Genomic DNA, 285145 nt, shown 5'->3' on the forward strand with positions numbered 1-285145 from the left:
TCTCTCCAATTTGTCCACGTCCTTTCTGTAGTGGGGGGCCCAAAACTGGTCATAATACTCCAGATGTGGCCTCACCAGTGCTGAATAGAGGGGAATAATCACTTCCCTCGATCTGCTAGCAATGCTCCTACTAATACAGCCCAATATGCCATTAGCCTTCTTGGCAACAAGGGCACACTGCTGACTCATATCCAGCTTCTCATCCACTGTAATCCCCAGCTCCTTTTCTGCAGAACCGCCGCTTAGCCAGTCAGTCCCCAGCCTGTAGCAATACATGGGATTCTTCGGTCCTAAGTGCAGGACTCTGCACTTGTCCTTGTTGAACCTCATCAGATTTCTTTTGGCCCAATCCTCCAATTTGTCTAGGTCACTCTGGACCCTACCCCTACCCTCCAGTGTATCCAGCTCTCCCCACAGCTTAGTGTCCTCTGTGAACTTGCTGAGGATGCATCTATCCCATCATCCAGATCATTAATAAAGATGTTGAACAAAACCGGCCCCAGGACAGATCCCTGGAGCACGCCACTTGATACCAGCTGCCAACTAGACATCGAGCCATTGATCACTACCCGTTGAGCCCAACAATCTAGCCAGCTTTCTGTCCACCTTATAGTCTATTCAGCCAATCCATACTTTTTTAACTTGCTGGCAAGAATACTGTGGGGGACGGTGTCAAAAGCTTTGCTGAAGTCAAGATAGATCATGTCCACTGCTTTCCCCATATCCACAGAGCCAGTTATCTCATCATAGGAGGTAAACAGGTTGGTCAGGCATGACTTGCCCTTGGTGAATCCATGCTGACTGTCCCTTCATCCTGTCCTGAAATGGGGCATGGAGCTCAGAGTTTAGAAAGCCTGAGAAGCCATGCAGACGTGGGGAGCTGCTCCTGCAACAGGGCTTAACTAAGGAAAGCTCATAGCCCAGTTTGTGCAGACTATTCCCCCATTCCCACTCTGACCTATCTGCCTTTCCTCCTGCTGAGTAACTCCATGCTGAGGCCACATCCTCAATGCCGGTATTTAGATGACTAACTCCCCAAACTCCCTTTGAGGCTCTGGGTGCATGTGTATGGATCAGCGCCACATGCTGGGGTCTCCCCACACAGGGCAGGTCCATGCCCACACCCCCAATGCCAGGCACCTTGAAGTGGTGAGTGAACCACTTCCCTAGCGCTGTGAGTGGCCTTCTGGCCAAAGGTCCCAGCAGAGACACAACTCCCCATCCTTGAGAAGAGATGGCTCCACCTGACCGAGAAGGGGAAGAGCAACTTCGTGCATCAGCTTGCTACTCTAGGGAGGAGGGTTTTAAATGAGGTTGTAAAGGGCCAGGTGATAAAAACTCACAGGTCAGTACCCACCTTAACAGAGGGTTAGATTTTGGGGGAACATGGAAAATTACAACAAGGTCATAAAAACAACAAGAGGGAAAAGAGTGGGGAAATCTGCTTGACATCTTAGATGTTTGTACACAAATGAAAGGCGTATGGGGAATAAACAGGAAGAATTGGAAGTATTAATTTATAAGCTAAATTATTCCTTAATAGGCACCACAGAGACTTGGGGGGATAATCTCATGACAGGAATATTGGTATAGAGGGGTACAACTTGTTCAGGGAGGACAGGCAGGGTAAAAAGAGAGAAGGGGTTGCACTGTACATCAAAAATATATACACTTGTTCTGAGTTCAAGAAGGAGGTGAGAGACAGACCAGTTAAGAGGCTTGGGGTAAAGATAAATAGGGTGAAAAACAGGAACTACATCATGGTAGGGTCTGCTACAGACCACCAAATCAGGAAGAGGAGGTGAATGAGACATTTCTAGAACAAATAACAGAATATCCAGCACACAAGCCCTGGTAGTAATGCGGGATTTTAACAATGCAGACATCTGTAGGAAAAGAAATATGGCAAAACAATAAATTTCCAATAAGTTCTTGGGGTGTGGAGATGATGTCTTGTTTCAGAAAGTGGAGACAGCTGTTTTAGACTTGATTCTGCCCAACAGGGAGGAATTGGTAGCGAATCTTAAGGTGGAAGGCAATTTGGGTAAAAGTGATCATGAAATGATAGATTTCATGATTCTAAGGAAAGGAAGCATGAGTAGGGTTGCCAACCCTTCAGCGTTGTCCTGGAGTTGCCAGAAATTAATCTTTAATTAGAGATTATGTCATGTGGTGAAACCTCCAGGAATACGTCCAACCAAAATTGGCAATCCTGAGCATGAGTGCAGCAGAATAAGGACACTGGACTTCAAAAAGCAGACTTTAACAAACTCAGAGAACTGGCAGGTAAGGTCCTGCGGGAAGAAAATCTAAGGGAAAACAGAATTCAGCAGAGCTGCCAGTTTCTCAAGGAGACAGTATTAAAGGCACAATTGCAAACTATCCCAATGTGAAGGAAAGATGGGAAGAATATGAAGAGGTCAATATGGTTCCATCAGCTCTTTCATGACCTGAAAATCAAAAAGGAATCCTACATGGTGGGAACATGGACAAATTGCTAAGGAGAAACAAAACATGCAGGAACAAAATCAGAAAGGCTAAGGCACAAAATGAGTTACACCTAGCGAGGGACATATAGGGCAATAAGGAGAGGCTCTTTAAATACATTAGGGCAGGGGTGGGTAAACTTTTTGGCATGAGGGCCGCATATGGGTATGGAAATTGTATGGAGGGCCATGAATGCTCACAAAATTAACAATTCAGTGATGCAGAGTTTATTTCTATTTAATAAAGATACATTAGGATGTTTTGTTGAAAAATGGCAACTCAAATTGTACTCCTTGAATACCATGATGCTCCCCTGACTGCTGCTCTTATTTCAAACTGCTGTTTTACAAGACTGCACGCACTGTGAAAAAACTGGGCCCTCTCTGTAGTCTAGATTTGTTGGGCGTCAGTGCCCCTGACAATTTTGAGCCATGGCACTCTAGCCCGAGCCCATATGGACAAGAAGAGGCAGAGACAGGTGTAAACTCACCTATAATTTTATGCCCCCCTTTCCATCAAAAATGACATATTTGAAGCAGTGTGGTGAAGTTGCACCTGCAGCGTGGTTCTGTGGGTGCAGAAAGATAGTAGAATTGTGAGTCGGGGGCTGGGGAGTGCCAGGCAGAGCAGAGCAAGCCCCCAACCCTGGCTACCCGGCTGGCACACTGGGTGAGTGGAGCAAGCCCTCCACCCTCTCCCCGGCCGGAGCTCCGGAATGAGCGGAGCAAGCAAGCCCCTGACCCGTTCCCTGGCTGGCATGCCAGGTGGAGTGGAGCAAGCCCCCAATCCCGCTCCCAGGCAGAAGCTTGTGGGCCAGGTAAAAAGGTCTGCTGGGCAGGAGAGCCGTAGTTTGCCCACCCCTGCATTAGGGGCAGGCGAAAGATGAAGGAAAATGTAGATCCTTTACTTGGCAGGGAAGGAGATTTAATAACTGATGACATCAAGGAAGCCGAGCTGTTTAATGCCTATTTTGCTTCAATCTTCACTAAAAAGTGTAATGGTGAACAGATGCTCAACATAATATTAACAAGGGGGAAGGAATGCAAGTCAAATAGGGGAAGGATGGGTTAAAGAATATTTGAATAAGTTAAATGTATTAATGTCGACAAGGACTGATGAAATTCATCCTGGGGTACTTAAGGAACTAGCTGAAGCAATCTTGGAACCACAAGCAATTATCTTTGAGGTCCCAAAAGACTAGAAAAGGGCAAATATACCTGTATCTGTCTTTAAAAAGGGGAACAATGTGGAACTGGGAAATTGTAGACCAGTCAGTATAATATCAGTACCTGAAAGTTATTGGAACAAATTATTAAACAATCAGTTTGTAAGCACCAGGAGGATAATAGGGTTATAAGGATAGCCACCATGGATTTGTCTAGAACAAATTACGCCAAAATAACCTAATTTCCTTCTTTGACAGGATTACTGGTGTAATGGATGGGGGAACCAGTAGATGTGATATATCTTGACATTAGTAAGGCTTTTGATAAGTCCCACATGATATTCTCATAAGCAAACTAGGGAGATTTGGTCTAGATGAAATTACTGTAAGGTAATTGATTGAAAGACTACTCAGAGACTAGTTATCAATGGATAGCAGTTGCACTGGGAGGGTGTATCTACTGAGGTCCCACATGAGTCAGTCCTGGGTCCAGTGCTATTCAATATGTTCAGTAATGGGGTGGATAGTATGCTTATAAAATATGTAGCTGACACCAAGCTGGGGTGAGGGGTTGCAAGTATTTGGAGAACAGGATTAGAATTCAAAATGATCTTGACAAATTGGAGAATTGGTCTGAATTCAACAGGATGAAATCCAATAAAGACAAGTGCAAAGTACTACACGTAGGAAAAATCAAATGCACAACTACAACATGGGGAATAGAAGTACCGCTGAAAAGGATCTGGCCCTTATAATGGATCACAAATTGAATATGAGATAATGAAGTGATGCAGCTGTGAAAAAGGCCACTATTCTGGCGTGTATTAACAGAAGTGTCATATGTAAGATATGGGAGGTAATTGTCCTATTCCACTTGGCACTAGTGAGGCCTTAGCTGTACTGTGTCCAGTACAAATTGTCCAGGAGAAATTGGAGAGAGTCCAGAGAAGAGCAACCAAAATGATAAAAGCTTCAGAACACCTGACCTATGTGGAAAGGTTAAAAACCCGGGCACGTATAATCTTGAGAAAAGAAGACTGAGGGGGAACCTGATCACAGTCTTCATATATGTTCAGGGCTGTTCTAAAGAGGACAGGGATCAATTGTTTTCCATGTTCACTAAAGGTAGGATAAGCAGTAATGGGCTTAATCTGCAGCAAGGGAGATTTAGGTTAGATATTAGGAAAAACTTTCTAACTCTCAGGGTAGTTAAGCTCTGGAATTGGCTTCCAAGGGAGGTTGTGGGATCCCCATGCCACAGAGTGCACCCTCAGCTTGTGCTCACTGCCTAGCCCATTGGAGTGGCCTCTTACTCACAGCAAATGCAGTGGCCATTGCTTTGGGTATCTTTAATCTTTAGATTCCAAGCATTACAACAGTATAGGCATGTCGGAAGCAGCCTCCCACCCAGCTTCTCTCCACACCCAGCTCCCTCTCTGCACTCTCCTTTACTTTACTTGCTGTTTTCCACATTATAGATCGTCTCCTTATTGAGCTAATTACATCATTAGTCTCACCATTGCCCCCAGGTGTCAACAATCCACACCATAACAGGCTAATTGACCCAATTAAGTCTGCAATCTCTGTTAGGCAGTTGCCTAAGTGACTAGGGTGCTACAGCGAGCACTCCTCACTAGAGGTGTTTAAGAGCAGGCTGGACAAACACTGCCAGGGATGGTCTAGGTTCACTTGGTCCTGCCCCAGTGCTGGGGGATGGACTAGATGACCTCTTGGGGTCCCTTCTAGACCTACTTTGCTATGATTCTATGATTCTCACCCTTTGCTCGGTGTAGGGACCATAGCCAGAAATCCCAGACAAGTGGACAATGCTGGAGCCCACTCCTGCCTATGCTGGGACCATCTTGCTCCCTCCCTCTCTGACTGTGAGGCCACAGGGGGATCTGGCCCATCCCACCAGCATCAGTGGGACTCACACAGCTGGGGCTGCTGGATGGTGACCCCAGGCACAGGGACAGAGCTGCATTGCAGGGTTGTGGCCAGCCTGGTCCCTCCCACCTGCTTCTTACTGCCACCCGGGATCTCTTCCTCTACTAGGGTGACCAGATATCCCGAGTTTATAGGGACAGTCCCGATATTTGGGGCTTTTTCTTATATAGGTGCCAATTACCCGCCACCCCCTATCCTGGTTTTTCACACTTGCTATCTGGTCACCCTATCCTCTACCATGCTGCTGGAGCCCAGCCCCGCCAGCCTGTATGTCCTAGTCCTGTGGCTGGGACGACACTGATCTGTGGGCTTAACAGGCACACGATACATACTCCTCTGCAGCTCCAGGAGGCGCTCTCACCCAGTCAAGAGGCACTGCCGTCTAGTAGAGCAGAGAAGGAGAGGACACCTGGGTTCTATTCATGGCCCTGACACTGCTTCTGTGTGTGTCCCTACATGAGTGGCTTTGATCCCTCTGTGCCTCAGTTACACAGGGCGATGGGCATGGGGGTGGGGCTTTGGGCATCAATATGTGAGGCTCTCTGAGATGCCAGAGCCAAGTGCTTCCCCCGGAGAGCCCTGTACTGCCCCACCATCATCATGGACTGCCCATCATAACTAGCCTCCAGGTGGCTGGGGCTGACCATGGGTCTTTCAGATGGAGAACTCCCTGCATGCTCCATCTGCTGGCTCTCTCTACACCACAGCCAGGGCCTGATCCAGCTGTCTTGATGCTAGATCCCCACCACAGCCATTGGAGCCTGTTCACCAGGCTGGGTGTTAGAGGAAAGGTGATGACTGAGGAGGAGGAGGTCCCTGCACTGAGCTGGGGGGGCATGGGGCTGTGCCATCCTGAGCTTCTCCCAGACCCAGCCCAGAGCTCCCCTTGCCCCATCCCAACCTGGGCCTTGGAATGCCAGGTGGCCACCTCTCATGTTGGTGCTTCTCCCATTCCAGTTCTCCTTGTCCCAAGGCCTCTGGATCACAGAGCCCTTGCTGTGACTGGCCTGCCCCATTGTGGAGTGTAGTGCTGACCTGATGCCAGCCCAGAGGAGTTGGGGGCCAGAAGTGCTGTGCACTGGGATGGAGGTGAGCCCTAGCAACTCCCTCTATGGGGCTGACTGGGCCAGGTCCATGCTTCTCCTTCCAGCCCTCTCCTGTCACTCTAGGGAACAGCAGGCCCTGCTGGGAGCAGGATGTTGCTCAGCACCACAGCCAGCCAGGTCTCCTACCCACCTGCCATTCTCAAGTCAGGCCCTGATGGGGGACCCGCACACCACCGGGCAGTCAGGATGACGCCCTTCTGGAGGATGGTGGGCAGCAAACCACTGGGAGCCTATTGCCGGCACGGCCTGGAGTGCAGCACCAAGATGTGCAGGTGAGTCTGGAGTGCCGGGAGGAGAGCTACTATTCCAGCCCTGGGCTTTCCACTCCTCTCTGCTGGTGCCCCTCATCCCAACCTGCAGCTCCCTGCTAACCCAGCCCTGGGCTCCCCAGATGCACAGTTCTGCCGGTGCCCCTCAATCCCGACCCACAGCCCCCTTCTATTCCAGCCCTGAGTTCCCCCCCGCAGCTGTGCCAGTGCCCCTCAGTCCCGACCCACAGACCCCTGCTATTTCAGCCTTGGGCTCCCCACACACAGCTCTGCTGGTGCCCCTTAGTCCTGAAGCCGTCCGTCCCCCCCTCAGCCCTGACTTGCGGGTGGTTGGAGCTGGGGACTGGGTTTGGGCCTGTTTCTACAGTTCACTCTGTTGAGGCGGGGGCACTGATGGTGGGTGTGCAGGGGATGGAGATGAATTAGGGAGCAGGATCGGGGCATGCAATCAGGAGAGCCTGCTGCCCAGGGTATAGGGGTAACGTACACTCCCCCTAGGCTCACGGCTGCTTTTCCTCCCCAGGAATGGGCACTGTGCTCCCCCACAGTATGAGTGCTGAAAGCTGGAAGCTGATGCAATCCCGGCTGGAGACAATGCTCCCCATCTACCCCCAGGCTCAGAGCATCTGCAGACTGGAGGCCATCAATACTTGCCCCTGGGGTGGGACTGTGAGACACATGACGCAGAGGGCTCCAGCCTCCCCACATAGGTGGGAGTGTGTCCCAGTCCCCTCATGTGCACTCTCGGTGAAGGGGAAAGTATTCATAGTCCCAGCGGGGGCGAATTCCAAGCCTGACCCAGCACCCCCCCCAGCAGCAGCCATCTGGGGGGCTCCCACAGCGAAGCCTGCACAGACCCAAGCTGCTGGCAGGGACTGCTGTTGCACCTGATACTGAATGGGGGCTGAGAACACAGGGATGACCCCAACAACAGCTGGGAGACCAGTCCCTTCCTGGCCCCGCCATTGCTCTGTGCAAGGAAAACTGGGGCTCTTAAAGGAGCCACATGTGCAAGCTGTTGCCACTCTATGTGGGGAGGAAGGATAGCTCAGTTGTTTGAGCATTAGGCTGCTAAACCCAGGGTTGTGAGTTCAGCCCTGGAGGGGGCCATTTAGGGATCCAGGGCAAAAATTGGGGATTGGTCCTGCTTTGAGCAGGGGGTTGGACTAGATGACCTCCTGAGGTCCTTTCCAACTCTGATATTCTACAGGGGCTGAATCCCTCCTCAGAGTCAGTCCAAAGGAAATGCTCCCACAGCCCTACCCAGCAGGGGAATCCTTTTTGTGCCTTCCTGCCAAGCCAAGAAAGCATCCCACCTTGGGGTCCCTCTCCCTCCCCAGGGGCTGGGCAGATTTCCAGCCTGCCCCTGGGGACAGGCGGCTCTAGGTGCCAGCTGGAAATCTATTGGGGGGATATCCTCCTGAGCTGGGGGTTTCCACACTCCCGCATTGCAAGGTGATGGGCAGCACCCAAAGCTGCCCCTGCAGGAACCCCAGGGTGGCACCTGGGGTAAACATGGACTTCTTACTGGAAAGCCCTGGATCCCCCAAGGCTCCTGGCTGGCTGTGTCACATGCAGCATGCTGGGTGCCCCAGTACTGCACCTCACAGACTGTTTGAACCCACGTTGCTTGACCAAACAATAAATGCATCTGGCCTGAAAGTCTGTGGCTTCCTGACTCTTTCTGAAGGGAGCAGAAAGCAGTTGCTCCCTGGTTTCCCCAGGAATCCAACCCTCCAGCTGATCAGCTCTGGGCACCCGAGACAGCTGTGCCTAGGAGCTGGGATGTGTTAGTCACCATCAGGGCTGGGCAAATACCCACATCCCCCAATAGCCCCTTGGCTGCGAGCTGAGCCCCTCTGGCCTGTGTTCCCAGGGAACATGTGTTAGTGGGACCATTCTAACGTGCAGATTTGCTGGCAGGGCGCATGGGAACGGCAATGTGGAGAATATCAGCAGTCAGCAGAGGGTCAATGCACGACCGCTTGGTTTCCACAAGCTCCCCCACAGCCAGTTAGGGACCCAGGCTCTGTGCAGTCTGAACTGCAAACACTGTGGGTTAGCAGGCTCAGGCCATACCACTTTGAAGAGATAACTGAGCCAATAGCACCAGGCCCACTGATGTGGCTTAGCTGGAAAACCAAAGAAACTCATCCCAGGCCGACAGAGAAACACCTGTGGTTTCTCTTTGCCAGCACATGAGCCTAGCTCCTTCCTGCACATGCAGGCCGGCTCTGTGCCAAGTGAGGCAGGGGGATAGTTTCCTGCATGCAAGGCCTGATCCCGAGCAGTGCTGAACTCATCCCACATGGCCTAAGTGTGCTCAGCAATAGCTCTTTGCCCAGCTTTAAAGGCACCGTGTCAGTTTGGCCAGCTGCACTGCTCCAAGGGCCAGGGCCAGCCTGTAGGAGGTGGAGTTGTGGCACGTAGGGCAGCAGTAGTGTGCAAAGCATTTTGCACTGTAAGGTACAGCCACACGCTGGGGATGTGTCTGCCCAGCCCTGGGGAAAGGCTGACCTCAGGGGGTGCTGTTACTGTAAGTGATCCTGCTGTACAGCTGCCCCCATCCCTGATCCTCTAACATGCTTTGCATGGCTTTGCATTACAAAGATTCTGCCCTACATGGGACTGGGACTCCTGCTTTGGGTCTCAATACATGTCCCAGGTTCCAACACCCGCCCCAAGCCCACTGCAAAATTCAGATACAGGAGCCTGGTAGGGGGTGATCCCCACATTCAGTACAGATGGCCCCCAGCCCAGAACAGATGCTGCCATAAGTCTGCTCCCATCACTTGGCAGTAGGGTGTCAAGGCACCCGGTTTGCCGACCAGGCCATTAAAAGTCCAGTTGGTGGCGCAGCAGGGGCCTGGGGCTAAGGTAGGCTCCCTGCCAGCCCTAGCTTCACGCAGTTCCTGGAAGCAGCTGCCAGGTCCCTGTAGCCCCTAGATGCATGGGAGACCAGGGAGGCTCAGCGCGCTGCCCATGCCCCAAAGGCTGGCTCCCATTGGCCGGGAACCGCAACCAATGGGAGTTACAGGGGTGGCGCCTGCGGGCATGAGGGCAGCGCGCTGAGCCTCTCTGGCCACCCATGCATCTAGGGGCTGCAGGGACCTGGCAGCCGCTTCCCAGGAGCTGTGGTAAGTGCTGCTGGGACCCCATACCCTCTCCCATGCGCCAACCCCCTTCCCTAGACCCGGGTCCCCTCGCACAACCAAACTCCCTCCCAGAGCCTACACTCCCCCAACACCCTGTCCCAGCCCCCTCCTGCACACCAAATCCCTCATCTCCGCCCCCATCCCAGAGCCTGCATTCCCAGCCAGAGTCCTCACCCCCCTCCCACAGCCCAAGCCCCTGCCCCAGCCTGGAGCCCTCTCCCGCACCCTGAACCCCTTATTTCTGGCCCCAACCAGAGCCCTCACCTCCAGCCCAAAGCCCATACCCCCCGTACCCCAACCCCCTGCCCCAGCCCAGAGCTCTCTCCCATACCCAAACCCCCTCATCCTTGGCCCCATCCCAGAGCCCGCACCTACAGCCAGAGCCCTCCCCCTCCTGCACCCCAACCCCCTGCCCCAGCCCAGTGAAAGTGAGTGAGGGTGGGGAATGAGCAAGCGGGGGCGGGACCTCTGAGAAGGGGCAGGGCAGGGGTGTTTGATTTTGTGTGATTAGAAAGTTGGCAACCCTACTTGAGAAGGTTGGCACAAAACAGGGCCCCGGACTCCAACCTGTAACTTCCCATTTGCCTGGCTCCAGTGCAAGGGCTGAGTTTGCTGTACTCGCACTGCCACCTAGTGGCTGATCTCAGCAGGTTCAGCTCTAATCTATAAACTTCCTAGGGATGGTTTGTGCAGTCACTGGGTTGTGAGTTTCTTGGTGCTGAGCAAGGCTGCTCCATCCACAACATAGAGATTCATCGAATCTAAGGTCAGGAGGAGCCATTGTGATAATCTAGTCTGACCTCCTTGTGACAGGTTTGGTCACAGAGACCCCCTTGGGACTGTCACCTGACATGCTGAGATTACCTCTGAGCCCATTTTCCCTGCCATCTTGGGACTTCCAGAACCCTGTCTTGTTGAGCCAGACTTGCTAGCCTACAGCAATACAGATCCAGGTCTGGTCCATGCCCCCAAAGCTGCAGACTTTAACCAAAAACTGCTCAGCAGGTCACCTATCTCCAGCACTCAGACACCAGGCTCCCAATGGGATCCAAACCCCAAATAAATCCGTTTTACTGTATAAAGCTTATACAGGTAAACTGATAAAACTGTCCACCCTCTAACACTGATAGAGAGATATGCACAGTTGTTTGCTCCCCCAGGTATTAATCACTTACTCTGGGTTTACTAATAAACAAAAGTGATTTTATTAAGTATAAAAAGTAGGATTTAAGTGGTTTCAAGTAATAATAGACAGAACAAAGTAAGTCGCCAAGGATAATAAAGCAAAAACTTGCAAGTCTAAGCCTAATACATTAAGAAACTGTTTACAGGTAAAATCTCACCCTCACAGATGTTCAAATAAGCTTCAGAGTAGCAGCTGTGTTAGTCTGTATCCACAAAAAGAAAAGAAGTACTTGTGAAGTGAGCTGTAGCTCACGAAAGCTTATGCTCAAATAAATTTGTTAGTCTCTAAGGTGCCACAAGTACTCCTTTTCTTTTCCCAATAAGCTTCTTTCACAGACTAGACTCCTTCCTGTTAGGATATAGATATTCAGGCCTGCCTGTAAAGGCCTATACTTTAAGAATTTAGGTATATGTTTATCATTTAGCTAGTTATAGAAGTATAAAAGAAAGAATCTGTGTAAGGGCTTTCTCTCACTGTGACAGTCTGAAGCCCTGTTCTTAGGCTAAGGCCTTTGGCTAAGCAGCAGAGGCAGCCATAAACTGGGAAGCGAATGGTCACACCCTCACATTCCAAACTAGTCACACTGAAATAAGGCAATCTGGGGCTGTGAAGAAGGTGGTCCGATCTATCACCTCCAAAGAAAGGGAAGAGCCTAGATTCAAGATGTAAAAGAAAATTTAGTTTGATAGTTTTCTGTTTGATAAGAACTCACTTATCAATAGACACAGCTGGAAAACCCTTATGTCTTTATAGATGTAGTTGTAAAATCCTTACTTCTATATTGTTTTATCATCATAGTTCCCTCTTTACTATAGTTTATTTGCATGGTCTCTGTCTGGTTCTGTGATTGTTTTTGTCTGCTGTATAATTAATTTTGCTGGGAGTAAACTAATTCAGGTGGTGGAATATAATTGGTTAGCTAATAATGTTACAATATGTTAGGATTGGTAAGGTAAATTTCAGTAGAATGATTGGTTAAGGTATAGCTCAGAATATTACTATCTAAATTAGGGGCAAACAGGAAGTAAATTGCGATTTGAAAATAGGGAAAAAGGAACTTGGATTTAAGCTTGCTGAAAGTTCACCCCAATAAACATTGAATTGTTTGCACCTTCGGATTCAGGTATTGTTGCTTTCTGTTCATGTGAGAAGGACCAGGGAAGTGAGAGAGTGAAGGAATAAGCTCTCTAACACTTCCTAGTCTAGGCCCAATCCTTTCCCCGGTATAGTCCTCGTTAGTTCCAGCAGACATCTTAGGTGAAAAACAGGGGTTTTCTCATGACTGGCAGCCCCCTTTGTTCTGTTCCACCCCCTTTTATAGCTTTGGCACAAGGCGGGAATCTTTTGTCTCTCTGGGTCCCCACCCCACCTTCTAAATGGAAAAGCACCAGGTTTAAGATGGATTCCAGTATCAGGTGACATGGTCACATGTCCTGTGAGACCTCAGCCACCATTCTTTCAGGGCTGGCCCACAGGCACCCAGGAAGGTTTGCAAGTAAACAGACCATTTACAACCAATTGTCCTAATCAATGAGAACCATCAAGCTTCCAAACCACCATTAATGGCCCACACTTTGCATAATTACGATAGGACCTCAGAGTTACACTTTATATTCCTAGTTTCAGATACAAGAATGATACATACATAAAGGTTATAACCTTTATTATGATACCTAACAAGAGACCTTTTGCATGAAGCATATTTTAGTTACATCATATTCACACTCATAAGCATATTTCCATAAAACATTATGGAGTGCAACGTCACACTCTTGTCTAACTCAGGCCAGGGAACTACACCGATTTCTCATCAAGCCCATAGCTTCTGGTTGAGCTAGAATCATAGAATCATAGAATATCAGGGTTGGAAGGGACCTCAGGAGGTCATCTAGCCCAACCCCCTGCTCAAAGCAGGACCAATCCCCAACTAAATCATCCCAGCCAGGGCTTTCTCAAGCCTGACCTTAAAAACTTCTAAGGAAGGAGATTCCACCACCTCCCTAGGTAACGCATTCCAGTGTTTTACCACTCTCCTAGTGAAAAAGATTTCCTAATATCCAACCTAAACCTCCCCCACTGCAACTTGAGACCATTACTCCTCCTTCTGTCATCTGCTACCACTGAGAACAGTCTATCCATCCTCTTTGGAACCCCCTTTCAGGTAGTTGAAAGCAGCTATCAAATTCCCCCCTCATTCTTCTCCTCCACAGACTAAATAATCCCAGTTCCCTCAGCCTCTCCTCATAATGTGTTCCAGTCCCCTAATAATTTTTGTTGCCCTCTTTTGATGTTTTCCAATTTTTCCACATCCTTCTTGTAGTGTGGGGCCCAAAACTGGACACAGTACTCCAGATGAGGCCTCACCAATGCCGAATAGAGGGGAACAACCATGTCTCTCGATCTGCTGGCAATGCCCCTACTTATACATCCCAAAATGCCATTGGCCTTCTTGGGAACAAGGGCACACTGTTGACTCATATCCAGCTTCTCATCCACTGTAACCCCTAGGTCCTTTTCTACAGAACTGCTGCCTAGCCATTCAGTCCCTAGTCTGTAGTGGTGCATGGGATTCTTCCGTCCTAAGTGCAGGACTCTGTACTTGTCCTTGTTGAACCTCATCAGATTTCTTTTGGCCCAATCCTCTAATTTGTCTAGGGCCCTCTGTATCCTATCCCTACCCTACAGCGTCTCTACCACTCCTCCCAGTTTAATGTCATCTGCAAACTTGCTGAGGGTGCAATCCACGCCATCCTCCAGATCATTAATGAAGATATTGAACAAAACCAGCCCAAGGACTGACCCTTGGGGCACTACTGCCAACTAAACATGGAGCCATTGATCACTACTCGTTGAGCCCAACAATCTAACCAGCTTTCTATCCACCTTATAGTCCATTCATCCAGCCCATTCTTCTTTAACTTGCTGGCAAGAATACTGTGGGAGACTGTATCAAAAGCTTTGCTAAAGTCAAGGAACAACATGTCTACTGCTTTCCCCTCATCCACAGAGCCAGTTATCTCCTCATAGAAGGCAATTAGATTAGTCAAGCATGACTTGCCCTTGGTGAATCCATGCTGACTGTTCCTGATCACTTTCCTCTCCTCTAAGTGCTTCAGAATTGATTCCTTGAGGACTTGCTCCATGATTTTTCCAGGGACTGAGGTGAGGCTGACTGGCCTGTAGTTCCCTGGATCCTCCTTCTTCCCTTTTTTAAAGATGGGCACTGCATTAGCCTTTTTCCAGTTGTCCGGGACCTCCCCCGATCGTCATGAGTTTTCAAAGATAATGGCCAATGGCTCTCCAATCACAGCCGCCAACTCCTTTAGCACTCTCGGATGCAGCGCATCCAGCCCCATGGAACTTGTGCTCATCCAGCTTTTCTAAATAGTCCCAAACCACTTCTTTCTCCACAGAGGGCTGGTCACCTCCTCCCCATGCTGCGCTGCCCAGTGCAGTAGTCTGGGAGCTGACCTTGTTATATAAAAAGCTTATATAAAAAGACTTCAAGGATAGAGAAGCCACTATCACCCTGGGTAAATTGTTCCAGTGGTTAATTACCACCTGCCACGGATCCACAGGATCAGTGCTATGCCCCCAGCTTTGGAAGTGAGTCCCCCTTCGATGGTGCCTGATCCCCCCAGGGGTCCCACTCTTCCTTCAGGGTAGGCCACATGGCCTCATCTCCTCCTGAGACTGAATCTCTGGGCTCCAACCCTTCTGCTTCACACTGTGAACTTGGCCCAGCAAGTCTAACTGAAATAGACTCACTCCTGGTAGAGACATGTACATTCTGCAGGGATTAATGCACTGCACCCAGTATTAGCTGTGACACTGGAGAAGCACTGTCAAAACAGTCAGGTTTATTAGCAACTGGCACATGGCACAGGAAGTCCTTAGGTTAGCACAGAGGAACAAAGGTTAAAGCATAGTCCATTCTAGTCAGCCAAGCTGTAGTGAACCTAAGGGCTTGTCTACACCATGCAGCTTTTAGGGACAAGGCTGTGTTGACTTTATTGCTAGCCTGAATTTGTATAGCTATAGCCTCCAGCCATTGCAATCTGCCTTTGTCTGTTATATTAAAGAACCCTCTATTACAAAATATTCCCCTCCTCTCCCAGATGCCTAGGCACTTAGAAACCATCATCAAGACACCTCTTAACCCCCTCAGAGATGGGGAACAAACAGGGGATCACCCGTGCTCCCCTCAGGCACAGGCAGACAGGCAGAAGATCGCCCGCACTGCCCTCTGGCAGGGGCAGACAGGCAGGGGATCGCCCGCACTGCCCTCTGGCAGGGGCAGACAGGCAGGGGATCGCCCGCACTGCCCTCTGGCAGGGGCAGACAGGCAGGGGATCGCCCGCACTCCCCTCAGGCGAGGATGTACAGTGTCAGACAGGGGGAGACAGTCAGGGGACCACCTGTGCTTCCCTCAGGCAAGGGGGAGACAATCAAGGGAACATCCATGCTTCCCTCAGGCAGGGGGAGACAGTCATGGAATCGACCACGCTCCTCTCAGACAGGGAGAGACAGTCAGGGGATTGTCTGTGCTCCCTCAGGCAGGGAGAGACAACAAATACGGTTGGCAAGTTGGCAACATTGTAAATATGAGGTCATAAGATTTTCCTGTATGATGTTCAAAACTCATGTAGCGCCAACTGGTCAAACAGGCCTGTCTTGAATAAAAGAGTGTATGTCTGCCTTAAATTGTATAGAAGCAGTAAACAGAATCATCAAGCAGGAAGGGTAAACACAGGAAGCTCAAACAGGTGAAAAAGAAACAGTAGAAAACATCCTTCCACACAGACTTTGTCTCCAAATTCCCAGCTGGAAATGTTTTTCAAGAGGAGTATTGAAACTATAAAATGAAGGGGCAAGCACCCCAAGACACCACTCTCTCTTCCTGCCCCCTCACATTCTCTGCACCTGAGAAGGCTAAAGGAAACAGTCATGGATTTTGTGGGAGGGGTCCTGACCTGAAGAGTTTGATCAGTAATGTTGCTGGAAGCACGTGATGAGAAATTTTGCTTGAATCTAATGTAGTTTAAGTTACGTGCTAGCAAACATTTCCTTTATTTTTCTTGTAAACATTTCTGACTTATATGCCTCATTACTTGTATTAATTTAACATATCTTTGTAGTTAATAAATTTATTTTACTGTTTTATCTAATCCAGTGTGTTTAAATTGAAAGTCTCTGGGTAACTCTATTAGCTAATATATTATTCCCTCAAAGGAATAATGGACTTAAAATATTTCTACTGTCCAGGAGAGGGCTGGGCAATACAAGACATACATTTCTGGGGGGAAATCTGGGACTGGGGGTGTGATGGGGTCACTCTGCTGTGTAATCAAGGGTAGTGAGAGCCAGGGTGTAACTGGCTGGCTGCAGTTACACACTGACACTCAGAGTGTGACTTGCATGTTGGAAGGCTGTTTGTGAGCGGCAAAGGTGGGAGCTGCTTCAGCAAGGCATTGTAAGGCACCCAGGGTTGCAGGGCAGGGGTGACACATCCCCCCGCCCTGGACCCACCTACCCCACCCAGGTGATCCCAGGACCCACCTACCCAACTAGAAAGGGATCGTCACAGCCGTGTTCAGGTCCGTGGAGCTGAGACTGTTAGAGTTGGAAAATGGAACTGAAACTGAAAGAGCTGGAGGACCATGAGAGGGAGCGACAGGACCGTGAGAGACAGAGGCAGCATGAACTGAGGATGGTGCAGCTGAGAAGCAGAGAGACCCCTGCTGGGGTGAGTGCGGATGGGCCTAGGGTGGCTAAGCCTGCAGGGAACTCCGATATAAAAGTGCTGGCTCCGTTTAAGGAAGGGGATGATATAGATGCCTTCCTCACTGCCTTTGAGAAGGATTGCAATGTGCACCAAGTTGACCTTGCAGTAGGGTGACCAGACAGTGAATGTGAAAAATCAGGACTGGGAATGGGGGGGGGGGGTAATAGGAGCCTATATAAAACCAAGTCCCAAATATCGGGACTGTCCCTATAAAATCGGGATAACTGGTCACCCTACCTTGCAGATAGACTTCGGCATCTCACCCCCTTACTGGGTCCCAAGGCCATAGGGATGTTCAGCCCTATGGAAGCAGGGGACTATGAACTGTTCAAAGAAGCCCTGCTGTGCAAGTTTGAGCTGGAGTACAGAGATCTCCCTGCCCCCTCTGTGTCACTTTTCAGGGTTAATTGAGGTGTTCTGGATGAATCACTGCTACCTGATTACAGCGTGAGAGAGCCTTGTCTGTGCCCACCAGTGGAACTCTCCCACAGCTGAGCTGCTGACTACTGGTAACACAAAAAGAAAAGGAGTACTTGTGGCACCTTGGAGACTAACCAATTTATTTGAGCATAAGCTTTTGTGAGCTACAGCTCACTTCATCGGATGCATACTCTGGAAAGTATAGAAGATCTTTTTATACACACAAAGCATGAAAAAATGGGTGTTTACCATTACAAAAGGTTTTCTCTCCCCCCACCCCACTCTCCTGCTGGTAATAGCTTATCTAAAGTGATCACTCTCCTTACAATGTGTATGATAATCAAGTTGGGCCATTTCCAGCACAAATCCAGGGTTTAACAAGAACGTCTGGGGGGGGGGGCGGGGAACAAGGGGAAATAGGTTACCTTGCATAATGACTTAGCCACTCCCAGTCTCTATTCAAGCCTAAGTTAATTGTATCCAATTTGCAAATGAATTCCAATTCAACAGTCTCTCGCTGGAGTCTGGTTTTGAAGTTTTTTTGTTGTAATATCACAACTTTCATGTCTGTGATTGCGTGACCAGAGAGATTGAAGTGTTCTCCGACTGGTTTATGAATGTTATAATTCTTGACGTCTGATTTGTGTCCATTTATTCTTTTACGTAGAGACTGTCCAGTTTGACCAATGTACATGGCAGAGGGGCATTGCTGGCACATGATGGCATAGATCACATTGGTGGATGTGCAGGTGAACGAGCCTCTGATAGTGTGGCTGATGTTATTAGGCCCTGTGATGGTGTCTCCTGAATAGATATGTGGGCACAGTTGGCAATGGGCTTTGTTGCAAGGATAGGTTCCTGGGTTAGCGGTTCTGTTGTGTGGTATGTGGTTGCTGGTGAGTATTTGCTTCAGGTTGGGGGGCTGTCTGTAGGCAAGGACTGGCCTGTCTCCCAAGATTTGTGAGAGTGTTGGGTCATCTTTCAGGATAGGTTGTAGATCCTTAATAATGCGTTGGAGGGGTTTTAGTTGGGGGCTGAAGGTGACAGCTAGTGGCGTTCTGTTATTTTCTTTGTTAGGCCTGTCCTGTAGTAGGTGACTTCTGGGAACTCTTCTGGCTCTATCAATCTGTTTCTTCACTTCCACAGGTGGGTACTGTAGTTGTAAGAATGCTTGATAGAGATCTTGTAGGTGTTTGTCTCTGTCTGAGGGGTTGGAGCAAATGCGGTTGTATCCTAGAGCTTGGCTGTAGACAATGGATCGTGTGGTGTGGTCAGGGTGAAAGCTGGAGGCCTGTAGGTAGGAATAGCGGTCAGTAGGTTTCCGGTATGGGGTGGTGTTTATGTGGCCATCGTTTATTAGCACTGTAGTGTCCAGGAAGTGGATCTCTTGTGTGGACTGGATCAGGCTGAGGTCGATGGTGGGATGGAAATTGTTGAAATCATGGTGGAATTCCTCAAGGGCTTCTTTTCCATGGGTCCAGATGATGAAGATGTCATCAATACAGGGCAAGTAGAGTAGGGGCGTGTTAGTAACACGGCTGTTACTCTGAATACTGGTAACACAAGCACTCTGCTCTGAACTCCATGAGCCCCACTCTTTTTCTATGCACGTTACCAATTTACATTTTGTTACACTAGAGAGCTCAGTCCCCTATCTACTGGGCATCTGCCATGTACCCCAATTTGCTGCCTCTGGGGAAGCAGTGTACCCAGTTCACTGGTTTCACCTCTGTTCAACAGTCTCCTCAGCACCAGGCACTGAGGGCTGGTCTACACCATCAGCATAGCTATGTTGGTCACCAGTGTGAAAAATCCATGCCCCTGAGACACATAGCTAAGCCAACCTATCTAACTCCCCGCTGTAGACAATGCTAGGTGGATGGAAAAATTCTTCCATGAACCTAAATGGATTAACTATAGTTAGAGCCCTACCAAATTCAAGGCCATGAAAAACGTTTCACAGACCTTGAAATCTGGTGTCTTCCCATGAAATCTGGTCTTTTCTGTGCTTTTAACCTATATTATACAGATTTCAGAGGGGAGAGCAGCGTTTCTCAAATTGGGGGTCCTGACCCAAAAGGGAGTTGCAGGGGGTCACAAGATTGGTGGGGGGGCGGTTGCAGTATCGCCACCCTTACTTCTACGCTGCCTTCAGATCTGGGCATCTGGAGAGCAGTGGCTGTTAGCTCTGAAGGCACTGCCCTGCCAAGAGCAGCGCAGAAGTAAGGGTGGCAATACTATAGCATGCCACCCTTACTTCTGCTGCTGCCTTCAGAGCTGGGCGGCCAGAGAGTGGCGGCTGCTGACTGAGGACCCAGCTCTGCAGGCAGCAGCGCAGAAGTAAGGGTGGCAATACCATGTCATGCCATCCTTACTTCTGCGCTGCTCCTGGTGGTGGCTCTGCCCTCAGAGCTGGGCTTCCAGCCAGAAGCCACCATTCTCCAGCTGCCCAACTCTGAAGGCAGCGTCTCCGTCATCAGCAGCACAGAAGTAAGGGTAGAAATACTGCAACACCCCCCTACAATAACCTTGCGATCCCCCCCACAACTCCTTTTTGGGACCCCCTGCAATTACAACACCATGAAATTTCAGATTTAAATTTTTGAAATCATGAAATGTATGATTTTTAAAATCCTATGACCATGAAATTGACCAAAAAGGACTGTGAATTTGGTAGGGCCCTAACTATAGTGATGGGAGACTGCCTCGCCTCCTGTAAGCTGCAGCTGTAGCACGTTACTGTTAAGTGTAGGTTTATAGTAATACCAAGGTGAAGTTTACTTAACAAAGCTTGAGCTAAAGATTCAAATAAAATCAAATATAAGGATTTAGAAACATAAGGTTACAGGTAAAAGAAAAACATAAGAGGCAATCTAAAGCCTATACTTATTGACAGGTTACTTTCCTTTCTAATAATCTACTTCTCACTCAAAGGTCATTCCCTGCAGTACTTGACCAGTCCAAGAGTTGGGAACCACTTTTCATGAGACACCCCCACTGGCAGAAAGTCTCCTCATGTACTACATAATTTGGGCCATTTCTTCTGCTCTCATACAGTAGCGCAGGAGACACCCTCTTCAAGAACCCTCCTGGGATGTGTTTGTCTTTGTCAATGCTGAAGTCTCGATCTGGATCGGACATTAAACATGGGCTGGGTCCAGGGATGTCCATTGTTCTTTCTGTTGATTGAGTTAGTCCTGAGACCTGCCTTACCTTAGGTGGCAAGTCTCACTTCAACAGTTTTGCAACCTAACGTTCTACATTTTACACATCTCATCAGCTATCGGCCTATAAACATCTGGCAGTAACCATGGCACTCTGCTAGTTCTTAGTTCTCCGCAGAGACCACACACAACCCCCTCACTGTAATAGTAGGAAAATGGTCAGACACCGATGTGTCACATGTCTGTGTCACACCTGCTGAGCTGGGTGCACACGCACGCACCCCAGGTAGGCTGGTGGCTCTGTGAACTACTCTGTGGACTCCCTTACACACCATCAGGGCCCAGGCGTGTATACCCCAACCCAGTGCCATTCCCCCTCTGTTCTGCTGGGGTGGGGTGCGTGCGACTCAGACCTTCCCTGCCCTCTGAGTCCGGCACTTTCCCTACAGCCCCTAAAAGTAACAACCAAATACAAAAAAAGAAAAGGAGGACTTGTGGCACCTTAGAGACTAACCAATTTATTTGAGCATGAGCTTTCGCGAGCTACAGCTCACTTCATGGGATGCATGCCGTGGACAATACGGTGGGGAGATTTATACACACAGAGAACATGAAACAATGTGATGTGGGCTGTAGCTCACGAAAGCTTATGCCCTAATATATTTGTTAGTCTCTAAGGTGCCGCAAGTCCTCCTGTTCTTTTTGCGGCTACAGACTAACACGGCTCCTACTCTGAAACCAAATACAAGTAAACTTCCGAAAGAGTCGTTGCCTCTGCTGGGTCCTGGCAGCTCAGTAGCTCATGGGGTCCTGACGGCGGCGTTCCAGTCGCTCTGGGAAATAGAGGCGTCGCGCCCGGTCCTTGTTGGCTTGGCTCAGTCCGGCTGCATACACTCTGCCTTGCTCTGACTTCCCATCCTTTAATAGACTCTCTGGGCAGCTACGGTGCTGCCAGGAGCTGGGGGGTCTGAGGTCCCGCCCCCTCTTTTGTCGGCCAATCAGAGTGTACCGGTGTGGCTCGCCGGGGGTAGCTGCTGGGTCGGGCGCGAGCTGTAGGGAGGGGGTTGGGTATTGGCCGGGTTTAGTCCGCTCGGGCGGGGCCGAGCCTGGCGCGGGGCAGAGCGAGCGCTCCCCCGCCATGATCCCCTCCCGCCGCCTGTGAAGGGCCCTGGCGAGCTGAGTCTGCGGGCGGCAGCAGGACCCCGCCCGGCGCGCTGCGCCCTGCCTCCCTCCCTCCCCCGCGCCGGCTTTGAGTAGAGGCTGGCTCCGCTTGGCGGGGGAGCGACCCGTTGGAGCTGCCCGGCTACCGCTCTCCGGCGCCTCTTTCCCGCCGGCTGGCGGGTTTGACGCTGCTGGCCGGTGAGGTCTGGGCCCCTTTGTCCAGCCATGAGGAGCAGGAGTAACTCCGGGGTGAGGCTGGATGGCTATGCCAGGCTGCTGCAGCAGACCATCCTCTGTCACCAGGTGAGGTGGGCTGAGCTATCAGGGCGGCTGCTGGCGGCCGAGGGGAGGTGGGCGCCCCGCTGACTTGGAGGCTGGGAGCTCGGCTCAGTGCTTTGCAGTGGGGTGGCAGGCAGGTGGAATGATGGCACTTGGTGTCGACAGTGTGCTGCTCCATTCTCCTGATCCTTAGCAGACTCTGCCAGCTCACTGCAACCCACCGATGCATAGGGTCATCCAAGGTTGGAAAGGGGGAAACTGAGGTAGAGAGCTGCTTCAAGTCCACATGTCACGTCTGTGTTGGAGCTTGGATTCTCTAGCTATCTTTGGTACGTGTCTAATTCTCTCTGGTAGTATCCGAAAGCACCCTGCAATCTCTAACGTATAGCCTCACAACACCCTGTGAGGTAGGGCAGTGCTGCTAGCCTCACAGTACCGATGGGGCACCAAGGCACAATGATGCTACAGCCCAGATCCTCAACGGTATTTGGTTCTTAATTCCCACTGAAATCAATGGAAGTTAGGTGCCTAAATACTTGTGAGGGTCTGGGCCTAAGTGACTTTCACAAGGTCACACAAGAAGGAATTAAGATTAGGGCTCTTGAGTAGGGCTAGCACTGGACCAGCCTTCCTCTCTGGGAGGAAAGAAATTAGAAATTGGCATCCCATGGTTTACAGTACTGTGTTCAAACCACTGTGTTGCCTTGCCTTTCTGTGAATGTTGTGTTCGCTGTTCAGTTTCCCTGTCAACCCAAGTGACAACTTTGCACTTTCACTATCACTAGCTGGGTGTCTTGAGTTGTATTTTGGGAAATGTTTCATATCATGGATTTTCTTTAAGGGGCTTGGATCATTTGATTCAAATCCAGAGAGCAGAGCATGCACATACAGTCTGTAAATGCATAGGCCAACCGGGGAGAGCATGCCATCAAACCATATGGATGAGAGCAGAAACACTGCTAATCTTCAGTAAAATGAATCTCTGTTTAGAGAACATGTATGAACTAAACCCTATGTCACGTAAAATGAGGGTGCACTCTTCACTATGCTAGAACAAGAAGAAACCAGGAGCTGATCCACATGTTTGGTCTATTTAATGCAGTTATACTTGTTGAATAGACCCTTGAAAAACTAAAGAAGCTGTCAAGGTTGTTCAAGCCCAAACTTCTACGTACACTTCTTATTCTTCTTAAATCCATGTGATTCATTCTCTGCAGATTGCATCATGGTTAAAGATTGGAGCTGGAGACCAGGGCAAAGAACTGAGTTCTAATCAGGCTGTGCCATTGACTTTGTGGCTTTAAACAAAGTTTGTCTTCTCCTTTCCTGCTCTGTAATATGGGATAATACCTGCCTGAGGGTTATTACTTTGAAAATGTAAAGCATTATGTGTGTGCAGTGTAGTTGTAGTAGTGTCAGTCCCAGAATATTAGAGAGACAAGGTGGGTACAGTAATATCTCTCATTGGACCAACTTCTGTTGGTGAGAGAGACGAGCTTGCAAAGACCGGAAGAAGAGCTCTGTGTGGCTTGAAAAGCTTGTCTTTCTCACCAACAGAAGTTGGTCCAATAAAAGTTCTCCTCCACCTTGTGTCTCTAAAACATATGTCAGGTTTTTAAAAAAATATACTCATCATTAGTGAATAGGAAATATTTCCTGAGAGCTGTGAACTTGAAGGCCATCATCTCCTGCAGGATGTAAATCTTCATTTAAAATTGTACCAAAACTCAGGGTTTTTTTAATAAAGAAAACTTTCCAGCTGTCACCATACAGCACTGTCTTTCTGAATCTGCAGACAGACTTCTCCAGTGCTGCTGCTCTTATTTTTCCCCAGGCTGTTGCAGAGTGAAATTAACTTCCCTGGTCAGTTCCCCTTGCTGGTATTCAGAGTCTGGTGGGCAGCAATGAAAAGACTGAGCATTTTGTTGATTTCACCTTATATCTGATTTGGAGAGGTATGAGCAGTAGCTGAGGTAGGGCCTGGAGCTTTCCCCAGGGGAGGATTTAAAAAGTAGAGGTTAGGGGAGGGGTAGAATAGTGGGGGGGGGAACCCCTTCCCCTTCAGATCAGATGCTAAGGGTATGTCTAAGCTGGAACTGGAAGGTGTGATTGCTAGTATTGAAAGACATACCTTCTCTAGCTCTGCTTGAACTAACATGTTAGGACTACAATGTAGATGTAGAAGTGCAAGTGGTGGGACAGCTAGCCACGCAAATATGTGTCTAGGGTCTCAGAAGGGATTGTATTCGGTCTGGCTTAGAGTTTGCATGGGTAGGTCTACCCCAGCTGGAAATTACATCTACAGTGCCAACATAGACATACGCTAAGAGGCATGGTGGAGGGGGTGGGTTATGGAGATCCTCACTACAAGTCAAAAAGCCTTGGCCTAGGGAGACTGTGGGATAGGAGGCTTCAATTTTCTAACATCTACTGTGCAGAGGTTGCTATGAAGGATGGAGCTCCCAGTGAGGGTCCAAAGGCAGTGCCATGTTTGGAATCCCAGGAACAGGGGGCTGTGCTTCTCACCAGGGCAGATCTGTGTGACTGGGGGGAGGGGAGTGTTTGGGCATGGTGCCCTTCTCTTTTGGATCGTCGTTTACCTGGTAGGTGTCCTCACAAACGCTTCAGGCTCTAGTCTAAGTGCTTATTGCAAACCTGCCAGCATCCAGGGTTAACACCACAATAATGTATGTGTACAAGGGTGGGGGTGGAGGCAATTTTAGTATGGAAACAGATCTTGCTTCCTTGTTTTTCAGCTCCCTAGTGCATTACAGGCTGGAGCTCCCAGAGCTCTCAAATTCATGACCTTCTGAGCCACAGGCCATTCATCTGCATTTGGAAACCAATTGCCAGGCCTGGCAGTCCTTCTAGAGCATTCAATTTCAGACTTCTGAGCGGCTAACTCCCCAAATTCAAAGTGTCCTAGATCCCCGAAGAATCTGGATATAACAGGATGAGGTCATTGGCGTGGTGGGGGGGTATAGTGGGGGTGAGGGAAATGCACACTTCTGAGAGAAGGCAGCTGAGTGGCAGGGAATCGAGTCATGTGGGGTCTTCGGAGAAGCAGATTTACAGGGGAGTAACTATCTCTTCTCTGGTTTCAGAGTAGCAGCCGTGTTAGTCTGTATTCACAAAAAGAAAAGGAGTACTTGTGGCAGCTTAGAGACTAACAAATTTATTTGAGCATAAGCTAAAGTGAGCTACATCGGATGAAGTGAAGCTTATGCTCAAATAAATTTGTTGGTTTCTAAGGTGCCACAAGTACTCCATCACTTCTCTGAAGATGTCCTACTGGTTCCTGTCCTCCTCCCAGGGTACAGCATGTTGCAAACAATGTGGTGTGTGTGGGGCCTGTGTACGGAGGGATAGAGGTACCTAAATCAAATAAAGAGCATCCCATTGTTTAAAGTATTCCTCTGCCTTTCTGACCAGTTGTGATTCAGCCATGGAAAGCTCTGAAGCTAACTGAGATTAGCTGTAGCTGTGGGAAAGCCTTTTCCACTGTGTACAGCCTGCCCTCTTCAGTTGAGAGAGCACCCTCCCCGCCAGGCCCTTGAAAGGGGTCCCAAACAATGAGTGTTTGTGTTACACTGGAGCGACTGATCTAGTGAATGGGGTTTTAAAACTAGGCCGGGTGAACTGAGATCATAGGACTGGTGGAGGGAGTTTGGCAGGAACCTGGTACAAATGCAGTGGTGTCTGTTTACATGTCAGTCATGATCTTTGCAAATGCCAGGCTGCGTGGTGCTGCAATGCCCACATGACACGTTAGCTATCCTCTTGGAGGAGTAGCCTTGCTCCTGCTCAGACTCCAAACAACGCTCTGGCAATTAGTGGTGTATCCTAGATTCTCTTTGTAATGCAGTAATATTTGGGTTTGCTGCCCATGGCAGATTCCTGAGCAGAGCGGGTGATAAGGACCCAGGGAGTTCAAAAATGTGTGAGAGGAAAGGGTGGTGCTCCTGTGCTGGGCAAACCCTTGGTGTGTGGCTGGTGGATGGCTGGCTGGATTGGACTCAGCAGAGAGGATCAGTGCACTGAGCTAGTGTAATGGCTCTGTCATAAATATAAAGGGAAGTGTAAACACCTTTAAAATCCCTCCTGGCCAGAGGAAAAAACCCTTTCACCTGTAAAGGGTTAAAAAGCTAGGATAACCTCACTGGCACCTGACCAAAATGACCAATGAGGAAACAAGATACTTTCAAAGATGGAGGGGGGAGAAACAAAGGTTCTTTCTCTTTTTTGTTCCTGGCCAAAAAAAAAAAAAAAAAAGGAATGGAGTCTTAGAACTTAGTAAGTAATCTAGCTAGATGTGCGTTAGATTCTGTTTTGTTTAAATGGCTGATAAAATAAGCTGTGCTGAATGGAATGTATATTCCTGTGTTTGTCTTTTTGTAACTTAAGGTTTTGCCTAGAGGGATTTTCTGTTTTGAATCTGATTACCCTGTAAGGTATTCACCATCCTGATTTTACAGAGGTGATTCTTTTACTTCAATTAAAATTTTTCTTTAAGAACCTGATTGCTTTTTCATTGTTCTTAAGATCCAAGGGTTTGGGTCTGTGTTCACCTATGCAAATTGGTGAAGATTTTTATCAAGCCTTCCCCAGGAAAGGGGGTGTAGGGTTCGGGAGGATTTTTGGGGGAAAGACGTTTCCAAGCGGGCTTTTTCCCTGTTATATATTTGTTAGACGCTTGCTGGTGGCAGCAATAAAGTCCAAGGGCAAAGGGTAAAATAGTTTGTACCTTGGGGAAGTTTTAACCTAAGCTGGTAAAAATAAGCTTAGGGAGTTTTTCATGCAGGTCCCCACATCTGTACCCTAAAATTCAGAGTGGGGAAAAGAACCTTGGCAGGCTCATTCTGGAATTTGACTGTCTGGCTCAACTCCATTGGTTGGCTGTGCTGTAGGAATGACTGAGACGATTCAGGCTGTGATTAACATCTACTGAGTTTTGTAGAACCCCGGGGTCATGTCCTGCTGCTGTTGGGATGTACATGCATAATGGAACAACCTTGGCAGATTGCTGGGCCCCTTGGGAGCATCTGGCTGCACAGAGGAATGCAGTGGCCTGATGGACTTTGCAGCAAAGCGTCTTAAGCTTCGACGTTCTTCTTCCAAGCTTCAAGCCTGAGTCCTGCAGTGCATGGAACCCAGTCCCTTGTGCTCACATCACAATACTCACCTGCCCACAAGTCACTTTGGGGGGAGACCCTGGGGAAGTTGGCAGTTGCCTGTCACCTCCTGCAGAACGTGGTGCTTCCAGAGAAAGGGTTAGATCTCCTAGGCAGAAGTTTTCAAAGTAGGTCCTAAGAGCTCTGCATTCTTAAGGTGTCTGCTACATTTCTGGCTGTCCCTTGTGAAACATCTGCCTTTGCAGCGTTGTGATCTGTGGTGGTGACTGCGGGTTTGTAGCTTTTCAAAAATGAGATGTCTTGAGCCTCAGAGAATTTGAGATTCTAGGGAAGAAGGAATGTCCAGTGGCTAGGACACCAGCACAGGACTTGGGAAATCAAGGTCCAGTTCCCCTCACTTTTCCATAGCTCCTTGTGTGACTTTGGCCAAGTTACTGAGACTCTGTGCTTCAGCTTCCCCATCTGTAAAATGGGGACAGAAGCACTTCCCTACTTCATAGGGGGGTAAGATGAAGACCTCGTGGTAATGGTGGGCCAGATGGGTAATGAGATAAGTAAGCTGACGATGCCTTAGCATATAACACTGAGCCCTTGTTGTCCCTTTTATTATGTTTACCTCGTGGATAAACAAGACTCTCTAGTTTTCTCCCATTCACAACCTGTTTATCTACCTAATGGCCAGCCTTCCCACAAGTTTTCAGGACTGGAAAGCTGATTTCATGTCTCTTTTCCTCCCTTGCCTGACCTCCCCTCATGCTGCAGGACCCGGTGACAGGACTGCTCCCAGCCAGCTGTGATCATAAAGATGCCTGGGTCCGGGATAATGTCTACAGTGTGCTGTCCATGTGGGGCCTGGGCTTGGCGTACCGCAAAAATGCAGACCGTGATGAGGACAAGGCAAAGGCATACGAACTGGAGCAGGTATGAGAAACCTATGGAAGAGATGGCTTGGAAAGCTCACAGCTGATGTCCTGAGACTCGCATGCAACTCAGACCCTCTAAACACTTGAGACTGAACTAAAGATTAAACTCTTCTTGTAAGCAGGGCCCCTTGTATTTCATCACAAAGTAGTAGAGGAATTTGCTGTGGAATTCCATTTTACTCACAAAACAGTACACCAGAATAACTGTTGATTTTTCTTTCAAGATTAAGGCTTCTAGCCCTTCTAGTTGGCCCTGACACTTAAGGTTAACAGGTGCACCCAAAGTCTGTCTGTCTGCCTGCCGACAGCCTGAAACAATCGCTCTGAGAGGAGTGAACTTCTCCAGTTCCACTCACCAGGGTGTTTGTCACCATTAGGCTTCGGAGTTAACAAGACTGCTCTCCATTTGAGTGAAGCTTCTATCTACAGTATCTATCCCACAGTCCCCAAATGCTTCCTTGGAGCCAGAAGTCTCAGCTGCTGAAACCTCCAATCTCCCCACCTCTCCTCCCCCAGTCCACAGAACCTTCTACATGGCTTTTTTCACCAGAGAATTTTGCAGCACGGTGGAAATGTAGGGGCACTAGTGAACTTAGTATTGAATTACACAATTGGGGATCTGATAGCACAATAACGGCTACTGGTGTAAGAATCATAACTAGGCAGATGGAAAAGGAATTCTATTCTGAATGTCTTAATCACTTTCATATTTAATTCAATAAAATTCCCTCCCCCTCTGTCTTTGTTCCTTTGAAGCTGCTGAAGATTCTTTACTCTGCAATGGGGAAGTAGAATCTAGTTCACTTGCCATGGGTCTTGTTTGTCAGGCTAACATAAAATGAACAAACCCCAAAAGATCTGACATTGGAGATACAGCAAGAGCATAGTAACAGACCCATGGAGTTTAAGGCCAGATCATCTAGGCTGTCCTCTTGTATATCACAGGCCCCCAGCACCACACACAATCTCTCCCCTTGCACCTAGCCGCCTGGGATTAAAAAAACCTACAGATAGTTTAAATTCGGGCAAATCAAGTGTCACTTGCCCTTTAACCTATGCTGTAACAAATCCCTCTCTGGGGAGATCTGTATGTGATGGATGGGCTGTGTATCTGTTAAAGTTCCATGCCATATTTCCAATGTTATTGTTGCTCTCTTTCATGGAGGTCAGCTGTAAGAAGAGAGGCAGGATGGTCCAGTGATTAGGGTGCTAGCCTATGACTCGGTAGCCCCAAGTTTCAGTTCTCTGCTCTAACACAGACACTGTGTGACCTTGAATAAATCACTCAGCCTCTCTGGGCCTCCGTTCCACACCTGTACAATGGGGATGATAGCAATGCTCTGCCTCATGGGGTGTTATGAGGATGAATTTATTAAGGATTGTGAGGTTCTCAATACTTTGGTATTGGGGGTGGGACCATAGAAGTACCTTAGATAGAAGATTGAGGGAAGAAGTCTTTGTTAATCCTTATTCAGAATTAACCCCAGAAATAGCCAAAGGAAATGTGGAGCCATTCTGGACTGCTGCTCTTCAAGCTGCTGATAGCATCTTAAGGCCCCAGATAGGGAAAGCCAGGGATCTAAAAGCTGTTCTCGGCCAAAGGGCGTGGTTACGCTGGAAACTTCAAAGTGCTGTCATGGGAGCGCTCCCGTGGCAGCGCTTTGAAGTGCGAGTGTGGTTGTGGGCGAGCACTGGGAGAGAGCTCTCCCAGCACTCCTGGTAATCCACCTCCACAAGGAGATTAGCTCTGAGCGCTGGGAACACAGCTCCCAGCGCTTGGAGCCTGTTAAAACAAGGGCGCTTTAAAGCGCTCGTTATACCAATAAAATAAAGATCAGCAGGATCTTATTAAAGGGGATAAGAAAAAAAAGTCACATTGTGAATACAAAAACAATCATATTAGGCAGTCAGTTATAGCTATAACATTCCATTCAGTTTCACATTTATTCACGCATTCGTTCATACACACACACAGGTTCTGCAGCTGCTGTATAGTTACCAGTCCTGAATGTAGCTTGAGTTTGTGGCTTGGGTTTGCAGCTTGTGGCTGCTAACTGGCCAGGAAAGCCGGGCACGAGGAAGAACTGGGTCTCTGTTGGGCATGCACCGATGCCCTTCCATCTTGGCAGAAGAATGTTACCCTCCAAAGTCTTCCATCTCACCCATCCTTTTTGTAGGCTTTAGTTTGAATCCAGAGTCTATAGGTCTTGCTGTGTCACACTGCCTCTGGGTTTCGTGTCATTGATCACCCATCAATTGCAGACATGACTTTCAACCTAGGACCTGGCTTTGATGTTTCTTCAATTGTACTTTTGTTCTTTTCTTTTGAGGGTGGACTCCTCTTACTTTGTCAGGGCTGTTGTCTGCATCTTCAGCTGTTGAGTGTTTACACTTTATTTCATCCTGACAGGCTGGTGCTGGAGGTTGATTCCATCATCCATTCATACCTCCTTCACACATCTAAACTAATAAGATTACAGCAGGGTTTTGCAAAAATGAAAGGTTGCAGCAAGCTGTTACAAAATGAAGTGAGCATTTTAAAATGGAGTTCGGGACAAGTTTTAAAATGGAGTTTGAGTTATATGATGGACAAGTGTAAGGAATGGCAAACAGTGAACAGAAGTTACACTGTTTCAACATCATAAGTTTCAGCGATTTAAGCAGCAATTGGATTGAAAGTGAAACTCAATTAGTCAGTTATTGGGGTAACCGGTTTTGTGAATGAATGTTTCATTCATAAAACGTTGCTTATGAAGTTATAATAAGTGAACAATTAAAAACAATTTCATTGATTAGTTCTATACTCTGACTTGCTGCGCTCAAGGGGGTGATTTTTCACACCCCGAGCCAGCAAGTTTGAGCGCTATAAAATGTAAGTGTAGTCAAGCCCAAAGGGTTTGTTCTCTGACCTGGATCTTGCTGAAAAATTCCAGGTGAGCCCTGGGAGTTCCCTGAGTAAATCTCACTAGGATCAGAGGAGAACTCTGGAGTGCGAACAGCTCGTGTGTGTGTGTGTGTGTGTGTGTGTGTGTATCTAAAGCACAGCTGCTTAGAACTCTGGGGAATCTGTATTTGTATCATCTAAATCATCAAACACTTGATGACTCAAACATTTTAGAGCCAGGCTTATTTCTCATAGCATGCTAACCACTGGCTTCACTAAATCCCTAAATCTACTCCATGTGGAGCCTTGCAACCAGAAAAACACATGAAACATATAGGCTAATGGGGAAGCTGATTGCCTTGGCAGGATGGCATTTCAGACCCTCTCCTCCCATGATGTGCATTACCTACTCGTCCCTGGTGGGTGGTTTCAGTTTCCCTTGTATGTCTTGTCTTGTAGATAGTTGACTCTTTTGGGCAGGAATGTAGGACTCGATGCTCCCTTCAATGGGGTGGGGAGAGAATCAGGCAACTCCCTGATCCTGTGCCAGCCCAGCTCTGGAATCAGTTATTTCAGCCTAGTGAGGAATGGAGGGTAGGTCCAGGAATATTGTCTTTTGTGGCATTGTAAAGATTGCATTACAGGGATAGGTGCATTAAAACTGCATGGCTGAAATGTTTACAGCTCAATGCTAGCACCTCTAGAGAGAGAGAGAGAGAGACACTTAAGGTATTTCTGCACACTCTATTGTGTGGGATATCTTGGGCAACATGAAAAACCAGAGTACTGACTAGGGGAGAGAGAATAACTAACTACCCAGTTTCGGTGGCACAGGACAGTGGGATGTTATAGCTGAAGTACTGCATGCAGTGGGCCAGGATCTGAATTACGGTTGGATTATCCACCTCTTGTGTATGACACAGAAGAATTGAGCATTAAGAGGGCCTTGAATATGGCGAGGGTTTGAGGCAGTATGGTGGGGATCTGCTACTGGCAAGATGGGAGTATAATTGCAGACCCCATGCAGGGGGCAGTTTGGAAAAGGCACGGGGTGGGAGTGGGCGGAGATGACAGGTGGGATGCAAAGCTGGAATTGTTAACAGAATGGACCTGGCTGGAGATACAGACCTGAGTGGGATTGTGTCAGGTAGGGAATCATTCAGGTGATATCAGGAGCTAACGCCAGTGTTACTTGAGCTGGTGAGTCGCTTGGATGCTGAATGTCTGTCGCTGCTGTACTGAGGAGGAGGGCTGGACCAAACCCCCACCACATGTGTTGAGGGCACCTGACTCTAGACACTGACTTCACAGCTGGCCAATCTTAACCACTGGATCCAGATATCCTGCTGGGAATCCTGAGGCGTGTGCCTTTCTCAGAGTACAAATGATAGGCCCCCTGAACCCAGGTTTATTCCAGAGATCTGCAGTAGTAGGACAACAGAGTCCACTACAATAAGGCACTTTCTTCCATCAATGTTATGTTATAAATTAAATTGATGAGCGCCAAAGAGCTGGGTTTCTTTTCCCGACAAAGGGGTTAGTGTCTATCTGGCTGAGGAATATGACTAGCTAGCACAGCTAAATTACTTGTATTTTTAAATCAGAATGTGGTGTTTGTGCTGAGTGTGATGTGGTGGGACCTGTTGATGATGCTGCAAGCCTAGTGCCCATGGATAAGGTCTGCTTTCAGTGAAGCATCCCTTCTCATGCTCTGCCTTCTGGATCCTCAGCAGTCCTGCTCCAGGCTATGCATGGGCACCTAGACTGGCTGATCAGCTGGGGGCTCCCTGGCTATAGTGCCCAACGTGCAGTGTGCAGCCTTGTTTGTCTTCTGTTAGGGGAGGGGTGGGCATTGCCCAGTCTGGGCCACCATCTAAGCAAAAATGCCCTGATTCCCCAGGGAGATCCGGGGGTTACTTCCTGGGGCTCTGGCAGCACCATATGGCACTGGACATGAGCAGTACATGTCTCAGCAACATCTGAATTTGCCCCTGTTGTTGTTGGGCTACTGAGGAAGGAGGAGGAGTACAGGGGTCCTGCTCCCTGGGGAACTGTCAGATTGGTGTCTCCAACTCCCTTCTGGGGTCCTGCAGGTAAAGGCAGAGGTGTGCTGTGCAGTGCAGGACAGACTGGCTCCACACATAACGACTGACCTCTATCTCTCTCCTCAGTCCAGAGTCTCTTTCTGTAGGTATAAATGTCCTAACTTTGTCCTTTGCCTTAACTGACTCAAGGCTGATGCAGTCCTAGGGATTTTCTCCTCCCGCAGCAGCAGATCAGGTTGTCCCTCATGATCGGCTCTGCCCCAGCAGCTCCTCTCTCAGCCACTTACCCAGAAAGTAAATGCCATGGAGAACGAGAGCTGTGGGTATAATTACAGGCCGCAGGGTCTTGAAAGGTCATGAGCCAGATGCCATTGCTGAGTCAGTGCTCTTCCCATCCAGGGATGTGTTTAACAGGCCTGTTTTTCGTTCCTTTCTGCAGAGTGTAGTGAAACTGATGCGGGGATTGCTGCAGTGCATGATGAGACAGGTATGATACAGGTGGTGCCTCCCCATCCCCTGTAGAGCTGAAATTCTCCTGTTGTAACACACTGACTCAGCAGAGCTCTGCCATCAAACTGATGACAAAAAAGCAGTCCTGGCACAGACACAAGGGTCTTTTGGGGAAGGCTTAAAACAAGCCTAGATCCCAGTATCCATCCAGTCACTGAACGTTCTGTCCATGCCATGGAACTAGTGTTCTTACCTCTGCTAGCCTGGAGTCCTAAAGGAATCCCTTCCCCAACAGGTTGCCAATCCCATTGCCCCGCTGGCATTGCCTCTGTCAATCGCTTTGTGTTCATACCATCAAAGTGACCCCTTTTTCTAGGTGTGCTGTATGATGCAAACACACCTGGGAAGGGTCCCCCTGTGGCCAGAACTCTCTTGTGGTAGTGGAGTTTTGTGTGGCCCTGTAGCCTGTTGAGGCATGAAAGTAAAGTACCATGGGCTTGGAATTTCCTGTCTCAAATGGGATTAAAATCTCAGCCTTTAGGTCCTGATAATGATACCAAGTGTGAATGAATCCCAACTCTGTTCCCATAAGGTCCCCTGGTCTCTGTTGCTGCCAATCTGTGCTCTTGTCCTTTTCTGAATCACGGTTTCCCTTTTACTGCCCCGCACCCCATCTCTGAACCACCTGTGGCTGTTTCCCAGCTCCTGTGTACCCTTTGGGCCCCAGTGTGTTCCAGCAAGCTGCCTCCTAACGGAGAAGTCCCCACAGCATCAGCTGGGGAGATGGAAAGGCTGCTACCCACAGTCTAATCCCTCCAGGTGGATCTTCTCCATTCAGTACTAATGCCAACTGTGCCAAGCCCCAGCTAGACACCAGGCGAATAATAATACCTAGCTCTAATATGACTGCTCCTTTCCCCTGGGCTTGTACCTGCTGTGCCAGAGCTCAGAACCCCTTCGTTCTCAGAACATGCATGGCCCAGAGTGATATTTTTTGTTGCTTTCTGGCGTTCAAGTACAAAATGCTGCAGTGACTCCCAGTGCTATCCGTGTTATCCGCTGGAACAGTTAACATGATGTTGGGGTGGCATAAGAAGTGGAATAGAATGTTTGGGTCCTGGCATGACACAGTCACGCCGCAAACGGTTACAGCCTGTGTGAACCACCAAATGTCTGCCTGCTTCCCTTGCTGCCATCCAACCAGTGGCTGGAGTGGGCATACGTGACCTGGAGTGTCTGTACTATTTGGGTTGCGGACATGCAAACCTAGAATGCCGTACCAAAAACGGGTATTGCGGGCTTGCTGTGACCTCGGCAGGGGGTGAAAGAATCCTCCTCCAGGCTGTGGGGACTGGGTGGATACTCAAGGTCTTGGGTTCCTGAGGAGCCTCTCCCTCCCCTGCTAACAGGGTGAAGTCTCTCTCTCCTCCCCCTCCCCGGCAGTTCTTAGCAGGCGGCAGTTCCAAGAAACCTGTAACTTGAAGCTGTTTACTCTGCAGTTTCTCATAACCTGCCTACAGGGCTCCATAGAGGGCTGGGCTAGGACACCCTGCTAGAGCCCTCCTGTGCCCCTGGCCCGCCCCACAGCCCCAGCTGTGAGCATGGCACTGGGGAAGCTAACTGTCTGTTCTTTTTCTAACTGAATGCTGCAGGTGGATAAGGTGGAGGCATTCAAGTACAGCCAGAGCCCCAAGGATTGTTTCCATGCCAAGTACAACACCCACACCTGTGCCACTGTGGTTGGAGATGACCAGTGGGGTCACTTGCAGTTAGACGCCACATCAATTTACCTGCTCATGTTGGCACAAATGACAGCCTCTGGTAATATTTACATCTAGGCATCTCTGATGCTAATTGCTGTGGTATTGCAGCACGTTGGTGTGCTAATGAATTAAGCCTCTCTGCTCCCTGAGAACCAGGGGAAGTATTATTATCCCTGGGGTACAGGTGGGGAACTGAAGTGTGGGGGGAGAATTGATTTGCCCAAGGCCATAAGGGGGTTGGTGTCAGAGCTGGGAAGTGGACAAAGATCTACTGCATTCCAGTCCTGTGCCCTGTCCATAACTGTGAACTATACTCCTGAGCCTGACAAAATTCCTCTGCTCCTGGGTTTATCGACGTGTTACCCTCCATGTGATCTAGTGCTTAAAGTAAAGCCTAGAATACAGGAGGTCTGGTATCTGTCCCTGGCTTTGCTAAGGTTTATTGTGCACCCCTGGGCAACTCATGTCTCACATCTGTGCCTCAGTTTCCCCATCTATAAAGTGGAGGTGATAATGCTAACCTACCTCAGAGGGTTTGGGAGGCTTCATGAATGACTGAGTGTAAAGAGCTTTGAGGTGCTCCGCTGGAAGGCACTGAAGCAGGTCTGAGTATTATCCAGCACCACCAGCTGTCTTATCGCCTGTACAGAGAAACCCAGAATCATGGCTGAGACTCTGAGCTGTGCCTCTTGGGGGAACAGCACAGAGGGCACAGCCAGGGGGGAGGGGACAGCTTCCAGCAGTCATATGCTGTTCCTGCACTTAGGTAATTCACCCTCTGCCCCTTGAAGCGTGTTTCTGGTGTGCACAGTGCTGGGTCCCCAGAGGATGTCTTGGAGCCCTAAGTTCTCAACCCCAGCCTTACTAGCCTTGCCCTTTAGAGAAAGTATGTCTCTTGAGCAACAGTGAAACTTGCCTGACGGCTCGGCAAACCAGCTCGTGCTGGCCTAGAGGTGGCTTTGTAAGGAAGGTGGAGCAGCACTTACTTTAGGGCATGCTCCCAACACATAGTGTCCTCCTTCATAGGCTTCACAGCAGAGTGAGCTCAGCATGCAGAGCCGCTGTTCAGAGGTGGCTGGGATACACTGGTTGGTGCAGGACCTCCAAAGGCAATGCATGCAGACGAAGGGAAATCAGGAGGAACTGACAGTGTTAACAGAGAACACAGGCTCTTGAACCAACAAGTGCCCAGTCTGCAACTACTGCGTATACGCCGGTGCTCTCTGAACGCTGACCGATCAGATAACAGCACTTAGCTGTGCACTGGTTCCCTGTATCTGTATGAAGTCCCTACCGCCTCTAATCTGCTGTCCTACAAGTATGGCATGTGACTGGCAGCTGCAGGCAACACAGGTTCAAATTCAGCCCTAGAGTAAGTGGATGCAACGGGACTGAAGCCTCCATAGCTGTGCCTGCTTATCCCAGGGCTAGACTTGGCTGGCAGGTCCCATAATACGGCAGTTCAGATTGGGTGGGTGCTGGGAACAGAGGAGTGTGGTTCAGATTGAGCTCAGTTGCTGCTCTGGTGGCTTTTTGGTGGTGGCTGATTTGGCCTCAGATCAGTTCCTAGGAGACAGGTGCCCAAAAGACACCAGTAGAATTGGCAGCCTCAGAAGATGGACCTAGGACTGAGTGTGCCACAGAGCCCAGGTTGCCTGGGTCTGGGCTGAAGCTTGTTGGCAGGGGCAAGTGTGTCGAGGCAGCTTCTTTTGCTTCAGCCTGATATGTACCTGTTCCGGGGATGGGTGGATGGATGGAGGTATCTGGTCTCCGGAGGTCTCAAGTTGGTGCCTTCACTAGGGTGAAACTTGCTTTGTTTTTAAATGGCTCAGACTCTCCATTCTCGTCTAAGGTGGGTCTAAACACAGAAGCTGCATGGGTTAAACTAAAAGGGTGATGCTAAATAATACACTAGGTTTAGCTGCCAAGAGAGCATCCACACGGGCAGTCACACTATTTAAACCGGTGGAACTCCTTGACTTAGACTAGGCTCAGTGTGTACAAGTAACCCTCATTTGGGACTGAAGTGGCATCTCAGCTGTCACCTTCTCTGTGAGGTACAGGATGCTGGGGAATGTTAGAGGAAAACAACCCCCTGCTTCACTCTCCAGTGGATGTTATTTGTAGCGCCCACAGGCTCCAGGCAGGCTCAGTGCCTGGCTTGTAGCTTCCGTGTATCTTCGTGGTGCACTCTGAATGCTGACAGATCAGATAACGGCACTTTGCTGCACACTAGTTTCCTGTATCTGTGTGAAGTTCCTGCAGGCTCTAATCTGTTGTCCTACAAGTGCAATGCATTACTGGCATCTGTGAAACATACAAACACAGGGAAAGGAGCCACTGCACCAAAATTGCTTACGGTCCATGGCCTTGAGCCTGCAAGCTACTCCACAGGGGAGGACCCACATGGAAGTCTGTGGGATTCCTCATGCTTTTCTTGTGTGGAGTTAATTGCAGGATTGAGGTCTCTAAAGGGATGACACACAGCAAGGGGGGTGGAGGGCTGTGAAGAACACAACAAAGGCTGGGGTGGGGAAGAGATGAGTGACATGCTGATTGAATTCTTATCTAAGTGTGTGATCCGGAGGCTTTAATGTGTATGTATTTTAATAAGATAAATGGGTAAGAGTGTTGGACCTCTAACAACTGATTGGCTAGGCAGTCAGCCAACGTGTTCATAGATTTTTCTGTTTCAGGGCTTCACATTATCTACAGTCTGGATGAAGTCAATTTCATACAGAACGTTGTGTTTTACATCGAAGCAGCGTATAAAACTGCAGTGAGTAGCCCTTCCACAAATAGGCCTTGGCTTAGTAACCAGATTGTTCCTGGCTTTCCTGCATCTGTTGCTGGCTGACAAGGTGGTTTGGCCTCTGAGGGGTGTGTGTTGGGGGAGTTGGTTTGCGCTTGTGTAGGGCCATAGGTGTAGCATGAAAAACGTACTGGTCTCTTCCTAGCCCTGGTGTGACATGCCTGTGGTGCTACAATGAAGATCTGCTTTCCGGCCAATGCATGGAACTTACTGCTGGGGCTGGTCAAACAGCAAAAGGAAATGTATTGAGTAGCTCTTTGCTGTCACAGCAGCACTGGGGAGCTGAGCCTCTCCATGCCAGGGCATTGGGGGTGGAAGAGCTGTTGTCTGTGGGTGTCAGGGACATTAGCGCCAGAGGAACCTTTCATCTGCCAGTGGCTCTGTGCAGGGATGTTGTCCTCCACTCCCTCCTTCTGATCCTGCTTAAAGCATGACCCATGTGAGCCAAAGGAGAATCACTGTTGGTGTGATAGCTCCTGTGACACGGCAGGGGAGTTCTCGTCACACCCATTAAAGGGAAGTGATTTATTCTGAAATGTTTTCTACTTAAACTTTTGTGCTAGCAGCAATGAAACCCCTGATATTACTTCAAAGAACAATGGCTGTTAGGATACAGTCAGATTTTCCTTTCAAGCATCCTGCATGGAAAGTAAGCCCAACCCTGAGTGTCTGCCCCCTTGAGCCTTCACTAATGTAACCCAAATGCACATTCCTATCCGCCAGCTATTTTTGAACATGCATTTTGCCTGTTACCCTGGGACGCTTACTAGCACTCAAGTGATCACATAATTTTTCTTTAAAGTTCATACATTTTGTCAGCATCAGTTGAGAATTTTGAAGTGTTTTTCACGCATTTTTGGCTGGAGGGTGAAATGATTGAAATGGAAGCCTTCCATGGCCCAATGGCTATGGGCACTGGAGTGTGAGTCAGGAGTCCAGAGTCCTATGTCTGGTTCTACTGCCGGTATTACTGAATGACTTTGGGCATGTCGCTGTTTTTCTGTGGCTTGGTTTCCCCCCCTGTAAAATAGGATTGTTATGTGGATCCATCAATCTGAGATCTATAGGAAAAGTCCCAGGTAAGTGCTTGTTTCAGATTTAGGATGCGGTCACTTTAAAAAAAATAAAATCTGGCAGTCTTCTAATTCCCATAGAACTGAGCTTTAATTGTCGGCCCTCCCGAGGGTGGCTGCTCCAGCCAGCACAGCAACCTCAAGCCATGTGGTTTTTTCTTTTTTTCCGGAGGGCGCGGGTGGGTTTTTTTTTTTTTTTAAATGGACAAAATTCATATTTGAACAAGACCAAATACTGAAAGCAAGACTTGAGACCAGCTGCCTGTCCCTGTTAGAGGAAGGATGGCCTAGTGATTAGGCATTAGCCTAGGACTTGGGAGGCCCAGGTTCAATTCCCTGCTCTGTCACAGACTCCCTGTTTGGCCTTAGTTACTGTCCTGGCCTCAGCTCCATCTGTACAATGAGGTAACAGCTATGCCCTGACTCCCAGGGGGTGTGAGGATAAAATCTTTAAAGACGAAGCGCTTTGAGATCTAGTGATGAAAATTAGTATGTAAGAGCTAGGGACTATTATAAAGGTGTTTTTAGGTGTCTGGGACCCTGCAGAGTTCTCTCTGCCTTGTGTGACTGTGTTATACAGAGATTTATTACTTCCATCCTATTTAGTGTGGACCAAGTGGATTTCTTTCTCCTCTCAAGCTGGTCCGTGACTCCGCCCTGTGAATTGCCAGGGCATTCCCCTGTTCAGTGACTCCCTGGTGTGATCTAGATGCTGACTGTGCCGTGTCACTGCTGTTTCACCTGTTGCACTGATGTGGTGATGTTGATTCATGGCAGGACTTCGGGATCTGGGAACGTGGAGACAAGACGAACCAAGGAATCACGGAGCTGAACGTGAGCTCAATCGGCATGGCTAAGGTAAGCCTGGAGAAGGTGCTGGGGGGACATCTGGTGACCTTCAGCAGTGCGTCACCCAAGATGGATTTTGGAGGAGGATGAAATAAAACTCCTTCCAGGGTACATTGACAAGCTATGCTCTCTAGCCTGTCTGATGCAACTACTCATTGCTTGTGAGAGAGGAGCATAAAACACCCACCAGTAGCAGCACCCAAGTTGTTAGCCAGGCTTGGCAGCTGCTAAATAGCAGCTATTCATGAGAACCCGAGTCTCAAGAAAGAGTTACGCCCATCTCCATTTGGTGAGTGTAAGGTGAGATATGGATCTTTCCCTAGGTTATCGTAGCCTATTTTTCTTTGCAAATTTGTCAGGCCAAGATCACTAGATTGGCAAGGGGAGGTCCTTTGTACAGTAGGTTAGTTTCATAGACAGAAAGCACCTATATGCCTGCTTGTATAGACAGAGGAGTCTCTGTTGTAGCCCATCAGTCTCACGGAAGGGTCTGCACTAGAACCTCTTCATGCTTGGCCAGAGTTTCTTCTCCTTGTATTATTTTGGTTAATTCATCTTAAATTTTTCCCCAGATGTTTTAAAGGGGAAAGGGTTTCCAAGATTTGATCTCTCTTTGGCGTGGGGCTGGTGGGCTCCTTTGTTTGCAATAGTGGCGATAGCATATGTGCTCTGTAGCCTTAGACTGCCAAGCCTGGGGGCAGGACAGCCCAGCAGGTTCTACTCCTGCAGTGGAATTTTTCTGTGTGGCCTAGAGCAAGCTGTTGTCTTTCTGTGCCTCAGTTTCCCCATCTGCAAAATGGGGTTCGAATGTTTTGTAAAGCTGCCTATTCAAGGGCACCCTGACTGCAGTTGGGTGATACACTAGCCTACAAAGTGTTCAACTGCTGTAAAATTGTTCTTTAAAGTCGAGTGGTGGAGCCCCTAGCTTTCTGGCCATTGTTATTTCAAAATGCCCTCTGCTATTGGAGTCTGTCTCCTGGGTGAGACCCTAAGAGAGAGGGCCTGAGGTAATGGGGGCGGGAGGGTGCAGGGACGGAGTTCCACAGTCCAAACCCAGATCCAGCCCCTGGCTCTCCTGTGGTCACCTCTCAAATCTTGTCTTTATGTTCCTTACGCTGGTAGAGGCTGGGAGGAATGCTCGGGTTTCAGGATCTGTAGCTGTCATACTAGAGCTACTGTGTGGTGCTGCTGCATCAGCAGCTGTCTTCACGTGTTCTGTTCTCTGCCTGCCTTCCTCCCCCTATCCCTGGTCACAGGCAGCCCTCGAAGCCCTGGATGAACTCGATCTCTTTGGTGCCAAAGGAGGCCCTCAGTCAGTGATCCATGTCCTGACGGATGAGGTGCAGCATTGCCAGGTACGAATGCTGCTCTGACGGTCCAGCAAGCAGTGCTTCCTCCCGCCAGTCCAGCAGTCTGGAGTCTTGCTGCTGCTCTGCAGAGAGGAAGAGCTGTCTGACTTCTTTACTCCTCCGAGTTTAGAGAGGCTTGATTCCAGACCGTGCTGCTCTTGTCTCGGGTCTGGTCTACACTGTGGGTGGGGATCAATCTAAGTTACGCAACTTCAGCTACGTGAATAACATAGCTGAAGTCAACGTACTTAGATGTACGCACTGCAGTGTGTGTTTACTGCGGTGAGTTGACTGCTGCCACTCCTCCATCAACTCGGCAGTTGATTTATTACGTCTAGACTAGATGCGATAAATTGACACCCCCTCCCATGTGTGCCGTGTCCCCTCCCCCTCTCCCCCTAATCGATTGCTGCCTGTCGATCCAGTGGGTAATGTAGACAAGCCCTCTGCTGCCTGCAGTTGATTGATTTGAGAGGGAGATGTCTTAGGGCACAGCCCTGCACTGGCAGGGGTGGAGTGGATGATCCAATAGGTCTCTCATTCCAGTGATTCATCTCCATCCTGTAGGATCCCTCCAACTTGGTGCTCTGCTGAGGCAGAATATTGATGCTGTAGGAAGCAGTAGCTCATGGCATGTGGCTCCCCCAGGAGTGCTGGGGGGGGGAAGGACCATACCCCCACTTTTATAAATCAAGTTGGCAGGGGTGCAACAAGGGGGGACCCAGTCCTCCCCTTGGCTCTTGACTGGAGATGAGTGGCATAATGGTAGATCCCCTTCTCTGCAAGCATGACAGATGGGCTGCCAGGCCAAAGATGAGTGGTTGGTGTAGCAGCCTGGCTCACGTGGTCACCACACCAATCAAATCTTGGCCCATTTTGGTTGCTTCTCCCCACCCCTACACACTGTTGCAGTCCTTCCAGCACCATTGGGCTCCCCCAGGTCACAGCCCTTTATAAATTAGAGATGGTTCCAGTCCAAGCACCCTGAACTCTCTTAAAGTTTGGATCTGAGCCTCCTGGCCCAGGCCTGTCTCTAGAATAACCCTAGCTCTTCCCTCTGCCCAGAACTGCCCTGCAATTCCCATGGCACACTCCACTGCCATAACTGTGCTTTCCCTTGGTAATGCTGTGGCCCGTGGAAGCACTGACCCCATTGCCTCGACGCTATTAAATGTGTAGACCAGTGTTTGGCATTGGAGTTTCTCCTTCTTCCTAGTCTATTCTCCATTCCATGCTGCCAAGGGCTTCGACTTCCAAGGAGATTGATGCCAGCCTCCTCTCAGTCATCTCGTACCCCGCCTTTGCCGTGGAGGACAGTGAGCTGGTGGAGATAACGAAGCAAGAAATCGTTACAAAGCTGCAGGTAAGTATCTCTCTAGGCTGTTCTTGGCCCTTTCAAGGAGAGCTGTCCAGGACTGCAGGCCCTACTAATCTTCAGTGGCGCAGGGAATAGCCGCTAGGGCTCTACCCCCAACAGAGAGATCACAGAGGAACAAACACCTTTGTCAAGGCTGAGTCCCTACTCTGGCACTTCGAGTGCAGAAGGTGGGGGCCCGCAAGGATTTTAAAAATTAATACTTGCCGCTCCAGACTTGTATTAAACTCCCAAGGTTACAGCTTTTCTCTGACCTTGGCTTGGTAAACGCTGCCACCACCCAATAGCATACTCCTTGGAACCCAGGAAGGCACACTTGGGAGCTCATTTCTGTGGGATAACTTCAAGCCCTTTCACCTCCCCTCCGGGGAAGAGCTGAGAAGGAAAACAAAGGAAATTAGCTGTTTTCCCCCCCCCCCCCAGCTAATTAAACAACATGCACAAACCTCTTAGGGACACACAAATCTAATCTTGTTCTTAAAAAAGCTAAATTTTATTAAACCCGAAATGAAAGGAAATACATTTGGAACTTAGGCTTTTTGCTAGATCTTAAAAGAAACAATTACAAAAGTTAAGCATCAAGATAGCTCTCCCGAGGTTCAGCTTAAAGGTTACAAGCAAAACAATAGCATCTGGGGTTAGCACAGAGGAGTTCACAAGCCAATAAGAAATAACCCTAATCGCATCTTTCTAGACATTCCCTAATTTACTTACTTATTTGAGGCTTCAGATAAGTAGGTTTGAGGTATGAATTGATGATCTATGATCATACCTGGCTTAAAGCTGCTTACAGCATTGCTGCTTTGTGTGTTGTGGTTCTCTGGGAGAGAGCCAAGTTTTTTCCCAATTTTAAAAAGTTCTAGCCCTCCCATTGGTTCTTTTGGTCAGGTGCCCACTCCTTTTCCTTTACCTGGGGGATTTTTGTTAACCCTGTACAAGTAAAGCAAGCAGAAAACAGCCACCAAGAGGGACTTTATAGCTGGCTGGCTGGCTGCCCATAAAAGGGAGCTACCCTGCTCTTCATTTATCACAACCTCCCTGAGACCTATCCCTTCTCCTAGGACCTACAGGTCGTTGAGCTCTGCTACTGTAGCCTGGCCAGCTAGCCAATGGAAGTGGGGTAAGGGAAGTAATCCCAGTCCCATACTGACACACAAACCGAGGTGAGCCACCTTGGCTGGTGCACAGCTAAGGAAAGAGGACAATGAAAGTGGGGGTGGGATAGGTGAGAAGGAGGGCCTGGAAGCCATCGTGGGCTGTATGTTGGGCATAACGCTCTGCTATACAGGAACTCCTCACTGAAAGTCTTCCCGGTTAACGTTGTTTTGTTATGTTGCTGATCAATTATGGAACATGCTCGTTTAAAGTTGTGCAATGCTCCCTTATAACGTGGTTTGGCAGCCGCCTGCTTTGTCCACTGCTTGCAGGAAGAGCAGCCTGTTGCAGTGAGCTGGTGGGGGCTTGGAACCAGGGAGGACCAGCAGCCCCCGTATCAGCACCCCGCTCCCCTAAGTTCCCTGTGCGGCAGCTGCCCAGCAGGCTATCAATTGACTGCAATTCAGCTGTCCCTCCCCTCACTGCCATGTGCTGCTCCTGCCCTCTGCCTTGGAGCTGCTCCCGGGAGCCTCCTGCTGGCTGTGGAGGAGGTGCAGGGGAAAGAAGGGTGCTAATGTCAGGGTGTCCTCCTCCCCCCCACTCCTGCCCACCCGCTTACCCCATCTCCATACAGTGGGGAGGGAGGGACTGATGGACATGACAGGGCTCAGGACAAAGGGAGCTTGCTGGCAGCAGCTGCTGTCTCAACTTGCTGATCTACTTAAAAGGGCAGTGTACTTTAGAGTGGCGTCAGCATACTTAAAGGGGCAATGCACGCTCTCTCTCACACATAGGGTGTGTGTCTCTGTCTCTCTCTGCCATGCTGTCTCCCCTCCCTCCATTCCTGCTGCCTTGCAGAGTGTGAGGCTACATTGTTGTTCATGTGTTAATCCTTGAGGGCTCAGCCAAGTGCTGGTTCATCAGTTAGCAGTAAGGCATTTCTTGGGAAATATTCCACCCTCTGACTATACCACCTCAACCAAGCTTCACAATCATCATTGCTGTGTACAGTATTAAATTGTTTAAAACTTCTACTCTGTGTGTGTGTGTGTGTGTGTGTGTAATTTTTTAATTATTTTTATATAAAATAAATATAATACAATATAATTTTTTTTATATATAAGTCTTTTCTCTGGCAAAAAAAAAAATTAGGTCTGGAACCTAACACCCCCCTCCCCCATTTACATTAATTCATATGCGGGAAATTGGATTCGTTTAACATCGTTTCGCTTAAAGTAGCATTTTTCAGGAACATAACTCCTCGCTTAAAGTTGTGGTTACTGTAACTGCATTGTATCCAGCAGCAAGGAACAGATCCCTGTCCCAAAGTGAATTCCCCTTTCTCTTCCAGGGGCGTTACGGCTGCTGCCGGTTTCTCAGAGATGGGTACAGGACCCCTAGAGAGGTGTGTATTGTGGGGTTTGCTGGCTGGATTTTCCTTTGCTTTGCACCAGGCAGCTGCCTGATGTGGGGGTGGGGGTGTCTTGAGTTCCTTTTACTACATTTAAAGCATCAGCCCTGAGATGGTTTAGGTTAATGGAAGTCCATCTAAGGCTGTCTGGCACAGGAGGGGAAGATGGAGGGGCCATTTAATTCAGGAATCACTAAAGCTTCCACATAGTAGCACAGTCAAGAGAGCCAGTGTGCAGTGGCCAATGGAGTAGCAGTGTTGGGTCACAGAGGGAACCCTGGCGGCTGAGGGCTATGAAAGGAGAGGAGGAGTGTTGGCTTTTCAGTGCTGTTAGGGGATGATATCTATCCACCCTGGTGCTGGGGCCTGCTACGGGGATGGGGCATATTTTCTGGGTTAATGCCTCCAGGGGAGGCAGAGGGGACCTGCCATCTCTTGCAGGAGTCCTGCATAGTCAGGGCCTTCGGCCCCCTCCTACTGCTCCGCTCTGCTTGGACAAGATTAGCAGCACTTAGACAGCAGATGGGCCTCCTGGGAGAAGTCAGCGACCAACACTGAGCTCCATACTGATCTGCGTCTGGGAAGACCCATATTGCCCCTGGAAATATGACCTTGCAGGAGGGGGAGAGTTGCTTGGGAGGAGCCCATTTCCTTCTCTCCCTCCCTAACACCCCCATTCTGCCATCACACAACTGAATGCTTGTGAAAGATGGAACCCTGCTCCTCACCATCCTCCTCACCCTGATGGTGCCATTTGTGTAACACATGCTGGGGGTAAATTATGTACAACTCTGCTATACTCCCCGTTCCTGCACCTCAGCTTAACTTTGCTGAAGCCAGGCCAGAGATGTCTTTTTCTGGGCCTTGTGGGAACACATTCTACAGAGTGAGGCTCACAGCTATTGCATGCAAAACCTTGAGCTTTGGTGTTTATGACAGCTACCAGTCAGCTGCGAGGAGAGGGAATCCTATGGTTTCTAAGTAAACATTTAATACACACCTTGTAAATAGTATTTGAATACTTACACATTTTAAACAGAAGCTATTGGTTAGTAAATCTACTGGTGTTCCTTGCACTGACTTTCACCACTCTGCTGCTGTTACGTATATTTCAGGGTGAGCTCTACACTTTTTAGCAGGCACGTTTCCTACTGATCTTCTTTCAGAGCTGAGTTCTCATTCTTTATAGCATAGCCATAAAATGTAGCCTGTGTCACGTGGATTCTTCCCAGCTTGAAAAGAAAGTGCTTCAGAGCTCTGTCAGCAAATAGCAGTCTGGGGATCCTTCCAGCTAGCAGCATTCCAGTCCTTGGGTTAATAATGATGTAAGCTGTAGTAATTGCTATATAATAGCAGTTTATATGGCTATGTATGACCTAGGTGTTGACTGGTCTCAGTTTCTGGTGAGATAGGAAAGCTGTAGCCTGTATCCAAAATTATATAGGTGTTGAGATCAGCACGTAAAATAAGCACCCCCTGAACTTCCCTGGGGCTCTCACTCTGGGGGGCACTTTTTCCACAGAAGCCCAGCTAAATCAGGTGGAAAATTTACAAACCCTCCTCTCACTGTGCCTGGATCACTTATATTTCTAACATACCCTGAAGTCTGTTGGGCATCAATCTCAGATGGTGAATGTGTGGGGCTGTAAGACTCCTTGCCCTTAATGGAAACTTTCCATTTAGCATCACAAACTGCTACTGAGCATGTCCAGTAATTGCCACATCTGACTCTCTGGCTTTCCTAGCTGCCCTACCTTTCTCTGGTCATGTGCAGATGCAGGATTCAACCATAGATCCATGTCTTCTCCCCCCCTCTCTCTCTTTCTCTCTCAAATCATATGCTGCTCTAGAAACCTGGGTTATACAGTCATGCATGATGGGCAGCTACCCCCTGCCTTTGGATGGAGTTCCCAGGGCTGGAGCAGTTCATGGCCAGATGGTCACCATGTGAGCACCCAGCTGCTGAAGGAGTCAGGAGAGGATGACTCAGAAGGGAGAGAGGGACTGGGTCACTGGGCCGGAACAAGCCTCCAGCTGTAGCTTTGCATGACTTGACCTAACTATCTCTGCACAGGACCCAAATCGCCTCTATTACGAGCCTGCTGAGCTGAAGCTCTTTGAGAACATTGAGTGCGAGTGGCCTTTGTTCTGGACCTACTTCATTATCGACGGGATCTTCAGCGGCAATGTAGAGCAGGTAAGGTGTGGGTTGGAGGGGGCACCTGGGTTGGGGAGGGGAGTCTGGCTTTAAGGGGAAAAATAAGCTGATTGCTTGCTTGTTAAACACAGTCCCCTGGGGTGCCCTTGTCAGTCTCTGTCTCCTCCACTCCAGGCACACCCTGCTTTGCTATCTCAGAACTGCTGAGCTGTCTTTGTGTTGGTTATTACTGTAGTGCCGAGGAGCCCAGTCATGGGCCAGGCCCCCCATTATGCTAGGCCCTGTACAAACCGAACAGAAAGACAGCCCCTGCTCACAGTGGTTTACAAGGGAATAAACACTCTGAACTGCTGGCATGGCAGGTGGGGGAGTGGGGCCAGGCTCTGTGCTCTCCTGTGTGCATAGAGTGAGCACATGGGTGCTGCCTGTTGCTATTTAACGCTTATATGCACATTTCTAATCCCAGCTGATCTGGTGTGGGGTAGGGGAGGGGTCTGGGGCTAAGTTCCCTGTAAGCCAGGTGGCCGTGCAGCAGGCTATTAAGCGCTGCATAGGTGATCAGGGAACCCACCTGGCTGGGACCTGCTGCAGCCAGGGGAGGGGCACCCAAGCCCCGGGGGAGAGGAGGAGGGGCACGTGCTGTGAGGAGTTCGTTCTCTCTCTTCTCTTCCCCCCCCACCCTCCTTGTAGCCCTGGGGCAGCCTGCATCTCATCCCAGAGCCCACATCCCCAGTCCTGAGCCCCTCATTCCAGGCCCCACCCCAGAGCCCGCACCCTCAACCGTAGCCCTCGCACCCCTGTACCCCCAACCCTCCGCCTCAGCTGTGTGCCCCTTCCGACACTCTGAACCCCTCGGCCCCACCCTGCCACATTAATTTTATGTGCACCAATATGGAGGTGATGTGTCATACATCACCTCTGTATTGGTGCATATAACAAAATTCATTCTGCACATACATGGGGAAAAATTATAGGGAGCACTGGTCTGGGGGCTCTGCCCTTGGGGATGCTGTGTTGGGAGCTGATTCCCTGTGGTGCTTCCCCCTCAGGTCCAGGAATACAGGGAGGCCCTTGAAGGCGTGCTCATCAAGGGGAAGAATGGAGTTTGCATGGTACCGGAGCTGTACAGTGTCCCTCCCAATAAGGTGAGTGTAGCAGAGCAGCCTCCATCTTGAGCACTTCCCTAACGGCAGGCTGTGGCATGACACACCTGCCTCCATTTCCCCTTTGCAGTCATGTGAAGAGCCACAGTCTGCAGATCCCTCATTGTAAAAGGCAGCTTCTCCCCAAACACGGTCACAGCACAGCAGCTCTTCAATCCCATGCTGAGATCGTCCACCCGAGTCATTAACTGCTCGGTCCCAAGACTATTCCCCTGTCCTGGGGACCCACTCTCCAGGCCTCCACCTGAGAGTTCCCAGACCTGCTGCTCTCCCATGAGCCATGAAGCCTTGCTCTCCCTTGAAGCCTTGGGGCTCAGCCTTTTCCTGTAGCCCCAAGTCAGGTTTCCTGTGAGAGGGGGTTCCACTGCCCCAGGGCTTCTCACCGGGGTGCCCCACTCTGCTCAGGGGAACCTCCCTCAAGGGCCAACCCCTTGCTGCTGGGCTCCTCCCATTCAGGTCTTCTGCCAAAAGGCGCCCTGCAGTGTAAGTCTCCTAGGCTTCCCCATCTGTGAGGCCATCTCTGCTCCTGGGATCCACCCTCCTGAATTAACCCCTTGCTTCTGGGCCCAGCTTGCACTGACCAAGCTGGCTCTGCCACAAGCTCTCTGGCCCCCTGGTACAGTCCCCCAGCTCTAGCCAGTGCTCCTGACAGTTTTCTTCCGGCGGGTATCCTGCAGCTCTTTCCCTCAGGCAACTCCCTATTCCTTCTGCCAGTTGCCTGGCTTCAGGTATCTCCGACTTGCCCAGTCTTGTTTTTATTTTGCTCTGTGTATGTGGCCAAGGTGCCTTCTGTTAAGCCCCGTTGGGCATCAGCTGCCCTGTCACAGTCACTGGGCCCTGCTCCCTCTTAAATGAGCCAGTGGCTAACGGGGGGGGGGGGGCTGCACCTTATGCCCAGGGCCCAGGCTCTTGCTTAAAACATTAGAGGTAGCAGGAATCAAAAGGGATCCAATCTCCCTTCCCCGCCTCATGCTCTTGCTGCCACCCCATAGATGCTCCCTCTACCAGTGCCCAAAGTGGGGAGGGCGGTTGATGACAGCTGTTACCCAAGACACCTGTGCATCGCTGTCCCCCTGCCTGGCCAGGGGCAATGTGGGGTGAAGCTGGGCACCTCTGCTGTAGGCTCAGAACAGCTGTGGTTGATTCCTGCAGGAATCCACCTGCTGTCTTTCCCCTCCCCCTTCTGCATGGGCTGGGTGGGGTGAGCGTGGCTCGCTGAGTCTCGTCTCCAGCGTGCTCTGTTCCTGGTCAGGGCTAAGACTGGGCAGAGGCTGGAGGTTGCTGTGACCCCTGCCCTGTGGGTTGAGGGCATGCTAGTTCTCTGGGTTAATGCTGTCCCCTTTCCAACCAGTGTGTGAGGCACTTGAGGGGGAGGGGCTGTGTGCTCCCTTCCATCTGAGGTCAAAACAGCTGGCTCCAACACCCCTCAATCCCAGGTCTGCTCTCCTCAGGATGGAGTGGGTACATCTGCGCTGCAGCTGAGCATGAATCTGTCTACCTGGCCTGGCAGGCTCGCCCCCAGCTGCAGTGTGGATGCAGCTAGCATGTCCAGCTGGGAAGCACAACTCCTTCCACCTCCATGCCCTTCAGCTCATTGCAGCGCTCATGGTATGCACGCCACTAGTTCCAAGGGACGTCGCTTGCTGCTGAGACACCTGCCCTACCAGGCAGTGCTTTAGCAGGGTGCTAAGCTCTGCTGGCTGCCCTTTGCCCCCCTCTGACAGTCTCTAGGTCTGGCTGCCTGACCCTGTTGAACCAAATGTCTGAAAGCAGCCAGGGAGGAAGGGGCATGCAGGGGACAGCTATGATCTCCTGGGGGTGGGTACTTTAAAATATGTCAATTGCCTTTAAAGTCAGCATCCAGCTGCCAAGAGTGAGAAGATGCCACAGCCACACTGGGGATCCTCTGGTAGCCTAAGAACTCTGCTGTGCTAAACCAGGAAGATCCATAGGAATGTTGCTACAATGTTGTGTGGAAACTCTAGCTGCTTCCAAGAGATTTGCATTGGGAGGCCCTGAATGTGTGGTATTGGCCTCCCCTAGTTAACTGGGAGGGGGTGAGGGGTCTCCCATCAGAGCATGGGAGGGGAAGCTTGCCTGGGTAATACCCTACCCCGATAGGAGGGGGCCCCCCGGGCATGTGATGGCAGTACTGAAAATGTTCCCTGCTGGGTGGTGGGTTGGTGCCCTGCAGCATCTCCTAGGCTGTAGGCACTGTCGGTTGCCTGATCTCTCACTTTTTTTTTTTTTTTTTTCCTTCCAGGTGGATGAGGAGTATATGAATCCCCACACTGTCGACCGGGTCCCTATGGGCAAGCTGCCCCACATGTGGGGCCAGTCTCTCTACATCCTGGGGTGCCTGATGGCAGAGGTGAGATCACACCTGTCACTCTGGGCTGCCGGTTAGTCCAAGCTTAGCAGCTCTGATCTCTGAGGTATTTGTCTGCTCAGGAGTCAGTCTTCGTTCCTGTTGCATTAAACATTGAGGTGCTGGGCACTCTTGCCTCCATCATGGTCAGTGGGAGCTGGTAGAGCTTAGCACCAGGCCCGGCAGATCTTTAAATTTGCGAGAACTGCCCATAACTTCATGGAATCTGTGGCTTTTCCTTGTAGCGCCCTACTCCTAGGCTCTCTCTGCATCTGCGTCTGAGTAGCACTTGCCCACAAACACATGGGGCTGTTCTGTTGCCCACTTGCTTGCATTCTACCCAAGGCCTTTTTTTCATCTTTTCTTTTTCTGGTCACTGCACTCTGCCTGCGCCGCTTGCTGTCTGGTGCATTGGGTGAGCAGCCTTTTCTGAAATATGCTCATATGAGTGTCTGGAGGCTTGTCTAAGTAACATCATCTACCACATCATCCCCTCTGCAGTAAAACATCCCTCCACCAGGATAGCAAAATCTCCTGTCAGCATCCAGAGGCTGCTATTCAGCACAGCAGTGCTCTGTACTATGACCACTGCAGTTCATGGCTACTTCACTCATCTTCCAGGCCTGCTTTTATTACACTGTCTGGGTGAGCTCTCCTCCTGCTTCTTATGCTGCTAGCTTCCTCTGCACTGTTGTCTTCTACTTTTGGAAGAGCTGAGACCTGGAGACGGTGGGATTAAAGCATTAAATATTCTTTCTGGCCAGAGTGTGTTCATTACTGAGTCCCTCCGAGGAAGCAAAATAACTCTGGGTGAAGAAGAATCTGCCACTCCTGTCTCCGAATGGGCTCATCCATGAGTACCAGAAAGGGGAAGAGGTTTTTCCCAACTATCTTTTTCCAGTAGGCTTTAGAAGCCCATTGTAATGCTGATCGACTGAACCTGACAGATGGGGGTTCCCCACCTAATCCAGTCCTCAATGTGTGATTTGTGTTACTGATGTGTTCTGCTGCTAGGGTAATGTTAGCAGGGGTCTCTGTAAGCAGCTTGTCTTCTCTGTGAGGGCAATTCCTCTCTCTCTGGTTATTTCTTCACACAGGGATTTCTGGCTCCAGGTGAAATTGATCCCCTGAATCGCAGGTTTGCTACTGTCCCGAAGCCAGATGTGGTAGTCCAAGGTGAGCATGGCAGTCTGATGTTACAGGTTGCTGTAGGTATGCTACAGAAGAGGGGATGGATCTCCAGCTGCAAATGCAGTATGGCTTTCTGCCCACCAGCAGGGCTGGCAGCTTCACCGCACTGGATCTGGTAACTGACTTGATTTGGCAGATGTTTATTTGTGTCTGGTAATGGGTGGTGCAGCTGGTCGTCCTTTCAGGAGGTTGAAAGCCTTCATACAGGTGGTGAGCGGTGCCATGAGGTGACGGCAAAAGTAACGTTTCCCCCTTACAGTTTCTCTGATCCTGTGAGATCACTCAAGCTAAGCAGGGTCCATTCAGATCAATACTTTATTGGAAGACCTCTCAGGTGTCGGTGTATCTGTTGTGGGGACTCTCCCCTCTGAGTCAGTGCTGAGCCAATGCCCCAGCCTGGTTTGCTGCTTGAGATGCTGTTCTTTTGGATGGCACTCTGAGAGTGAAGGGGCCGGGACTCTGATTTAAAGATTCCTTGTCTCCCTTCAGTTAAACAGCTGCTATGTTGTTCCACAGAGGTGGCTACATTTCAGCAGTGGCTGAAGTGACATGGGAGCTATATAAAGGAATCTGTTTAAGTATGTAAAGCTCTTAAGGGTCCTTCAGGATAGAAGGTGCTGTAGAAATTAAGTGCTCCCTTTAAGCCATGACCTCATGCCAGTGCCGTTGCTGACTCATATACTGATGAGTCTTGCTCTCACCTCTGTCACCTGCTAACCTGGACCTCTTGCCCAGACCACTGGGCAATGAAAGCTTCCACATGGCAATTGTTGCTGCCAGAGGGATGGCTCTCAGACCCCCACCCCCCGTGGTGGAGGGCCCAGCTTGTCCTCTAGGGTGGCAGGTTAGCTGGATGGGTGCTGATGCTAACGATGGGGGAACCCAAGCAGTCATTGCCAAGCAACTTGCATCCAGTCTCTGAGCAACCTCCACTGCCCAATGGCCATTCCCCTTTTTTTGAAGTTCCTGGCCCGAGATCTCCAGCTGCTGATACTACCCTCTCCACCCTCGCCCAGTGTGCATCCTAGCCGAGACAGACGGCATCAAGGCCATTCTGAAGAAGCAGGGCATCGAGGTGGAGACGGTGGCTGACGTGTACCCCATCAGAGTGCAGCCGGCCCGGATCCTCAGCCACATCTATGCCAGACTGGGTGAGTGGCCGGAGCTTTGCCAAGGCACCTGGGTCGGGGTGATAGAATATCTGGATGGGACAGGGAGAGGCAGCTTGGGAAACAACTCGATCCTCCCTGTGTCTGACTTTCCAATGTACTCTAATGGACAGTGGAGCAGTGGGTCTTGTGACACTGCCACGGCTGAAACACTGTCAGCTCCCACCCTTATTTCTTGTTGGAGAATGTCCTGAGGCTGCCAGTAACCCTTTCCTGACTGAACACAGGTGTGTGTTTTCTCAAACCGTGCCTGCACACCTTTTAACCCCACTTCTTTAGCAGGCAAAGGACTCTTGGGAGAACTCCCCACCCCGTTTCACCACCCATTCCTCAGAATCCCTCTTTCAACGTCAGTCTCCAACCTGCTGACTGTAAGCCCAGGCTGCAATCAATATGGCCATGTTGGTCAAGCTCACTTCCAAATCTAGATCTTGTTATAACAAGCTTCAGCAGAGCCGGAGATCGATGTGAGGTTTTTAACGAGAGGAAAACCATTTCCATCTCAGTGCAGAGCCTGCAGCCCAGGTGATGGGCTCCTGCACGCAGACCTCCAACTGGCTCCATACCCTCCGACTGTCCTGGCAGCTTTCATGGGGTGAAAATCTGACAAGGGGCATGGAGGGTGAAAGGTCAATTGGAGTCTGAATGCCCTTGCCATCTAGATAAGGCAGTGGTTCCCAACCAGAGGTACGTGTACCCTTGGGGATACGCAGAGCTCTGCCAGGAGGTACATAAATTCCTCTAGTTATTTGTCTAGTTTTACAACAGGCTACAGAAAAAAGCACTAGTGAAATCAGTACAAACTAACATTTAATAAGACAATGACTTGTTTATGCTGTTTTATATAGTTTACACTAAAATGTAAGTACAATATTTATATTCTGATTGATTTATTTTATTATTACATGGTAAAAATGGGAGTCAACAGTTTGTCAGTAACACCATGCTGAGACAGTTTTGTGTATTAGGTCTGATTTTTGTAAGCAAGTAGTTTTTAAGTGACATGAAACTTGGGGTACATAAGACAGACTCCTGGAAAGGGTACAGTCATCTGGAAAGGTTGAGACCCACTGAGGTAAGGGAACACTTCAAGAAGACAGGAGCCCTGTTGTCATTCCAAGCCCTTGACCTGTCCTCTCTCCTTAAGGCCAGTTGAATTCAGGCGAGGGAAGTCTGAATTAATGCTGACAGTCCTTCCCTCCCTCCCTCCCGCAACAAGCAAGCACGGAAACCTCTGTCACTCTTCAGCAGTCCCCTCTTGTGTTGCTTGCTTGATCTCTGGAAGGGAGCTGTTTTGCACCAGATGCTGAGTGTTGTCAAGGGATGGCCTGGGGACGGGAGACCTCTAAGTCCTATCCCAACCCCTGCTTTGTGTAGCTCCAGTGTGTTGCTAGCACAGCCTTCAGCTTCCTGGAAATCTGCCTGTGATGGGTTCGGTCATAGAGACCCCCTTGGGATTGTCACCTGATGTGCTGAAATTACCTCTGAGCCCATTTTCCCTGCCATCTTGGGACTTCCAGAACCCTGTCTTGTTGAGCCATGCCCCCAAAGCTACAGACTAAACCTGAGAACAGCTCAGCAGGTTACTTATCTCCAGCACCCAGACACTTAGTTCCCAATGGGATCCAAACCCCAAATAAATCCATTTTACTCTGTATAGAGCTTATACAGGGTAAACTCATAAATTGTCTGCCCTCTATAACACTGATAGAGAGAGGTGCATAGCTGGTTGCTCCCCCAGATATTAATCACTTACTCTGGGTTTATTAATAAAAAAGTCATTTTATTAAATATAAAAAGTAGGATTTAAGTGGTTTCAAGTAATAGAACAAAGTAAGTCACCAAGGAAAAACATGCAAGTCTAAGCCTAATACTTTAAGAATCTGTTTACAGGTAATATCTCACCCTCAGAGATGTTCCAATAAGCTTCTTTCACAGACTAGACTCCTTCCTAGTCTGGGCCCAATCCTTTCCCCTGGTACAGTCCTTGTTACTTCCAGCAGACATCTCCTGTGGTAAGCAGGGGTTTTCTCATGACAGGCAGCGTCTTTTGTCCTGTCCTGTTCTGCTCTGCTCTTCTCTTCTCTTCTCTCCTCTTCCCCCCCCCCCCCCCCGGCCCCCCAACTTTTGGCACAAGGCAGGAATCTTTTGTCTCTGCTTTATCCCCACCCCTGCATCATCAATGAAAAAGTACAAGGATTAAGATGGATTCCAGTATCATGTGACATGATAGTCTCCATTCTTCCTGGGTTGGCCCACATGTATACAGGAAGGCGTGCAGGTAAATAAACCATTTACAACCAATTGTCCTAGTCAGTGGGAGCCATCAAGATTCTAAACCACCATTAATGGCCCACACTTTGCATGATTACAAAAGGACCTCCAGAGTTATACTCATATTTCTAGCTTCAGATACAAGAATGATACATGCAGACAAATAGGAGGAATATATTCAGTAGGTTATAACATTTGTCATGATACCTTACAAGAGACCTTTTGCATAAAGCATATTCCAGTTATATCATATTCACGCTCATAAGCATATTTCCATAAAATATAGGGAGTGCAACATCACACTGCCTCCTTCTTCCATTTTGAGAGCACATCTTCATTTAAACAGTGAATAACTTCCCCACTGCATGTGTCTGCTCAGGGAGGTGGGAGCATGTCTCTGTACCCCACTGCCTGGGATTCACTGCATGCTGGTGAGGAAACCCTTATCCAGTGGTGCCAATATATTAACAAGGGGCTAGACAAACATTCTGGTACAAGCAGTGTGGGACCTAAGAGTTCAAAAGATCCCAGCACCGCTTGCGACGGGAGGCTGGACTCAGTGTAAGTAGGGAGCATATGGCAGTCCTAGCAGCTGGATTTCAATTAAGCTACAAATCCTCAGTTTCCCCTGCAAGGATAACAATGGAGCCTGATCCAGTGGAAGGGCTGTAAACGTTAACTCCTCTCCAGAGCAAGAAGCGTGTTGGAGCAGGGCATAATAATGAGTCCCTAGCTCTTATCTAGCACTCTTCATAGCAGTATTGTCCCAATTTTACAGATGGAGAAACAGGCATAGAGCAGCCAAGTGACTTGCCCAAGACCTTCCAACAGACCAGATGCAGGATTAGAACCCAAATCTCCAGAGTCCCAGTCTAGTGCTCAGATGGGCTATAATGCCTAAGGTGCAGCATAGAATCATAGAATATCAGGGTTGGAAGGGACCTCAGGAGGTCATCTAGTCCAAACCCCTGCTCAAAGCAGGACCAATCCCCAATTTTTGCCCCAGATCCCTAAATGGCCCCCTCAAGGATTGAACTCACAACCCTGGGTTTAGCAGGCCGATGCTCAAACCACTGAGCTATCCCTCCCCCCATAGCGCATAGCATAGCGCATCCAGAGTGGGGAGCTGACCTCTGACCGAAAATCTTGTCACTTTCGGACAAAGCATCACTATTGGAAACACTCTTGCTCCAGATGTGTCGTGGATCAAATGGGTTTCTTTGCGTGGGGACAGCCTTTGAGCCTGAGCCTGTTTGCCCAAATGTCCTGTCTTAGGTCTCCTCTTGGAGCATTTTAGTAACAGAGGCATTGACCTCTCCTCTTCTCACTTCTCACAGGTCGCAACAAGCAAATGAACCTGAGTGGACGACCCTTCCGTTACATGGGAGTCCTGGGCACATCCAAGCTCTATGACATCAGAAAGAACATCTTCACCTTTACACCCCAGGTAGGTGGCCATGCTGGGCAGTGTGGCAGCTGAGTGTGTGTCATGGTGGTAGATGTGTATTAACCATGCTGTGTCAGCGGTGCAGCTCCAACCAGGTAGGTGCATGGCCTTTAGGGCTTGAAGCACAAGCTTCTTTTTAAAGGATGCTGCAGACTGCTAAGTGTAGTTGTAGCCATGTGGAGCCCAGGATATTAGAAAGACAAGGTGTGGGAGGGAATGTCTTTTACTGGACCAGCTTCTGTTGGTGAGAGAGACACCGTTTCAGGCGACACAGAGCTCCTCTTCTTAGCCTCTCACCAACAGAGGCTGGTCCAGTAAAAGGCTGGTCCACCTACCTTGCCTCTCGAAGAGGCATGAAGTCAGAGTTGGGGCCTTCCCAGTCCACGGAAACCTGTCAGTTTCTCCATAGCAGGTGCTTCAATGCTGTTTTTTAAAGGAAGTGATCCATGGCAGCAGTCCAGCCCCTGTGTGGACCCTACCATAAAAGCAGTGTGTGCACAGCAATGGAAGGAAATGTCTCTTTGCTCAGCCAGTCCTGGGAACAGTCCTGGCTGCCCATGGTACCATATGATGCCATGGTGCTCAAGACTCTGCAGCTGGGCGTAGCAACAAAGCAGTTTGTGGAGAAAGCCTCACAAGAAGGGAAAGGGGAACAGCCAGCGCCTCCTGGTTGGGGAGGCACCAAGAGTGTGGGCAGGAAGTGCTCCTGTAAGCAATTCTTCCTTTTCTTTACAAACAGGGAAGCCCACTAGAGGCTGCTGTGAATAAGGAGAAATTAGGAAAAGCCGTAAAACCTGATTTTCTTTTTAAAAAAAACAAACAGACAAAAAACCCCAAAAAACCACTAAAATCTCTTGGTTTCCTCCTTTTTAAGAACACCAAGAGGGACTGGTAATACAGCAGGGAGATTTCCACCTTCTAGGTCCCTGGTTCCAGCCCAGGCTAGGGGTGCAACAATCAAAAGCCAGGGTGCATCACGCTGCCGCATGGCTTTGAGCAGGGGGTTGGACTAGATGACCTCCTGAGGTCCCTTCCAACCTTGATATTCTATGATTCTATGGCTCCTATGTGCAGAGAGTAGTTGAGCAATTAAAATCTCCTGCCAACTGGTCCCCAGGCTGGCAGGCATGGCAGAGAGCCTGAAGGCTGCGTGGGCACAGAGGCAGGTCATCCTCTTGCTGCAGCAGGTGACTTCCCTGCATCAGGCCTATGCACACTGGAGAGGCTGTGAAGCCTACACCATCTGCAGCTCTGTAGGCAAACAGAGGCTGTCAGCCCAGCCTAAAGTCCACAGGCTGTCAGGAGAACACAGAGCAGTCGGAGCTCCCGTCACCAAGATGATACAGCAGCCATGCTTGTGTCTCTTGGGCTAATGACTTGTGTATGGGTGGTAGGAGGGTAAATGAGGAGAGAAACAGACTATGTGGGAAATAAGTAACACCACCCCCTCCCCCCCGCTGCCCCCACGAGGGCATTTATCTAACAGTGATTGCTACAGAGCTGTTGAAATCTGGTCTGTCTCTGTATTGATGCGCTTTGTCACTATGGTAGCTGCTAGAAATGCACTGGAAGGGCACTTCCCCTCACAGCAGGATGCTGCTGAGCAGCGCCCATTGCTCTTCTCTCCAGAAGTGTCACTGCCATGGATTCTGATTAATTACTCTGTGGCAACCAGCAGGTTCCCATCGCTGTATGACAGCATTAGCATCTTCCCACACCTGCCTATCAGCTGGAGAGCTGGCAGCCGTGCCTAAAGCAGGAGTCTTGAATCTGGGGTTGTCAGTCTCCAGGCAGGTTATGTAGAAAGGATTTCCTAGCAGCCAGGAACTAGCTTCTCCCATACAGCCTCTGTGATTCTCCAGTATTGCCTGTCTTGCACTCATGCAGCCTACAGAACATGCCACCTGTAAGACCCCTAAATCCTGCAGATGCCCAGAACCAATCCATGGCAATGGACTGACCTGCTTGCTGTGACATTGCAGAAGCCCTTTCTAGTTTTGCTCTTTCGTCTTATGAATGGAACACTGCCCACCTCTCCCTGTGCTGCAGCAGCAGTCCGAGTCCTCGTGGCTTTCAGCCTCTCATGCTCACCTCTGCTCCTGCGTCCCCTGCAGTTCATCGATCAGCAGCAGTTCTACTTGGCCCTGGACAACAAGATGATCGTGGAGATGCTGCGGACAGACCTCTCCTACCTGTGCAGCTGCTGGAGGATGACTGGACGGCCGACAATCACCTTCCCCATCTCGCAAACCATGCTCGGTAAAGGGCCCTCTGGCCTGTCTCTTGACGGATATCCAGAAAGGCAAAGTCAATGCAGCCCTTAAACGTAGTGTAGCCTCTTAGCCCCAACCCCTAGAAGATGTGCACTAGGAAGTTCTGTGGAGCTGGTCCGAAGGTCCCAGCTGATCAATGGGAAGGCAGCAGACCTGTGCTGTCATGCTCTGACCTGTTGTAACAAAGCGGCCTTTGGCGGGACACTACTGAGAGTATCAATTCAGGACAAATTGCTTAGAGCATGGCAGTCACAGCCCAAGACTAGGGGTCCTTTACTACTAAGGCGCACTAAACCAGCCAAACAGAGAGAACTTCGGTTTTACCCCACTGGCTAACCAGAAGTCATACAAGCAATTCCCTCAGACACTCCAGTTTCTCAGGATCACCACCAGTGCCACTCCTTATAGAGATGAATGGTTATGAAAACCAATACCCCAGTAAACGAAGAAAAGTTCTCCCAATTCCAAAGGACCAAGCCCCAGACCCAGGTCAATATACCAGTCAGATCTTACCCACAAATCACGCTGTTGCCAACCCTTTAGAACAGGGGTGGGCACCCTGAGCGTGAGAAGGAGCCAGAATTTACCAATGAACATTGCCAAAGAGCCCCAGTAATACCTTGGCAGCCCCCCATCAACCCACCTCCCGCCCACCAGCTGCCCCGCCGCTTGGCGCCTTCCCCTCCCTCCCCACACATCCCAAACAGTGTGCAAGAGGCTCTGGAAGGGGGTGGGGGGAGGAGGGAGGGCACAGCAGGCTCAGGGGAGGGGGCGGGAAGGGGTGGAGTGGGGGCAGGGCCTGTGGCAGAGCCAGGGGTTGAGCAGTGAGCACCCCCCGGCACATTGGAAAGTTGGCGCCTGTAGCTCTAGCCCTGGAGTCGATGCCGATACAAGGAGCTGCATATAAGCTTCTAAAGAGCTGCATGTGGCTCCGGAGCCACAGGTTGGCCACCCCTGCTTTAGAATCTAAAGGTTTATTCATAAAAAGAGAGAAATATAGATGAGAATTAAAATTGGTTAAATGGAATCAAATACATACAACAATTGCGAAGTTTTTAGTTCAGGCTTGTTTCAGGGTTGATGGGATTACTGCTAATTTTAAACCAATCGAGTCTCTGGAGTACAAACGTCCCAGCTTGGGTGGGTCATTCAGAGCTTCAGTTTCAAGCACAGTTCCTCCAGAGGTCAGAAGCAGGATTGAGGACAAAATTGGGAAGATGCAGCTGCCTTTTCTAGTCTCTTGCCATGGGCCCTGCGCTTCCTTTGTTCCAGACACAAGCTGCTCAGCACATGGCTTGGAAGCCTGAGAGTTCTCTCCTTAGGCATGTCCCTGCATGCCTTGCTGAGTCATAAGGTGTATCTGCCTTCTCTCAATGGGTCAGTTGTAGAGCTGATGGTTCTTAATGGGCCATCAAGCAGGCCAGGCAGTGCTGATGCCAAACTGTCTGGGGTATCACCCAGAAGCATAGCACAAGTTTGAAATACAGACAGACATATATATTACTCCTAATACAAAGGTGATACAAACATATAAACAAGATAATCATATTTGGCAAATTATAAAATTTTTGCAGATATCTTACATGGCATATCTGTCTGATTACAGACCTGGGGATTGCAGTGGATGAGAAGCTGGATTTGAGTCAGCAGTGTGCCCTTGTTGCCAAAAAGGTTAACGGTATATTGGGCTGTATTATTGGGAGCGTTGGCAGCAGATCAAGGGAAGTGATTATTCCCTTCTATTTGGCACTGGTGAGGCCACACCTGGAGTATTGGGTCCAGTTTTGGTCCCTCCACCTCAGAAGGGATGTGGACAAATTGGAGAGAGTCCAGGGGAGAGCAACGAAAATGGTTAGGGGGCTGGGGCACATGACTTAAGAGGAGAGGCTGAGGGCACTGGGATTGTTTAGTCTGCAGAAGAGAAGAATGAGGGGGATTTGATAGCAGCCTTCAACTACCTGAAGGGGGTTCCAAAGAGGATAGAGCTAAGCTGTTCTCAGTGGTGGCAGATGGCAGAACAAGGAGCAATAGTCTCAAGTTGCCGTGTGGGAGGTCTAGGTTGGCTATTAGGAAACACTATTTCACTAGGAGGGTGGTGAAGCACTGGAATGGGTTACCTAGGGAGGAGGTGGAATGTCCATTCTTAACAGTTTTTAAGGCCCAGCTTGACAAAGCCCTGGCTGGGATGATTTAGGTGGTGTTGGTCCTGCTTTGAGCAGGGGATCTCGGACTAGATGACCTCCTGAGGTCTCTTCCAACCCTAATATTCTATGATTACTTCATGGGCGTTGCCCCAGGAGCCAACATTTGAAACAGGTATACGGCCAATACTTACAACTTTAAATACAAAAATAATACATGCATACAGATAGCATAATCATAACCAGCAAATCATAACCTTTTCATAGACCCCTTGACCTCCTTCGTACAATATTTGGTGCAACTATAGGACCTTGGTCGCAACAATGATCTATACGGTCACGGTTCATGTCAATAATGTCACACATGTGAAGAACTTGCCTTGCTTTGGAAGGCACTGCATCAAGAGGGAAGGGTCAGACTGAACACCATTGCGGTTGGGGTCTCAGAATACAGATCTTTGTTAAAGAGGCTGCATTGTGCAATATTGGCAAAACATTAGTGTTAAATGCCTCCCTCCCCGCCTATAGGATGTGCCTCCGCCCTCGGGCATTGTGGGTATCTCCAGAATCCATGCCAGCCTAGAGTTCTGCTGTTTAGCTTGAGCTGGTTGTATTTTTATGAATGAAAAGCTTCTTTGTAGAAAAAACTGCCTCATCTAGGACATATTTTTGCAACAATTTCTGTCTGAATTTTCATTTTTCCCCTTCCCTCCCCTCCTCCTTCCTCCATCACTTAAAAAAGAAAAAAATTGTTAAATGGTTGTGAAGGAAAAAGAAGCAATAAAATATTGGCAAAGTGAGCGGTGGCTCCATTTGAGCCCAGTAAAATGGGAACAGAACCGTTCTTCCCTGGTCGGCCAGCCCTGCTGTTGGCCCTACATGGAGAGGGGGACTTTCCTCACACTGCCCCTCTCATTTTCACTGGTGTCCCAGTCTATTTTAAGCCCATTCTGGGTATTTCTAATATAATCCTTGCTGTGGCATCCCATTGCTCTCCCTGCAGTCCCCCTACACTCTAGTACCTGGGGCTGATATTTCATTCCCCCGCCTGTGGAAGCCCTGTCCCTGGAAGCCCTCGAGTTGGGCTGGCTGGGCTTGCAGCCAGGCCCTGTCAGTATAAATCCTAGGTGCTTGGGACGTGTTTGCTTTGCCTGCCCATGGCAGTCTGGCTGGGATCCCCCTATGAGACTGGCATCTGGGAAAGACTTTATATCCTGCCCACTCAGCATCTGTTTCCCTTTTGGAGACTGGCTGCCCTTGCTTCTTTCCACATGGACATTTCTCCCTGATTTCCTCCAGCCTGTCAGGTGCAAAAGTGGCCTGTGACATTACAAAGAGGTTGTTTGATCACAAGGTAATTCTGGAACAAAGGCACTCCCTCGAGACAACTGAGATTTGGCTAGAGGACATCTCACCTGTGCTGAAGAGAAGAAAAAACCCTTCCTGTTCCAGGGCTTGATCCCTTCCATTGCCATATTTGGCAGAGGAACTTGCCCCTCCGGGCCTGTTGCTAGCTTGGGTTTGTAGTGAGACCTTTTGGCTTGTGGGGGAAGTGGAGGGAGCCCCTTTGCTTGGCACATCTTAAGTAATCAGCCTGGACAGAACCCAAGTCCATACACTCTTAGGAAACAATCCTGCATTGGTGAGATAAGTTCTACTGGGTTATGGGTCCCTTTGATCTAAGGGCAGGATGAACCATCTCCTGAGGTTGGGTGGAGTCACCTGTGCTCTCACCCACACTCTGTTAATTTCCCTCTCTCTCTGCTATTGATGATCAAGCTCATTCCCATCAATCAGTCCCTTAGTGAGAGGCTTTCTGGCTGCCCTCTTGGAGGTCCCTGTAGAAGAGCAGCTGGGAGGTGACTTGGTGCCCCCCTGCCCCCCAAAAAAAAGCCCTTTGGAAGCCTGTAGTTCTGTCGGAGAACTAGGAATGGATCGGCCAGTGACCTGGCTCCAATGCCATCTGCTTCAGAGGATGTGCAAGAAAACTTGACAGACAATTATAGAATAACCTGCCATAACTGAAGTGCCTTCCTAGCCTTAGTGATTGGTTAATGCTGAGAGGCATGAGGGCTTATATCCCCTCTTCATCTTTATTCTAACTCATGTAATGGTATCATCTCCTTGTCATTGATCTATGGAAATATCTAACCCTTTTGTTTGAATCCCGCTAAACTTTTGTCCTCTGTATCTAGTGGCAATGAGTTCCACATGTTATCTGGTGTGTAAAAAGGTATTTCCTTTTATTTCCCTTAAATTTGCTGCGTTTGAATTAAATTGACTGTTCCTTTGTCCCTTTGGGAAAAGGTGACTAAGAGCATTTCCATCTCTGTCCCACTCTGTATAACTTCCTCATGTCTCCTCACTGCAGTAGTCAATCCTGCTGACACGTGCTGGTGTCTAGCCTTTGAGTGACTGTATACCCTGTCTGTTACAGTTCAAATGATCATTGTTCTCACATGATTAGGAAACCTCTGGCCTCTTTTAGAGGTACCTAATCAACCTAGTTACACCTCATAATCACGTACCTCAATTATGGAGACTACCTGTTGGGCAGAAGGACTGATCTCCTTGCCCTCACTATCTGTCTCTCACTGTCTCTTTCACTATGTATCTTGCCACTGCATGGGTGGTAAGCTGCAGTGCGTTGACTATCACTCTGAGCCCCACACGAGGGTATAGGCCAGCCCTAGCACACAACTGCTTATGCCTGGGACTTCCAAGAAGTCCTGGTTGGGTGTGTCTTGGATGTTAAATGACCTTGTTATTGTTTGGTGCTTTTGTGGAAGGCAGCCTGCTAAAGAGTGAAGGGGAGCCTTGTTAGGCCTGGTCTATGCTACAAAATAAGACTGACCTGGCCTAAACTAGAGTTAGGTTGACGTAAAGCAGCTTGCGTTGATCTAACTACGTCAGTGTTCACACTACAGCCTTGCTCTCGCTGATGTACGTGCTCTACTACACTGACATCATCACTCCACCTCCACAAGCAGTGTAGGGCTCATGTTGTTGTCATTAAGATGACAGTGTCCCTGTAGACACTGTATTACTTCCTTTGGCTGTTGGCCGTCATTCTTGTCAATTTCAGGGTTCTGTGCTGGAGCTGTGAAATTGACAAAGTCCACCTCACAGCTTGGGCCATCATTCTGGGATGGTTGGGGGGCTGCTCAGGGAGGAGCTGTGCATGGAGCGGAGAGTCCAGGCTCTCAGCCTCCCACTCCGCCCCTCTTAAGAAGGTGGAAGCCCTCCTGGTGAGGACGTGTGACAATGATCGACAGAGGGTAGTGTGGACATGAGCTGGGCTGTAATCTGGCCTAGCATAGGTTGGTTGATTTAAGTTTATAGTGTAGACATGCCCTGTGTCCCAACACACCAGCTAGGTCTTTGGGTGGCCAGGGAAGCCTTTTTTTAGAATAATAGGGGGGCAGGGGAAGGTCTGTGTGTGTTGGCATGCACGAGGGATTCTCATGGAGTTGTCTTTCCAGTGGTTGGAGAGAATCATAAACACTATTTAAATAAATAAATAAATATGTGTATGTGTGTGTATATATATATGTGTGTGTGTATATATATGTATGTATATGTGTGTATGTATATATGTGATTATATATATATAAAAAATATTTTAAAAATGCCCTGTCTGGATTGCCAGGAGATTCTGCATGAATGTGTCTCCCTTGAGTCATTCTCATGGCTGGTATCTCTCTGTCTGTGACAGATGACACTGGAACCAGCATCCACCCGACGGTGCTGGCAATGCTGAGGAAGCTGAAGGATGGGTATTTTGGTGGGGCGAGGTAAGCAAGAGCCGCTGTTCCCATAGCGTGTACCCGCCGGCTGATTGTGCTCCAAGGACCATGTGAAGCAGGGTTTGCAGGGATGCTCCTGTGGCAAAGCATTGCCAGCCAGCTCTGATCTGAGGAGATGCAGTCTCAGCTTAATGAAGGCCCAGCAATGCCTCCTCATTGTGACGTGTTTGACATTCCATCGCTGACTTGGACGTTGGTAGTAACCTTGTCCCTCAGTCCCCCCTCTCTGGGGTAATCCAAGGCGTTTAAAGCCCTAGGGGCAAAGTACTTGGGTTTGGCATACCTTTCAGTTCAAAGAGGGGCCCTATTTTACCCTGTTCAGCTAGGGGCGGGGGTGGTGGTGGGGAAGGAACGCTACTTCTACCCATGGGCAGAAGGGGTCCCAGAGAAGGGGATTTGAAGTGCTTTGCAACAGGAGGTGTTTTTACTAAACCTTCAGTTACAAAGTCTGCACAGGGACATAGACCAACGCATCAGCTGGGAACCTGCAAATCACTGCACAGTCTTGCCCCAAGTTCACAATGCCATGGCCTAACCCTACAAACCCTTATTCCCATTCTTAGTGTCCAATACTTCGATATTGCAGTCGTGGGCATTCTATAAATACCCGAGGTAGATATAAATGTGACTGCATAGGGGAGTAAGCAGTATGCATGGGGGTGAATAGCTTTGGGGGTTGGGTTCATATACTTCACAAAAGAAAAATTCTCTAAATTTTCCCTTTTGTCCCTGAGTGACCTATGGGACTTGCCCTCTGTTCCCACCCCACATCTGGTCCCATCGTCCAGTTTGGCCATGTCTGGGTTCTTTGTCCCCCTCTAGTGGCTGGATCAAAGAGGTTTACAAGTCTGCTACAGTTGTTGAGCTACCAGAGCTGGCTCTTAGCTCAGGCAGGAGAGGCCTGTATGTCTAGGTCCAGAGGTCCCAACTTCGACCCCTACTGTCAACAACCCACCAAGAGGCATTTCGTTAGCTGGTTCATGTTTGTTTGCAAGGTGATTTCAGATAGACCGTCAGGCATTCCTTCCTCTTTCTGAAGTTCCAGTTCCTAGTTGGAGGGAGTGACTGCGGCCCAAGTGCTGCCTCAGCAGTGTGCCATGTAATAGAGGTTTGAAGAGCCTCTTTCTCTTTTCAGCTAACTCTGCATCTGTTCTTGTGTAATGTTCTGACCTCCCAATAACCAAATTGTCCATCTATTTCTGTCCCATTCTGCTTTGGTGGCTGTGGATATCTTGCCCCAGTAGTCTTTCTTCTGACTCTCCCTCTCCTTCCTCCTAATGTCTCAGCAGAAGTCAGTATGGCTCCCTATGCTTGTTTATATTCCCCTCACTTAGCTGGGTTATGGAGAAACATGCAGCACTGGATCGGTTTTTGTTTATTGCTTCTCCAGGCCTGCAGAGGGCGCTCTGAAGTAAAGGTTAAAGCCATTAAAGGTTTGGCCCTTAACACATCTGAGGTCAAATCACACTTAATGATGGTCACAATATTGCACAATATCCCCAGTGAGGGCTGTAGCGGACTAGGGCTCACTGAGCAGTCTGACATTCCAGCCAGTAGCGGGCAGTGCGTGTGGACACATGTTAGCCAGTACACTACAGTTCCATTGGCCCTAGGTTAGGGAAGGGAAGAGGCTGATTCATGCTCTCTGATGCAAAACTAGCAGAACAAGCCCATGGCACTTCTCATCTGATCTCTCCTCTCTGTCTCGCCCAGGACCCAAACGGGTAAGTTGTCTGAGTTCCTGACAACTTCGTGTTGCACGCACCTCAGCTTCATGGATCCTGGTCCAGAGGGTAAGCTCTATGCCGATGATTACGGGCTCAGCATTGACAGCTACAGTGAGCTTGATCCTGAGGAGTGGCTGCATGGCTTTCAATTAGCGAGTGACGGTAAGGAGGAAGGGGTTGGCGACCTTGATGCGCTGGAATAGGCTGTGCTCAGGAGTGCCACGCTTATCTATTAAACCAGTTAACTCTGAGGCTCTCAGCAGAAAGCCTTACTAACTTATTTAGTGTACTTGGATTTCCACCTTGGTTTTGTTCTCCCTTGACCCCCCAACAATTAACCATATCTCTCTAACCTGACTGTGGTGTTAGGAGGATTGAGGGCTGGGTGGATTGCTGACCTGGACATTGAGTCTTTGCTTTTGTGGGTGTGACAGGCAAAAGCCAAGTACAAGGGGAGGAAGCGCTGATTGGAAGCTAAGGAACTTGACCCTCTGCTGTAGGACCAGTGTGGGGAAAATACAGAGGGTGACGTTGCACATTAGCATCTGAATTGGAAAGAACCTGGACAGGACCTGTTTAAAATCTTGGGATATCTTTAGGAAGAGATTATACATGTCTGCGTCCAGTTAGCTATATTAAATAGTCTGGAAGGAAGGTTTTAAGAACTGATGAAAGTGAATGTTTTCTAGCTCCACGTAGAGTCCAAGGTGCCAGTTTTATGGGAAAATGTGTAAGACTTTAGGTCTTAAGTGCTTTGCTGAGTCAGGGCTCTGGTCTCGTGGGCTGTATGTCCTGATATGGAGCCAGGTCAGAGCAATCTGTTGCCCTGTTACAGAAAACACCTCCCTGGCCCTAAAGGCAAAGAGTGTCCTGTTCTTCCTCCCGGGTTGGGCCAGTGTAGCTGGCTGAGATGGTTTGTTTCTTGTCCCATGATGTTGTCCTTGATTTCTCGTTTCCAAAGATCTCTCATAACCAAGTGTCTGTCCCAATCCCTTTCCTTAACTCTCCTCTATTCTCTCGATTCATCCACTAACCCATTTAGCCCATTAACTGCCTGTAATCAGCTTGCTATTGCATCTCCACCCTCACTCCCAGATAGCTGGTATCCCTGCTCTGGACTTGGCATGGGGTTTTCTTGTAAGTTCTCTTTTTGCATCTTTTTGGCGTGCATACTGCTAATCTAGATTTCCCTTTACTGTGATGTCTGCATCTTAGGGTGCCTGTGACTGTGCCTGTGTGCAGCAGCTGTAGGGCTAAGTTGTAGCCTCTACTCTGGCCAAATGTGCTCCTTTAACTGGAACCTCTTGAGGCAGCAAAACAGTTGAGTGCTCCTGAAGCTTCCCAGATATCAAGGCTACCGTCCAGATGCCTTCTGCAGCATCTCATAGTCCCACATAAGATGATTAAAAATCCCCTGCACAGTATCTTTGAGTGGCGTCTCTGCTTATGGCTATTGCAAAGAGCCCCTGTCTGAAAGCCCTTCCAGATGCTTGCTAGCCAGGGTGCTAGGGAAGTGCCCCATTCAGACCTGAATACCGGGCAGATGCTGAAACATCTCTGCCTGTATGGACGCCCAGACCTGAACACTGGCTAGACACTTTGTACAGGAAATCGAATGAAAGTGTGTGTGGTCTAGAGTAAGTGTTCACATGAAAGCTGTGTGGCCACGCACAGTTAAAGCAAGGGTGTCCCAGCATGACTTTTGCATGCGACTGTCATGGCCTTCATCCTGATGGCATTGCATTTACATAGAATCCATCTACGTTATGTGATATTATAAATGTTCTCCTGCAGGAGGCAGGGTGCTGCAATTCATGCAGGTGCACTGTACTGTAAATCTGTATGGTGTTCTCCATGTTGCATGGCTAGCTAATAACCGACTTTGGTACTGCATGGGCTAGCAATCTGTCACTCGTCATCTGCAACGACCCAGACCCTGCTATCCAAGGATGTTCAATTGCTGCCGCAGAGAGCGAGCGAGAGAGAGAGCGAGCACGGCTGCATGCATGTGTCTGTGTAGGCAAGTGATGTAAATCACACTACAGGCTCGCTTCACTGTTGCTTGAGTGTGTCGAAAACATCTGAGGTGCACTCTTGAGAGAGCCCTGTCAGCAATGTGCTTCCATGTGAGGCAGTGCACAGGTTGTCTTTGTGTTGTAGCCTCTGGGCCCTCTGTGCAATGCAATAAGGCTTTGATGCGATACTGGCTCTGTTAACAGTGTGGTAATGCCGGGGTGGGGGAGGTGTTCAGCTAGCCATCATAGAAGGCGTAGGACTGGCCAGGAGTCCAAGTGCATATAAGCCCTTTTCGCTCCACACCAGACTTGTTTGATGTCTTGGTTACTGCTAATCCTGGGCTGTGGGCAGGAAACGAGGAGATCATGGGGCCAGCAGGTGCCAGGGCTAATTGGGTTTTGACCCCAGGCGGGAGATGGTAGAGTGCAGAGCTAGTAGGATAGAAAAGAGGAAGGGAAGGGGTTTCCATTCTCGCCTGTGATGGCTTGGAGGCAAACTTTTGTCTAATAGTTCTTGATTATCTATTAGAAATAATTTATTCATAATAAGAAATAGCATTTTGAGTCCCATCAGGGCCCTGCTGTGCTGAGTCTCTCACAACTAGGAAGAGACAGTCCCTGCTCAGAAGAGCTCAGTCTGGTTGCAGAGAAGTAGTGCCAAGGGGATGTATTGTGCCAAGGGGAAATGTGAAGGCCGGGGGCCACGGGGCCAAGCAGACTTGTTTTGTGCGAGGCTTGCAGGGTTTGGGCTCATTTCTTTTATATAAGGAAAGGAGATATGAATGATGATGGTGACCCCTGGCAGGAGCCTCATGAATGCAGCTCTCTGCCCACCAGGAGCCAGGCTGGAGAAGAGTTTGGAGTGAAACCAAGAAGCATGGTCATGACTGCACTTAAGCCTGCTGTGATCTCAGTAACTCTACATGTGCTGTTTCCTGGAGCAGCTAGGGTTGAATTGTGCTGGGTGCTTGAGATGCACTGAATTGACTTAATGTGGTGTTGCCTTTTAAATGGATACTGCTCTTGCTTTTAGAAATAGCATAAAAATATGCACCTCAAATACTTGGGCTAACCCAGTGAAAGGCTCCACCTCATTTCCCAGATGATGGATAAACTAGGCTTCCTTTGGGTTCCCACTAGGATCACATGCAGCCAGGGGAGGGGGCTGGTGAAGTCCAGACTGATTTTAGTTGAGGGATTTCAGTCTGGTATGTGTGTGCTGCAGCTGACTGCCCCGCATCAGAAAGGAGAACAGCAACAGGACCAAAGGGACAGAGAGCACTGCTGGAGTTGGAGGCTGGGTTTCTGAGGACTGGATTGATAGCAGGCATTGCAAGGTGTGGAGAGAAGGGACTAGGAACCATGTCCAATACAGGAACTGCTCTCCGAGGCTGCTGCTGGTGCTCTACCTGTGTCTGCCTAATGAATGAGCCAGGCATGCTGTTGCTGCATCATGTAGGGAGACTGCGCCTTTTCCATGTTACCAGTGCACTGGAGGCAACAGAAGTTCTCCCTACAGCAAGGAAAACCCAGGGGAGCCTAGGCATAAAGTGATTAAACCCCTCTCTTCTGCCTGCTCTTCCAGCTGACGTTTGTGACGAAGTGGCTCAGTATTTAGATCACCTTTTGGAGCACACAGCTCCCAAGGCCGCCCAGAAGGGAGGGCTGCATCGCTTCCGAGCCGCAGTGCACACCACTTGTGACCTCATGTCCCTGGTGTCCCAAGCCAAAGAGCTGCACGTACAGAGTGAGTAACACACCAGGCGCTGCCCCCGGGGAGCAGCCATGTGACTGGGGTCATACATGGACTCTTCCTCTCTGCAGAGCCAAGCTCTAGGCCCCAGGTGACTCACTGGGAGGTGGGGGGCCTCCACAACCAATGGAGGTATTCCCACCCCTTGCTCTGGGGCAGGTCGGCATGACTGGTAGCCTCTGGAGTAACAGGGGTGGCATTTCAGGCACAAGGTATGTTGGGGAGCCATGTGGCATGGCAGGCCATGGGAGAGCCAGCCCTTAGAGTCAGTGCCACAGTGAATCTTTCATCCCTGGTGTCCCTGGAAGTGAAGATTCTAGCCCGGCCCGTATTACAGCACAGCAGTGAAGATGTGAAACTCTCCCTGTGGCTCCCTTCCCAGCCACCCAGAGCTTTCTCTGGGCCAATGGCTGCAGGCTTCACAGCCGTGTTGATTATGGAGGGAAGAACGATACCCACAGGGGCGGGGCGAAGTAGTCCTGGTGGTAGGGCTGGCCCTGGGTCCTCTGCTGAGGAGCCAATGGGGCCTCTCCCGCAAGGAGGGGCAGCTCAGATATGTGTGCTAGCGTTGTCCAGTGGACACCTGCCTTCCAGTCCTGACTCTGACACTGACTTCCTCTGTGGCCTTGGTCAGAATACTTACCCTTCCTCGTTATTTTCCCCAGATTAGAGGGGGAAGCTACTGCTCCCCTGTCTCACAGCAGATCTGACTGTTGGCATTTCCGTAGCTTGTTACATATATTCACCAAGCGTTAGTGTCTGACAGAAGCACGCGGGAGGTGGCAGAGGAGCTCTGGGACTCAGGGTGAGCAAAGGGCACTGAGCAGTGGGGAAGAGATGATGTAATGGTGGGGAGGAGAGATGAATAAGAAGTGAGCAGGCAGGATGGATTCAGAGTTAGAAATGGGACGGCTGCATTTTCCAATCTTTCCCCCGTGTTCCATTGGCCCCCTCCATCGCCATGCAGTGCAGCCCGGTGTCTGTCATGCAGCCTCACTGATGTAGCATAGTTTAATTTAGCTGGGAAGCTATTGGCTTTCCTGGCTTCCTGAGAAGCCCAGGGCATTGGGCCAACCTCTACCATATCTGCGTAAGTCATAGGGCTACAGCTGTGAGCTAGTTAAAGATGTGTACCCTGGAGGAGCCTGAACAGCCAGAGCAACGCTGTCCAGATGAGTGTGGAGCACGGTACCTGTGCTTTGAGTTCTCCTGTAGCAGTGACCTTCTCTGTCCGTTGGTCTGTTAGCGTTACGGGGCTGGTTGTTATGTACTGCTGAGACAGGAAGGATGTTCGCAGCTCAGTGCCTCCCATGGCAGGGTGAACAGTGCCTGCATCAGACACTGGTGAACAGGCCACAAGGAGCAAACCCAAATTTCAAGTGGGGAGCCAAAGGTCTTTGCCACTTTCTGGCTTGTTCAGAAAGTTCTCGCCCTGAAATGGCAGTGCTCTTATGGCACATTCTGGAGTTTTCACACTGCAGAAGTGCAGGGGTGCTGCATGGATGACACCAGCATACAAACAGCATGGCAGAGCTGTGCAAGACGCTGGAATTGTGCATAGAAATGCCCTTAATGGGGCATGTTCCTCACACTGTTTCCTGGTGTTGATCCTTGCCCTCTTGTTTGTATTGGGAGGTGGCATCTTAGCCCCACTCCTGCCTCTGCACTGGCCTAACCTCCTTTGTGAGCAGCTAAAGCCTCCTTAGGCCCAGAGCTCTGCAGCATCCCCTGCTGGCTGCCCCGATGAGCATGCAGCATCTGAACCTTGGGTTCTGTAGGGGTTTGCTACGATTGCAGCCAGCGGTGGTGCAGACCGTTGTACCCCAGTGCAGCTTAATCTAACTTGAGGCAGGAGTACACTGAATTGGTGCAAACAATAGCTTTGCCTGTCTGCACTGGTGGCTGGTCCCTAATAGCTGGAATTGGGGCTCTGTGTAGATAGAGCCTTATTTAAATCTGGGTGGGGCCAGGAGCAGAGCTAGCCTCCCAGTGCCTTTTCCCTTCTCTCTGTCCTGGTCTCGAGTTCCTCCATGGCTGGCACAGGGTAGGTCGGATGCAGGGGTTCTCCTGTCTGTCTCTGATATGGTCACCGATCAGGTTCATAAGGAGTTTCTTAGGCTACTGCCTTAGAGGTGGTTGGGGCTTTTCCCGTTCTCTGAGTGGGTCTGTTGTCGTCCCTCCCCCGCCCACTCACAAAACTTAATATTTCTGCTGCTAACAGAGGAAGCTGCTTCACTGGACACCTTGTCCCCTTTACATCCCATCCTCCAGACACTTCCTTCGCATCTGTCTGTCGTCCCACCATTTGTCTGTCACTGCCAGAGGTGTGCTGTGCGGCTCTGCCCAGGCTGGGGTGCGGAGTGCTTAGTGACAGCTGTGTCACAATGGAGTAAGGCTCACGGCTGCCAGCGCTGTAGTTCCTACCATGGTTGTAGCGCTGTTTGCCAGTCTGGACTGACCAAATCAGAAGCCCTGCCTATGCTACAGATGTTATCACGTTGCAAGCATCCCCATCTCTCCACCAACTGCCTCTTGCCTGTGTACACTGAACCTGTTCACCTGTTGATACCCTGTGTGGCTTTGCCTAGAACAGAGTTCACTCGAAGAGTTTGTCTGCACTAAGGAAATGTTGTACCCATTCTTCAGCATCCATGCAGTTGCACTGCCAGTAGCACTGATGTACATGCTAATGCATGTGAGCCTCAGCTGATGCTCGTATTTACATCTCTGCAGAGGCACCATTGCTAAAAAGTGGGTACAGAAACATCTAGTGTAGATGCCAGCTCGTCTGCTCTAAGAAAGGAGAGGTTGGCAGCAGCCTTCTGAAGTCTGTCAGAACCCTTACAAACTGCTGCTTCCAGCACGCCTCTCATTTGCAAAGAGACTGGGACCAAATTATGTGTAACTCTGTTGCCGAGTTTTGTGCCAGCCCTGCAAAGTTCAGGGCTGTTGCATGTTTTGATAGCATGGTTATAATGTAGGTTGGGTCCAGCCTAGACAGAGGAGACAGGTTGTGTTCACAATGGGATTGAAATCTGGAGTGGAGATGGGTCCACTGACCACATACCTAGTTAGGCAGGTGGAGAGTTTGAAGTGGGTTCTCAGTCTGTGGGTCGCAACCAGGTGCCACAAATAGAGCTGGGCAAAATTCCTTGGCTGCATCATTTATTTGCTACAAGATGCAGTTTTGGCTCAACCAAAACTATTCACAAATTGGGGTGGAATTTGACGAATACTTTCGAACAAAAGAAAATGAAGACTGACTTATTTTTGTTAAACTTTGTTTAGAAATTTAGCTATGTTTTTTAAAAAAAAAAAAAAAAAAGGAAAATTCCTGAAAACAAAACAAAAAAAAAAAATGAAAAACAAGGACATTTTTTGTTGCAGGTGAAATGAAACATTTTGTTTGACCTAAAACATACATACCTGTATAGAGAAGTTTTTCAGACGTTTTAGGCGTGGCAACCAAAACATCTATTGGTTGTACCCACGCCCCAGCTGTAGTCGTGGCCACTGGGCCCTTCCCACATAGCTAAATGGCAGGAGGGTCCTGGCATAGAACAGGTTGAGGACTGGTCCATGAGCACCATCTAGAGCAGTGGTTCTCAAACTGTGGGTTGGGACCCCAAAGTGGGTCGTGACCCCATTTTAATAGGGTCACCAGGGCTGGCTTAAACTTGATAGGGACCAGGGCTGAAGCCCAAGGGCTTTAGCCTGAGGTGGCGGGGCTCTGGTTATAGGCCCCCTGCCTGGGGCTGAAGCCCTTGGGCTTCTGCTTTGTTCCCCCTCCCGCACCAGGGTGGTGGGGCTCGGGTGGGCTCAGGCTTCAGTCCCACCTCCTGGGTTGTGTAGTAATTTTTGTTGTCAGAAGGGGGTCGTGGTGCAATGAAGTTTGAGAACCCTTGATCTAGAGCAGAGATTCTCAAACTTTTGTATTGGTGACCTCTTTCACACAGCAAGCCTCTGAGTGTGACACCCCCCCCCCTTATAAATTAAAAATGCTTTTTTATATATTTAACACTATTATAAATGCTGGAAGCAAAGCGGAGTTTGGGGTGGAGGCTGACAACTTGCGACCCCCTCCCCATAATACCCTCGCAACCCCCGAAGGGTCCTTACCCCCCAGTTTGAGAACTCCTGATCTAGAGCATGCTGCCAGGATGCTGCTGTAGCAGTTTAACTATTCCAATCCTGTTGGTCTGTAACCACTGGGAGAAGTTAAATGTAACAGTTACAAGTCATGACTCTCTGCTCTTGAGTTAACCCAAGTGTTACAACTGACCAAAGACTAACTGCTGTGTGCGTGAGACATGGGGCATTGTCCAAGCTCAGTGCTCACTGTTGGATACAACAGGTTAAAAATCTACAGAGAAACCTGATTGTCCTGATCAGCTTGTTTGCACTTCCTTTCTCAAGGCTGGTGGCACTACAGTGAGCAGGTAAAGCTAATCTGCCTCTAGAGCGTTATTAGTGCTCTACAGAAATTAACCCATGAAGGTAAGGTGGGTAAGTATTAACTGCTTGGCTTCCCCATCTGTAAAATGAGGGTAAGTGACTTCCCCAAGGCTGCAGAAGGGTCGGTGTCAGAGTCAGGCTTTGAGAGTTCCTGATTCCAGTGCTGCACAGCTGTTGTTAAAACCTGCAGAGTAACACCTCCCTGTGTCATGGCCAGCATGCCCCAGCTGCCATTCTTCTCCTCCTGCTCTCTTCTGCTGATCTAGCCCCTTGTTAAAGCTGGCCTGGGAAGACCCTCTCTCATCAAGCTGCCAAAGAGCCACTTGTTGTAACTCATAGGGAAGGCTGCAGAGCGCTGCCCTCTCTGCTTGCTCCCTGCTAGGCCTCCAGTGTGTGTGAAATCTCTGGAGCATTAAGTAGGTCTCATTTGCTGGATTAATCAAGCAATTAACTAGTTGATAAAATCCTACAGTGTTTGAAGGCCCATGTAATTAATCTTGGCTGCAGCATATCCTCCCAAGTGTAAGCCCTAGTCAGAGTTCTAATGCCTTGCAGCCTCTACACAAATTTCTAAGAGATTAGAGGATATTAAGCAGCCATCAATTCCCCTCCCAGTCCTATTCACCTGGGGTGGGGCCAGAGGACTGTGCCTCCCTTCTAAGCACAGTAGGCAGCAGCACTCACTGGAGGCTGTGAGTTAACAAGGATTTAAAACTCTCCTGAGCAGGGCAGGGCCCCAGACACTGTGCTGGGTAAATTGCAATGTGCTGCAGTTTAAAGCCTTCCAGAATAAACGTTGGTTTCTTGCAGATGTCAACATGTACATCCCATCCAAGCTGTTCCAGGCCTCCCAGCCTTCAGTGCACTTGCTGGGCTCCACCCATACACCCGAACAGGACAGCCAGGTGACCCTGAGCTGGGAGCAGGGTGGGTGCTGGGGGCGCTGAACGCATTCCGGCTCGAGAGTCAACTGTCTGGCTCCTAACAGTATCCAGTGTGCCAGCTAGAACGTACACAGACTGCTGCCCTGGGGTGGAGCAGCAGAATCCAAGTGGGGAAGTGGCCTGGGTGTCACCTGGGAACAGCTAGAGACATGGATAGTTCTGTTAGCCAGCTGCTCTCTGCAACCCTGAGACCCACTAGCTGCAGGAAACTCGAGAGGGGGAAGGGGGCAAACTGTAGCAAACAGACGAGAGGGTAGAAGCCCTGGCCTCGACAGAGCAGGGCCCACTGGGGAAGAAGGGAAGTGTTGCTGCTCTGGTATGTAACATGAGGGGGCAGTGGAGGTAGATCTGCAAGGCATGGGTGTGGAGCAGGAATCTGCTCACACTAGAGAGGAGGATAGGTTGGGTGGGGGGTTATCAGCAGAGCATCCTGGCTCAGAAGCCAGCCCTGGGCTGGGGTCCTCGCAAGCAGAGTGCTGTCCCAGCCCCTAGCAGTAGGGTGGGTCCTGCTTAGTGGAGACGGCAAAGACGTTGGCTGGTGCCGTGGCTTTAGCCAGCTTTAGAAGAAGGCATTAACCAGGGAAGAGCAGAGCCAAGGACCAAGTGGGGTGCTCTGGGATTCTAGGGGAGGGGTTGGGACACCAGCTAGAGCTCTAACATGGAACCCAATGACCACCTCCTCCTCCAGATTCCCTCGCTCCACACCATGGTGAACCTTCCTCGAGACAAGGCTGGAAACGTGGACTGCAAGGCCCTGGTGGATCAGCTGCGAGAGTGCCCCACCCTACAGGAGCAGGCTGACCTTCTCTACATGCTCCACACCCTCAAGTAGGAGTGTGGCCGGCCCCCAGCCTGCATGGCATTGCCACCCGCAATGAGAAGCCTAGGTGTTGCCCCCTCAGGAGAGGCGAGATGGGTAGCTCCCTGTGTTTCAGCCTTTATAACTAGTCTGGGAAATGTTTGCCAGATGGGAGGCTGGCGTGAGTTTCTGAAAACATGCCCTTGGTATGGATTCACCTCTTAGCCAGTTCGAAAATGATCACAGCAAGGTAGGGCTGGCAGGGACCTTGAGAGGCCATCTAGTCCAGCCCCTTGCTCTGAGGCAGGACCATGTAAACCGAGACCGGAGGTGGGCAAATTATGGCCCGCGGGACCATCCTGCCCAGTCCTTGAGCTCCCAGCCGGGGAGACTAGCCCCTGGCCCCTCCCCTGCAGCCTCAGCTCGCTGTGCTGCCAGCACTCTGGGCTACAGGGCAGTGAGCTCCTGCTGGGCCCTGCAGCTGCGAGAGCCGCCACCACACATTCCTATGGGAAGCAATTTAATACACTACGCCGCCCACCATACAGTTTTGGAACCCCGATGTGGTCCTCAGGCCAAAAAGTTTGCCCACCCCTGACCTAGACCATCCCTGAGGGGGTTTGTCAAACCTGTTCTTAGAAACCTCCAATGATAGGGATCCCACAGTCTCCCTAGGTCACCTGGTCCGGTGCTTGTGTTAGCACCTCTAATGAGATCTGGGTCTTGTTGTGCTGGGCACTGCACATATAATAAGAGATTCAGAATTTGCTGTCTCTAAAAGGATTAGTTAGGTACAGTTCTCAAGAGCTGGTGCATCTAAACAGGTAGCTCCGTTGCGTTCCCTCAGCCCGGTGCATTGCTGAGCATGCTTTTACTAGCCAGGAGAGCATCCCCCTCCGTTGGAGTGTTGTTGTAGTGTTCATGCTGAGCAGTCATGTGTTGCTATGTAATGGTGCTGCCATAGGGTTTGTGGGGGCTGGGTAAATAATCCTGCTCACGTAGTCTTTGCTGTGACCTGGCATCTCCTTGAACTCAGGGGGCTTGACTGGGACATGGAGATCGATGGCCAACCTGGTGCTACGGTCAAGGACCTCCTTACTGAGCTGTATGTCAACGTGGGAGCTACCCGACAGTGGGCCCTGATCCGCTACATCTCCGGGATCTTGAAAAAGAAGGTGGAAGCTCTTGATGAGGTGAGGACTGGGCACAGGGGCCGTGCTCTGATCCCTGGCCTGGCCTGTGGGAAGAGGCAGCGAATGGGCAAATCAATGCCTGACTTCACAAATACCTCTGAGAAACGACTTACCCGTAAGAGTCCGCCGCATCTAGAAAGGACCCTTTCATCTGGAGAGGTGACCACTGAAATGCCAGACTGTCATTCTTATTGTTTGCCCACGTCATGGCAAGTACAAAGGTCGCTTTGATTTCTGAGATGCCACAGGGACGTACTGATTTATGCGCTCACTTAGAAGTACGTGGCCTGAATGTCCGTGGCTCCGACAGCTGGAACGGGGAGCGCTGGGCCCTGCTAAAAGCTTGGCCCATCATGGTTTGGATTTGCAGACTGTACAGAAAATCCCGCTCTAGGGGCTGGGGAGAGGATAGGATCTCACACCAAGCTGAGCCCAGTACAATCCCTGCAGTGAAGATGGAACTCTAGAAAATAGTCCATAAGCCACACTGTGTATCTGAGAGGTGTGCGTGAAGCTCTTGCTGGGAGGGAGGAAAGGAGCGCGCCTGTAAGGCTGTGGCGGCTCTTTGGCTATTAAGCATCCATAACCAAGTGCATGATGGTATCTCTGTCTAGGCCTGCACTGACCTCCTGTCTCATCAGAAGCACTTGACTGTGGGGCTTCCTCCAGAGCCTCGGGAGAAGACGATCTCTGCGTGAGTTCAGCTCCTTTTGCCTCAGTGTACCAAGGCGGCCGATACCATTGCATTGATCCGGGGGTCAACTTTGAGATGGGGTGGGGAGGGAGAACATAACAGATGGTGAGTACCGTACTCTACCAGGCTCTGCCCACCTTTGAGGCTCCGCCTCTGCCTGCCCATGGGAAAGAGGTCACTGCTTTCCAAGGCTGGATCTGTATGAGCTCCCTTTCCCCTGAGCCTCGCTGGCTGTGCCCATCGTGCTGGACATACTGCCCCACCTGCTTTGAGGTCACTATGTGGGGGCTGTCTAAAGTCAGGTGAAGGGGCATTAGCCCTGTGTTGAGGGGTTGTAGATCATACCTTCCCTGTGTCTGCATGTACTGGGATCTCCTCTTTATTCCCATTGTCTCCTCAGCCCCGTCCCGTATGAGGAGCTCACCCGCCTGATTGACGAAGCCAGTGAGAAGAACATGAGCGTCTCGATCCTGACTCAGGTGACAGGTGGTTCCCGGACACCCTATCAGTGCCCTCACAGGCCAGAGGATGCGCCTGTCCCACTGGTGGGCTGCCTTGTGACCTGTGTCTCCTTGCTTTTCCCTTTCAGGAAATCATGGTCTACCTGGCCATGTACATACGTACCCAGCCTGCCCTCTTTGCCGAGATGTTCCGCCTACGCATTGGGCTTATCATCCAGGTGATGGCAACGGAGCTGGCACATTCCCTGCACTGCTCAGGTACCAGCCCGAGTCCACTGTCCAAAGACAGATGAGACAGACAAAGGGTGGGAGCATCCCTCTAACTCCCAGCCTGCGAGTGGCTGACCGGGGGCCCCCGGTATACAGAACACCCAGGCTTTGTTGCATGTTGCCTCACAGCTGGCATATTAGCAGAGTGGCTGCCTTTTTTCTAACACAGACAACGTGTGTGAGGTGTCCAGCCCAGTGTCTCACCCCAGCCGAACCTTCCCCAGGCAGGAAAGGGCTGTGACATCAAACTGTCCCTCAAGCTTTCACTGCAAGACCTCTGGAGTGTCTAGGGAAATCTCCATGAGCCCGTGTATGTGGGCACCTTGTGTCTGAGTAATGTGATTATACCAGTGGTTCTCAACCGGAGTCCACAGCCCAGTTAGTACACAGCTGCAGCCCAGCTCAGCTGTGTGCTAAAGGCCACGGGCTCCGGTTGAGAATCACTAGTATAATTGCATTACTGGGTTATATAGTCAACTTGTTGTATAGTTGGGGCCAATAAAATAAAGCTTCTGGGGAAAATGTGAAAGGGAGATATGTAGCTAGTAAAGTTACTAAGTGCTTGATAGTACTAAAAATATAGCAAGTCCCTGCTCACCAGCTCGGCCACTTTGTTACTTTTTTTTTTTTTCTGTTTAAAAACTTGGCTACCTGCTCAAACAGGTCTGAATCCTCACTGTGCATTCAGCTAGCGTGTTGGGATCCTGAGAGAGATTGGGGTGTGAGAACAGCTTTGTTTGATTTTTGGGTGTTGTGAAACTGTTCCTCACTTTGAAGGGACACAGTCAGCCTAAGTTACACTTGGATTGGGAAACTATTGGCCCTGCAAGTGTTACAAGGAAATGCCGAAGACCAGAGTGGAGGGACAACACAGAGCAGTGGCTCTCAACCTTTCCAGACTACTGTATACCCTTCAGGAGTCTGATTTTGTCTTGTGTATCCCCAAGTTTCACCACACTTAAAATCTACTTGCTTACAAAATCAGACAGAAAAATACAGAAGTGTCACAGTACATAGTTACTGAAAAATTTGACTTTCTCATTTTTTACCATGTAATTATAAAATCAGTCGATTGGAATATAAATATTGTACTTACATTTCAGCGTATAGTATATAGAGCAGTATAAACAAGTCATTATCTGTATGAAATTGTAGTTAGTACTGACTTCGCTAGTGCTTTTTATGTAGCCTGTTGTAAAACTAGGAAAATCTCTAGATGAGTTGAGGTACCCCCTGGACGAACTCTGTACCCCCAGAGGTACACGTACCACTGGCCCAGACATAGGCCGGGGTGCGGGACTTCAGAGAACCGGGTTCAATTCCTGCTGTGCCACAGACTGTGTGTGACCCTGGGCAAGTCACTTGGGCCAGGTTTGACAAAGCTACATCATTCAGAAGTGTGAAAAAATCCAACCCCCTGAGTGCCATACCTATTCCAACTTAACCTCCAGCAAAGATACAGCTAGGTTGACAGAAGAATGCTTCCATCCACCTAGTGACTCGGGGAGGAGGTGGTCCTACAGTCATGGAAAAACCATTCCCTTACTGTAGGTTACGTCTATGCTATGGGTTTATGCCGACATAGCTACGGTGCCATAGCTGTGCTGCTATAGTCCCTGTAGTGTAGATATGCCCTTAGTCTTTCTGTGCCTCAGTTCCCCATCTGTAGAATGGGGAAAATACTCTACTTCACAGGTTTGTCATGGGGAAAATACAATAAAAATTGTGAGGTGCTCAGAGGTAATGGGGGCCATATAAGTACTTTGGATAGACTGATCCCAAAAGAACAAGTTTCTCTAAGCATGTGCACATTTCACAGCATAGTCAGTTCCCCTGTTTCCCGGATGGTTTTGTGGACTTTTTGCACAGTGACTGGAGGAGAGGGTGAGGGGAGTGGAGTGATTTGATTTGGCCAGGGGCTGTGAGGCAAGTATAGCACCTGCACTATTCTTCCCTCCTGTATCTGTAATCAACTGGACATCAGGCTGACAGTATCGCTTAGCCATATATTTTTTCTTCTGGGGAGGCAGAGCAGGATGAGAACTCAGGTGCTTCATTAATAAATCCTGGTGTGCAACTAATGTATGGAAACACCTAGATTCACTTGTGCCCCTCGAGCCAGGAACCTCTTACTAGAACTTCCTCTAAGAATCCTCCCTTCTCCACTAATGATGTAGGTTGGGAGGGGAAGGAGGTGACCTTGTTGGCAGTGTCTCTTACAATTAATCTCTGATCTCTAGCTGAAGAAGCCACCGAGAGCTTGATGAACCTCAGTCCTTCAGATATGAAGAGTCTTCTACACCACATTCTCTCTGGCAAGGAGTTCGGAGTGGAGAAGAGCGGTGAGTCTGTCTGATTAAGCTGAAATCTTGAAGTGGCTGCCTCTAAAATGATGCTGAATGTTCTTGGAGATGAAACTGTACCATAACCACACTCTGGTCTAGCCTTAGTCTCATTTCCAGCAACTCAGAGGTGTCCATTCATCTGATGTCCCAGGCACGTGCATCTTACCATAACTTATTCAGGGATGCAATGTCCTTCACACACCAGTGCCGTGGCTGTTGGCATCCTGAGAGACCCTGGTCGTTCATCCTCATTGCCCATTGCAGTTCGGGCTGCCTGAACACATACAGGCGTGTGTCTGAGCCCAGTCCAGAATTCAGTATTAAAATAACTCCACCCCACGTTTGGTGGTAAAACAGACAGGTCCTGCCAGTGTATGGAGCGGAGCGGGCATCAGTCAGGGATGACAGGACAGCTACTGGTGATAGAGGAAACTTCTCCTTCTATGGCAGTAGTTCCTGTAGTTCTGGGCTTCTGAAAAGGTTAAAGCAGGGGCACCCCAGGTCCTGCTCGGTGGAGGTGCTATAAGAAGGGCCTTGGGAGCACGAGGTGCCCTGACTGTCGCTGAATCTGTGTCCTCAGAGCCCTGGCAGTGAATTCTGACCATGCCTGTCCCCTCCTCCCTTGCAGTGCGTTCTGTTGATTCAGCCCTAACCCCTGCTATTTCCATCCGCGAGGTTGGCGCCGTCGGAGCAACTAAAACAGAGCGAGCTGGGATAGTGAAGTTGAAGAGTGAGATCAAACAGGTGTGTGTTGGTGTGGGGGAGGTGGGTGTATGGAGAGGGGCTGGGATGTTGAGGGGGTTGGGGTTGAGCTATGTGTGAGCTGGCTGGAGTACTGGGTGGGGCTGTGGAGGACATTGATTGTGGGTAGCTGTGGGATGGGCTGTAGGCAGGGGCTTGGTGATTTTATTGGTATATTGATTTTGGTTGTGTTTCAGAAGGCAATAGGTGGAGAAACTGTATAGTAGCAAGGCATGTGTGCACCCCTCTGCTGGATGGGATGAGAACTACCCAGCTGTCATGGGCCTTGTCCTGCTAACCCATCCAACCCCCCCGCCCCCTCCCCCAAACCTCTGCCCTATCCAACTGCCCCCTGTTTCCCGTCCACTGACTGCCCCCCTTCCCCCGAACCTCCACCCCATGCAATTGCTCCCTGTCCCCTGACTGCCCCTCGGGACCCCCTACCCCTTATCCAACCCCCTGGCCCCGGCCCCCTTACCATGCCGCTCAGAGCAGCATGTCTGGTCGCCGTGCTGCCCGGCCAGAGCCTGCCATGCTACCCTGCATGAGCAGGCAGCCCCGCTGCCCAGAGCTCAGCCTGTGCAGTGGCGTGGCTGCAGGGGAGGGGTGACAGCCGGGGAGGGGCCAGGGGCCATCCTCCTCAGCCAGAAGCTCAAGGGCCAGGCAGGACGGATCCGTGGGCCAGATGTGGCCCACGCCCCTTAGTTTGCTCACCTCTGTGCTAACAGCTACTGAGAGTTTCTCCTCTTAGCTCAACTGGCAGGAGTGGGGACTGCCCTTCTGTAGCGAGATGATCAGGGCTTTATCACCACCATTGGAAGGAAATTCCCAGTAGCTAGCATGCAGCATCGTGTGGACACCTGTTCCTGGTGTGCTCTGGTAGCTCTCCAGAAAAGTGCTGGGTTTCTCCTTGTCCACCTGACTCTGCGGGCCCACTCCTGTACCTTCCCCTGCATGCTTGCTAGTGGGCTGCTGAGTCAAGCTTAGGATTTCTTTGAGATGGCAGTAATAGAGTCACTGAGCAGACATTTCCAGGGCTACTCTTTAATCCTGCGTCTCCCTGGGCCCTTGGCTCCAGCATTGCATCCAAAGTATAAATAAAATGAGGAATCCTGCATCCTGGGGTATATGTCACGGTGAAACCTGTGATGCATCTGTCTTCTGTGTAACTCTGAACTCAGCAGCCTGGCAGCTTGCTGTGCTCCTGTGCGAGCAGGATGCCACGAAGGGTGGGGGACAGCACACAACATGTGCTCCGCTGGTGACTCTGTTGTAGGGCTTGTTTGTGTGGAAAGCCAGGTTAGCCCGAGGTGTGAATCTGGAACAATGTTAAGTGCACTGATGTGTGCATTCACACACCTGTGGATTTCAGTTTAGCTTAAGCTGGCTAGGAACAGAATTAAGTTTTAAACTGAAATAAGATTGTCAATACAAACCCCTGGATGGTCTTTCCCATGCAGATAGACCCTTAGATTAAGAGGAGAAACCAAACGAGCAAACATGCAGGTTGTTCTGATACAAGCGTCTGCTCTTTGAGTGTAAGTGGAAAAGCCGTGAGGACTAGCGGTGAAGCTAGGCTTGTAAGAGGAAGGATGGTTCAGTGGTTAGGGCACTGAGCCACAGGACACCCAGATTCCATTCTCTGCTCTGCCAGAGCAAATCACTCAGTTCCCACGTGTACAATGGGGATATGGCCCTGCCCTGTGGTTAGCGATGGAGCTGTTCAGAGGAGGACCATAGAAGTACCTTAGACAGAGATGCAGGCCTCGGAGTGAGGGAGGTGGAAGGGAACAGAAGTTGTAAGTTATATAGCTAACTGCACTGTGGTTACCAGCCAGACTCTTCCTTGAGCTGTGGAATGCAGCATATCTGTATTGCTGCCCCAGTCACATTGTCTGTATCGTGATCTCCTTTTTATCTTTCAGCAACTGGATAAACGTAGGCAGTCTCTGAGGGACAGTAAGGTGAAACCACCAATGTTCTCTTCAAGCCTTAGCTTATTTGGCAACCTTGCGCACCCAGAAAGCTTCTGAGCATGCATGAGCTAACGGGCTTGTTTCAAGCCATAGCAAGTGAGCTGCCTTCCCCTATGACAGCTTAGGGTTTGGGGCTCAGCTCTTCAGCTGGAGGAACTGTGAGCTACAGTTGGGTCGCTTGAAGGGCCAACCAGCAAACTACAGGCCAGAACTGTGAGCAAGAGGCTCTTGGGTGAAGTTGTGACTGTGTCTTATGTTCCCTGAGCTTTAGTCCTCGGCTGGTGGTGACTTGTGGCCTGGGAAGCTGTGAAGAGCAGATGGGATCCAGTGTTGGGTCTCTCTGCCCCAGACTAATAGCATTGCCATTCTGGGACCCAGTCTGGGAACTCCTGTGGTTCTCTGGCCAGGGGTCAGTGTGCTCAGGTCCTGGTGGGGCTGGGAGAGGAATAGGAATAATGGACGTACCATAGTACACAGTGCTGGAGGATCAACGGTGAGGAGCACTCAGCAGGCCTCTGACCCGTTTTTCTTCTCAAAGCTCTTCCCAGGACCCCTCCAGGGGATAATCTTTGCTAGAGAAGATCACTAGTCTTAGCCAGCTGTTTTAGCAATGCAGGCCTGGCCCACAGGGGGAAAAGGGGTGGGGGGAGACAGAACAGAATCCAAACGATGGTGCTTTGTTCCATGCTGTGGGACAGACTGGGCCTGTCTGCATAACCACAGATGTTTAACTTGCTAGAACACACTGGGTCAGGAAGCTCACTTAGTTCACTGCAGTGAAGCTAAGTAGGCAGCATGTCCTGTAGCTAACTACGCTGTGCCCAACAGCCAGACTATACCTTGCGCTGTGGAATGCGGCACAGCCCCTAATCACACTGCAGGACTCCTGTCAAATAACCCCACCAAGCAAATCGACTTCTGCTCTCCCTTCCCAGCTGCCTGATAGAGCAGTAGGGAACGTGGCTCCCTCTGAATCCCCTGCTGCCTCCTGCCCACTCCCGGGCTGTCACTCTGGGATGGGCTAGCTACTGCTGCAGTGCTGATGTGATGAGCTCACTGGCTCTTTCCAGGCCCTACCTTAAATGGCCTCTAGCTGGGATACTGTAAGCCTCTGTGCCTGAGTAGATCTAAACCTCCAGGACCACCCCCTCTGCATTAGATTCTAACCAGGCTGAGGGGCTGACAGTGTAGCTACTGTGTCCTAAAGCCACAGTCTGGCACGGTAATTCTGGAAGGGGAGCCCAGCTCCTTGGATTTCACACTGTGCAGTGTGTCACCTTGTAAATGCTAAACCGTTTAACCAGCCTCTCCAGGCATCCACCTGGCTCTTTAATCTCCTGCCCTGGTATGTTCCTACCCCTCTTCTGGCTTTGGTTTAATGTGAAACTCTGTGGTGCATCTTCCTAAACTGGCTCTAAAGTCTCTGGCTAGCCACAATCACCTGGGATAGACATTGAATGAATGACACCAAGCTTTGCCCGTGTTTCTGCTAATGCTTCTGCTGCCTGCTCCATCCCATCAGGCTTTCACTGTCTCTCTTCTCTCTAGTCTTGTGGCTTCCACTCTCTGGAGATGGATTCAGGATCTCCTCTGGTAATGTGCATCTTATGTTTACACATGCAATGTGTCTGTTCCAGAGCATTTTGCTAGCTAGAGGCAGGAATCTCTTCACCCTGGGGTGGAATGCAGCCACCTCTGGAGTGGAATACAGTAGCCCATTAGCAGTGGCTAGGAAAGCTACACAACCATTTAGGACAGGAAGCCAGCTATAGCAGCATTAAGCACAAGCTAGGCACACAGCCACTTGGGAAGACTCTTTCAAGGCAGCCTTTGACACTCGGGGCTAATGTAGCTCTCCTGAGGAAGCAGGCCAGGAGGAAATGGTGCTGTCTGGTCAGTCTCCCCATCCCAGGCTTGATGGTGGAACCAGAAGGCAAGGTGGTGATGGGATTCTCCATTTCCACAAGGCCAGCTGTGGAAATGGAGAATCCAGATGCAACTCTGGTGCTCTAGAAAGGTAGAATGTAATAACCCCCTCTGGATTGTCCCCAGGGCACTAGGCTAATGCCCTGACTTGGGCAGAGATTGCCAGGGGATCTGTGGCTTTGTCTCATCAGACAGCATTCTGTGTGTCCTAATCCATATTAGGACATTGGTTAATGCTGGTTGGGAGAGGAAGTGTCCTCTACAGAATTGTGTTCTTTGGTCTCCCCTTCAAGTACTAGCCCAGCCTGATCCTTCTTGTTTAACTTGAGCTGCTGAGATCACAGCCCGGGAGAACATGGTCAAGTGCTTCTCTGCAGTTAGAGCTCCGCAAGCTAGGGAGGTGCTCTCTCTAGTGCTTCATCCTGGTCCTGTTGCCTTCACTGTAACTCTGTTTTGTCCTCAGAGTTCTGGAAACTCCTTCTTGCCTGCTGGAGGATCCTTTGCTAGCATGCTGGAAGATCAGGTCTCCAGAGATGGCCGCCATGGCCAGTGGCAGCGGAGAAGGCGGCTGGACGGAGCTCTCAACAGGGTCCCGGTGGGGTTCTACCAGAAGGTCTGGAAAATCCTGCAGAAGGTGAGGTGGTCTCATGCTGCCATTCAGCTGTCCCTTCCACATGTGTATGTGTGAGTGCGTGAGCGCACCTGCATGCACCTGGCTCCCCTTGGCCAGTGTTCTCACATCATGGGGACGATCCACCGGCAGCACACACACCTCATCGTTCTGTGTTCTAGCCAGCTGAGCAACTACCCAACCCCTGCCTTGGAGGGCCTATTCCAATAGCTGCAAGCCATGCTGGTTTCCAGAGTTTGCTTGGGAGCTCTGCGACAAAAGCCCAGCACCATAAAGCAAGGTGCTTTTTATTACTGCTGGGAGTCCCACCCTGTTGGCTGGCTTTGCTGCTAAATTCTGTTCCCAGGGCTGCATAGGTGTAAAAGGCCCATTTCATCTCTGTGCTGACAAAGGGAGGCAATTTGTGACTCTCTTGTTCAGGGGCTGCAGGGGCACATGTGGCCCCCTGCATTATCCAGGACAGCCCAGATTTGCCTCTCTGCTGCTTTTAAAGTGCAGCTAGAGGCCCAGATGGGTTTACTGCCTGGTGCTGGGGAGGAATTCCTGCACAGACCTAGCTGCTAGTCTGGAGAGGTAGGTCATGGTACCAAACTGCCAACTAGAGGTATGGTCATACAGCAAGGCATGGATGTGAGACATACAGCACCAAACTTGGGGCTTGTCTACATGGTAAATGGAAGCAAAGGGACTGTTGCAATCCACCCCTTTGTCATTCTGCTGGATGTCTGGGTCTGGACACTCACTTTCAGTAAAAGGGCTTTATCCTTCAGTAAAAAGCCTGTTTCTTGGGAGAACTAATCCTGTTTAACCAAGGTGATATGAAGGCACTCGTACACAGTGTGTGCCCACGCCCAGACTTCAACTGAAATAGCTAGGGGTTGAGTTACTACTGCAATTATTGTTTCAGGTCCCCTTACCATGTAGAAAAGGCCTAAACTTTACCATGTGTCCACCACATCTGGGTGCTAACTGCATTTCTCAAGGCTGCGTGCTCTGCGTGGTGAATGGAAAATGCAGTTATTGGTTTGCAGGGTTTTAAAAACTCCGCTCGGGGAGGGGGGAATCCAGGATAGTGAACAGCAGCCTGTCTGGGCTGCAACCTCTAACCCTTGGTCTTATTCTGCAGTGCCATGGCCTCTCTGTGGAGGGCTTTGTCCTTCCAGCCTCAACAACCAAAGAGGTAAGAGCTTTGGGGCGGGGGTATCAGTTGACCTTATGAGGGTAGATCCATGGAGAAGTGTGTGTGAGAAATTGTGTCAAAGTGTTAAGATTGCAAATTCAGGCAGTCAGGTGTTCCAAGGTTAGGACGTGCCAGAATTAAGGCTGCCCATACCAAAAGCCTTGGAATGATTATTTTACTGCTGACAAAGCTGTCCTTTCCCCAGCCTCATTCTCAAAAAGCCAGACTGTCTTTGTTCTAACTTCATTGTCCTCGTCTTCTTCCCAACCCCCAAAATAAATCCGGCTCAGACAGAGAACATGCGTGGAAAGGTCAGCCTGCAGAATGATGTTTGTCAGAGTTTGCAAAGCAGTTGAGAATGGTTAGAATGAGAAGCATCAGGTAGCTGTAACATAGGTGTTGCTACCACTCTGCCTCTCTCTCACTTATCTCCCCACCCTGCAAGTATTTGCATAATACAGTTCTTATTCTCCTTCCCAGCCCATCACCTTTTATCTCCAGGGAGGTCTAAACAGGGCCTGGCTCTCCCAGCACATCAGCTCTTCTCCCTTTCCCCCGCCATCCCATCATCGGGGCTCTAAACGATCCCCCGCCCACTTGTCTGACTATTCCCCCTCCTGGTTGGTGAGAGTGTCTCGCTGCTTCCTCCCCCTCTTGACTGTGGAGCAGCAGGGTCTCGATCGCTGTTTTCCCCATGTGGATGAGAGAAGGCCCTGCAACTCTCAACAGTGCTGAGCCTCTGGGCTGGTCAAGCACCTGCTCTCAGGCACAGAGCGGAACGTTGAGTGGCTTTGCTGTGTCATGAGCAAGACCAGTCTGCGATGGCGGCTGCTTCTCCCACATTGTGGCTAGCTGCTCTGTTACTTCTGTGTCAAAAAATTTAAAATTCTGCGCACAATATTTTAAAATTCTGCACAATTCTGCATATTTTATTTGTCAAAATAACACAATATAATCACACCAGTTTCAATTATTTTTGGTCATTTATCTCAAAATACCTGTCAGCAAGTAGGTCTGTAACAATACAGACAATGAAAAAGATTCAGGATGTGTTTTTTGACATAGATTCCTTACTAGGCATATTAATACAGAATTCTGAGTAATAATTCATTTAAACTACAACACAGAACCATATTTCCCACACCCCTCAGAAGCAGGGCACAGGCCTGTGGGATTCAGGGGTAATGGAGGAGCTGAGTGAGAGGGAAGTAAATTGCTGGGAAAAAGCCTGGCTGTGAACTTGGAGGGTTCTTGGGTATGGGTGGGAAAAGAATGGAACAGGTTTTTTGCGGGAGTGGGGAGGGATTGTTAGGGAGCTTCCCCATGCAGACCCTGGCTGACCCCTAGCCTCTCCCATTCGGTCAGGCACATCTGCCCCTGTCCCCATGTGTTCCTGCACCCTTATGTATCCTTACACTCCCTGTCCACATGTCCCTCCACCTCCACTCAGACACCCACTCCAGTCCATCCTCATGTGGCCCTGCACCCCATCCCCATGTGTCTCTGTGCCCCTTCCTAGCCACTCCTCTGTCCCTATGTAGCTCTGCACCCCAGCTCCCATCACCATGTGGGCCTGCACCCCCCTCCCTCCTCTGGCTCTGTGCCTCCACTCCCATTCAGCCCCTGCCTCAGTCTGTCCACCATCACTAGCCCTTAAGAGCCCCTGTCTGGGCCCATCCCCCACCAGCACCCCATGCTGTCTGTCTCCCCATAGCCCCTGTCTCCTGGCCTGACAGACACGAAGAAGACACTGAAGGCTCTCTTTCCCTTGCTGGCTGGGAGCTGCTGATTTGTTCTATTGCCACAGTGTCCTCTGGTGGGCAAAATGCAGAACTGCAGCAACATTTCAGCAGAAGCTTTTTTTCTAAGCAAAAAATTAAAAATATGCATGGCTTATTAATTATGCATGCACAAAGTAGCATAGAATTCCCCCCAAGAGTACTCTGTGAAGCACGATCTTCAGTGCTTCTGACCTCAAGGGCCCCACCAGCCTCAGTCAGCCAGTTGCTCTGTCAGTACATTGCCCCTGCACCAGCACATCCCTTATGGAGGGAGGCGCTCGGAATGTAGGTTCCATCCCACTGACTTGCTGGGTAGCCCTGGGCAAAGCACTTTCTCTGTCTGTGCTTCTGTTCATCCATCTACACAATGGGGCTAAGGATACTGAGCAATTTGCTGCCTGCTATGAAATGCTACAAAGCGCTAGATTGTGGGTTTTGGGCTGGGTGTGTGCTGTGAGCGTTGTGGGGTTCACTGGAACATGGGACACACCTGCATGTGTATTAATAGGCTTTTGTTTCTCACAGATGACTCCTGGGGAGATCAAGTTTTCAGTCCATGTGGAGTCCGTCTTAAACCGTGTCCCGCAGCCAGAATACAGGCAGCTCCTGGTAGAAGCCATCCTTGTCCTGACCATGCTGGCAGATGTGGAAATACACAGCATTGGGGGCATCATTGCAGTGGAAAAGATTGTGCACATAGCAAATGACTTATTCTGTGAAGAACAGGTAGGGAACCTGCCCTCTGCCAGAGGAATGAGTGAGATGAACCTGGCCTTGGACTGTGTGGGGCTGTGGTGGCAAGCGTGCATGTCGTACGTTCCTTAGCACATGTGGGTCATGGCACAGAGAACTTGCAGCAGCAGTACAGTCAAAGGCTTCTACTGAGTGTCTATTTGAGACTCAAGCCCTGATGGTTAAGAGCGAGTTTACATGTCACCTCCAGGGAGTGACCAGATTCCCCGAAATCCAGGACCTATTTCTAGTGATGGTGATGAGGGTGGAGAGGAGGAAGAGGAGGAGGTGGTGGTGGTGGCGGCAGGGTTTGGGCAGTAGAAATGGGGGTGCTGGTGGTGCTTGCTGCTGGAGTATAGGCAGGGTTGGCTGGGGGTGTTGGGTGGAAGTCATGTGTTACTGGGGGATGCACAGGTGGCTGATAACTCCCTTCTCTCCTTTTCCCCACTCCTCACCCACACAGAAAGCACTGGGCGCTGATGACAACATGCTGCAGAAGGATCCTGCCACAGGCATCTGTACCTTGCTATATGACAGTGCCCCTAGTGGCAGGTTTGGCACCATGACCTACCTCTCCAGAGCAGTGGCAACGTATGTGGAGGAGTTCCTCCCCAGCAGTGGCTGCACCATGCAATAGACCCATCTGGACTTGCAGCTGGAGTTTACAAACTGCCTTGGGTTACCTTTTAGAAGTCAATGGCAGGCGTTAAATTGGCTTGCTGGTAGACGGTCTCCATGCCATGAAAACTTGTTGAATTCAGGGGTGGAACCTACCATCTCCTAGCGTCACCCTGGGGAAAAAAACACCCTGCTTGCAATAGCTGTTCTCAGCAGGGGGCATGTGTCTCTGCTGACGCCAAGTGATGTTTCAGGAGAGCATGTTTGTGTGATTAAACCATGGCTGTGTTTGCATACAGCCATTCCAGCTGTTCCCTGGCACTGAATCCAGGACCAGGCTCACATGGGAGAGGCCTCTGCTGAGGGTCCTGGGGTCTGATCCCTGCTTGGGTATGGGGTATCTGTATGTGTGTTACAAGTCAGCACTTGGGGTGGGTTTCACTCAGTGAGGTGGTGAATGGGGGAGGGCTCTGCAGATGCACGCTATGGCACTCAGGCTGGTCTCACCTCACTGGTTTCCCTCCATTGGGTTTTGGGTTTTGAATAGGCTCTTGCCGCTTTAGCCCCAATGTGTGTGGAATTTTGAAGAAGGGTTTTATAAACTGAATGGTAGCTTACCCTGTTGTCGTAGGGGCATGGGCCCCGAGCAGACCCTGCTGGCATTAACTTGCTGAGCAACCCAAACCTAATCTCTGGACTCTGCCCCGTTAGTCCCACAGGCTTCTTCCCACAGTGCAGTCTGGACCTCTCTGCTCTTCTGCCCCCCCAGAGCTGTGAAGCTTTCAGAAACCAGGCAGAATCACTTTAGAGGGCAGGTGTATTGAGACCCTGAACCACTCCCCCGTCTGCTGGGAGCCGTGAAAGAGAGTGCTGATTCTAGTCACTTTTGGCTGGCTCTCCAGCCCCATCCTACACCATGTTCAGCCAGGCTTTGACGTGCTGTGTTCCTGCTAATAAGGCCTGTTGTCGACTCACCCTCCTGGAGTATCCCTTGTGGCCTGGGGTGGCATTTTGGTGACTCTGTCTCTCTCCCCTCATCAGGACTTCAGTGGGGACATGGCCCTCTGCCCAGGCTGCTCTGTTGCCCCTCCTCTTGTGGGGTATGGGTGTCACCAATAAATCCTATCTGACAGAATACAGGCAATGAACAAGTCTTCCACCCCCAGCCTCCTCTCCAGTCTCACTTGTTTTCCAGAGCAATTGACTCTGGGCTTGCCCCCAGAACCCCTCAGCAAAACCCAAACACCAACTGACATACAAACCCAGCAACTTCTGCCCAGCCCCAGCTTGAGCTTGTAGCCAGGTTAGGTTTTCCCTGGTGCTCCATTCTTCTACCCAACAGCAACCCCCCCAAGGGCCCCCTCCCTGGAGTCCTGCCCCCTTTCCTAAGCCCACCACAACATGAACTCCACTCATGGCCCTTTCCCACCATACTCCTCCTGCCCGGCTCCTGCAGAGAGGGCCTCCAGACAACCTCTCCTGACTCTCCCTCCCTCCGTGGCACTGACCTCCTCCAGCCTGGTCCCCCTGCAGTTGTAACACAGTGGGGCCCCTTCGTAGTGGGGTGTGGCTTATGCACCCCGTCAAGGCTGTGTCCAGCATGGTACAGATGGTTTCCGTCTCTGAGGTGCAGGACCTGGGCACACAGGGTGTCCAGCTCCTCCTCACACTCACTCGTTGTCAGGAGCTGACAGTTCCTACCCTTCAAGGCCTCCCAGAGCAGTTCTCCCTTTCACAGCACCTGCTCCGATGCCAGCAGCTTCTTTTGCACATTCTCTGCCACTGTGACCATATGCTTGCACTCTGTCCTGTTCAGTGCCTCTGCAGTAAGGGCCTCAGTCTTTTTACCTAGCCCCTTGCAAGCTGCTAAGAGTTGGTAGTCACCAGCACTTCCCCCGTTTTGTTTGAGGCAGTGTCAGAGTCCCCGCTGCAGGCTATTCAGCCTCACATGTGGGCTCCACTCCCTTGTCCTCATCTCAGCCCAGAGGGAAACCTGCTTCTGCCCCAGCTGTTGCTGCTGCTTCCAGTGTTCCACCCCTGCCTTTGCCTAGGCTGGTTCTTGTCTGGCCACTTGGGCCACCACCTCTTGCCAGGCAGTGCCTGTTTCCACTAGCTGTCACTTACAGGCTTTCAGCTGGCCAGGCAGAATCTGCAGGTGACTTATGGCTGCTGGCTGGCTGCCTTCAGCAGCCTCCAGCGGGGGTTCTACCATCTTTGAGTCCTCCCCAGCCTCAGCAGTCCTGGGCTGCAGCTCTTCATTCACCCAAGCCCTTCCCTTCCTTTGCATCATCATCTTCTGTACCGGGGTTGGGAATTCCCACCAATCCCTCCCCAGGATCGCAGGCTGAGGGAGAATCTTGACTGCTCCAACCTGTATATGCCACCCCTGCCCCCGTACCTCCAGCTCTAGTCGGTCGTGGGACACGCCCCCCCTCCCCACCCCGCCCTGTCTTCCTGGACATGAGATGTGCACTGGCAGGTGTTTGGTCCACGTTTCTTCAGCCCAGCATTTGTCCACACCCTGAACCCACCAGGACGTCTACTGCCACTCCTCCCCCTTAGGTAGCCCTGCGTGTGGTAGCTTTTTAACCTTGTCCAGGGAGGACCCTGCTGCACAAACTTCAGTGTAATAATTAATGTATCTGTGCTCCATCAATGGACAGTCCCTCCTAAAGCATCCTGGCCTGCTGCACTGACTTCCTTGGCTGCCCCCAGAGGAGCTCCGTTTGACTGAGGGACTAACTGGAAGGCTGGTAGATCTGGAGTGCCCTTGAAAAAATGTCCTCAGTTTCCTGGTAACTCCCCCATTGACGCACCTCGTCCACCTGTCTCCCCTGCTGGGACACTCCTAGCCTGGCTCATTGTTCGGGCTTGGCCCTCTCGGCTTCAAAACAGGCTTTGGTAGGGTTGCCAATTTTGGTTGGATGTATTTCTGGAGGTTTCATCACAGGACGTAATCTCTAATTCCTGGTGACTTCAGGACAGTTCTGGCAGGTTGGCAGCTCTAGGCTTTGGCCTGCTCTCATCTCGCCTACTGATGGAGGCCAGAAACCATCTTACCCCACTTCGGACCCCTCAGGGCACGAGCTGTAGAAATTGCTGCAGGACCACATGGTCCATGACTCTTTTCCACTGAGCTGGTCAAGGCACAGCCACCAGGATGCGAGATCCTGCAAGCGTTGTGCCACTACTTGTGGCAGAGATCCCCCCCGGGGAGGGCTGGCTCCAGAACCAGAGCTGATACGCTGCTAGAGTCAGTCCTAGCCTGTTCAAAATGGCAGCCTTTGCCAGCCAGTTCTGCCTTACATCGCAGTATGCAGCCTGAGCCTCTCCTGTCACAAAAAGAAAAGGAGGACTTGTGGCACCTTTTTAGAGACTAACCAATTTATTTGAGCATAAGCTTTTGTGAGCTACAGCTTCACTTGAAGCTGTAGCTCACGAAAGCTTATGCTCAGATAAATTGGTTAGTCTCTAAGGTGTCACAGGTCCTCCTTTTCTTTTTGCAAATACAGACTAACACGGCTGCTACTCTGAATCCTGTCACAAAGGGCATCATGGGGCTGCTCAGGCTGATCCCTCCAGCTGGCCATGCTGGAGTTTGCTGGAATGCCTCCCCTGGCTTCATCAAACCAAGGACCAACTGTCCTGACTTGTGCTCCCTTGGGCTAGCCGGACTTCCCAGAGCCCCTGGGCCCAGCTGCTTCTTGCTGCTTGTATTGAGCCTTGTGCCACTGCTGTTGGGTGGCAAATGGTGCTTCCTGCTGGTTGTCCTAGTTGTAGGAGTAGCACCTGAGTGTGCCATGGCTGCTGTTGTAGCACAGCCATCTGCAGCTATTGCTGGGCCACCGCCAGCAGATGTGCCAGCCCCACTCTTCTTTCCCTTCCCAAATACTGGGCCAGGTCCCTCTGGCCCTATTTCAGAGGCTGATCAAGGTGCTCACATGCTCTGTGTTCTGTCGCAGACACACCATCCTGGAGCACCCCCTTGTGGTGTGACATGGCATTTCAGCGACTTGGCCTCACTCTTCCCCCTCTAGACTTCAGTGGTCTGGTGCAGTGGGGCCGTGGTCCTCTGGCCAGGCCATGCTATAGTTCCACCTCTTCTGGGAAATCTGTGTCCCAAACAAATATTATTTGATAGAATAATGGCAATGCACACGTCTTCCGCCCTGCAGGCTCTTCTTCAGGCTCTCATTTGCCAGAGCAGTGACTCTGGGCTTCCCACAGGAGCCCCTCAGCAAAATCTAACACCAGCTAAAATACAAACTCACTTCTGCCCAGCCCCTGCCTGGCTCTCAGCAGCCCTCACCTTCCACAGACTGGAATCTGCCTGGAGAAAGGGTCCACCCTGGCATGAGTTCTTAGCCCATTTTAGGTTCTTTCCCAAGTGTGACCCCCTGGCAGGTGTAACCCTGCGGGGCTGTTAGAGCTCTCAGCTGTAACTAAACCTTCTTGGTTGGTGTGAGATCTGCATCCCATCCCATCCCCATTCATCTCTCCAGATGAAACCAGCAGTAAATTAACTGCTTCCTGGTCACTGCAGCAGTGGATTATGATGGCGCTGGTCCTCCCTTGCATCCCCAGTACCTGGGTGGGGTGTGTTCACCTCTCAGAGAGCTGGCTGCTGGCTCCAGATCCTGAATTTCACCACTTAGTGATGGTATCTGCTGCAGAGCTCTTTGGGGGTTTAAAGTACCATATGAATCTGCACTAGATCTTTCCTAATCTAACAGGCTAAACCCTCCGCAAAGTAGGTCAGTGCCACACAAACCAGGTCAGTGCAGGAGCAAACATCTCTTGCAGTGTGTGGATTTCTCTGCTGGCTTCACCAGAGCCTTTTCCTAAGGCAGCACTGTGGCTAAATAGAGTGAAATGGTTTTCCTGTGTGTGTTCAGTAGCTGATGTCTTCATTTCTTTGCCTTTAACAAAGTGTATGCTCCCTGGAGGCATTGGGTGCATTGTCCTCATTGCACGGACACAACACTAGGAGAATCTCCTAGGTGGTCAAATTTTTTTTTCCATCTTAACTTCTTTCCTCCCCCAGCCCCCCAGCCACAAATGAACTCCCCTATCTGATCTTTTAATACCATCAGAACATCTGAAGCCATGGGTGTTAGTGCTGTGTGCGCAGTAGGGGATCCCGACAGCTCCATGGAAAGGGAGGCTAGGGTATCTGCACTGCCCAGAAACCACCTACCCCTCCCACCCTCTTCACATAATAAAATAACTCTAAACAGGGAAGTAAAAGCTTCTGTTACACTTAGGCCATAGACTACCTGGTGCTTTCTAATTGGCTGTCAGAGAATGATCCTGAATGCCATAGACGTGGCTGGTTCTCATTTATGCACGTCAAGTTCCTTTCTTAGTTGGGAGTAGTTGACCCGTGTATACGCTATGCAGGCTGGTCTAGGGGTGATCGGAGAATGTAATGATCAAAAACCAGCTTCTCATAGTGCCAGAGATTTTTACCCACTATAAAAGGTTACAGTGAATGTATAAGGGGGAGCCTCTCCCATTTGCAATGGTTCTATATGTAGGATGACCACACTGTAGTACCATGATTAGTGTCCTCTAGCAATACAGCAGGAGCCCTCCATCAACTGGTGGTCTAACACTTGCAAATACAACACTGACTGCCTCAGATGGGGTATCAGTGATGGGGATTGAATCTGGGACCTCTGGATCTTAATGCAGGAGTGCCTGCTGGCTTATTAACTATGTGGCCTGGCCACCAGTAGAAAGGGACAGAGCATCATTGGCTGTCCGTGGGTGGGGACAAAACTAGTACAAGCTCCTTGGCTGCACTTCTGCATTAAGATCGAGAGGTCTCAAATTCAATCCCCATCACTGATAGCCCCTATGTCAAAAATCAGATGGGGTCTGAACTGTCCATCCCACCACCACCGTCTTGGCTTCATAGCTTCTGATCCAAGTCCCCTGAAGGTCTGGGACTGACGAACTAATGGTCCAGTGTAAGATTGGGGCTCAGGAACAACATGTATATGTAAAACCCTGTGTTCCCTTTGCAAGGGGAAAGTGCTGCACAGCCACTGCTGAAGGCAGAGTTTGAGATACTTGGCACCTAATACACACTGGCAATGAGGCTCCCATTGTGGGATGCCAGGAATCAGATCTCCTGCTGTGGGGCTTCTGTTTAGCTGCATTTTTATTGGGGGGGGGGTTTCTCTTCAAATTTGCTTTTGGAGAGTGCCTGCCTAGAGAGCAGGGTCTGAGCTGCACCTCCATGGTGGGCATGAAGTGCTAAAGCCTTGTAAACCCAGCTGAGGCTAGGTAATACCCAGTTGAGTAGGTAGATAGGGTGTTCCAGTGCAAGGCTGCTTGCTGCACTCCACTTTGATGGTTTGCTGACTGTAACGCAGTTGCACTCTCTCACTTAGCCACGTAACATTTTCAGACTCCATTTCCTAGATCTCACTTTTGTTTTCAGGGTGTGAGGGCTGAGAGGCCCGTAAACATTAGTCTTTTTTTCTAATAAAAAAGGCAAAACTTGACTGAAGCCTGAAAAGCTAGAATAAAATGCCTCTATTTTCAACACACCTGCGTTTTCATTTCTGGTCATTGGTGAGCGAGCTGCATGAGGGAGAGTGACTGTAGTGGGGGGCGGGGCTGGCTACTGCTGAGGTAGAGCTACAGGCTCTGGCCAAGAGTCCTAGCTTGGGACAAATGGGAGTTTGCAGCTTTGAGTGGTGGGGGGTGGTTTAATGTGTATTACTGTAAGAGCCTAGGGTGCAAGTCTGACTGGGGCTTCTTTGTGCTAGGTGCTGTGCAACTCTGTCCCAGCCCCCATGGGCTCAGTAGAGGCTCCTGATGTGTATATTTGTGTATTTTAACCAGAGGCCACTGTAGCCACAGGCAAGTTTAGCTAGGGTAAGAGCAGCATACCTAATTCATCAGCCAGATTCCTGTTAGTAATGTTTGTATTGGGGTGGGGCCTAGAACTTGTCAAGGATCAGGGCCCTATTATGCCAGGTGCTGCATGCTAATCCCACAAAAAGTCGGTCCCTAAGAGACAACAGGTTGGGGAGGGGGGCAGGCCAACAGCGAGTGATTATAATTTGTGTAACAGTATCACTAGCCCCAGCCAGACCTAAAAGTGAGTCAGGCCCCAAAATTCACAAGTTCGGTTTTAAAATCGCATGTTTTGGTTTTTTTTAAATGGGGTGGTTCTCTGTGGAGACTGAGTCACATTTTCAAACTTAAAGAATGAGGAGTCCTTGTGGAAAATATAGTAGGAAGATACACACACAGACACACACACAGAGAGAACATGAAAAAATGGAGGTTGCCATACCACCTCTAACGAGACTAATCAATTAAGGTGGGCTATTAGCAGCAGGAGAAAAAAAACTTTTGTAGTGATAATCAGGATGGCCCATTCCAAACCATTGACAAGAAGGTGTGAGTAATAGTAGGGGAAAAATTAGCAGGGAGAAATAGTTTTTAGTTTGCTAGCACTGCCCCTCTGCCGTGTACATTGGCCAAACGGGACAGTCCCTACGTAACAGAATAAATGGACACAAATCAGATGTCAAGAATTATAACATTCAAAAACCAGTTGGAGAACACTTCATTCTCCGTGGACACTCAATTACAGACCTAAAAGTTGCAATTCTTCAACAAAAAAACTTCAAAACCAGACTCCAATGAGAAACTGCACAACTGGAATTAATTTGCAAACTGGACACCATTAAATTAGGCTTGAATAAAGACTGGAAGTGGATGGGTCATTACACAAAGTAAAAACTATTTCCCCAGACTAATTTTTCCCCTACTGTTACTCACACCTTGTCAACTGTTTGAAATGGGCCATCCTGATTATCACTACAAAAGTTTTTTTCCTCCTGCTGCTAATAGCCCACCTTAATTGATTAGTCTCATTAGAGTTGGTATGGCAACCCCCATTTTTTCAGGTTCTCGGTGTATGTTTGTGTGTGTGTGTATATATATATATTTATATACATATCTATCTTCCTACTATATTTTCTACTGCATGCGTCTGATGAAGTAGGTTTTAGCCCCCAAAAGCTTATGCCCAAATACATTTGTTAGTCTCTAAGGTGCCACAAGGACTCCTTGTTCTTTTTGCTGATCCAGACTAACATAGCTACCACTCTGAAACCATTTTCAAACTTGTTTGAGCAAGAGAGCTCAAAATGTACTTTTCTGTATTCTAAACAAAAGCCATCATCTCACTCTAGTTAATTTATCCAACTGAAAACTAAGGCTTGACTTGTTCATAGTTGACAAGTGCCAACGTGGTGAAGAGATTTCTGCTTGTAGAGGGCTCTTCAATCCAGCAAAGAAAGGCACAATGAGAAACTGAAGCTAGACTAAAAATAAGGCGCATATTCTGAAGAGCAAGGGGAATTTAGCTATTAGAAAAAACTGAGATGGAGCTATGAGGGATTATTGCTGCTCTCTTAAATCCAGCTGAGCTATCATTCGTAAAGGGTGAATTATACTTCCACCCAGAAGTAATGGGCTTGATGCAGGAATTATTGACTGGATTTCTTTGGCCTGTGGTAAGCAGGGGCTCAGACTAGATGATCAGGGGACTGGAACACATGACTTATAAGGAGAGGCTGAGGGAACTGGGATTGTTTAGTCTGCAGAAGAGAAGAATGAGGGGGGATTTGATAGCTGCTTTCAATGACCTTCCAAAGAGGATGGATCTAGACTGTTCTCAGTGGTAGCAGATGACAGAACGAGATGTAATGGTCTCAAGTTGCAGTGGGGGAGGTTTAGGTTGGATATTAGGAAAAACCTTTTCACTAGGAGGGTGGTGAAACACTGGAATGCGTTACCTAGGGCGGTGGTGGAATTTACGTAAGAGCCTTTGGTGAGGGACCTTGTCAAAGGCTTTCTGGAAATCTAAGTATACTATGTCCACTGGATCCCCCTTGTCCACATGTTTGTTGACCCCTTCAAAGAACTCTAATAGATTACAGAGTGGTAGCTGTGTTAGTCTGTATCAGCAAAAAAAACCATGAGTGCTTGTGGCACCTTAGAGACTAACAAATTTATCTGGGCATAAGCTTTCGTAGCCCACAAAAGCTTTTGCCCAAATAAATTTGTTAATCTCTAAGGTGCCACAAGTACTCCTCTAATAGATTAATAAGACATGATCTCCCTTTACAGAAACCATGTTGACTTTTGACCAACAATTTATGTTCTGCTATGTGTCTGACAATTTTATTCTTTACTATTGTTTCAACTAATTCGCCCAGTACTGACGTTAGACTTATCGGTCTGTAATTGCTGGGATCACCTCTTGAGCCCTTTTTAAATATTGGCATTACATTAGCTATCTTCCAGTCATTGGGTACAGAAGCTGATTTAAAGGATGGGTTACAAATCATAGTTAATAGTTCTGCAATTTCACATTTGAGTTCTTTCAGAACTCTTGGGTGAATGCCATCTGGCCCCAGTGAGTTGTTACTGTTAAGTTTATCAATTAATTCCAAAACTTCCTCTAATTACACTTGAATCTGTGACAAATCCTCAGATTTGTCAGATTCCTTGAGGACCTGCTCCATGATTTATTTGTTTTAAACCTGCTTCCTATTGAAAAAATGGCAGATGCAATGCAATGTTGATAAATGCAAAATAATGTACATTGAAAAACATCATCTCAACTACACACCTCTACCCCAATATAATGTGGTCCTTGGGAGCCAAAAAAATCTTATCGCATTATATTGAACTTGCTTTGGCCTCCAGCATTTCCATTATTAATAGTCAGTTCCCGCCCCCGACTGACCCCTCAGAACCTCTGACCCATCCAACCCCGCCACCCGCTCCCTGTCCCCTGACTGCCTCGACCCCTATCCACACCCCAGATCCCTGACATGCCCCCGGGACTCCCAAGCCCTATCCAACGCCCCCGTCCCCTGACCGCTCAACCCCCAGAACCTCTGAACCATCCAACCCCCCCTGCTCCCTGTCCCCTGATCGCCCCCCAAGACCCTCGGCCCCTTATCCAACCCCTCGGCCCCAGCCTGGCACCCTTAACACGCCGCTCAGAGCAGCATGTCGGAGCCTGCTGTGCTGATCCGCCAGAGTGTGCAGCCCCGCCCCCCAGTGCACTGCTTTACTGCGTTATATCCAAATTCCCGTTATATGGGGGTAGAGGTTTACATACAAAATGATGAAGTCTAAATTAGCTGCTACTACTCAAGAATAGAGATCTTGGAGGCATTATGGAAAACATCCACTCGATGTGCAGCAGCATTAAAAAAAAGCTAACAATGTTAGGAACCATTAGGTGCCGCGCCGCAGCAGGTAATTTGGGGGGGGCGGGGCTCAGGGGAACCAGTCCCCGCCCCAGCTCACCTCCGCCACCCTTGGCCTGAGGGGAAGCCGCAGCCTGCTTCTCAGCCCTCCATGGCTTCCCGCTGAACAGCTGATTCGCGAGAAGCCGGTGCGGGGGGGGGCGGGGTGGAGAAGCAGAGCAGGGCGGTGGGTTCAGGGGAGGAGGCGGAGGCAGAGTGGAGGTGAGCTGGGGTTGGTCATGGGATGGGGAGCTGCCGGTGGGTCCTCCAGCCCTGGAGCACCCAGGGAGTCGGCGCCTAAGGCACCACTTTTGATGTGATCAGTGGGGGAGTGGCTGCTCCCCCTGCTCTCCCCCAGCTACGCTCCCCTGCCCCTAGGAGCCAGTGGGACCTGCTGGATGCTTCCTGGGAGCTTCCCCAGGTAAGCACCGCCGGGACTCCCCACCTCGCCCCCCGGCAGGTGCCTCTGGCTCTAAAGGGTGGGGTGGGCACCCACTACAGTGGCCAACGAGACCCTCCTGCCCGGTTCTGGGGTCAGTCAGGGGACGGGGAGACGGTTGGATGGGGCAGGGGTCCTTGGGGGGAGGGCTTCAAGGAACATGGGGGGGGGGGTTGGATGGAGCAGGAGTCCCGGGGGGTGGGGTTGGGCAACAATGCCCTCGTGGGGTGAGGAGGGAACCCTTTGTTAAGATTTTGGCAACTCATCACTGATCTGCACTCACTACACCACTGGGAGGGCTTGCAAGAACTCTGGAGGGCAGGATTAGATTTCAAAAAGATCTTGATCAAGTGAGGAATTGGTCTGAAATCTACAAAATGAAATTCTGTGAGAATAAGTGCAAAGTGTGACATTTAGAAAGCAAAACTCATATGCACAACCACAAAATGGGGAATAACTGGCCAGGTGGTTGCATTGCGGGCAAGGGTCTGGGGTGCTAGTGGGTCACTGATGGAATGTGAGTGATGCAGCTGTGAAAAAGGCTCATATTGTTAGGGGTGTATTTACAGGAGTGGGGTATCTGAGACACGGGAGGGAACTGTCCCGCTCTGTTCCGCACTGGTGAGCCCTCAGCTGGGGAAGTGCGTCCAGTTCTGGGTACTGCACTTTCAGAAAGAGGACAAGTTGGAGAATGCCCATGGGACTACAGCTCCCAGCATGCCCTGGGAAGGGCAGGCCGCGCCATAGGACTACAGCTCCCGGCGTGCCCCGGGCCCGGCAGGCTGGCCCCTCGCGTGCCGTTGGTCCGGACAGGCCGGAGGGCGCGGAGCCGGCTTGGGGCCCGATGGAGGCGGCTCTGCCGCTGCGCCCGGTCTATGTCTGTAGCCCAGAGTACCTGGCGCTGTGCGACTCGCTCTGCAAAGTGCCTAAAAGGGTGGGTGAGCGGGGGGCCCTGTGGGGGGTGGGTAGGGCACTGTGGAGTGCGGGGTGGGGAGCTTGGGGGGCGGGAAGGTTGGGGGGCAGGATAGGGCGGGGCGGTGTGGGGAGCTGGGGGGGCACTGTGGAGTGCGGGGTGGGGAGCTGGGGGGCGGGAAGGTTGGGGGGCAGGATAGGACGGGGCGGTGTGGGGAGCTGGGGGGCACTGTGGAGTGCGGGGTGGGGAGGTTGGGGGGCAGGATAGGACACTTCGGAGTGGGGAGCTGGGGGGGCAGAGTAGGGCACTGTGGAGTGCAGGGTGGCAGGGTGGGGATGTTGGGGGGCAGGATAGGGCACTGCGGGGTGGGGAGCTTGGGGGGGCCTGTTGTGGGCAGGGTGGGATGGTGCAGGGTGGGGAGCTGTGATGGGCTCGGTGGGTAGCTTGAGGGGTGGGGTGGGGAGTTTGAGGGGGGTCCTGTGTGGGGTGGGGTTTCTGGGTGGAGGTGGCAGAGGGTGGTGGACCCTGGGGAGCAGGTTGTGACTTTCCCATCCTAGCTTAGAAGGGTCTGGTGTAATCCAGTGGTCTGGGAGTAGCAGCAGGGCGGGTATAAAAACAGTGTGAAGCACACCCCCTGCCAGTGAGAACATCTGTGTTATAATTGTTATTTGTACATCTGGAGGCCTTTCCGGAGATCAGGGCCCCGTCGTGCTCAGCCCCGCACAGACACATAGCAAGCGATGCTCCCTGCTGCAGAGCCTCAGCTGGCTGAGGGGAAAAGGGGAGCTGCCAAGGGGAAGAGATTTATGTGACAAAATAGCGACATGGGAGCTAATGTACCCCAGAAAGATTTGTAAGGACCTTTAAAACCTGCCTGAGGGAGAAATCGGGAGCAGGGAACCTTGTTTAGGAAAACGGGGCATAAATCTGTTTTGCTTTGATAACGTTTATGTTAAAATCTACTCCTCTTCCCTGTGCTTAACTCCAGAGGGGGGATCTCAGCAGACCTGGCAGTCTCTAGACAAGCTGCTGTTGGGAATGCTCGACCCGGTTGCAACAGATCCCAGACTGAGACAGACCTGGATAAAATCCTTATACCAAACTCTGCACCCCCATGTATTCTGCAAATGCCATGTTCTTCAGAAGAACTATTTCAGGTGTAAAAAGAAAAGGAGCACTTGTGGCACTTTAGAGACTAACAAATGTATTTGGGCATAAGCTTTCGTGGGCTAAAACCCTGATGAAGTGGGTTTTAGCCCACGAAAGCTTATACCCAAATACATTTGTTAGTCTCTAAGGTGCCAGAAGTACTCGTTCTTTTTGCTGATAGAGACTAACATGGCTACCACTCTGAAACCTATTTCAGGTGTGAATAGGAGTAAGATGATGTTCAAGCCTTGTATCGGTATTGCTGTTTAGGTTTTCACAAGGCTGCCTATAACCATAGTTTTCAAGCACTAAACCCATCCAAGTCACACTGGGAAGGAAATCCATATAAGGGTGGGGGAAAAGAAATATTGAGTGATTCCTTTTAATTAAAAAAAAAAAGGAAAAGGAAAACAAAGAAAAAGCTGTTTGAAGCTGCTCAGAGTTCAGGAGTGGTTGATATAGTCCCTGGGAGATGGATCAGTGGGCAGAGTCCAAGTGAGATGGTCAAAGATGCATGATAAATTCAGTATATCACATGGATGTCACCTGTGTGGTATATATAAGGACCTTTGGGTTTGTTTTTTATTTTATTTTTAATTTCTTGGGATTTTCATTTTTATTAATTTAAAAAAAAAAAAAAACCCTGGAGAAAATAGGTAAAAACTGAAATCAAAGGGCAGAGTGGGGGTAGGGGGAAGCCGAGTCTCACCATGTGGCAGTAGCCTTCCACTCCTTGCAGTGGTCCAGCCCTTTCAGCTTCCAGGACCTAGCTCCCTGCCCTTCTCATTCTACCACTGTGTGGAGGAAGCAGATGGGGCCATGGGGAAGGGCTGAGTTCTGAAGGGGAGCAGAAGGCTGCATCCCTGACTACTGGCCCCTGGTGTACAGAGCCCCTCCTAACCTGGCTTTCCCTTCCACACTGCCACATCTGGTTTCCCTGCGAAAAATTCCTGGGTCCTGAAAAAGCCAAAATTTGGATGAAAATCAGTAAAACCTGAATATATATATATTTTTTTTTTGAAAACCCAGGAATTTTGTGGGGAAATTGGTAAGGCCCTTCATTATTAGTCTTTTGGTACATAGGAGCACCGTTTAAGTTTAGGATCTCTGACATATCTGCTGTATGTTTGTGTGGAGGTTAGGTTGCAAGTTGTTGGGTTCGGGACATTCTTCTGCATATGGCACAGGCCTACTTGGTAACCCATGCATAACTTGGTAACCTGTGCTCTTATGTTTCTATTCTGTAGGCCAGTATGGTGCATTCTTTGATCAAAGCATATTCCTTACTTGACCACATGAGGTAAGTCACATCATCTATTTCCTGAGGACTGTATGCTAATTGCCTGATCCTGTAGGTCAGAGGTGGGCAAACTATGGCCTTCCTGGCCCTTGAGCTCCCGGCCGGGGAGGCTAGCCCCCGGCCCCTCCCTTGCTGTTCCCGCTCCGCCGCAGCCTCAGCGCACTGTGCCACCAGGTCACTGGCCTGCCGCTCCTGCCGGGCAGTGCGGCGGCGTAGCTGGCTCTGGTATGCTAAGGGAGTGGGGGGTCTCGGGGGGCAGTCAGGGGACAGGGGGCGGTTGGTTGGGGTGGAGGTTCTGGGCCGGGGGGGCAGTCAGGGGATGAGGAACAGGGGGATGGGGGTGGAGTCCCCATCCCCCTGTTCCTCATCAGGGGCGGGGGTATGGATAGGGGTCATGGCAGTCAGGGGACAGAGGATGGGGGTTGGATGCGGAGGGGGGAGGTTGGGTGGGGTCTTGGGGGGTGGTTAGGGGCGGGGAGGTCCTGTGAGGGGGCTGTCAGGGGTCAAGGAGCAGGGGGGGTTGGATTGGTTGGGGGTTCTGAGGGGGGCGGGAAGTGGGAGGGGGTGGATGGGGGCAGGGGCCTTGCTGTTTGGGGAGGCCCAGCCTTCCCTACCCGGCCCTCCATACAGTATCACAACCCCGATGTGGCCCTCGGGCCAAAAAGTTTGCCCACCCCTGCTGTAGGTGCTGAGTATCATCAGCTCTCCAGGAACTCAGTGCCATGCACCACAGTGCAGGATTGGGTCCTGCATTCTGTGCGTTCATAAAACCCATGCACTTAGTTCTTGTGTTGTTGATTTGTAAGCAGAATTTGCTTGTTCTGCTAAATGGACAGTGTTACAGTAGTTCTAACAGATGCGATTTATCATCAGACGTCAGAATCTGATAAGAAAAGTCTTCCAGATACTAAGTATCTAGTGCTTTTTTTTTTTTAAATGTGCCATGCCATCTTCAACTTCTATTAATGAGTGACAGTGACCAAGCACTGATTAGCTTTCCTGCTGCTAGTAGAGCCTGATGGGCAGCTGGGAAACCAGCATAGACCATGTCAGTTTCTCATTGCTGCTTGAGAACAGACTAACCAAGTCTTAGAGCTATTCATGGGGTACAAAGGACTCAGACAGAGGTTTGGAGTACGGTATTGAAGAGCGCTTCCCTCAGGAGGGTGGTGGGAATTGGGTAGGGAGGAAGAGAGGTCAACACTTCTCTTCCAGCGCTTAAGGGAGCTGGTTTATGTGTTCAAACATACTGGACGCCTGTTTGCCTGCTACAGATGATAGAACCTCTGAGCAGTGTCCAGTAATAGCATCTTAAAGGAATCCCAGCTTTTCTTTGAATGCTTGTTCATGTTGATTCCATTCTAGGTGTGCGCATGCCCACGTGCATGGTCGGAGATTTTTGCCTTAGCGGTATCCGTAGGGTTGGCAGTGGTGCCCCATTGAGTGCCGTGCTCATGCGCTGGTATATCAGGTGCCACCGACCCTACGCCCTCTCAGTTCCTTCTTACCACCCATGGTGGTTAGTCGGAGTGCCTTTCTTTGCATTGCAAGGGCTAGTGGTTTTCTTCTTACTGACTTGGAGCCTTAGGGCCTTGTAAATAGTTAGTTTATAGTAGTTAATGCTAAGTGTAGTTAATAGTTAGCAGTTAGAGTCCCAGTGGGTACTTTGCCCCAGGTGAGGCATTCCCGGGTCTCCAGGGTTTAAGCCCTACATGTACTGCGACAGGCCTATGCTGCCTCAAGTGCCTGGGAGAATCATATGTTAGAGATAAGTGCTTAATTTGTTAAAACTTTCAGCCCTGCATGCAGAAGGAGTGGGATATTCATTTACAGGCTCTCCTCATGGAATTTGCCCTTCATCCAGCTTCTGTGCCATCCCACCAGGACTCGCTGAGGGCCTCGGTGTGCTCCCAGCACTGGGCTCCATCCAGCACCATTCCCTGTCACCGGTGCCCAAAAAGAAGGCTAGGAAGCATGGCTCCCTGACATCAGGCAAAAACAGACATGAGCCATTGGGCAAGGGACCCACTTCGAGCCATGCAGCCACTCTGGAGCCCCACACTTGTGCCTCCCCGGTCGGGACCCTTAGCCCCTTGAAAGATCCACCACTGACTCCTGGGAGCGGCATGGGACCGAAACCCCCAGATGGCACCAACGCCTTCACAAGCTTCCCTGGAGCCAAGAGAACAAAGGCCTCTGCCTGCGCTGCTGATACAGCATGTGCCTCAGAAACTAGTAAAGGCTCCCCTCGGGGGCAAGCCAGCTGCTAAGACCCCTTGGGGCGGTAGAGTGCCACCGATCCCCCGAGATGAAGCGGCACTCTCCACCTCCATGCCGCAGGTCACCGGAATAGCAGCCCAGACCCTCTGGGACTTGCCCTAAGTCACCAGCACTGTGATTGCGGTTCCCAGCATGGATCGCCTAGAGGAAGGTGCTGGTCTCCGTATGACCGGCACTGTTTGCCCTCCCACCAGTTGTTCTCTCAGCGAAGATTCCGGCCGCCTGCCTCATGTGTTCCCTGTTGTGTTTCTGGTTCCCCCGGCACCGGTTCCCTCGATACCGGCACCAATCCCCTTGCTCCAGGCACCAGTCTCCGACAGCGACAGTCAGCAAACAAACTCAAGCATTGATAGCCCCACCGTGGTCACCGGAAGGGGATTCCTCTGGCATGGAAGCTCAGTTCAGCCCCTTGCCTAGACGGCACTGGCGCAATGGCCTTATTGCAGCCCGGCCCAGCAAAACACCCTAGGGGCCAGAAGCACTCATTTTCAGGGTGCAGTCAAGAGCAACGCACCAGTCACCTCCCAGGATTCATTCTGCTCTTTTCTCAACCATCTTCGTCCCTTCTGTTTGGCCTGGTCCCGAGTCACCTCAGACCGTTGGGTGCTGGAGATAGAGTTTTAAAGTTACACCCTGCGTTTTTTGGCCACTCCTTCCTTCCAGTCCCCATCCTTCCCATCCCTCTTCAGGGACCCTTCACATGAGCAACTCCTCGTTCAAGATGGGCGGTGGAGGAGGTCCCTCAGGAAATGACAGGGAAGGATTCCACTCCCGTTATTTCCTAATCCCGAAAGCAAAAGGGGGCCTCAGGCCCATTTTGGACCTGTGATGCCTCAGCAATTCTCTCAAGAAGTTGAAGTTTAACATGGTCTCTCTGGCCTCCATCATCCCATCCCTGGATCCAGAAGACTGGTACGTTGCCCTTGGCTTGAAGGATGCATATTTCCATATTCCAAGGTCACAGACGTTTCCTCCATTTCATAGTGGGGGGAATGCCATTTCCAGTTTACAGTGCTCCCCTCTGGCCTCTCATCGGCTCCAAGGGTCTTCACAAAATGTATGGCACCAGTGGCCACTTACCAAAGACATTGAGGGGTCCAGGTCTTCCCGTATCTCGACGATTGGCTCATCAAGGGCAGGTCTTGGGAACAAATGCAGAGAAGACTCGATCTGGTGCGTTCCACCTGCCGCAACCTGGGCCTGTTGATAAATGAGGAAAAAATCCAACTTAAGGCTAGTCCAACGCATGAAGTTTATTGGGGTGGTTCTTGACTCCACACGAGCCAGAGCCTTCCTTCCAGAGGCGTGTTTTCAAGTTATGTTGGACATGATCTCCCATGTGAAGAACCACTTGCTCACCATGGTTCACACCTGCCTGCAGTTGCTGGGCCACATGGCCACCTGTACATACATGGTCAGTCATGTCCGGCTCCACCTGTGGCCTCTTCAAGCATGGTTGGTGTCTGTTTCCCCCCCCAACAGACACCACATACACCGGGTAGTCAGGGTGCTGGATCACATCCTGTTATCCCTGAAGTGGTGGTTGAACCCTGGGTTGATGTTGCAGGGTATTCCCTTCATGGCCCCGTCCCCGTCGCTGACCCTGGTTCCAGATGCTTCTGACCTGGACTGGGGATCCCTCCTGGGCAAGCTCAGCACTCAAGGCCGCTGGCTGTGGGACGATCTGGCCCTTCACATCAATGTCAGGGAGCTAAAGGTGGTTCGCCTGGCCTGCCAGGCTTTCTTGCCCCACCTGAGGGGCAAGGTGGTGCAGGTCCTCACGGACAATACTGTCATGATGTATTACATCAACAGGCAGGGCGGAGCCAGGTTGTCAACCCTTTGCCAAGAAGCTCTCAGCCTTTGGGATTTCTGTGTGTGGCATTCCATTCATCTGGAAGCTGCGCACCTGCCGAGGACCAAAAATGAGCTAACAGATTGCCTCAGTAGGACTTTCTCATCTCACCACGAGTGATTGCTCCATCCAGAGGCAGCTAGTATGATCTTCCGAAAGTGGTGAACTCCCCAGGTGGACTTGTTTGCGTCCTGCCAGAACAGGAAATGCCACGTGTTCTCTTCAGTCCGGGGGATGGACGGGGTTCCCTGTCTGATACTTTCCTGCTCCTGTGGTCGGAAGCCCTGATGTATGCCTTCTTGCTGGTGCCATTGATCCACAGAGTCCTCGTGAAGATCAAACAGGACAGGGTGAAGGTTATCCTGATAGCTCCTGAGTGGCCTTGCCAGCACTGGTTTGGCATGCTGCTGGACCTTTTGGTAGCTGTGCCGCTGCAGCTTCCTCTCTGTCCAGCCCTGCTGTCCCAGGAGCATGACAATGTTCTGCATCCAAACCTAGAGGTGTAGCACTTGACAGCATGGCTACTGCGTGGCTGAATGCAGAGGAGCGGGAATGTTAGACCCAGCTGCAACAGGTCCCAGACTTGAGTATCAGAAAGTCCTCCACCAGAGAAACTTATCTGGCAAAGTGGAAAAGATTCACATGCTGGGCTTCGGATCGGTGCGTCTGTGCCGAGCACACCTTGCTGCAGGTGATCCTGGATTATCTTCTGCACCTCACATTTCAGGGCGTGTGACACTCTGTATCTCTAGTGAACACCCTGTACCCCCATGTTCATCCTTATAATACAATTGTATGTTACCCAATGCAAACTTTGTCATATTGTATGTCTTCGGAAGGCTCATGATGCACTGAGCATTGTAGTTACAGTAATGTTATAGGTTGTAATTTCATATATGTATTGAGTTATGAGGCTGAAAATGTGTCCTCATGGCTTAAAACAAGCCCAGGCAAAACTCTCCAGGAACAGAGGGGAAGTTCAGACCTCATCAGGGCATGTATGGGACAAGCCCAGCCCAGCCTCACAGGAATAAAGGACACTGGCCTAGGCAACAAAAAATATCTGTTGGACTCTCGAGTGAATCACGCCCCTCCCCCCTTCCTTTGGTCAGTTTGGGACGATGAGGTAATGCTCACCTGACCCTGAAGGGGGGAGGGGCAAAGCCAAGAGAGAAGAAAGAACATGATAAAAGGGAGAGACATTTGCCTTGCTCCTCCTCTCTCTTCCACCTCCATCCAAAGACACCAAGTGACTGAAATGCTGATCAAAGGGGAGAGCCTGGCTGAATGGCAACGAGCCAGCCTGTGGTGAGACGCATCTTAGTGTGTAAGGGCACTGAAAGTGTTAAGATCAGCTTAGAATGCGTTTTGCTTTTATTACATTTGACCAAATCTGACTACTTGTGCCTTGACTTATAATCACTTAAAATCTATCTTTTGTAGTTAATAAATGTGTTTGTTTATTCTACCTGAAGCAGTGCGTTTCGTTTGAAGCTTGTCAGAGACTCCCCTTGGGATAACAAGCCTGGTATATATAAATTTTTTTGTTAAATTGACAAACTCATATAAGCTTGCAGCGTCCAGCGGGCATAACTGGACACTGCAAGACGGAGGTTCCGAGGGTTGTGTCTGGGACTGGAGATATTGGCTAGTGTCATTCGGTTGCACAATCTAAGTAGTGGCTGGCCAAAAGTGCTCACTCACATGCTGGGAGCAGCTTACATGCCAGAGGCTGTGCACGAACAACTCGGGAGTGCGGATTCTCACAGCAGAGCAGGGTAAGGCTGGCTCCCAGGGTCAAGGATTGGAGTGATCTAGCAGATCACTGGTCCAGATAACACAAGGGGAATGTCACAGCATGTCCCTGTCATTGATCAGGGTTCACCTGGCCACTATTTCGGTGTTCCACCCTCTGTTCCAAGCCAGGTCGGTCTTCACTCACAACATGACAGCCTGGTTCTTGAAAGGTCTGTGGCATCTTTACCCTCATGTCTGGAACCCTGTCCCTCCCTGGGATTTGAATCTCATGCTGTCGAGGCTCATGAGGCCTCCCTTCGAACCTCTGGCTTCTTGCTGTTTTCTGTTTCTCTCCTGGTTTAGCTGCAGAGTGTCTGAGATCAGGGCACTTATGTCAGAACCACCCTGTACAGTGTTCTACAAAGATAAGGTCCAGTTGCAGCCCCACCCAGTGTTCCTGCCCAAGGTAGTTTCCTAGTTTCATGCCGGCCAGGACATTTTCTTACTGGTCTTCTTTCTGAAGCCCCATAAATCTGAAGAGGCGTGCAGGTTACACACCCTGGATGTCCGGAGGGTGCTGGCCTTCTGTCTTGACAGGATACGGCCGTTCCAGGACATGGCTGTTTGTTGCGGTGGCAGACAGGATGAAAGGTTGCCCAGTGTCTGCTCAAAGGATTTCGTCCTGGGTTACAGCCTGCATCCAATACTGCTATGAGCTGGCGAGTGTGCCTCCACCGGCGATAATCAAAGCGCACTCGACTAGAGTGTAAATGTCATCAGCGGCCTTCTCAGCTTAGGTGCTGATCCAAGAGATCTGTAGAGCGGCTACCTGGTCATCTGTCCATACGTTTATGTGCCATTATGCGCTGACCTACCAGGCCTGGAATGATGCTGGCTTTAGCAGGGCAGTGCTGCATGCTGCAAGACCGTGAACTCCAAGCCCACCTCCATTGGCACTGCTTGTGAGTTACCTAGCATGGAATAGACATGAGCAAGCACATGAAGAAGAAAAAATGGTTATCTACCTTTTGTAACTTGTTCTTCTAGATGTTGCGCATGTCCATTCCATTACCCACCCTCCTGGCCATCTGTTAGAGTTGCTGGCAAGAAAGAATCGAGAGGGCGTAGGGTTGGCGGCACCTGATATACCGACGCATGATCGCGGCACTTAAGGGTGTGCCACTGCCGGCCCTACGGATACGGGTAAGGCAAAAATCTCCAGCCACGCATGTGAGCGCACGCACATCTAGAATGGAATGGACATGAGCAACACATCTTGAAGAACAACAGTTACAAAAGGTAGGTAACCGTTTTTTCCTCTAGCCTGATGGGGTGGTGCCTGGAAATTCCCCTGTGGAAGCTTTGGGGCAGAAAAGGTGGTGGTGGCCAGTGTCACGGTTCCAGGGCTCGCTGCACATTTGGCCCTTCTCTAGTCACATAGGTGATATGCCCTGTGTCTTTAGCTATCTCTGGGTGAAATCCCATGATTCTCCCACTCTCAGGCTACAATGCCCTGTGTATCAACTGTGATTGCTTCACAGATCCAACGAGGTTTGGCTACTTGTGGGTCTTCTCGTTGGCAGCTTTGACCCATGGTGAATACAATGACACACAGTAGCCTTCTTAGAACAAAGTAGTGTTTAATCTCAACAGTAGGAACAAAGCACAACCAACACAGGCACTGGCTTCCAACTGTCCCCGGGGGTGCTCCACCCCCGGCCCTGCCCCCACTCTGCCTCTTCCTGCCCACACTCCGCCCCTGCCCCACCTCTTCCAGCCCAATTCCAGCCCCGCCCCTGCTCCTCCCCCTTCCTCCCAGTGCCTTCTGCAGGCTGCAAAACAGCTGATTGTGGAAGGCACTGAGAGAGACGGGAGGAGTTGATTGGCTGGGCCACCGGCAGGCAGGAGTAGGGGGGAGGGTGGGGAGTTTGGCTGCTGGTGGGTGCTAAGCACCCACTAATTTTTTTTCTGTGGGCGCTCCAGAGTTGGCGCCTATGATAACCAGAGAAAGGGGTTTTTAACACTGTAAAAAGTCTATGGTCACACATATCCCTCTTGCTATAGATGTAGGTACTGGTAGGCCTTGCTTATCCCAGACACCCCCATCTCTGGGCACAGGGGTTCAACCTACTCCTCTGCCTCGTTCTCTCTTGTTCTTTAAGGACTGTTCTTTGTTCCAGTTTTTCCGACTTGGATCCCCTTCCGGTAGTTTCCAGATTATTGAAGTCTGTCTGGTGTCAGAGGTCACACTTCAAAGTGATTGACACCTGCATTGTCCTTTCTGATGCTGTTGTCCCCTTTTCTTGCTATGTGCAAGCAACCCCCACTTGAATGAATCCCTTGTTATCCAATAGCAAACAACACAATAATAGATCGAACTGGTGGGCATATGATATTCATAAAATATTACAGGTACTCCCTGGTCTTTCAGACCTGATTTATGTTCTCTAAGACAAGGGGCCAATTCATCATTAAAAACAGAAGACCAGCTGGGGAGACTGGAAGCAGGCGGGACTTTGCTTCCTCCAGGGGCGCTGACCAAACACAGAGACTCACAATGGGGCGGAGGGTGAGATCAGACTGAGGGGGATGCATTCAGGAGTTTGCTGTTTTCCATTGATCTGTAACCCTTGTGTTTTGTAGCAGTAAAGTGTGTGTGTGGTAACGCATTCATTTACTAAGCCTGGGTATCCTTGTTTTACTGTGATGTTGCCCCTGAAGGGGTTAACTCGAAAGCAGAGTTCCCATAGCCAGGTGGACTCCGTGGAATTTGTCTAAACAACTAGGGATTCAGGAAGGCTATGAAACTGGTTCTGGAGTCTGGGGGGCCAGACTGCAGGGTCCTACTGCCCAAGATGGGTGTTTCTGCTCTGGGGTGTGCACCTGAAAGTCACAGAGCTCGGTCCAGCGACCAGTCACTCTCCAGACCCAGGGGCTTAGCAGCATGTGGCATCCAGAGATTGGATTCCTTCATAACGGATTGGTGTCTGTTCAGAGAGTGGGACTAGACCTAGTTGTGACACACAGGTGTTATCATGGGTGGTGAGTATCATGGGAAGGGGGAGGCTGTGCCTCCCCAAACAGCGTAGCATGGCTCTGCCCCCAGGCCAGGCCCCAGACTTGCACTTCCCAGCGCTCTGCCCTGGCTGGCCGGGGCTGGCTGGCCTGCCTCCCGCAGGGACTCAGGGTGGCTGGTGCTGGGGCCGTGCTGCCTGGGGCACCGGGACTGCGGGTGGCTGTAGCTGTGCCACCTGGTGCTCTGGGGCTGGGGGCGCTGCGGCTGGGCCACCTGGGGCACCGGGGCTGGGGCCGGGGGCCACGGTGGGGGTGGTCTGTTCTCCTGCGGGGGAAGGGGAAAAGAGAGGAGCGGGAGAGGGGTCACAAGGGGAGGGGCTGGGCCTTTGGCACAAGAGGAGGGGCCAGGGGCTAGCTTCCCCAACGGCCAGGTCATTGGCCACCCATGGGTGTTACCTATCTATGTGTGTGTGACCAAAATGTTTGGATCTGTAGACAGTCAGCCAAACTCAGAGCAGCAGTAAATAAGAGTGAAAATAGAAATGGAATCCAAACAAGGGCAAAAGATTAATTGCAAAGTAATCTGCAGCCAGTGCCTGCAAGTGCTCCACATCAAAGGCAACCATGATAACATTGCCTCGCACCCATTAAAATCAGTGGCCCAGCTTGGAGCAGGAGGCTTTTTTCAGTCAGAATGGCAACCTTTGCTGGGTGCTTTGTGTCCTGTTTATCTTAATAGCATAAGTCGATTCGAGATCCCTAACCTGAGGATCTCCCAGTCAAGTAGTTCCCTCTATACCTTGTGAATCTGCATTACTGCTCTTGTTCCATCTGTCTTGCTAGGATAGTCAAGCCCAAAGTGGCTTCCATGGAGGAGATGGCAAGCTTTCACACTGATGCCTATCTGCAGCACCTCAAGAAGGTTAGTGAGGAGGGGGACGATGACCACCCGGAATCAGTGGAGTATGGACTGGGTAAGGAGCCTTTTTAAGCAAAGATGAATGAAAGATGGTTGTGTTCGTTTTGAGCTTGAAGTCCTGAGCATTTTCCAGTAGGAGCCGTCAAAGGTTTTCTCCTTTTCAGCTTTCTAAACAAAGTCCAATTCTGCTCTGATAAGTGACTGTAAAAATGGGCTGCTCTCACTGCACAGATCTTCTCCCTGTGTTAATTGGCAGAACTACTAGCTTTCACTACTAGCTAGACACAAAACAATGGTTTACTTGGAAACGAAGTGCATTTGATCAGGTATGTTTACACAGCCTGCGGCAGCAAGCCTCCAAACCTGGGTCAACAGACTTCGGTCGGTGGATGGGGCTTGTGCTAGCGCTCTAAATACAGTTATGTAGACACTGCTTTGAAGTTGCAAACTGGGCTCTGAAGCCTAGGGAGGGGGGTGTCTATATAGCTATTTTGAGAGCTCTAGTGAGTCCTGTCAAGATGGGCTGTGAGGCATGCTTCTGCAGACTTTGTAGACATACTCCCTGAGATGATAAAGATGGAGCTCCAAGAGACATTTTGACAAGGTCACTTTCAGGGTAGAACTATACTTCAGTGGCCATGGCTGAACAAAGAGTGACTTAAACCTTATCTAGATTGCACATAGGTCCAGATTCTAGCCATTGGTATAACTCCATCCATACACCTCTAGTGTGGATGTGCAAAGCTGCTATTTGAACTGCTGGAGCTTATGGGTTTCTGGGGGGGCAGGAAGGGGGTATTACACAGTGACCATCATGCGGAACTTGCTGTGTTCCTTGGATCTGAGGCTTCACTTTCAGTTTCAAAGGAGCAGAGGGCGCCAGAGAGTGGTCCATGATATAACCTGTTACAGTGTTTCTTAAGAGGTCTGGAAGCCAGGCTTTCTGAACCAGTGATGCAAAGGGGGCGGGTGTGGGGGTGGTGTCTTCCTCCTCCTCAGTGGAGCATTAACTTGAAAACCTAATGATGGATACTTAATTGCCAATGCCATTAACCTCTTCTCTGCTGTTCAGCATGATTCTTGGGTATTGGATTCTCCACTGGACGTTTTGACGTGTGCTGATGTTCCAGGCGTTTGAAAAGCCATTTGTTAGGAAGCAGCCACCGAAACCCATGCGCCTTGCAGCAGCAGAAAAGGCAGATGTTCAACAAGCTGGGACTGGCTTTGATTTTAGCTCCAGCACATGCAAGCAGGAATCACAGGAATAGCAGGAGCTCAGTGGGCTCCAATCATGTACAGTAGCATTGTGCTCTATAGTGGATTTATACTGCTCACTTGCCTGCCATGGCACTTGCAGCTACTCCTTGAAGTCAGCTCTCTGAAGGGCTTTAGCATTTCCAGCTGCACAGTGGGAGGTGAAGTTTGTGATCTTTGTGTGAGACAGCGGGAGACACTACCTCCTTCCTGATGTTACACTGAGCCTGACTACAGAGTCCCGAGTTCTGCACAAAACACTCAAGGCTCTTCCAAGGCGACAGGTTTAATTCTAGAAACTGGTCCTGGAATTTGTGCTGCTCTGAGGGTCTGTCTACAGTGCATCAGAAGTGAGACTGCAGCACATCGTTGAAATAGCTTTGATCTAGCTAGCGCCAGTAAACAGGAGCAGTGAAGCCAGGGCAGCATGTGTGGTAGCACAGGCTGTAGAAGCCCTCTTGAGTGACTAACCTGTGCTGCTGCAGCTCACTGCTATTGTTTGAGCTAGCAAGAGCAAAGCTAGCATAACGTGCTGCCGCCATACCTCTGATTGTAGTGAAGGTACGCCTTGAGATTTTGGATATGCCTGGAAAGGTCTTCAATGCGTGGGGTGGTGCTGAAGGTGAGAGAGTGGGTTACGTTCTAGGTCCACATCTGCTGAGTTCCCATGATAGTGTTCAAATGTAGAAGGGCTCTGCTTCTGGAGACTAAGGATGTTCTGTGTGGTTGTTGGGCAGGTAGAGGGGTTACAGGTACTCCATGTGAAAGAGGGGAATAGAGCAAAGCCAACCCAGTGTATCTGGTAACTGAACCAGTGTTTGTGTGCAAGTGGGGCTAACTGGCCTAGCACTTGCTTGGCACTGAGCCAGGAGGGGTTCATACAACCTCTGAGTATTCTTGGTCTGAGAAAGCCATTTGGCTTTTAATTCTTTTTTCTGTGGGGCACGGCCCAAAGAAACCCATCTTGGAAAGCCAGAGGGTGGCATCTTCCACATAGACCATGCTCAAAGAAGGTCAGTCCCCTTGCCAGCAGCCTCGCTTTGGCTCCCTACAGTGGCCAAAATGGAAAGCCAGAACTGTGAATAAAGTGAAATGCAGTTCCCCGGTGTACTTCCACCAGGAATGCAGTGATGTTCCCACTGGAGTCTTCTGTCCTGAGCGACGCTCTCTGGTTCTTGCCCGTAGGTTATGACTGTCCAACCACTGAAGGTATCTTTGACTATGCAGCAGCTGTAGGAGGGGCCAGCATCACAGCAGCCCAGTATCTGATGGACGGCAAGTGCAAGGTAGCGATTAACTGGCCTGGAGGGTGGCATCATGCAAAGAAGTAAGAAAACAACTTGTTACCATGTGCTTTCCAACCTGGTATCTGAATTGAGCCTGATTGCTCCTAGCTTTCCACACAAACCATCAGGACGAGGACAAACAATAGCATCCAAAGAGACCAGTACAAATGAATCGGGAGTTTTTGGGGGGCGGGGAAGAGGATGAGTGGGTTGAAAGACAAGAGGCAGCTGGGGAAGAAGTGTTGTACAGTGCAGAGGACTGGGAGCCAGGAGTCCTGCATCTAAGTCCTGGTTCTACCATGGGCTTGGTTGTGCAACGTAGACCAATCCCTTAACTTCTCTGTGCCTTGGTGTCTCAGGTTCTGATAGTACCTCATGTACTTCATTGGGGTGTTGCGAGGCTTAATGCTAGTAAAGTAGCACACTGCTGAGATAGAAATGCACACTGCTGGTGTGTTGCCAGGCACTGAAGAGAATGGAAACCTGGAGACAAATGAAATATTTGAGAAGAGGTGAGGTGAAATAGAATTGGCTCTTCATATTTCTTCCTATGCTCTGAAAGTATCTGTTAGATCTGTATTGTAATAGCTGAGATAGGGCTGTACAGTACTGTCAATAACAATATTTCAGAGCAGCAAGAGAGGAGATGGGCACTTTGCCCCTAAGTTGCTCTCATTCCCAGGAGGTCACTGGACTAAAAATAATGAGGAGTCCTTGTGGCACCTTAGAGACTAACACATTTATTTGGGCATAAGCTTTCGTGGGCTGGAACCCACGCTGTGGCCTCCACCCTTATTGCTCTCTGAGTTTCAGGGGAAAGTAGTACTTTATCTTCTGAAGCACAAGGACTGTGTTTAATAGCATGTGCAGGTGAGGAAGTGACCCCTCTTTCTAATAGAATCATAAGATTTTCCATACCAGACTGAACCAACAGCCTGTCAGTTTTGGTATACTGCCTGTGATAGTAATCTATAGCTGATGCATTGGGGAAAAAAAATCCTCAGGAAGTACCTCATCAATTGTGGAATGCTGTATTTAGGGGCAGGGCAAGATTCCTTCCTGATGTTTGCGGCTCAGTGTTTTCCTTGAAGCATGAGATTTGGTTCCTCTATTCTATGTATGTCTACCAGATGGAATCATTCATAAAGTTCTCTCATCCCCTTGAAATACAGCTGCAGCTTTTGCTTCCTGCAGCAGTGCATTTCCTGAGCTGACCAGGAGCTCTGGGAAGAAGTGAGGTCAATGTGCACACTTTGGGGACCCATCTAAAAATACTGGTAGTTTAAAGTGAACCCCCAGGTCAGCATTAGAACTGTCCAAATCTGGATTTGGATTTTGTTTCCATTGAGTGAGCGGAGTTCAGATTAGTCAAGCAGAACAATCTTATTCTGCTCAGGATGAATGGCGTTTTAGCTTCTTGTGCTGTTCTATTTTGACTACATTGCCTGGGTTCTTCCTCATTAGTGATGCCTGGAACTAAGAAACAATCTCAACAGCTTTGCCTCCGATGTGCTGAGCCATTCATGCTGTTTTGGGAACAAATGTTGCATGCTAAAAGGTGCACATTTCACTTACTGATTTTAAAATGTCCTTTCCAGCTTTAGCCAAGGTACCACTAGAGAGAGCTCTAGGTTAAGTCAGAGGGTTTTCCTAACCCTTCAGTGGATTCCCCCCACTTCTGCCAGTATGTGGAATCTGTTAGTTGTGTATTGTGTCTCTAGCTGAAGGTTGTGTCAACATTTCCATTATAAATGTCTGTTCTCAGCAGTTAATTGCTCAGCCATAATGTCTGGCACTAGCCAGAATGTAGTATACTTTGAACAGAACAGTAAGTAGTTGGGATTTTGAAATCAGTCTCCAAATGTCTCACTGAAAATGTCTTAGGGAGTTCTAGTGCGCACTTAAGGATCACAGGACAGCTGCATTGACAATGATGTAATGATGTCTTTTAGCATTAGCCTTGCTCAGAGAAAAGCCTTCATTCCAGTAAGCTGGGAGGGGCCCTTGGGGAGCCTCCGTCAGTCACTGATCTGTGAAACAATGCATCCCGAGGTGTGTCCAATAAAGCTGAAGAAAAATCACCTGTGGTAGGTGTAGCAGACACCCCCGTTGCACCTGTTAATAGTCTGTGTATTCAAATTTCCAAATGAGGAATTTCCCGGATAGCCCTGTCACTCCTGCCCACAACATGCATTTTAAAAACTGGCCTAACTGTGTGTTCTTTGTGATCAGTTTCAGAGGCACCTAAAGTTCCTGTTGATCTGCAGAACCATTACGGGGGTCTGCTAAACACAGACAAAATCTCTTCCTGTTGCTCTGCTGTCAAGTGAACTGCCTCAGCAATAACATCCCCTCCTCTTCCCCCCACCCCAAACCTGGACACACTCAGCACCTGCTGTTAGCAGTTCCATTCTTGGCCCTCTGTTTCCATAGGCTCGTTGGTAGAGCTTTGTAAAAAAATCTTCACCGATATATAATCATCCCCTTCCAATGAGATTTGTACAGTAGGGCTTTTTGTTGTGCTTGTGGCACCTTAGAGACTAACCAATTTATTGGTTGCTCAAATAAATTGGTTAGTCTCTAAGGTGCCACAAGTACTCCTTTTCTTTTTGCAAATACGGACTAACACGGCTGTTACTCTGAAACCTGGCTTTTTGTTGGTGGCTCTGTTCCGTTCTAAACTTCCAAGTGTAGGTTTCATAGTTGATCCTGGATTGACTGGTACCCCAACAGACAATAATTAATGGAGAAAATGCTGGATTTAATGAGGACTATTGCACAGTTAAAGGCCCTGCTGAAATGTTAGCACAGATTAACTCCCTTAACAATTGCTTTTGTGGCTTTTTACCATATTTGTGTATTTATATACTGGGATTTTTTCCAGACTCCTCAGGGCACTAGCCCCACTGTGCTTTAATTTCTTACTCATGCGTATTGTGCCCTGAGGCCTTCCTTTGCCTCTCAGTGTGTCTAAGTGCCAAAACGAAGATGTTAGCTTGAGTTCTCAAGCATTTAGTAATTCCCTCCCACTCACACAGCTTGCGCTGCACCCCTACTTGGTTCTAAACTTGGGAGAGCCCCTGACAACTTTCTAGGCAAGAGTGCCTATGGTTTGGGCCAAGTTTTCATGATTGCATATGCTATTCCTGGAGAAATTCTGTGCCAAAAAAATTAAAAATTCTGCACACAATATTTTAAAAATCTGCAAAATTCTGCATATTTTATTTGTGAAAATAACACAATATAATCACACCAGTTTCAAGTATTTTGATAAATTATTTAAAAATACCTGTCAGCAACTATGTCTGTAACAATACAGACATCAAAAAAGATTCAGGAAATGTTTTTTGACAAATAGATTCCTTACTAGGCATATTAATACAGAACTCTGAGTAATAAGTCATTTAAACTACAGTACAGAACTGTATTTCCCACACCCCTCAGAAGCAATGCAGAGGCTTAGGTAGTCAGGGGTAATGGAGGAGCTGAGGGACAGGGAAGTAATTTTTGGGTAGGAGCCTGGCTGTGAACTTGGAGGGTTGTTGGGTATGGGTGGGAGAAGTAAGGAACAGGCTTCTTTTTGGGTGGGGAGGGATTGTCAGGGAGCCTCCACCATGCAGACCCTGTCTGACCCCTAGCCTTTCTCATTCAGTCAGGCACATCTGTCCCTGCACCCCCATTCAGCCACCCCCTCCCCCCATGTGTCCCTATACCCCCTCCCCCATGTGTCCTTGCACCCCACTCAGCCACCCCAATCCTCTCATGTGGCCATGCACCCCTCCCCCAATCTCCATGCGTCCCTGCACCCACTTCCATTGAGCCCCGGCCCCACTCTGTCTCTTTCTGAACCCCAGTCTGTGACACCTCCCCACCAGCATCCCCGTTTGCCCCATATCACGTGCCTGCTGAGCTGGCCACACAGACAGGTTGCTGTGAGGAAGGCAGCATCTTTCTCTTACCTATCTGCATCCTCTGTTCTGGTGCCACAGTGGCCCCTGCTGGGCGAAAGGAGTAACTGCAGCACCTTTCCAGCAGAATGTATTTTCTTTGGGGAAAAAAACAAAAATTCTGTGGGGCACATGAATTCTGCGCATGCGCAGTAGTCCAGAATTCCCCCAGGAGTAATATGCAACTAATATACCACCTTTTCTGCAGATGTGATTGTGCACACAAAAAGCCAGTTAGGAGCGCAGTTGTGGGAACCAGTTTAGGTATGAAGTTATGACAATTTGACCCCTTATGTCTTTGCCACTCTGAAGAGGGTTACTTATCTTTTTGTGGTCTCCATTTTATATGGATTACTGAAATTAACGGGGCACCTCTGCAATCCTTAATTTTCAGCACCAGGCATTTCTTTTCCTTTCAAGTCCCTCTAGTGTTCTCCCAAGCAGCAACATGCAGTAGTTTTCTGAGTACACAGGGAACCCTTTTTCATTATGTACTTTCTTCAGTAAGTTCATGTAAGCATTTGAGCCAAACTCATTGGTCCTGTAGGTGTTAAAGTGACATCGGTCTGAAAATCTCATTGGCCTTGAAAATGTTGTACCCGCTTGCGACGGATGTGGGGGGGCTCCTTAATAATTATTGATTCTGGACCTGGTTGGGCAGCAGAAAAGGAGACCCTTTCCAACAGTTACCTAACAGCTTACATTTGGACATCTATGAGGAGACAGTGTCAGAGCAAGCAGTTTAATAACTCCCACCTGCTCTTGTAGCCAGCGTGCAAAAAACAGCTTGAGCAGGGCGTGGAGAGAGGGAACCATACTGAGTCCCACAGACACACTAGAGGATCTGGGCTTTGTAAGGGCTTGTCTTCATGAGGAAGTTATTCTGGAAGAAGGTAAGGTGTGAATTTAAACTCCTTTGGCTATTCTGGAATCACTTCCTTTGCGAACACCCTTATTCCAGAGTCAGGGTAAAGGAAGGAGTGAGATCAGAATAAGGACAAGACTTCAAAAAAGGAGACTTAGACTCAGAATGGATAGATAGGGTCCTGTGGGAAATAAAACTAAAGGGGAAAAGGAGTCCAGGAGAGCTGGCAGTTTCTCAAGGAGACAGTAGTAAAAGCTCAACTGCAAACTATCCCACTGTGAAGGAAAGATAGGAAAAATTGTAAGAGGCCAATAGGGTCCCACCAGGAGCTCTTTAATGAAGTGAAAAACAAAAAGGAATTTTACAAAAAGTGGAAATATGGACAAATTGCTAAGGAGGAGTACAGACAAGATCAGAAAGGCTAAGGCACAAAATGAGTTACACCTAGCAAGGGACATAAAAGGCAATAAGAAGAGGTTCTTTAAATACATTAGAATCAAGAGAAAGACAAAGGAAAGTTTAGATTCTCTACTTAGTGGAGAAGGAGAGATAATAACTTATGCTATCACAAAGACTGAGGTGTTTAATGCCTATTCTGCTTCAGTCTTCACTAACATGGTTAATGGTGACCAGTTACTCAACACAGTTAATATCAACAGCAAGGAGGAAGGAACACAAGCCAAAATAGGGAAAGAACAGGTTAAAGACTATTTAGATAAATTAGATGTATTTAAGTCAGTAGAGCTTGATGAAATTAATCACAGGGTACTTCAGGATCTAGCTGAAGCAATCTTGGAACCATTCACAATTATATTGGGAGGGGCAAACATAGTACCTATCTTTAAAAAGACTGGTCGGTTGAATGCTGATACTTGGAAAGATACTGGAACAAATTATTAATCAATTTTTAAGTACCTAGAGGGTATTAGGCTTATAAGTAAGAATACGATTTGGTCACAGAGGTCATGGATTCCGTGACTTTAATAGACCTTCGTGACTACTTTGGCTTCAGCCCCTCCGTGCCCATACTCTGATTTTGTCCTTTTTTGACATAACTATTCCATGAATTTTGCTTAATTGTACCTTGACAAAATTGTATTCGTAGTTGCAAGGAATAGCCAGCATGTCAACCCATCATGTTGTCAAGAACAAATCATGCCAAACCAACCTAATTTCTTTCTTTCTTTGACAGGATTACTGGCATAATGAATGTGGGGGAACCCAGTAGATGTGATATATCTTCACTTTAGTAAAGCTTTGATAGTCTCACATAAGTCTCATAAGCAAACTAGTAAAATGTGGTCAAGATGAAATTACTATCAGTTGGGTGCACAGCTAGTTGAAAGAGTGTACTCAGATAGTTATCAATGGTTCATTGTCAGACTGGGAGGGGGGTATCTAGTATCGTCCCACAAGGGTCTGACCTGGATCTTGTACTCTTCAGTATTTTCACTAATGACTTGGTTAATGGAGTGGAGAGTATGCTTATAACATTTGGGGATGACACCAAGCTGTGATGGATTGCAAGCATTTGGGAGGACAGGATTAAAATTCAAAATGATCTTGGTAAATTGGAGAATTGGTCTGAAATCAACAGGATGAAATTTAGTAAAGATAAGTACAAAGTACTACACTTAGGAAAGAAAAATCAAATGCACAACTACAAAATGAGAAATAACTGGCTAGGTGGTCATACTGTTGAAAAGGATATGGGGGTTATAGTGAATCACAAATTGAAGGTAAGTTGTCAATGTTATGCAAGCTTTGAAAAAGGCTAATATTCTGGGGTGTATTAACAGGAGTGTCGTATGTAAGACGGGGGACCCGGTAATTGTCCTGCTCTACTCAGGACTGGTAAGGCCTCAGCTGGAGTACTGTTTCCAATTCTGGGCAGCACACTTTAACACAGATGTGGACAAATTAGAGACAGTCTGGAGGAGAGCAACTAAAATGGTAAAAGGTTTAGAAAACCTGACACATGAGGAATGGTTAAAAAATGTGGCCATGTTTAGTCTTGAGAAAAGAAGACTATGGGGAACCTGATAACAGTCTTCAAATCTGTTAAGGACAGTTATAAAGAGGATGGTGGTCAATTGTTCTTTGTGTCCCCCATGGGAGCTAGGACATTAAGTAATGGGTTTAATCTGCAGCAAGGGAGATTTTGGTTAGATATTAGGAAAAGCTTTCTAACTATAAGGTTAATTAATCTCTGGGATAGACTTCCAAGGGAGGTTGTGGAATGGCAAACCATTGGATGTTTTTAACACCAGGTTAGACAAACACCTGTCAATGATAGTCTAGGTTGACTTGGTCCTGCCTCAGTACAGGGAGTAGGACTCAATGACCTCTCTAGCTCCTCTGCAGCCCTACAGTGCTATGATTCTGTAAGTGGCCCTGCACAGGGAGCTATTGCAGAATAGTTACTCAGGTCAGTTTCCCCTTGTAGTCAGGCCCTAAGTGGTTCTGTTCTGTTCCTGTTACTTAAGAGGAAAGCCTCTTTAAGTGGGGCCATATCTATGCTACAGGCTTCTGCCAGCCTAGCTGTTGGTCAGGGGTGTAAAGAGATGTGATCTCTGACTGACAGAACTGTGCCTGCAAAAGACCCTCGCACAGACGAAATTACACTGGCAAAGGTGCACTTTTACTGGCATCGCTTGTTTCACTAAGGTGCTGGAATAAACTTACTGGTAAGAGCACAGTTTTGCCAGGATAACGTGTGTCCCTCCTAGGAGCGCTTTACTGGTATGGCTGTACAGGCAAAGTCATCCTAGTGTGGATGTGGCCTTAGCTTGTGGGAAAGGGAGGTGGTGGAATTACCTAGGGGGGTGGTGAAATCTCCTTCCTTAGAGGTTTTTAAGGCCAGGCTTGACAAAACCCTGGCTGGGATGATTTAGTTGGGGATTGGTCCTGCTTTGAGCAGGGAATTGGACTAGATGACCTCCTGAGATCCCTTCCAACCCTGATATTTTATGATTCTATGAAAGCGTAAGATTAGATGAGACAATTCATAGAGGCTGCTTGCTCTAAAATTTTTCTCTAATCTTTGTTCTAATTGTTAAATAAAAATACTTTGTGTCAAGATGGTAGTTGGTCACTATTGCTGGTTACAGGTGCCCAAACCCAGTTGGACCTGCAGGGTGATAACCCCAACTATACCTACAGCTTATGTACCTGAGTCCCAGTCTAAGAGTGGGAGAATTGCAGGATTCCACCCGGAAGCAGATGAGGGCAAGAGGCTGAACACCTGAGGCGGTAGTGCTCAGGCAGCCCAGAATGGGGACAAGAGGTGCAGACAGTCCTGTAACTGTAACGGCGCTGTAGTTACAAGTAACACCAAGACCATTGTCAGTGGCTATAAGAGTCTTGGGAAAGCTAAGCCTCCCCAAATAGGGCAAGAAATGTTGAATGAGGTGCACCTCCCTTTGGAAGCATGCCACCCTTTGGAGCGCTGCCGCCGGAAGTTCCTGAGAAGTTGGGGGAAGGCTCCGGCACCTGAACCGTGGTCCTGCCACTGCCTCTTCCCCTGAGACCCCCATTGCTTGCTCTTCTCTGCCCTCTCCCTCCTGTTGCTCACCCTTAAGGCAGGAGGGGGGCAGAAAGGAGTGAGTGGGAGGGGGGTTTGGGAGAGGGGGTGGGGAGGAGCAGGCAGCTGGTAGAGAGGAGCAAGTGGTGGCAGGGGGAGGGGGCAGAGTGGAGGTGAGAAGAGGCAGAGTGGGGATGGGGCCTCAAGGGAAGAGGCAAAGCGGGTCAGGGCCACTGTCTGGGCAGTGGTGGTTCCTCCCACTTCTAAGGAGCTTTTGGTGTTCACATGCTGCATCCTCAAACACAAGAGTCATGTGCTGCATATAGACAACTGTAAGTGGAAGAGGTTAGTAAAAACTCTGTGTTTTGGGTTGCTGGGGTTTTGTTTTTTTTTCAGTTTGCCTTATATGGTCAGTTTCTCTCTTCATTAAATTAAATGACGTTTATAAAAGAAAAGGGAGCTGAAAAACCCTCAAGCCTTTTTTAAAAAGGACGTTAAAAAGAAAATCCTCAGGCTATGCTGTTTAATGGGTGTTTAGTTATAAACGAGGATTTTTTTTGTCAACTCCAAAAAAGATCAAATTGTATCCCTTTAAAACATTAATTAGGTCCACAACTTAATATTGGGGCTGCTAGACTACTAATTTGCTTACTATGTTTCGTGTTATAATCCAGAGTGAGACTAAGGCCCAATCCTTATAGCAGATAAATTGTTCTGTGCGGCTTTTTCAGGCTCATATTGTGAAATCTAGTCAATTTAAAAATGGAGTTATAGTAGTAGATGTTCCCCTGCCAATTTTAATGGGTTTACAGTGACATTTTTCAAATATATCAAGATGTTTCTCTTCTGTGCTGTGCGAAAGACCCATGTGAACAACAGAGGAACCTGAGTACATGGGAAACAGGGCAATGAGCTACCCATAAGGCATTGTCAAATGCACAAAAGTAAACAAGCTGGGGAGGGGGAAGGTCATTTTTTCCGAACTTTCAGTTGTTGTCCTCTGAGGTGCTAGTTATAACCACAATAGGCCAAACACGTTCAGACTGTGGCTTTTTAAAAAGTTGACTGGGACCCTTTAGCATCAGAAGAGTGCACATTGGTGGCATGCATCTGATGAAGTGGGTTTTAGCCCAGGAAAGCTTATGCCCAGATAAATGTTAGTCTCTAAAATGCCACAAGTACTCCTTGGGACTAACACAGCTACCACTCTGAAACATGTCATTGGTGGAATGATCTCCAAAGAGAATGTAGGGAATGAGGTATGAAATTCAATAGTTTAATGATTCCAGGTTTTTTTTACCATCCCCCCATTTTTAATAGAGGAAATAATGGTGGTATAAAACCATAGAAGCCCTTTTCTGTAAAAGTCATTGAGTCAGATCTCACAAGAGAGTTATGCATTTGACAAGCAACTTGAACTGTGGTGCGGGGTGGGGAGGAGGGAGGGGGAGGCAGAAATACTGGGATTTAACTTTCTAGTAATAAAATAGATATTGGAAAAAAGGGAATCTGGCTGGCTAGATTCTGAACTTCCAGTTCTGGGGGAGGTGTCCATTTTGACAATGAAGGCTCAGGCTTGTTAGTTAATTTACCCTCCTTCAACTCTTTGCACTTACGAAAAAGGGGAAAAATTGGTCTGGAAGATCAGCTGTTCTCTGAAAAGAAATTATGTTAAAACAGGGCTTTAACACCAAAGATCTGTTCCTTGCAATTATACAGACTCAGCTGCTGATATTAAGGAGGAAAACAAGCTTTTTTACTTCTGGTAGCTCCACAGAGCCTGCAAAGCTATGGGACAGTAGAATCCAAATCACTCTTTCTTGTGCATCAGTAGAATTAAATTCTAATGGGATATGCTGTGCCATTCCCCAGGGTACAGTCTGGACTGCTGGATAACTGTGTCCCCATAACTCTTCAATTGGGGGGGGTGGTCTTTTACACAGCTTCACTATAAAAACAACCATTCCTGGTCCATTGACACACAACCTCTAACGTGCAAAATCACTCTCAGCTGAATTATATGAGTGCTTCTAGCTAGCCACTCATGAATTACATTACAGAGCAACACCAGCAAATTCCTAGTTCCAGACCTGTCCCCAGAAATATGCATCTTGTACTGCCCAGCACCCTCCTGGACAATACAAGCTCATAGAAAGTCCATCATTTCATTAATAGAAAATAAGATGCATAAACCCTGATATCTCAAATGGAGGTTTCTAAACACTTCAATCCAAGCACACACTGGTTTAGATAAAACAATAAAACAAGTTTAACTACAGAAAGATAGATTTTTAGTGATAACAAGGAATGAGGCATAAAAGTCAGAATTGGTTACAAAGAAATAAAAGGTAAAATGCAGACTAATAACTAACTTAACTAGATAAGGAAATTTAAAGCCAAAGGTTTCTTCACATGCTTACAGCAGACTGGCTAGGACCCCACCCCCATTCAATGGTGCTGCTTTTGTTTTTCAAATGTTGGTGATGCCATGAGCAGAGATGAAGGGAGAGAGGTGATTTGTGGCCTCTTCCTCATTTTTATTTTTTTCCCTCCTCTTTGAGAATTGTCTTCAGCTGGGGTTCAGGCAACACCCAGTCTGTTCACACGGGAAGCCCCAGCTGTTCCATTGCCAAGATGTAAATTTCTCACTCACCCCCTTCTTCCTGCCAAAGAATGTCTGCTTACCCTGGTGGTGGTCTATTTGATTGTGCTGGCACCTGGCTGAGGAGTTAGTTTGCCTTTTGTCTCTGAGGAACTGGTCTGGGCTTCTTCTCCAGATTTAGAATATGCCTTAGTAACATCATACAGTTAAATATTATAACTTTACATACAATGTTGCTGCACCCATTTTACCAGGACAGTGAAGATCAGCAAATTATGAGTTTTCAAATGATATCTCACAAGGCATACTTTGTACAAAATTTATCATAGTTTTGTAAAAGTGGTGAACACAGGGGTACAGTCTGTCACATACACCTATACAAAACTATTGCAGATGACTGGGCTGCACAGTTATGACTGTGGACTTAATGTGTCCAGCAGAAATTAATTGCAAGTGATTGTTGAAGGAAGGACTCTCAGCTTGACTCTCAGATCCCAGCACTAGTTTGCAGGGTTGGCTGCTAGTTTGAGTAACCTATGCAAATCATGAGCTATGAGCTATGCAAATGAGCTATGCAAATCATCAAGAAACAATACTAGTGACTCACTCATCTTGCCCATACTATTTTTAGAGTTAGTTTCCAGAGTAGATTTGCCCTCTGAAAATGTTTCTCTAACCATTTTCATGATCCCTTTTCAATACTACAGACTTCCATTTGTTGGAAACAAAGGGTAGCGGTTAAAGGGTACAGCTATTAAGTGTCTTGCATTCTCATCCCGAATCTGCCTCTGACTTCCTGTGTGACCTTGTAGTTACTTAATCCCCCTGTGCCTCTGTTTTCCCATCTGTAAAGAGAACATAATACGGCCTCCCCAGAGTGTCTGTTATGATACTTAATTCATCTGTGTTTGTAAGGTACTTTGAGATCCACTACAGAAAGGCAAAGAATGGCTGTCTGTTACTTAGACAGAGTGTGGTGCTTTAAACATTCCACTCAGATTTAAAATTCTAAATAAAATTAATTACAGTGCTAGTGAAAGCTGGCAGATTGTTGGCTCGAAAGTCTGAAGCCCTCTTTATCAACAGAATGCATAAGGAATTAGGCAGCAGAAATGCAGCCTTCCCACATGCACTGCTGTGTCCGTTTGCCTCAATCCCAACCCAAAGGGAGCCCATTTAGAGGAGACATTCTCCTGGTCTGTTCAGCCCTCGGTGTATTGTCTGAGACTGCCAACAAGGTTGTTGGCTCTGATGATGGCTTTTTGTGATGGGTACAGGCAGCTAGGAAGCAGTGGGCTAAAGCCCCAAACTCATCCGATGTATTTTGAGATCGGAGTAACTGTTGGGAAGTCTCTTGCCATGGCTCTGGCACCTGGATGTTTGTTTCCATGAAGCACCTGCTGGCGGAGTGGTTAGAACTCCTGGAAATGTCACTGACTACCAGAGAGCTGCAATCTCCTTTCTGCTGAATGCCACCCACAGTGTCTAAGGCTTGATGCTCTTCTGGATTCTGGAGTGTTTTTGAAGGGGTGGGTCTGTTCTAATTTTATTAAAATTTTGCTTGTTTTGCTGCTGTCAGGTTTGTTAAAACCTCTCAGTGGTGCCACAAAAGTGAAATAAAATGACTACTTACCTCCTCCATTCCCTCTTCTGGTGAAGTCTGGCCCCGTGCTGCCGACTTCACAGACAAGTCACCTTGCCATGTAGAGGGGGAGCTACAGCAGCCCAGTGCAGTCAAACGGGAAATGGATCTGAAACAGAAAACTTGAAAGAAATCAGAAAGCATTAAGAACCCTGAAAGGCTCTTTCCTGGAGTGGTCAGAGGATCTGCTTTCCTGCCCGCACCTCTCCCATACCTGCTGCAGGCTTGTGCTAAAATGGAAAGGATTACAAGAGAATGGAAAGGATTACAAGAGAGTGGTTCCTCTTTCATTGTTCCTGGGTTTTTCGGAGCTTAGGGCTTGGCTACAATTGCGAGTTAGAGCGCATTAAAGCAGCCCCGGGCACCCTAACTCATGATGTGTCAACACTGGCAAGTCACGTAGAGCGCCCAGACTCCACAACTGGAGCACTCCTGGTAATCCACCTCCACAAGAAGCATAATGCTGGCTGCACCCCAGCTGGAGCGCTGCGGTGCCATTGTGGACACCCTGGTCTATTAATGCTCTCTGATAGGCCTCCAGAAGTGTTCCACAATGCCTGTTCCAGCCACTCTGGCCATCATTTTGAACTCTACTGCCCTGCCCTCAGGTGACCAACCGGCAGACCCGCCCTTTACATTATCTGGGAATTTTGAAAATCCCCTTCCTGTTTGCTCAACAAGGCGTGGAGTGCTCTCAATGAATCTTTCCAGGTGACTGTGCCTCCACGCGCCAGGCGATCCCCAGAATGGAGCAGTGGCGAGGTGCTGGACCTCATCAGTGTTTGTAGGGAGGAAGCTGTCCAGTCTGAGCTGTGCTCCAGCCATAGGAATTACGATACCTTCGGGCAGGTATCAAGGGACATGATGGAAAGGGGCCATGACCAGGATGCGCTGCAGTGCAGGGTTAAAGTGAAGGAGCTGCGGAATGCCTACCGCAAAGTGCACGAGGCAAACAGCAGCTCTGGTGCTGCCCCTGCAACCTGCCGTTTCTACAAAGAGCTGGACACAGTACTTGGGAGCGACCCCACCTCCACTCCAAAGACCACCATGGACACTTCAGAGCTCAGTTCAACAAGGCAGGAGGAGGAGGAAAGCGGGAGTGAGGGTGCTGAGGAGAAGGGGGACTGCTCGGTATCCCTAGATGCATGCAGCCAGGAGCTGTTTTCAAGCCAGGAAGAGGTAGCCAGTCGCAACAGACTGTGCTTGGGGAAGAACAAACACCAGAGGAGGTGCCTGGTAAGCGGCTTTTATTTTGGGAAGGAAGTTGTTTGGTGCGGGCTCTTGGGGTGAGGAGGGTTAGGGCTGCATGCATGCCTAGATGCGGAATAGGGCATCGATGTGCCCTCTCACATCGCGGTAATCGGCCTCAGTGATCTCTTCAAAGGTCTCACGCAGAAGCTGGGCAATGCGCTTGCGCAGGTTCCTTGGCAGAGCCACTGTACTCTTTGTCCCAGTAAGGCTAACGTGCACGTCACTGTGCCGTGATGGGGGGAGGGACCATTGCTGCACCCAGGCAAGCTGCATATGGGCCAGGGCAGAAGCTGCATTATAGTAGAAGACCCTCCCTTGCTTCCCAGGTCACCCTCAGCAGCGAGATCTCTTCCAGGACAAACTTATCCTGTGGAAAATGTGGGGAGAGTGTTCAATAGAGGGGCCCCCTGCAGCTGTTGGCTCTCCCCAAGGCACAGAACCCCAGAGGACAGTACGGCCTTGAAACAATTAGCCCCCCTTGCCCCTGTGCTTACTCACCATTTTGGGGCTCCTGTGGGTTATGTGTGCTCGCTTTTGGACGGGCAATTTCTGCTATTGTGTAGACTGTGCTTGTCTTCAAGTACAGCCGAATCATTGCTCTGTCTGGTGTGAACAATGCTGCCTCTGTTAAGTGTTGCATTTTGGCTTTACCGATGCAACCCTGAGATCCCAGCCGACCTTGTTATCAATGGCCGAAAGACTCCAAAGAATCTTGTCACCGCCAACCCACTTTCCCCAACATCCAGGTTCTTATCGCCACCAGCTGCCTCCAACACCTGTAGCTTCACCACCCAGCCCTGCAAACTATGACCCTTACCCACTGCACTCAACCCCAATCACCATGCATTTTAGCCATCCTGAAGTGCAGCACTCATTGTACGGCCCTCCAGACAGGAAGGCTGAGTATGATAACAGGACATATGCAAATCTGTGACTGCCCCGTTCCCCACCCCACCTCCTTCCCTCGTCCCACACAGCACAGATGTGTCATGCCCTTTCTGTTTCCCAAGCAGTTATGTTTCTTTTCAATAAATGAATTTTTTGGCTTTGAAAACCTTCTTTATTATTGCATTAAGTAAAAGATACCATAGCCCAGGAAAGCAACAGACACTGCAAGTCAGTGCATCATATGTAGCAAAAACAGATTCCTACTAATATTGAAACCACTGCACTTCCCTCCCGTGCAGGGCACCAAACATTACTGGTGGCTTTCAGCCTCAGATTGCTCCCTCAAGGCATCCCTAATCCTGGCAGCCCTGTGCTGGACCCCTCTAATAGCTCTGCTCTCTGGCTGTTCAAATCCAGCTTCCAGATGTTGAACCTCTGAGGTCCATGCCTGAGTGAATCTTTCACCCTTCCCTTCACAAATGTTGTGGAGTTTACAGCATGCAGGTATAACTGGGGGGATGTTGTCATTGGCCAGGTCCAGCTTCCCATACAGAGAGCACCAGCAGCCCTTTAAACGGCCAAAAGCACACTCCACAGTCATTCTGCACCGACTCAGCCTGTTGAATCATTTCTTGCTGCTGTCAAGGCTCCCTGTGTAGGGTTTCATGAGCCATGGCATTAAAGGGTAAGCGGGGACTCCAAGGATCACAATGGGCATTTCGACTTCCCCTATAGTGATCTTCTGGTCTGGGAAGAAAGTCCCGGCTTGCAGCTTCTTGAACAGGCCAGTGTTCCGAAAGATGCGTGCATCATGCACCTTTCCGGACCAGCCTGCGTTAATGTCAATGAAACACCCATGGAGATCCACAAGCACCTGGAGAACCATAGAGAAATACCCCTTCTGATTTATGTACTCAGAGGCTAAGTGGGCTGGTGCTAGAATTGGAATATGCCTGCCATCTATTGTCCCTCCGCAGGTAAGGAAACCCATTTGTGGAAAGCCAGCCACAATGTCATGCACATTACCCAGAGTCACAGTTCTTCTGAGCAGGATGCGATTAATGGCCCTGCAAACTTGCATCAACGCGATTCCAACGGTCAACTTTCCCACTCCAAACTGGTTAGTGACCAATCGGTAGCTGTCTGGAGTTGCTAGGTTCCAGATTGCAATAGCCACCCGCTTCTCCTCCATTAGGGCTGCTCTCAATCTCGTGTCCTTGCAATGCAGGGTGGGGGCAAGCTCAGCACACAGTCCCATGAAAGTGGCTTTTCTCATCCGAAAGTTCTGCAGCCACTGCTCGTCATCCCAGATTTGCATGACGATGTGATCCCACCATTCAGTGCTTGTTTCCCAAGCCCAAAAGCAGCATTCTGTGGTGAACATGTCCGTGAATGCCACAAGCAATCTCATGTCATATGCGTTATGCGAGTCAACATCATCGTTGGACTCCTCACTGTCAGTTTGTAGCTTAAGGAGTAACTTGACTGCAGTGCGTGGCATGCTGGCGACACCCATCAGCATATTCCTCAGCAGTTCAGGATCCATTCCCGCAGACCGAAAGGGAAGACAGAGCATGCAGTACAAAAAACGTTGAACGATGGCTCCAGTTATGGACGGAAGCACAGGAGTTGCTGGGATGCGAAGCGATGCATCATGGAGCATTGGGACAGGACCCAGAATGCCCCACCACCTTCCCACAAGCCACAGCTCTAGAATGGGAAGAGGTGCTCTGTGGGCTAGCTGCCCATGTGCACCGCTCCCAATGCTGCTGCAAGTGCCACAAATGTGGCAACGCCAGTGCACTTGCAGCTGACAGTGTGAACGCACTGTAGCGCTTTCCCTGCTGCGGTCTCCAAGGGCTGGTTTAACTCACAGCGCTCTACATCTCCAAGTGTAGCCATGCCATTAGTGTGGAAGAGTTCGGAACCTGATCAGGGAGAGCAGCCTCTTGATCTAGATCAGTTGTCCTAGGCTTTTAGGTCACCTGTGCCAGCTTTTGACTATGGGCTCAGCTGTACTGGAGAGTGCCCTGGGCCACCCATTGAACTAACTCTTGGGGCATGTGCAGCTCAAGGTCCATTGTGGATTATTAGAGCATACAGCTGAGTGGGAAGCAGGCAACAAGGTGTACCAGGACCTCGCATGGAGGCTATTCACAAAGCCTGAAGCACCAATGCTAATGCAAATTTCAGTGGTTGGCAAACATAGAGTTATGGAATCATAGGCGCTAGGGATGGAAAAGACCCATGAGATCACCTAGCCCCACCTCCCCAGGGCTCAGTGCAGGATGGCTTTTTGCAGTACATTTTTCTAGTGTCTCATAAAGTCTAGTATTAAAAGTCCCAAGTGGTGGGATTTCCAATGCTTGCCAGGAAGACACTTCCACAGCCAGCACACCTTGCTGTTGGGTAGGCTATCCTGATATTCCCCCTAAATTTTTCCTTTCCTAATTTCATCCTGTCACTCTTAATGATATACCAATAAGCCATTCCAATAAAATCTCTCTCCTCGGCTGTTCTCACTCCTTAGACACTTGTCCCTTCCTAGCCAAGATGGTTAGCCCTTTCCTTGTAGATCAGCTCTCTCTGGCCCCTGAGCATTTTTATTTCTCTTCTCTGAACTCCTTCCAGTCTGTCGGCAGGTTTTGGAGAATGTGGAATGAAATATTCCAGGTGCAGTCATGTTCAGACGGATTGTTATCCCCTGCTCTGGGACATGGGTGCCCTTCCTTCACCCCCCTCCCCAAGCATAGAATCATAGAAACATAGAAGATTAGGATTGGAAGAGACCTCAGGAGGTCATCTAGTCCAATCCCCTGCTCAAAGCAGGACCAACGCCAACTAAATCATCCCAGCCAGCGCTTTGTCAAGCCGGGTCTTAAAAACCTCTAAGGATGGAGATTCCACCACCTCCCTAGGTAACCCATTCCAGTGCTTCACCACCCTCCTAGTGAAATAGTGTTTCTGAATATCCAACCTAGACCTCCCGCACTGCAACTTGAGACCATTGCTCCTTGTTTGGTCATCTGGTTCCACTGAGAACAGCCTAGCTCCATCCTCTTTGGAAACCCCCTTCATGTAGTTGAAGGCTGCTATCAAATCCTCCCTCACTCTTCTCTTCTGCAGACTAACAGGCCCAGTTCCTTCAGTCTCTCCTCATAAGTCATGTGCCCCAGCCCCCTGATCATTTTTCTTGCCCTCCGTTGGACTCTCTCCAATTTGTCCACATCCTTTCTGTAGTGGGGGGCCCAAAACTGGATGCAGTACTCCAGATGTGACCCCACCGGTGCCAAATAGAGGGGAATAATCACTTCTGTTGATCTGCTAGCAATGCTCCTACTAATGCAGCCCAATATGCCTTTAGCCTTCTTGGCAACAAGGGCACACTGCTGGCTCATATCCAGCTTCTCATCCACTGTAATCCCCAGGTCTTTTTCTGCAGAACTGCTGCTTAGCCAGTCAGTCCCCAGCCTGTAGCAGTGCATGGGATTCTTCCTTCCTAAGTGCAGGACTCTGCACTTGTCCTTGTGAACCTCATCAGATTTCTTTTGGTCCAATCCTCCAATTTGTCTAGGTCACTCTGGACCCTATCCTACCCTCCAGCATATCAACTCTCCCACCAACTTAGTGTCATCTGTGAACTTGCTGAGGATGCAATCTATCCCATCGTCCAGATCATTAATAAAGATGTTGAATAAAACCGGCCCCAGGACTGACCCCTGGGGCACTCCACTTGATACCGGCTGCCAACTAGACATTGAGCCGTTGATCAGTACCCATTCAATCCGACAATCTAGCCAGCTTTCTATTCACCTTATAGTCCATTCATCCAATCCATACTTTTTTAACTTGCTGGCAAGAATACTGTGGGAGACCATATCAAAAGCTTTGCTAAAGTCAGGATATATCATATACCACCACTTTCTCCATATCCACAAAGCCAGTTATCTCATCATAGAATGCAATCAGGTTGGCCAGGCATGACTTGTGCCTGGTGAATCCATGTTGACTGTTCCTGATCACCTTTCTCTCCTCCAAGTGCTTCAAAATGGATTCCTGGAGGACCTACTCCATGATTTTGCCGGGGACTGAAGTGAGGCTGTAGTCCCCTGGGTTGTCTTTGTTCCCTTTTTTAAATATGAGCACTATATTTGCCTTTTTCCAATCGCCAGGACCGCCCCCGATTGCCATGAATTTTCAAAGATAATTGCCAATGGCTCTGCAATCACATCAGCCAACTCCCTCAACACCCTTGGATGCATTAGATCTGGACCCATGGACTTGTGCATGTCCAGCTTTTCTAAATAGTCCTTAACATGTTCTTTCACCACTGAGGGCTGCTCACCTCCTCCCCATACTGTGTTGCCCAGTGCAGCCGTCTGGGAGCTGACCTTGTCTGTGAAGACAGAGGCAAAAAAAGCATTGAGTACTTCAACTTTTTCCACATCATCTGTCACTATGTTGCCTTCCCCATTCAGTGAGGGTTCCACACTTTCTTCTTGTTGCTAACATACCTGTAGAAACCCTCTTGTTATCCTTCACATACCTTGCTAGCTACAACTGCAATTGTGTTGGTGAATTCATGTCTAGTTTACTGTCCACTAACACCTCTAGGCGGCACTTCAACATTGCTGCATTCTAGGTTTCCCCACATTAAGTATGAGTATTGGGTCGTTTTCCCTAGCTGCCTTTTTCCAGGGTCAATCTCATTTAGATTTTTTTTAATCCAAGTTTCCCCTTTCTGTGACTTTTGTGTCCTCACTGCTGTTTTCAATTCCTCCCAATTTAGTAGCGTCTGCAAATTTCATTGTTGTGCTACATAACCTCTCCTCTAGATAGTTAATAAAGTTGTTAAATAAGAGTGGTCCTAACACTGGTCTCTGTCGTCCCCACCTGAGTTGCTACGTTGCCAGTTATTTTCCTTTGCTTTCATTCTCTAGTTTTTAGTCCTCATGACAATGTTCTGTTGCAAATCAATTTGAATTATTTTTTTGTTAAGATTTTGTGAGACACTGCATCTAATGGCTTACTAAATCCAAATATATTATTCACATAGGTTCCCTTAGCCTGCTGATAATTTAGTAATTCTGTCCAAAAAAGTCAGTTTTGTCTAAAGAATTATTCTTTATGAACTCATGCTGCTTATTGCATGTGAGTCAATTCGGTGGCTCTTTCTTCATGCTGGATGGACCATCATTTCTCTTGGGGATTGTGTTTAGACTTTCAGATGGTTATTGCTAGGATCATTTTCCTTTTCTCTTTGAATATTGTCTACTTGCTCTTCACTAATTTTTGGTACTTCCCCAGTTATCCATGTCTTCAGAAACAAGTAGCATTACTGTAAAATTTTGTACGATAATCCCAGATATTTCAACATGGGTCTCTGTCTCAAATTTGATCTTGGCACATTGAAAGGAATGAGCAATATTCAGGTAAACTGTAAGCATGGTGCAAAACAGAATGAAGGGAGAGGGTTTATCTGTTGGACACACACTGTCTCGGTACATGCAATTAAACTAATAATAATCCTTTGTATCTTAGAGGCAGAAGCTGTTGTGCCACACTGAAAGTGAATAAGTACACTCTTCACCTCTTATCTTTCTTGAACTTACTGCTTTTTCTGCAACCGTTGGGGTGTCGGTGTGTACACACACACACGCTTTTATTTTGGATTCCTGAGTCAAATGGGTGTATATTCAGAATAAGTGCTCCTTTGTCAAAATAATCTGCTTTTGGGGGAAGCAGGATATTGGCTTAATTGCTTCCTGAGGTCATAAGCATGGAAATGGAAACCACCGTCTTCATGGGCTCAGGGCTTGAAGTTCAAGATAGTCTAGGATGGATTGGAGCTAAGGGTTGGTGCCCTTTATTGATCAAACACTGATGTTTCACCTCTGGTACCATGCTCAAAGCTTTCATCCAGCATGAATCTAGGAGATAAATTATCCCAAATATTATCCTCCCAAAGGAGGCATCTTTGCAGCAGCTAATGCTCCATCCTGGAAGGGCAATAGCTGGTTGGGAGTTGGCAATAGCTGGTTCTACTTTTCTTTGATTAGTATTTTAAATTTGTCATCTACTATATTTACAAAGATCGACAACTTCAAAAGACCCAAACAGCTGATGTTGCTGTCTTGTCAGCACAGATGGGGTGTAAAAGGCCTCTTTGCCACTCACAGACTTTAAGGCCAGAAGGGACCGTCTAGTCTGATCGTCTAGTCTGACCTCCTGCACATCACAGGCCACAGAACCTCACCCACCCACTCCATTATCACTGGCTGAGTTACCAAATAATAAGTAATAAGCCCATTATCACTGGCTGAGTTACCAAAGTCCTCAAAGTTTGATTTAAAGCCTTCAAGTTACAGAGAATCGACCATTTATTCTAGTTCAAATCAGCAAGTGACCCAGGCCCCAAGCTGTAGACGAAGGTGAAAATCCTCCAGGATGTCTGCCCATCCAGAAAATTCCTTTCTGACCCCAAACATGGCAATCTGTTAGACCCGGAGCATGTGGGCGGGACCCACCAATCAGACACCTGGGAAAGAATTCACCGTAGTAACTTAGAGCCCTCTCCCTCTAGTGTCTCATCTCCAGCCATTGGAGATATTTGCTAATAGAAATCGTGGGTGGGCCAGATGCCATTATAGGCAATCTAATCATACCATCCTCTCCAGATGAGTCTTGAAACCAGTGAGGGTTTGGGTTTTTTTGCCCCCACTGCTCCCCTTGGAAGGCTCTTCCAGAACTTCGCTACTTTGATGGTTAGAAACAGTCATCTAATTTCAAGTTTTAACTTACTGAGGGCCAGTTTATATCCATTTGTTCCTAAGCCAACATTGGCCTTTACCATAAATAACTCCTCTTCCTCCCTGGTGTTTGTCCCTCTTATGTGTTTAGAAAGAGCAATCCTATCTCCCCATAGCCTTCATTTGGTTAGACTAAACAAGCCACGCACCTGAAGGCTCCTCTCATAAGGTAGTTTCTCTGTTCCTCGAATCATCCTAGTTGCCCTTCTCTGTACCTGTTCCAGTTTGAATTCATCTTTCTTAAACATGGGAGACCAGAACTGCACACAGCATTCCAGATGAGGGTCTCACCAGTGCCTTGTATAATGGTACTAAACACTTTCCTGTCTCTACTTGCAATACCTCACCTGATGCATCCTAAGATTGGATTAGCCTTTTTCATGGCATCTCAGAGTGATCCTGTGATTGAGAAATACACCCAGGTCTTTCTCCCGCTCTGTCACTTCCAACTGATACGTCCCCAGCTTATAGCAAAAAAAAATCTTGTTGTGAGTCCCTAGATGCATGACATTGAACTGTTAAATTTCATCTCATTTCTGTTACTCCAGGTTTCAAGGTCATCCAGATCTTCTGTTATGATGTTGCCGTCCTCCTCCGTATTGGCAATACCTCCAAACTTTGTGTCATTTGCAAATTTTATTAGCACACTCCCACTTTTTGTTCCAAAGTCATTAATGTAAATGTTAAATAAGATTGGTCCCAAGACCAAACCCTGAAGAGCTCCAATAGTAACCTCCCTCCAGCCTGACAGTTCACCTTTCAGTATGACCTGTTGTAGTTACCCCTTTAACCATTCTTATCAGCTACGGACAAAAAATTGAAAGCACTTGCCAAAGGGATCCATACGTGCTCTCCTTAGATTGTTTTTGTGTGTCAGTCACCCTGGGATTACAGCAGTAAAAGTCAGCAATTCTCAGTGTCCCTTCAGTAATTTCCCTAAGATGGTTCTCTCACTGCTCTTATCTGCATTAGCTTTATCTTGGTCAGCTCCACTGGTGGTAGCAATAGTGGGAGTGCTAGTATAGAGGAGATCCTGGTGGCCACCAGCATCTTAATCCATGTGTCATCTCACTCTGCCATCTAGAAGAATTAGGCCTGTCTCTATGAATGGAATTAGGTGACAGGGTTGCGGGGAACTGGACTCTATGATCCTGGAGGACCCCTCCAGTTCAATGCCTGGCTATGTAGACCCTACAGTGGTTACAGTTCCCTTTGCTGGTCTACACTGGCACTCCCACCTGGTGTAGAAGCTGTAGTCATGATACAGAGAACAATGGTGTTTCCTTCCATCAGCACCTAATACGAACTTGAGCCAGTATAACTGGGGACAGTAATTCTCTTCATGAGAAAAAGAAAAGGAGGACTTGTGGCACCTTAGGGTATGTCTACACTACGAAATTAGGTCGAATTTTTAGAAGTCGGTTTTGTAGAAAGCGGTTTTATACACTTGATTGTGTGTGTCCCCACACAAGTGCTCTAAGTGCATGTAGTCGGCAGAGTGTGTCCACAGTACCGAGGCAACCGTCGACTTCTGGAGCATTGCACTGTGGGTGGCTATCCCACAGTTCCCGCAGTCTCTGCTGCCCATCTGAATTCTGGGTAGAAATCCCAGTGCAATGGGGCTAAAACATTGTCGCGAGTGGTTCTGGGTACATATCGTCAGGCCCCTGTTCCCTCCCTCCCTCCGTGAAAGCAGGGGCAGACAATCATTTTGCGCCTTTCTTCTTGAGTTACCTGTGCAGACGCCATACCACAGCAAGCATGGAGCCCGCTCAGCAAACCGTCACTGTATGTCTCCTGGGTGCTGGCAGACGTGGTACTGCATTGCTACACAGCAGCAGTTAATTGCCTTTTGGCAGCAGACAGTGCAGTATGACTGGTAGCCGTCATCGATGTAGTCCTGTGTGCTCTTTTAATCGGGCGCCTGGGCAAACATGGGAGTGACTCAGCCAGGTCATTTCCCTTTTAAGTTTTGTCTCGTGGCGATTCAGTCCTACCGGCAGTGCACTGTCTTTTAACCTCCAGCCGCCAGAAGATGATGGCTAGTCATCATACTGCACCGTCTTCTGCCAAGCACCCAGGAGATGATGATGGCTAGCGGTCGTACTGCACAGTCTGCTGCCAGCAAGATGTATAAAGATAGATGAAGTGGCTCAAAACAAGAAATAGACCAGATTTGTTTTGTATTCATTTTCTCCTCCTTCCCTCTGTGAAATCAACGGCCTGCCAAACCCAGTTTTGAGTTCTATCCTTGAGGGGGCCATTCAGTTTCTCGCAAAGCCACCCTCTTTGTTGATTTTAATTCCCTGTAAGCCAAACCTGTAAACCATGTCGTCAGTTGCCCCTCCCTCCGTCAGGGCAACGGCAGACAATCGTTCCGCGCCTTTTTTCTGTGCAGATGCCATACCACGGCAACCATGGAGCCCGCTCAGATCACTTTGGCAATTAGGAGCACATTAAACACCACACATATTATCCAGCAGTATATGCAGCACCGGAACCTGGCAAAGCGATACCGGGCGAGGAGGCGACGTCAGCATGGTAATGTGAGTGATGAGGACATGGATACAGACTTCTCTCAAAGCAGGGGCCCTGGCAATGTGGGCATCATGGTGCTAATGGGCCAGGTTCATGCGGTGGAACGCTGATTCTGGGCTCAGGAAACAAGCACAGACTGGTGGGACCGCATAGTGTTGCAGGTCTGGGACGATTCCCAGTGGTTGTGAAACTTTCGCATGCGTAAGGGCACTTTTATGGAACTTTGTGACTTGCTTTCCCCTGCCCTGAGGTGCAAGAATACCAAGATGAGAGCAGCCCTCGCAGTTGAGAAGCGAGTGGCGATAGCCCTGTGGAAGCTTGCAACGCCAGACAGCTACCCGTCAGTTGGGAATCAATTTGGAGTGGGCAAATCTACTGTGGGGGCTGCTGTGATGCAAGTAGCCCACGCAATCAAAGATCTGCTGATATCAAGGGTAGTGACCCTGGGAAATGTGCAGGTCATAGTGGATGGCTTTGCTGCAATGGGATTCCCTAACTGTGGTGGGGCCATAGACGGAACCCATATCCCTATCTTGGCACCGGAGCACCAAGCCGGCGAGTACATAAACCGCAAGGGGTACTTTTCAATAGTGCTGCAAGCACTGGTGGATCACAAGGGACGTTTCACCAACATCAGCGTGGGATGGCCGGGAAAGGTACATGACGCTCGCATCTTCAGGAACTCTGGTCTGTTTCAAAAGCTGCAGGAAGGGACTTTATTCCCAGACCAGAAAATAATGTTGGGGACGTTGAAATGCCTATATGTATCCTTGGGGACCCAGCCTACCCTTAATGCCATGGCTCATGAAGGCATACACAGGCAGCCTGGACAGTAGTCAGGAGCTGTTCAACTACAGGCTGAACAAGTGCAGAATGGTGGTATAATGTGCATTTGGACGTTTAAAAGTGCGCTGGCGCAGTTTACTGACTCGCTTAGACCTCAGTGAAACCAATATTCCCACTGTTATTACTGCTTGCTGTGCGCTCCATAATACCTGTGAGAGTAAGGGGGAGACATTTATGGCAGGGTGGGAGGTTGAGGCAAATCGCCTGACTGCTGGTTTCACACAGCCAGACACCAGGGTGGTTAGAAGAGCACAGGAGAGCGCGGTGCGCATCAGAGAAGCTTTGAAAACCAGTTTCATGACTGGACAGGCTACGGTGTGAAAGTTCTGTTTGTTTCTCCATGATGAAACCCACCGCCCCTTGGTTCACTCTACTTCCCTGTAAGCTAACCACCCTCCCCTCCTCCCTTCGATCACCGCTGTCAGAGGCAATAAAGTCATTGTTGCTTCACATTCATGCACTCTTTATTCATCCATCACACAAATAGGGGGATAACTACCAAGGTAGCCTGGGAGGGGTGGTGGAGGAGAGAAGCACCAGGAGGGGTGGTGGAGGAGGGAAGGACAAGGCCACACAGCACTTTAAAAGTTTAAAACTTTAAAACTTATTGAATGCCAGCCTTCTGTTGCCTGGGCAATCCTCTGGGGTGGAGTGGCCGGAGGCCCACCCACCATGTTCTTGCGCATCTGGGTGAGGAGGCTATGGAACTTGGGAAGGAGGGCGGTTGGTTACACAGGGGCTGTAGCAGCGGTCTGTGCTCCTGCTGCCTTTCCTGCAGCTCAACCATACACTGGAGCATATTGGTTTGATCCTCCAGCAGCCTCAGCATTGAATCCTGCCTCCTCTCATCACGCTGCCACCACATTTGAGCTTCAGCCCCCTCTTCAGCCTGCCACCTCTCCTCCCGGTCATATTGTGTTTTCCTGGACTCTGACATTGTCTGCCTCCACGCAGTCATCTGTACTATGTCAGTGTGGGAGGACACCATGAGCTCAGAGAACATTTCATCATGAGTGCGTTTTTTTCACCTTCTAATCTTCACTAGCCTCTAGGAAGGAGAAGATGCTGTGATCATTGAAACACATGCAGCTGGTGGAGAAAAAAAAAGAGGCAGTGATATTTAAAAAGACACATTTTCTAGAACAATGGCTACACTCTTTCACGGTAAACCTTGCTGTTAACATTACATACACAGCATATGTGCTTTCGTTCCAAGGTCGCATTTTGCCTCCCCCCACCATGTGGCTAGCCCCTCACACCCCACCCCCCCAACCTCCCGGCTAACAGCAGGGAACATTTCTGTTCAGCCACAGGCAAACAGCCCAGCAGGAACGGGCACCTCTGAGTGTCCCCTGAAGAAAAGCACCCTATTTCAACCAGGTGACCATGAATGATACCACTCTCCTGAGGATAACACAGAGAGATAAAGAACAGATGTTGTTTGAATGCCAGCAAACATACACTGCAATGCTTTGTTCTACAATGATTCCCGAGTACATGCTACTGGCCTGCTGTTGTAAAGTGTCCTACCATGGTGGATGGAATAAGGCTGCCCTCCCCAGAAACCTTTTGCAAAAGCTTTGGGAGTACATCCAGGAGAGCCGCGAATGCCAGGGCAAATTAATCATTAACATGCTTGCTTTTAAACCATGTATACTATTTTAAAAGGCACACTCACCAGAGGTCCCTTCTCCACCTGGCGGGTCCGGGAGGCAGCCTTGGGTGGGTCCGGGGGGTACTGGCTCCAGGTCCAGGGTGAGAAACAGTTCCTGGCTGTTGGGAAAACCGGTTTCTCCGCTTGCTTGCTGTGAGCTATCTACAACTTCATCATCATCATCTTCCTCGTCCCCAAAACCTGCTTCCATGTTGCCTCCATCTCCATTGAAGGAGTCAAACAACACGGCTGGGGTAGTGGTGGCTGAACCCCCTAAAATGGCATGCAGCTCATCATAGAAGCAGCATGTTTGGGGCTCTGACCCGGAGCGGTCGTTTGCCTCTCTGGTTTTCTGGTAGGCTTGCCTCAGTTCCTTAAGTTTCACGCGGCACTGCTTCGAGTCCCTGTTATGGCCTCTGTCCTTCATGCCCTGGGAGATTTTCACAAAGGTTTTGGCATTTCGAAAACTGGAATGGAGTTCTGATAGCACGGATTCCTCTCCCCATACAGCGATCAGATCCCGTACCTCCCGTTTGGTCCATGCTGGAGCTCTTTTGCGATTCTGGGAGTCCATCATGGTCACCTCTGCTGATGAGCTCTGGCCAGCGTGGCAAGCTGCAGGTGACCATGCAAACAGGAAATTGAAATTCAAAAGTTCGCGGGCCTTTTCCTGTCTACCTGGCCAGTGCATCTGAGTTGAGAATGCTGTCCAGAGCGGTCACAATAGAGCACTCTGGGATAGCTCCCGGAGGCCAATACCGTCTAATTGCGTCCACAGTACCCCAAATTCGACCCGGCAAGGCCGATTTAAGCGCTAATCCACTTGTCAGAGGTGGATTAAGGAAATTGATTTTAAGAGCCCTTTAAGTCGAAAAAAAGGGCTTCATCGTGTGGATGGGTGCAGGTTTACATCGATTTAACGCTGCTAAATTTGACCTAAACTCCTAGTGTAGACCAGGGCTTAGAGACTAACAAATTTATTTGAGCATAAGCTTTCGTGAGCTACAACTCACTTCATCGGATGCATTCAGTGGAAAATACAGTGGGGAGTGATCTAGCTGTTGGAGACCTGCCCTGGCTTAGAATCCAGTTGTGCTCTTTTTGGGGAAAGGGAGATACATTATTTTTAGAAAGTACATTTTTAAAAAGTACATTTGATTCTAATAAAGATGGCCAAGAGACAGGGCTGGTGGACGCTGCAGGTTCCCTGCACAGCCTTGCCAATGCACCTCCCCAATCCTGTCTTTGTGGCCTTTCCAGTGACCCCTGCTATACCAGTCCTGAACTGCTACCTAGTTTTACCCACTAGCTAAGTGCCCAACTTCAGCATCCTCTGCTAGTCCAGTCCCGGAGAAGATTGTCAGTCATCCTGTGAATTGTTAGCTCTGTAATGTGGGCCGTGGTCTAAGAGAGACTAGTCCAGGAAGCCATATCACTTGTAACCCGATCAATCTCTTATGGTGTATGGTTAGTATGCTAAAATACTCTGTCCCCAGTTCGGTGGTGGGGGGAACAGTCTAGCAGGGGCTCTCTTAATGTACTGGTTCAGCAGTTTTATTACCGTGGAGCCCAGGTGAAGTTAAGCAGAAGCCATAATCTTAAATGTCAAACATTTAAAATGGGAAAAATAGCCTGTATGTTAGTAAAACTAAAAAATGCTCCCTGGATGCTTTTAGAGAAACAGTCCCTAGCATTTCTCTGTTAATGGAGCTAGAGGTCTCTGGACAGTACCCGTGCCAATTTGCAGCATGAGTGTTAGAAACTACAAGACTACTCTCCAGAGCTTGTTCCCATCTACCCCACCATCTTGTGCCGCAGAGGCAGAGAGTGGTGGTGGTGAGGATACTGAGCAGAGAGAACCACAGGGTGAATATCCAGCAACATTTCCAGTAGTGAGGTCTGAGAACATGGACAAGTCTGGTAAAGGAACAGGGGAGGCCCTGTAACTTGAACCATAGTGGACATGTCTACATTGCCACTGGGAGCAAGTCTGCCAGCCCTGGTCCACAGACTTGTGCTGGCTGTGTAGCTGTTGTGGCTCAGGCTCTCAAGCCCCCCCACCCCGCCCAGGCCCAGAGCTTGAGCTCTGGCCCAAGCTGCAGCATCTACACAGCTGTTTCAGCATGCTAGTGTGAGACTATGGACCCGGGCTGGGAGGCTCATTCCCAGCGGCAGTGTAGACACACCCTTAAAAGTGGGCTAGAAAGCACGGTATGGGTCAGCCTGCCCTGAGTTACTCCTGGGGGCATTCTGCGCCCAAAATTTTAAAAGTCTGCAAAATTTTGCAATTTTTATTTGTCAATCAATAAATGTGGAGGCTCCAGCATGGCAATGGGAGCCCAGGCACAGAGGTGGGAGATCACCCTGGAGCCCACCCTCCACCCCAGACATGGACTCGGCGGTAAGGCTGCACCTGACCCTGACACATTGTAAGGGTCAGGCCTGCCCCAGAAACACCCCAGGGCCCCGCCCCACCGTGCCAATCACACTAGCTGTATGGAGGCAGGCAGACTCAGTCCAGCAGGATCCAAGTGTGGAGGGGCTTAGTGTGGGGAGATTCAGGTATGATGGGGTTCTGTTTGGAGCAATCTGGGTGCAGGCGGCTTGGTGAGGGATCTGGGTGAGGGGGGATCTGGATGAATGGGCTTGTTGGGGGTGGTTCTAGGTGCAGAGGTACTGGGACTCTGCAGGGGGGTCAAGGTGAAGGTGGTTGGGGCTCATGGGGGGTGTCTGAGTGCTGGCTTCATGGGGTGGGTCTGTGTGCTGACTTGGTATGGCTCAGTGGGGTGTGGGTGCAGGGAGCTTGTCAGAGTGGTGCAGGTAGGGTGGGGCTTCTGGGGTGGGAGTTCAGTTGCAGGTGGCAGTCTGGGTGCAAGGATGGGGTGTGGATGCAGGAAGGTGGGGCTCGGTGGGGGGGTTCTGGGTACGGGGGTGAGGTTTGGTGGGGGCGATCTGTGCCCCCTCCCCCAATAGCTCAGTGACCCTTCCCCCCATAGCTCAGGAGCAATGGAGGCAGGAAACAGAGGGGTGTGGAGCTTCCTGCAGCTGGAGAGGTTTCTGGGGCTGGATTTGACCTAGTCCTGGCTGCTCCTTGCAGGGGAAGAGGAAGTCCCATCCTCCCCAGCCCAGCTGGGACTAGCAGCTGGATAGAAGCCACTGGCCGGGGCATCCCCAGTCCTTTCCCCCAGTGATTAACGCCTCTGCTAGCTGCTTCTGGCACCTGAAACGATGCACGCACACTGCTGGGGAGTGGCACGTGACTGCTCTTGCGGCTTCCCTTTGCTTCCCCGTCAGAGAGTAAGTTTTGTGCGGGGAAGCAAAGAAATCTGTCGGGGACATGAATTCTGCACGCGCGCAGTGGCACAGAATTCCCCCAGGAGTAACTGAGTGGTGGCCAATTACTTCTGCCTGCCTGGAAGACTTATTGTGGCTGTGCTCCAGGTGTTTACTGTTGCATTGCTGATGCTCTGCTCACAGACGCTAGCTCCAAGCATGACAAGGAGCTGGAGATTGCTGCCAAAGAGAGCAAGGCCCTGGCTGAGAAAAAGTTATCTTGATTTATTGTGTGGATGACTCAAAGTGGGCAGGACTGTAGGTCAGCTTTTGTGACAGGGCTTTGAAAGTGCAGAAGGATTTTCTTCACAGCTTTGCTTTTTATTGGATTGTATCCTGTAAGAAAGGCACCAGCATTCCTTGTTCTGCTAGAATTCAGCATGCTCCTAAACCTCCTGGGATATGGGCACCCAAACTTTGGCCAGCCAACGGTCACATGGACAGTGTTCCAGAAGTTGGAGGGCTGCCTTTAACTTCCATAAAAGGGAGAAGATTGCAGCTGCCGTTCCCTTTAGTGCAGTGGCATGAATATCAGGATCAAGATATTAAGGCTTATGGCCCATGAAGCTTGCAGCTTCGTCTTAGATATTGGGTTATTGATATTCTTTCTTTCCCTTTAATGGGCTTCTAGATGGGTGACTATAGTTACCCCCACTTTACTGGCGGGTGAGGGGGTGGGAAACTGAGGCACAAAGCAGTTAAGTGACTTCCCTGCGGTCACACAGCCCGTTAGTGGCAGAACTGGAAATAGAACCCAGGTCTCCTGACTCCTGTTGTGTGGTGCTGAGTTCATTGTGCTGTCCTGCCTCTCAAAGAGAACTCTAGGGGTTGTGCTTAGGTGACTTCTGTATTAACATGCTTTCCACAGCAGATCTGAGCCAGCATTCAGCCTGGATTCTTACAAAGTGGTGATTTCCCCTTTTCCTTTTCTTGCTGTCTCCTTAAATCAGCCTTGTACATATGAAAAATTCCTGGGATAGGAAAAATAGGACTTTTCTGCAGAGGCAGTGCTGGGAATGTAAAAGTCCCATGCACTAGCTGGGGACAGCAGTTTCCCTACAGCAGCTTGCATTTCCTCCATTTATATGACAATGTGGCAGATACACATGAGCAAGGAAAGCATGTTTCACATTAATTTCATGGGCCCTCCTTTCCATGGGGGGAGGAAGGAAGCCATTCCTACCAGCAGCTTAATTCCCACCCCAATGACTCCCTCGCTGGTGAATTTTCTGGAGGGGGAGGAGTGTTTAAAGTTGCACTCCTCTTCCTCTGAGCTGCATTGTTACACTTCATTGGGGATATACACTTCTCGCATGTGCAAGCTATGAGGTGGATTTCAACCATCAAAACTAAATGGAGACTGGGTGGGGGTGGGAGTGGGATCCAGCCCAGGACAGCAGTGGTTTGATTGCTGTCCTTGAAGTAAGGCCAATGCTGAGTACTTTGGCTTTATCTGTTGGGTGTCGGAGTTCTTGGGGGAGTTCCTAGCAGCAGGAGTCCAGAGTGCCAGACTGCTCACTTTTAGCCAATCAGCTGAGACTGCCTACAAAGATTAGCTTGGGCTTGTAGACCTCCATGGTGGGAGGAAGGCGGGATATGTCTCTCCAAGGTAGGGCTGAGGTGCATTGGCAGGGGGAAGATTGTGCTGCAGTGTCTCAGTATTGTGCGCAGACAGAGGAGTTTTAGGCACTGGACTGTCAATCTGCCACCTTTCAGTAGCAGCAAATTCACTTAAAGTGTTTTAGATTTGCAAGAGGCTAATGGCAGCTGAATTTGTGTGTTTAGCTGCTCTGTACTTCCCTCTGCTGTTCATCCCTGGGCCACTCGAGCACAGTCTCTCAAGCCACCAGAGGCCATGATGTCTGTTTTGGTGTGGGACAAGACCAGCAACCTCATATTTAACATTTCAAGCTGGACATCGAGCCCAGGTTTCCAAAGTCCCATGTAACTGATCAGATACTCTGTGTGTCTTGTGGCTGGCTCTCACGTTGCTGCTCCTGACCAGTGGGGCTAGTTGACAGCCGTGCCTTAGTGCTCCTTCTTTTAGTCCAGACAAGATGGATGCCATGCTGCTGGATGGGGGTTGTGGAGGGTGCAGGGGGCAAAGGTTGGGGATAACAACTGTCTTGTCTCCACTTGGGGATGTTTAACTTCCTGAATGTTTCCTTGCAGAGATGAAGCTTCTGGCTTTTGCTACCTAAATGACGCTGTCCTGGGCATCCTGAGGCTGCGTCAGAAATTCGACCGCATCCTCTATATTGACTTGGACTTGCATCATGGGGATGGTAAGGCCGCCATTTGGGCTGCTAAGCAGTCCTGGCAGGGCAGTGCTTTGGGGAAGCTTTGCGGGAGCCAGGATCGCTGAGGGGCTGTTACTGCAATAGAGATTGCCCACAGCAGTTTGAAGATAAAGTGGCAGGTGGGCAGGCTTTGTGCCTGTTTGTTTGGGTTTATAAAATCATATGAAAAGCCCCAGTGCTGCACTCTTGACACCTCAGCCATAAAGTAAAAATACACTTCTTCAAACAAAATGTACACAAATGAACAGCCTCATCTCGCCCCATTACTGCTCTTGCACAGATTCCAAGTCCAGAGGGGACACCTGTGATCACCTAGTCTGGGCTCCTGTGTAATGCAGGCCACTGGACTACCCCTGCAGAACTGCTGTTTAAACTAGAGCATAACTTTTAGAAAAACATCCCTGCTATTAATCAACTACAACTAAGGGAAAGAAAGCAGTTCCGCTGCCCCATAGAAGAAGGGTGATGAGAGCTGCTCTTCAGGCTGTGAAAATAGATGAGATTTGCATCATGCCCTGAAGTTGGGCAGATCCAGGCTACTTTGGACTATTTAGGTGTGGGGGAAGAGGCTATGCTGCTGAGGGCTCCTCTAGAAGAAGACCCTGCCAGTAGATCCTTCTCTTTAACACCAAGGGGACTTGAAATCAGAAGATGCACTAGAGCTAAACTCCAGCAGTACAGCACGAGGACTGAGAGGTTCTCTTAAATGGGAGGGGCCAAACCACTCAGAGCTTAACATGTCAGAGCCAACACCTTTACATGATTTCCAGAAACCAGTGTAGATCTAGGAGCTCTGGTGTTCTGTCTTGATACCCTGCATAGCAAGTGGGATGCTGCAGTCTGTACACACTTGGCTTTGCTAGTTGGTTTAAGGTACACTCCCATGTTGAATGCACGGTGGTACCCTCAGGTCAAGGTAATAAACATGTGGATTAGTGGCATCCAAAAAAGTCCCAGCCTTCTAATGGAGTTGTGAAACAGCTGTCTTGATTGCAATGGTTGGGGGTCTAGCCAGATCCTAAGACGGCAGATACGCATTCAGAGGGACAGGTATAATTCTGGCCAAATCTTTTCATTGTTTTCCCCAATCTACCAGTATCATTGCAGTCTTCAGTGAGTTGAGCCTTTGTCAGCTAGGCCAGATCCAGGCCCCGATCTCTACCTGACCCCTGGTAGAGCACATGACTGATTCACTTGGGTTGATATAAGTGAAGAGCTAGGGCAGGCTGGGGTGTCATCAGCGCCATAGCCCATGTCTCCTCGCCAATGCTGCTGGTGGGAAGTGAAGAGTGGTGAGGCACTGGGGCCCTGCAAACAGACTCATGTATGGAGGAGGATGTCTAGAGTGCAGCTTTCACAAGCCAGAGGTGCTAGCTCTCATCTTGCTGTAAAGCAGGGGTTCTCAAACTGTGGGTCAGTGGGTTAGGACTCTGTTTTAATGGGATTGTCAGGGCTAGCATTAGACTTTCTGGGGTCCAGGGCTGAAGCCCAAGCCCTGCTGCCTGGGGCTGAAGTTGAAGCCTGAGCCCCACCACCTGGGGACAAAGCCAAAGCCCAAGGGCTTCAGCCCTGGACAGCAGGGCTCAGATTACGTGCCCGCTGGCCAGGGCTGACGCCCTTGATCTTCGGCTTTAGTGCCTCCACCTGGGGCGGTGGGGCTCGGGTTTTGGGCCCCCCAACCCGGGGCAGCAAGCTCAGGCTTCAGTCCCCACTCCTGGGGTCATGTAGTAATTTTTGTTGTCAGAAGGGGGTCACAGTGCAATGAAGTTTGAGAACCGCTGCTGTAAAGAATGGCTTTTTCTCCACTTAGCAAGGTGAGGTTCCCTCAATTCACTTAGGCCCAGGTCTTTAAGGTATTTAAGCACCTAACTCCCATTGATTTTAGTAAGAGTTTAGGTGCCTAAATACCTTTGAGCACCTAGGGCTAGTTGCTGACTCGTGTTAGGAGATGCCTTGTATGGCTCTCCCAACTCCTGGTGCTTGCTCTGTATTATTAAAACACAAGGCCCTGTGGTGATGTTCTGAGCAGTGTTGGAATATTAAAAACAACAAGCTCTGTATTAACAAGCTCTAATTCTATTAAGCCATTCCGCCAAGGGTCTCCAGCAAGAGGATTTCCTCACTGCCCCTTGCCTTCCATACAGGACGCAGGACTGTGTCATGGCCAATCCTGGGGCTTAATTGCTTAATGTTGTCAATGCAGATTTTTGGTGTTGCAGCAATCCATACTAAATGATGATTCTATAAAACAAAATCCGGAACGGGCCTTGACTGAAGCTGCTCTCTGCATTGGGGCCATTATTTCAACACTTTTTAACATTTCCTGCTCTCCTAATTTTTATGGTGTGTTTCATTTTGGTCCATTTCCCCCCCACATTTGGTTTGTGTTAAGTCTTCTGCAACTTCTTTCCCAGTGTCTATGTATATTAAAAAGAGACTTGGTGAACTGGAATGCTGCTAAAAGGGATGGACCATTAACTCTGGTTATAATCAGGGACAGGTTTATCCCAGGGCACCCTAATTCTGAGCTGCCAGGCTGTTCTCTGCTCTTCCAGTCTGAGCAGACAATACCAGTGCTGCTGACTTTTGCAATGATTTGTGATGTGGAGATGCATTCACCAATGATTAGGTTGAGACCAGTAAAACTCATTTCACTTGTCATCCACGCCACATTTGAACTCGTCTCCATTTGTTAAGGATGGATTTACTGTGTCATGTCTGCCTTTTGCGCATTCTCTCCCTTTCCCCCTACTGCTTGTTTGAGGTGAGCTCTTGTGTTTTCTTTGTAATGTGTAGTTTATGTGAGTAAGTGACACCTGAGTTTCTTTCTCTCTCCCTGTTAGGTGTGGAAGATGCCTTTAGTTTCACCTCCAAAGTCATGACTGTGTCTCTGCATAAGTTTTCACCAGGATTTTTCCCAGGTAAGCAATCTTATTATGGCTTCACTAACTAGCAGTTTCTGCGCTTGGGTTATGTCCTGTCCCCTTCACTCTTTCCAGGTTTCCCACCACCCATCTGTGTCTGAATCCTCTCTCTACCCAGAAAACAATATAAGAGGAGCCCATACACTCAGTAGTGCACTTCCTCAGCCTCTTCCCGACACTATACCTCAAGGGCACAGCCACTGCTGGGTCCATTCCACTGTGCTGCCGCTCTCTGCCTGGGCTGGTGTCCTGCTGTGTAGCAGAGAAAAAAGTAGAGCATCAGCAGTGCTTGAATGAGCCCAGAAGGAGCACTGAGGGCAACCTCACCCTCTGTATACCTTTAGAGGGGAGAGGGGACAATGCGATGAGATGCAAGGCATCCTTTGCTTGTGCGTTTTTCAAGAGAGGTAGGCGGTGAGGCTCTAACGTGGGAATCTCTAGAGCTATGTCTTCACTTACTGCAGCGTGTCGAGTACAGACACTATATGGCACAGTGAAAGGCTCTGGCAGTGAGGAGACAGCGGGGACACTATGCTGCTAAAAATAGCGGTGTAGGCATGTGAGGCACTGCTTGGGCTGTACACAGCCCGTGTCGAATATCTACCGTGGGGGTTCAGGCATGTAGGGCACTCTAACCTTCTTGTCTAAGTCCTGTCTCACCGTCTCTACATTGCTAGTTATACCCATGCTAGCTGGGTGGGCAGTGTCTGTACTTTACATGCCACCGTGAATATAGACATACTGTATGAGTTAGCCTGTCAATGGCTAGGGAGGGCTCTATTGGCACTAGTGAAAGCTTTGCAGGACTCTGTCAAGAAACGTCTGCAGTCATCCTCTTTACCTGCTTTCAGCTGTGATATGATTAGATGTATAGAAAGAAAAGGAGTACTTGTGGCACCTTAGAGACTAACCAATTTTTTTGAACATAAGCTTCCGTGAGCTACAGCTCACTTCATCGGATGCATACTGTGGAAAATACAAAAGATGTTTTTATACACACAAATCATGAAAAAATGGGAGTTAATCACTACAAAAGGTTTTCCCCACCCCACTCTCCTGCTGGTAATAGTTTATGTAAAGTGATCACTCTCCTTACAATGTGTATGATAATCAAGGTGGGCCATTTCCAGGACAAATCCAGGTTTTCTCCCCACCCCCCGCCCACACACAAACCCACTCTCCTGTTGATAATAGCTTATCTAAAGTGACCACTCTCCTTACAATGTGTATGATAATCAAGAAGCAACTCTTACCAGTGTTTTCCGCTTTTTCATGTGACACACTGTTTGCTCCGATCAGAGGTAAAATTTTTAAAATAGCTTTTTTGTTTAAAGGGAACATTTAATGAATTTTTTAGGTTTAGTGTTAAATAAACCTTAAAAGCCTCAATTCATGTCAGCTTTTGTAATTGAAGGAAAATGTAATTCAGACGTCCCCTGCAATGTTGGCAACCCAAACGCAACAGTGCTGTGCAGTAAGTGTAACTGACTATAGAAACCCTGCGTGAAGCTGGCGAGTCTAGTTTTACTGTCTGAGCTGAGTGAAATGTAAAGTCAGTGAAGATCTTAAATGATCAGTGAATCTTTCTAAATCCATTCCAGTTTAGTGTTAGGAAATGATTTTCCATGATACTGACCAAGAAACCTCTTATGACAAGTTTTATCATCACCATATCCTGTTCATAGGTGCTGTGCAACCCATGTAGGTCTGTCCTGCCATGTGCTGAGCCCTCTGGCCCCAATCCAGCAAAGCACTTAAGCATGTACTTAACTTTGAGCATTTGAATAGTCCCATTGATTTCACTGGGATGACTTACATACTTAAAGTTAAGCACATGCTTATGTGCTTTGCTGGATTGGGGCCAGATATCTCGGTGCCTTGCAGGACTGAGCCTGAATAGTGCATCTCCTCTGAGGTTGTACCTTCACTGCATGTGTGCCAGCAGCATCAAGATGCCTGCGCAGCTCCGAGAATAGCTGTAGGCCTTCAAACCACAGGCCAGATTCTTACTGGTGTTAACAGTAGAGCTAGGGCTTCTGCTTTTCAGGGATTAATAATTTCACTTTTCAGGGTTTATTTTTAGCAACTTTTGAGTTCCATGTTTCAGGGGTTGGGGGGCTTTTTCTTTGTATATACTGTAATGAGGTTGTGTGTGTGTATAAAAATGTCTATATTATGTGTATATCATATGAATATATGTAGTATATGTCTCCTCTCTGCCTCCCAGTGCAAGAGCCTTTTACTGCAGTGGGGAAAGGCTCCAGCAACTCTCAGCTGCCAGAGCCTTTCACACTGCCTCCTCCCATGCCAGAGCCTGTTTTAAATAGTACTACATTAAAGCGCACTAGGGAATGTTTAGTGTGCACCAGGAGGGTCTGCACTCACTAATTAATGTGCAATGTGGTGGTGTAATTTAGAAATCACACCTTTGTAGTCTTCATCACTGCTCTGTGTAGACAAGGCCTTAAATACGAGTAACACTTCTGGGTTTTTTATTGGTGTTTGTTGGTTAAAAGTGAAAATCTGAAGCCCTGAGTGTAGCTTTGTTGTGGATCAGGCTTCATATTTTTGCAGGCTCTGTCCAATTATTGTATTATGATAATGCCCAGAGGCCCCCACAGGACCCATTGTGCTGGGTGCTGTACAGACGCTTCTCACTGCAGAATTAATTCGGGTGATTGGCATCTGGATTGGCCTAGCCTGGGTGTGGACAGCCATACTGCAAATCCATACTTAAGTTTCTGTGTCCACACTGGTGCTGGGCTCCCCCGTGTGTGTTGCTAGGACTTCTGGGGGCATGTTGCATGGTGCTTAGCACTGCAGTAACTGAGCTGCTCTCTGGTTCTTTTCCAGTGAATTGTGGGAGAACTTGTCTGTCCTTCAGAGCACATGGGGGGGAATTGTGGGAAGGTAATGGAAGACTATCAGCATTCAAATGGCCTGCATCATCACGGCAAAGTAGGCAAGTTAGCAGCCCAAGTGAAAGCAGTATTCAGGCTTTAGTCTTTTGCCAGATGAGCCAGCTATCGCCCAGGGAAAGCACCACTGCATTTGGGTCAGAGGTGTGTGCATGTGGATAGGAGCCTGGTTAGGGGCCACAGCTGAGCAAGAGCCCAAGTTCTCTCTGCAGTGAAGACACGCCCATAGTGAGAGACAGTCCCTGCCCTAAAGAGCTAACAGTCTTGCTGGGCAAGCCAGACAGTAGTTGTGAGAAAGGAAATATTATCCCCATCTTACAGATGGGAAGCTGAGTACAGAGAGACTGAGTGACTTGCCTAAGGAAGTCTGTGACAGAGGTGGAAATCAAACCCAAATCTCCCAAGTCCTAACCACTGGGCCATCTTTCTGTCTGTCAGAGTGGTATTTATTATACACCTTAGGGAATATAGAGCCTTAGCACTTGGATAGGTCATTGCTTTTATCCAAAACTTCAGCAGTATCCCTTTAACTGTCTCCCTTTAACATCAGATTCTACCAAAACCCCTTTCACTGTCAGTTGCAGCAACCTGTGTGTAGGTCTGTTCGTACATACTTCCCTCTCCCACTGTTGCTAATGTGTTGAAGTCTCTGAACTCTCTCTGGGGCTGTAGCTTGCAGGGTTTGAAATCTTAGAAGTATCTGCCCCAGGGCAGATACTTCTTGAACAAGGTAATCATAGGTAATCATAGAATATCAGGGTTGGAAGGGACCTCGGGAGGTCATCTAGTCCAACCCCCTGCTCAAAGAGGACCAATCCCCAATTTTTGGGGATAAATGGCCCCCTCAAGGATTGAACTCACAACCCTGGGTTTAGCAGGCCAATGCTCAAACCAGTAACTCAAAAACCTCCCCTGTTGGAAGTAGAGTGCAGACTTCTCTGAAGGTGTGCTGTGCATCAATTCTTCCCATCCTGTGGAAGACATCTCTGATCTGTACAGCTGCTGTTATTGAGCTCATTTTCTCCTTAGCTGACTGATAGTTTGGGTTTGTTTTTTATTGCTCAGGAACAGGAGATGTGTCTGACATTGGCCTGGGGAAGGGGCGATATTACAGCGTCAACGTACCTATCCAGGATGGCATTCAGGATGAGAAATATTACCAGATCTGCGAGACGTGAGACCCATTTTCTATCTGTTTTGTTTGAACAGAGGATTTCAGAGAACAAAACCTGTACAGATTTTTAATAATCTTTTTTATTATTTAAGTTTTGGCCCCTTTATGGTGTCAGTTTAAAGAGACACAGATATGTTAACTGGTGAGCTCACCTTGTAGGATCCCAAATCCCTATACAGATTGTATATACAGAAGCACTGAACAGCAATGTCATCCACCTCTAGGTGGAAGGGGACAAGCACCCAGTTCAACTGTGTGTGTATTTTGAGGGGCAGAGGGTGTAATTTTAACCAAGCACACTAGGGCAAATATCTACTCTTAGTGCTGTGGGATCTCTAGTGTCCATACAGAGAGGGACATGGTGGAGGACAAGGTTAAGGTTGTTTGCAAAGCATCTCAAGTGCAAAGCTCCATTAAATTTATTTTATCTATCTTGGAAGGATTAAGGACTGAGCCATCTTTTCTGGAATTGGAACGGTTGGTTCTAAGGAGTCTAATTCTGCACCTTCACAGGTGCATGACAAACCACTAAATCAGCCTCTCTGGCAAAAAATGAAATCCAGAGCCTGTTCTTTTCTAAAGGTGATTAACTTTAGGACACTGCTGCTGCATGCATTTGTATGTCAATCTAATGCTCATGAAAGCCAAGGGCTAAACCAGTTGCTAGCTCAAGACACGTGATAGGAAGTCATTGTGCAAGCTTCCCAATCCAGCTCTGGCAATACATGTTTGTCCTGACCTGTACAGTACCCGACTTCCTCCACTACCTCCATGATTCCAGTCCTGGATCGCTTCTGAGCATACTGTGTCAAAATACAAAGTGATTTTAAGAATCCAATAAACATCTACCCAGGAGTAGGATGAGACCATCAGATTTGTTTCTACTTGTGACTCAAGTTGTGATTTAAACCCAAGTTCAAAACTATTCAAACAAAATACATGGAAAATCGAAAAATAAAACTTGTGAAGTCCGATGTGCTAAATGGGAAAATCTTGCATTGGCCTGGAGAGTGTTAAATAAGCTAAAAGATCCCTTCCCTCTGACTTCTTTTCTGAAATAAAACAATGATCATAGAGTCAAATTATCCATCCATTTACAAAGTGGTCATGGTATTTGATTCTGTGACCTCCTCTGACAGTGAATCCTGTAAACTGACTACCCCCTGTGCAAAGTATTTCCTTGTATTCTTCTCATCAGTGACCCCTGCTGGCGAGAGAAGCCCCCTTTCATTGGCGGCCTTTTCCTCTTTGGCAAATAGCTGGCCTCCAGACTTGCTCTTTGGCATTCCCACAGCCAAGCACCAGTAAAAAGTTATGCAAAATCATGCCACTTCCCTCCGTCTTGGTGGCAACTGCCTTCCTCGTCTCTATGGAAACTGTCCCATTGCAGCACAATGATATAAATAAATAAAAAGGAAGTTTTGCTCCTGGAGTCTTAAACCATGTGCACTTTGAACTTGCCTCTCTATAAATAAGAGTGCTTGTGTTTGAATGCTTTTGTTCTAGCAGATAAACTCCTATCCTGCTCTTGGGTGGTATGACATATGTATAATTGCCTATTGTTTCTGGAAATTGAATGACTCAGACTCCAATTAAATGTAATTGTTAGTAATAGCCGCTGTGTGGAACAGAGGCCATGGTGTGACATTTGTTTTTTTAAAAGTCTGACATGTCTTTAAAATATTGTAGATAAAGGCAGCCAGAGATGAGACATTTGAGACTGACAACTGCAGAGCTGGATACTCATCTGCAGCAGTATGCTTCAGTCATACACAGTGCAGAGATGTCCAAGAAATCTGTACACACACACTGCTCTGGAAACTTAGGCACTTACCTATTTCCTCCATCAAAAGAGAAAGTTACATGGGTTCTAGCTAATCACTGACTATCTCTTATTCATAAGATCATCCAGAATAGCTAATTTATTTGATCTTCATGAAAAAGGTTCTGATAAGATGATGGGTATCTTCACCTCTATTTTAATATTAACCTTCTGAAGATAAAAATACAGCACCTGAACAACATTACAGATATGGAGAACCATACTAATAAATAATCCAGAACTTGCATTCAAACAGAAATATTTCACAGGATGTTTATTCAAATTGCTGTAGCAGTTAGTGTGGTACATTCACATTTAATGATGTGAGGAGGAGAAATTTAGTTAATTCTCGTCTAACAGAGTCAGTGATGTACAAAAGCAGTAAATATTTGTTCACTGGGTCATACACAGTACATTCCCAGTGCGTAGCATATCACTATTTGTACACGTATGTAGTATGATTATATGTTAGCAGTACATGCTGAGCTGCGGTATCAAGTTTTTCTCAGCATGAGTTTGGGATTGTTGCTTTACTCTTGATTGGAGAAACCACAGTGCAGGTCACCCGAAAAGAGTGATTGTGAAACCTTTATAGCACAGAAACCTTTGTGTGTTTTGTATTTAGTAGGGAAGAAGGCTTAAAATGTTAAAGAAGGGTTGGAACTGCATGTTTGTATTCCATCACTGAAGGTCACGAGCCTTAGTTACTTTGGGCCTAGTGATAACACCAGCAGTTACATTATATAGGATACAAGTATAGAAATCTCAAGATTTCCGCATGTGTGTTGACCATTGATTGCCTGGGGTTAATAGGAAATGGCTGCTGTGGGCGGGTTATTCCATATTTTTGTCCATGTTTCTTGCCCCTTCCTCTGAAGCATCTGGCAGTGGTCACTGTCAGAGGCAGGATATTGGACTAGAAGAACCAGATCTGATCAGGTGTGGTGGTTTCTTCTGTCCAGGCTTTTGAGGGAGAGAAAACTATAGTACATCTTAAAAATGATTTAAGCAAGGTTTTCTAAGTTAGTGCCTTAGTTTGAGGACCTTTCAGGATCAAAACAAGGGTTGAGCCCCCTCTTGAGGAAAGTGGAATCACCCTTTCACAATGGCACAAAATGCCCATTTCTAGCTTTGATGAGTCAAACAATATCAGATCATAAACCATCTGCTGGCCTAGAATGAACAGTCAATGAATGTAAGAGAGGTGGGTGCATGGAGAGGAGAAAATATTTTCGTGGCAGATTGACTTTTTATTAAACAAGACACCTGTTTAAAGAACTTCAGATTTTGGAATGTTAGGCCCAGTCCTGAGGAAATGGGATCAGACGATAGAGAGTGCACGTGAGGCAGATGGAATGTGCATTTATGGCACATCTCTGTAATTTATAGTTTGAAGTGTTGTTGTAGGCCTGTTGATCCCAGGATATGAGTGAGACAAATAGGTGAGGTAATATCTGCTATTTGACTAACTTCTGTTGGTGGAAGGAACAGGCTTTTGAGTGTCAGAGCTCTTCCTCAAGTCTTGAACAAGTAACCAGAGTGTTGAAAGTAAATACAAGAGGGGCAGGTTGTTAAGCATAAGGGGTTCATGCAAGCTGTATAAGACCACTTAAAATGAAGTGGACAATTAAGACTTAGCAGGTGGGAGACCAATTGGTGTAATGAGCCATAAAACCAGTGTCTCTGTTAAATCCATGTTTTTAGTGTCCAGCCAAAGTTACGAATTTAAGTTCTCAGGCTCGTCTTTTGAAGGTTTTGTGCAGGTTTCCTTTGAGGATGCGGACTGAGAGGTCGGATATGGAGTGATCGCTTTGTGAAAAGTGTGTACACCGGGTGACAGGATGGTCTTGTCTTATCACTTTTCTGTGCGAGTTCATTCGAGAGCATAGTGTTTGGTTTTACCCACATAATTATTGTTGGGGCATTTGATGCACTCGAGGAGGTATACCACACAGTAGTGTAGCCGGGGGGGGGAGCGGGGCAGCGGCCGCTCCCCCACCGAGCAGAAGTGGCACCTTTTTAATTCTTCGGCGCCTTTTAAATTTTTACTCACCCGGCGGCGCTCCGGGTCTGGGGCGGCAGGTCAGGGGGAGTGGAGATAAAAAAAAGGCGCCACGCCCTGATACTCACCCGGTGGCGCTCTGAGTCTTCAGCAGCACTTGGGCGTCAGGCCCTTCACTCGCTCCGAAGACCGGCATTGCGGCGGTGGGGAGGGAGGGTCCTTCGGTCCTGAAGACCGGAGCGAGTGAAGGACCTGACGCTGAAGTGCTGCTGAAGACCCGGAGCGCCGCCAGGTGAGTACCAGGGGGTGGTGCCTTTTTTTAATCTCCATTCCCCCTGTTTTTTCCACCTGGCCACGCCACTGATACCACATATTGTGATAGGCATGTGTAGGACCTATGGCTCTTGAAAGTGTGTGCGGAGGGGGAGTATGATCGTTGTAGCAGTGGATATATAGCTGCAGGTTTTGCATCTGTTGTTCTGATAGTCTGATGCTGCTTTGAAATGGTGTGTCCTGGTGATGATGAGTGTGAGGATGTTGAGTTACTTGAAGGCCAGAAGAGGAAGTTTGGGAAAGATTTCTTTGTGGGTATGCTCCCCATCAAATATGGGTTGTAATTGTTTGATACCCCATATGGGTTCTAATGTGGGGTGATAGGTAACAACTGGGGGTGTGCAGTCAGTGTGTGTGTGTAACAGTACTGTATTGCATCAGGTTCTCCTCTGGTATTTGGGTCGCCTGTTCCATGATGTGTTTGTGACGGGTTCAGTCACAGAGACTCCCCTCGAGACTGTCACTCGATGAGCTGGGATACCACTGAGAACAATCCTCCTGCCAGAACATGCGCCCCTCCACTCCTATCTTGCTGAGTTAGACACTCCAGTCAGCTCCAGCACAGACCCAGAGGGGTTGGGCCATGCCTCTCTGCAGTTCTCTGAAACTGAGATTTACTCAGCCCAGGAGCTTCTCAGTTAACAGGGACTTCCCCAGCACCCAGTATTCAGCCTTTCTGGGAGCCTGAACCCCAAATAAATCCATTTTACTGTGTATAAAGCTTATACAGGGTAAATTCATAAATTGTCTACCCTCTATAACACTAATAGAGAGATATGCACAGCTATTTGCTCCCACAGGTATTAATCACTTACTCTGGATTTATTAATAAACAAAAGTGATTTTATTAAGTATAAAAAGTAAGATTTAAGTGGTTTCAAGTAATAACAGACAGAACAAAGTAACTCACCAAGCAAAATAAAGCAAAAACACGCAAGTCTAAGCCTAATACATTAAGAAACTGATTACGAGTAATATCTCACCTTCAGAGATGTTCCAATAAGCTTCTTTCACAGACTAGACTCCTTCCTACCCTGGGCCCAATCCTTTCCCCTGGTACAGTCCTTGTTAGTTCCAGCAGACATCTCAGGTGGTAAGCAGGGGTTTTCTCATGACTGGCAGCCTCCTTTGTCCTGCTCTACCCCCTTGTATAGCCTTGGCACAAGGCGGGAATCTTTTGTCTCTCTGGGTCCCCATCCCTCCTTCTACACGGAAAAGTACCAGATTTAAGATGGATTTCATTATCAGGTGACATGGTCGCATGTCACTGTAAGACCTCTAGTCTCCATTCTCCATGGGCTGGCCCACACATACACAGGAAGGCTTTCAAGTAACTAAGGCCATTTACAACTGATTGTTTCTGGAACATCCTTAATGGCCTCCACTTAATATATTTACATCAGTGATAAAAGTTTCTATCTTATTCTCCTAACTCCAGATATAGAAATAATACATGTAAACAAATAGGATGAACACACTTAGCAGATTAGAAGCTTTCTCATGACCCCATACAAGGGGGTGGTTAGCCTAAAGCATATTCCAGTTATGTCATATTCATAAGCATATTTCCATAAAGCATATGGAATGCAACATCACAGTGTTGATCTGCTTCTCTGATGGAGTGGGCTTGTTTGATGAGGGCGGTTTTCAGTGTGTTAAGGTATGTACCCCAGACTTTCTCCTCAGAGAATATTCTGTGGTTTCTGAGTGCCTGGCTGTAGAGAACAGATTTCTAGAGGTGTCTGGGTCAGTGGAAGTAAGTGTGGTGATCTGTGGGGTTCTTGTATATGGGTATCTATAGGGTTTCATTGTTGAAGCTGATTGTGGTATCCAGGAAGTTGATGCTAGTGTGGGTGTGTTCTAGAGCGAGTTTGATGGATGGATGATGGATGGTGGTAGTTGAATTGTAGTGGAAATCTGAGGGCGTTTAGGTCATCTGTCTAGTGGATGAAATTATCATTGTTCTATTGTTGGTGGCCCATGAAGAGGTTGGCATATTGTGGAACCATCCTAGTACCCAGGCTGTTCCCATGGAAAGTTCCCACAGACTAGGCCTATGTCTACATTTAAACTTGTGCTGCTGTAGTGCGTCAGTGTAGACACTCATTACAGCGATGTGAGGGGGTTTTCCCATCACTGTACTCAATCCACCTCCCTTGGAGGCAGTAGCTAGGTTGACAGAAGAATTCTTCTGTCAATCTAGCAGTGTCTACACCAGGAGTTAGGTTGGCTTAACTAGGTTGCTCAGTGGTGTTTTTTTTCCACACCCCTGAGTAACATAGCTAGGTCGACCTAACTCTTTAGTGTAAACCTGGCCTAAGACATACCAACTCAAAGCAGCACTAGACCTTGTCAGAACAATAGATGCAAAACCTGCAGACATATCTCCACTGCTATGATGATCTATACCTCCCACAACACACCTTTCAAGAGCCAGGATATTAGACTAGAAGAACCGGGGTCCTACATGTGGCTATTGCAACATGTGAGTGAGTGTGAAACTTCACAACATGGGTGACACCAGACAATCACTACGGTCTCAAATGAACTCACAAAGGAAAATGATAAAAGACAAGAACAATCTTCTCTCGATGGGCAAATACATTTCACAGAGCGATCACTCTATATCCAACTTCTGAGTCCTCATCCTCAAAAGAAATCTGCATGACATCTTCAAAAGATGAGCCTGGGAACTTAAATTCATAATTCTGGCTGAATGCTAAAAAACCATGAACTTAACAGAGACGCTGGTTTTATGGTTCATTACACCAGTTTGTCACTCACCTTACTACCTGCCAGCCCTTAATTGCCCATTTTAAGTGCTCTCCGACAGCATGTGTGAATCTGTCCCACCTTGTATTTAGCTTGGACACTCAGGTTACTTTCTCTAGATCTAAGGTAGAGCTCTGTGTGCTCAAAACTTGTCCCTTCCACCAACAGAAGTTTGTACAATAAAAGACATTTTACTTATCTCATCTGTAACTTATCACATGGCTAGTGGTCCTGATTCACTTTGCACAAGTGGAGCCAGGTGGGGAGAACTGGGTTCTCCCCTCCAAGTGTGGTGTGTGTTCATAATATAAACATAACTGTGTAAAATACAAAGTAATACTTAAATACATGCCTCCAGGGTTTAAATTCTCAGAGATTATTTTGCAGAGCCCCCCACACCCTCCCCATTTGGGGGCTCTGGGCTTCAGCTGCAGGGCGGAGGGTCTTAGAGCTTTAGCCCCAAAGGAGGGAGGGTCGGGGGCTCAGGGTTTAGTCCTGTGGGGGTGGGGTGGTGCCCAGGCTTGGGGCTTCAGCCGCATGGCAGGCGCACCAGGGCTCCCGTGGGTTTGAAAATATTTTCCGGAGCTCTGCTTCAGTGGGCTCCAGCTGAATTTAAGACCTGCATACTTCTGCTGTTGTATTGCGAAGCTATGTGATAAACTGCATTTATCCTGCACCTTTGATCACCTCCACCAGCTCTTTACCCATGAATCCCATCTCATCTGGGACTGCTTATCCTTTCCTGTGCCTAGGCATAGATCTGCCACAAGATTGAGAGTGTCTGGAAACATCCAGATTACAGACACTTAGTGTAGACCATGAGCATTATGGGTCTGAAATTGACTGATCCCATATGCCAAACGGTTGCTAACGGATGCAGAAGGTAGCTGCTGCTCCTGTTAACTGTGATGCACACTGAAGTGTAGGAATGACTAAAAGAACAAGCATGATACCCTGTGCCCATTCAAAGACCATCTGTTTTCAAGGCTTTCCATGAAATAATGTTGGGATTAGGCAGGAGCCACACCTGCTGCTGCTGTGAGGAGAGGAGACGTGCTAATACAGACAAGAAATGGCCGGCTGAAATGAAGTGACCAGGCCGCCTGATTTTTATGCCTGACCTGTTTTAAACACACTTTTTATCATTATTATTTCTCAAGTTATTGTCCCAAGCAAAACCACTGCACTTCTCCAGTCAGCCTGCCTCCTCCACTCTTCAGTCCCTGCCATCTTACTCAACACACCTGATAACCAGGACTTCCATCAGTCAAGAGGTAGAGGGAGGGCTTCTAGAAAGCTCCCCTGAGATCTCAGAATAAAGCTAATGACAGGCCAGGCTTTGAAAGCAACTGTGGAGCATGTGGGAGGGAAATGGAGGATCTCTATTTAGAAGAGTCCAAATTCAGGACCTGGACATCAGGATGGGGTACAAGCAATGCAGCTCCCATAAAGAGAGAGGTTTATTCAGGGTGCAGACCCAACAGGTAGGAATGGGAGCACTGCTTGAATGCTGGACTTGGCATCTGTTTGGGGGGTAGTCTTGGAAGGTCAGGTGCCTACGCTTGTAGGGATTGCACTCAGCAAAGCACCTGCAACAATTGCAAGATGTCTGGTCCACCATCTGGATTTCTTTGAGTTGATCTGGTTTTCATCATGCAACAAGACACTGATTCTAAGTGCTTGGCCAGACTCTGTAAAGTTGACATGATTAAAAATATACTGCCCTGCAAAAATAACGACTGCAACAATGGTAAGATTTGCACCTAAACTCTACAGAGACCACGGCATTTGAAATGAGGGCTGAAAACCCAGACCCAAGCTTTCATTTCTTTCTGGCTTGAACACAGGCCCTGGTTCTAATGGGGAACTTCAGTCACCCTGACATCTGCTGGCAGAACAATACAGCAGTGCATAGACAATCCAGGAAGTTTTTGGAGAGTGTTGGGGACAACTTTCTGGTGCAGCTACTGGAGGAACCAGCCAGGGGCCGTTCTCCTCTTGACCTGCTGCTTACAAACAGGGAAGAATTGGTAGGGGAAGTAGAAAGGATGGCAACCTGGGTAGCAGTGACCATGAGATGATTGAGTTCAGGATCCTCACAAAAGGAAGAAAGGAGTGTAGCAAAATATGGACCCTGGACTTCAGAAAAGCAGACTTTGACTCCGTTAAGGAACTGATGGGTACGATCCCCTGGGAGGCTAATATGAGGGGGAAAGAGGTCCAGGAAAGCTGGCTGTATTTTAAAGAAGCTTTATTGAGGGCGCAGGAACAAACCATCCCAATGTGCAGAAAGAATAACAAATATGGCAGGCGACCAGCTTGACTTAACAGTGAAATCTTTGGTGAGCTTAAACACAAAAAGGAAGCTTACAAGAAGTGGAAACTTGATCAGATGACTAGGGAGGAGTATAAAAATATTGCTCAAGCATGCGGGGGTGTAATCAGGAAGGCCAAAACACAACTGGAGTTGCAGCTAGGAAGGGATGTGCAGGGTAACAAGAAGGGTTTCTACAGGTATGTTAGCAACAAGAAAAAGATCAGGGAAAGTGTGGGACCCTTAATGAATGGGGGGGGGGGGAACCTAGTGACAGATGATGTGGAAAAAGCTGAAGTACTCAATGCTTTTTTTGCCTCTGTCTTCACAGACAAGGTCAGCTCCCACACTGCTGTCCTGGGCAACACAGTATGGGGAGGAGGTGAACAGCCCTCAGTGGTGAAAGAACAGGTTAAGGACTACTCAGAAAAGCTGGACATGCACAAGTCCATGGGTCCAGCTCTAATGCATCTGAGGGTGCTGAGGGAATTGGCTGATGTGAAAACTGGTGGCGATCATGGGAAGGTTCTGGATGATTGGAAAAAGGAAAATATAGTGCCCATCTTTAATAAAGGGAAGAAGGAGAACCCAGGGAACTACAGACTGGTTAGCCTCACCTCAGTCCCTGGAAAAATCATGGAGCTGGTCCTTAAGGAAACCATTTTGAAGCACTTGGAGGAAAGGAAGCTGATCAGTAACAGTCAACATGGATTCACCAAGGGCAAGTCATGCCTGACCAACCTGATTGCCTTCTGTGATGAGATATGGATATGGGGAAAGCAGTGGATGTGATATATCTTGACTTTAGCAAAGCTTTTGATACGGTCTCCCACAGTATTCTTGCCAGCAAGTTAAAAAGTATGGATTGGATGAATGGACTACAAGATGGATAGAAAGCTGGCTAGATTGTCGGGCTCAACAGGTAGTGATCAACAGCGCAATGTCTAGTTGGCAGCCAGTATCAAGCAGAATGCCCCAAGGATCAGTTCTGGAGCCGGTTTTGTTCAACATCTTTATTAATGATCTGGACAATGGGATAGATTGCACCCTCAGCAAGTTCATAGATGACACTAAGCTGGTGGGAGAGGTAGGTATGCTGGAGGGTAGGGATAGGGTCCAGAGTGACCTAGACAAATTGGAAGATTGGGCTAAAAGAAATCTGATGAGGTTCAATAAGGACAAGTGCAGAGTCCTGCACTTAGGAAGGAAGAATCCCATGCACTGCTACAGGCTGGGAACTGACTGGCTAAGCAGCTGTTCTGCAGAAAAAGACCTGGGGATTACAGTGGATGAGAAGCTGGATATGAGCCAGCAGTGTGCCCTTGTTGCCAAGAAGGCTAAAGGCATATTGGGCTGCATTAGTGGGAGCATTGCTAGCAGATCAACAGAAGTGATTATTTCCCTCTATTCGGCACCGATGAGGTCACATCTGGAGTACTGCATCCAGTTTTGGGCTCCCCACTACAGAAAGGATGTGGACAAATTGGAGAGAGTCCAACGGAGGGCAAGAAAAATGATCAGGGGGCTGGGGCACATGACTTATGAGGAGAGACTGAAGGAACTGGGCTTGTTTAGTCTGCAGAAGAGTGGGAGAGGATTTGATAGCAGCCTTCAACTACATGAAGGGGGTTTCCAAAGAGGATGGAGCTAGGCTGTTCTCATTGGTGGCAGATGACAGAACAAGGAGCAATGGTCTCAAGTTGCAGTGGGGGAGATCTAGGTTGGATATTAGGACACGCTATTTTACTAGGAGGGTGGTGAAGCACTGGAATGGGATACCTAGGGAGGTGGTGGAATCTCCATCCTTAGAGGTTTTTCAGGCCTGGTTTGACAAAGCCCTAGCTGGGATGATTTAGTTGGGGATTGGTCCTGCTTTGTGCAGGGGATTGGACTAAATGACCTCCTGAGGTCTCTTCCAACCCTAATCTTCTACGAATCTTTGATTTTTGGGACTTTTGTGCTGGTGGAAGGTGCCAGTTTGACAGCAGTAGAGCCTGAAATCCTCTAGGCATCAGTATAGGCAAACTGGAATGTGATGGGCTCAAGTACAGCCAGGACCTCAAGTCCAGTTGCCAGGCAAGAAAAGGAGATGGTCCCAATTCCTTTGTAAGCAAAATGAGCTTTGTTTACGAATGTGACTGTTGTCACAGTATGTCCAGTGCAAACTCTGGCTTTTCTCTGAACCTAGTGAGCTTGGCTACACTGACTGGCCCATCCAGAGTGACTGCGGCCAAAAACTAAAATGTGCTTCCCAAACCAGTGTTCTTATAGAGGAATGTTAGTTGCATCCCACACTGCACTTTGGGGAGAGATCATAAATGGTTAACAGTGTTTGGTAGGGAGTGCAAGGTGTACACGGCAACTAGAAGATGAATCTGATAAATGGACAAGCTGAACATGGAAATTATCCATTTCTTTTGCTTTTGGGTGCCAGGGACAGCTTCATTTTCAAGGCTGTTCCTAGCCTGCATCACAAGATGCATGAGGTTCTCCCCAGAGACCCATTCAATGTTCGGAATTCCCCCTGCATGGCGGAGAACGCTCCTCGGGATGAGAAGGGAAAGCCCATTCTCCATGTGATCCATTCTGAAAAGACTGGAGACTGACAGGAAAATGTGTCAGTAGTGAGGATGTTCTGTGATGCAGTCATCTGCATGCCTGTAACAGGGCTGAGACCACCAGTGTGCTTCCCATACAGCCTATGGAACAGCCTTCAGGTGATGATCAGGTTTGGCTATTACTGGCTGGAGCTGGATTGTGTCTGATGGATTGCTATGCACAGGTGTTGCAGAGCTCTCCAGGCAGTAAAAGGTCTTTCATACCAGTGACCTGCATTAAATGAGCCTCATGGGCAGATTTCAGCCTTAAGTCTTTGGGATTTTGAGAGGGAAGGAGAATCAGGACAAGGATGCCTTTGTTTAATCTGGAAAGGAATGGATGTCATCTGTAAGGACAGAGAGAACAGGCTGAGTGGGGAGAGAGGCAGAATCTGTTACTGTTGAGTGCTGTGGTTGTTGAGAAGGAGAACGGATTTGGGGGGTGGTAGTTTGGTGGTTTTGGGACACAGTTTCATGAGGGCTAGGGGACTATTCCCTAACTTGTTTTTCGAAGGTCAAGGTAAATGCTTGAAGAGGAGCCCAAACTTAGGGAGCTCTTCCAGATTTTTCAAAACCACAGACCGTACTGAGATTCACTCGTGACTAGCTAAGAGAAGGTTTGAATGCCTCCAGTCCTTCCCTGTGCGATCACTAATGAGTGTAATCAAGGCTAGATAACATTTTGGCTTCCATTCTGTTTTCAGTCAAGAAACTAGAGTGGTTGGCTTTCACATCCCACCCCAACACAAACCCACCCTCTCTTCTCAGCTGCACTCCAGTCAGGAGGCTCTATTCTTCTGACCTTTCAGTATGTAACAAAGGGGTACTTATACTTCTGCCACTTCCTTGTTTTGAGTGAATTTAGAGCTGATGAAAGATGCTGGCCTGACAGCCCTGGGGACTGAGGGCCTCTGTTCAGCTACACAAAGCACAGCACAGGCAATGCCATCTTCTCCCCGTATGCTGCCCTGATGGGGTTTAATCAGTTAGCGACACAATGCTGAACCCAGTTTTTCCTCGTCTACACTGCCCACTAACCTATGGTCATCGTTGTCACCTCGCTTGATTGTCCACAGTCATGGTCAGGCATGATAGAATCCTGTGAGATAAACTCTTAGAGTGTTGGGCTGACTGGATGCTCTCTGGCCACCTGGAGTTGGTTTCTGTTACATTCTTGCATAGTTTGAAGTTTAGCCTGTTTGTCAAATCTGGCACCAGTATCAGAGGTTGCCTAGAGGAGAAATTCTCCCAGCATGTAGATGGAGCTGACTGCAGAGCAGCACTTCTCATCTCTTCCCAGATCAGTAGAAAGAGTTACTCGCTCCTTGAGTATGGGGCTGAATTATCAACAGAGATTCCAGGAGCTTAGGCAGTATTGATGTTTATTGTTTAGGTAAGGTCTGCAAAGTGCTTTAAAAATGAAAAGTACTGTTTAGGGTGAGTGTTGAAGTTAAAAACTTTTTATATTGTCAGCAAAAAGGTCAGAGCAGCCTGCAGGGACACTTCACTGTCCTAACTGGGAGCTTTTGCTGAGAAATTTTGGGAAGACTTGGGACCTGGATTGGTTCTGTGTGGCTGGAAACCTCTTGCATGTGTCCAGGGTAGTTCTTTTCAGAATGAAGGGAATAATCACAGGGCTTGTGTGGTAGCAATTCTTGCCTTCTGTGGAAGTGGTGGATTCTGCCACAAGAATAGAATGTCCCCTAGATGAGGCAGGATTAAGGAGACCCAGACCTGTGCAAATGTTTACAGGTTCCAATGGGAGCTGTCGTTGGTGCTGGAGAGCTCTCACAAAATTGCCAATCAATATGTGTATCTTGGAAAGTGGCTGTTGGCAGAAATTTCAGCCCCTCTGACATTGGATCTAATGGCCTTAGACCTTCCCGTTCTTCTCTAGCAAGAGGCAAACATTCCACTGGACATGGCGTTTCACATGTGTCTGCCCTTTGCTAATGGAGCCTCGAGGAATGCAGAGTGCTTTGTTAGGAGATAGCAAGCTGTTTGAGGTAGCCAGAAACTAGTGTATATCTAACAGAAGTAGAGAACTTCAGCAGAGGGGAATGTCCTGGGGAAAGGTCAGTTGGGATGAGGGATGACATCAGTGGGTGGGGTTTTGTTTACCTGTTCAATTATCACCTAAATTGTGATTCTTCTCTTCATCCTCTCACCCCCCCGGCCCCCTCCCCCATGCTGTCTACCAGTTAGCTCTTGGATGGTAGCAACTCTTGGTCATACCTGCCCTGAGCTGGCTCTGGAGCAGTGGTCTGCTGTAAAGCTGAAGAATCCATATCCTATTGCTAATCTCCTAAGACATCCGCTCTCCCCACACTGTCCCCTGGTGACTTTCCCATTTGTGCAGCTCTGCTTGCTGAAAGCATCTGAACCTGAGTCAGCCATGCTGTACAGATCATGTTTCCTGGTTACATACCAAATATGAGATGGGCACCTCGTGTTTAGAAGGAAGTTACTAATATGTTGTAGCCTGATGCACTCCCTACATCCCTTCCATTTGGCAGGCGTACAAAACCTCAAACCTATGACTTGCTGGCTGGGTGCGATCAGCTACCTCTTGAAACACCCTGATGTGGATAGTGATATTTTAAGTTCAAGTAGTTCCACATCATGGTTGTCAGGTAGAGACTTACAAATTATTAGAGTTCCTACAAAATACAAAGACTTGACTGTCTCATGTTATTGATCAGTGAAAATCCCCAGCGTGTAGCAAAAAGTGTGTCAGGCAAATAGATCACATGTGATCCTTGTATCATAGAAGCAAAAAAAAAGTACAATGCCAAGGTTAGCAATGCCCTTTGTGACTGTATGGGGAGGTGCAGTGTTTACAAATACAGTTTAGATCCTGTCTGCCGCTCACAAGAAGAAAAAACTCAAGGTTGGTTTATTTTGATGGGGGGTGCGGGTATGAAAGCTCCTCTTTCAAGTTATTAATCTGCTAAAATCATCATTTTCCTCTTTTTATACCAATTCCCACTTCCCTGAGAAGTCCTGCGCCCTTGGCCAAGGTCTCAGCACATGTGGGGCTTTAGTTTCCCTCCCAAATTCTGTGTGGGTAATTACCTGCTATTTACCTCTGCAGACAGACATGGATACAGCTCTTCCCTTCCTATCCTAAACTATTACTGTGTAGACGCCATATTATTAATGAATGAACACTGGACACTGCTGCACTCTTCAACATTTGTTGCATTTCTCCCAGAAGTGAGTGCACTTCAGGGCTTTTGTACACGGCAATGTAGTGTGCAGCAAGGGTGTGAGTGTACAGCTCACTAGTCTGCAGTACGCTAAGTTGCCACGTGGACCCTGCTGCTGCACACTTAAAGATCCATAGCAGTACATCAGAGTGCACTCCAGAACAGTTAGTGTGCAGTAGCAGGGTCCACGTGGCAGCATGGCCAGTTAGTGCACTGTAGGCTTACACCCCAGCTTGGCACGAACTAAGCCCTCACTGGTGAATGAAGTAATGCTTTTACCTGAAGCTCATAAAACCCAGTGCCTTGGTCCTGCAGACACTTGTGCACACAAATAACTTTGAGCTCAGTGGGACTGCTCACATGTGTAAAGTTACTTAGGCAAGTAAGTGTTAGTACAACTGGGGCTGAAGTTTCACTAATGTTTGGGATACGTCTGGATGAATGTCATGTAAATGTAAGATCATTATCACGTAGGAGCTGTTACTTGTAACTAGCTCTCTGATTTGTCACATTGTTTTATGTTTATGTATCAAGTGAGATCTGGGTACATTTTTCTCCTCATTTGCCGAGGTAGAAGTGTTTTTTTTTTTCCCTAGAAATGTGGGCTAAGAGTGGTCTCTGGACCACAGTTTTGGAGCCTCTGGCCTGGATCTTTGTTGGTATATATGGTACTGCAAAATCACTTCCCATTTTCTTACTGTTTTTAGGCCCTTTTAGAGTGCAGTGTGACTGAAGAGCAGAGTCCAGGTCTACCATGCCTGCCATAACTTTGACCAAAGTGACATTTTTGGAAATAAGAAAGTACTTCTCTGCTCAGAATGTAAAGCCTAGCCAGTGATTGGAAAGGCAAAGTAACAACGTGCTATAGCTGGCTGAAGTGGTCTGCACATACCACACTGTCTCAACGTTCCATAGAGGTGTGGCCATTTGTGGGAACTCCGTTTTGTTTTATTGCATGCAGTGTGTTGAAGGAGGTGTACATGGCATTCAACCCGGAAGCAGTAGTTCTGCAGCTGGGAGCGGATACGATAGCCGGGGACCCCATGTGTTCATTTAACATGACTCCAGTGGGGATTGGCAAGTGTCTGAAGTACATTCTCCAGTGGCAGCTGGCTACTCTCATCCTGGGAGGAGGTAAGTGCATGAGAGGCTTATTCTGCTCTTCAAGTAACAGGTTAATACGGTTTGCTCCCCTGAGGCTGCTCTTTGAAAGTGAGCCCCTCTGCTTCTGAAAGCGGCATCATTTGAGAAGGGCAGCTGAAGAAATTGAGCACGCATAGCATAAGGGGGGCACTGTATAGCTGGTGCAGTGCTATTTGTACACAGACTTCAACTCTTTGGTACCAACAAGTCCAAGTCTCAATTCCTGACTCCGAGATCCTGGGTTAAAGGTTGCTTGGCCCCTCCAGAGATCAGAAGCTGTTAACCCCAGTGACCTCTGACCCTGTCTGCTCAATGCCAGCTTTGAGTCCCAGCTCTCATGATCTGCACTGCGGGGCTTCTCTTTAAAAGTAAACATAATGCTCCCAGACCTACCTTGGGCATCTGGCAACGAATTATCTTTTTTGGATTCAGGCAGCGTTTGAATTTTTATCTGCTTTTTTCAGAATAAAGCAGAATTTTGATACCAGATGGAAGCCCCTTGAGTGCTTTTTCGCTTGTAGCACATTCTGCCGCTTGATATTACTAGCTGCTTGTCCAGTAGATGGGAAATAAGCAATTCCGTGTCAACAAAATGGGGCAATGGGGGAGCACTTTGTCCCAGGAAATCTCCTTAGCTTCTTTTGGAAGATGCCTTACCCACAACATCAGCTGTTTGAGTAGCAGCTATCATTTTGGGGGCTCAGTTGTATCATTTAAGGGATATCATCAAGTACAATAGATTGGGCCTAAAATTTGACCTGGCTACTGCTAGTTGTGTTGTGACTGTTCTGTGTTAAAGCCAGCTGTGAGCATGAGGAGGCGAGGCACAGAGAATTTTGTTTTACCTACCACTTCTTGCCAAGAAATGAGGAAAACTAGCCACTGTCTTAGGGAAAATAACAAAACTGAGTATCCCCGATGACTCCATTCTCAGCAGGGAGATTGATGTTTGCCAGAAGGCAAAGAGGGACAGAGTTTGTGAAACTGTTTTCAATCTCCCAAAGTGATGTTTTGATTAAGTTACTCTTCATTTTTTGTAAGAACTCCTCAACGTTTCTGATGGTTATTTGAATGGAAGGAGTCCCCTTGCACAAAGTAAGGACATCAGCGGTGCTGACTGCAAACAGATTGGTGCTTTTGACTAGCTGAGCCCCAGAATGAGCCCTACTAGGGAGTTTGTGTTAATTTGGGGCTGCTCAGATGCTGAACCTACTCACAGGTTGTTTCACCACTTTAATTGGCTTCATATTTTGATTACTACTTTTAAATAAGAGTAAATTCTCCTCCAGAGGGATTCTTGCTCAGAAGGTGGCACCGATGGAAATTTTATCAGCAAATGATCAGTGTTGCTTATCCTTGATTTCATATTGGGTCACAAGCTAAGGTTAAAAGTGAGATCCCAAACTACTGTACCTGATTAGTCTGCTCAGCTCCACTCACGTTAACTCCTTCCATGCTGAGCCTGAGCATCTCCCTCCCCACCATGTCACCTTTGGAAATCTTGACCCTTGGAGTCAAAGGCTTGCAGCTTACAGGTATCTCTTGAAGCCAGATCTGGAGGAGTGGATGATATTGCATGTGCAATTGCTGAGATGACCTGTGGGTTCAATTTTGCAAGTCTCCCTTCTTAGTACAGGTGATTAACTGCTTTAACTTAGCCCTATACATCCAACAGGTGCAAAATACAGTTACTATGCATAACTTTGGAAGACCAAATAAAAAGCCTTATTCATATGCATTGCAGATATAAAGTCTCTTGCTTCTCAACAATGCATTCCTTTCATTAAAACTGTCTCTTTCATTCTCTCTCCCTCTTCCCTTCCTAATTTCACTATTCTTGCTGGAGACAGGAGGCTATAACCTTGCCAACACAGCCCGCTGCTGGACATACTTGACTGGGGTCATCCTGGGGAGAACGCTACCCTCCGAGATCCCAGATCACGAGGTAAGGCTCTGACAAACCATCCCTTCTCCTAGAATGAGAGCTGAGTCATTCCACCTAATCAAAACGGCATCCTTGCCACTCAATACTGTTTTGTTGAGAGACGCTCCTGTAACAATAACACACTGTCCCAGCAGCATAGTGGGCTCTTGTTCCCAAAACCCGAGACCATATGTATCTTTTTACAAGGGATCTTGGAAGCCAGTCGGTTTCAGAGAGGGCTTCACCTGTTTGCACAAAGAGCTCTTTGGGATATGCACATATTTTCACCAGAAGTAAGCCCTCTCTCAAGTTAAATTTAGTCTTGTTTTTCCTGGATTTATAGAAAGTTCCAGATGCAGCTTCCAAACTGTACTATTGCTATTCCAAAGGGTCATGTGGTCAGGTGTTGTTCTTTTAACACAAGCTATCTTGAAATGCATGATCTCAACAATGGTATCCTAAAGTGTTAAACAGGGCAAGGGGATCAGCTTGAACAAATGCTGTCTAGATAAAATTTTACACCTTCCAATCTGTTTGTTGAACCCAGATAACTAGGTGTTTCTTCCCAAGCCACATGCCTCAGTGCGCTTCCGTTCCTACATCAAAGTTCAGTGCTAGCAACCCTACCAAAAGAAACCAGTGTGTTCAGCCCGGCCCTACAATAACAGCACAGTACTTGGCACCTCTGCAGTGCCTTTTGTCTTGAGGATCTAACCAACCAGTATGCGTAGAATGAGGTAAAGAGCAAATGCATGGAAAGGAAATGGATTTCAGATTCAAGCTTGAAAGAGGTGATAAGCAATTATAAGGCTTATGAAGCCTTTTTAAGTGTGTCCTTTTTAAATGTGAACCTCTGATCACAGCTGGGGAACGTTTGAGTGAACCTTGAGTATACATGGAGAGTAAATAAGGTACTATTTCAGGAATTAACAGGTATCTGTCATTATCTTTTTTTCTTGTTAATCTGAATATTCAGCATTTAATGATTTCTAAACAGTACTGAGGGATTAGCGTAATGCAGAAATGAAACAGTTGGAGAATGTTTCTATGCATATAACGTTGCGACATTTGGCTCCAGGCCTTATGACTTCTTAATCTGAACAAGCTTGGCCGGGGAATGGGTTATGAAAAGTGGGGTGCTTTGCCTGCAAGGTAGGATTGCTCTGAGTTTAGGGTGTGAAATTGGCCAGACCAGATCAGCAGCAGATTCCTGTTGTAGCATTACAGTGCTTGTAATTTTCAAGGGTTGACATTAAGTTGATGTTCAAAGGGCGGTCTTGAATGCATGTTCCCAGATGGGTGTGCTTGGAGGTGACCCTAGATCACAGTGTTTGAAGAGGCATGGGATCTGGAGGAGGAGTTGCATTGGCTGCCCAGCAGACATCCCCATTCCAGTTGTAGAGCCATCAGCTCAGCTTAAGAATTCTAAGCAGGTTTTCTGCAGCAAGTTCTTTGATCTCAATGCCTGCCAGGAGCATCATGTGTGGCTGTCAGATCATGAAAAGGATGGTAGTAAAAGAATCTCTACATTTCAGTGTGGTGTGTCCACCAACTGGTTCAGCCAACAAACCAGCTGTTGATTGGCAGAAGAAGTATAGAATCTGTTTCTTTGTAAACTGTGTTTCCAAATCTAAGACCCTAGGAATGATCACAGTGTGAGGGTGCACTGATACTTCTAGTCTGATAGCCCTGCTAACATATCAGTACTTCTACTTTCTTACATCCTATTTCTCAAGTTCAGCTATTTCTCCTTAATGCTTTCTGACACTCTATATTCATGTCTCCTCTCATACTGTCCCCAGTGCCCAGAACAGCCTCTCTTTCTGGACATGAAGCGGTTTCCCTCTCTGCTTAAAGCCCACTCCGATGACCTAGGTTTCCATTGCCAATCAGCTGAGGCAGCTTTCTTGTACCCTAGTCTTTGTATTGCACCATTTATACTGTAAACTGTTCAGGCCAAGGAACGTGACTATGATGCCTTATTTAAACGCCAGGTAAATTGGCTGAAAAATCATGAATAAAGCTATGAAACACCTAGATGAACAGAGCATGGAGTGAAAGGATTTACTTTTGCAGAAACTGCGTCTCAACTCCATCAATCTATTAGAATACACTTGTGTGTCATCAAAATAGTGGATAAAGTTGAGTCAATTACATTTGTTTGGATTTTTAAATTTACTTTTAAAAAGCTTTTGACAAAGTCCCTCACAAGAAGCTATTAAAGAAAGATGAAGTACTGTCATTGGTCAAATGTTGGCTGAGGTGATGAAACCAGTGTGAAGAAATGGTCTATTGTAATCATGCAGAAGGCTAGCAGCAGCATGCCTGCCACAAGGTCACATACCAGGACTCCTTTTATTGAATATCTGTAATGATCTAGAAAAAGAGGGTGAGCAATAAATTGACAAAATTTGTAGGTGACATAATTATTTAGGTTAATTGAAAGCAGAGAAGACCAAAGAGCTGCAGAAGGACCTAACCAGGCTAAGTGAATGAACAATACAATGCATTTGTGAACAATGAATTTCAGCTACCAAAGTGACGTGCAACTAGTCATTCCAACTATTCCTTGACTTCACATAATCACACAGGAAAAAGACTTGGGCATCTTTATGGCTTGCTGAATGAAAGTATTTGCTCAGTTGTATAGCAGGGCCAAAGAAGTAAATAAAGTTAGGATGATATTTAAAATGTTTAGAATCAGTGATACTGTGTTAAATTATGGCCTCCTCCATCTCAGAAAGAGCAGAAATGGAGGGGTCAGAGTTGTTCCATCAATGTGGTTAGAGGACTGGGAAAACATTCATATGAAGAGATCAAAATGATTGGGTCAGTTTAGGGATTTGTTGAATATGAGGGGAGATACAGATGGGAAGAGAGAAAGAGATTCTGTACATTGATTCTTTCTGGGAGGTGTTCTGAGACCATGGTGATGGGCATCATGTAAGGACCTAAGTAGAGCCATGATTACATTAAGTAGGATAAACGTAACGGGTATGAAACCATCTGGCTTCAGAACACAAACTGACCACTCAATGACAGGGGTCAAGTAAGAAAAGTTCCCCATGGGCAGGTTTATTCCATAATTGTCCGCTACAGGGTTTCTTGCACTTTCTTCCAAAGGGTTTGACACATGCCACTGCTGAAGACAGGATTGTTGATTATAGTGCAGTTCCTATGTAATCTGTAAAGTCCCATGCATGTCCTACGGCTGTCTGGTATAAGTAAATCTCTTATATTGGAATAGACCAGTGAGCCAGCTAGCCTGCTAGTATCCTCTCTCTGAGAATGGCCAATCCTGGATGCTTCAGAGGAAGGAATTCTTTAAAAAGTGCATCTATTTGTGTGATGCTATCTGGGAGGGAGGGTGAGTGTGATCAGCTGGGAATCAGTTTTTTGCCCTGAAGCATGAAGATTGAGAGCCCTGATTTTTATTCTCACTAGACGGCAGATGCTGTTTTTCATATAAATGCATAATCCTGTTTTGAAACTGTAAGCAGTTTGCATCAATAATATCCTGCAGCCCAGAGCTCCCTAGGCTAATGATTATATTTCCTTTGCAAGGATTTCCTTTTTCAGTTTTTAAATATACATTTCCAGTTCTCCCCATCAGAGATTGCATGTGTTTCTAGCTCTTGAACTATAACCAAGAGCAACAATTTCTGCAACTGACGGTCTTGACAAGAAGTCTGAAAGATTTTGTTTGTTTTTTTTAACATCACCCACGCACTTTCCACCTCTCCCTGCTGAACAGGATCATTTGCAGGTGGACACTAAACTGGGAGGAGTGGTAGATACTCTGGAGGGTAGGGATAGGATACAGAGAGACCTAGACAAATTAGAGGATTGGGCCAAAAAAAGAAATCTGATGGGGTTCAACAAAGACAAGTGCAAAAATGATTAGGGGGCTGGAGCACATGACTTTTGAGGAGAGGCTGAGGGAACTGGACTTCTTTAGTCTGCAGAAAAGAAGAATGAGGGGGGATTTGATAGCTGCTTTCAACTACCTAAAAGGGGATTCTAAAGAGGATGGATCTAGACTGTTCTCAGTGATACCAGGTGACAGAACAAGGAGTAATGGTCTCAAGTTGCAGTGGGGGGAGGTTTAGGTTGGATATTAGGAAAAACTTTTTCACTAGGGGGGTGGTGAAGCACTGGAATGGGTTACCTAGGGAGGTGGTGGAATCTCCTTCCTTAGAGGTTTTTACGGCCCGGCTTGACAAAGCCCTGTCTGGGATGATTTAGTTGGGGATTGGTCCTGCTTCCAGCAGGGGGTTGGACTAGATGACATCCTGAGGTCCCTTCCAACCCTTATATTCTATGATTCCAAAACGCTGAGCATAGTATTTATTTGGCTAAGAGTAAAGGTCCTGCCTGTGCTTTCGTATTGGGTAGTGGAAGATCATGTGCACTGAAGCTGAGATGTCCAACCCTTGACCATTGAAGAGCCATACTGTCAACTTGTTATAAATCTGGGGGTCTCACCTAATAAGCATAGGGTAACTCACATACCACCTGCTCTTATATTTAGTACATAAATGATGTTTATAAACATTCTGCATCCTAGCATGCAGTATTGACTCACAATGTGATCATCCTCTTTCCAGATCCAGATGGAGTCTGTTTCTTCAAACCATTTTACCAAGCCACACTGTGTGCACCTTCTCAGTACAGCTTCTTGGGGGCAGTGAGCCAGTCAACAGGAATCTTTTAAAATGTCTTTCATTAGCCTACTTCAGGTCCTGAACAAAAACATGAACTGAAAGTGCTAATGTTGCAGACTTGATTAACAAGAGAAGCGTGTTCAGTGACTGAATTGTTTGCATTACTGATTGCAAGTATCCAGGCAGAGAAGCGTGTGGAGAAGGAAAGCACATGCATCAGTGTGCTAGGCTATTTGCTAAACCTATAAGATGGCTGGATCCCTGCTTTAAGGAATTAAAAATGTAAATTACAGAGGGCCTAGTATAGGCATGAAATATATGAGAGGAAGGTGCAGTCTCAAATGAGTTTTAATGAGCTCTCAGCCAAGCATCTTGTGGCCTATGTGCTACATCATGTCCTTTCAGGGCTTATTTAGCAAGACAAACCTTGAAAAGTAGATCTTGCTGCACGGGACAGTGTGTTCATTCTGCACCTGCAGTGACTGAATTGTTTGCATTACTGATTGCAAGTATCCAGGCAGCAGCAAACCTGCAACGCGTTCAGTACCAGGGCCACAAAGCAGCTTTAGTGGGGCGTATTGAGCTCTGCATGTGGGGGGATATGGGGGGTGGGGGAGGATGTTGGCATCTTATTGAAAGATCTTATTGAAAGGGACCGACAGCCAGTGACCATCACAGGGGGAGGTAATAATATAGGGCACTTCTACTGCAGGAGGAGGTCCTGTGGCAGACAAAGTCACTGTAGCCAGTTTGTATAGGTCTTCATTCTTTTATTCAATCTTTTGTGCTCTTTTCATGACCAGGGATCAAAGAAACACTGCTGTGGTCCTGCTAAGATACCACAAACAGAACCTAGTCATTTTACTGAGGCGCCCCCTCCCCTTCTCCCAGAGCCCCGGGGAGCAGCAGCTCAGCACTGTCTGGGGAACAAAAGAGACTTTGTACCTGCTGAATAAACTCCACTCCACTCCCCACTCTACCAGCTGCCACTGTGCTCCCAGAAGTGAGCAAACAGGAGGCCTGCCTTTCCAAGACCACGCAAGGGGTTTGGGGTGAGGAAGAGAGAGATTTGCATTTAGGATGACCAAAAAAAAAAAAAAAAGCCATCACAAAGCCTGATTGTAAGCATAGTGTAGTCCTTTTGTTGTTTCTTCTGTGTGTGTTGGGGCTTGTTCTAGTGTCTCCTTGCTGCTTGGCGCCTTCTACCTATGAGGCTGGCTAGCCCCTGAGACTGCATTTTAAAAAATGAAACTATTCAATGAGGGTGAGGCAAATGGGGAGCCCTCTTCTGAAGTCAACTTTTCTGCCCCACCACTGGGCGAACTTTCATTCTAACTGTGCACAGCATGTCTGGGACTTTCCTTCTACTGAGCTACAAATGAAGTTTCCTTTATATCTCAGCTCACTGCAAGAGGGATTGATCTCTTACTTCCTGTCCTATACCTGTGCAACCTTAATTCAGGCCCCTTGTGCATACACATTATGATGCAGTCTTTAGTTATTATTATTTAGTATTTTCCACTGAATGCATCCGATGAAATGAGCTGTAGCTCATGAAAGCTTATGCTCAAATAAATTTGTTAGTCTCTAAGGTGCCACAAGCACTCCTTTTCTTTTTTCTTTAGTTACATGATTACATACTGTTTTTTCCACAGGGACCCTACCTTATGGGCTTTTTCTGTGAGCCATAGAGAGAGTAAATTGTGGGTGTCTGATGTGAGATTCCTAGGACTTAATTTTACAGACTACTTAGCATTACATAGCACTTTATATTTTCAAAGCACAGCTTCTATTGATTTCAGCTGCAAGTGCTCAGCACTTCTGTAAATCAGATCCCTTTCTCTTCCCACAGTCCCCTCCCTCATTCATGACGCACCTTCCAACTTCTGCAACAAGCAAGGCAGGGGTCCTACAGACAGCAGCCTTCTTCAGGTCACAGCCCCAGTGTCGCCCCAGAGCACTATCCATCCTGGATGCTTAATGAGGCGGGGGGCCTGTGGAAAAATAGTATCCATAAAACAAATCCAGAGAAGTGAGGTCTAAATTGATGTGAGTGTTTGCACCACTTTAATTGAATCACTTTAAACCAGTGTGACTTCTGCATGTCCACCATCCCTAAGAACTGTGCTGCTCGATAGACCTCTTCCATACAGACAGCATTTGAAGAGGGCAGTAGTTAGCCCTATGACTAATTGGAATATAGTGGCATTGGGCCCACCCTGCTAAACCTAGGAGTCCACACGTAGCATTTAGGTCACTCTCTGCATGGAAAAATGTTTTTATTAGGAGTGACAGAGCAAGACTGAAGGTTGCCAGCAGGTAAAATTGAGCTGGTAACAATCACTAATGGCTTCTCTAAAAACCAGGTTCACTGAAATTAGAGATTTGGGGAGACGGAGGGAAGCATACTGGGGTAGGTCTTATCTAGCCCTCCCCGCCAGAGCGAACTCTGGCCACTGCATGAATGATCCCGTCAGTTGACTCTCTAGGGCTTTATTCAGTTTTAGATGATGGAAGCAATGAGGTTTCCACCACTTCCCTTAGGAAAATATTCCTCCTTTGAAAAGATTTCCGTAACAGGAAATGCTCAGATATGCTGCTTGATTCACTTTGTTTAATTTCATCCTACTATCCCGTTCCCTCTTGGACCAAACTGTCCTTTGTGTTTACACCCTTCACATCTCCACCATCTCTTTGTTGTTCAGTGCGCACTCCATTCTAACCTTTCCTCCACCAGTAAATCTTTTTCTTTTTTTCTCTCTTTCTTTCAAATCAACATTGTGATTTAATAGTTATACTTTTTTGCGGACAAATAAAATGTGACGTGTGCATCTGCTCCTGATGAACCTGGGAATGACTCCTCCCTCCTGTCAACTTGCAGTTTAATCTACAGGACACTGGGCAATGGGTACACTGGAATTTCCATTAGGAGGAAGCTCATCAGTGTTCTGAACTCCTGCTACTGCACAGAAAAGTTAATGATGATGTCAGAATAGTGGGAGTGATATTTTCCTAGCTAACCAGAGAGCTGTCCTTGGCCATTTCTGACCACTCTGACCCTGCCTGGCTGAGTCTGTCTGGCAAAAAGATTTTGTACTAGGGCTGCAGCAGCAATAAAATGCCCACTTTATTGACACAGCTTTTAACATATACAGGTTAATGGTAACATAAGACCTGGCTTCCAGAGCAACACCACTTCTAAAACTCAGGAGCTTTGCTACTGAACCCTAAGAGATGGGCAGTTGTTTCCAAGGATGGAAAGCTCTGTAAATACAGCTACAGAACCCCCTGCAAGGTTCTTAGCAACTTTTGACAACTAATTAAAGACTGTTATCTTTAGAAGCTGCAAGGCCATTCCCGGCAGGATGGCAAGAGAGCAGAGATAATCTGCCTGTTCTGTGCAATCTACATTTGGGCTAACAGGCTTCCTTCACCTACTGTACATCCCGTTCATCACAAGAGATCAAAAGATGCAACTCAGCCCCAGCAGCCTGTGGGTGTGTCTTCACTGCATCGTGAACTCAAGCCCTTACTCTGGTGTTGACACTATCCCAGCTCCTGTCCACACCCACAAACCTCTGACCTGAGGGGTGCTAGTGCTTTATACCCAGACTAGCTGGCGGAGCTGAGGATATGGGCTAGAGCCTGGGTGCAGCTTTCACTCAGGCTGGTAACCTGCCCACTTTGCAGTGAGGCTGCAGGCTAAGTCGCATGGATGCTGCTAGTCCTCAAGTGCTGCCTCACAATTCCCTCTGTGCCCAGAAGGACAGACATGTTCTTCCACAATTTTCTGGGAGATAATCATAGAGCAGCTCAGCTCACTGCAGCAAAAAGACCCATGGGATATGCCCCCAGCAGTCCTAGTGCCACCCAACATGGGCTCAGTGGAATGGGCGCACTCAGGCAGGGCTTTGCAATGTCTCTGCTCTCACCAAGCTAGGTTAGCCCAAGTGCTTAGAGCTGAGTGCCCATCACCAGCATTAACGCTGCAGTGAAGCTATATCCTAGGGTGAAGCAATTCAAGTGTTGTTTGGGGTTTCTCCCCCCAGTCTGCTCTGTAGGTGCCCCTGAATGGAGAGGAGAGTTAGAGAGCTGGAGCCAGAGGACTCCTTACTGATGTAAGCTAGGGACTTGTTTACACAGGTCTTGCTACCTGTTTTAACTGTAGAGAAATTTCTTGTACAGACAAACCCTAAATCAGTACAAGCAAGTTGCAAACCAGTTGAGGTGTGTCCACATATGGGTTTGCACCAGATTAACTCAAATCAGTTTTTAAGAACAAGAACATAAGAATGGCCATACTGGGTCAGACCAATGGTCTGTCTAGCTCAGTATCCTGTCTTCCGTCAGTGGCCAATGCCATGTGCCCCAGAGGGAATGAACAGAACAGGTAATCATCAAGTGATCCATCCCCTGTTGCCCATTCCCAGCCACTGGCAAACTGAGGCTAGGGACACCATCCCTGCCCATCCTGGCTAGTAGCTATTGATTGACCTATCCTCCATGAACTTACCACTTCTTTTTTGAACCTTCTGGCAAAGAATTGCACAGGTTGACTGTGCATTGTGTGAAGAAATACTTCTTTCTGTTTGTTTTAAACCTGCTGCCTATTAATTTCATTTGGTGACTCCTAGTTCTTGTGTTATGAGGAGTAAATAATGCTTCCTTATTTACTGTCTCCACACCAGTCATGATTTTATAGACATCTATCATATCCCCCCTTAGTCATCTCTTTTCCAAGCTGAAAATCCCCAGTCTTTTTAATCTCTCCTCATACGAAAGCTATTCCATACCTGAATGGTTATGCTGTTTTAAAGTTACACAGGGGCAACCTTTGTGTGTAGGCCAGGTCCAAGTGATCTGTGTATACAGTAACTTGGAAAGAAAAGGGGCTATTAGTTTTGCTAAGTCAGTGTGTGGTGGCATTGAGGAGAGCTGGAAGAAAGGCTTGGGCAATGAAGGGGATATGGGTGGGGAAGGGAGGGCAGAGGTGTTTAGCCAGATTAGGGTTTATTAACTTGAGTTGCGATGGACAGCTGAATGAGAGGTTTGCAGTGATGCTTCCCCATGTATCCTCACCTGTGGGAAGTGATTCAGAGCTGGATTCACAAGCTCTGTAGGTTGCAGCTGTCTCTCTAGGCAATGGTTTTGCACATCCAGCTGGTTTTCATAGTGAGTCACATGCTAGACTTCTTAGGGTTCATTGACTTAATTGTAGGGATCTAGGGCCAAACTTGAACATGATGTAAGTGGGTGCAGCTGCCTGGGATGTCTCTAGGCCAAGGTCAGCAGTAGTGTAAGTGACACAGTGGCTGTCTGGTGGCATAGTGCAGCTTGAATTTATTTGCCCATCCGGTGGGTTTGCAAAATTCATAATTTACCTGCTGCCAAGAGGGGTGGGGGTGCCTCAGGAGGAGCGGCCAAAGGAGGTATAAGATGAAGCAGATGCCCTCTCCTTATGCCATCCACTGTCTCAAGAAAGTTGAGGCCACGTTCAGACCCTCTCATGCGCAGGCACAATTCTGGTTTCAGTGTTTCTGCTGGTTTTAATTGGTTTCAGTCATGGCTATTCTCAGATCACCAGTGTCAGCCATGTAGGGAAGCAGTTGGTCATCTCTTCCTTTCATCTCTAGGGATGGGCTTCTGCACTGCAGCACTGTGCTTCACAAAGGAATTGTTTCTGTCCAGCTGCCTGTGCTGAGGGGTTGGGCTCTCTGATCACAAGTTCTCCCAGGCTTCAGTTCGTGGTTGAGTTCCCCAAATGTTGTGATTAGATCTGGAATCCCGAAGTGCTTTGGGCTGGGCTAGCTTGTGTGGTCACTGGATAAGTCGCATGCAAACAATCAGTTTTGGGTATTATCTAAGTCCCTGAAGTTTCCGTGCACCCCTCAGAGCTCTGTTCCCCTTGAAAGCTTGTCCCTCTCACCAACAGAAGTTGGTCCAATAAAAGATATTACCTCCCCCACCTTGTCACTCTAATGTCTCTGTTTAGTCCAGCATCTTGAAGGCAAATTCTTTCTCTGTCTGTCAGTTCTATAACCCTGATGAACAGCCACCAGTATTTCCCTTTACATGCAACCTGATCCGAAGGTGAATTCTCCAGCGTATACAAATCCAGGGCTGTGTCTGCTGCACAGGCAGGGAGGAGATGGGGGAACTTTCCATCCCCCTCTGAAATATCACGGGATGGGATGGTCATCCCGGGACAGACCATGCCACATGTGTTGGCAGCGTGCTTTAAAAAAAAATGCTAAACACCTCATTCTGAAGTGCCCCATATTCCATCGTCTTTCCCTCTGCAGATGAACTCTCCTTGCACTGGGCGGAAATAGGGCTGTTTTTATTTCATTTTTTCCTCTTGCTCACTGCAGGGCGAGGCAAATTCTCCTAAAAACTCCAACAAGAGAAACAGTCACATGCCGCCTCCCTCCCAAGCCAACACAAACATGCTGTCCCACAGGAGCATTGGCTGTTTTCTTTGCCTCTTCAGAGGATAGAGTTTACAACAGGAAGTGGCTCTGTGGTGTTTTCCAGCCATTGTTTTGCAACCCCTCAGCCAGTGCAGGAACTGATGCATCCGCCTGTCACTCAGAGGAAGAACAGTCGGCTGGAAACGTTGCTGATTGGTATTGTCTACCTGTCAGGGAGAAATTAATAGCCAAGACTAATAAACTAGTGGAGCTGTGGAAAAACTGGTTTGTATATTGGTTAGGACTTCTAAGCAGTCATTGGCGCACACAAGCCTAGAACTAACACCCAGTCAGGACCCTTGTAGAAATGGTGTCAGTTCAGAGAAGGAATATACAGGAGGGTTCAGCTTGGCAGTGTGTTGTGAAAGAAGAGAGATTTGGAGACTGTTAGATCACTCTTTAATATTCTTCAGTGCAATGAGATAGGAAAGCAAAAAGTAAAGGCCCCTTTCTGCCTGTTGAATGTAGTGGATACAGTGAAGTCGTCATGTGACTGGTGAAAATGCCATTCCTTCCACCTTTCTTAGCAGTCTTGTCCTTACCTATTTTCAATTTTCCCATTCGGTATGTACTCAGCAATGCTCTGGACTCTGAATTTTCTCATTCCAAGGAAAGAGATGATTTGGGGATGAGGATTAGGCATTGGCAAGACACACCTACCCTATTTCAGTACTTTCACCCAAAATGTTTGAGAAAGTTCATTTGAACTGTTTTTTTTCTTTCTTCTTTTGACGATTCTGCTTTTGCTTTTCCTGATTCCAGCAATAAATGACACAGGGCCAGGATTGCAGCATCTATCCTCACAATATTCCCAATCCAATCGTCAGTATAAAGCACTGGGAGTTTCATGAATCTTCCAGCCCAGTTTGGAGAATTCAGCAGAGATTCTCAGCTTTGGGTGCTCATCTGAACCAGACCTCAGAGCCTTCTGAGATCAGCCGATCACTAGTCATGGCATGTTGATAAATACTGGCTGGGGATTTGCAGCAGGCTGTGTTCTGGCTTGATCTGCATAATCCTCTGTACTAAAGGAGCCTTTCACCCCTGGAGATGGCCCCTGCAGGCTGTGAGGCATTGTTGGGGTCGGGGTGGGACCGTTTATACAACTGCTGCCCACATCGTACTGCTCCCAAGAACAGATATTTCATTCTCCAGGGCTGTGAATCTGGCACTTATCACCAGCATTGACAAGAGGAAGCAAGTCAGAGCATAGTTTCAGAAGATGATAGAAGCCAATTCATATTAGCACTAATCTCTCCTAGGAGGCTCATTGCTGAAACCCTGTCTCCAGAGCTGTATGCAGTTTTGCTTTAGCATCTCAGTAGTGCTGATGCGCAGACAAAGGAGCAAAAAGTAAGGCATGTTGGCTCCTGTTGTCATAGGTACCTACATGAACTGCCTGTGATGGGAGAGGCAGGGAGCAGGGTGAGGAGCACAGTGTACATTTCTACATTAGAGACACCCACAGCTGTGAATGCTAGTAAGAAGAAAAGCCCATGCTTGCATGCCTTCAGGACCCCCTTTCATTTAAAGGGAGCAAGCTTGTAGTGCTAGAGACACCCAGATGCATTGGGTTGTTTGTCTAACTCTTAATAGTGAGGTGCTGCGTTGGACTCCAGCAGCATATGACCGTTTTCTGTAGGCAAGAAGGTGAGGTGACTTATTTTGATTTGGGTCTTTTAGGTTTAACAGTTAATTTAGACAATGCCCAGTTATGTATTGACCATGGATTCAGTGCATTACTGTTTGGAGTGCAGCAAAGCCAGCCAAGCTCGTCCCATCAACTAATTTACATCAACTAGAGCAGGTAGCAGCTATCCTAGCATTCCATATATAGGCACAGTATGAATTTCTCCATCTTGATCGGTGTGGCCTGATGGCTTGGCTCAGCCAGGAACGTTGCACGATGCACCTCAGTGTTGAAGCTGACGATGGCTGTGCACTATTTGTCTGAGCTCACTGGGCTGTCTGGACTTAGAGCACCATGCATGTAACTGTCACAGATGTATCTCCAAAATGGCTCAACCCTGAATCTACCCAGCACTCACTCTTACGATGCAGCCTGAACTTGGAATGGATGTCCAGGGCTACACCATTGGGAACTCAGATCATACTGGGGTTGTAATGCAAGGACTCTCCTGTTCTTTCATTCCACCAATGGCCAAACAGATGTATTATTAATGGACACGCTTTACGGTGTGGTGCTGTGGAAAGGGGCAACAAGCCTGAACACCCTTACACCAGGATACCGTCAAAGAGGGTATGGATTTAATGTATACAGATTCCCAGGCTGTTTACAAAGCTACCACGTGGTCTAAAGAAAAGAGGACATTTAAAACAACAATTTATCCTAATTTCTGAGTCTGTCCAAAACAGGGTGGTGTTCCCTGCTGGGTTCAGACTCAGAAAGATTCACTCTTTTCCTCTGCTGGAGTAGAGAAGAGGTTCCCCTTTAAATGCAGACTCACTTCCCTGAAGAAATGAAGGAGTGTGTGGATGGCCAGGACTTCTCTAGGTAAGGGCTCATGTGTCGATGGCTTTATGCACGGAAGTCCTGCTGAGCTATCAGCCCTTAGGGAAGCGGGCTGGCCACCCTCACTCCTCTCTGCTTCCTGTGGGGGAACTGAACCTGTTGTTAAAAGGGAATCTCCCTTCCCAAGCTGTACATAATAAGGAGGACTGGCTTAGCAAACTCTGGGATCTATATCCCCAGTAATCCAGTGGTTTGTGTTCCCTTTCAAGGTTCTACTGAACCACAAAACTAGCTGGTAGATCAATTTGCATGGGCTAACATTTGCCCTACAAAGCACAGTATAGGAGACTGCAAATATATGTCTTGGAGGATTTGACAGTTCCAAAGCATGGAGAGGGTGCAGAAGGGGGAGAAACACATCATCTGCCTCTTTCAGGTCTTCTTTTCCTTCAGCCCCCTACTCCTCTTTACTTTCCAAGAAGCTCTGACCAACTCACCTCAGTCTTGCTCTCTCAGTCCATTAATTTAAAATTACTTTTCATTTCTTACCATAATGGGTTCCTCTCTTTGTGGCTAGCATGCTGGCCTGGGGCCAGAAGACCTGGGTTCTTTTTCTAGCTCTGCCACTGACCTGCTGAGTGCCTTTAGATAAATCACTTTCCCTCTCTGTGCCTCAGTTTCCCCTCCCACATTTTGTATGGCTTGTCTATATAGATCATTAGCTCTTCAGGAAAGAGGCTGTCTTACTATATGGTTGTACAGTGCGTCACATACCGAGGGCCCTGATCTCATTTGGGGCTGCCAGATGCTACTGTAATCTAAATAATCTATCATCCATTGCTCCCTGGGTCTGACATCATCTTTCCCCTTTGTGCGCTGCAGATTTAACTTCTTCACGGTAGATTCAGGCTCCAAGATAACAAAAATTCTCTCCTCACTCCAGTGTAATTACAAAGCTGCTGCTTTGAGCAGGTATGTAACAGTTTGCCTTCTAGTCTCTTAAGTAATTAAATGGTAGGGGGAAGAAAAAGAAAAATCTCATCATGTCATTAACTTCATAATGTCTTCTGGGAGTTGTCCTTTTTCATGCATCTACACCACTTCTGTTCTGTACATGCCTGCGCTTGGTAATCTTTGTGGATGCTAATCCAGGCTGTCTGCATTGTACTTTAGGGACAGGTTAGCATATTGATTGTGAACTGGTGGAAGCCGATTTAAAAAACACATCACGCTGGTGGGAAACTGGCTTGGATCTAATGGAAATGTCAGCTGAAATATTTACACAGCTATGAGATAACAGCATGTACTTTCTCTGTGTATATGTCTCTGTGCACAGAGCTGCTGTCCGTTTGTCAGGTTCCCAGATTTATTCTGCTGCTCCTGGCAAGGAACTGCTAATGATTTAATAGCCTGTCAACACCTCTACAGAGAAACAAGGGCTGGCACTTCCTGATTCCTTATTTTCTTTGCTTTAAATAGGAACTCCTATTCTGATTAACTGAAACCTGGAAATCAAGCTGTCAGGCAGGGCAACCTTTTGAGATCCTTAATCGAAGCAGATTGAATGTAATCCAGGGGCCACTTTCCTGCTATACAAACAGGCTTTGCTCCCCTTTCTAAGGAAACAGTAAGAGTTCGTGGCCTGGGAGAGAGCATTTGCTGAAACATGTTGCCACAAAGCAGTTGAAAGTGGAACAATCAGATATGTACCGGTCCTCAGTGTTGCTGAGTCTTGTGATACTTGGTGCTTTTCTTAAAGCCCCCAGTTTCTGGAGTCACATGGCTGTGAGAGTAGCTCAGCTTTCATTTAAAAATTAAGTTTCTAGCTCTTTTGGTTGTGGAGAAAGGCTTGAAAATATCACCCCTAAAGACTTAGAAAAAAGAACCTCACATTTAATGGTTTTAAATAATCTCATGATTTGGGGGGGGCTGATTCATGATTTTTGCATGCTTTGGGTTGGCAGTACAGTGGGCCAGGTGGTAAGTGTAGGACTGAATGCTCCCCTCCATCTGCTGCAGTCTTCTGTTGATGTCAGGGAGAGTTTTGCAGTAAGATCAAGGATAGAATCTGGCCTTTTATGTAGTAACCGAAGTTTGTTTGTTGTTTTGTTCAGTATCTTGGTGTTGCTTTTGGCCTCCTCCCTTTTAGGAGCACTGCTATTTCTACCCCCTTTATTTCTCTTCACTTCCCATCCTCCTTTCTCTCTCTTTCCTTCTCTTCAAATATTTTCATTTCTCTCCTCTCTATTTCCTTCCTGGCAGCAGCTCCCATGTCCAATCTCCCATGGCATCACTCCCATCCCCTTCATCTTTCCATCCATTAGAATGATCAGCAATGGAATTGTAAATGTTGTCATTGACATGTCATAGGCTTGACTCGCCAGGAGGCAGACTCGGGCACACACTACTCTCATTTCATGTAAGCACCTTTCAACTGTTTTCCCATTGAAGATTTTTAGAATTGTGCACCAAATGATTTCTGCTCTTTGGTATTTCTACAGTGTTTGTACCCACAATTTTAAAAATCTAGGTTTATAACATCCAAGGTGTTTTTTGCCAAGGATATATGAATGTGAAGCAAAATGAAGGCTTCTGTCTTTGTCATTATTGGAGCACAAACTTGCCTTCTCTTAAAATTGTCCTTGTTGTGCCAAGAGAAAAAACAAAATGAGTCTTTTCAATGCCTTGAAAACCATCCCTGGGCAACATCCAGCCTGTGAGGGATTGATTCCAAGATGGCTGCTGTGACTGGGTTGTTTGTAACAGTTTTAGAAACATTAAGTCTCATAAAATCCCCCATGTCAAAGAGAATCAAAGATGGCAGTTTGATTTTTTGGGGCTGGGGTGTCTTCCCGCGCTTGGCCCTCCATAGCTCATCAGAAATAAGCAAATTCCCATGAGTTGTTTGCTGCATGTTTAATTGAGGAGTGGCTGATAGAATTTATTTAGACATTGCTTTTCTGTGGTTATGTAAAAAAACTATTTTAAGATCACAAATTTTGTTCTAAAACTGTGATACAGCATGGCCAGAAGGCAGCAGGAGAATGTGGTTTTTTTGTTTTTTTTTTGAAGCAGAAAAGAATTTTATTTGTGTAATACTTACAAGGAATCACCAAAAAGAATAAAGCAAAACTATGCAACAAAAGCAAACACAAGGTACAACACAGCAGCTTTCAGGAGGGAGAAGTGTTCAGGCTAGCTTGGGCCCAGAGCGGGGGGGCTTCCTCGACACTCGTGGTCTTCCACCCTCCTGAGTTACCTGGTGGCCTAGAGCGGGGGGGCTTCCTCGACACTCATGGTCTTCCACCTCCTCGAGTTACCTAGTGCCACGCCCAGTGTCACCGATTATTCCTCTCCTGAGAGTGCCCGACAAGATGGGCACGGCTGCAGGGTGGGCGGTTTGGGGGTTGGAGGGGATGTACGCTACATGTGATAGGACCCCTCCTAGGTGACAGTAATGATGATATCCACAGCGGCAACAGCTGGGGCTGGGGTCTCTCGCTCTTCCCCTCAATCAAAGGGTCAGACGGAGGGAACCGGACGGGATCACCGAGCAGAGAACCTCGGACAGCACCCACCGCTCCTCGAAGGCGTCAAGGGAGTCGGTGGACGCCGCCCAGAGGAACTCCGCCCGGATACGTGAATGTACTGAGGATCGGAAAATGGCCCTACAATCGCAGGACGCTTCATTAGCCAACCTCCTCTCTCTGGTTTTATAAATGGCTGTTTTAGCTAGGGCTAGGAGGAGGTTAACCAGGAGATCTCGCAATTTTGTGGGGCCATGGATGGGGAGTGTGTAGATAAAAAGGTCAGGGGAAAAGTGTAGCCAAAAGCGTAATAAAATATTTGTAAGGAGCCGGAAAAGGGGCTGCAGCCTGGCACACTCCAAATATACGTGCGCCAAGGTTTCCCTCGCATTGCAAAAAGGGCAAGTATCCGGGATGGGGGTGAACCGTTTCAAAAACATGCCCGTGCTCACAGCTCCGTGAAGGAGCCGCCAACTAATGTCCCCGACGGGCCTCGGGACCAAGGTGGAATACAGGCTGGCCCATCGGGGTTGCTCACCCTCTAAAGGTGGCAGGAGGTCCCGTCACTTTGTATCGGGGCGGGACACCAGGGTGTGGGCGTGAAGGGTGTGAAGTGTGAGTGTGTATAGATATTTCCGTGGTGCGATTTGGAAGCTGACCGGCTGCAGTTCATGCAGCCGGCTCGCAGTGAAAGGGTGAGGGGTTTGTTGGGATCTACGGGGTAGAGGCCCAATTGAAAGGTCCGGCGGGCCTGGGATAGAGGGTGGGCAGGGTGCGTCCTCACGCAGGGCTCGGTTGAGATAAGCCCGAGCAGCGGGTGTCAAGGCGGCCTTCACCTCCTGAAGTATGCGCCGGGGGGTACGAGGTCTGGAGAGCCCCATGTGCCGAGCGAGCATCACGGGATCCAGCCAGTCTCCCCGGTCGTAGTCCGGGAGGTCTCCGACTCTCGTGACTTCCGCCAGGACCAAACTCTGGCGCACTGAGCGGGACCCCGCCGCCTGCACACGGAGCTGGGGGTTGTGTAGCAGGGGCTCCGTGAGGAGATCTGCTCCCATGGTGGCCGCCACGGACCTGGCCGTTGAAAACAGTTTCCAGGTCCGGAGGAGGTCCTGGTAGAAGACCGGCAGCCCGGAGAGGTCTCGTGGAAAACCTCTCGGACAAAGATAAAAGAGCTGCCGGTTGTATCGGAGCCCTTGGAAACAGCGCAGGAAGGTGTGCGCCAGTATGCTCCACATCGAACTACCTGCACTATAAAGGAGCCTCTGCAGGGCCTGGAGGCGGAAGACACGGACCTGAGTGTGCAGACACTTCAGGCCCTGCCCTCCTTCCTTCAGGAGTAGATGAAGAACCCCAACAGGGGCCCAGTGCATTCCTGACCAAAAGAACTCTAGAATCGATGTCTGGAGGTCGGTCAGGAAACCCGGGGCCGGGACCAGGGTGTTGAGCCGGTACCAGAGCGTGGACAGGACTAGTTGGTTAAGCACCAGTGCTCTCCCTCGGAGGGAGAGACATCGGAGTAGCCCCGTCCATTTCCAGAGCCGCTCTATCACCCCGCCTTCTAAATTTTGCCAGTTCTCCGGCGGACAAGGGTGCGTGGCAGAAAGGTGAACGCCTAGGTAGAGCAGCGGGCCTGCGCTCCACCGGATGGTCTGAAGCACGGGTGGGAGGGAGCTCACCCGCCACCAGTCCCGCACCGCCAAGCCAAAGCTCTTGACCCAGTTGACTCGGGCGGAGGAGGCTGCCGAATAGATGGCCTGGCAAGCCTCCACCAGCGCCAAGTCCCCTGGGTCCTTGGACCAGCTACAGCTCCAGCTCCTGCAGCACCAACCCTGTCAACCTCCTGCGGAGGAGACAGAGGAAGGGCTCGATCGCCAGAGCGTACAGCTGGCCCAAGAGGGGGCACCCCTGCTGTACTCCTTGCCCGAAGCTGACCGGTTCGGTCAGGGTCCAGTTGAGCCTAACCAGACACTCCGTGGAAGCGTACAGCACCTGGAGAAAACTCACAAACTGAGGTCTGAATCCAAACGCCTGCAGAGTGCCCAGGAGGTACCCATGGTCCACTCTATCAAATGCCTTCTCCTGATCAAGAGACAGGAGGGTGAACGACAGACCATCTCTATGGCCAAGTTCCAAAAGATCTCGGACTAGAAATAGGTTGTCAAAAATGCTGCGACCCAGGACAGTATAGGTCTGGTCTGGGTGGATCACGTCCGCCATCATGGATCCTAGCCGCAGCAAGATTGCTTTCGCTACGATTTTGTAATCCGTGCTAAGGAGCGAGACGGGACGCCAATTTCGTAAATTGCGGAGGTTCCCCTTCTTCGGCAACAAGGCGAGCGGCCTGCACGAAAGAGGGAGGACCCCGCCCTGCAAAGACTCAGCCCAGACAGTGGCTAGGTCTGGGCCAAGAATATCCCAGAACGTGTGGTAGAACTCCACGGTCAGCCCGTCCATGCCTGGAGATTTATTGGTGGGCATGCGATGGAGGGCTTCCGAGAACTCGGCCAGGGTGAGAGGCAGCTCTAGTCGGTCTCAGTCGCCCACGCTGACCATGGGGATTTCCTCCCAGAGCACCCTGCAAGCGCCAGGATCGGTCGGATCCGGGGAGAAAAGGCTTGTGTAGAAGTCACGGGCCCTCCCACACATCTCCACCGGATCCATGAGGGGGGCGCCATCTTCTGCTAGAAGGCAGGTGACGTGTTTCTTGGCCCCCCTCGTTTTCTCCAGGGCGTAGAAGAAACGGGAGCCGCGATCCATCTCCCGAAGGAGTCGGATGCGGGATCGAACAAAGACACCTCGGGCCCGATGGTCCTCGGGGGCCTGGAGCTCCTCCCGCTTCTCCCGGCACTCTCTGCAGAGGAACAGGTCCTCAGGGCTGGCGGCCAGACGCTTCTCCATCTCTAAGACTTCCCGTTCCAACTGCTCTATCGCTGCATTTCTCCGTCGCCTGGTGCCCCAGGTGTAGTCACGGCAGAAGAGCTTGGCACGCACCTTCCCTAGATCCCACCATCGCCGCGCCGAGGGAAAGGCACGCCGCTGCTCTCGCCAGGCCAGCCAAAACTCCCGGAAGGACGTCACGAAGCCCTCATCCTCCAACAGGCTGTTGTTAAAGTGCCAATAGGCCGGCCCAGGCCTCTCTGCACGGAGGGAGGCCGTTATGGTGGCTAGATGATGGTTGGAAAATGGGGCCGGCCGAATGTTGGAGGAGTGGGCCTGTGAAAGATGGAAACGGGATAAATAAATACTGTCCAACCGAGAGTGGTGTGACCGATGGGCCTCCACCCGGACAAAGGTGAACGTGGAAGTGTCATCTGGGTGGTGGTCACGCCAGACGTGTACTAGGGAGTGATGTTCAACTATTTCTCGGAGAATGTTCGCAGCGGCCGGGCTCAGCTCGGCCCCTGAGCGGTCCTGTTCCTCGAGAGTGGTGTTAAAGTCCCCTCCCAGGACTAAGCACTCATGAGAATCTAGGGTGCTGAGGAAGTCGGACACCCGCTGATAGAATTGCGGCCGCTTCAGGCTCGTTGTCGGGGCATAGATGTTAACGAGGTTGACCACGAGCCCCTCCATACAGACTCGGAGATGCAGCAGGTGGCCCGGCACGGCCTCAGTGACCCCTAGCACCTCGGGCCATAGGTTGGGGGAGAACAGGGTCGCCACTCCAGCTTGTCGGATCGTGAAGTGGCTGAAGTAGATCCTGTCCCCCCACTCCAGCCGCCAGCTGTCCTCGGCGATCAGATCCGTATGGGTCTCCTGCAGGAAAACCACAGAGTACCCCCCTTCCCGAAGGTAAGAGAGCACCAGGGACCTGCGGAAAACCATCCTACAGCCCCTGGTGTTCAAGGTTGCAATAGTGAGGGGCGTCATGCGGAGGGCTGGGGGGTGGGGGTTCCTTGTTGGCGGGGGTGTTCGCAGCCCCTGGCAGGTCGCACAACAATCCGTGACCCATCCCATAAGTGAGTAAATCGTCACGGAAGCTGCAGGCCCGCCCGTAGGCCGCGGCACCGTGCCTTCCTTTCCCTTTACCCTCCTCTGTAAGGGCCCTTGTGGCCTGGAGGATTTGATCAAAGTCCCCCCATAGCTGGAGAGCTAGCTGTACCCTGTTGCGGGAGCCACGGATGTTTTCTAAAAACTGTCGCAACGCTTTTCGCAGCTCATGGGGGGGTGGGGTTGCGATTTCCGGGTTATTCCCTGGTGGGGCTCTTGGTGCAGCTTCGTGGTCCACTGAGGCGGGCAGGCAGGGTGCAGACCACCGACGGGGCGTCTGACAGGCTAAAGTTATTAGGTCCGTCTCAAGCCTTGGGGTAGAAGAGGATGGCGGAGGGAAAATTGCAGCTCCTAATGGGTCACGGCAGGAAAATGCAAAGGCTGCTCCTTGGGGGGGATCCGCAAAAAACGGGAAGGACATAACCCCGGGGGCGGCAATAGCATTGCAGTAGGAGGTGGATTGGGCAGGGACAGGGGTGGGGGCGGGGGCAGAGGCGAGGCTCTGGGCTTCGGGAGGCAAGCAGCAGAGAGGTGGTGCCTCCCGAACAGATTCGACGGTTAAGGGGGTCGGTTAAGGGGGTGGGGAGGGGGCTCCCAGTGATGCTAGGCGTAGGCTCTGTGGTAGATTTGGCAGCCATGGCCTCAGGTGGTGGACCACCTTCTGCAGGGTGCTCGCCCGGGAAGGCGGTTAGGGGGAGGGAACATCGGGTAAGGTTGCCCAGATCGAGGCCAGCCGGCAGTAGGTCATTCTCTCCCTGGGTGACCGGGGTCAAACCTAGGGCCTCGATCTCCTCATACATGGAGGAGAGGTCGTCGTCTGCCACCCCGGGGGGCTTCCCTCTGGCGCCCGCTACGACGGTCGCTTCGGGGTTCGCAGGGGGTTCGGGTGATATTCGGGCAGAAGGGGCTTCCTCAGGGGAGCGCGGGGTCTCCCGTGGAGGGGAGATTCTACCTTCCAGTGCTATTTTGTCTTCCCCTCCCGACACCGGCGGATGGATCTCGCTCGTGGGCATAGCGGAAGGCTCAGTGTCAGTGCCTCCCTTTCTGGTCTTCTGGGGGGCCTCCGCATCGGATGGGTGCAGCGGAGCTCAAGCCTTCCACTTGCCTCGCTTTCCCTGGACTAGGGTCCAGCCCTCCATAGCATCGTCTGGGGACTGGTTAGCCGGGGTCGTGTCAGGGGGCAGAGGCAATGGGTCAGGGGCTCGGGGGGGGTAACGGTGAGGCAACATGGGGGGGCGGTTCTCCTTGGGGCGGGCCCTCTCCTATGCCCGGTAATATCTTTGCTGCACCCTCCTCCATAGGCTCTGCTGGATTGTTAACAGCAAGGGCGGGGCTCCCTCGCTCATCTGGGCGTTGTAGGGGAGGTGTCTCTTGGGCCCGGACAGGAGCAGCAGTGGATCAAGCAGGAGGAGAGGTGGTTGCAGATCTCGGGCGGCCAGGGGCATTGACAACGACGGAGCTGATGTCCTGCCGGGTCTCGGGGGTCTCGGATGCCCCTCCCCCCCAGGCCAAGGGGCAGTCTCTTCGGACATGCCCCGCTGATCGGCAGAGGTAGCACCGGGCCTCTCCTGTGGAATAGTAGACCTGATAGCGGGCTCCCTGGTAGGGGACTAGGAAGGACCCCTCAAGCGCCTCTCCGTCACATGCCGGTGGTGGCGGTAAAAGCTGCACTTGCCGGCGGAACGAAAGGACGTGACGGAGGGTGGGGTCCTTGCAGCCCAACGGGAGAGGGCTGATGACGGAAACGGGTTTCCCCAGGGTGGAGAGAGCAGGTAACAGAGCAGCATTGGGTAGAAAAGGAGGGACGGAGGTCAGGACTAGGCGGATGCCCAGGTCTTCTAGCGGCTCCAGAGGGACAAATACCTCCCCACCGCCAGGCCCTTCTCCACCGCCTCCTGGGCGGCAGCCTCCGATGCTAAGAAAAAGACGACCTTCCCGTACATTTTAGAGGCCACCATAATGGCCGTGGGTCCTACCACCCTCGCCAACGCCTGCAAGTATGTCTCCACATGGGGTGAGGCGGGCACCAGGAGGCAACGGACGCCATGCTTCCTGGTCATGGTGGGAAAGGGGCCTCGGCCGCTATTGGTGGCAGTGGAGGCGGTGGGTAGGCGAGATGACGAGGTGGGGGGGGGCTGCCACCACCCGGGCATACGCACTGGGGGCTGGGGGAGGGACGCTCGCAGAGCTGTTGGAGGGAACAGCGGGGAGGGACGCCATGGTCGATGACGAGGCTACAGCGGTGGGGGCAGCCTCTGCCATGGAGGGCTTGGTGGTTGTGGCTGGGCCCTTCCCCTTCTTCGCACCCTGGCCTTTCCAGCTAACTGCGGGGGCTTTCCTAGAATCGGGGGGGGGGGCGGTGGGCGTAGCAGCGGCAATAGTCACCCCGGTACCTCCGGCTGCCAATGCCCCAGCGGGGGCGGTGGCAGGTGTTTTGGCAGCAGTGGTGGGGGGGGAGGCTTGGGGGTTGGGCAGGGGGGTAGGTGGGGGAGGGGCAACTGAGGTTGTTAGAGGGGTTTCACCCCTCTCATTCCCCACCATCGTGAGCAGGGAGAGACGGGGAGACACCAGAAGGAGGAGGGGGAAGGGGGAAGCAGATTAACCACTTCTCCCTGTTGGGCTGCAGGCAGGGGGTGGCCAAATGGGTCGGACTGGACAGGGGAAGGAAACAGGAGTTGGGGTCAGATAGTAGGGGCAAACTGTGGGGTGGGCAGTCTGGGGGTGGCGGGGGGACGCGGACCCACGCGCGTTTATCCAAAGAGTCTCGTTTGGTCGGCTGTTGTGTCTGGTCCGGATGATGGAATTCAAAGCAAGCAGTTGAGGCTAGAGGCAGACGGCAGGTTGGCAGCAGGGACAGACGGCGGGGAGGCCGTGATGGTTGTAGTAGCGTTGTGGGGGGCACCGATGGATCGGGGAGCAGCTTCGTGCCACACCCCCCGTGCCCCTACAAATGCAGTTAAGACACAGTCAGACTCCCCCCACACGAGAGTACAGTTCAAAAGTTACTCAGTCTTACGGCCCCCTCCATGATGATTTGTAGCTTCCCCGGGCGATATCTCTGTCAGCTGTCTTCTCTCCCGGTCTTTGTGGAGCATTCCAAAAATGCCAAGCAAAGATAAGAAGACGATTAATTGCGGGTCCACAAACAAACAGCAAAACGGTTGGGTCTGGGGGCGTCCACTCCCCTCCTCCGGGGAGCGGGTCGGCAGTCCTCCCCCCTCCTCTGGGGGTTGCAGCTGAAGCAATAGCAAGGTCCGAGGGCAGGCGTGGGGGGGCTGGCAGGCAAGCTGGCAGCTGACCAGCACTCGAACGGCAGCAAAAAAAAACCAGCAAAAAAACAAAACAAAACGAAGAAAAAGCGTCTGGCCCGGTCATGGCGGGGGAACTAAAGCAGGGGCAAAAAGCAAGGAAAGCCCAGGCCAGAGGGCAGCAGGAGAGTGTAAGAAGGGAGCCTTCTTCCCTTTAGAGGGAAGGAAGTTTGCTATAGATTAATTAAAGCACCTGAAGCCAGTCACATGATAAAAACCGCCCTGCTTCAATCAGACGAGAGGAGGAGTTGAAGCAGAGTGGATTGGTGTTGGAGTAGAGAGCAGTTTGGAGGAGTTGAAACAGAGTGGATTGGTGTTGGAGCAGAGAGCAGTTTGGAGGGAAGCAGAGGAAAGTTTGGAGAAGTGCTGCAGTGGGCTAAGAAGACCACGACCCTAGGTAAAGGGACACCTAGTTTGTGCAGAGGGAGGGCAGGAAGCCCCATAAGCTGAAGGGCAGGAGAAGGAAGTAGCCCAGGGGAAGAAATCGCTAGTTCAGGTGGTTTACCGCTATCCCTAGGGCTCCTGGGCTGGGCCCCGGAGTAGCAGGCGGGCCCAGGTCCCTCCCTCTCTACTCCCCTCCTCTAGGGCACTAGTGGGACAGTTAATACTCCAGTTCAGGGGCAAGAAACAGTGCCCTGAACCGCCCCTTCCCCGCCAGAAGAGAAAGCACAGGACCCATCATAGTAGTGCCGGCAATTTGCCACACGTGGTGTTGGAAGTGGGATATATGTGCTGGGGACTTAAACTAGGGTTTGCCAAAACCCTCCCGTCCCTTAGATGGATGACCTGGTCAAGGCCCTAATACAAGCCACCGCAGCCCAGCAGGAGGCTACCCGGGTCCAAGCAACCGCCCAACAGGAGGCAACTTGGATGCAGCAGGAGACTAATCATCTGTTGATGAGTCAGGCTGCGCAGGACCAAGCCCTGCTGCAAAAGCTGGTGAACCAGTTGAAGGCCCTTATGGAGCTGAACCGCAACTGCGACGGGACCCGGACCATACGGGCTAGCCACTGCCCAGAGAAAATGACACAGGAGGATGATGTGGAGGCATACCTCCTGGCTTTTGAAAGAGCAGCCCTGCGGGAGGCCTGGCCTCAAGATCAGTGGTCTGGTATCCTCGCCCCGTTCCTGTGTGGGGAGACCCAGAAGGTCTACTACGATATGGCCACGGAGACTGCAGCAGATTATCCCCAACTGAAGGCAGAGATCCTGGCCAGATTTGGAGTAACGACAGCGTTGCAAGCCCAGAGGTTCCATGAGTGGCAGTATACAGAGGACAAGACGCCCCAATCGCAATTGTTTGACCTGATCCACCTGACCCAGAAATGGCTGCGCCCTGGGGCCCTCAGCTCTAAGAAGATGATGGAGCTCCTGGTACCAGACCAGTATGTGAGGGGGCTATCACCAGCCTCCAGGCTTGAGTTGGCCAGAATGACCCCTCCACCTATGATGAGTTGGTGTCCCTCGTGGAAAGACAGCTGGCAGCCCGTGAACTGTTCCAGACCCCAGGGGGTGAGACACAGCAAACCAGGAAGCCAGTCCCAAACCCAAGGCCCTGGACTGTCGACAACTCCAGGAGAACCATAACTGGGAGGAAAGACACCAAGGAATGGCCTGAGGCCAAGAAAGGACCTGGGGGTTTGGGAAGAGAGAGATGAGGGCGGGGGGCAAATAGCCCCAGGCAGAGGGCGGCAACCGGAATAAGGGGGTGGTGTTACGAGTATGGGGAATTGGGGCATATAGCAGCCCAGGGCCCCAACAGGGAAGAGCCTATGCAATGTAATCTGGGGGATCACAGGGAGCAATGTGGCCTAATCGGCCTGGTAGGGGTCGCAATGACCTCGCATGGGTATACAAGATCAGTAAAAATGAATGGTATTGAGACCATAGCATTAGTAGATTCTGGGAGTGCTGTCACACTGGTCTCAGGGAAGTTGGTGGGGCAAGACCAACTAACCCGGGCCAAAAACACAGGGGTAACATGCGTTCATGGCACTGTAAATTTCTACCCCACAATCCCTGTACGGATTGAGATCCAGGGGAATACTACCAGAATGACTGCAGGGGTGGTCCCCAGGTTCCCCTACCCTGTCTTAATTGGTAGGGACTTCCCCGGGTTTGAGAGCTTACTCCCCCCATTAGAGCCAGGGGAGGGTAGCAACCCCCGGTCTAAGACGGAGGCACCTACAGACAGCGTCACCCCAATGTTTGCCAAATTTGCCCCAGAGTTATTCTCATCCCCTGGAAAATCCCAAAAGTCTAGGTGGGAAAGGAGGGCAGATAGAAGATTAGGGACCAGAATTCTAGCAGAGAACCAGAAAACCTCCCTTGTTGGTAGGCGAACCCGTTCAGGAGGCCAGGAGATCATTCAGGCCAGTGATGACTCGGCGGTTCCTACCCAAGTAGGGGCAACAGACCCCCTGCAATTAGATCAGATTGGTACCGCACATGAGAATTTCGGGCAGGACCAAGCCAATGACCCGCAAAATGCGAATGTGAGGGAGGAGGTAGTGGAAGTAAATGGCGTACCCGTGGAAGGAAAGAACAAAGGCCCAAGGCCATATTATATGCTCAAACGCCATCTGTTGTACAGGATAGCGCAAATACGAGGGGAAGAAGTAGAGCAACTCTTAGTTCCACGGAAACACACAAGGGCAGTACTAGAGTTAGCTCACAGTCATTTATTTGGGGGACATCTAGGAGTAGACAAGACACTTGATACAGTCCTAAGAAGGTTTTATTGGCCAGGAATACATGCAGAGGTCCAGCACTATTGTGCCTCCTGCCCTGAATGCCAGTTGCATAGCCCCCGATCTCACTTGTGAGCCCCATTAGTACCTTTGCCTTTATTGAAGTCCCTTTCGACATAGTGGGCCCACTGAAAAGATTGGCATGGGGACATAGTGGGCCCACTGGAAAGATTGGCACCGGGCCACCGAAACATACTAGTCATCCTTGACAACGTCACGTGGTATCCAGAAGCCATTCCTTTAAGAAACCCCACATCCAAGGCAATAGCAAAAGAACTACTCCAGGTTTTTGCCAGAGTGGGAATCCCTAAGGAGATCCTGACAGACCAAGGAAGCCTTTTCATGTCAAAATTAATGAAAGACTTGTGTACCCTACTCCGCATCCAGGCCATACGGACCTCAGTCTACCATCCACAAACAGATGGACTGGTTGAGCAGTTTAACCATACCCTTAAAAGTATAATCCGGAAGGTGGTAGCACAGGATGGAAAAGATGGGGATACCCTTCTACCGTATCTAATGTTTGCTATATGGGAAGTCCCCAGGCGTCCACTGGTTTCTCTCCCTTTGAACTATTATACGGATGCCACCCACATGGAATATTAGATATTGCCAAGGAAGACTGTTAAGAACAACCCAACCCAGGAAAGAATGTCATTGAGCACGTGACATAGATGAGAGAGCAAATAACTCAAGTAACGCCTATAGTACGAGAACATTTGGAAAAAGCACAAGAGGCCCAGCAGACATATTACAACCGTCAGGCAAAAGTACGGAGATTTCAGCCCAGGGAATGGGTGATGGTGCTAGTGCTGACAGCAGAAAGCAAACTCCTGGCCAGCTGGCATGGACCATATATGATAGTGGAAGCCACTGGGGAGGTGGACTATAAGGTCAGACAACCAGACCACCGAAGGCCAGAGCAAATCTACCACATCAACTTACTGAAACCCTGGCATGACCGAGAGACGTGCCTGGTCATTTGGGGAGCTCCACCCCAGACAGACGACCCACAGGGGCAGGTGAAGATATCTCCTGAGTTAATTCCAGAACAATGAACCGAGGTCATTGATATGATCCAACGGAACCAGGACGTGTTCTGTACACAGCCGGACTGTACGACACTAGTCCAACATCATATTGTCACCAGTCCTGGAATAAGGGTGATGATAAGACCGTACCAAATACCGGAAGAAATCAGGACAGAAGTGAAGAAGATGCTGGAACTCGGGGTTATTGAAGAATCCCACAGCCAGTGGTCCAGCCCTATCATCCTAGTCCCCAAGCCTGACGGCACCTTGAGGTTTTGCAACGACTTCCGGAAGTTGAATGAAGTATCCCAATTCGATGCCTATCCGATACCACGCATTGACGAGCTAGTTGATCAGTTAGGCAAGGCCCGATACCTAACCACTCTGGACCTGACCAAAGGATATTGGCAAATTCCCCTGGCCGAGAATGCCAAGGAAAAGACTGCCTTCTCTACGCCCGTTGGCCTGTTCCAATACACTGTCCTCCTTTTCGGACTCCATGGGGCCCCTGCAACATTCCAGCAACTTATGGACAAATTGCTGCCACCCCATGCCAAGTATGCCACCGCCTATCTAGACGACATAGTCATCCATAGCCCTGACTGGGAAACGCACCTAGGACAAGTAGAAGCAGTTCTAGACATGCTGCGGAAGGCCAGCCTCACTGCCAACCCTCTCAAGTGTGTGATAGGACTAACTGAGGCCAGATACCTCGGGTATGTAGTAGGGAGAGATTTGGTGAAACCCCAATGGAACAAAGTGGAGGCAATACAAGGTTGGCCTTGACCAGTCCACAAAAAGCAGGTCAGAGCATTTCTAGGGATAGTAGGATACTATCGGAGATTCAGCCATCATTTTGCCACAAGAGCAGGGCCATTGACAGATTTGATAAAGGCTCGGGGCCCCGAGATAGTAAAGTGGACTGATCCAGCAGAAGGAACATTTTCAGATCTAAGGACAGCCCTTTGCTGCCATCCCGTACTCATAGCCCCAGACTTCGAGAAGGAATTCATCCTACAAACAGATGTCTTGGAGGTGGGGCTAGTCCTTTCGCAGATGGTAGGGGAGGAGGAACACCCGATCTTGTACCTCAGCCAGAAGCTCCTCCGCAGGGAACAAAAGTACATCGTTGTTGCAAAGGAATGTCTGGTGGTAAAATGGGCTATGGGGACGCTCCGCTACTACCTACTGGGGCGGCGGTTTACCCTTGTGACAGACCACACCCCACTCCAGTGGATGCACAGAAACAAGGAGAAGAACGCAAGAGTGAGTAGGTGGTTCCTATCCCTACAGCCCTTCCTTTTCCCTGTACACATAGGGCCAGAAGCCAACACTGGAATGCTGATGGCCTATCACGACAGCACTGCCTCTCGTCCCAAATAGCCCAACCCCATGGTATTGAGCAGGGGGGAGGGGATGTGTGATACAGCATGGCCAGAGGGCAGCAGGAGAGTGTTAGAAGGGAGCTTTATTCCCTGTAGAGGGAAGAAAGTTTGCTATAGATTAATTAGAGCACCTGAAGCCAGTCACATGATAAAAACCGCCCCGCTTCAATCAGACAAGAGGAGGAGTTGAAGCAGAGTGGATTGGTGTTGGATCAGAGAGCAGTTTGGAGGGAAGCAGAGGAGAGTTTGGAGAAGTGCTGCGGTGGGCTAAGAAGACCAAAACCCTACGTAAAGGGACACCTGGTTAGTGCAGAGGGAGGGCAGGAAGCCCCACAAGCTGAAGGGCAGGAGAGGGAAGTAGCCCAGAGGAAGGAACCACTTGTTCAAGCAAAAAGAAAAGGAGTACTTGTGGCACCTTAGAGACTAACCAATTTATTTGAGCATGAGCTTTCGTGAGCTACAGCTCACTTCATCGGATGCATACTGTGGAAACTGCAGAAGACATTATATACACAGAGACCGTGAAACAATACCTCCTCCCACCCAGTTCAAGCAGTTTACCACTATTCCTAGGGCCCCTGGGCTGGGCCCTGGAGTAGAGGGTGGGCCCGGGTCCCTCCCTCTCCACTCCCCTCCTCTAGGGCACTAGTGGAGCAGTTAATACGCCGTTCAGGGGCAAGAAACAGTGCCCTGATCCCCGCCACCACCCCCCAAGAAGAGAAAGCACGGGACCCATCATAGTAATGCCTGCAATTTGCCACAATAGAAAATAACGTAGCACAGTTCAGCATTCACGTGCTCTGCATCCACACAGAGTCTTTGGAACTGTCCTCACATGAAGCTACTTTCAGGATTGGGATATTAGTTATTAAATACCAAGAAATTGCATTTCAAGAAACAACAAGATATATCTTGGAAATTAATTGCTGTATTAACTGTATTCATGTGCAGTATTAATTAACTGTATTCATGTGGCGTTTGTGATTTTAATAGTATTGTGATTTTAAAGTCTGGAAATGCAAAAGTAAAGGCTCTGACAACAGTACTATCCTCATTGTTGCCCATAACTCATTTTTATGAACATGTTATACTTATGTCATAAACCATGATATACTTTTACAGAAAAAAGAAAAATAGAAAATAGTACAAATGAGGCAAGTTTTGCTGTTAGAACCATAAACTTTGCATTTTCTAACTTTTTGTGACTTTACTCTGCAACCCTAACGTTGCAGTGTTTTTGCATTTCATTTCCTTTTTCTTTTATAGAAATGAAATTAAAAGATCTTATTGAGCTTAGCAGGTTTTTCAGCTGAATGTGTAAATTCCTTGAAATAACTTGGTTTGCGCATCATTACATGGTAATGCATGCATTGCACTAAGCTCCTTTGCAAACTCAAACCAATCAAAACCTCTAGACCAGTTGCTTGCAACCTGTGATCTGTGGACCCCTGGGGATCTGCAGACTGTCTAAGATTTCCAAAGGGGTCTGCATCTCCACTTGAAATTTTTTAGGGATCCACAAATGAAAAAAGGTTGAAAACCACTGTTCCATTCAAGTGTCAGTTGTTTTTGCTGTAGCCCTGTTAAGCAAGGTAAGAATGCTTTTTACTGTGGCGAAAATGTTCATAGTTCTCCCACAACGTGAACTGGAGGTGAATTGGAAAACTCTTTCCAAATTCACCTCAGGGCACAAACCAAGCAAGGAAAATGTCCAACTCTTAAAAGGTGACTATTTCAGAAAGTTGTGGACATGTGAAAAGTAGATGTGCATGGAAACTGTATTGTAAGTTTATCCTTAGTAGCCACTAGGATGGTAGTGTGCTATAACAACCATGGAGCATTCAGAATATAATGTAACTAGTGGAGATGCCTTATGCATTTGAGGTATGCATGTGATAGAAATTACCATTGTTATCATGACACTCAGGCCATCAGTCAAATCTAAGATTTTATTGAAGAGCGAGGTTAAATTTTCAAAAGTGATTTAAGTTCCTAGACCCACATCCTCAAAGGTATTTATGCTCCTTACTGCCTTTGAAATCAATGGTAGTTTAACACCTAAATACCCTTGAGGATCTACGGCCTTAGTCTCTTCTGCAAATGGAATTTAAGTGCTTCTGAAAATCTTACTTCTAGGAAAAATGACCCTTCCATTTACATGACCTTCAGCTCCTAACATGCTAGGAGGAATGTGTGTCTTGTTCATACAGGGAGAGTGCTCAAATTATAGTCTAAATGACTGAGATCAGTATTTCAATCTGCTGTTCCATCACCGTGAGCATTACTATAGGTCCTTTTCAGGGCTATCGATTAATCTCAGTTCACTCACACGTTTAACTGAAAAAAATGAATTGCGATTAAAATAATTAATCACGATTAATCGCACTGTTAAACAATAGAACACCAATTGGAATTTATTAAATATTGTGGATGTTTTTCTACATTTTCAAATATATTGATTTCTTTTACAACACAGAATACAAAGTGTACAGGGCTCAGTTTATATTATTTTTTATTACAAATATTTGCTCTGTAAAAATGATGAAAGAAATAGTATTTTTCAATTCACCTCATACAAGTACTGTACAGCAATCTCTTTATCTTGAAAGTGTAATTTACAAATGTAGATTTTTTTTGTTACATAACTGCACTCAAAAATAAAACAATGTAAAACTTTAGAGCCTACAAGTTCACTCAGTCCTACTTCTTGTTCAGCCAATCGCTAAGACAAACAAGTTTGTTTACATTTATGGGAGATAATGCTGCCTGCTTCTTATTTACAATGTCACCAGAAAGTGAGAACAGGCATTCGCATGGAACTTTTGTAGCTGTCGTTACAAGGTATTTACGTGCCAGATATGCTAAACATTTGTATGCCTCTTCATGCTTCAACCATCATTCCAGAGGACATGCTTCCATGCTGATGATGCTTGTTTAAAAAAAATGCTTTAATTACATTTGTGATTGAACTCCTTGGGGGAGAATTGTATGTCTCCTGTTCTGTTTTACCTGCATTCTGCCATATATTTCATGTTATAGCAGTCTCGGATGATGACCCAGCACATGTTCGTTTTAAGACCACTTTCACAGCAGATTTGACAAAACACAAAGAAGGTACCAACACGAGATTTCTAAAAATAGCTACAACACTCGATCCAAGGTTTAAGAATCTGAAGTGCCTTCCAAAATCTGAGGGGGATGAGATTTGGAGCATGTTTTCAGAAGTCTTAAAAGACAACACTCCAACGCAGAAACTACAGAATCCAAACCACCAAAAAAGAAAATCAGCCTTCTGCTGGTGGCATCTGACTAATGATGATGAAAATGAACATGTGTCGGTCCTCTCTGCTTTGGATCGTTATCGAGCAGAACTCGTCATCAGCATGGATGCATGTCCTCTGGAATGGTGGTTGAAGCATGAAAGGACATATGAATCTTTAGCGCATCTGGCACGTAAATATCTTGCGACGCTGGCTACAACAGTGCCATGCGAATGCCTGTTTTCACTTTCAATTGACATTGTAAACAAGAAGCAGGCAGCATTATCTCCTGCAAATTGTAACCAAACTTGTTTGAGCAATTGGCTGAACAAGAAGTAGGACTGAGTAGACTTGTAGGCTCTAAAGCTTTACATTGTTTTATTTTTGAATGTAGTTATTTTTTGTACATAATTCTACATTTGTAAGTTCAACTTTCATGATAAAGAGATTGCTCTACAGTACTTGTATTAGGTGAATTGAAAAATATTATTTCTTTTGTTTTTTACAGTGCAAATATTTGTAATTAAAAATAAATATAAAGTGAGCATTGTATACTTTGTATTCCATGTTGTAATTTAAATCAATATATTTGAAAATGTAGAAAACATCCAAAATATTTAAATAAATGGTATTCTATTATTGTTTAATAGCGCAATTAATCACGCGATTAACTTTTTTATTCGCTTTACAGCCCTAGTCCTTTTGTATTGTTTTATAGGCTGAAATGAGGGCATGAAATGATGAAAGATATGCTGCAACTTCCTCTGAAATACGATATTTATCCTTTAATGGAGGGTTAAATAAACAACGTCAATTTTGTTCCACTGTAAACCTATCCAGCACTTCTCTTAGAACGCAGTTACCCATATTTGTGTTCCTCAATCATAGCACCCGTATGTGGATAGTTTTAGGAGAGCAGAAACCAGATACAAAACCTTTCTGCTCTGTCGCAGGCTCAAATCCCGCCAAAGTCAATAATGAACTGAATAAAGTCTTAGCTGTGTGTTGGGTGTCTGGTCTTTGTGGTCTGGGGGTTGTGTCCTAGGGAACAGGGGTCCTTGTCAGAAATTTTTGTCACAATTGGCACTTCTTGCCAAGGCTGCCAAGAAAGTTAAGAACTAACTGGGCTATGGGGATTTCTCTCCTCCTTCCCTAGAGATGGTTGCTGGTCATCAGAATTGAAGAACGTTATTGGCTCAGTGTGGGAAAGCTTTCATAGCTGTTGCCTGTGCTGTACGTATTTGTAGATAAACGGGGGATCTCAGCTGCTAGAGCTGCCAAATGACACCTTTCCGATATTAGCCCTGTGTATCATTTAATTACGCGGGGGAGTCCAGCTAGTTTGGCTTTCCCTTAATTTTATAGAATAAGCCTGATTCCTGCATGCCTAATTACTTTCTTGTAAACTGGCCAACCTTTTAGGCTAAGTTTAAATTCAAATGTATACATTTTTTAACACACTTAACTCAAAACCAGCTGAATTTTTAAAACCTCCCATGTGCTGGCTCTGTGCTTGGTGTTGTGTGCTCACGCAATAATTTATGGTATTCTGTATTAATGTGAAAAACTTCAGTGTTTCTCCTATAGACTTAGTTGCACATCTGTAGCACATTGTATGGAGAGGTATGTTAACAATCTTGGGCCGAGCCCTGTTCCTTACTGTAATTCCTGTCTGATGTAGCACCTTCCTGGTGTGCAGGGATCATGCCAGTGAAAGAATGTATTGTGCTAGAGCTGTGCAGGGGGGTGGGTTCAAAGTGTCACCACTCTAGCACAAGGAAATCCAGCCGGAGTGTTGATTTCATTGTGTGTTCTCATTTAATACAGGCAGGTGTGTAGGTACCCAAGTGTGTGATATAACAATGCTAAATGGATTTGCCGGATGTGCCAAGGGGGATGAAAAATAAAATTGTATTCACAGCTGCAGTGCTGTAAAATATGTCTCATATATGGAACTTGAATTGTTAGAACAGTTGTAGAGTTCAAGCAGGTAGAAGCTCCATAACACATGAATTAATTAATTAAACTATGTGAGCTGCCTTGGAGGGGAAGAGGTATTTTACAGATGAGTGGATCAGTGGCAAGAGCTGGGAAGAAATTCAGTCTCCTGAATAAAGATGGGAAATAGACACTAAACTAGAGAGAGAGAAAAGCTCTCCATCTGGGATTTCAGGAGCACATTTGGAATCTAGTGGACAACAAGGATGGGAGTCTGTCTCCACTACCTCAAGTCCCACCGCAGATGCTTCCCCCTACTGCATTGTTTTCAGGACAGCTCTCCTTGAACCTCACCCACACCATTTCTGCCCTGCACAGCAACAACTTTGCTGATTTCCCTTTCCCTGCAGTTTTTCACAAAGTATGGTCCTGATTACGTGCTGGAGATCACACCGAGCTGCAGGCCAGACCGCAACGAGCCACACAAAGTCCAAGAAATCCTCAGCATCATCAAAGGTGAGCTTCCCCAACCTCCTGCCACCTTACTGCCCTGGGAGACCGACTGCTGGCTGTTGGAAAATCCAAAAATAATACATTAAGGAGGAGAATATTTCTCTTGGTATCTTTATGGCCCTGGCTACGAAGCTGTACTCCATGTGCTTGGCAAGTCATAATATACAATGACATCCATCTTCTGCCCAGCGTTGGATATGGTAACGGGTTGGTTGTGAAGTGCAAATGTTTCTATAGGCATGACCACTGCACTGTGGTCTCTGGCCCGTGGAATTCTATAAAAGGCAGTCCACAGCTGTTGTCCTCTTCATTTCAGAAGGGCAGCCTGCAGAGACCCCAGGGCCTTGTGGTTGTTTATTTTTCGTTGTTTAAACCTGTCTGTACAGCAGCCACAGACAGTAAAGCAAGCACAGAATTCGTTAACAACAGAGCAATAGGCTCATGTGTCCACTAAAGCTAAATCTCTGACACCAGCCAAGAGAATTGAGTTTATACCATGCCCCAAAGGTCAACAGATCTGGGCTCTGCTGGAACAACAGGGGACGTGCCCGCAGCCGAGGACCTCTTAACTCCCCACTCCTGCACACACACCTCTCAAGATTCCCAATTCTAGGGCCATTTACGGAGCACGCTTCAGCTGCTCTGAACTGTCTAGTGGCGCATGGGGAACAGCGGGTCTGGCCCAGCTGCTTAGATCAGGATAGAGCGTTCCATGCTGCCACCCATGGTCTGACTGGTCTTCATTTCTGTATTGAATGGGACGGTGTCTATAAAATGCCCAATGCTCCACCAACCGATTTCAGACATCGGGTTATTGGTACACTGCCGAATGCAACCTTCAGTTGCACCAGTTTGGGTGCCCAATTTTAGTCATTAATTCCATTAACCTGCCTCTGGCACCATCTCAGGCTTGCACTACTCTCTTTCCTTCTCCCCTCCCTACAGACACACACGCCTGGCTCAGACACACACCCTCCTTTAGGAATATTTTAACTTAAAATTTAGCTTTGTGCCAGGTGCTGTATCAATTGCCCTGGCGACTGCACTCCATCCTATATCCCCAGAACTGACCAGCACAGGCAGCAGCAGATTCTCCCACACCCTCTTAGTACCATGCTTTACGCTGACGTGGAAGGGTGATCTCTAGAGGTGAGAGGGAAGATTGCTCTTCATGGCCCATTCATTCCTTAGCCTCTCTGGAGTCCGATGACAAGGAGGCCAGTGAGTGCCATGTGCAATGGAGGTGCCTTGAGTTGGTCCATTGGGAACTACATTGAGAACCCGAATTCCTATTTCTTGTAAACCACCAAATAGCCACCCAAGGTTGGAAAGCTCCTAGCCCAGTTCCAGTCCCAATTCACTGAACTCTCCAGTGCCTTCTACTCTGTGAAAAGATGAGACTGAATCTAACTAGTTTGCAACCCATCTGTAAAGCCACTGTGTCTTGGAGTGGGGTTACCTGGCCACAGCAGCATTCATGTACATTCTTAGAACGGGTCACAGCTGCTGGACCAGCCAGTTTCCAAAGGTGGAGGAGCTAGCATTATATCAGGATACCCCTATTAGTGTAAATTACATATTTTAGTCCAGATGTGCTCCCATCCTGCATCACAAGCGCTTGAGCAAAGTTTTGTAATTACTTAAATGCAGATTAGGGCTCTTTCTTCAAGTCCCACATTCCATTGCCATTCTGAACTAGATAGAAGTCAAGTTATAAAAGACACTCCCAGCTCTGTGTAGGGAGAAAATTAGGATTTCCTTTATATTTTAAAAAAGGTGTTGTGACTTGGTACATGGTTTCTTATATAATTGGTTTAAACATACTCTAAAAAGTACCCTTCTGCCATGCTGTATGCGCTGCAGGGAAACTGAAACTGACCAATTTCATTTTACTGCATGAACCGTAAGTGGATTGCAGAAATATCACCAAAAGCAGTACCGGGGAAAAGTGAATTTGACCTTAGTGTTCAGTTTTAACAATCTTATGTAGAGGTAGAATCACTGTAGAAAAGATTTGTGTCACATCAGTGTCCATTTAAAATGCCTGGTATCATCTGGATCAGTGAAAATACAAATCAGAAGGTGTGTGCTGGACTGCACAACACAAATGCCCATTAACTGGCCTCTGAGAAAACAGTGGGTGTTTGATTATTGGATTAGTGCTGATGCTGTTTTGTAAGAAAGGGACTTCTGAAAAGTATAAAATTTTATGTTCTCTTGTGAACACGCACAGTGCTACGAGTCATTCATGCTAGGGAGATAAATGAGGCTCCATACAGAAATACATAGTAGGTCACAGGAGTTGAGAGGACTATATATGATGTAAATTTGGGGAACAGATTATTTTGCATCATGTATTCTGTTCAATAATGTACCCTTCCCCCCATAAATGTGATTAGAGTCTTACGTTAGAAATGTCTCGGCATTCTGGAGACCTGTACAAACTTGTGGTTTATGATTACCATCTTGGATTTACAACCACTTCTAAACAGTTGTGGGGAAGGAAGGAAGAACTTGTGCCTCTGTACTGTACATGATAAATCATTCAAAATGTATGCAAAAGGCATGGGGCCTTTGTGGAAGATCCAGATGAACATTCTTAATAGGAACCATGTGCCCAGAGTACCATTTGCCCAGCTGAACTCAGATCCCTGTCTCATATGCACTCTAAATTAAACCCTGCTTTTATTGAAATCACACGAGAGAAAGGACTGCTGCTTCTAGCATGAGTTGTAAATTGGTGGTTTATGCTTCAATGTATTTGTTTAGAATAACTTTTTCAGTTAAAAGAGGGTTGAAAACTAAGGATGATAGAGAACAGTGGGGCCATGTGGTACGATCATATTGCTAACTGGATTATAAGAGCGTTTGGGGGTTGGATTCTAGTCACCTAGCTGTAATCATCTTCCAAACACACACAGGCATCTCTGCTAACAGAAGGGAGCCCCTAAGGAGGAGAGATAGAGGGCAGGCTAGTTATACTGCAAACAGAAAAAGTGTGTATACACACAGCCTGTGTCTATCTAGTCTCAGGGTTTTCTATACCGCCCGTTACCTGAGGAAGAAAGGGGAGAAGTCCCTTAGCTCGCTACCTACTTGTCCAGGGTTAGCTTAGCAGCAGTTAAGAATAGAAGGCAGATGGATGGGTTTCAACTATTTCTTTAGGATGTTTTCCCTTCCCAGCCTGAGCTCGGTTTGAGTCAGCTGCTCTCCTGGTGCTGATTTCTTGAAGGTGCTGGGACATCCTTGTGGTGGTGCTGGTTGCATTTTACAAAACCAAATGTCCAGCTGAACATCATTGATATATTGCTGGCAGCAGAGCCCAGGGTGTCTTGGCATCTGCCAAGTGGTCCCATGTAATACTGAAGAGGAGGGTATGCAGGACATATCCCTAAAGACGCTCTTGGGAAATGGAAAATAAAATACGATATCCTGGGAAGACAATGAGTGAATGCATTGTGGGGGGCAGATCCAAAGCACAGATATTCTGTGGGAGGGAGATTCAGGGCATGGGAAAGCAGCAATAATTAGGCAAATTAGTGGAAAGCAGTTGAGACAGAGCTTGGAATGCAATATAGCAGCAAAAAAGCCAAAGCTTTGCTGGGCTGCATACATAAGGTTGCCTCACCAAGCAAGAATCTAGTTAACCCATCAGTATAGGGCCCTATTTAGATCAACCTACAGTAGGGCATAAGCTGTTGGGCACCTTGCTCTCAGAAAAATGAGAAAGGAGCTAGAGAGTTTGGTTATGAGGAAGCAATACAAGAAACAAATATGTATAGCAAAGCGACAGCCAGTTGGCGCTAGAAACGTACAGGTGCATGAAGGGTGGAAAGCAGCAGGGAGAGGAGTTATATAAGGTGGTGCAGGAGCTTAACCGGGAGCAACAGGGTGAAAACAAGGGAGAGGAAGTGGTGAGATCTACCACTAGCTAGGGAATTTTCTCCATCCCTTGGGTCACTTAAAACGAGCCTGACCGACGCCCTGGAGAACACACTGTAGGGAGCAATCCTGCCCCGGCTAGTAGCTGAAGACAGGATGAGTTACTATATACACCTCCCCTCAGGCCTGCTGTTCTTGGAGGGGAACTTCCTCCTCGTCTAGCTTGATGGCAGGAATCTGAGTTGCCATATTGGAGCTCTATGCTCAGCAGCAGCACTGCAGCATGTGTCCCCCACAACACATGTTGCACAGCCAGTGTGCTTAGTTTTGGGAGCAGAAGGAAGAGAGGGGGCTGCTACACTGATCCCTGCAGGCAGATAGGTGAAACGTGTTTCTATAGGCTCGATGTTCTAGCCCATCTGTAAAGTGGGAATTAGTGTTTTCTCACCTCTGTAAAGCCCTGGAGACCTGCGACTGAACATGCCGTGTAATGCTAAGTACTCATCTTCCAATGGACTCTGCATGTTTCTACCCTCGGGATCTGCTAATGGTGCAGTGTGGACCAGTGGAACCTTTTCAAAATGGTGCCTGTCAGAGTGCTCCTCTGTTCCGGACTGTTCTGAGGGTAAAGCTACAAAAGGCGGTGCTATGTTCCGGCCACCTCAGTTCCCTCCAGCCACAATAGCAGACAGACCAGGAGCCTCGCCAGAGCTCTGTGACCCAGATTTGTCAGAACAGATGATTCCCAGTGCCACTTTTAGCTAGCTTTTACGCTGATGGATCAGTTCTGCGACTTCAGCCTCATGCCTCGGAACCGAGATGCACATCAAGGGGTGATGTGGAGGGCAAAAGCCTTAAGACTCATAGTCCTAAGGAAATGAGGCTTCGGGTTCCAGTGGTGATGCCGGATGAAGCACTTGAAGTCACCTCAGATTCATTGGTCCCTCCCAGGTCCATAGTCACTCAGGTTCAGCACCTGGATCCACAGTCAGATCAGAAAGCCCTTCACACAACATGGAACACAATTTCCTCAGGGCAGAAAGAGACAGGAAAGAAACCACAGGTGGTTGGGCCAATTTCTCTTCTTTTGTCTTCCTTTCTAGGGAAACTTACTAAACCCACTCCCTGGCAGGTGCAGGCATCCCCAGATATACAGGAACCCCTCCCTAGAACAAGTACCGACTCCCCTGGGGGAAATACCTCACCTGTCTCAATCCTTCTTTTACCAGGGCTAGTACTGCCTCCCATACAGCCACCTCAGATCCATAGTCTGAGGCTGGATCAGGCTCTACCTTCCCCTTTGCCTCCTGAGGCCTGAATCAGATATACTGATACAGTAGCTTTCAGCCTTTCCAGACCACTGTACTTTTCTCAGGAGTCTGATTTGTTTTGTGTACCCCCAAGTTTCACCTCGCTTAAAAACTCCTTGCTTACAAATCAGACATAAAAATACAAAAGTGTCACAGCACGGTGTTACTGAAAAATTGCTTACTTTCTCATTTTTACCATATAATTATAAAATAAATTGATTGGAATATAAATATTGTATTACATTTCAGTGTATAATATATAGAACAGTATAAACAAGTTGTATGACATTTTTTTGTACTAACTTCGCTACTGCTTTTTATGTAGTCTGTTGTAAAACTAGGCAAATATCTAGAAGAGTTGATGTACCCCCTTGAAGATCACTGCATACCCCCAGAGCTACATGTATCCCTGGTTGAGAACCACTGTACTAGAGAGCTCTACAGGGGCCATAGATCAGCATTCTTCCCTGCTGGGGAATTATAGTAGAGAATCTGAGACAGAGTACTGGCAGGACTGGGAGATAACACCATGGGCCAGACGTCCAGTTGGCCTTCACCTAGCTATCACACAACTACAGAAAGACTGGAATTAGCATATAGGGAACCTTCTCCTCAAGAAGAAAAGGAGTACTTGTGGCACCTTAGAGACTAACCAATTTATTTGAGCATGAGCTTTCGTGAGCTACAGCTCACTTCATCGGATGCATACCGTGGAAACTGCAGCAGACTTTATATACACACAGAGAATATGAAACAATACCTCCTCCCACCCCACTGTCCTGCTGGTAATAGCTTATTTAAAGTGATCATCAAGTTGGGCCATTTCCAGCACAAATCCAGGTTTTCTCACCCTCCACCCCACCACACACAAATTCACTCTCCTGCTCGTAATAGCCCATCCAAAGTGACAACTCTCTACACAATGTGCATGATAATCAAGTTGGGCCATTTCCTGCACAAATCCAGGTTCTCTCACCCCCTCACCCCCCTCCCAAAAACCACACACACAAACTCACTCTCCTGCTGGTAATAGCTCATCCAAAGTGACCACTCTCCCTACAATGTGCATGGTAATCAAGGTGGGCCATGTCTAGCACAAATCCAGGCCTTCTCACCACCCCCTCCCTTTTTTTTTTTCCCAGGGACACACACACACACACACACAAACTCACTCTCCTGCTGGCAATAGCTCATCCAAACTGACCACTCTCCAAGTTTAAATCCAAGTTAAACCAGAACGTCTGGGGGAGGGGGGGGGTAGGAAAAAACAAGGGGAAATAGGCTACCTTGCATAATGACTTAGCCACTCCCAGTCTCTATTTAAGCCTAAATTAATAGTATCCAATTTGCAAATGAGTTCCAATTCAGCAGTTTCTCGCTGGAGTCTGGATTTGAAGTTTTTTTGTTTTAAGATAGCGACTTTCATGTCTGTGATTGCGTGACCAGAGAGATTGAAGTGTTCTCCGACTGGTTTATGAATGTTATAATTCTTGACATCTGATTTGTGTCCATTTATTCTTTTACGTAGAGACTGTCCAGTTTGACCAATGTAAATGGCAGAGGGGCATTGCTGGCACATGATGGCATAGATCACATTGGTGGATCTGCAGTTGAACGAGCCTCTGATAGTGTGGCTGATGTTATTAGGCCCTGTGATGGTGTCCCCTGAATAGATATGTGGGCACAGTTGGCAACGGGCTTTGTTGCAAGGATAAGTTCCTGGGTTAGTGGTTCTGTTGTGTGATATGTGGTTGTTGGTGAGTATTTGTTTCAGGTTGCGGGGCTGTCTGTAGGCAAGGACTGGCCTGTCTCCCAAGATTTGTGAGAGTGTTGGGTCATCCTTTAGCATAGGTTGTAGATCCTTAATAATGCTTAATAATGATCACTTTAAATAAGCTATTACCAGCAGGACAGTGGGGTGGGAGGAGGTATTGTTTCATATTCTCTGTGTGTATATAAAGTCTGCTGCAGTTTCCACGGTATGCATCCGATGAAGTGAGCTGTAGCTCACGAAAGCTCATGCTCAAATAAATTGGTTAGTCTCTAAGGTGCCACAAGTACTCCTTTTCTTTTTGCGAATACAGACTAACACGGCTGTTACTCTGAAACTTCTCCTCAAGGGGAATCCTGTTGGATCAGTCTCTTCTGCTTGACGAACTGCCTCCATTATTGATCCTGTACACGCTGTCTGAGAAGTCGATTTACCTCCAAGAGACAAACATGGATCCAGATGTTCAGGGGTCCCCAGATAATGTCTATGTTTCTGGCAGTTTCTCCTTTGGAAGATACCCTGCAGTTCCATGAATTGGTAGAAAGGATGGCTGCAGCCTTTAACATTTTGTTAGTAACTATGATGGACTTGCCTGCTAAAAGAAAAATGATTCTTTTCTTCCTAATGCATAGTAAGACTTCCTAATGCATAGTGAGACAGTATTTAGTCTAGGGCTGTCAATTAATCACAGTTAACTCGTGATTAACTCAAAAAAATTAATCGTGATTAAAAAAATTAATCATGATTAATCGCAGTTCTAATTGCACTGTTAAACAATAGACTACCAATTGAGATGTATTAAATATTTTGTATGTTTTTCTACATTTTCAAATATACTGATTTCAATTACAATACAGAATACAAAATGTACAGTATTCACTTTATATTATTTTTATTACAAATATTTGCACTGTAAAAATGATAAAAGAAATAGTATTTTTCAGTTCACCCCATACAAGTACCATAGTGCAGTGTTTCCCAAACTTGGGACACCACTTGTGCAGGGAAAGCCTCTGGCAGGCCGAGCCAGTTTGTTTACATTCCGTGTCCGCAAGTTCGGCCAATCGCGGCTCCCACTGGCCGTGGTTCGCCGCTGCAGGCCAATGGGGGCTGCGGGAAGTGGCAGCCAATACATCCCTTGGCTCGTGCCGCTTCCCGCAGCCCCCATTGGCCTGCAGCGGCGAACCGCAGCCAGTGGGAGCCGCGATCGGCCGAACCTGTGGATGCAGCAGGTAAACAAACCAGCCCGGCCCTCCAGGGGCTTTCCCTGAACAAGCAGCGTCCCAAGTTTGGGAAACACTGCCATAGTGGAATCTCTATATCGTGAAAGCAGAACTTACAAATGTAGATTTTTTTTTAATACAGTTCTACATTTGTAAGTTCAATTTTCATGAGAAAGAGATTGCCATACAATAGTTATATTAAGTGAATTGAAAAATACTATTATTTTTACAGTGCAGATATTTATAATAATAAATATAAAGTGAGCACTGTACATTTTGTATTCGGTGTTGTAATTAAAATCAATATATTTGCAAATGTGGAAAACATCCATAAATATTTATATAAATAGTATTCTATTATTGTTTAACAGCATGATTAATCCCGATTCATTTTTTAATCACTTGACAGCCCTAATTTAGTCATGATGCAATACAGAGACTTCTGAAGGGAATGATGAATGTCTACACTGCAGTCAAAGAACCCACCCAACATGGGACCTTAGTCTTGGTACTTAGCTCATGGAGGCTCTGTTTGAGGTTTGGAACAATGTTCCCTGTTTCACTTTTCAGTTGACAAGCTTCCTTGTGACCATGTCATCTGCTAGAAGAGCAAGTGAGCTAAAGGCTCTGACAGCTGCCCCATCTTTTACAGCCCTCCACAAACAAAGTGGTTCTTCATCCACACCGTCAGTTCCTCTCGGAGGTGGTGACAGACTTCCACTTAACCAGTCCATTAACTTGCCAGTATATTTTCCCTAGACCTCACTCAGGAGAGGCAAAGTTACATGCCTTAGATAGCAGGAGAGCCTCAGCTTTCTAGCTGGACAGGTCTGAGCAGTTCAGAAATCACCCACACTGTCCAACTCCTATGGGGAAAGAATAGAAATCAGTTGCATCAGAGTGCCTCTGTATGTGGGCGAGGCTTTGTGTGGTGGAATGGTGCAGCAGATCTCTGTTCCTGTCCCAGTGGGGCTTAGATCACACTGCGCAAGGGCCAAGTCGGTGTCCATGGCCTACCTTAGACCTACTCCAACTTTAGAGATCTATAGGGCTGCCACCTGCAGCTTGTGTCACACCCTTACAAAACCCTGTTCCCTTGATCTGCCAGCCAGATTGGAGGCTCAGTATGACAATCAGTGTGTAACTAGCACGCTGCAGCCCATTGTCCGGAGGCAGGAGTGCTATGGATCCGACTATTGCAGAAGTCCTGGGAATGTGCAAAGGCCCCTTGAAGAAGAACTGAAGGTTACTCACCTGTAACCGGAGTTCTTTGAGACGGACTTTGCATGTTCACACTCCCACCTGCCACCTTCTCTTCCTTGGAATCCTGTTTGGACCTAGAAAGGGGGCCAGAGCCCAGCATCCCCTTTTATAGTTTTGCCCTAACAGGATTCAGGAGCACTGAGGGAAGGGGGTGGGAGGACTTCAGTGGGCTCTGCTGCTAGAAAGTTCTGCCAGTTGAAGCTGCGCCATTGGTGCATCCCAAGCATGAGAATGTGCAGACCCCATCTCTGACTCTGGTGATAGGTGGGTAACAGTCACTGCTGCAAGCACCTGTTGTTTGGGAATTAGCTGTTTTCCTCCAATTGCCATAGTGCCCTGGGAACTGCACTTACTGGATGTGATGTCAGGTCTGTTTATAACTGGAAGAGGCTTCACCACTGTGAGCCCAAGCCCAGATTTAAAGAAAATGGAATTTCAGTTCATGAACTTGAGGGAGAGAGAGGCTTAAAGATTCATAGATTCCAGGGCCTGAAGGGACCACTGTGATCATCTAGTCCGACCTCCTGGAGAACACAGCCCATAAATGAATCCTGGGCGTTCCTGTCCTCCCTGCCTGTCTATCTCAAAGGAGCCAGCACTGGCTTTGATCAAGCGGAGGATACTCTTGCCCTGGCTAACTGCTGGAGTGAGGGTACATTCCACTCCCCAGATAGTGGGAAGAGACTCCTGTGCACTTTGGTGAGGCTGCAATTTGAGTCAGTGCTGAAGAGAAGACGCAGCTGAATGGAGAAGTGCAGTAGTGCAAATTAAGTCCTCTGATCCCTACCTCAGATCATACAATCATAGAAGATTAGGGTTCGAAGAGACCTCAGGAGGTCATCTAGTCCAACCCCCTGCTCAAGGCAGGACCAACACCAACTAAATCATCCCAGCCAAGTCTTTGTCAAGCCGGGCCTTAAAAACCTCTAAGGATGGAGATTCCATCACCTCCCTAGGTAACCCATTCCAGTGCTTCACCACCCTCCTAATGAAAAGTGTTTCCTAATATCCAACCTAGACCTCCCCCACTGCACCTTGAGACCATTGCTTCTTGTTCTGTCATCTGCTACCACTGAGAAGAGTCTAGATCCATCCTCTTTGGAACCCCCTTTCAGGTAGCTGAAAGCAGCTATCAAATCCCCCCTCACTCATCTTTTCTGTAGACTAAATAAGCCCAGTTCTCTCAGTCTCTCCTCATAAGTCATGTGCCCCAGCCCCCTAATAATTTTCGTTGCCCTCCACTGGACTCTCTCTAATTTGTCCACATCCTTTCTGTAGTGGGGAGACCAAAACTGGATGAAATACTCCAGATGTGGTCTCACCAGTGCTGAACAGAGGGGAATAATCACTTCCCTCGATCTGCTGGTAGTGCCCCCACTAATGCAGCCCAATAAGCCGTAAGCCTTCTTGGCAACAAGGGCACACTGCTGACTCATATCCAGCTTCTCGTCCACTGTAATCCCCAGCTCCTTTTCTGCAGAACTGCCACTTAGCCAGTTGGTCACTAGTCTGTAGCGGTGCATGGGATTCTTCTGTCCTAAGTGCAGGACTCTGCACTTGTCCTTATTGAACCTCATCAGATTTCTTTTGGCCCAATCCTCCAATTTGTCTTGGTCACTCTGGGACCTATCCCTACCCTCCAGCTTATTTACGTCTCCCCGCAGCTAAGTGTCATCCGTGAACTTGCTGAGGGTGCCATCCATCCCATCATCCAGATCCTTAATGAAGATGTTGAACAAAACTGGCCCAAGGACAGACCCCTGGGGCACTCTGCTTGATACCAGCTGCCAACTAGACATGGAGCCATTGGTCACTACCCATTGAGCCCGACGATCTAGCCAGCTTTCTATCCATCATATAATCCATTCATCCAATCCATACTTTTTTAAATTGCTGGCAAGAATACTGTGGGAGACGAGTGTAAATCAGTGGGAATCTGATTAACAACCTGGCTTTATACAGGGGGCCAGCCCCCCTCATGAAGGGATCCTGCATCCCGACTTCTGTCTACAAAAATTTGCATCCCCTCCTCTGCTCTTAAGCAATAACTGCACCCTGAGGCGTGGGTGAGTCGCCCTCACAGCTAGTCAGATACTGGCTGTTGCTAATTTTCCTGGCCCTGCTGCAGCCTGTTTAACATCACTGTAACCTCCTCTCCCTATGCACCATTGCTTGTGCACCTTAGGTGCTAAGAACTGGTTCGCAACAGCTGAGAGCTGTGTTGGTAACTTGAGAGGAATCTGAGAACCTCACTTAATTTGCATGAAATGTAGCCACTCGCACCCATGCTCAGTCCATGTTGAGTATTGATGTGCAAACTGCAGAGAGTACAGCTCCTGCCATGCAATTTTCCATCATGACCCAACTGCTGCTCTACATGGAGCATTGAATGCTGGGAGCCTCTAATTCTGTATTAAAGATGAAGGCAGCTGTGTGTCACATTATAGAATCCTTTAAATGACCTGTGAGCCAGGCTTCAGCCACCCAGGTTTAAATTATATTTTGATTAAAAGCGGGGATGTGAACAGTCTTGAGGGGCACAGTGTTCCCAGTGTAGAGTAGGATATATATAAACATGCACTCCTCTCTCTGCAGTTCCAAGCCAGAATTGCCTGTCTAAGGGTTCATTTCTTTAAATGAAGTTAGACTGTCAAGTCTGTTGAAATGCAGCTCAGCTGGCTGTTGTGTAAGAATGCAGCGTGTGCTTGCCAGTTGGCACCAGTCTTGCCAAGTGTTTAGAGGCTGTCTGGCTGAAACAAATAAAATGAAAGCATCACTGATTAAATGTGCCTGAAGTGCTTAATTGGCTGCCTGAAGAACAGAAAATAAAACAAACTGCTTTCCATGGTGCCAAAAAAGCAGAACAATGGAGAATAACAAAGGCCTGGGGCACACAGGGAAGCAGCCCATACCGAAGTGTCCTGTTCTGCAGCATGGTGTGTTTTCTTTCTGCCCTTTCCTTTCTTTACAGCTTTAATTTAAGTATTTAGTAAATATAAATCAATTGGTGAACGAGCCAGCCAAACAATGCAGAGCCAAGGTGTGTGTCTGCCTGAGAAAGGGCCTCAGCCCAGCGTTTACACACCACTTGCACTCATCTCTGCACCCCTTCTGGTGTGCAAGTATCTGACCAGTGCTCAATTCATTCTGGACCACCAAGAGCAGGCAAGTCCTTGAGCTGCTGTAACCCACACCCACCCTGTGCCGTGCTCTGCCCTCCTCTAGTAGTGGCTGAGCCTGCACCAGCCTGGGTTAGTCTCTTAACTCAGGCAAGAGAGGCTCATGCTTTAAGATCCCAAGGTGCTAGATTCAGTCACACAGCCAGTAGCCCACTTAGGGGTATGGTGTTATGCTGCCTAGTGCACATGTGGCTCCGGCAGAGCAGAAAGCTACTGAGATTGGCTTCTCAAATGCTGTCCTCCCCTCCATACCAGCAGGCATGTATTGAGTCAAGATCCAGAACTGGGAGGAGGAGAGGAAAGAGACCTCAGTCCTCCCAGCAGCTAGGGAGAGACCCGATGAGGTGACATTGTTACGCTGCTGTGGTGTGATGCACCATCAGCATGCGGTGACGTAGCGAGATGATGATAATTTCATAAGTCTCCATCTGTGAAAAGCAGAGGGTCCCATTGGTTTAGTTTAGGGCGGCGATGACCATGGGCCAGCAAGGTGTGAACGATACCTTAGTACAGCTACAATTCTGCAACACACTCAAGTCTGTTCTTAATTTCAGTCTTTGCTTTGCTGACTGCTCAGTTGTTCTGGCTGCTGTCGGCTTTTCCAGCCAAGTCTGTGCTGGTCATAACAGACCCTAACTACTGTGCAAAGCAGTAAATTTACACAGTGATGCATCCATTCCTTGGGCATGCAGTAAAAGCCTTTATGATCTGTTTGGGATGTAAAGCAGTGAGTCTACAGAGAAATTGGTAGTGTTGAAATTGGGGGAGGGAATACTGGCGCAGGCCTGTGTGCCATCTTTATTAAGTTGTAGTTGTTGCATATTTGAAAGTAACTGAGCTAGAGTTGCCAAATTAGTTAGTGAAGTGGATTGGACTGAAGAACTTATGTATCTAAAGGCAGAGGAGGCCTGGGATTACTTCAAGTCAAAGCTGGAGAAGCTATCGGAAGCCTACATCCCAAGAAAGGGGAAAACATTCATAGGCAGGAGTTGTAGACCAAGCTGGATGAGCAAGCATCTCAGAGAGGTGATTAAGAAAAAGCAGAAAGCATACAGGGAGTGGAAGATGGGAGGGATCAGCAAGGAAAGCTACCTTATTGAGGTCAGAACATGTAGGGATAAAGTGAGAAAGGCTAAAAGTCAAGTAGAGTTGGACCTTGCAAAGGGAATTAAAACCAATAGTAAAAGGTTCTATAGCCATATAAATAAGAAGAAAACAAAGAAAGAAGAAGTGGGATCACTAAACACTGAGGATGGAGTGGAAGTTAAGGATAATCTAGGCATGGCCCAATATCTAAATAAATACTTTGCCTCAGTCTTTAATGAGGATCTTAGGGATAATGGCAGGATGACAAATGGGAATGAGGATATGGAGGTGGATATTACCACATGCGAGGTAGAAGCGAAACTCGAACAGCTTAATGGGACTAAATCGGGTGGCCCAGATAATCTTCATCCAAGAATATTAAAGGAATTCACACATGAAATTGCAAGCCCATTAGCAAGAATTTTTAATGAATCTGTAAACTAAGGGGTTGTACCCTATGACTGGAGAATTGCTAAAATAGTTCCTATTTTTAAGAAAGGGAAAAAGGTGATCCGGGTAACTGTAGGCCTGTTAGTTTGACATCTGTAGTATGCAAGGTCTTGGAAAAATTTTTGAAGGAGAAAGTAGTTAAGGACATTGAGGTCAATGGTAAATGGGACAAAATACAACATGGTTTTACAAAAGGTAGATCGTGCCAAAGCTGATCTCCTTCTTTGAGAAAGTAACAGATTTTTTTAGACAAAGGAAAGGCAGTGGATCTAATTTACCTAGATTTCAGTAAGGCGCTTGATACGGTGCCACATGGGGAATTATTAGTTAAATTGGAAAAGATGGGGATCAATATGAAAATTGAAAGGTGGATAAGGAATTTGTTAAAGGGGAGACTACAGCGGGTCATACTGAAAGGTGAACTGTCAGGCTGGAGGGAAGTTACCAGTGGAGTTCCTCGGGGATTGGTTTTGGGACCAATCTTATCTAATCTTTTTATTACTGACCTCAGCACAAAAAGTGGGAGTGTGCTAATAAAGTTTGCGGATGATACAAAGGAGGGAGGTATTGCCAATTCAGAGAAGAACCGGGATAACATACAGGAAGATCTGGATGACCTTGTAAACTGGAGTAATAGGATGAAATTTAATAGTGAGAAGTGTAAGGTCATGCATTTAGGGATTAATAACAAGAATTTTAGTTCTAAGCTGGGGACGCATCAATTGGAAGTAACGGAGGAGAAGAAGGACCTTGGAGTATTGGTTGATTACAGGATTACTATGAGCCACCAATGTGATATGGCTGTGAAAAAAGCTAATGCGGTCTTGGAATGCATCAGGCGAGGTATTTCCAGTAGAGATAAGGAGGTGTTAGTACCGTTATACAAGGCCCTGGTGAGACCTCATCTGGAATACTGTGTGTAGTTCTGGTGTCCCATGTTTAAGAAGGATGAATTCAAACTGGAACAGGTACAGAGAAGGGCTACTAGGATGATCCAAGGAATGGAAAACCTGTCTTATGAAAGGAGACTCAAGAAGCTTGGCTTGTTTAGCTTAACCAAATGAAGGCTGAGGGGAGATATGATTGCTCTCTATAAATATATCAGAGGGATAAATATCAGGGAGGGAGAGGAATTATTTAAGCTTAGTACCAGTGTGGACACAAGAGCAAATGGATATAAACTGGCCATCAGGAAGTTTAGACTCGAAATTAGACAAAGGTTTCTAACCATCAGAGGAGTGAAGTTCTGGAACAGCCTTCCAAGGGTAGCAGTGGGGGCAAAAGACCTATCTAGCTTCAAGATTAAGCTCAATAAGTTTCTGGAGGAGAAGGTATGATGGGATAACATGAATTTGGCAATTAATTGATCTTTAACTATTCGTGGTAAATAGGCCCAGTGGCCTGTGATGGGATGTTAGATGGGGTGGGATCTGAGTTACTACAGAGAATTCTTTCCTGGGTATCTGGCTGGTGAATCTTGCCCACATGCTCAGGGTTCAGCTGATCGCCATATTTGGGGTCGGGAAGGAATTTTCCTCCATGGCTGATTGGAAGAGGCCCTGGGGGTTTTTCACCTTCCACTGCAGCATGGGGCACGGGTCACTTGCTGGAGGATTCTCTGCACCTTGAAGTCTTTAAACCATGATTTGAGGACTTCAGTAGCTCAGACATAGGTGACAGGCTTATTGCAGGAGTGGATGGGTGAGATTCTGTGGCCTGCATTGTGCAGAAGGTCAGACTAGATGATCATAATGGTCCCTTCTGACCTTAATGTCTCTGAGTCTACAAATTGTTTGCCAAGAGTCCTGGGAAGCCCTAGCCACTTCTTCCTGTTTGAGACCTAAAGAATAAAAGCTGTAAATAGGCCCAGATCCTCAGCGCCATTGATGCCGATTTACATCTGCTGAGATCTAACCTAGACCTTCGCTTGTGTGTAGATACAGAATTGCCATTCACCTTCCTGGCACTGCAGCTGCTTTGAGGAGATCCAAGGGCTTACAGGAGTTTTTGTTCATCAAAGGGAGACAAGATTAGTCTTCTGTTTCCCAGGATGGCTTAGTGGTTATGGCGCTAGCCTAGGACTCTGGAGACCTGCTGCACCCCAAACTGCCTGTATAACGTTAGGCATGTCACTGTGGGTTGGTCTGTGCTACAAAGCTAGGCCAGCTTAACTACATCACCCAGGGCTGTGGAAAATATTGTACCCTGTGTGATTTAATGAAGCTAAGCCCTGGGGTAGATGCCACTTCTATCTCTCAGAGGGGTGGAGTTACAACAGTGATGGGAGATCCCTTCTATTGCTGCAGTAAGTGTCTACACTACAGTGGCACAAATGCAGCCCTACTGCTATATAGCTGTAGCGTTTCTGTGTGGATGTGCCCTTGGCTTCTCTGGATCCCGGTTCCCTGTCTGTACTCCATGGATAACAGCCCTTCCCTGCCTCCCAAGAGCAGTGGGGATGAATATGGATGGTGTCCCCATCACAAAAGCCACTGTTACAACTGGGGCCTCAGCATGGAGGAGTAGGACTGAATAAGCGGTGGAGTCTGTCACCCATTGGGAAGGTTTCTCAGGGTCAGGGACCAGGTGAGTCAGCAGGGCAGTGGGAGGGAAGCTTGCCATGTATATGTTGTCATGTCAGTAGAGAGGGTATCCATCTGTATGTAGGGCTGTCAGGCCAGTAATTGATTCGCTTATCAGTCCATACATATACTTGGGCCTCCTGACTTTCACAATTTAAGCCCACATGTGTTTTTTCCCCATCTTATGGCCTGATCCCTTCACCCACTGAAGCCTAGAAAATAGCAAAACTCCCTTAGATTTCAATGGGAGCAGGCCCCTAATCTTGGCTGGAAAAATCTAGGGTTCTCACACTGCACTCGTCGCTGGAGTATCTGAGCGCCTTCTAGTCGTTCGATAAGCAGCATGCTAACATCTGTCATGTCCGCCCCCAGGATGAGAAGTGTGCAGTACACTACTTGGGTCTGCAGGTTTGTATAATTCTGTACCTGCTGCCACGTGTTTATATTAGAGAAGAGAGGCCAAAGAAATGTGTCTGGCCCTTCGAGCGGATGATGGGGAGGTTTGTGATGGTCCTTAGTTCTTGGGGGAGTTTGTTCCACAGACTCAGGTTGGCTCCTGAGGAAGTCTCTCCTGCACAGACTGTAGAGAGATCCAGCATGCCAGAGGAGAGAAGTTGTCAAGAACAGTCTCATCTGCTCGATCCAGGCTATGGAGCGCCTTGAAGATAAGGACCAAGGCCTGGAACTTGAGTCAGTATTCTGTGGGAAGTCAGAGTTGTGCAATAAGCAGGAAGCAACACACTGCTCCTGGTGGGAGGGCTGGACCTTTGAACCTGTCTGACAGGAGATGGGGAACTGGCTGAGGATTTCAGCAATGGAGTCATGCTAGCATGTTGTAGAGGGATGATGGTCAAGCCTCAGAAAAAGGAGAAGTCAGAGCATCACCACCATCACTTACTGCAGCACCTCGGTGTCCTATCATGGCTTCACATTTGCGTGCCAGCTAGTCCTAACCCTGAGTAGTGGGCAGATGTCCAGCGGTTACAGCTCTTGTCAGCAGGGCTGCAGGCTTAAGGGCTCTGTGAACATCGGAACGGCCATATTGGGTCAGACCAATGGTCCAGTGTCCCGTCTCCAACAGTGGCCAGTGCCAGGAGTTTCAGAGGGAATGAACAGGACAGGGCAATCATCGAGTGATCCATCCCCTGTCGTCCACTGCCAGCTTCTGGCAAACAGAGGCTAGGAACACCCAGAGCATGGGGTTGTGTCCCTGCCCAGCCCAGCTAATAGCCACTGGTGGTCCTATCCTCCAGGGACTTACCTAATTCTTTTTTGAGTCCAGTTAGAGTGTTGGCCTTCACGGTGTCCCCAGTAACAAATTCCTCAGGGTGACACTGCGTTGTGTGAAGAAGCACTTCCTGTTGTTTGTGTTAGACCTGCTGCCTGTTAATTTCATTGGGTGAGCCCTGGTTCTTATGTTATGTGAGAGGGTAAGTAACACTTTCCTATTTACTTTCTCCACACCAGCCATGTGGTTCAAACCCAGGCATTTAATTGACATGCCCCTTAAACACCGTGCTCTTGAAGACCTTTTTCTAACCCTGGCTTAAATCTGTTAAAATTCCGACAGAAGAGTGGTCAGAGAACAAAAATGCAAAGCTTGCTGTGATCCAACATGATTCCAGTTAATAACCAGATCCTGCATCCCTTACCCAGACAGAATCATTATTGACTTCCAGGGAGGGTCTTCAGAGTAAGGAAGCCAGGCAGTGCCTCCAGCCCTATAGGACATCCTGAGCAAGCAAAGACCTAAGGAAATGAAGGGTTCATGGCTGATACATTTGAACTAATTATTAGTCTCCAGTCCAAATGCTTAATGAAAATGATTCGTTCCCCTTAGCAGCCCCTTAAAGCTGGGTTTGAAAGAGAGCTGTGGAACCCTGCACAAACCCCCTCAATGAGAACAAGATGTTGTCTGGCATGTTGGGAATTTGATCTGCTTTGAGGGCTAGTGTGTCTGTATCACTTACTGATTTGTCAGCTCTGCCAGTGACAGGGGAGGGACAAGTCATAAGCAGTGCTCTAATCTCCCAGAGGTCAGCCCTGCTGGATTTCGCATCAGTGCTTTTCCAACACACTTTTCAAAAATCCCTTCTTCCTGGGGTTTTGAAGGAGAGGAACAACCCCCAATCGGAGTACAGCAGCGTTGAAAACAAAGCAAACAGCCCTGTATGCAACCAAAAAAAATACCTTGGTCTGCCTCCTTGTGAGACTGAAGCTAGTCTCAGTGTAAATGTTGTTTTCTCTCTCCCTTTGTTTACAGGGAATCTGAAGCATGTGGTTTAGCTGAAAAGGAAAGCTCATGTTTCCACAACAGCAGAGCGTTTCCTGTGCCGAAGACAGTGTGTTTATGTGAGCAGCTTGCGGAATTTGTGGCTGCAGGGGAAATTTGGAAGAAATTACTTTTTTTTTTTTTTTAAAGTTTCCAAGCAGCAGTGAGTGGCTGTGGCTCTCCGGTGGCTGTGAGCACACAGTGGCCCCAGTGCTGGGGAGTGGGGGAGCTCCCAACTTCCAGCCCCTTGTTCCCACAGATTCCAGCTTATTTTTCTACAAAACTGCTTTTATTCTTGCAGATGGTTTTTCTAATTATCTTTTTTAAGGGAGGTGTGGCTCTGAGCCACAGACTCTTCATGGCCTGGTGCCTGTGCCACTTGTACTGGGCCACCCTCCTGGTGGGACCACAGGCTGTAGGTGTAGACGCTGTGACATGAACTCCAGAGGGGGCGGATTGATCGATAGACACGGGTCCTGTAATCCTGGCTGCAGCCTTATCTGGGGAGGGAGCCACAAACATGTTTTTAAACAAATAAAAAAGTTGAAATATTTCTGCTGTGTCCCGTTTCTTTGCAAGCTGCCTATCACCCTGCGCAGTATCGGCTCCCTGTTCCCTTGAACTCCCCCTTGGTCTGTAGCCATCTGTTGTCCTGTACTTACATTGTAAGCTCTATGCGGCAGGGTTTGTTCAGCACCTAGCAGAGTGGGGTCCTGGTCCATGACTGGGGCTCCCACCACTGCCATAATACGGATAACAGGCAGCCTAACCGGGGCACTGCTGGCTCTCAGTAACCCATGCTACCCCTGTGTGGAACTGGGCCCAGCGTCTGCTGTCTGTCGCTGGGGAAAGGGCTTGATTGGGCTGTAGTTGCCGGAGGAGAAAAGTGGCTGACTGGAGCTCCTTATCCAGACTTCTGCTCTCTGTTGGGGGAGCCAGACTCTACAGTTAACCCTTTGTTCCAGGGGTTTGGCCTCCAGAGGTTGGCTTCACCTGCCAGGAGCCACCTCCTCTAGGAGCACTTGAACTAATAGGGGTACGGCTAAGTGCAGGCTGAGGACCCAGTGCTTTTGGCAGTAGGTGTGGTTTTGACCCATAGTGATGGCAGTGCAGCCCTCTGGCTCCTGATGAGCTGCCAAAGTGGCCCTCCTTGATGCTCTGTTAATAGCTAGTGCCTTGTCACCACAGCCTAAACGTCCTGCAGCCAGGAAACCAATAGGCAGCTTGCACTCAGACCCTGGCTGGGGGCCAAGATACAAGCTAAGCTGTCAGCAAGCCCCAGGAGGCCATTTGTTTCTGTTGCTGATAGCTGGGACACATTCCCTGAACAGGCAGTTACTGTATAATCACCACCAGAAGCTAGAGCAGTGGATCCAGCTGATAAACATCTGCCACGCCACAGAAAGTACCTTGCGTTCACCATAGGGCCTGTTTGCCAATCAACTGGCACTGCTAGAGTGGCCTTTCTGAAGATGGGCTCTGCTCTTCCAGGCGATTCCAGCAGCATATGAAGTGTGATGGTATCTAGACTAGGTGCCCCAGCTGTGCTGAATGCAGGAGCCACAGCAGAGTGCCAGCCAGCGACGCCAGCTCCAGCCACCCCGAAATGCAGGAGGGTTTGACTCCAGATCTGAAAATGTATGAATTGGGCCCAGTGCCAGAAGGAACATTTGCTGACAAAATACAATACAAACAGATGTGACTGGCCATGCGGCTCACCGATACTAGTATCTAGAACCCCGGCCCTAGGAGCCCCAGCACTTTGTGCTGGACTGTGCAGTGGTTGCTTGGCAGCCTGGGAGTGAATGAGTTGCAGGTGGGGCATTTCCCTGTAAAAGTCTCCCAGGTGGGAGGTTATTTTTTGAGGAAGGTGATGAAGGTGGGGAAGGGAGAGTGTCAGCAGTGGTGCAAATATAACTAAACTTCACTTAAAATGTGCTTCCTGTTTTATGAAGACTGAGATCCTGCGCTGTCCACCTCCCCTCCGCCCACCTTCCCCCCACGCAGCTCTGAGCAGTGCCCTTCACACACTCCAGCCCTCAAGGAAAACGCACAGAGGTCTCTCTCCTGGGGCAGATGAACAAGTCATAGCAGGACCCCCCATCAACCTCGCTCCTTTGCCCTAGGAATAGGCAGATGGAAAAGAAATTGTGAAACTGGAAAGACAGAAATTCAGCTGGAAAACACGTACCCCCAGGGGGATTCTGTGGGATTATTGGGAACAGAACAGAGAGAAACAATGTTTAAAATTAGTTGTGTCCCTTTAAAAACAAATCCCAGCCCAGCTGGAGAGTGGTTTTTGCACTGTGTATAAAGCTGTTAGTGCCTCCTGCCCCTGGGCTGCAGCAGGGTGGTCCAAGCAGTCAACTTTGTCCTGTTGAGTTGTCATTAGTAGGTTGTCTATTGGTTTAGAAACTCCTCCTCCCCCTCCCCCCCTAAAAAAAGAAACCCCAACCAACCCTGGAATCTGTAAGGTTATAATTAGCATGGAGCAAACATGGGGAAAGGCAGCCTGGAGCGGGGGAAAGGGATTGATTGTCTCTGCTGGTTCCTTTGCTCTCCTTGAATAGAAGTGTGACAGAGAAGGCTTTCCCCATGTACCCTTCCCTTCTCCCCCCTTTTCCCCCCACCCGAAATCTAAAGTTATAATACCAAGTTGCTTGATGTCAGTCACTGTGCTGCTGTGGAAATCAGTGTGAGGAGTCAAAGCTGTGGTCATGACATCAGGGCAGGGAAGCTAGGCTGGGAGGGAGCAGATCCTGGGGTTACATTCAAAGATAGCAGTGTGTGTGAGGAGAGCGACTGGAAAGAAAGGGTTAACTTTTTAACCCTGTTTGAAATGGCCATGAGCTGCAGCCCTGGGAGCTGGGGTTTGGGCCTGGCTCTGAGTTCTCAGGTGGGGCAGCTCGCAAGATGCAACTGCTCTGAAGCCTAAAGCAGCCTTGCTAATGTCCTCTAAAGACCTGTGCAAAGCACTTGCCAGCATTAGTGTTACCGTTGGCTGAACCCATTTTCTGCCTGGCACAGAGAGATATGCTGTACCCATGAGCCTTCCCGGGGGTGATTAGAGCGAGGCACATGTGCTGTTTGCACATTACCTGCGCCAAAGAGATGGAGCCAAGCTGCGAGGATTCTGGGTCTGGTATTGGAGGCAGGAAGACAGGGCCATGCATGGCAGAGCCCTGCCTATCCTGCAGTCCCCACATCTGTTCCAAGGGGTAGATGGAAGCAAACTTCAATATCTAGATGCAAAACAAGACTATGTGGTTACTGACCTGTGAAACGCTAGCTCCAGCTGGTCTAGACCTATGACCCTGGAGAAAGCCCCCGCCCATGCCTGCCTTCTCCCACTGGAAGTCTCCATCTCTACTCTAGGCGCTCCCTTAAACATATAGAAACAGGCAACCCTGCCACTGCAGCTGCTTTTAATGATGGTTATCTAGTCAGTGCATCTGTCCCCCTGTATGTCTGTCCGGTGGTTTTGGCTTGTACATGGGTTTGGTTTGGGGTGTACATGCATGTGCATTCATTCACATACAGTATGAAGGGCATAAAGACATAGGGGCAAGAGCCTGGGTACCGGGAGCCCATCAGTGGTTGCTTTTTTGCAGTGTCTTTGCGTTGCAGCAACAGAGCTGGGGGAAGCCAGCTGGCAGCATTAAATGGCTCGGCTTGGTCAATGCAGCCTGGCAAGGCACCTCAGGGACAGACCGCTTGGTGGTGTGTTTTTCAAGGGGGATTGGGCTGGCAAAAGGTGCTGCCCAGCATCCTCGGTCCATAGCACCGGGTGCAGCAATCCCTGCATCCTGTGCAGTGCACTCCCCTTTCACTACAGCTGATGTGGAGGCAGGGCTAGCTGCAGGGTAAGCAGGGCCTGCATCGCTCCTTCACCCCTGAAGGACACTTCCTCCACCCCTCCCCAGAATGGTCCCGTTTGGCCTTAAAATCTATGAATCCCTGTTGCACCTCCATTGCAGGTTACCGGGCTCCAGCTTCATGTTCCCGCTAAGCTGTGGGACCATCTGTAGGGTCAAGAGGGGAACCCACTTCTCAGCCTCTCTGCCAATACCAGGGGTTTGCAGTGGTGTAGCTGTGTCAGTCCCAGGACATTAGAGAGACAAGGTGGGGGAGGGCATATCTTTGAGTTTCAGCTTATGCTGACGAGCTCCGAGCAGCTGGAAAGCGTCTCTCTTCCCCCAGCAGAAATTGGTCCCATAAAAGCTATCCCCACCTTGTCTCTCCAACAGCAGGGGTAGCATTTAGTGCCAGCTGCCTCACTGGCCATGCTTGGGGCCCGCTGTTCGAACACAGCCTCCCCGTAGCAGTGGGGCCTGATTCTCAGGGGTGCTGGGTCCCCCCTGCCGTCAGCTGATATAATGGGGTTGCAGCATGAGCCTCCTCTGTGGCTGGCCTGACTTACCAGTGGGGTCGCTCCATGCCAGTGACACTGCTGCTGTAGGACCACCTGGAACCTGCCAGAAGCTAAGCAAGGGGAGAGAGACCTTCCCCGTTCACTGTGCCCCCCACTACCAGGCTGCAGCAGACCCTGGCTGTGCCTATCCCAAGAAGCACTTGACCCTATAGTTAGGGCCCTACCAAATTCATGGCCATGAAAAACGCATCACAGATCATGAAATCTGGTGTCCCCCCATGAAATCTGGTCTTTTGTGTGCCTTTACCGTATACCAGTGGTTTTCAAACTTTAGTATTGGTGACTCCTTTCACATAGCAAGCCTCTGTGTGTGACCCCCCTTATAAATTAAAAACACTTTTTTACATGTTTAACACCATTATAAATTCTGGAGGCAAAGTGGGGTTTCGGGTGGAGGCTGACAGCTTGCGACACCCCCCCCCATGTAATAACCTCATGATCCCCTGAGGGGTCCCAACCCCCAGTTTGAGACCCCTGCCATATACCATACAGATCTCACCCAGCATTTCTCAGACTAGGGGTCCTGACCCAAAAAAGAGTTGCAGGGGGGCTGCGAGGCTATCTTAGGGGGGTTGTGGCATTGCCACCCTTACTTCTGCATTGTCTTCAGAGCTGGTAGCTGGAGAGGGGTGGCTGCTAACTGAGGGCCCAGCTCTGCAGGCAGCAGCACAGAAGTAAGGGTGGCAATACAATAGCATGTGATCCTTACTTCTGCGCTGCTCCTGGCGTGGCTCTGCCTTCAGAGCTGGGCTCCCGGCCAGCAGCTGCCGCTCTCCAGCTGCCCAGCTCTGAAGGCAGCGCCGCCGCCATCAGCAGCGCTGAAGTAAGGGTGGCAGTACCACAACCCCCGCCTCTACAATAACCTTGTGACCCCCTCCACCAACTCCTGTTTGGGTCAGGACCCCTACAGTTACAACACCGTGAAATTTCAGATTTAAATAGCTGAAATCATGAAATTTATAATTTTTAAAATCCTATGACCATGAAATTGACCAAAATGGACCGTGAATTTGGTAACTATAGGCTAACTATAGGCTTTGGCCTGCTCTGTCTTGTACCTTAGTGGCAGCAGGGGATGGGGCTTCCTTGTGGGCAGCGTTGGGGAAATTCCCACCCTACGCCTAGTTTTAAATCGAGCCAGTAGAGACAGCATGTTCCTGGGGACCTGATCCCCCACCCCCTCCCCACATGCGCCCTGGCCCTTCTTGCCATTTCTTTTGAAAAAGCCACTGACGCAGAGTCAGTTGCATCCTTCTGCAGTTGCTCCAGGAAAGCTAATTTCCTGCTGCTTTAATTAGATTGTGAAGGAATAAATAGCAGGGTGATGGGATTCCCAGTGCGGCCGGGCTTTGTTTTTATCTGTGCTGTTTTTCCCTTTGGATACAAACAACAGGAAATCCAACATGGAGTTACTTCAGCTGGATTCAGTTCCCATGTTCTAGTCTGCCCAGTAAACGCCCCCTGCCCCTTCTGCCCTGAACAGGACATTGAGCCCCGGGTGCTAGAGAGCACGCTCCTTCCCCTCTTTCCTTCCTCGCAGGGAGATTGTTCCCTTTGGTCTTTAGTTAAACACTTATGCCCAGATTAACACACACACACACACACGGCTGCCCATATTCTGCTGATCAGTTGGAATGAAAGATTGACAGGCAGTTGCCCACTAGGCCTAGCAGTGGGGCTGCACATACCTGCCCTCCCCAGTGAGCAGTGGACATGGGGCCCAGGGGGATCCAAAATGAGGGGCAAAGGGAAAAGAGCCCATTGGTGTGTGACCCCGCCCAGTTTTTCAATCCACATGGAGCTCTGGTTTTGGGGACATGGGCACCACGCCAGTGAGCATTACTTGGGCTTTGGATTCACGGCCTACTCCCAAGGATGCTTCTGTAAAACAAATTGTGGCCTCCTGTCTATGGCACAGTTAGGGCTCAAGGCCTGGGTTCTCTTCCAGGCTCTCTCATGAGCGTCCCCTGTGACCTTGGGCAAGTGGGGCTCAGTTTCCCTCTTGAGAGTGCGATGGTGGCACCAATTCACCTTTGCAAAACACTCTGAGACCAGCAAAGAGTTCTGCACAGCCCACGTGTTACTAGTAATGCACTTCTTAGCACTAGCAACGCCCTTCGGGGCCTGACCTGGGAGAGGCCATGGCAGAGCAGAGTTATTACTGAGAGGGTTAGTTCCTACAGCTTACAGTTGCAGTAGGAGCTGGTCTAGTGAAGTCCCTACTTACAGTAGAGGGTGACGTTCTCTCCAGTGTGAAATGGCAAGACAATGAGCCACTGTTCAGACTGGCAGGAAGGTGCACATTTTAACAATGGAGCAATTAGGCATTGGAACAATTTACCAGAGGTTGTGGTGGCTTCTCCATCACTGACCACTTCAAATCCAGATGGGCTGTTTTTCTGCTGCAGGAATTGTTTAAGGGAAGTTCTGTGGCCTATGGACAATAAGCTCCCCCCCCCCCCCCCGTGATGTAAGTTACATGGTGTGGACAGTGATATGGTGGCAGGATTTTCTCCTGCTGACAGCTACTGTCTCTTGCAGGGGGGGAGTTGTTATGGCAACAACAGGGGAACTGTCTCCTGTCAGCATGGAGCATCTTCACCAGATGCACTACAGTCATAGAACTGAGCGCTCTGAGCACCTCCCCTCCTGCTCTGCACATGCCCCTCTGCAGCTGCTGGACGTGGGCATTGTCCGGGCACTTGCTCAGCAGCTGGGGAGGATCTGTGGGGTGCTGCCAGCCTCAGAGACACAGTGAGCACAAGTAGTCCCCTGAGCCTTAGGAAAGGCATGCTCCAATTACAGGAGAAGGGACACCTTGAGCAGCCCACAATTTTGGACCCACCCCAGCACTGAGCTGTTCCCTCTCAGGAGGGACAAGCCATAAGCTGCTGCTTTCATTGCACAGCAGAGATCACTGGCACCAAATGCTGCATGTGAAACTGAGATTATCCAACCTGGGCAGTTGCAGTGTGCTTCCCCAGTTTCCCCTGCAGCTGCAGCTTGTTCCTTCAATCAGAACTTCAGCTGGGGGGGAAGAGCTGAAAGGCCAAACTCCCAGTGACAGTGCGGCTTGTGCAGATGTCTGCAATCCCCTGGCTGGCCTATATGCGGTTCCAACATCTCCAGCTCCCTAGCCTCATCAAACCACTTAATGCCTAATTCCCTGATGGACCTTTGGTCTGACCCAGTATGGCCATACTTATATTCTGACAGGACCTAGAGTCGTAAGAGTTCCTTCTGCCCTGGCAACAGGCTGAGTCAGTACCTAGAATGTGCTGTGCTCCAATTCCTAAGGCTGTGTAACCCTTCTGCCCGTCAGAGTTGGCAGCAACAAGGGCCAGGTTCAGTATCTAGGGTCTCAGTATCTCAGTATCAATAACACAATGCAAACCAGCTTGAGCCCCCACCCAGTGACCTGGGACAAATATATACCACCCCCGCTGGGCGCCTCCCAGAGGCAATACTTCCCCTCTCGCAAGCACCTAGTCTGAGTGTAGCAAAAAGCCTTTTAATAACAGAGAGAAACAATGTGGCATTATGTTGGGGAAACACCACCAACAGGATTCATAACACAACCCATGAGCAAAAAAACCCACCCCAAGCAAATTGGGGCGTGACATTTCCCTTTGGTTCTTGAGCCTAGCAACCCCAAATCACCCAAAGTCCCAAAAGTCCAATGCCCCAAAAGTCTCTGTCCCTGGTCAGGGCAGCTCCAGAGTTCAAAAGTTTATCTGCAGAGCTTTACCTCCCAACCTGGGTGGAGATGGGGGCGGGGGTAAAAGGCAACTTACATGATCTGAAGCTGACTGCCCCACAGCTCCATAGGCCTTTGCTTCGCTCCACTCCGCTCCGCCAGCCACCCCACAAACTGCTTTGCTCAGCTCTGTGTCCCACCAGCAGCTCCTGCCGTCCCCTGAACTGCTCCACCAGCCTGTCCACAAGGCACTCCAGCCATCCCACAAACTTCTCCACAATCTATCTTCAGGCTCCCCCACTACTTAACACAACACTCAGTGATTTCAGCTCTTAGTCAGTTCAGCTCTTTGGTGAATTCAGCTTGTAGTGGGGGAGCCTCAGTGCTGGTACACCATTAGCCCAAAGTGAGCTCAGCAGCCTGTAACTAGACTCCTAATGAAATCAAAATTAGCTCTGATATTCCACAGTGGAGAAAGGAGGAAGTGCAATTAGCATGTAAGGTCCTCACCAAGGGGCCTAAGGCACCAAGTATTAATACTTATCCCCAACCTCTCTCAATTCACAGAGTTTTGGAACCCATGACCCTTGCCTAGCGAGTGCTACTTAGTTGATGGTGAGTCCCTCCGTCATAACAAAAGGCCAAGTACAGTTCCAAGCACAGTTCCCATAATCAGGGTAATAACAATTTATTCTTCCTGCCCCAATAACAGAGACACTGGGGATCCCACAGCAGCCAAAGTGACCATTTGGGCAGCTATGGCCTCATTCTAGGCGGGGTGGGTGTGCCTATGCAAATGAGATTGGCCCCTGAAGTTCTTTTCCACAACTTGCCACACCTCACCACCAGATGTCAGGGTGGAGCTCACTCTGACACGGCTTACAGCTGCAGTCCTAGACCTCCCCAGTGCTCACACCCTGCAGCTCAATTTAAATGTATACCCCAAATTTAAAAACACAGTAAGAGAACCAAAAAAGTGCCACCATGGCTAAACAACGAAGTAAAAGAAGCAATGAGAGGCAAAAAGACAGCCTTTAAAAATTGGAAGTTAAATCCTAGGGAGGAAAATAGAAAGGAGCAAAACTCTGGCAAATGAAGTATAAAAATATACTTAGGAAGGCCATAAAAAAATTTGAAGAACAGCTAGCCAAAGACTCAAAAAATAATAGCAAAAAAATTTTTAAGTATATCAGAAGCAGGAAGCCTGCTAAAAAACCAGTCGGGCCCCTGGGTGATGGAGATGCTAAGGGAGTGCTCAAGGACAATAAGGCCATTGCAGAGAAACTAAATGATTTCTTTTCATTGGTCTTCGAAGATGTGGATGTGAGTGAGATTCCCAAACCTAAGCCATTCTTTTTAGGTGACAGATCTGAGGAACTGTACCAGATTGAGGTGTCATTAGAGGAGGTTTTGGAACAAATTGATAAACTAAACAGTAATAAGTCACCAGGACCAGATGGTATTCACCCAAGAGTTCTGAAGGAACTCAAATGTGAAATTGCAGAACTACTAACTCTGATTTGTAGCCTATCATTTAAATCAGCTTCTCTACCAAATGACTGGAGGATAGCTAATGTGATGCCAATTTTTAAAAAGGGATCCAGAGATTATCCCGGCAATTGCAGGCCAGTAAACCTGACTTCAGTAATGGGCAAATTGGTTAAAACTATCGTAAATAACAGAATTGTCAAACACCTAGATGAACATAATTTGTTGGGGAAGAGTCAACAAATGATTTCTGTAAAGGGAAATCATGCCTCACCAATCTACTAGAATTCTTTGTGGGGATCAACAAGCATGTGGACAAGGGGGATCCAGTGGATATAGTGTACTTAGATTTTCAGAAAGCCTTTGACAAGGTCCCTCACCAAAGGCTCTTAAGCAAAGTAAGCAGTCATGGGGTAAGACAGAAGGTCCTCTCATGGATCAGTAACTGGTTAAAAGATAGGAAACAAAGGGTAGGAATAAATGGTCAGTTTTCAGAATGGAGAGAGGTAAATAGTGGTGTCCCGTAGGGGTCTGTACTGGGACCAGTCCTATTCAACATATTCATAAATGATCTGGAAAAAGGGGTAAACAGTGAGGTGGCAAAATTTGCAGATGATACAAAACAACTCAAGATAAGTCCAAAGCAGACTGCGAAGAGTTACAAAGGGATCTCACAAAACAGAGTGACTGGGCAATAAAATGGCAGATTAAATTCAATGTTGATAAATGCAAAGTAATGCACATTGGAAAACATAACCCCTACTATACCTAGAAAATGATGGGGTCTAATTAACTGTTACCATTCAAGAGAGAGATCTTGGCATCATTGTGGATAGTTCTCTGAAAACGTCCACTCAATGTGCAGTGGCAGTCAAAAAAGCAAACAGAATTTTGGGAATCATTAGGAAAGGGATAGATAATAAGACAGAAAATATAGAATCATAGGACTGGAAGGGACCTCAAGACGTCATCTAGTCCAGTCCCCTGCACTCATGGTGGGATTAAGTATTATCTAGACCATCCCTGATAGGTGTTTGTCTAACCTGCTCTTTAAAATCTCCAATGATGGAGATTCCACAACCTCCCTAGGCAATTTATTTCAGTGCTTAACCACCCCGACAGTTAGGAAGTTTTTCCTAATGTCCACTTCCCTTGCTGCAATTTAAGCCTATGGCTTCTTGTCCTAGCCTTAGTGATTAAGAAGAACAATTTTTCTCCTTCCTCCTTTTAACAACCTTTTATGTACTTGGGGGAGGGATAGCTCTGTGGTTTGAGCTTTGGCCTGTTAAACCCAGCGTTGTGAGTTCAATCCTTGAGGGGGCCATTTAGATATCTGGGGCAAAAATTGGGGATTGGTCCTGCTTTGAGCAGAGGGTTGGACTAGATGACCTCCTCAGGTCCCTTCCAACCCTGATATTCTACGAGAACAGTTATCATGTCCTGTCATAAATATAAAGGGAAGGGTAACCACCTTTCTGTATACAGTGCTATAAAATCCCTCCTGGCTAGAGGCAAAACTCTTTCACCTGTAAAGGGTTAAGAAGCTAAGGTAACCTCTCTGGCACCCTGACCCAAAATGAGGTGACAAGATACTTTCAAATCTGGGGGAGGAAAGGCTTGCTTTTGTCTGTCTGTGTGATACCCTTTGCCGGGAACAGATCAAGGATGCAAGTTCTCCAACTCCTGTAAAGTTAGTAAGTAATCTAGCTAGAAAATGCATTAGGTTTTCTTTGTTTAATGGCTTGTAAAATTTGCTGTGCTGGATGGAATGTATATTCCTGTTTTTGTGTCTTTTTGTAACTTAAGGTTTTGCCTAGAGGGATTCTCTGTGTTTTGAATCTGATTACCCTGTAAAGTATTTACCATCCTGATTTTACAGAGGTGATTTTTTTACCTTTTCTTTAAATAAAATTCTTCTTTTAAGAACCTGCTTGATTTTTCACTGTTCTTAAAATCCAAGGGTTTGGGTCTGAGTTCACCTGTACAAATTGGTGAGGATATTATTATCAAGCCTTCCCCAGGAAAGGGGGTGTAGGCAGGGGTGAAAGTGAGCCGGTACGGGCCAGTACTACGTACCGGTAAGAACCCGTACTGGCCCATACCCAGCCCACATTAAAGCGTTGCCACGGCATCACTTTAATGTCCCTGCCCCTTTTGCCTCCCCTGTCGGCGGTCCTGCTGGTAGGGTCCATACTGGCAGGGCCACCAACGGAGCAGGGGGAAGGGGCAGCAATGTTAAAGTGCTGCCACGGCAAAGGACCATCCTTAAAGTGCTGCCGTGGCAAAGGACCCTGCAGCACTTTAACGTTCCTGCCCCTTTTGGCCCCCCCGGCCTCCGACGGGCGGGAGGGCAAAGGGAGCAACTGCCCTGGGGCCAGCGATTTAAAAGGGCCAGGGGCTCCGGACGCCACTGCCGCTACGCCAGCAGCGGTGTCCGGAGCCCCGGGCCCTTTAAATCAACACGGGAGCCCTGGGTGGCACAGGCCAGCTGGACTGGAAGGGCTGGATGGGGGATGCTGATCCCCCCCAGCCCTGCGCCTTCCACCTGAGGCCCTGCCCCTTCTGGGGGCCAGAGCCGCCCCACCCTGTACCAGTAAGTGGCCTCAGTTACTATCTCCCCTGGGTGTAGGGGTTGGGGGAATATTTTGGGGGAATAGGACTCCAAGTGGTCCTTTCCCTGTTTTTTGTCTAAAACACTTGGTGGTAGCAGCGTTTTACCTAATCCAAGGGCAAAGACTTTGTGCCTTGGGGAAGTTTTAACCTAAGCTCGTAGAAATAAACTTAGGGGGTCTTTCATGTGGGTCCACGCATCTGTACCCTAGAGTTCAGAGTCGGGGAGGAACTTTGACATGTCCCCATTTCAGTCTTCTCTTTTCCAAACTAAACAAACCTAATTTTTTCAATCTTTCCTCATAGGTCATGTTTTCTAGACTTTTAATCATCTTTGTTGCTCTTCTCTGGACTTTCTCCAATTTGTCTACATCTTTCCTGAAATGTGTCACCCAGAATTGGACACAATACTTCAGTTGAGGCAGAATAGAGTGGAAGAATTATTTCTTGTGTCTTATTTACAGCACTCCTGCTAATACATCCCGGAATCGTGTTTGCTTTTTTTGCAACACTGTTATACTGTTCACTCATATTTAGTTTGTGGTCCACTATGACCCCCAGATCCCTTTACACAGTACTCCTTCCTAAGCAGTCATTTTCCATTTTGTATGCGTGCAACTGATTGTTCCTTCCAAAGTGGAGTACTTTGCATATTGACTCTTGAATACTGCGTGAAGATATGGTCGCCCCATCTCAAAAAAGATATTTTGAAATTGGACAAGGTTCAGAAAAGGGCAACAAAAATGATTAGGGGTATGAAACGGCTTCCGTCTGAGGAGAAATTAATAAGATTGGGACTTTTCAGCTTAGAAAAGAGATGACTAAAGGGAGATAATGTAGACGCCTACAAAACCATGACTGGTGTGGAGAAAGTAAATAAGGAAGTGTTATTTACTCTTTCCCATAACACAAGAACTAGGGGTCACCAAGTTAAATTAATAGGCAGCAGGTTTAAAACAAACAAAAAGAAGTATTTCTTCACACAATGCACAGTCAACCTGTGGAACTCCTTGCCAGAGGATGTTGTGAAGGCCAAGACTATAACAGGATTCAAAAAAGAACTCGATAAATTCATGGAGGATAGGTCCATCCATGGCTATTAGTAGGGCCCTTCCAAATTCACAATCCATTTTGGTCAATTTCACTATCATAGTATTTTTTAAATCGTAAATTTCATGATTTCAGCTATTTAAATCTGAAATTTCATGGTGTTGTAATTGTAGGGGTCCTGAACCAAAAAGGAGTTGGGGGGGGGTCGCAAGGTTATCGTCCGGGGGGTTGCAGTACTGCTACCCTTAGTTCTGCGCTGCTGCTGGTGGCGGCACTGCCTTCAGAGCTGGGCAGCTGGAGAGCAGCGGCTGCTGCCTGGGAGCCCAGCTCTGAAGGCAGAGCTGCCACTAGCAGCAGTGCAGAAGTAAGGATGGCCTGGCATGGTATTTCCGCCCTTATTTCTGCGCTGCTGCTGGCAGGGCAATACCTTCAGAGCTGGGCGCTCGGCCAACAGCCACAGCTCTTTGGCCACCCAGCTCTGAAGGCAGTGCCAAAGTAAGGGTGGCAATACCACGACTCCCCTAAAATAATTTTTGACACCCCCTGCAACTCCATTTTGGATCAGGACCCCCAATTTGAGAATTGCTGGTCTCCCCCATGAAATCTGTATAGTATAGGATAGAAGCACACAAAAGACCAGATTTCATGGTCAGTGACGTGTTTTTCATGGCCATGAATTTGGTAGGGCCCTAGCTATTAGCCAGCATGGGCAGGGATGGTGTCCCTAGCCTCTATTTGCCAGAAGCTGGGAATGGGCAACAGGGGATGGATCACTTGATGACTACCTGTTCTGTTCATTCCTTCTGGGGCACCTGGCATTGAGCACTGTCAGAAAACAGGATACTGGACTAGACAGTCCTTTGGTCTGGCCTAATATGGACATTCTTATGTTCTTACATCTGAATACATGGCTACACATCTGATGACTCAAGCCTGGTCTACACTACAAACTTAGGTTGACATAAGCCATGTTAAGTCAATCTAATAATATATGTGTCTACACTACCGAATCCCTTCTGCCAACCTAAGGGGCCTGTAAAGTCGACTTCTGTACTCCACCTCCGCGAGAGGCATAGTGCTTGAGTCGACATCCCCGGGTCGACATGGGGATAGTGTAGACATTGCGTTGTGTAATTCGAATGAATTGGTCTCCAGGAGGTGTCCCACAGTGGTCCGCTGTGACCGCTCTGGAGAGCACTTTGAACCTCAGTGCACGTCAGCCAGGTACACAGGAAACAGCCGCTCTCCTGTTAAAGCCTCAGGAACTTTTGAATTTCCATTTCCCATTTCATCAGCGTGGAGAGCTCGCCAGCCCAGCTGATCATGGTGTCTCAAGACCGCAAACGTGCTCCAGCATGGAGTACACAGGAGGTGGTGGATCTTATTGATGTGTGGACAGAAGAGTGCAGGCAGAGCTCCGATCCAGCAGAAGAAACACTGACATCTATGCCAAGATTGTGTGGGGCATGGGGGAGATGGGTTACACCAGGAACACACAGCAGTGCCGCGTGAAAATAAAGGAGCTTTGACAAGCGTACCAGAAGACAAGGGAGGTGAACGGTTGCTCTGGTTCTGCCCCACAGACATGTTGCTTTTATGAGGCGCTGCATGCGATTCTATGCGGTGACCCCACCCCTACCCCAAAACATTCCATGGATACCTCCCAGGAGCCCTGGGTGACCTCAAGCAACAACAAGGAGGACATTGTTGATGAGGAAGAGGAGGAGGAGGAGAATGTGAGGCAGGCAAGCAGAGGATCCATTCTCCCTGACAGCCAAGAACTATTTTTAGCCCTGGAGCCCGTCCCTTCGCAGGACCCGTTGGTGGCGGAGCATGATGCTGGGGAAGGCACCTCTGGTGAGTACACATTCCCAATCAAACTGTAGGGATTACATGCTATTATTTTTTATGTTTAATCTGAACAACAACGGGTATCAGTGGTCACTCCAGCTACGCAGAGGGTGCTGTCCAAAAAGACCATTTGTGTGCATGGGGATGGCCTGGGAATCCTCCATGGAGATCTCTAGGAAGTTTCATAGAGGTACTCTGCAATCCTTTGCAGAAGGTTTCTGGAAAGGGCTGCTTTATTTCGTCCACCAAGGTAGGACACTTTCCCGTGCCACTCCAGAATTAACTCTGCTGGCATCATTGCGGCACATAGCATTTCAGCATAAGGATCAGTCTGTACCCAGACGCTTGCAGCATCTGCTCCCTTGCCACCTCTGTTGCCCTCTGGAGAGTGATATCTCATAGGGTCACCTAGGGGAAATGGGAAAAGTTTTCAATTCTCGTCCTTAAACCGCAAGCAATTTGACAAGTAATCTGCCTCCTGTTTGGTGAAATCTGGGTCACACAACCACATTTTCCCAACATGCCGTGGTTGTGGTTGGAAGGGATCACCGTCTGTTGCAAGCAGCATTGGAAAAAAAAGAGGGGGAGGGGTGATGGCTTCCTGTTCTCTCCCTTCCCCCCCAACCTGGTGCCAATTTTGTAAAAAACAAACTATTTGGGGGGGGAAGGAAGACCAAACCGTTCCTTCTCAAGTTCCAACCAGTGATCTCGAGGATGTCTTCACAAAAGCTGCAGCACAAGACCTCCCGCCCATGCTTCGTGGCCTTACTCACCATGGCTGGAGCAGAAAATCGATTCTTGCAATAGCCAGCTGTTGTGATTATGTTGTGGCTTGCAGTGAAGTGTATTGAGGGGTGTTTTTTTAATAAAAAAAATTAACCTTGCACCAGAAACAATGTATGTACTGTTAATGCTACCCTTGTGCTTTGCATTCCTTCCAGCTGAAACCTTGTCTGTCAGTACATCCTCCACACTGGGTCAGAGACTTTCCCAGATTAGAAGGCGGAAAAAGAAGACTCGGGAGGATATGTTCAATGAGTTAGTGCGCACCTCCGAGAGTGACAAGAAGGAGCTCAGAGCATGGAGGATTGCACTGTCCGACAACCTGCACATGGACAGAGAGGAGGGAGAGCATGCAGTGAACAAGAGTGTGGCACACAGGAAGAGATGCTGCGAATTATGAAGGAGCAATCAGACATGTTGAGGCATCTGGTTGAGGTACAAGAAAGACAGCTGGATGCTAGAGTCTCCCAGCAGCCTATGCTGAACCTGTGCCATCATCGTCCAGTTCTATGTCCTCCTCTCCCAACGGGGGGTGGGAGAGGAGAGGAGGAAGTTTTGTATCCCTTGCACTCAATACCAGGGGAGGGTACAAGGACCAGAAGGTGCTCATTCCCACACCTTTGATTGTTATTGCAGTGCATCTGTGTGATGTTATTAATATGAACTGTGACCGTATAGCTCATTGTTGCAACCAAGGTCATATAGTGGCACCAAATCTGGTACAAAGGAGGTCAAGTAATGTGTCTATGAAAAGGTTATGATTTGCTGATTGTGATGATGCTATCTGTATGCATGTATCATTTTTGTATTTAAAAGTTATAAGTATTGGCTTTATGCTGTCTGTATTTCAAACTTGTGCTATGCTTCTGGGTGACAACCCAGACAATTGGGCATCAGCACTGCCTCGCCTGCTTGATGGCCTATTAAGGACCATCAGCTATACAACTGACCCATTGAGAGAAGGCAGATACACCTTGTGACTCAGCAAGGCATGCAGGGACATGCCTATGGAATGAACTTTAAGGTTTTTCCATGCAATGTATTGGGCAGCTTGTGTTTGGAACAAAGGAAGCACAAGCCACATGGCAAAAGGACTATAAAAGGCAGCTGCATCATCTCCATTTTGTCTTCAATCCTGCTTCTTACTTCTGGAGGAACTTTGCTACACTGAAGCTCTGAACAAAGAACTGAATGACCCATCCAAGCTGTGGATGAACTCCAGAGACTTGATTTGAGCCTGCAGTTTATTCCATCACCGCTACAAGCCTGAACCAAGAACTTTGCCATTGCTGAATGTAATTGATTACTTTGACCAATTTTAGCTCTCATCTATATTTCTTTCCTTTTATGAATAAGCGTTTAGATTTTAGATTCTAAAGGATTGGCAACAGTGTGATTTGTGGGTAATATCTGACTTGTATATTGACCTGGGTCTGGGGCTTGGTCCTTTGGGATCGGGAGAACCTTTTTTCTTTTACTGGGTTATTTGTTTTCATAACCATTCATCCCCATAAGGAGTGGTGCTGGTGGTGATACAAGGGAACTGGAGTATCTGAGGGAATTGCTTGTATAATTTCTGGTTAGCCAGTGGGGTAAAACCGAAGTCCTCTCTGTTTGGCTGGTTTGGTGTGACTTAATAATAAAGGACACCCAGTCTTGGGCTGTGACTGCCCTGCTCTAAGCAATTTGTCCTGAATTGGTACTCTCAGTTGTCCTGCCAGAGGCTGCTTTGTTACAATCTGTAAGCAAGCTGTCCTTGTCTCTCCCCCCACAATGTTATTAGACCTTTTGCCCAAGGTTATCTTACTTTTCTTTGCTGTCTCTGTGTGTTTGAGTGCACAATAAAACTTAATGGACCGAGGAGAAAAGGCTCTTTCTTCACTCAACACACAGTGGTTGGTGGGGGTGGAGGTTACAGGGAAGAAAATGCAATGGAGGGGACAGTTTGGTAAGGAACAACAGATAAGTGTCACATTACTCTGGCTTATTGCTGAAACTGGCTTTCAAAGCGTCACAGAGATGCAGAGCCCCTCGATGTGCTCTTCTTATTGCCCCGGTTTCTGGCTGCTCAAAATTGGCTGCCAGGCAATCTACCTCAATCCCTCACCCCAGCGGAAACTTTTCTCCCTTTGTTTCACAGATATTATGCAGCACACAGCAGGCAACAATAACAATGGGGATATTGCTTTCACTGAGGTCTAACCTAGTAAGCAAACAACGCTAGCGACCTTTTAAACATCCAAAGGCACATTCCACCTCCATTCTGCACTTGCTCAGCCTATGGTTGAAATGGTCCTTACTGCTGTCAAGACTGCCTGTGTACGGCTTCATGAGCCATGGGATCAAGGGGTAGGCTGGGTCTCCCAGGATCATGATTGGCATTTCAACATAACCAATGGTTATTTTGCAATCTGGAAAGAAAGTCCCTGCTTGCAGCTTTCTGAACAGATCTGTGTTCCTAAAGATGCGCACATCATGCACCTTTCCCGACCATCCCACCTTGATGTCGATGAAACAGCCCTGTGATCCACCAGCGCTTACAACACCATTGAGAAGTACCCTTTTGATTTATGTACTCTTTGGCAAGGTGGTCTGGTGCCAAGATAGGGATATGTGTTCTGTCTGTTACCCCACCGCAGTTAGGGAGTCCCATTGCGGCAAAACTATCCACTATGTCCTGCATGTTGCCCAGAGTCACTACCCTTCTTAGCAAAAGTCTGTTAATGGCCCCGCAAACTTGGATCGATCCCATGGTAGATTTACTGACTCAAAATTGATACCCCACTGACCAGTAGCAGTCTGGCATTGCAAGCTTCCACAGATCTATCGCCACTCACTTCTCCACTGTCAGAGCAGCTCTCATTTTAGTATTGCTGAGCTTCAGGGCTGGGGAAAGCTCTTCACGCAGTTCCTGGAAAGTGGCCTTACACATTTGAAAGTTCTGCAGCTATTGCTTGTCATCCCATAGCTGCATAACAATGTGGTCCCACCAGTCAGTGCTTGTTTCCTGGGCCCAGAAATAGCGTTCAACCATGTCAAGGTGCCAGCAACTGTGAATTGCTCTGCTTTATGTCTTCTGGCATGGCTGCTTGCATGGCATCACATTGTTCCGCACGGCAGCTCCTGTATCAGCTCTGTAAATTCTTCAGGATAAGGCACGAGGTCTGTGTAAGGCTCACAACAACAGTATACAGCTGAGCTGGATCCATACTTATTGTGCTATGGCGTCTGCTCTGATAACCCAAACTTGCAAAAAAGGCTTGGTTATTTGCCAGGAAAGGAGGGAGGGAGGTAAGTGCATCATGGGAGGCTAACGTCATGTTCCCATAACCACCCGTGCCAAAGTTTTGTTGCAAACCCAACTCAAAATTCCACTAGCTACATGGGATAGGTACCAATAGTGCAGTGCTCCGTGCGTTGATGCAAGCCCTGCTAGTGAGGATACACTCTGCCAACACAATGAGTGTAGTGAGGCCACGCAAGATCGACTTACTTAAATTGGAGGCTCGATGTTGACTTACATGAAGTCGACTTAATTTTGTAGTGTAGACAGGGCCTTAATGGCTCCCATTCAGGTTTTCTGCTCAGTGGGGTGCAGCGGTCAGTGGAAGAGCTGAGATGAGAACTCCTGGCTCCTGGCTTGTTAGTGAGAGCTCTGGGGTATCTTTCAGGGGAGTCTCTGCATGTTTCTATCACACACACAGCCATATGCACCAACCAACAGGTGACAGTTCACCGCAGATGTAGGAATGTGTGACAGACCTGCCAAAGTTGTGAGGTCCGGCCTGCTTCTCTGCTCATCCCATTGTTCACCCTCAAATTGCTTTTAAAAACTCCCCCTGTTCACTTCTGCTGGAATCGTACAAACTTTCAGAGTAAAAAAGCTAAAACCCAGCAATGTTAGACAGAGCGAGGGACAAGAAACTGCTAGATCACAACTAAAATAACACAAACCACTCCTCAAGGTACATGTCCAGTAAAGTCACAACTGCTCTACACTGCCACCTACTGACTGAGGGCTGATCTATACTGAAAAGTTATATCAAGACATAGCTATGACCCCTGCCCCAACCAACGTAGGTATGCTGCCATGACCCCTAGCGTAGACTCACCTAAGCTGACAACAGAGGGCTTCCTGTCAGCCTAGCTAGCATTGTTGGGGGGAGGAGGGGCTCGTGTTCCTGCTGCGTCTACACTATAGGGTTATATCGGCATAGCTACACCAATATAGTCTCTAGTGTAGATATATCCTTAGACAGAGCTGCAGGGGAACTAAACCTGCCCAGCAATGCTTCTATTATTTGTCTCATGCTGTGGACTGTTGTGTGGTGTTGCTGTGCACTGTTAAACAGTGTTCCATCACAGAAGTGACAGCCCTTCAATGTTGAGTGAAGTGATTCCTGGATATACATGCTTTTGGCTCCTTACAGAAGAAAAGCAGTATAGCAGGAAAGCTAGTCATACAGCCGTGGGTGAACCTGCCCCCAGTGTCGTTATGTGGCCTATGTAGCATTGTCAGAATCTCAGCTGCTTCTAGCCTTTGTGGTTACAAAGAAACCTTCCAAGTGTGAACGGAGTGTAGCTGATGCAGGGATGTCTGCCTGAGTCTGCAGGCAGGTTGAAACAATGACTCAGAGTGGTATGTTTCCTTCTCCCCCTCTCCCCCCATGTCTCCTTAAATGTCAGCATTAACTATTTCATTGCTCATTCTAGCAGTGGACTGGGGAAGAGGATGAGGCCCATGAGGAGTCAGGAACTGGAGAAGGAGGAAACGAGGAGCGACACAGGGAATAAGGAGAGGCACAGAGAAAGGAGGATGCAGGAGGAAGAGAAACAAAGGGCAGACATAGCGATAGGCCTGAAGGAGTGCAGGCTCCCATGGAGCAATGCTGAAATAATGACAGGTTTCAGAGTAACAGCCGTGTTAGTCTGTATTCGCAAAAAGAAAAGGAGGACTTGTGGCACCTTAGAGACTAACCAATTTATTTGAGCATGAGCTTTCGTGAGCTAGTGAGCTGTAGCTCGCGAAAGCTTATGCTCAAATAAATTGGTTAGTCTCTAAGGTGCCACAAGTACTCCTTTTCTTTTTGCTGAAATAATGATAGCTAACATACAGGTCACGTCCACCCAGCTCTCTCTGTGCAAACCTCCCACTGGCCCACACATGCCTTCCCCTGCCTGCCTGAGCCTTTGTATCCCCGCCCATGGTCTGTGGCCGCAGTGGACTCCAGCCTCAGTGCAGTGGGCTGGACAAGGGGAATGGTATTGGAAGGAATATGCTGTTTGAGTAACTCGGTGCGAAACTCAGGTCTGCGCTTTCAAGGGCTTCACTGTTAATATAGCAGCTGTGTGGAGTTGTGTTGCTTCATCAGGTATTCACGTTGTCATGAGTCACTGCACAATGGCAGATCTGTTGAAGCAGGTTTAACGCCCCCACCACCCATCCCCCACTAAACAATTTCAGGGGAGCTCTGGGCTTCCGTCTAGTGCACGGAATTGCCCACAGCGCTGGGGCAGTTGTTTCAGAGAAGTGCAGCAGGCTCGTGCACCACCACCCCCACCCCCGGGACAGAAAGAAATTGGGGTGGACCCTTCCCTGGCTGGGGAGCACTTTTGTGGCCTGCTGCTGACTAAGGGGCAGGATTTCTCCTCTCTGATGCTCATTGTACTGCCATTGTGTGGCAGGCCGATGAGGCGGAGGGCTGGGCTAGAAGGAGGGGTGTGTGTGTCAGGGCAGGCCTTTCTGCTGCCTCTTACTACTGCGCTCATTCAAGGGCTGTTGAGCAACTGATCTGGGAGACCCTCTGCACAAGAAACTGAGCAGATGCCCCTTTCCAACCATCTCCTGGAGGCTCCTGCAAAACCCGGAGGGGAATATCCGTGGATCTGGATTCAGAGCGCTGCAGGGCCGCTCTCTAACCTTTGAGCTGCCTGCCAGCAGTTGTAGGAAGAGGGATTTACTCCCGAGGAGGGAGCTGGATAAGAGTAGACTAACGCAAGCAGTGAGCTGTGCCCAGTATGCCCTTCACACTGTGCTCAAAGCTGGTTTCCATGGAAAGTCCAGCTTGCTCTTTATGTAACCCGCTGAACACAAGGTACATTTCCCAGGGGCCGACATGCAAATGCTCTGTTAACGTGCACTAGAATAGAGCTGCACTAGTGCCACCAGCAAGCAATGAAGCAGCCAAGCAATGCAGCTGTGCTGGGAATCTCTTTTCTGGGGCTGGGGGAGGGCAGCTCGGCCCCTGCTGCCATTTTGTGCTACAGCAGCGTCACTCTGCACTCTCTCTGGCACCCTACAGTAAAAAACAAACAAGGAAAGCAAAAATTAAAACAAACCAAAAAAAAAAAAATGTCCAGCCTTCTTTATACATTGTATGGAGATTTAAAAGGGCCATACTACCAATCTTGTAAACATCCTTTGCAGGTCACCTTTAAAATTGCTAAAAAGAGTGGATGTGGGGAGAAGAGGAGAGATGAAGGAGCAAGTTCAGCATTGCCAACCCCAATCATTCAAAACCCATGAGACAGGCCACCAAACTCAGAATTTGGCTTTAAAATCATGAGAAGTTAAACAGTCAATGTTGGGTTCTTTGCATTTGCCTTCTGGTGTCTGATCTTAGAGCTAGAAACTTACTTTCAAAAAAAGGCAAACTGGTTTGATTCTGGCATGTTCACATGACTCCAAGTGCTGGGACTTTAAGAAAAAACAAATCCTGTGTGACTGATAATGCAATCGGGAGAGCTGGCAGCACTATTGTGTGCCCCCTCTACTCTACAACAGGGTGAGCGAGTAGTGTGCAGAAGCTTGCGCAGCTTCAGGCTGAGCTGAATGCGCATGCCACTGATAGGAGGCCTGGGCCTCCTCTCCTGGTGTAGTGAATGCCACCTGTCTGAGCCCCTCCTCTCACACCTCTCCATGTCATAGCCGTGCGGCAGGTCCTGCTGCAGGGCCAGGCTCTGGAAGATCCTGGCATAGCTGCTGTGTGCCTGGTTGGCTAAGAACACAGGAATTGCCAGGGTGGCTCAGCCCCAAGGTCCACCTGGGCTTCACAGAATCATAGACTATCAGGGTTGGAAGGGACCTCAGGAGGTCATCTAGTCCAACCCCCTGCTCAAGGCAGGACCAATCCCCAATTTTTGCCCCAGATCCCTAAACGGCCTCCTCAAGGATTGAACTCACAACCCTGGGTTTAGCAGGCCAATGCTCAAACCACCCAAAGCAGCTGGTGGATCATCTCCCCGCCCAGCAAAGATCTCATCCGAACCCTTAACCGAGACTGGCTTAACCCTGCCTACATTACAGGGAATTATCCCCTGGCCGGATCACAGTTCGCAGGGTCCTAACGGGACCCAGCCGGAGACGCCTCCCACTCCCAGAACTCCCGTCCACGTTTTGGGACGGGCTCGGAGAGCCAGGCCATGTGCTAGTAGCGATCGCGGCGGGTATAAAGAGGGACAGCGCAGCCCGGGTCCGTAGCAGGGCAGAACGGCGCGGTAGTTGGCCCGGGCCGGGGCCTGGCTGCGGAGGCTGCCCTGTTAGCAAGGGGGCCGCGGGCACCGCCGCAGGTCGCTGTGAAGTCACTGCGGAGCAGCCGCCCCATGGGGAGCGGGGTGTGCCGGCGGGGACGCGTCTGAGTTGGCCGGGAGCTGCCGAGAGGTGAGAGCGGGGGACGCTCCAGCCGGCCGCTCTTGGGGCGTAGCGGGCGCTGGGCACCCTCCCCGGGCAGGGCGGGTCGCCGGGCAGCGCAGTAACTTGTGCAACTTCCTCTGTCGGCACACGCCGGCTGGGCTCGGGCGCGTGCGAGCTGGGGGCAGAAATTCGGGGCGCCCCCGGGCTTCTGCAGCGGCCCCCCGTGCACACCGCGGCCGCGCTGCCGGCCGGTCCTGCGGGCCTCCCAGCTGCAGCGCTGGGGCTCGAGCCCCGCGCGCCCGCCCGGCACGTGGTGGGCGGACCCCGGGCCCGATGCTGGGAACCCCCCGCTCCCGGATCGGGCCCGCAGCAGGGTCCCGGGGAGCCGCTTAGCCGGGCTCGGGCGAGGCGGGGACGAAGGGGGCGGCCGCCGGGTACCTCCCAGCCGGGGGCGGGGGAAAGCTGCGCGGTCTGTGGGGCACGGGGCCGAGGTGCGCTCCGGGCCATGGCTGTGCTGACGGGCCCCAGCTCGGCCGGCTTGTGAATCCGTTTGCGGCTGGAAGGTGGGGGGAGATGCCAGTGCTGGGGGATCCCGGGGTCTCCCCGGCCCGGCAGGCTGTGGGCACTAGGGGGCGCTCTCCATCCTGGCCTGGTGGTGGAGCCGGCTGGGGCTGGGGCTGGGGCCCCGGATCTGGGTGTATGTTCCTCCTTCCCCCACCCCACCCCCGTTAACTGTCACTGCACGTGCAAGTGGCACAGTGGCTTGCCACCACCTGCTGATCCAGTGTGAACCCTGCACTCCCTGGCCTGGGAGTGCTTAGCGAGCAGCCTCCTGTGAGGTAGGAAAATGGGTATTGCCTTTCCCAGGTGGGGAAACTGCCACAGACAGGTGGCATGGCTCATCCAGGCAAGTCAGTAGCAGTGCTAGCCCAGGTGACCCATCCGAGCTAAAAGTGACCCCATTGCCTGATTTAGTGATAACTGCTGCACTGGCTCTTTCATCTCACTCTGCTGTAATCATCCCCTGGTCTGAAACTGCTCTAGCCTTGGCTTTCAACACCACTTCGATACTGTGGAGAGGGGCTCTTCGGGGGTGCTGTCGGACACCTCCTTATATTTAGGCTGGTTACAAGAGACCTTTCCTATAACAAGTATGGTTGGCTTGGCAGGGAGGAGTGTGGGGTGATTATAGCTTCCTGTGTCATGGGTGTCACCGCTGCCCTCTACTGGGTGCACTCAGAATGGCCTAGCTGTGTGTACTAGACCCTGTACAGCTAATAGTGACTCTCCTCTTGTTTGTGCTCTTGGGAGAGGAGGGCCTGTTCTGTGCCTGTTGTTGGTGAGGAGTATGGGCATGACAGCACTCTAGCAAAACTGTGGGAAAGGACTGAGCTCTTCCTGGCTCCTCCCACTGCTGACTCCCATCCACCCCAGCACTTGAGTTGTACTTGTGCTCTGGCCCCGCCTGACAGTCCCAAGCTGGTATTCCAGTGGGGCCTGGGACTCTGAAATCCCAGCTGGGCTCTACGCCTTCAGCCTGAATTTCCTTGTTGCTCAGTGGGGTTTTATAGTGTCTCTTCAGAACATGAAAATCTCCCAAAAAGCAGCAGCAGAGGCTAAAACTGGACCAATTCCATTCCCCTGCACTGTCCTGTCTAAGCTAGAGCTTTGGGAGGTGTTAGCACATGTTGGTTAACACCTTCTAAGGCCCTGCCTTTCCAGCCATTCTCTCTGAGTGGGGGATGGGTTGTCTGAGCCCCCAGAGTTCAAACTGAAACTCAAGTCCGCTTAACGGCCCACTGGCCATCTGTTCAATTCTTCTCTCCTCCCCTGCTGCCCCCAATTCCCCACCCGCATGCTGCAGCATTCCTGGAGGAAGCATTACTTAACTACCCACAACACTTGTACAGTGCCAGCATCTTCTACCAACAGTTTAACAAGCCCCTTCCTGAGAGGGGTGGGGATTGACCTCTAAGGAAAATGTTATTTGGGGGCCTAACTAGATCTGAAGCTGTCCTCTTTTCCCACCTCTCCTCTGCTGTGAGGAGTGTGCTGTGGACAGAGTGGGCCAGCAGCAGTGCCACATGGATGGACTTTGCATTTTAAGTGATGATGACCATCAAGCTTTAAAGCTTAAACCCCTACTGAAATAAAGCTCTCAATGCAGAGTGCTATTGTATTCCTCTGCTAGCTGCAAGGGCTGTGCTCCAGGGAAGGGGTGGTCCTGTTGGGTGGGTTAAGGGCAGTGCAATGCCCTGGGATGCTCTTTTCCAATGGGGGCAGATCCCAGCCCTCTGGCTATGGCTGCCAAATCATTGTTTTGTATTACCATTGCCTCTAGAAATCATGGAGCAGGAAGCAGCTGCAGGTAGGCATGTTTCTAGTAACCCTGAAAAGGCACAATCCAGATGATGTCAGTCGCTCCCTGGTTCAGGACTTGCAGGCGTCTCCCCTTGTGCATTTTGACTTCTAATTGGCCAACCCCTGGTGTGGCTCTTGCTGGCTGGTGGCCATGTGAATGTGTGCCACTCGAGATGCTGAGGGCCGTTGTTAGTGACTGGGATTCCACTGCACGCTGCGGCCATCCAGCACAAAACTTCTGCCGGACAAGTGGTGCAATTAGAGATGGGAAGGGGCCACTCAACCCGAGGGTACCATTTCACTGGGGGGGGGGGGGAGATTGCAAATGGGTCTGGAACAATTACCCTTCCCATATTGCTAAATAGGGGAGGGAAACCAACTAGATCCAAGTACATGGGGTGGGGGATCCTTGCAGGGATATTATTAGAGGATTGCAGTTCTGCATTCTCAGGACAGGTCTGTTCTCTGCCCAGGGTGCTCTTGAGCAGTGTGGAGCCAAATATTCCTTTGTGGCAAAGAGGAATCTGAAGTGCTGTTGGGGCTGGAAGGTAGCTGGGGGCTACCACATCTCATGGGCTGGAGGAAGACTGTTACAGACATTCTGCTTAGCACGTTCTCCCTGCTGGGCAGAGAGGGGAGGAGTGCCCAGGGCTCAGGGGCGTCTGTCTCAGCACAAAGGCTGAGGATCCACCAAAGGTACCAGACCCAAATGCATTGAGCTGGACCACCTACCCTGAGTGCCAGATCTCTGGCTAGATGCCCCTGTCTAAGGACTATGACCCTCCTAGCGGGATGAGCTCTGCTTAGGCAATTGGACAGAAGCTCAAGATGCTTCCTGAGATGTGGGATGGGGTCTCTGCCATGGCCACTGCTGAACAGGGCAGCCTTGCCAGGCAAATGTATCTGCACCAGCCTCTCTGCCATGGAAGAGTGGGAAGGGAACTGGAAGCAGGCAGAAGGGGGTCTGGGGGTGGAGCATGGGCAGGGCCACCCCAAGCTGATTGGGGAGGCACAGCCTCCCCCAGCCTATGATACCTGCTGCCCATGCAGGGCAATTACTGGTTGATCCATCCCCTATCGTCGTACAGAGACCCAGAGCATGGGGTTGCATCCCTGGCTATCATGGCAATAGCCATTGATGGACCTATCCTCCAGGAACTTATGTAAGTTTTTAATTTTATTTCTTTTATATCCAGTTAAACTTTTGGCCTTCACAACATCCTGTTGCAATGAGTTCCACCGGTTAACTGTGTTGTATGAAGAAGTACTTCTTATGTTTTAAACCTGCCTATTTCATTTGGTGACTCTGGGTTCTTGTTATGTGAAGGGATAAATAACACTGCCTTATTTATTTTTTTTTCTCCACAGCAGTCATGATTTTATAGACCTCTCTCATATCCCCCCCTTGTCATCTCTTTTCCAAGCTGAACTGTCCCAGTCTCTTTAATCTCCCCTCATATGGAAACCGCTCCAGACCCCGATCATTTTTGTTGCTGTTCTCTGTACCTTTTCCAATAGGTCTTTTTTGAGATGGGGCGACCAGATGTGCACATAGTATTCAAGGCATAGGCGTACCTTGGATTTATAGTGTGGTGTTGTGATATTTACTGTCCTATTATCTATCCCTTCCCTAAGGGTTATGAACACTCTTAGCTTTTTTGACTGCTGCTGCACATTCTGTCCTAGGGGACACACCCATAATCAAATCCACATCATGACAAGCATCATCCAGCACTCTGGTTGCCAGTTTCAGCCTAGGTTGCCATGGCCTGTGAACTCCCTCCTGGCCTCTCCCCAAGGCCAACCTAAAGACAGGCTGGCAGAGATGGTGGGTGACTGGGCGCTTGCCCTGCTGTTAGAACAGTTCTATGGCTAAAGAACTCCAGTCTCCAGGGACAGCAGCTTGGTGGCTTTTGCTAGCACTAAACTCTGCAAGGAATGCAGACTGGCCCAGCATCCAAACCTGAAGGAAGTGACATGGCTGCAGGCAGGGGATTGGGATGGAGAGGTAGGTGGCTGGGCTGAAAGGGAATACACACATGCGAGCACCTGGCTGGGATGGGACTGGAACAGAGCATATGTGAGCACAGCTGGGTTTAGCTCCCATGAGGTGGTGGAACCCAGGGTGGCTGCATTCAGAGTTATGGTGAGATCTGCCCATCAGGCACTGTCCCTCCACTTGTGCTGGCTCCCTGCACAGGGGTCTCCAGCGGTGCAGGGCCTGGTGCTGATCCTTAACCCAGGGTGGAATGGCCCTGGTCTGCAGGAGGGGATGGCAAATCTCGAATGCCACTGAAATAGCCTGGGGAATGCCATGGACACCAAACCTGGCAGGCTGGTGATCCAACAACCCCTGCCAGCTGGCTCTGCCTGAGCTGCTCACAGGATCTGGTTCCAGAGGTGCTCTCCTCATTCCCTTCATGGGCTGGCACTTCACTGGCAATGGGGTGGCCCTCGGGTCCCAATTCAGGCTGTGCCGTGAGTACTGGCTCCCATGTGGGAATGCAGGCTGCAGGGCAGTCCATGGCATGGTGCTTGTCTGTGGTGGTCTCCCAGTGCCTCTAGCTGAGGGCAAGTCCAAGGGGCTGACAGGATCAGGGGAGGGGCACTGGGATCTGGCTCTTGTAGTAAGAACTCCTGTTTCTTTTCCAGGACCCAGAAGGAGATGAGCTCTCTGGTTTATCCCAGCCTGGGCATGAAGGACCGCAAAGCAGTGACCATCCTGCACTACCCTGGGGTGGGCATGAATGTCAGCAAGGCCAGCACAGGACCCCACATCACCAGTGCGGGCATGATGGCCCCCTCTGCGACCCCCCTGCCCTCAAAGCAGCCCTCCTTCACCCTGCCAACGGCCCCTCACCTGCTGGCCAGCATGCAGCTGCAGAAACTCAACAGCCAGTACCATGCCATGGGGGTCTCTGGGCACCCAGCGGAGGCTGGGTCCATCCAGAGCTGGGGCTTTGGAGCCCAGCCCCTGGGCCAAGGGGCACTGGCTCCCCCTGCCAGCACCCACAGCCCTAGCATTATTGATTCCGATCCAGTGGATGAGGAGGTGCTGATGTCACTGGTGATAGAACTGGGCCTGGATAGAGCTAACGAGCTGCCAGAGCTGTGGCTGGGCCAGAATGAGTTTGACTTTGCTGCAGATTTCCCTTCCAGTCGCTGATGCCAGACTGACCTTGACCACAGGCAACCCTGGCAGAGGACTTGAACTGGACAGCTGTCAAGGGCAGGCTGGCATGATGGACCTGCCCCTCCAGCCAACTGGGAGGCCTCTGGGCCTGGTTCCTACTGCAGCGGAGTCCCCCTCTGCAAGGCTGCAGCCGTGCCATTCAGGACAGTTCAGTGAAGCTGGAGAAACTACAGCACAGCTGGTGCTCCGTGGGGTGTGTTTTGGGCTGCGTGACCTAGTGCCTGGTGGGGTTGCACCTTGCTGTGGAGGGCTAGCATCTCCTGCTGGAGGTGGGATTTAGCCCCCAGGGCACCATTCCCCAAACTGGTGCTGGAGAAGGAGGCGGACTGGCAGGTGAATGTGGCAGGGCAGAAGCTGAAGACACAGAAATGTTGGCTCAAACAAAACATACACCCCTGCTGTGGCCTGGGAAAGGGCTGCCCCCAAAGGGGTCCCTCACAGCTCCCAGGGACCAGAGCTGTCTGCCATCCCTGCAGGGGGCCAGTGACTCACAGGGGAGACAGCTGGGGGCTAAGCACAGTACCTGGGGTGCTGGGACTGGGGGGAGACAAGGTCTGTTTTTGCAACAGCATGGGGCTGCTCCTGTGTGGCTTTTCAATAAAACCAGTGGAAGGAATCGGCCTGCTGGGGCCTGGCTCCTATCACCCCTTGTACTGATTTACAGTCATGCCTGGGGTTGCCAACTTTCTGATTGCAGAAAACCAAACATGCTTGTCCTGGGCCTTTCTCCAAGGCCTGACCCTGCTCACTCCTCGCCCATACCTCTGTCACTAGCTCTCTCCCACCCTTGCTCGCTCACTCATTTTCACCAGACTGGGGCAGGGGGTTAGGGTGAGGGCTCCAGCTGGGGGTGTGGGCTCAGGAGTGGGGCCAGGGATAAGGAGTTTGGGGTGCAGCAGGGGGCTACAGGCTGGGGCTAAGGGGCTTGGAGTGTGGGTGGGGGCTCTGGGCTGGGGGTGAGGTCTCCAGCCCACACCCCCCCCACTGTAGGGTGGAGCCAGAAATGAGGAGTTCAGAGTGTGGGCAGGAGGTTGGGGTGCAGGAGGGGTCAGGACTCAGGGTGGGGGTGCAGGCTTTCAGGTAGGGCTGGTGATGAGGGGTTTGGGGTACAGGAGGGGGCTCCAGGCTGGGGTGGAGTACAGTGGGGATGGCACACAGGCTGCTGGGGGCATGACCCATGGTTCTTAGCAGTGCAGTAAAGCTGAGCAACTCTGATTTTTCCCAGCCAATCACAGGGGAATGGTAGGAAGGCTGGACGGGTACATACCCTGGCTGCTACCATGTGGACAGGGCCATGTAGACACACCCTGTCACTGCACTATTGCAGAAAACCAGTGTGGACAAGATAGCTCACATGTTATTTTGCAGCATGGTTGCTCTTGCTCCACCTAGGCTAACATGAGAGGAGTGACTCAGGCACAGGTAGCTTGAGTTAGCTCTGCAGTGAAGAGGCATCCAAACACAACTGCCCATGCTTTGTACATGTACCTGCCCCTTAGCACCAATCACCTCACTCTCTAGGCCCAGCCCTACAAATGCTGGGATGTAGGAGAAGCTGTTGAGGACACATTTCATGGTCTTGGCCCCACCCAGTGGCCACAAGGAAAACTGCATGAGCATGTCCATATGTGGCTAGTACACCCAGCAGGATGGCAGCAGTATCTCAGGGGGACGCTTGGTTAAATGGACAGATGAGCCTGGCAGTCTGAGCAGCACCTGTGCAGTGGCAGTGATGGGCCAGGCTTGGAGATATTACAGTGACCCAGCAGTCAGGGATCACAGATTGGGTAGGGAGAGGGGGCAGCAGGTGCTGGCAAAGAATGTGGGGATGAGGGGGTCAGTGCAATGGCCCTGGACTTGCCCTGGGTCCAAACCAGGCACCTGTGAAATGAGTTTGGCAACCTGGGCTTAGACAAGAGCAGGTGCTCCCTTAGCAAATCCCCTGCACAGCTCCTGTGGGTGCCATTACTGGCTGTGGCTGCTATTAGCCATCAGTCTCTTGCCTAAACCTCCTCCCTCTCATCACCCTTAGGAGACTGTCTCCTCCCCAAAGCACTGTGGGAACTGGCTGAAAGCTGGGCTGGGGGGGAGGGGCTCTAGGGTGGAGCATCTTGCTGGAGCCAACCCCTCCCTCTTGGGAGGCCCTGGGAAATGGGTTGCTGCATCAATGGAGAACCAGCTTTGAGGAGCGGAAAGGGAGTGTGAGATCAGGGGTCCACTTCAGAACCGTAATGGGGTGCTGAGATCTGCAAGGCAGCCTGGGGGATTTGGACGTTTCAATAACTGGATGTTACGTGTCTAAAGCCCCTAGACTGCCTGGGAAATTTCAGCCCCCTTTTTTAGCACTTGAAGAGAGACTGGTACAATGGCCCCACACACTAGGGGTGCTGAAGATTTTAGAATTCAGCTTGTAAAATCCCAGCAGAAAGATGAGAAATGCCCCAAAAGGGACACCAGCAAGAGTAAAACCATATAAGTAATAACTGAAGTGCCTCCCCTGAGTTGTTCCCCCGCACTGGAGATGATTAAAATGGGAATATTTAGCACCTTAGATGTCAGAGTGCCATGCAAACAGGAGTGAATTCTTCCTCAGAAGGTCCCTGTAAAGTAGGTGAGTTTATCACCCTGTGTTACAGATGGGGAAACTGAGGCACAGTGAGGAGCAGCAACTTGTTGAAGGTCACACAGGACATAAGCAACAGTTAGGATTTGGGCCCGTCAGCTTCAAACTCTTAACTTAGTGCCCTGTCATTCTGCAAGTGCCTTAAACACCAAATGAGCTTCTGGTTGGTTTCTACTGTTTCCTTTTTTCCCTGCCCTCAATGCTTTCTCTCTTCAGACCTCACTTTAACACCTCAAAGGGGGGACTGCAGAGCAATGGCTGCCTGCCCGGTCCTGCACTGTTGGTAGTTTTGTCACTGACATCAACATGCTTCGGACTGGACGCATTGTGTAGTATCACGCCCAGCTTGGAGAGTGAAAGAAGCATGGTGTGTTTCATTTGGTTCTCATGTGCAAGGACAAGTGTGGGCCCTAGCCCAGAGCTCGAGGACTGCCCCTGATTTGTATCAAATACAGCAGGTTGGCCACCCCAGTGGCTCTCAAGGGCAGCTCTGTACTGAAGGGTAAGAGTGAACATGACAGCATGGGGCTCCCTGCTTACGGAGACTCCAGCTCCAATGTTCTTTCCGCAGCCAGCTCCGAGGCTCTGGCCGAGAGCTGGGGCTGTCTGGCTTGCAGGGGGACCAACTCTCACAATTTGCCCATGAGTGTCACGCCAGTGGAGGTTTTGCCATAGGTGGTGGGCAGAAACATTCTAGGGGCTGGGGAGGGGGATGAGTAAAATGTAAAGCCAGCTGTGGGGATGTTATGGCACAGGCTGGCCACCTGAGTCCAAACCCGCCCAAGCCCTGTGCCTATGGTATGGAAGAAGCAGGAGACGCTAAACTCGCTAGTGAAGGTGTCCGTCCTGGTACTCCTAGCTATGTGCGGGGCGTGAGATGCAGCCTGGCCCCTGGAGGCTGAGGAACTGCCCTGTTACCCACATGGGAAGGAGGGCTCTGCTCATGGAAGGCAGCTCTCTATGGGGGCAGGCAGAGCAACAAGGTTACCAGCTTTGTGGGGTGGAGGGGGTGTACAGGTCCTGCTTTCTGGGCATGGGGTGTCAGGCCCTGCTCTCCGGGGTGTGTGTGTGTTTCTCTCCTGGCCCAGTGGAGAGCAGAGACCCTGGGTGGGGGGTGTTTGGCGAGTCACCGCCCCAGCAGTGGCTCCTGTCCCACAGGGCTGGGCCCTGCTCTGGCCTGTGGGCTCTTGCCACTCGCAGATTCAGAGCCCACCACAGTGGCTTGTGCTATGCACATCCCCACACAGGTGGGGCCCTCCTGCAATGCCCTGCCCTGCCCCTTTCCTGGACCTGGCACCACTGGACATGGCATTTTACCTGCTGAGCTGGGCATGGACATGGGATGGCTCAGAAAGTGACAAGACCGAGAGATTGAGGGGGGAGACTAAGCCCCCTTTAGCCCTAATCACTTGCTGCCCAAGTGTTTTACATAAAGCCACAGGCCCTGGAGTTTATGGGATTACATAAGACTCCACTTTAGAGAGGAGCCCAGCACTCCTGGGTGCTAAGACAAGTTTGAACAAGGGGACTTGAGCACACCCTCAAGGCACCCAGACCCCAAGTCATATATAAACTCACCTGATGATTTTTTAAGTCGATGATCATTTGCAGGGCCTGGCTCAGGATCTTTGGCCGCTGGGGCTGGGGCTGCTGCTCACATGCCATCACAACCACTGTAGTCAGACACCAGAGACTAACCCTGCCCTCTGTGCTACTCAGGTGCTTCTAATTGGGTTTAGGGGATAGCAAAGGAGCCCCTCTCTTGGGTCTAGAAACATATCAGAAGGCTGTAGGTGGGTAAGGTGGTGGGGGGAAGAGGGCAGCATCCCTGCCCTGCTCTGCAATGGACAGCTCTACCCTCCTGCTTGTTACTATTTGTGGCTAGTGACTCTGATCAGAACCCCATTGTGCTAGGTGCTGCACATCTATAATAACCCTCCCCATCCCAAATAGGGATGCCAACTTTCTATTTGCAGAAAACCAAACACCATTGCCCCATCTCCTGCCCTGAGGCCCTGCCCCTGCCCCACACCTTCTCTGGGGCCTTGACCCCACTCACTCCATTCCCCCTTTCCTCCATTGCTCGCTTTGCCCCACCCCCGCTCACACTCATTTTCACTGGGCTGGGACAGGGATGTGGAAGGGGTGGAGGGCTCTGGCTGGGGGCGCAGGCTCCAGTGTGGGGCCAGAAGTGAGCGGTTCAGGGTGAAGGAGGGGGCTCTGGGAGGGAGCTTGGGTGCAGGATGGGGCAGAGGGTTGGGGCATGGGAGGGAGTGAGGGCTCTGGCTGGGGATGTGGGCTCTGGGGTGGTGCCAGGGATGAGGAGTTTGGGGTCCCAGCAGGGGCTCTGGGCTGGGGTCGAGGAGTTTGGTGTGCGGGAGGGGTCTCAGGCTGGGGCAGGGGGTTGGGGCACAGGAGGGGGTTCAGGAAGTGGGCTCCAGGCAGCACTGACCTCAGGTGGCTCCCAGGAAGTGACTGGCATCTCCCTCTGGCTCCTAGGTGGAGACGCAGCCAGGAAGCTCCGCGCGCTGCCCCTGCCTGCAGGTGCCACATCTGCTGCTCCCATTGGTCGCTGTTCCTGGCCAATGGGAGCTGCTGAGCTAGCACTCGGGGTGGGGACACCACGCGGAGCCCCTGGGCCTGCCCCTATACCTAGGAGCCAGAGGGAGATGCTGGCCACTTCCTGGAAGCCACGCGGAGCCGGGCAGGCACCCTGCCCGCCCCCGCTGTGGGTGGCCAACCTGACTTTCAGTGGCCTGGTCAGTGATGCTGACCAGAGCTGCCAGAGTCCCTTTTTGACCGGGTGTTCCAGTCAAAAACCGAATGCCTGGCAACCCTAATCCCAAAGAGTTTACAGCTGCAGCCTATGGAGAGCTAACACAGGAAGGAGATGGGAAGGACAAGCCCCAGTTTCAGAATGCCAGCTGCCATCAGATACAGGCCTTAAGGGGCTTGAAGGGGGGCAGGGTATTTAATGGTTTTACAGATGGGCGCTTTGCTCTTGAGCAGAGGCTGGCAGCTCACCCCCTTTGGTGGGAGCCCCTCTAAGGACACCACCTGGCAGGCATGCAGAGCTCCGCACCTGTCAGTCCCAGGGCTCTTCTCTCAGGGGTTAGGATTTTAATGCTGTGCCCTGGGTGCTTTGTTGGCAGCAGAAGTTGGATCTGAGATTTCAGAGTCTGGGATCTCCAAGCAGGGTTTCTCCTGCCTGAGCTAAGAGACTGCTCTGGGAGCTCAGAGGCTGTAGCAGATTCTGTGATCCAGCCACTAGAAGGGGACAGAGCCACAAGGCGCTAGTGTGGGGTAAGTGCCTATCTCCCCATTGCGGGGAGCAACCATGAGGAGAAGGGACTGGCCCCAGATCACCTAGCAAGTCAGTAGCAGATTTGGGAATAGAACCCAGGCCAGCTGTACGTGGTGCCCTATGCGTGAGGCTTCCTGCCTGCCCTCATGCCGGTCTCACCATCAAACACTGCAGAAGGGCCCCCTCCCTGCAGCCTGCATGGGCTGGGGAGCCACTGCTCCCCAGGGCTCCACTGGGGTACCCCAAGGTAGAATTTGGCCTTGCAGTTACAGCTCGTTAATAAGTCTGTTGCTGACAGGTGAGCTTGGCTAGCCCCTGGCTCCCTCTCCCAGAGCTGTGCAAGGCCCTTCAGGGCTGATGGCAGTAAAAGCTCCCAAAGGGACACAGACAGGAACTGGTTCTGGCTGGATGCTAGTTTACGCAGCCAGTTCTCAGAGTAGATCTGCCTTGCTGTAATTGATGGGCTGCTGCTAGAGACTCCAGGGATCAGCAGGCAACACTTCTGGCTTCTTAGATCAAGATAGAGGTGGGGGTGGGGGTGAGACAATCAGAGCACTTGTGTGGGCTGGGAGATAGAGACAAGGGCCCAATTCTCTTTGTACTTAGTCATGTAAATCTCCAGTAACTGCAGCAGTAAGGATTGGTGCAGCGGGGAGCTCCCTGGGGAACATTACGAGGGCTGCAGAGAATTACAAACCATGACGAAGTGGGACACCATCCCCATAGGGTGAGGCCTTGAGGAGTAGAAGGAGGTAGCAGGCTGCTTCCGCTCTGGACCCCATGGTTCCCCTCTGAGGTCCTGAGAATAGGCCATCATAGGACCTATAATTGTCGCAGCCTTCACTTCCATATTAAGGCTGATGGAAGACGGGATCTGGAGTACAGAAGTCTGCTGGCTGTATTTATTCTGGGAATGTGTGGTGCATTGTTAAAATTGTAAGCTAGCTCTTTACATTTCAGGGAGGATTTCGGGATCCTGATTTATTCCTGGGGGAATTCTGCACCAAAAAAATAAAAATTCTGCGCACAATATTTTAAAATTCTGCAAAATCTGCAAATTTTATTTGTCAGTAATAAATGTGGAGGCTCCAGCATGGCACTGGGGAGCACAGGCCATTGTTCTGCACAGAGGTGGGAGATCACCCTGCAGCACCTCCCCAGCTCCCAGGACACAAACCTCTGGGGCAGGCCTGGCTCTTGCACTGTGTCAGGGACAGGTGGAGCCTCACCAGTGTCTTTTACTGAGAGGTTCGGGGGGCTGCAGGGTAATCTCCCACATCCATGCAGCCAGTGGCCTGTGCTCCCCACTGCCCTGCTGGAGCCTCCACGTTTATTTATTGACAAATAAATTTGCAGAATTTTAAAATATTGTGGGCAGAAATTTTAATTTATGGAGCACAATTCCCCCAGGGGTAGCAGCCCTAGGCCAGGTGTGGCCAGGCAGGCTTAGCTGTGAAGGGGCTTAGTGTGAGGGGATCCAGGTGTGGGGTGAGAGGGTTTTGTGTGGGGCAATCTGAGCATGGGTGGCCCACTGTGGGGAGGGGGAGGTTCGGGCGTGGGGAGGATCTGGAAGCACAGGGGGTCTTTGAGGGGTTCTGGGTGCAGGGGCAATGGGACTCTGCAGGAAGGGTCCAGGTGAAGGTGGTTGGGGCTCAGCGGGGTGTGGGTCCAGATGTGGGGAGCTCATGGAGTGTCCCAGGTGCAAAGGGGGTGGGGCTCATCAGGGTGGGGGTTCAAGTGTGGGGGAGTGCAGTAGGGGATGGTCTGGGTGCAGGGGGTGGGGTTCGGCAGGGGTTCTGGATGCAGGGGGTGGTCTGGGTGCAGGGGGAGGGGCTCGGTGGAGAACTGGATGCAGGGGAAGAGGGGCTCTGTGTGGGGTCTGGGTATGGGGGGGGTCTGGATGCATGGAGGTTGGGCGGATGGGGGAGCATCTACCTGTAAAGTGACCCCTATCCTCATGGCTGAGGAGCAATGAGGGCGGAAAACAGGGGTGTGTGTGCACGCGGAGCTGGGGGAGGGTTCTGGGGGTGGGCCTGGCTTGGCCTGGGCCACTCCATCCAGGGGAAATGCGCTCCTCCCTAGCCCAGTCGGGACTAACACCTGAGCCTAGTGCAGAGTAGCGGTTTGGGAGAAGGGCTGGGTGCGGGGCTGGGCGGAAGTGGAGGTTTTGTAAGGATAAGGCCTTTGTCTGCAGTCATATTAGGACAGCAGCAGCCATTAGCCAAGAAGGAGAAAGTCACATCCTCACATTCCATCTAAATTACATTAAAACAATGTAAGATCAGGCTGTTAAGAAGGTGATCCTGGCCTAACAGTACCCACCATCACTAGCTAAAGAAACAGATTATAAGATGGTTAAAGAAAACATAGTTTAATAGCATCCTGTCTGGCAAGAAATCACTTATCAACAGTTGTGATTGTAAAATCTATACTTCTATTGTTTTGCCTTTATGATCCCCACTTCTCTATTGTTTATCTGTATGGTCTCTGTCTATTTCTTTGATTGTTTCTGTCTGTTGCATAACTAATTTTTCTAGGTTTAAATCAATTAAGGTGGTGGAGTATGATTGGTTAAAGAATTGCTTTACAGTATGTTAGGATTGGTTAGAAAATTGTATCGTAATATTTTTAGTTAAATGATTGGTTAAAGTATAGCATGGCAGGACTCAAGTTTCACTATATGAACTGGGGTCCAAAGGGAAGTTCAGCTACAGGACACAGCCCAAGATCAGAGCTGCCAGACCTCAACATGCTGCCAACACTGTAGTGCAGAAGCTGGAGTCCCCGAGATGACCTGATCCTGACTGGCCATCAATTAAAGTTCATCTGCCTTATTGGGAGCGGTGAGCATTGTATGCTTAGCATGTGAATTCTGTTTTGGTGATTGTTCATAAATAGAGGTTAAGTAGGATATTACTATGTAAGGCTCTTTCACTGGTAAAAGACCCTGCCAACCCATAGAATGTAAGGTTACTCCCTGAGTCCATGGAAGGGTAAGGGTGGGTGCCTAAATTAAGACGATGAAGTGAGCTGTAGCTCACGAAAGCTTATGCTCAAATAAATTGGTTAGTCTCTAAGGTGCCACAAGTACTCCTTTTCTTTTTGCGAATACAGACTAACATGGCTGTTACTCTGAAACCTAAATTAAGACGGTTACGCCTTGAGCCCACAGAAGGGTAAAGGTGGGTGCTCCTAGACTATGTGAATGACAGAGAATTTTGTGTGGGTAACAGCTTGTCGGGATGGGGGTTCATGTGTGGAGGGCTCAGTGGGGGGTTCTGGGTGCAGGGGGTGTGTGCGCATGGGGTGGGTCTGTATGCACAGGGGTTGGGCAGATGGCAGGTGGGTCTGACCTGGCCTGGCTGGGGTGTCCCCAGGTTTGCCCCCCCCAAGAGATTTACCTCTCTGACAGCTGTCAGAAAAGATGCACCCACGCTGCTGGGGAAGGGGTGTGATTGCTCTTGCAGCTTCCCTTTCTTCCCCATCAGAAAGTCATTTTTCTATGAGGAAGCAAAGAAATCTGCACAGGACATGAATTCTGCATGTGTGCAGTGGCACAGAATTCCCCCTGGAGTACTCTTTGTAGGCTAAGGGGCTCTGTAGGGAAGCATGGGATCTGGGTTCAGCAGCAGTGAAGCTACAGAGAGCTAGCCTAAAGTAAGATGCGTTAAATTGTTCCTCTCTGTTTTAGGGAGCAGCCTGTTTTCTCCCTCTCTCTCTCTCTGGTTTTCATTCTGAATTCTAAGTAGTAAAGGAGTGTTATGTTGCAACCTTCCAGAAAGAGTACTTTATTTAACTTCTCTGTGGAAGTGCTGTGAACATAATCCCGACCATCCTTGTTCTCTGCAGTGCTGACACATTTGGATGTTATACACTGCCCAGGCTGGTTGCATTGATTTTAATTAATTACTGAAATAATATAAATTTGTAAAGAAACTTTTAATATTCAGCTCTCATACAGTGCTTTTCATCTGTAAATCTCAAAATGCCTAACAATACCATATTCCTCAGTTCACTGATCGCACTGTTGCCAATGCTCATGATTTTATGGTGAGTCTTGCACTACTGTGGTGTTTTTTCTTAAAGCCTGAACTCCTGCAGTCACGAAAATGTTAAATAGCCCCTAAATCACAAATTCAGATGAATCATAGAATATCAGGGTTGGAAGGGACCTCAGGAGATCATCTAGTCCAACCCCCTGCTCAAAGCAGGACCAATCCCCAATTTTTGCCCCAGATCCTTAAATGGCCCCCTCAAGGATTGAACTCACAACCCTGGGTTTAGCAGGCCAATGCTCAAACCACTGAGCTATTCCTGCTCCAAAACCTCCATCAGATCCCCCTATGTGCGAAGGCTCCAGTGCGGATCCCCTCTTCCACACCTCTGCCCCGTATGTCCCGGAATCGTGTGTTGTCCATTTATGTGAGTGGGCCTGAAAGTGGCCTAGGGCAGTGCCCTGATTACTGGTCTAGCCCACACAGTGCATATTTAGTCCCTACATAAACATGCACATACCAGTTTTCCTAGGGACATGGCTGGATTTACACCTTATGCACCCCTAGGAAAAAAGAAAAGGAGGACTTGTGGCACCTTAGAGACTAATAAGCATAACGCATCCGATGAAGTGAGCTGTAGCTCACGAAAGCTCATGCTCAAATAAATTTGTTAGTCTCCAAGGTGCCACAAGTCCTCCTGTTCTTTTTGCGGATACAGACTAACACGGCTGCTACTCTGAAACCCTTAGGAACAGCATCTTCAGCACCCCCACTGCCTACACCTGACCGTTGTGTTTTCCCTAAAAATTGAAAAGAATTATAAATACAGCCTCCCCGGGAAAGCACAATACCGTCTGCCACTCATGGCGCTCCCAGCCCGAGCCAGGGCACAGACCACCTACCCCAGGTGAGGCGCAAGGGAGGACTGTACCCCTCCCCATGGTGAGTGCTCCCTGGGTGTCCTCCATCCCTCCTGCAGGCCAGCATGGCAGCCGCGCTCTGGCTCTGCCCCTGCAAGTGAATGAGGCGCTGGCTATGCCCCTCCCCAGCACAGGACGGAGGCAGTGGGGCGGCCAAGGTTGGGAAGGGGCTGGGACCCCGCTCCCAGCAGCACCTTCAGTAGCTGCCCCGCTCGGCTGTGGCTCCCAGTGCCCCCCGGCAGGCTGACTGGCACACTCGCCCAGCTCCAGCCCCACTCGCTGGGCGGCCACCCACCTGCACCCAGAGCCTGGCTGCCCACAGGGGAGCTCTATGGATGAACTTTGAACCCACTTTTAACTTTTAGGCGCCCCTAGAACGCCGGCACCCCAGGCACCTGCCTACAGTGCTAATCGGAAACCCCACCCTGCCTAGGGAGAGGAGACACCCTGATCTACAGCAAAATAACCCCTCTCCCTGGGGACTGTCTCTGGGGGCTGCCGGGGCTGGCCCTGTTGGGGCTTGGAGGAAGGTAGTTGCCCAACAGCCCACGGGAGACTCCCCAACGCACGCTGCGCCCGCATGTCAGCCCGGGGCTCTCTGCGGCAGCTTGGAGTCTGGCGGCGCGGCCGCACTGAAGCCTCCCCGCCGGCAGAGGGCGCTATCCGGCGCTCGCGCTTAGCCAGGCTTGTCCTAGCCGGGCCGCGGTCCAGCCGGCCGGATATCCGTGGCTAGGCGGAAGTGGGCGGCCCTTTCCTCGGCAGAGCGCAGCCATGGTGAGTACGCGGCCCGGTCTCCGGCCCCGCCATCCGTCTCCATCCGTCGCCTGCCGCGGCCCCGGCGCCGCCTCCCGGCCGGGGCGAGAGAGCCCCGCCGTATGGGGCCGGGGGGAGCCGGGCCTGAGCCGCGCCCCGGCCCCGGCCCCGGCCCCAGCCCCAGCCCCAGAGATCCCCGCGGGGCCGAGCCGGGCCTCAAGGCGGGAGGGAGGAAGGAATAGCGGCTTCCCCGAGCTCCTGCCGCGGCTGGCGCCGCCCGGCCGCCGAGGGGCCCGGGGAGTGGGGAGGACGGGCCCGAGCAGCTGGCGTGGCTCCGGCGCGCACGCGGCGTTAAGGGAGCTCGTAGGGAAGCAGGCCGGGTGCGCGCAGGGTAACGCGGCGAGGGGTGTGCGCGGTATTGCACGGGAGCTTTAATCCGTGCAGTCTCGCAGCTACTGAGGCGGCCAATTCAGAAGGGGGGTTGTGGGTGGTAACATGCGGAGGATGATACCGGGATACGTTTCTGCCTCAGAGCTCCCCAGTCTCTGTTAACAGCACCATAGGTTCTTAGGAACACCTGCCTAGTGAGCAGTTTAGTAGTGTCTTAATCCGTCTTTTTCCTACCCAAGGCTCGCGGTCCCAAGAAGCACCTGAAGCGTGTAGCAGCTCCAAAGCATTGGATGCTGGATAAATTGACAGGAGTGTTTGTAAGTATCCCTTTGTGAATTCTGCACCTCAAAATCAAAACAAAAATACCGGTTTCACAGCTGGAATATTTGTTTCCTTTTAATCTGCATGTATTTGGTTTAGTAGGTGATTGGGAGCTTCTGTGAGATTTCAGCCGTGTTGCTTCCACAAATCCTTGGCATAATTTGCCCACTGGTGGCAAGTAAGAAAATTCTCTTGGTTGGTGACCACTTGCTTAACTTGGCAAGGGTTATTCAGGGAGACTTAGAGTGGAGTTTGCAAGAGATGGAGGCCATTTACATTTGTGGGATGTATTAGTACAGTGCTTGTCACAGAATAACTCAAATGTTTAGACCCAGGGAGTGTTGTTGAGTATTCCCCTACTGCAGCTGTCTCTGGCAGATAAGGAGCAAGGCTGTCTGTGAGCCAGTGGGATCCAAACTTTATGAAGTTGTGAAGAAATCATAAGTCTAACCTAGTATTTATTGGGCACTTGCTATTTCTGTTTTGGAAGATGGGCTTTGCTGTTTGCTCATGTCATTGAACAACTGGCAGAAACTTTATTTTTCTTCTGCTTTTCTTTTTTTTTCTTCTGTTCTGTAGGCTCCCCGTCCATCAACAGGTCCTCACAAATTGAGGGAATGCCTTCCACTCATCATTTTCCTTAGGAACAGACTCAAGTATGCCCTGACAGGAGATGAGGTCAAGAAGATCTGCATGCAGAGGTTCATCAAGATTGATGGCAAAGTCCGCACTGACATCACCTATCCTGCTGGCTTCATGGGTGAGTGGAGACAAATCCTGGGAGAGGTGGTGAGGATTGGGGCAAATGCTCAGCTGCTTAAACTGTTGCATGGCCAAAAAATGAGCCTTTCATCACCATGCTGTGAAAGCCAGTGTTTGATCTTGGGGGTTACCCAACTGGATGGGGTGGCTGTTGCTGTGCAGCGCGGGTCAGGTTGGTTAACGTTTTAAGTGCATGTGTAACCAGAGGCCATAATTGGCCAAAACCAGCAATTGGTGCATTATTGACACACTTGCTCCTGATTCTGACAGTGAAGGTAGTTTCTGTGAACCTCAACATATTAATCTGAAGAGAGCAGCTAGCTGACTGTTCAGAACTGTTGGCTTGTGTTCCCAGTTGAACAAATTGCATAAAACTGCCCTTTTCTGAGCATGCTTGGGCTGATGCTGTGATTTGTGCTAAGAAATGTTATCACTGGCACATTTGCTGTTGCTACTTGGCAGTTTGGTAAAACAGAAAAGAAACCAAGTATAAGTAGTGAGATTCTTTTTATTATACCCAGTAAAGTCCAGTATTTTGTGAGGCTTGCAGTTGTACTGGGAAACCACTTCCAAACCATGTTGTTAGCCTTGCGTAATCATTGGACTCTGGCCATACTGGGTCAGACCAAAGGTTCATCCAGTCCAGTATCCTGTCTACCAACAGTGGCCAATGCGAGGTGCCCCCAGAGGGAGTGAACCTAACAGGTAATGATCAAGTGATCTCTCTCCTGCCATCCATCTCCACCCTCTGACAAACAGAGGCTAGGGACACTATTCTTTACCCAGTAGTTGCTCTGATTTAGTTTTAAATTGCGTACCGCCACTAGTATTAGCAACAAATATTTGCAACCCCTGAGTGGTCCTTTGCACCTGGAACTACTTTCCAACTTATCTGAGCTGAGTCTTGCGTAGCCCACTCTTCTAATTGTAGTCACTTGCCGCATAGGCTGGTAGCAATTTAGGAGTGAGGCCTTATGTCGACATGGCTGACCCACTGTACAGAGTTTTTATATACTCCATGGTGCTGTATAAATGAGAACTCCTCACTGATGATGGAACCTCTAGTGTGAATGCTACTGAATGGGATAGCTTTCAAGCTATGATAAAGGCCTAAGAACCTGGAAACTCCTAATGAATGTATTTGTTTGAACCCAGATGTCATCAGCATTGAGAAGACAGGTGAGCACTTCCGTCTGGTATACGACACCAAGGGTCGTTTTGCAGTTCACCGCATCACAGCTGAAGAAGCCAAGGTGAGCCCCTCTCCCTGGCAGTGTTTGGGAATGTTTTGTTTGCTTTGGAACTTGGTGCAGCCAGTGGAGTGGCTGGGTTTTGCTGCACGTATCAAAACTGCCGTGTGCATGAATCTAAAAGTTGGTGTCAGTCCTACTGCCTTGAGAGAGAATCTGGGCCATTCGGTGTACTAGGTGCAGTCTACATGGGATTAAAGGGGAAATGGTGAGGGCTTACGTAATCTCCATACACAGAAGGGTGCAGCTGGCTGTCAGAATGTGGAGCTCTGTTTAAAACTTGTTTTATTACCTTGCTGTAAGCCTTCCCTGGAGCCGTTTCAGTGGGGTGCATGTGCAGCTGTTCATTGGGGTGTTTACAAAGTGCTTGTTGAAGCAGCAGAGTGCAAGTGGTCAAAATACAGTGGACTACAAGATTAGCTGTATTCCTTCTCTGTGCTAAAGTGAATCACTTTAGATGACATTAACTATCTGTTTCTTCACTGAAGACCTGTGGGCAAACATTCTCTTCAGTGCACTCCCAAATCGTTGTGCAGTGTGCTAGTCTCCCTGCATCTATGTTCAAACTAGCCCCTTCCTTCCAGAAGGCTCTAAGATGATGCTTTAGGCCAGGGGTGGTGAATATCTGGGCTGCCAGATGCTTTTCAATGGAACCCAAAATCTTTTTATTTACTACTTGTTGTTGGACTTTTTTTTTGTTTTCTCTGGAGTCAGGTCCTCGACTATATCTTGACAAGAAATTTGGACCTTGACAAAAAAAATAATTGACTATCCCTCCTTTAGGCCTTGTCTAAGCTAAAAACTTGAAGTAGTTTAACAAATTGCTTTTAAATAACTGGTTAATCTGATGCAACCTCCAAATATAGATTACTGTGACTTTTTAATCAGTTTAGTTTAAATTTGAGTACAGGTCTAGTACAGACACAGCCTTACTTTTACCAAATGCCCAAGGCAGAATTTTCTGGGTGCAGTAACTATTAAACCTGCCTGTAAGTTCCTTTGCTTTAGACAAACAATTATACACTGTCTGATCAAGTTCTAAGACTTGATCCCTGTTTTGCAACAGTAAAAATTGGAATTAATTGCTCAAAAGGCCTGTATCAATATTCCATATCTGGTGGTGCGTGAATTGTCACTTATTTTGGGAGGTTGGTATCTGTGGAAGAAATGGCCATTGGGTTGGGTCCTGGTCACTGGAGTAATCTCAAACTCACTAGTGATTTTATCTGTCTTTAAATTGGAAGCCGCAAGGATGTCTGAAAACTGCTGGCCTTATTTGTATGCAAAATTGGCTCTTGATGGACGGCATAGAGCACAGGAAGGGTAGTGCGAGCTGTAAAACAGAATGACTATTAACTGGATACAACTCAGCAAAGCTTCTCAAATTCAAATATGAAGTCAAAACCTTTGTACCAACTTACGGACAGACACTAAAATAATGGTTCTCCAACTCTTACATCCGAGAACTTACCTCAGTGTGGCTGTTTTTGTGATTACATGATGAGGTCCTGGCTTGCTTAAACGTTTTTTGTTTAGAAAACGATAAACATTTTTACTCGTAACTGCCAGCCCTGTGGTTTGGCTGGGTTAGTTCTGCCATACATGTGATCTCACTAGTAAACACCGTAGGCCAAATCACTTCCTCAGCGACACTTGTTCCTTTCCCTTTGTTGCCATATCATGTTGCACTGGTGTCCCTGGTGGGATAATTTGGTTTACAAAAGTGTCTCCTGTTGGTGGTACATGAGCAGGAAAGGTCTCAACTTGACTCCCAGATCCCAGGGGGAGATTTTTGGGCTGGTAGAGGAAAACCTCATTTTACTTGTAAACTGAGCAGTTTAGCTCTAAGGAGGGACAATGGACACACATTCACTGTGCTGTTTTTGGATATACTTCTGAGCAGAACCATGCTAAAATCTCTTCGTGGACACCTCTCCTCCCAATCTAGATCTTTTTGGAGCATTTGGGTTATCTAGAAAGTAAAATTAGGGTAGCGTTAAGAGAAGGTGAAAATAAACTTGCTTTGTAGCAGTGGGGATGGGTATGTACAGTACTCAATGCCTGACTGCTGTAATCTCCAGGCTACGCTGCAGTTTGATTCTCTCCTGTATTTGCTGCCCTCTCAGTTATGTTGTGACTCTCAAATTTGGTCACTGTTACATTTACACCACGGAGACATGAAGTAGCTATGTAGGGATCAGAGGTTAGAAAGCCATGAGACCACATGAAAGGGTTTTGGCAACTGCTCTTGGTCATGGGCCACAGTCTTGCAACCAACACTGGAAGCAAAAATATGGAAATCAGTTTCTCTTCTACTTGTCTGCCAGGTTCACAGTTCCCTTTGTAAGAGGCCTTCCTCTGGTGTCGGGAAGCACAGAACTCCAATCTGAAAAGACTCAAGTGCAGTGTAATTTGTGTTAAAAATGAACTTGGCCTCAAGCCATGTCTTTTGTTACTGAGCTGGGATGTCAGTGGACACCCAAGGCCAGCAGTGAGACAGTCATGGTGGAAGTACTGGAGATGAGGGAGAGTTGCTCCCTTTAACAGCCTCTTAGTAGGACACTTTGCTCTGGAGTGGAGCTTGGCCGCTGCCCTCGGCACATGGCTTATCGAGCAGTGCTGATACTATTTGTGCAGAGGTGGTACTTCATATGTTGTACGTAGGTCCTGTCCTGAACCATATAAGCTGTCGGTCTAGTCTGTTTGCATTCATTGCTGTTGGCTTGTGTTCACAGTACAAGCTGTGCAAGGTGAGGAAGATATTTGTGGGCACTAAAGGAATCCCTCACCTGGTGACCCATGATGCCCGTACCATCCGCTACCCAGATCCCCTCATCAAGGTGAATGACACTATCCAAATTGACCTTGAGACTGGCAAGATCACAGACTTCATCAAGTTTGACACAGGTATGTCCCTCCATCTCCTCCTGCACTCAGCTCTCTCCAAAATAGGAGAGCAGGGGTTCGGCTAAATGGGGTTATAGGATCCCCCCTTCAAAGGGAAGAAGCCATTAAGCTGAGCCCCACTGTCTGTGGGATCCAGTTTCATTAGATGCGCACAGAGTGGGCTTGGCGGTGCCAGAGCAGTTTCACAGTGCCATGTCCAAGTGTAACAGCAATACTGACTTCCTAGGTTTCGATCACTGTGCGCTATAACTGCTGGGGAACTTACAGAGTGAAAATTGGCACAGATCTAACATGCAGGCAGCAGCACCTGGGGTATATCACTTTGCCATTTGGGAATAAAATAGGCAACTCCCTTGGGCTAACTGTTGCCTGTTGTAAGGTGAGCATTTGATTCCAGGCATGGGATGGAATAGGAGTGGTAGGGAAATTTCTAGATTTCACTGCTCCTTCCTTGTGACACTCCAGATATAAGCTCTTCCAGTGCACATGGTTTATGATGTCTGGTGCTGTTTCAAATGAGGCACCTCTCTGAAATGTGGATTGCCAAAGACTGTCTTAAGGCAGGTCTGCATTTGAAACGCTGCATCGGCACAGACATAGCGCTGTCTGCACTGGTGTGTAGGTTGGTGTAACTAACTGCATTGCGGAGGGGTGTGGATTATACTTACAGGATGATGTAGTTATACTGAAGTAATTTTGTAGTGTAGACCAGGGCCAAATCTTAATTTCTCTTTCTCAGTAGGGTCTTCTCCATAGGCAGCGTAGGGGTTCGTGTTTCCAGGGCTGCTCTATAATGCTGGAGCGGGACTAGCAGAGGTCTGTTTCCCCCAGGGAGAGAAGGTGGTTCTCTAGTTGTCCTGGCAGAGGAGTTGCCCTCTGTGTGTGACCTGGGAGAGGAGTGGAGACTCTTCCTGGCTTTAGTCAGACTGAGTGCACAGAGGCTTGAGTGCGGGAAGTGGAAGAGCCCCAATGCCTGCACTTGAATCGCACATTTGGTTGTAGACTGTTCTGCCTCCCCCCCCCCCCCCCCAAAAAAAAAAAAAAAAAAAGGCAGCACGATGTTTCCTCTTCCCTTGCCCAAACCGGAAGGGATGCCGCATCAACTGTGTGTGTTCCCTGCTGTAAACCCAAATGCATCACTGCTGTTGGGATAATCCCTTGCCCTGGTGTTGCATTTGTGTCTGTTATGGAGGGGCTGACAGTAACCCATTCACGTGACATCTTGTGCCGTGCTAAGGCAGTAACACGTGCAACGTTGTTGTGCAGTTATATGTAAATTCTTCTAAATGTGTGATGCATGTTTGACATGCCACATCTCAACTTCAGTATTGATCAAGGCAGGAGCTAAAAGAAAGCCCTGATTTCTTTAACTGATTTCTTCATGTTGATCATCACTTCCAGTAGGACAGTGCTGTTGGGGTTGGAGAAACCTGAGTCATAGAAGTGAAACGCTTGGTCTCAAAAATAACACACTTGGAAAGAAACATTCCTTGTCTTGTCTTGATGGTCTCTAAATCGTGATGGTGCTGTGAGGGGCCCTCTGTATAGTGCAGTCCTTCGGATAGGAGGAGTGATGATATGACCAGTAGGAATAAAACTGAGCGGATGAAATATGACTGCACTGGAATAAAGCAGTGGAACACCAGCTTCTCACTGCAGCTGTTCACATTTGGTGTAAACTTAAACAGCTGCAGCTAGTGCCTCTGTCCATGGACTTGCATGGCCTGAGGTGGCCTCCCTTGTTGGACAGTCAGCCTGATTGTAGTAGGTCATCGGGTGCCAACACAACTAATCGGACCATGTGCCTTGTCTGGTCTTGTCTTTGTAGCATCTTAGTGTGACTGGTAGGGTTTCTGCTTGACCTCTGTACCAGGGCATTACCTTATTGCATCAGCATCAGACCAGACAATTGGTGCCCCATCTCTAGCAGTGGTCCACACAGGATACAAATGATCGTGTACATTGTCATAAAGGGCTTGGGGTTGATTCAGGTTTAGAGACTCACTAATGGCCTTCCTTCCATGTAGGTAACCTGTGTATGGTGACTGGTGGTGCTAACTTGGGCCGTATTGGTGTGATCACTAACCGGGAGAGACACCCAGGCTCGTTCGATGTGGTGCACGTGAAGGATGCCAATGGCAACAGCTTTGCCACCAGGCTCTCTAACATTTTTGTTATTGGCAAAGTAAGTGTGAGCTAATAGAACTTGTATTGCTTTCCTTCCCCGTGGCGTGGCTTGTGCTGAAGAGCCCCCTGCTGAATATATGCCTCACTTAGAGGGAATGGGTAAACAAAGCGCTAACTGCAAGAGAGACAGCTGTGTTCCCAAGCTAGTTCTGAGCTTGTTCTGTCTGAAGCTGCTGCTCCAACTGCTGTCTGTAGCAAAAGTTAAACATTGGCTGGGGCTGCCATCTGGCTTCACCCCATGTGTTCCCAACCTCCTACAGGCCGTGGCCTGTTCACATGGCTGCCCCCACACCCACGTTAGTTGTAATGCAAACCTTTTTGACCAAAACAGTCAAATTGCTTCATGAATGTACAGAAACCACTGTGCGCCTAATTGAAAAGTGGTGACCTCAGGGCACTGGCTGTGAACCATAAGCTGAGCACGTCCACTCATGCAGGCCATTTTCCCATGAACGTGTCCTTATGCTGTGGAACTTGAGAGCAGATTGTGGCTTCTGATCAGCTAGCAGAAGTCACTCTACAAAGCAACAAGGTGCTGTGCTGTGCTAATGGAAATCCACCTGCTCTTTACCATGTTGACCAGAAGGGACCCTGTGATGATCTAGCCCGCTCTCCAATGTAGCGCACACAGGCCATAGAACTGCCCTGAAATAATTCCGTGTTTGAGCTATAGCAGATCATTTTAAAAACATCCAGTTTTGACTTTAAACCACCACTGATGGCAAAGCCACCGCACCCCCAATGGGTCCAATGGTTAATTACTCTCATGGGGTCCTGTACTGAAAGAGGTGACTGTTCGAGGCCTGAGACTGAAGTGGGTGCCCTCAGTAAGGCTGCAAAGGGGTCACAGGTGCAGTTACCCCAGGTACAGTGACTAGGTGGAGGACTAGTTGTGAACTGCCCCTTTAGTGGGTATTAAGTCATTAAAGGCTCCTGACCAAACAGCAAGCATTAGGAGCACCATCTCTGCTTACTGAATATTTTAAAAATAATTACATACAAGCAACTCATCATCTTTACTTCCAGTAGCAAGGAAAAGGAACAGATATTAGAATGTGCTTTGGACAAATTAGCCCAGCCATTAAGGGTCTGATTCTGCAAAGTGCTAAATGCCTTCAGCTCCCACTGATCTCGGTGGGAGAGGATGCCTGCCACTTACAGGCTTGGCCCATAAGAAAAAATATATATTTTAAATTGGGGCACTTTGCACCAATGCCACGGTACATGATGGGTAACAAATTCCTGCAGCAATGTTGCCTTTATGTTGTCAAAGAGCTATCTAGGAAAGAGGCAGGGATTCGGCTGCTGTTGCAAAATTCAGAGACCAAATGTGTCCCTGCTGTTACCCCACTGACCTATGGGACACCAGGCTGAATTTAGGCATGTGCCTAACCATGAGTTCTGTCACTCAGTAAACTCTGTGTGGCTATCCTGTTCAGTGGTGCTTGTTATGTCCTGCATGTAGGGGAAATGTTCCACTTGGTCCTGTAATCGGTGTGTGAAATCTGCTGTGGGTTTGACTGAGGAGCTGGAACTAGGGCATGCACTGGCAGAGCAGCTGACTACCTGGACATTTCAGGTTTAACTTTACTTCGATCCCCATGATGGATTTCTTAGGAAAGACTAAGGTCTTGTCTAAACAAGGTTTTTTAAAACAGTTGAGTTAAACTGGTACAAATCTCTGTGTGGCTGCTCTTGTTTTGCTTTGAAGCATTTATTTCAGAGTAGCTTGAATCTGTTCCTAATAGACTTAAGATAAACTGAAATGAGTCTCCATGTAGCCTTTTGCACCTGTTTTAACTAAATCTGTTTTAAATCCAACTTTAACACAAAGTTGCACCACTAAATTTAACAAGGCCTTAGAAGCTGCTGCCAAGAGAGCAGAATTTACTTCTCGAGAGGGAGGTTCTACTCGGCATGGAATAACAAGGGGAGGGAAAGGGGGGTGTAGTCTGGAGTTGGAGAAAGCACCGATACTATGAAGGTTGCTTAATTGTACTGTGTTGTGATTCTCTCCTCTTGCTTTAGGGTAACAAGCCATGGATCTCCCTGCCCCGTGGAAAGGGAATCCGTCTGACCATTGCTGAAGAGAGAGACAAGAGACTGGCAGCCAAACAGAGCAGCAGTTAAACCCTCAAAAGTGGACAAACAGCAGGCCATTTCCTTTGTCAAATAAAATTGTTAGCAACTATAAAACACTGCCTTTTTCCCCACCCTCTGAACACCGGTTCTTGCAGTCCTATGGCTCTGATAAGCTAGCAGTGTACTGCAGGCTACCAAATCACGGGACTCTGGTCACTCTTAAATACTAGGTCACATGTAAAAGGAAGCTGTGGGCTACTAAATTGTCCCTTTTTTAAAAACAAATAAATTTGAATGTAAAGTTGCGGGGCGAGGGGGACTCCTTGTTACTGGGGTCTTATGAAGACGGGCCAGTTGTGAGAAGGCTTCTTCACAAAGCCACAGCCCTCTAATGCTTTTCCCCTTAGAGCAAGGGCTCTCAAACTGGGGTTGTGACCCCTCTGGGTCACGAGGTTATGGGGGGGCGGGGAGTCATGAGCTCTCAACCTCCAAACCTTGCTTCACCTGCAGCATTTATAATAGTGTGAAATATTAAAAAGTGTTTTTAATTTATAAGGGGGGTGTTGCACTCAGAGGCTTGCAGTGTGAAAGGGTTCACCAGTGCAAAAGTTTGAGAACCATTGTCTGCTGTCTCCCAACAAAATTAAACCAAAAATGGGTTGTCGTTTTTTGTATATCTGCACAACAGCATCATCTTCTAGTATAGACAGATCTTCAGAGACAAAGCCAGAGAGAAGGGTTTATGACCAAGCTGCTACTAGCTCATGTTCTCGTAGTTTAAGATGTTACAAATGTACATCATTTTCTCTGACCCTGGCCCAGCCTGGATCATGGATTGCTGCTGCTCCACCCTATTGATATGGTACATCTGAGTTGACTGAAGACAGGAAGGCCTCTTATGCTAACACAGTAGAACCTCAGAGTTAAAAAAAAAAGATTTGACAAAGTAAGGAAATGGTTTCTGTGCTTTTCGTTTAAAGTAAGATGGTTAAAAGCCGCATTTTCTTCCTCTGAGTAATGTTTCTAAGTTGTATTAAGAACATTTGAAAGAACCAGATGTTTTGTTCAGTGTTATGAACAGGAAGCTTACAAGAAATGGAAACTTGGACAGATGACTAGGGAGGAGTATAAAAATATTGCTTGAGCATGCAGGGGTGTAATCAGGAAAGCCAAAACACACCTAGAGTTGCAGCTAGCAAGGGATGTGAAGGGTAACCAGAAGGGTTTCTACAGATATGTTAGTAACAAGAAAAAGGTCAGGGAAAGTATGGGACCCTTAATGAAGGGAAGGCAACCTAGTGACAGATAACGTGGAAGAAGCTGAAGCACTCAATGCTTTTTTTTTTTTTTGCCTCGGTCTTCACAAATAGGGTCAGCTCCCACACTGCTGTCCTGGGCAACACAGTATGGGGAGGAGGTGAGCAGACCTGTTGTGAAAGAGCAGGTTGACTATTTAGAAAAGCTGGACATGCACAAGTCCATGGGTCCAGATCTAATGCATCCAAGGGTGCTGAGGGAATTGGCTGATGTGATTGCAGAGCCATTGGCCATTATCTTTGAAAACTGGTGGTGATCGGGGGAGGTCCTGGATGATTGGAAAAAGGCAAATATAGTGCCCATCTCTAAAAAGGGGAAGAAGGAGAACCCGGGTAACTACAGACCGGTCGGCCTCACCTCAGTCCCTAGAAAAATCATGGAGCAGGTCCTCAAGGAAACAATTTTGAAGCACTTGGAGGAGAGGAAGGTGATCAGGAACAGTCCACGTGGATTCACCAAGGCAAGTCATGCCTGACCATCCTGATTGCCTTTTATGATGAGATAACTAGCTCTGTGGATATGGGGAAAGCAATGGATGTGATATATATTGAATTTAGCAAAGCTTTTGTTACGTTCTCCCACAGTATTCTTGCCAGCAAGGTAAAAAAGTATGGCTTGGATGAATGGACTATAAGATGGATAGAACATTGGCTAGATTGTTGGGCTCAGCAGGTAGTGATCAATGGCTCCATGTCTAGTTCGCAGCCAGTATCAAGCGGAGTGCCCCAGGGGTCAGTCCTGGGACTGGTTTTGTTCAACATCTTTATTAATGATCTGGATGATGGGATAGATTGCACCCTCAGCAAGTTAGCAGATGACACAAAGCTATGGGGAGAGGTAGATATGCTGGAGGGTAGGGGTAGGGTCCAGAGTGACCTAGACAAATTGGAAGATTGGGCCAAAAGAAATCTGATGAGGTTCAACAAGGACAAGTACAGAGTGCTGCACTTAGGATGGAAGAATCCATGCACTGCTAAAGGCTGGGGAGCGACTGGCTAAATAACAGTTCTGCAGAAAAGGACCTGGGGATTTCAGTGGATGAGAAGCTGGATATGAGTCAGCAGTGTCTCCTTGTTACCAAGAAGGCTAAGGGCATATTGGGCTGCATTAGTAGGAGCATTGCCAGGAGTTCGAAGGAAGTGATTATTCCCCTCTGGCACTGGTGAGGCCACATCTGGAATATTGCTATGATGACTTGGGTCACAGAAACCCCCTTGGGACTGCCATCTGATGTGCTGGAGCTACCTCTGAACCCGTTTTCCCTGGCAGCTTGGGATTTCAGTAGCTTGCCTGGTTGTTCCAGTCATGGTAGCCTGCTACAAACAGACCCAGGTCTGAAACATGGCCCCGAAAAGCTGCAGGCTTAACTGAAAAGAGCTTAAGAAGTGCTACTGTCTCCAATACCCAGTTCCCAATGGGATCCAAACCCCAAATAAATCTGCTTTTGTATAAAGTGTATACAGGATAAACTCATAATTGTTCACCCTCTATAACACTGATAGAGAGGTATGCACGGCTGTTTGCTCCCCCAGGAATTAATATTTGCTCTTGGTTAATAAGTAAAAAGTGATTTTATTAAATATGTAACTGGTTCTATGTAATGACAGACAGAACAAAGTAAATTACTAAGCAAAATAAAACATGCAAGTCTAAGCCTAATACAGTAAGAAACTAAATGCAGGTAAATCTCACCCTCAGAGATGTTTCAATATGCTTCTTTTACAGACTAGACTTCCTCCTAGTCTGGGTCTAGCAATCACTCACAACCCTCTGGTTGCTGTCCTTTGTTCCAGTTTCTTTCAGGCATCTCTTTGGGGTGGAGGGGCTATCTCTTGAGCCAGCTGAAGACAAAATGGAGGGGTCTCCCACGGGCTTATATAGTCTCTCTTGTGGCTGGAAATCCCTTTCCTCTGTGTAGAATCACAGCTACAAGATGGAGTTTTGGAGTCACATGGGCAAGTCATGTCCATGCATGACTCAGTTCTTTACAGGCAGATACCATTGCCTACATGTTAGTTTGAAGGTTCCCAGGAAAGCTCAGATGTGGATTGGTGTCTTTCAATGTTCACTGTTAAGTACTCCTAATTACTTGAATAACCCCTTCATACTACGTTGACCAAATCTGTTTTATGTGCTTCCTACAACAAACACTTTAAATACAAGCGTAGAGCCAACACACATAATTTCAGATATAAAAATGATATATGCATATGAATAGAATGAATACATTCAGTGGAACATAACCTTTGCAAAGATATGTTACATGGCATATGTAGCATAAAACATATTCTAGTTATGTCATATTTACATTCATAAGCATATTTCTATAAGGCATTATGGGGCGCAACGTCACAATTGCATCCAGTTTTGGGCCCCCACTACAAGAAGGATGTGGACAAATTGGAGAGAGTCCAGTGGAGGGCAACGAAAATGATTAGGGGGCTGGGGCACATGACTTATGAGGAGAGACCTAGGGAACTGGGCTTGTTTACTCTGCGGAAGAGAAGAATGAGAGGAGATTTGATAGTAGCCTCCAAAGAGGATGGAGCTCAGCTGATCTCAGTGGTGGCAGATGACACAACAAGGAGCAGTGGTCTCAAGTTGCAGTGGGGGAGGTTTAGGTTGGATATGAGGAAACACTATTTCACTAGGAGGGTGGTGAAGCACTGGAATGGGTTACCTAGGGAGGTGGTGGAATCTCCATCCTTAGAGGTTTTTAAGGCCTGGCTTGACAAAGCCCTGGCTGGGATGATTTAGTAGGGGACTGGTCCTGCTTTGAGCCGGGGGTTGGACTAGGTGACCTCCTGAGGTCTCTTCCAACCCTGATCTTCTATGGTTCTATGAACATTTCAGAGTTATGAACAGCTTCCATTCCTGAGGTGTTCATAACTGAGTTCTACTGTACTGTTCATGGGCTAGGGCTACACATGGCATCTAAATCATTCAGGGCTGGAGAGTTGCTAGTTCTCTAACTGCCTGGATCATGCAGCAGGGGAAGACCTGTAATTTCTAAAGTTCAAAACTCCAGAAATCTTTTTGGGAAAATGCTTTCAGGGGCTTACTTATTAAGCAAAAAATGACAGGAGCCCTGTGAGTCCAGACGTTCATCCACAAATCACCAGGAAGGGATCAGAGTGGCTCAGCTCATTGTAGCCTTAAGAGCGGCAATTGGATGTGCCCCTGGAAATTGGAGCACTGCTCCTGGGTTAGCATAGCACCAGTGTGGACACAGCAACCCGGACGCCAGTCCCTCAAAGGCTCAGCCACTGTTCTCAGCAAGGGCGATCAGATGAAGGGGAACTGGAACTGCTGACAGGTGTGATGCCAGTATCCCAGCTGGCCCAGGGCATCTGAGCTGAGATTCTCAGTCCAGGCTCTGTGTTCCAGGCCCTGCAGTGCCCTTTCTGGTGGCTGTGGGATGTAACATTTCGGTAGCCAAGCAGTGGGGATTGGGAAGGTGCTGTCCATGAAGGGGTCCTCCTACATCTGGGGGAGTGGGCTCAGCTCTTAACCCCTGCCTGCCAGAGCAGAAAGGGGGGAATGACCTCTCCTGTCTGGGGCTCCCCACAGAGACCATGCTGCTTCTCTGCACTGCTTGCAGTAGTCCTCCCCCTCCCCCCATTCTGT

General features: G+C 48.9%; 6 protein-coding genes across 11 annotated transcripts in view; all 6 read left to right on the forward strand.

Moving 5' to 3' along the window:
• Window positions 1–8624, forward strand: part of LOC311525848 (uncharacterized protein) — a 10583-nt gene extending 1959 nt beyond the window's left edge. The window contains exons 2-3 of the mRNA XM_084638246.1: window positions 6769–6977; window positions 7498–8624. Of these exons, the coding sequence (XP_084494372.1) occupies window positions 6769–6977; window positions 7498–7534 (246 nt within the window). The 3' untranslated portion in view covers window positions 7535–8624. The remainder of the gene's footprint in view (window positions 1–6768; window positions 6978–7497) is intronic.
• A 13140-nt stretch (window positions 8625–21764) lies between these two features.
• On the forward strand, window positions 21765–94908 carry PHKA1 (phosphorylase kinase regulatory subunit alpha 1). 4 transcript variants are annotated; one of them, XM_084638611.1, is made up of 32 exons: window positions 21765–22148; window positions 28019–28177; window positions 33548–33595; window positions 35211–35379; window positions 38018–38100; window positions 39984–40064; window positions 41312–41410; window positions 42621–42767; window positions 45226–45279; window positions 47360–47482; window positions 48493–48588; window positions 50870–50977; window positions 52072–52150; window positions 53182–53316; window positions 56946–57055; window positions 59170–59314; window positions 65185–65263; window positions 66989–67164; window positions 70603–70764; window positions 76036–76130; window positions 76858–76997; window positions 78005–78161; window positions 78776–78855; window positions 79256–79334; window positions 79445–79574; window positions 81827–81928; window positions 82560–82675; window positions 86197–86241; window positions 87038–87208; window positions 88332–88385; window positions 90692–90892; window positions 91362–94908. In XM_084638611.1, the coding sequence occupies exons 1-32, from the start codon at window positions 22071–22073 to the stop codon at window positions 91533–91535; spliced, it is 3675 nt and encodes a 1224-aa protein (XP_084494737.1). In that variant the 5' UTR covers window positions 21765–22070; the 3' UTR covers window positions 91536–94908. The 4 variants fall into 4 exon arrangements, with proteins under 4 accessions (XP_084494737.1, XP_084494738.1, XP_084494739.1 ...); XM_084638612.1 differs by lacking the exon at window positions 86197–86241 and having other exon boundaries at window positions 21766–22148; XM_084638613.1 differs by lacking the exon at window positions 70603–70764 and having other exon boundaries at window positions 21766–22148.
• Window positions 94909–103020: 8112 nt separating this feature from the next.
• Window positions 103021–230162, forward strand: HDAC8 (histone deacetylase 8). Of its 2 annotated transcripts, XM_084638615.1 has the most exons (11): window positions 103021–103181; window positions 105557–105609; window positions 115340–115470; window positions 117855–117996; window positions 150026–150138; window positions 152997–153074; window positions 157061–157169; window positions 173180–173352; window positions 175212–175306; window positions 210489–210594; window positions 229601–230162. In XM_084638615.1, exons 1-11 carry the CDS (start codon window positions 103092–103094, stop codon window positions 229621–229623), a joined length of 1113 nt encoding a protein of 370 aa, XP_084494741.1. In that variant the 5' UTR covers window positions 103021–103091; the 3' UTR covers window positions 229624–230162. The 2 variants fall into 2 exon arrangements, with proteins under 2 accessions (XP_084494741.1, XP_084494742.1); XM_084638616.1 differs by lacking the exon at window positions 210489–210594.
• A 13666-nt stretch (window positions 230163–243828) lies between these two features.
• On the forward strand, window positions 243829–247367 carry LOC311526821 (uncharacterized protein). The gene is made up of 2 exons (XM_084640270.1): window positions 243829–244743; window positions 245679–247367. Exons 1-2 carry the CDS (start codon window positions 244539–244541, stop codon window positions 245918–245920), a joined length of 447 nt encoding a protein of 148 aa, XP_084496396.1. The 5' UTR covers window positions 243829–244538; the 3' UTR covers window positions 245921–247367.
• Window positions 247368–252876: 5509 nt separating this feature from the next.
• Window positions 252877–259368, forward strand: CITED1 (Cbp/p300 interacting transactivator with Glu/Asp rich carboxy-terminal domain 1). Of its 2 annotated transcripts, none has more exons than XM_084639937.1 (2): window positions 252877–253180; window positions 258167–259368. In XM_084639937.1, the coding sequence occupies exon 2, from the start codon at window positions 258180–258182 to the stop codon at window positions 258678–258680; it is 501 nt and encodes a 166-aa protein (XP_084496063.1). In that variant the 5' UTR covers window positions 252877–253180; window positions 258167–258179; the 3' UTR covers window positions 258681–259368. The 2 variants fall into 2 exon arrangements, with proteins under 2 accessions (XP_084496063.1, XP_084496062.1); XM_084639936.1 differs by lacking the exon at window positions 252877–253180 and adding an exon at window positions 255876–257522.
• Window positions 259369–270200: 10832 nt separating this feature from the next.
• Window positions 270201–280506, forward strand: RPS4X (ribosomal protein S4 X-linked). The gene is made up of 7 exons (XM_084638500.1): window positions 270201–270323; window positions 270932–271009; window positions 271593–271773; window positions 272931–273028; window positions 275761–275932; window positions 277960–278117; window positions 280148–280506. Exons 1-7 carry the CDS (start codon window positions 270321–270323, stop codon window positions 280247–280249), a joined length of 792 nt encoding a protein of 263 aa, XP_084494626.1. The 5' UTR covers window positions 270201–270320; the 3' UTR covers window positions 280250–280506.
• The last annotated feature ends 4639 nt before the right edge of the window (window positions 280507–285145 follow it).

This window comes from Lepidochelys olivacea, assembly GCF_965140295.1.
Source record: "Lepidochelys olivacea isolate rLepOli2 genome assembly, chromosome: 9".
NCBI lineage: Eukaryota > Metazoa > Chordata > Testudines > Cheloniidae > Lepidochelys > Lepidochelys olivacea.

Bases quoted from the DNA above. Each gene is read 5' to 3' on its own strand.
- HDAC8 (XM_084638615.1), top strand. From the start codon at position 103,092: ATGGAGGCGGCTCTGCCGCTGCGCCCGGTCTATGTCTGTAGCCCAGAG. The intron at 157,170-173,179 runs GTGAGACCCATT...TATTGCATGCAG, and splicing joins TATTACCAGATCTGCGAGAC to TGTGTTGAAGGAGGTGTACA. The intron at 175,307-210,488 runs GTAAGGCTCTGA...CTTTCCCTGCAG, and splicing joins CCGAGATCCCAGATCACGAG to TTTTTCACAAAGTATGGTCC.
- RPS4X (XM_084638500.1), top strand. The intron at 271,774-272,930 runs GTGAGTGGAGAC...GTTTGAACCCAG, and splicing joins CTATCCTGCTGGCTTCATGG to ATGTCATCAGCATTGAGAAG. The intron at 275,933-277,959 runs GTATGTCCCTCC...CCTTCCATGTAG, and splicing joins CTTCATCAAGTTTGACACAG to GTAACCTGTGTATGGTGACT.
- LOC311526821 (XM_084640270.1), top strand. From the start codon at position 244,539: ATGGATACCTCCCAGGAGCCCTGGGTGACCTCAAGCAACAACAAGGAG. The intron at 244,744-245,678 runs GTGAGTACACAT...CATTCCTTCCAG, and splicing joins TGCTGGGGAAGGCACCTCTG to CTGAAACCTTGTCTGTCAGT.
- PHKA1 (XM_084638611.1), top strand. From the start codon at position 22,071: ATGAGGAGCAGGAGTAACTCCGGGGTGAGGCTGGATGGCTATGCCAGG. The intron at 81,929-82,559 runs GTGAGTCTGTCT...CCTCCCTTGCAG, and splicing joins GTTCGGAGTGGAGAAGAGCG to TGCGTTCTGTTGATTCAGCC. The intron at 88,386-90,691 runs GTAAGAGCTTTG...TGTTTCTCACAG, and splicing joins CAGCCTCAACAACCAAAGAG to ATGACTCCTGGGGAGATCAA.